This window comes from Salmo salar, chromosome ssa05 (genome assembly GCF_905237065.1).
Source record: "Salmo salar chromosome ssa05, Ssal_v3.1, whole genome shotgun sequence".
Lineage (NCBI taxonomy): Eukaryota > Metazoa > Chordata > Actinopteri > Salmoniformes > Salmonidae > Salmo > Salmo salar.
Genome location: NC_059446.1, coordinates 41,674,849 through 41,963,206, shown reverse-complemented (window position 1 = coordinate 41,963,206; position 288,358 = coordinate 41,674,849). Strand labels below are relative to the sequence as shown.

Below are 288,358 nucleotides of genomic sequence, written 5' to 3'. Positions count from 1 at the left end.
GATGGTGTGGGGATGAATTACAAAAAGCCCTGCCATGCCCTCCTCTAGTTACAAGCATGATTCAGGGATTTAGCTTATTAAAATGTACTTTTTATACACTACTTATATCCCTTTACTATAAAGAAAACTACCACACTTGTTTCTGTGTAGATTGAGTTTATAGTGTACAGAGAGATTGGCAGGCGTCCTGAGGGGAGTGTACTGCAAGAGGAGTTGTTTGGCTGGTAGGGCTAGTCAATGTGACCCCTACCCTGAATGGGAGTAGTAGTGAAGGGCAGTCAGGTAGACAAGGTGAAAAATGCCTCCATTGACCAATTACAGCCTTCCGGACTGCTGCTCAGTGACACTCAGAATCCTCCACTCCAGCCAGCCTAGGCCATGCCAGAAGTTTTAATTTACTGAGAACGTTTCAGTTTATATCAAAGATTTGGTGATACCAGTTCAAAAACAAAGCTTGATTTTTCATAAAATGTTTTTTTGTGTTTTCAGGGGTTTTGATGCCTTTAATGCTTTATTCTTTTTTATTTTCTATGTATGTTTTTACTGTTGTTTAGCCATAGAAATATATACAGTATTAATGGCTGCATTTGACTGAACTTGTAATCAGTGCTGGTAGAGTGTAACCTTTATTTTGTTGTAGTTGTAAAACAGTGTAGAATATAGAGACAATCAATGTTGAGATAATTATAAGGGAAACATCTATTACTAAAAATGTATATGTCCTCTTGTACTTTCAAGTGCCTCTGAGATTGTTATATCATGTTTTATGAAGTGCCTTGCTGACTGTCCCTGTATTTACTTACACCAGTCTTTTGCTCTTTGATTTTCCAGTAATCAAAATGAGTTGAAAAGACTTAAGTATTTTCCAGATGTTGAAGTTAGGTTCTGAATGAGGTGAAAAGACGTCTTTTCCGGACGTTGACTTATTATTCAACTTTCAGTCTGACCCGAAAATTAACCCGATGGACATTGGAAATGTGTTTTTTGGTCATTAAATGGTCATACATTTCAACCGCACATACATTCTCAATGAAGTTTGCATTATATCACGATAATAACTTTTAAATCCATGTAATATAGAAAAGAGGAGCCAACTGAAGATTGCAACAGAATATTTATTATTGCTCCCATCTGCCACATGCACCTGTTAGCTTTTTCAAAAGCTTTAAAGCCCCCCCATGTGGTCTTTTTTAATTACTTTTTTAAATCATCACTGTCTAATAAATCACTTTTATTTCATGAAATTAACTCCATGTATATTTTGTATCATTTATTTAGCTGAGCCTCCTTTTGCCATTGAAATGCTCAGTGATTGTGTGGGCGTGTTGTTACCAATTTAAATATACTGCTCAAAAAAATAAAGGGAACACTTAAACAACACAATGAAACTCCAAGTCACTCACACTTCTGTGAAATCTAACTGTCCACTTAGGAAGCAACACTGATTGACAATACATTTCACATGCTGTTGTGCAAATGGAATAGACAACAGGTGGAAATTATAGGCAATAAGCAAGACACCCCCAATAAAGGAGTGGTTCTGCAGGTGGAGACCACAGACCACTTCTCAGTTCCTATGCTTCCTGGCTGATGTTTTGGTCACTTTTGAATGCTGGCGGTGCTTTCACTCTAGTGGTAGCATGAGACGGAGTCTACAACCCACACAAGTGGCTCAGGTAGTGCAGCTCATCCAGGATGGCACATCAATGCGAGCTGTGGCAAGAATGTTTGCTGTGTCTGTCAGCGTAGTGTCCAGAGCATGGAGGCGCTACCAGGAGACAGGCCAGTACATCAGGAGACGCGGAGAGGCCGTAGGAGGGCAACAACCCAGCAGCAGGACCGCTACCTCCGCCTTTGTGCAAGGAGGAGCAGGAGGAGCACTGCCAGAGCCCTGCAAAATGACCTCCAGCAGGCCACAAATGTGCATGTGTCTGCTCAAACGGTCAGAAACAGACTCCATGAGGGTGGTATGAGGGCCCGACGTCCACAGGTGGGGGTTGTGCTTACAGCCCAACACCGTGCAGGACGTTTGGCATTTGCCAGAGAACACCAAGATTGGCAAATTCGCCACTGGCGCCCTGTGCTCTTCACAGATGAAAGCAGGTTCACACTGAGCACATGTGACAGACGTGACAGAGTCTGGAGACGCCGTGGAGAACGTTCTGCTGCCTGCAACATCCTCCAGCATGACCGGTTTGGCGGTGGGTCAGTCATGGTGTGGGGTGGCATTTCTTTGGGGGGCTGCACAGCCCTCCATGTGCTCGCCAGAGGTAGCCTGACTGCCATTAGGTACCGAGATGAGATCCTCAGACCCCTTGTGAGACCATATGCTGGTGCGGTTGGCCCTGGGTTCCTCCTAATGCAAGACAATGCTAGACCTCATGTGGCTGGAGTGTGTCAGCAGAGGAAGGCATTGATGCTATGGACTGGCCCGCCCGTTCCCCAGACCTGAATCCAATTGAGCACATCTGGGACATCATGTCTCGCTCCATCCACCAACGCTACGTTGCACCACAGATTGTCCAGGAGTTGGCGGATGCTTTAGTCCAGGTCTGGGAGGAGATCCCTCAGGAGACCATCCGCCACCTCATCAGGAGCATGCCCAGGCATTATAGGGAGGTCATACAGGCACGTGGAGGCCACACACACTACTGAGTCTGATTTTGACTTGTTTTAAGGACATTACATCAAAGTTGGATCAGCCTGTAGTGTGGTTTTCCACTTTAATTTTGAGTGTGACTCCAAATCCAGACCTCCATGGGTTGATAAATTGGATTTCCATTGATTATTTTTGCGTGGTTTTGTTGTCAGCACATTCAACTATGTAAAGAAAAAAGTATTTAATAAGATTATTTCATTCATTCAGATCTAGGATGTGTTATTTTAGTGTTCCCTTTATTTTTTTGAGCAGTGTATATTTACATACAAAGCCCACATTGGCAGATCGGATCGCCTAGACTCTAGAGCAGGGCTCTCCAACCCTATTTCTGGAGGGCTAACCTCCTGTAGGTTTTCACTCCAACCCCAGTTGTAACTCATTCAGTTTTTCAACCAGCTGATTATTAGAATCAGGTGTGCTAGATTAGTGTTGGAGTGAATCTACAGGAGGGTAGCTCTGCAGGAACAGTGTCAGAGATCCCTGCTCTAGAGCCTACCCCGCCTACCCCTTCAAAGTAGGAGGATACATATGCAAATAAAAGATGACTGGTCATTGGTAAGAATAGTCTGATTAAATTGCGATGTCATGCTGTGGGCTTAAACTCCATCCAGGCATGTTTTTTTCACTTAAAGGGCATTTTCATTTTCACAATTTGAGTGTTATTTTGACCTCGTAGTGTGGAAATATCATTAAAGGTAGCCTGGCGGGTAGGAGCGTTGGGCTAGTAACCGAATGGTTGCTGAATCGAATCCCCGAGCTGACCAGGTAAAAATCAGTCGTTCTGCCCCTGAGCAAAGCAGTTAACCCATTGTTCCCCAGGCGCCGATGACGTGGATGTCGATTTAAGATAGCCCCCCCGCACCTCTCTGATTCAGAGGGGTTGGGTTAAATGCGGAAGACACCTTTCAGTTGAATGCATTCAGTTGTACAACTATGTATCCCCCTTTCCCTTTTTTTTGGACTGCACTCCCCTTGTAAAATTGGCAGTGATGTTGTTCAAACCTTCTTCGGTATCATGGTGTTCCCACATTTTTGTGCATGCCGCCACCTACTGTGCAGGAGTGTTACATTTTGTGATACAAAAGAAAGGAAAACATTGCACCAACATCTAACCCTACACCTATATAACACTATTTCATAAAAAATAATAATCACCACCCCATTCCACTATTTGACCCAAACTGATTATTTTGATTATTTCGTTCAACACACCTTAACTCTTCTGCAGTAAAACCTCCTACACCCAAGCATCTATTCTGTGTGATTTACATTCCATTTCTGCGGGACAGTTGACATCTATGCGAATGAACGCTAAGAAGCCAACATTACTGAAGCACAAATTCGTATCACTCTGTATTGGCCTAGGCCTACTACTCAACCTTCACCCATCATGCTTTACTCTTTCAGCACACGACACTTGTTTTACACCACTGCTGCAACATGACCGTATGCCTGGCATCTAAAGCACCTTTGAGGGTTTGGCACAAAGCTCTCATGGGATAACTGACTTTGTCAGGTAAAGACTCAGCTTAAAAACTCAAAAGGACAGACATTGTCTTCTCAGTTTCACCCCATTCGCCAAACGACGGGAGTCACAGACACAGGGAAACATCAATTTCAGTTGCTCCACCTCAGCACTTAACGCCACCCGGGAAGAAACACAGAAAATAATCAGAAGTCCACTTCAAGTTAGCTTCACTAATTTAACAGTACTCAATTTATTTTCTACCCAGCCTGAGCCTACATATGGGTCAGCCAAAAGGCAGGGATCCACTTTCTCCAAAAATGTCACTTCCACTGGGCCAGAATCATCCTTTGCATTACCACCAGGCTGAGGTTCAGAGGACTTCACCACACCTGCAACAGCAGGTAATGTATCCTCACTCACATCTAGCAAAATGGCGCAGACATACATGCTGCTTCTAGCTACTAAGCAAGTTTGCAGCATTTTGGTTTTTTGTGTTTTATTTCTTACACTATTAGCCCAGAATGTTTTGTGTTATTACATACAGCTGGAAATAACTTTTGGATATCAGAGTGCGCTAACTCACCAGCACTACAAACAGGAATACGATTTTCCCAAATTGGATCCTTTGTTCGCACCCCCTCAGGGCAATTGAACTTATCCCAGAGGCTGCTCCAAGACGCTGCCGACGGAGAATAGGTATTCAGAGTGGACTTCTAGTCCGACTCTGGAGGTGGGCACACCATCCACCGCTTCCGAGTATATTACTCGCTAATGTTCAGTCTCTGGACAATGAAGTAGACGAGCTCAGGGTGAGGATCTCCTTCCAGAGAGACATCAGGGATTGTAATATTCTCTGTATCACGGAATCATGGCTCTCTCCAGATATACTGTCCCCGTCCATACAGCCGGCTGGGTTCTCCGTACATCGCGCAGACAGGAATAAAGACCTCTCCGGGAAGAAGAGTGGCGGTGGTGTATGCTTCATGATTAACCACTCATGGTGTGATTGCATTAATGTACAGAAACTCAAGTCCTTTTGTTCACCCGACTTAGAATACCTCATAAACAAATGCAGACAATTTCACCTCCCAAGAGAATTCTCTTTGGTTATCGTCCCAGCCGTGTATATTTCCCCCCAAGCCGATACCACGACGCCCCTCAAGGAACTACACTGAGCTTTATGCAAACTGGAAACCACATATCCTGAGGCCGCATTTATTGTAGCTGGGGATTTTAACATAGCAAATTTGAGGTAAACACTACCAAAGTTCTACTAACACATTGACTGTAGTACTCACACTGGGAAAACACTAGACCACTGCTATTCTCTCTTCTGCGATGCCTACAAGGCTCTCCCCCGCCCTCCCTTCGCCAAATCAGTTCATGACTCCATTTTGCTCCTCCCTTCCTATAGACAGAAACTCAAACAGGAAGTACCTCGGAATCCATGCTTCAAGATTGTTTTGATCATGTGGACTGGGATATGTTTCAGGTAGCCTCAGATAATAACATTGATGTATACACGGACACAGTGACTGAGTTCATCAGGAAGTGTATAGGGGATGTTGTTCCCACTGTGACTATTAAAACCTACCCAAACCAGAAACTGTGGATAGATGGCAGCATTTGCGCTAAACTGAAAGTGCGAACCACAGCATTTAACCATGAATTGAGACTCCACTTTGTCGCTGTTCTGACATTTTGCCTGTTTGATTGCCTTACGGAGGGAATAACTACACTGTTTGTATTCAACCATATTCCCAGTCACCTTGCCAACAGCTCAGACACGAGACGTAGGTGGCAAGGTCTACAGACAATCCCGGATTACAAAGGGAAAACCATCCACGTCGCAGACACCGACATCTTGCTCCAAGACAAGCTAAACACCTTCACCCGCTTTGAGGTTAACACAGTGCCATCGACGCGGCCCGCTCCCAAGGACTGTGGGCTCTCCTTCTCCGTGGCCGACGTAAGACATTTAAGCATGTTAACCCTCGTGAGGCTGCCGGCCCAGACGGCATCCCTAGCCGTGTCCTCAGAGCATGCGCAGACCAGCTCGCCGGAGTGTTTACGGACATATTCAATTTCTCCCTATCCCAGTCTGCTGTCCCCAGTTACTTGAAGATGTCCACCATTGTTCCTGTACCCAAGAAAGCAAAGATGACTGAACTAAATGACTATCGCCCCGTAGCACACTTCTGTAATCATGAAGTGCTTTGAGAGGCTAGTTATGGATCATATCACCTCTACCTTACCTGACACCCTAGACCCACTACAATTTTCTTACCACTCCAATAGATCCATAGACGATGCAATCGCCATTGCACTGCACACTACCCTATCCCACCTGGACAAGACAAATACCTATGTAAGGATACTGTTCATTGACTATAGCTCAGGCTTCAACACCATAGTACCCTCCAAGCTCATCATCAAGCTCGGGGCACTGGGTCTGGAGTCTGCCCTGTGCAACTGGGTCCTAGACTGCATGACGGGCCGCCCCCAGGTGGTGAAGGTAGGAAACAACACCTCCACTTCACTGATCCTCAACACAGGGATCCCACAAGGGTGCATACTCAGCCCTCTCCTGTACTCCCTGTACACCCATGACTGCGTGGCAACACATTCCTCCAACGCAATCAAGTTTGCAGAAGACACAACCATACTAGGCCTGATTAACAACGATGACGAGACAGCCTACAGGGAGGAGGTGAGGGCCCTGGCGGAGTGGTGCCAGGAAAATAACCTCTCCCTCAACGTCAACAAAATGAAGGAGCTGTTCGTGGACTTCAGGAAAAAGCAGAGGGTGCACACCCCTATCCACATTGACTGGACCACAGTTGAGAAAGTGGAAAGCTTGAAGTTCCTTGGCGTACACATCACTGATGATCTGATATGGTCCACCCACACAGACAGTGTGGTGAAGAACCTCAGGAGGCTGAAAAAATATGGCTTGGCACCCTAACACCCTCACAAACTTTTACAGATGCACAATTGAGAACATCCTGTGGGCTGTATCACCGCCTGGTACGGCAACTGCACCGCCCGCACCCGCAGGGATCTCCAGAGGGTGGTGCAGTCTGCCCAATGTATCACCGGGGGCACACTGCCTGCCCTCCAGGACACCTACAGCACCCGATGTCACAGGAAGGCCAAAAAGATCATCAAGGACATCAACCACCTGAGCCACGGCCTGTTCACCCCGCTATCATTCAGAAGGCGAGGTCAGTACAGGTGCATTAAAGCTGGGACCGAGATACTGAAAAACAGCTTCTATCTCAAGGCCATCAGACTGTTAAATTGCCATCACTAGCCAGCTACCACCCGGTTATTCAACCCTGCACCTTAGAGGCTGCTGCCCCATATTCAGTTTTTCACAATTCCTGACATTTAATCCTAGTAAAAATTCCCTGTCTTAGGTCAGTCAGGATCACCACTTTATTTTAAGAATGTGAAATGTCAGAATTATAGTAGAGAGAATGATTTCAGCTTTTATTTCTTTCATCACATTCCCAGTGGGTCAGAAGTTTACATTCACTCAATTAGTATTTGGTAGCATTGCCTTTAAATTGTTTAACTTGGGTCAAACATTTTGGGTAGCCTTCTACAAGCTTCCCACAATAAGTTGGGTGAATTTTGGCCCATTCCTCCTGACAGAGCTGGTGTAACTGAGTCAGGTTTGTAGGCTTCCTTGCTCGCACACACTTTTTCAGTTCTGCCCACAAATGTTTTATGGGATTGAGGTCAGGGCTTTGTGATAGCCACTCCAATACCTTGACTTTGTTGTCCTTAAGCCATTTTGCCACAACTTTGGAAGTATGCTTGGGGTCATTGTCCATTAGCAAGAACCATTTGCGACCAAGCTTTAACTTCCTGACTGATGTCTTGAGATGTTGCTTTAATATATCCACAATTTTCCTGCCTCATGATGCCATCTATTTTGTGAAGTGCACCAGTCCCTCCAGCAGTAAAGCACCCCCACATGATGCTGCCACCCCAGTGCTTCACGGTTGGGATGGTGTTCTCCCCCTTTTTCCACCAAACATAAAGATGGTCAGTTCTATTTTTGTTTCACCAGACCAGAGGACATTTCTCCAAAAAGTATGATATTGGTCCCCATGTGCAGTTGCAAACTGTAGTCTGGCTTTTTTATGGCGGTTTTGGAGCAGTGGTTTCTTGCGGCCTTTCATGTTATGTCGATGTAGGACTCGTTTTACTGTGGATATTGATACTTTTGTACCTGTTTCCTCCAGCATCTTCACAAGGTCCTTTGCTCTTGTTCTGGGATTGATTTGCACTTTTCACACCAAAGTACATTCATCTCTAGGAGACAGAACGCGTCTCCTTCCTGAGCGGTATGACGGCTGTGTGGTCCCATGGTGTCCACAGGTACACCTCCAATTGACTCAAATGATGTCAATTAGCCTATTAGAAGCTTCTAAAGCCATGACATCATTTTCTGGAATTTTTCAAGCTGTTTAAAGGCACAGTCAACTTAGTGTATGTAAACTTCTGACCCACTGGAATTGTGATACATTGAATTATAAGTGAAATAATCTGTCTGGTAACAATTGTTGGAAAAATTACTTGTGTCGTGCTGAAAGTAGATGTCCTAACGGACTTGCCAAAACTATAGTTTGTTAACAATGAATGTGTGGAGTGGTTGAAAAACGAGTTTTAATGACTCCAACCTAAGTGTGTGTAAACTACCGACTTCAACTGTACATAGACATGGAATAACTGGTCACTTTAATAATGTTTACATACTGCTTTACTCATTTCATATGTATATACTCTATTCTACTGTATTTTAGACAATACCACTCCGACATTGCTCATCCAAATATTTATATATTTCTTAATGCCATTATTTTACTTTTAGATTTGTGTGTATTGTTGTGATTTGTTAGATATTTATAACGACACAGGACGATACCCAAATGCAGACACAGGAGGCAGATGGTTCAAGTCTCTGATATTTATTAATGGAAGAGGCAGGTCGAGGACAGGGAGAAGTTTGTAAACCAGGTCATAGTCAGATGGGTACAGCAGGCAGGCGCAGGGTAGGCAGCAAAGGTCGGAACCGGGAGGACTAGAAAACAGGAGTATGGAATAACACGCTGGTAGGCTTGACAAAACAAGATGAACTGGCGAACTGGCAACAGACAGTGTTCTACCTGGGCGCATACCTGGTTTGCCACGGGTTGCCGGCGGTGAAAGTCAACGATGAGGGCTGGGTCCAGGACGTCCTTAGCGGGGACCCATCACCTCTTCTCTGGGCCATAACCCTCCCAGTCAACCAGGTACTGGAAATCCCTGCCCCAAGGTCGAACACTCAGGAGGCATCTCAACGTGTATGCCGGATGGCCATCGATGAGACTGGGAGGGGGGTGGGCCTGGAAACAGGAGACAAAGGGCTGTCAGACAAAGGTTTAATCTTAGACACATGAAACGTGGAATGTATAAGGATGGTGCGGGGCAACAGAAGATGAACAGCAGTGGGACTCAGGATTTTAGAGATGGGAAAGGGGCCGATAAAGCGGGGGGAAAGTTTATGGGATTCCACCATGAGAGCCTTACCCTCTGCCCGAGACGATAGCGGGGAGCCGGTTCCGGAGGTGGTCTTAAGAAGAGTGACAGCTTCCGGCTGGGAATGCTGTGACTTGCGGACCAGACAAGTGTAACAGCGAGACAGGAGGTAGGGAGGATGGTCTCTGGGTCTGATGGTGTAGCCGCAGAACTATACAGGCGAGAGAGAGCATCAGGCTTAACATTCTTGGACCCAGGGTGGTAGGTGATGGTAAAGTTAAACCGAGTGAATAACAGAGCCCAACGAGCCTGTCTAGAGTTGAGGCGTTTGGCAGTGCGGAGATATTACAGATTCTTATGGTCGGTCCAAAATAAGAATGGGTGTTCTGCTCCTTCAACCAGTGCCTCCACTCCTCCAGCGTCATCTTGACCACAATAATCTCCCGATTTCCAATGTCATAGTTCCTCTCAGCGGATTTCCGGCAATGAGAAAGGAAAGGGCAGGGGTACAACTTTTGGTCCTGGGCCGAATGTTGGGACAGAACTGCCCCCACTCCAACGTCTGAGGCGTCAACCTCCACCACAAGCTGATGGGACTGCTCCAGATGGATGGGGATGGGGCTGTGGTGAAACAATGCTTAAGATTCAAAAATGCCCTGTCGGCAGCTGGGGACCATATGAATGGCACCTTAGGAGAAGTGAGTGCAGAGTGAAGAGAAGCTAGGGTGCTGTAGCCCCAAATGAAACGGCAGTAGAAATGAGCAAATCCCAGAAAACGTTGCAGCTGCACTCTAGAGGTGGGTTGGGCCAATCCACCACCGCTCTCACCTTGTCAGGATCCATCTGAACGTTCACTTCAGCGATGACGTATCCCAGAAAAAAAGATAGTGGAGCGATGGAATTCACACTTCTCTGCTTTCATAAACAACTGTCTCTCCAAGAGGCGCTAGAGGACTTGTTGGACATGCTCTAGAGCAGAACAGGAGAAAACAAGTATGTCGTCCAGGTAGACAAACAAACTGATTCAGCATCTCACGGAGCACATTGTTGACCAGGGCCTGGAACACTGCGGGAGCATTGGTGAGTCCAAACGGCATGACCAGGTACTCTTAGTGTCCGTTAGCCGTGCTGAAGGCTGTCTTCCACTCGTCTCCTTCCTGTAGGCGTTACGAAGGTTCAGCAGATGGTTGCCCCTGGAGAGGTTCGAAAGCCGAGGAGAAGAGTGGTAGAGGGTAACGATTCTTTACAGTGATGTCATTGAAGCCACGGTAGTCGATACATGGATGCAGGGTCTTGTCCTTCTTTTCCACAAAGAAGAAACCTTGGCAGGTTCCAGAGAAGCCAGGGTAGGCTGGACAATATCACCACTGAGCATCCGGGTGGTCTCCATTGTGGCATGCTGCCTAATAGATAGTCTACGAAATTGCTCCAGTAATGATTTGAAGCCCTGGTCATGGTGTTCTGCCAAAGTATGGAGTCCTTCCATAAGGTTCTGGAGTAGCTTTTCATGTCTTCCAATGGTGACTCCATGCAGGGAGACAGTGTTGCGGAGCTGGTCCGAGTCTGCTGGGTCAGTCAGGGCCAGTTTGTACTATAACGACACAGGACGACACCCAAATGCAGACACAGGAGGCAGATGGTTTGAGTCTCTGATATTTATTAATAGACATGGGGCAGGCAAGAGGCAGGTTGAGGACAGGCAGAAGTTCATAAACCAGGTTAGAGTCAGTTGGGTACAGGACGGCAGACAGACTCGAGGTCAGGGCAGGCAGAATGGTATGGCAGGCGGGCTCAGGGTCAGGGCAGGCAGAAAAGGTCGGAACCGGGAGGACTAGAAGACAGAAGACAGGGACTAGAAAAACAGGAGTACGGAAGAAACACGCTGGTAGGCTTGATGAGACAAGACGAACTGGCAACAGACAAACAGAAACCACCGGTATAAATACACAGGGGATAATGGGAACAAATGGGAGACACCTGGTGGGGGGTGGAGAAATGCACAAGACAGGTGAAACAGATCATGGTGTGACAGACAGCACTGTTGGAGCTAGGAACACAAGCATTTTGCTACACCCGCAATAACATCTGCTAAATATGTGTGTGTGACCAATAAAATTTGATTTGATGTGATTTGACTTGTCCGGTTCAATTTCTGAGCCATCGGAGATAGCAGAGTACGGTTTGTAGTACTTGGTGCTAGTGCTGGGCGATATGATGATATATATCGTGTGACGATGAAAACGTCTATCGTTTCATATTATGCTCTATCGTTTATTTCGTTGTGTCGCAAAGCACACTCTTTACGGCAATATTTTTTTGTCAATTGGATGGCGCTTTCGACACGTGTGGAAGGAAATTTGCAACACAAACAAACATGGAGGAGAGTGAACGTGACACAGAGCACAGAGACACGGAGCTCGTACCTAAAAGACGGGCTACTTCGGTCGCATGGATGTGGTTTGGGTAAGAAAAGTCTGACACGGACCAGAAAACCATCCTATGCAAATTCTGAGTGAGATAACGAGTAAGTTGATCAGAGACGGCACGCTCAAGTGTCTTGGAAAGAAAAGAAAGAAGGGATACAGGTCTATAGTTTTTGACATCAGATGAGTCAAGTGTTGGTTTCTTGAGGAGGGGAGCAACTCGGGCCATTTTGAAGTCAGAGGGGACGCAGCCAGTGGTTAGGGATGAGTTGATGAGGGAAGTGAGGAATGGGAGGTCTCCAGAAATGGTCTGGAGGATGGGATGGGGTTGAGCGGGCAGGTTGTCGGGCGGCCAGACCTCACTAGTCACAGGATTTCATCTGGAGAGAGAGGGGAGAAAGAGGTCAAGGCGTAGATTACTTCTGTGTGAGTGAGACCAGTGGACTCAAGTGTTCTTTTCAAAGTGGTTGACAAAGTTGTCCGCAGAGAAGTAGGGGAGAGGGTGAAGGATTAAGGAGGGAGGAGATGGTGGAAAAGAGTTTCCTAGGGTTAGAGGCAGAAGCTTGGAATTTAGAGTGGTAGAAAGTGGCTTTAGCACCAGATACAGAGTGAGAGGGAGTGAAAAGATAATAGGTCTTCCTCTATTTTCGCTCAGAGATGCCCGCAGCCCTGTTCTGTAAGCTCACAATGAGTCACTCAACCACAGAGAAGGAGGGGAGAGCCGAGCCTGCCGGGAGGAAAGGGGACAGTGCGAGTCATTGGATGTGGAAAGGGAGGAGAGTAGGGTCGAAGAGGCAGAATCAGGAGACAAGAGGGAGAAGGATTTAGCAGAAGGGAGAGATGATAGGATAGAAGAGAAGAGAGTAGTGGGAGAGAGAGAGCGAAGATTGCGACGGCACATGACCATCTGGTAACCATGTGTATGTGACCATAAAATTTGATTTGATTTGATCTGGGTAGGGGGCTGAGTGGTTAGGGTTGGAGGAAAGAGAGACAGAAAAGGAAACGAAGTAATGATCAGAGACCTGGAGGGGGTGGTAGTGAGATTAGTAGGCGAGCAGCACCTAGTAACGATGAAGTCAAGTGTATTGCCGGACTTGTGAGTTGGAGCGGATTGGGAAAGGAGGAGGTCAAAAGAGGCAAGTAGGGGAAAGAGAGAGTTGGAAAGAAATTAGTCGAAGGCAGATGTTGGGAGGTTGAAGCCGCCAAGTACGAAGAGCGGTGAGCCATCGTCAGGAAATGATCTTATCAAGGTGTCAAGCTCAACTGTCCAAGGGCACCTGGTGGGTGATAGATGACAATAACGTTAAGCTTGAGTGAACAAGTGGCAGTGACAGCATGGAATTCAAATGAGGAGATGGACAGGTTTCTAAAAATGTCTGCTGTCAATTTCATTGTTGGGAATTGTATGTAGATTGACGAGGGAAAAAAACAAGTTAATCAATTTTAGAATAAGGCTGTAACGTAACAAAATGTGTAAAAATCAAGGGGTCTGAATACTTTCCGAATGCACTGTATAGCCCAACATTTCTATCACAACTAAAGTTGCATAAATAACTTTAAATTAAGCATATACTGTCGGAGGACCTGTTTCTTTGTTAACCACTCCATACAGAATAGCTGCATGTGCGCACTCCCTCAGAAATGGTGTGGAGAAAATATTAAATTTTACTTTTCATACTATAATATAATGTCACGGAATTCAAAGTAAATCTTGTCTGCAAAATTGAACTAGTGTAGCCCACAGCCATATGGCATAGCCAGATCAGGGCCTAACATATGCTATTATTTTTTTCTGAAATAGACTACATTTTATTCATGTCATGTTTCTTTAGACCTGTCTAAAATAATTAATGGATTTATTGTTATGGTGTAGGCTATATTAAATGGATTTATTAGACTTTTTAAAATATAGATATTCCAAAGATCTGCATCAGTGGCTTGTAGGCTATGCGTGGAAGGCAGGATATGCTAAAATGTTAATTAATGATCAATTACCATGAGACCGGCAGTTGTTTTTGCGTGACAATCACCGGCTGACAAAATTTCATGACCACCACTGCCCTGCTCAGGAGTCCTCTAGCTATAGAATGAAGCCAGTACAATAATAGTCTCAGTAACAGTTTATTTTTCTATTAACCTTTATTTTACTAAGCAAGTTAGTTAATAAGAACAAATTTAACTTATTTACAATAATGGCCTGCTGGGGAGCAGTGGGTTAACTGCCTTGTTCAGTGGCAGAAAAACTGATTTTTACTCGATCCAGCAACCTTTCAGTTACTGGCCCAACGTTCTAACTACTAGGCTACCTGCCACCCGCTGTTACATAAATATTATTTTCTTGCTATGGCTGTGATATGTTGTTGTTTATCTACCTTAGTTGAATGCACTGACTGTAAATCACTGTATAAATGTAAAAAAACAAACACTTGCAAAGCATGCTGGGCATTATTCTAATGAGCTCCACCTCCAAACCAGTACAAATTTGGTCGATCCGGACCAGACCAAATCCGAAGGAATCATAGACGACGTCTAGGCTATGTTTCACAAGTACAGCACAGTTCAGTAAGGTACAGGACAGTCCATTTTTATTTACTGGAGTAGAGTTCAGTAGAGTACAGTACGGTACAGTACAGTTTAGTTCATTAGAGTACATTAGAGCATAGTAGGGTATATTATACTGTACTATACTCTACTGTACTCTAGTGTACTGAACTAAACTTTACTTTTCTTACTGTACTGTTCTCTACTGTACTCTACTGTACTATATCTGACTTTTCTTTACTGTAATGTACTGTACTCTGCTGTACTCTACTGTACTGTGTTGTACTGGGATGTCCAAACTTGATTGGTTCAGATTTGGTCCAGACCAAAATATAGACGTTTATGTTTGGGCCAAATCAAGGCCGGACCGTACCAAATCTGAATCAATTATAGGCGTCTATGTTTGGGGCAAATCAAGGCCAGACCGGACCAAATCTGAACCAAAAATAGACATCTATGATTGGTTTAGATTTGGTCAGGTCCAAACCGGACCAAATATCAACGTCCGTGGACGTTGAAATCAAGGCCGGTCCAGACCACACCAAAATAGTTTATAAAAAAAAAGACGTCCAGACAGGACCAAAAACATACATTGCCGTCGCTCTGTGCCATAGTGGGACATTGCAGCTGGTTTGGTCTTTCCCTCTTCAACAGTTTGAGTCAAGTAATTTTTTGCATTACTATTCAAGAAACTACTCTGACTTAGGTTCGGTTCTTTTTCAGTGGACAATGAAGTGCAAATTTGGAACTTAAATGTTCCACATTCATCCACACTCAATGTAAATTATTGGAGATACGTAGAGATTCATTTTGGTTTCCACATAAGTCTGTAAGAGTTTCAAGGTGAGTGGAAATCCTTACATACACTCTCAGTAAATTGATGTAGTTGTGTCTAACACCCTATGTACCTCAACAAGATCATGACCAAGTGATTATGAGAAGACCTTGCCCCAGACTTCATCTTGCCTTATGCTCATTCTTGAATGCCACTCTCACTCCAGCCACTACAAACTAGCTCTGCCTTGCCTTATGTCATGGAATGGGTCTAGAATGCCAAACAGGTTCTTCACTACAAAGCCCAAGGCCCTGCAGAGACATGTAATTATATAGGACATTCTCGAGAGTCTTCTCATGCGTTATGCATGACACAGTGTGTTTTTGTACACTGATACATTGTTACTTGGTCATTGTGAACACATACAGTATCTTCACAGGTTCTCAGTTTTATTTGCAATCTGATGAGTTGCTGTCTCCTATTGTCCTTTCATAAAATTGAGTAGAGTTGTGGGGTTGGCCCAGCAGCAGTAGGAGGCCTGAAAGCATTGGAATTGAGGCTGCGGGACAGAGTTACCATTGGTTTATCTTACACAACAACAACAAAAAATCCTAAACTTGAAAAACATGAGGCTAAAGTTAAAAGAGGGCTGAACCGACTGATTTAGCCTCGGTTTCAATCCTCATTAGGAAATGTGACTGAGAATGAGATTTGGGTCTTGGAGGCATGATTTGATGTGCGTGTTTCTTGTATGTGTTTTCGTATGTGGGAAGCATTTGTAGATTGCCTGCCAAAACAGTACACATCTAAAGTCACTCACTCTTTTAGATAACTTGAAACAGTCTAACCAGGTCTTGTGTCTGGAAGTAACCTAGGATAGCTAGCAAGCTAGCCAACTTCTTTCGCCAATTAGATTCAGCCGGCCAGTGTGCGGCTGTGGAAAAATTGATTTGAATAGCTTACCTGTGGGGTAAGGACCGTCAATATATTACACAATGTAAATAGGATAATATTTTCATGTTGCACACCTTTTAGTTTTCTCATTAAATACTTTCAGTATTTGTATATGAATTTCTACAATTTCTACAATAGTTGGTTTGAGGATTTTAAGTCATTGAAATGTTGAGCTATTGAAATTTAAAAACGTTGTCCCAAATACATTGTGTAATTTACTGATGGTCCCTAATCATTAATGACGGTCCCTAACCAGCCCCAAAGGGATATCCAAAGTCAAACCAAATTTACCATGGCCTTATGATCGGGTTTTGTCAAAGATTATCTATGATATTGACAAGATGGTTGAGTGACCACTCTAACAATGGAAATACATGTCCTCAAAGATGGAAGGCTGAACAGATCAGGTGGGACCATTCTAGCAAATGAGAGGGCAGATACGCGTGTGAACAACAGGCACAACTCCGATATAAAGTCATTATACCAGTGCTTTCGTAACAACCTAACCATTACAAAACTTCTATTTGATCAAATAAGCCTCACATAGCAAATTAGCAATTACATTTTTTGACCGCCATACAAAAACTCAGAGTAAACCCTCTTGCTTTGCCCCTCCTCTCTGGTCACGTGCCGCTGCGCTCTGAATTGATGATTACTTGGGTGCTGCCAGCTGTGGGCATATTGGCAGTATTGAAATAAACCCAACCCAGGGAAAACTGTTACGTACCCTCATTCTGTGACATACCCTTTTTTCCCAATTATCTTGCAAATCTCAATTTTGGATGAGACTGACTTTGTCACCAAAATTATCCTATTTACACTTTGTAATCAATTTTGACATTACAATAACTTTTTGGGGCTCATATCGATGACACATAGGCTGTTTTCAACCAGATAAATATTTTTTTCTCGATTAGATTAAGTATTTCAACTTGGTTTTGGGCAACGGCCATTTGTCCCTAAAAAGTTACACGCTCCAAAATGTTTGATGCTACACCATAGAGATAAATAGAGGACTCTTGTGCCCAAAAGTCCTTTTTTAGCGTGGGCAGCGCCATTAACTCCCGCCTCACTGCTTATAACTATACTGCTCAAAAAAATAAAGGGAACACTAAAATAACACATCCTAGATCTGAATGAATGAAATAATCTTATTAAATACTTTTTTCTTTACATGGAAATCCAATTTATCACCCCATGGAGGTCTGGATTTGGAGTCACACTCAAAATTAAAGTGGAAAACCACACTACAGGCTGATCCAACTTTGATGTAATGTCCATAAAACAAGTCAAAATGAGGCTCAGTAGTGTGTGTGGCCTCCACGTGCCTGTATGACCTCCCTACAACGCCTGGGCATGCTCCTGATGAGGTGGCGGATGGTCTCCTGAGGGATCTCCTCCCAGACCTGGACTAAAGCATCCGCCAACTCCTGGACAGTCTGTGGTGCAACGTGACGTTGGTGGATGGAGCGAGACATGATGTCCCAGATGTGCTCAATTGGATTCAGGTCTGGGGAACGGGCGGGCCAGTCCATAGCATCAATGCCTTCCTCTTGCAGGAACTGCTGACACACTCCAGCCACATGAGGTCTAGCATTGTCTTGCATTAGGAGGAACCCAGGGCCAACCGCACCAGCATATGGTCTCACAAGGGGTCTGAGGATCTCATCTCGGTACCTAATGGCAGTCAGGCTACCTCTGGCGAGCACATGGAGGGCTGTGCGGCCCCTCAAAGAAATGCCACCCCACACCATGACTGACCCACCGCCAAACCGGTCACGCTGGAGGATGTTGCAAGCAGCAGAACGTTCTCCACGGCATCTCCAGACTCTGTCACGTCTGTCACGTGCTCAGTGTGAACCTGCTTTCATCTGTGAAGAGCACAGGGCACCAGTGGTGAATTTGCCAATCTTGGTGTTCTCTGGAAAATGCCAAACGTCCTGCACGGTGTTGGGCTGTAAGCACAACCCCCACCTGTGGACGTCGGGCCCTCATACCACCCTCATGGAGTCTGTTTCTGACCGTTTGAGCAGACACATGCACATTTGTGGCCTGCTGGAGGTCATTTTGCAGGGCTCTGGCAGTGCTTCTCCTTGCACAAAGGCGGAGGTAGCGGTCCTGCTGCTGGGTTGTTGCCCTCCTACGGCCTCCTCCACATCTCCTGATGTACTGGCCTGTCTCCTGATAGCGCCTCCATGCTCTGGACACTACGCTGACAGACACAGCAAACCTTCTTGCCACAGCTCGCATTGATGTGCCATCCTGGATGAGCTGCACTACCTGAGCCACTTGTGTGGGTTGTAGACTCCGTCTCACGCTACCACTAGAGTGAAAGCACCGCCAGCATTCAAAAGTGACCAAAACATCAGCCAGGAAGCATAGGAACTGAGAAGTGGTCTGTGGTACCCACCTGCAGAACCACTCCTTTATTTGGGGTGTCTTGCTAATTGCCTATAATTTCCACCTGTTGTCTATTCCATTTGCACAACAGCATGTGAAATGTATTGTCAATCAGTGTTGCTTCCTAAGTGGACAGTTTGATTTCACAGAAGTGTGATTGACTTGGAGTTACATTGTGTTGTTTAAGTGTTCCCTTTATTTTTTTGAGCAGTGTATAATTTAACTATAACTTTACTGAACAAAAATATAAATGTAACAATTTCAAAGATTTTATTGAGTTACAGTTCATATAAGGAAATCAGTCAATTGAAATAAATTCATTAGGCCCTAGTCTATGGATTTCACATGACTTGGAATAGACATATGCATCTGTTGGTAACAGATACCTTTAAAGAAAAGGTAGGGGCGTGGATCAGAAAACCAGTCAGTATCTGGTGTGAACACCATTTGCCTCATGCAGCACGCCATATCTCCTTCACATAGACTTGATCAGACTGTTGATTGTGACCTGTGGAATATTGTCCCACTCCTCTTCATTGGCTGTGCTAACTTGCTCAATATTGCCGGGAACTGGAACACGCTGTCGTAAACGTCGATTCAGAGCATCCCAAACAGGCTCAATGGGTGACATGTCTAGTGAGTATGCAGGCCATGGACAAACGGGGACATTTTCAGCTTCCAGGAATTGTGTACAGATCCTTGCGTCATGGGGCCAGTGTATTATCATGCTGAAACATGAAGTGATTGCACCGGATGAATGGCACGACAATTTGCCTCAGGATCTCATCACGGTATCTCTGTGCATTCAAACTGCCATCGATAAAATGCAATTGTGTTCATTGTCCGTAGCTTATGTCTGCCCATACCATAACCCCAAGCTGAAAATGTCCCCGTTTTTCCATCAGCAAACTGCTCGCCTAGACAACGCCATACACATGGTCTGCGGTTGTGAGGCTGGTTGGACGTACTACCAAATTCTCTGGCAGCAGCTCTGGTGGACATTCCTGCAGTTAGCATGCTAATTGCACACTCCCTCTGTGGCATTGTGTTGTGTGTCAAGACTGAACATTTTAGAGTGGCCTTTTATTGTCCCCAACACAAAGTTCACCAGTGTAATGATCTTGCTGTTTAATTGGCTTCTTGATATGCCACACTTGTCAGGTGGATGGATTATCATGGCAAAGGAGAAATGCTCAGTAACAGGGATCTAAACAAAAAATATTTTTGAGAAATAAGCTTTTTGTGAACAGGGATCTTCTATTTCAGGACTAACACTTTACATGTTGCGTTTATATTTTTTTTCAGTGTATAAGAAATCTAAGATGTGTATTATATCCAGCTCAGGGCTCTAGCTATGCATTTGGTTTGCTAACTTGCTGGCTAAGTGGCCAGATGTCAAGATCAAGTTTTTTGGTTACAGCAGAGAGATTCAGATCCCTGTTGCCCAAATAGTTTTGTGCATCAAAATAAAATATTTTTGGCAATAACGCCTTGGTGTGCACTTCCGGTAATACCGTATAACCTGGCTCAGAAACGATATGATGGTTTGAAAATCTGGATACCGCCCAATCCATTTTTTTGCCATCTCAGATATTGTAAAAAAAAAAATAGACTACTTCAAAATGGAGAAGGCCTCAATGGTGCTGCCTGATTTCTCACAGACTCCATAATGGGACAGATACAATCATGCGATGTCTATCTAAGTTTATGTGCTACACGCATCAGGGTTTCCCATGGTCTGCCATGAAGGACTCTACTCAAGCCTTTATGTAGCCATAGCTCCTCGTACGGAGACAAACCAAACATACTGTAGTTAATCCAATAAAACAACAAAAGACTAAACATTACATAAATAATATTCAAAATGTAATTTAAGGTACCATATATGAATCAAATTAAATAATTTCATTTAGTTCTGAACCCTGGGAACCCCTACTATTATCCTTGGAATCTCCCCAATCAGCTTTGCATTGCTATTGCCACTTCCTGTTTAGAGAGATGAAGACCAAATGGTGACAACAAACAATTCTGATTTCATTGATGAACAATTATGATCACATACTTTGCAAATATAAAAATGTGTCTGAGTATTTTCTCATAAATAGTTATGTAATAAAAAAATACTACAATAATATACAACATTTGAATTGCTGGTTACAATATCTTCAGGTGTGATAGATTGTAAAAAGTAGGAGTTGCTATTTATGTACAAACAATATTCATGGAATCATGTTCTCTAAATATTACTGTTCCAAGAAATGTGAGATGCTGGTTGTAGATGTGGCCATAAGCCAAAATATGCATTCATTTGTTGCTGGGATTTACCACACAGATTAATGTAAACTCCTTTCTGATTGACCAAATTCTGACATATAGCCACCCACAAGTACTTGTCCAGTGGTGTCTTTGCTAATGATCTCAGTGATCACTGTCCTATTGCAGATACCAAACAGAAAAACACTGATCCACATATAATTATGAAGACACTTTTTCTTATTCTAGCCAAAGGTTGCTTCATTATATGTATTATTCTGAGCTTTCTATTAGCAGCATGCCTGACCCTGAATTGGTTGGCTCTTGAATTTTTCTCATCTATTTGTATCTCTCTGGCAGACAAACACACCCGTGAGTTCTATCTCAGACTCTGCTGGTGATCCCTCTAAATGTTGGGAAACGGTTAATGCACTGAAGTGTGGAAATTCCTCTCCTTCCCTGCCTAAGCAAGTTGTGTCAGACTCTGGCATCATTACTGAGAAAAATGAGATAAGTCATGATTTTAATCAGCATTTTGTCTTGGCAGGGTCTTTATTTGAAATAAATGGTGGTTTATTAATTTACCCTGGTCAGTCAGTCGACTGCTCTTCCGTCTCCCAGGCTCTAGTTGGCTTGATGGAAGATCTGTCAACTTCTAGTGAATCTTTGTTTTCATTTCAACAGCTTTCTGCTTGTGATGTGCTAAATGCCTTGCATTAGATTTTTGTAAAAAAAATCCACTGGGCTGATCTACTTGATCCTTTTTTTTCGCTGCAGCTTTCTGCTCCCCTGATTGTGGAATGATTGACACATATTTTTAACCTGACAAAGATCTCGAGTGCTATACCCAGGGTTTGGAAGGCGGCCCATGTGCTCCCTCTTCACAAAGGTGGTGACCCCTCTGACCTAAATAATTATATCCCGATCTCTAAACTGTCTTGCCTTGCGGACATTTTTGAATCTTTGATCAACTCTCAGTCTGAGGTCCTGAGCGCTCTGGTGTAGGTTTTCATCAAGTATCTCTCTGTACTTTGCTCCGTTCATCTCTCTCTCTATCCGGACTAGTCTCCCAGTCCCTGCCACTGAAAAACATCCACACAGCATGATGCCGCCACCACCATGCTTCACTGTAGGGATGGGGCCATATTTCCTCCAGACGTGACACTTGGCATTCAGGCCAAAGAGTTCAGGTACCTTTTGGCAAATTCCAAGCGAGCTGTCATGTGCCTTTTACGGAAGAGTGGCTTCCATCTGGCCACTCTACCATAAAGGCCTGATTGGTGGAGTGCTGCAGAGATGGTTGTCCTTCTGGAAGGTTCTTCCATCTCCACAGAGGAACTCTGGAGCTACTGGCTATATGTCTAAAGTGACCATCACCTCCCTGACCAAGGCCCTTCTCCCACAATTGCTTAGTTTGGCCAGGCGGCCAGCTCTAGGAAGAGCCTTGATGGTTCCAAACTTCTTCCATTTAAGAATGATGGAGGCCACTGTGCTCTTGGGAACCTTCAATGCTGCAAAAATGTTTCCGTACCTTTCCCCAGATCTGTGCCTCGACACAATCCTGTCTCAGAGCTCTACCCACATGCACTTTCAAATGTGGGACCTTATATAGACAGGTTTGTGCCTTTCTAAATCATGTCCAATCAATTGAATTTACCACAGGTGGACTGAATGTCAAGGGTGTGTATGGAGGCGAAGTCAGGTGCAGGAGATCAGAATGTCGTAAATAGGCGCACTTTAATTCCGGTCAAAAAATGACAGCACATAACAACGTAAGCGTGCCAAAAAACACGGAACTTAACAAAAGTGTAGCGCCTGACAATACACACATAACAAGAAACAATTACACACAAAGACATGGAGGGGAACAAAGGACTAAATACATGCAGTGTGATTATGGAATGAAAACCAGGTGTGTATGGAAGTAGACAAAACAAATGGACATATGAGAAATGGAGCGGCAATGGAGCGGCAACGCTAAACGCCGCCCGAACAAGGAGAGTAGCCGACTTCAGTGGAAGTCGTGACACTGAAATCAAATTGTAGAAACATCTCAAGGATTATCAATGGAAACAGGAAGCACCTGAACTGAATTTCGAGTCTCATAGCAAAGGGTCTGAATACTTATGTAAATAAGGCATTTTTGTTTTTTATTTGTAATACATTTGCAAAACTGTCTAAAAAAATGTTTTTGCTTTGTCATTATGGTGTATTGTGTGTAGATTGATGAAGGGTGAAAAAAATATTTGATCCATTTCAGAGTAAGGCTGTAACATAACAAAATATGGAAAAAGTCAAGGGGTCTGAATACTTTCCGATTGCCCTGTATATCATAATTAATTCTCCAGACTATATTATATCTTCATCCCATATGTTGAAGGCAGTGCGATGTTACAGCTATCTTTAGACATATAGCCAGTAGGTCTACCAACCACTGAGGTAGCCTATACCATTAACCCAACCAAACTAGGCCTATCTGAAATATGAAAATTATCAACAAAATCACCAGGTAGCTTTTGTTCAGGCAAAGATGCGTCCATAGCATACTGCTAAACTGTATTTATATGGAAAAACATTGCCAGATGAAACCGTAGAAAATTAAACTTGTGCTTTCTGGTTACTAATCTGGATATATGCACCCGCCTTTGGTCATTGGTCAATAGAAAAAACATGCACGTTTTTGGTTCTGAAAAACAGATTAGATGTTTTTTTTTTATAATTTGGTGCAATGCCGTTGGTCTATGTTAGTGACCAGATCGATTAAGCAAATGTATAAATATAAAATACAAATGGTAGGGTATATGTAGCTTATTAAAATAAGCGTTACATTTTTTTCTTCCATTCAGTTTCACCTGGGGAAACCTTCTTGTGACCCCCATTTTGAGAACCACGGCGTTAGCTCACCCGACCAGCACAGATGAACATTTCTCTTCTGTTCTTAGTACGTTTAAAAAGTGTTTACCGGCCAGGAAATGTATGGCTTCGTACCCAGAACCATTGGGAAAACACAAACTTACGTTCCCACAACTTCCAAGGAAAATATGTTCTCGCTGGTTTTGGTCTCAGCATGACTTCCTATCAAAATAAAGGTAAAATAAAATAAAACCTTATAGGACGCCCTGGCACAATGAATGCATGGGAAGGCCTTTCCCAAACCCAAACAAATGTTACAACAGTGATAGATCGTTTATGTGAGCAGCGCCAACAATACACAGATAAATATTACAAACATGTTTTGCTGTTAAATGTTAATATGTGCTGGCATGATGTAACCGAGACAGGAATGAATGACTTGGCGTGTGGTTGTAGGTTCTTCCTACTCTTTACTCAAGGGCAAGGCACTACCTTGATACTTATTATGGTAACACCACTCTCGTGGTGAATGACCTACCAATTTTCACCATGAGAGGGCAGCATATCCATGAGGATCTTTAATAAATATCAGTGACCACCTTACCATGCGCACAGTACTCAGAATAGTGGCTCACTTATACTCACAGACGTTATTTTAACAGTTTTAGAAACTTCAGAGTGTTTTCTATCCAATGCTACCAAGTATATGCATATCCTAGCTTCTGGGCCTGAGTAACAGGCAGTTTACTTTGGGCACGTCAATCATCCGAAATTCCGAACAATAACCATTTTCCAAAACAGGTTACGGTCTTATTTGGGGATAAGCTGTTTACATGCACCTTTTGATATCCCAGTCATGAGTATCCCTGTATCCATGAATAAACTGAATATTCCTCATTTAAGTATGTGGGTTAAATGGAATAGTAACTGAAAAATGGATGCTGACCTCTCACATGTAGCTTAATATAATATTAACTCCTGCAGAATTATGCATTTGTTGCAGTGAAATTATACAACAAATGTTCACTTTGTTTAGGGAACAGGAAGTGGAGAAATATAATTTCCTTCTGTCAGCATCTCTTGAGAAAATGTGAATGAGCGTGTAATGTGTTATCTTTGACACCGTTATACAAGCAAACAGTATTTAAACCACATAAAATATGCAGCCAAGACGAACTGAAGTCTTATCATAAACGTGTTTCGTCGTTTTCTCAGGTTTTAATTTCCTTAAAACCGGTCAAACTGATGACATTTGGACATTTTGCACAGGACCAATCTTTCCACTGTTTTGAAGTTATTGCGTTTTCTCCCCATAACTAAACGAAACAGACAACTTTACCGGTGTTAACTCGATTACTAATCCATTAATTCTATCGATGTAAGACATTATTCTGGTGACCAGTTCTTTATTTAGTCTTCTGGGGCAAAATATTATGACAGAAGAGGGAGAAGCTGCACGTATCAAACTATAGTTAACAAACAAATGGCCTACCAAATGTCTGAAATTATAAGCGGAAACGTGTCTAAATTAGAGGCGCAAGTAGCCAGTAGTAAATGGTCAAAAAACATTATTATCGTGGATGGAACTGCGCAGGTAGCCTACTTTTTGAAGTGATTTGTTTGACAAGCAGATGAAAACATCCTCACACAACAACACTCATGGTATGCGAAACTGAACCTGTGCAGACCACAAGAAGAACAGCAAACGGGATAAGATGTTTATATGCCATTTTAGAACAGCACATCCCAGGCATCTTATTTACATTTGACATTTTAGTCATTTAGCAGACGCTCTTATCCAGAGCGACTTACAGTAGTGAATGCATACATTTCAATTCACTTCATACATTTTTTTTTCTTTCCGTAGTTATCAGGCGTTCTCCTAACCGGAGACAAGCTTTTTCGGGTTATTGTAAACTGGATATGATGTTTATATGCGTCAACTCAAAAAACAGAATACTCCCAAATAATAACTGGATATTGGTGTATATGTAAATGAGGTCAATAAGTACATTGAAATGTGGACTCCAATGTTAAAAAAAAGTTATGTGAAGATGGAAAGGGAGAGAGGCCCACAAGCACAGGGGAATACTTTTCTGAGTGCATTTGTTTACTTAATTTCACAGAATGTTTTTTTCTGCCAAACAACAATATTAAATGACATGCATAAAATCGGCCAAGTCCTGAAATGAACACTATTGGTATAGAACAATGTAGAATAGTTTATTGCATTCTGTTGAGAAATAAAGCTGAAACTTTATATGGGTATTCTTTTCCTAATGCATAAATAATACAGATAAAATGGTATTTAGGCTTTCATCACATTCTTATCACATACATTTATTTTCTTGTACTTCAAGCTGTCAGCCATTCTTCCACCAAATAGATGCGTTTCATCTGAAGAATGATGGTGGACCTGGGTTCATTGAGTGAAGACGGAATGACTGTCTCCACGTCGTTACAACACAGGTATGTCGTCCCGTTCTTTACTGCAGATGTTGGCATGGACACCCAGACAAAAATATTACACCATTGAACCCAGCAATTCTATAATTCACCGTCTTATGCTTGGTTTTCCATTGAGATAATTGATGGATGAAGCGAAGCAATATCTTCCAAAAGGGCGTTGGATTTTAAGGTCCTAAAACAGTGAAGGAACATTTCTATATTTCATCATGTCAGTTCAGATAGAGAAACCAGAACCGTACGTTTGCTGTCAAGGAGCATTGTATCCCCCTCTCATCTTTTGGCACTGCCAACCACTATTTATGTCTTCCAGGCATTTAACTTCTCAATGACATCAGCAGCAGCAGCAGCAGCAGCGAGTGCATGAAGGCATAACAGTGGACAGGCTAATGTCCCTCTCCCCCTCTCCTCTCCTCTCTGTGGTGGTGTCTGGAACATCATTCTCATCTGACTCCTGGCACACAACGACCCCCCCCTCCTCTCTTTGAGGAGGACGCAGAGGAAGGTTCTTTGTGCCGATTAGGGAGCCTGGACTAATGTGTCAGTGACAGCAGAGTGGCCAGGACTGAGGACTCAGCATTGATTTTTTTTCCCCTACAGGTGCTGTGGGACTGAGCCCAATAATGATGTGTAATTGTAATTGATTAGTGGTCATGAGCTGCTCTGTCCACAGAGCTCTGTTCTGGGTCGTATTATTTAGGCACCAAATAGAAGAAACGGACTGAAACGGGAAGGGATCACCTGAACTTGTCAAATAAGAAACGTTTCGCTACGGTGTGCTCTAATGAACATGACCGTGACCTGACCTTTCCTCTCCTGGGTCTGTCCGTGACTGTGTGAAAAGAAGCTGTGATGTCCATCCTTGAGGTGAGACTGAGGTGAAACTCAGTCTTTAGTCTGACAACACAATATCTGGTTCCTTTCCCCTTATTACTATGACAAAATTGATGGACAAGAGAAATCAGCAATTCTGTTTAACTGACCACCACTGTGTGATTGGACATGGCACAGATGACTGCAAAGTTCAAATCGAAGCACTGTTATTCACAACGACGGTCAAACCACCAATTTTGTAGTGAGTCTTGGTTCCAAGAAACTCAGGTCAGAAGATAAGGTAGGATTTTATTTTCGTTTTCTCCATGAAATGTTAATAGAATTTATGTTAAAATGCCTTGGCTTGGTCCTTATCGTAGCCATGGGCGACAATGTATATTCTCAGCATACTTAGATCATGCATCTCGATAAAGTATGCTGTAATGATACTATGTATGGTCCAAAAAATACGTTTCACCGGGCCCACCACTCAGCGGCAGCTCTACCGTGGTCTCAGTGATTTCTCTCACAGCAGGGGCAGCATTAACAGAGCAGCCATTTGCCTGTAATAGCTTACAGATGGATCTTATTTGACTTGTCTGCCGAGTCTACCGAGCCTAGATGTGCTGCTATTGACTACGGCACCAAATGAACCCTCCCTGTTGTCTCTGTAATAATCTCATCAAAGGAGAAAGTCTACTTGGCACTTTATTACCATTGCTTCTTTAGCCTTCATTGGCAGTACACACCCTCATTATCAACAGTTGCTATTACTAAACTCAACCCACCCCTGTCAACACTGAAGTAGAGCATGTGATTCCTGGAACCACCCATACGTAAACAACGTATGCATGCATGACTGTAAGTCACTTTGGATAAAAGTTTGCATGTACAGTATTATATTATTATGAATAAGCTGAAGTTGCTTACATCTTTCTGTGCTACATTATGTCTCCATCCTGTTAAGTCTTTGAGGGATATTCAGACCAGATGCCTTGGTTGGTATATCTGTGACTGATGCCGATGCTGTTGCTGTGGGTTGTTTATCCCTTCATTCTCAGTCAACAGATGAACCAGTGTTCATGTCCCAATGTGGGGTCACTGTGTGGCTGCCCTCTCCTGCTGTCCCCCGCTGTCTGCTGGGGAGAGGCAGTGTTCGCTCCCTGGTCCTCCAGACTCTTCTACAGGGCACATCTGAGGCACTCTTCAGCCCAAACCTCCCTCCAGCAACACTCCCCATAGCCCAGCCCTGCGCATCCTCCATCCAGCCCTGCCTCCAGAGGAGAAATATGGCCAATAGTAGACGGGCCAGGCGCTGCCTGCTCTCTGGGACCGGAGGGCTATCCAGCTGGCATGCTGTTGGCTAGGGTAGGAATGCAACAGCTGCAGAGGAGGGAAGAGACAGAAAGATGGAGGAGAGGGGAAGAGATGATGGCCTAGTAGTGGGTGATGGCTAGAAGGGATCCAGCTTTTGTCAAATTAAACACAAAAGTTAAATTTTTTAGCATTTTCCCTAACCTTAACTCTTTTCATAACCTTAACCTAATTCTCCTACCCTAGTGGTGGTGCTAAAAAGGACAGAAGCCCCTCCCTACCAGTACCTAGAAGTACCCAGTAGCTCCTCAGATCAGATATCCTAATTCAGTCATGTCCTCCTTTTCCATAAGATCAGCTCTTCTGCCTGGTCAGCTCCAGCAAGTTGAAAAAGCAGAGTGGCAGACATCCCGATCTCGAATCAGAATGAAAAATAGATTTTATGAGCACGGCCATGTTCCAACTTTCTAGTGCTCATCACATTTCTTCCCGGAAAAGTCATCGACATTCATCCAACACGGGCAAGTCTTCAGTGGGGTCTGGTCAGTGACTCAGGAGCTTTCAATGTTTTTTACCCATTATCAGCACTGTAACAAACGATGATTGACAGCTATGCTTTACAATGCATACTTGCCTAGTCGTCAACCATTTACTGGTACTCGTATATTATACCTATCCGGAAAGTACAAAAGACAACTGTTGAACATGAAGTGGCTGATACAAAGATTTCAATGTAAAAAAGGAACATCAAATCAAATCAAAGTTTATTTGTCACGCGCGCCAAATACAACAGGTGTAGACCTTACAGTGAAATGCTTACTTACAGGCTCTAACCAATAGTGCAAAAAAGGTATTAGGTGAACAATATGTAAGTAAAGAAATAAAACAACAGTAAAAAGACAGGCTATATACAGTAGCGAGGCTATAAAAGTAGTGAGGCTACATACAGACACCGGTTAGTCAGGCTGATTGAGGTAGTATGTACATGTAGATATGGTTAAAGTGACTATCCATATATGATGAACAGAGAGTAACAGTAGCGTAAAAGATGGGTCGGCGGGTGGTGGGTGGCGGGACACAATGCAGATAGCCCGGTTAGCTAATGTGCGGGAGCACTGGTTGGTCGGCCCAATTGAGGTTGTATGTACATGAATGTATAGTTAAAGTGACTATGCATATATGATAAACAGACAGTAGCAGCAGTGTAAAAGAGGGGTTGGGGGGGGGGTTACACAATGCAAATAGTCCGGGTAGCCATTTGATTACCTGTTCAGGAGTCTTATGGCTTGGGGGTAAAAACTGTTGAGAAGCCTTTTTGTCCTAGACTTGGCACTCCGGTACCACTTGCCCTGCGGTAGTAGAGAGAACAGTCTATGACTGGGGTGGCTGGGGTCTTTGACAATTTTAGGGCCTTCCTCTGACACCGCCTGGTGTAGAGGTCCTAGATGGCAGGCAGCTTAGCCCCAGTGATGTACTGGGCCGTACGCACTACCCTCTGTAGTGCCTTGCGGTCAGAGGCCGAGCAATTGCAGTACCAGGCAGTGATGCAACCAGTCAGGATGCTCTCGATGTTGCAGCTGTAGAACCTTTTGAGGATCTCAGGACCCATGCCAATCTCTTTTTAGTTTCCTGAGGGGGAATTGGCTTTGTCGTGCCCTCTTCATGACTGTCTTGGTGTGTTTGGACCTTCTAGTTTGTTGTTGATGTGGACACCAAGGAACTTGAAGCTCTCAACCTACTCCAATACAGCCCCGTCGATGAGAATGGGGGCGTGCTCTGTCCTCCTTTTCCTGTTGTCCACAATCATCTCCTTAGTCTTGGTTACGTTGAGGGATAGGTTGTTATTCTGGCACCACCCGGCCAGGTCTCTGACCTCCTCCCTATAGGCTGTCTCGTCATTGTCGGTGATCAGGCCTACCACTGTTGTCGTCTGCAAACTTAATGATGGTGTTGGAGTCGTGCCTGGCCATGCAGTCGTGGGTGAACAGGGAGTACAGTAGGGGACTGAGCACGCCCCCCTGAGGAGCTCCAGTGTTGAAGATCAGCATGGCAGATGTGTTGCTACCTACTCTCACCACCTGGGGGCAGTCTGTCAGGAAGTCCAGGATCCAGTTGCAGAGGGAGGTGTTTAGTCCCAGGATCCTTAGCTTAGTAACATACCCGTTTAAGTCTGTTTTACAAGGACATTCTGTTCAGGATTTATTTGTGCATTTGTTCAGATCAATCGTTATCAAACATTGTGAAGTGGGTATTTGTTCAATTCATTTTTAGTTTTTTATTGAACCTTTCTTTAACTACGCAAGACAGTTAAGAACAAATTCTTATTTACAATGACGGCCTACTCCGGCCAAATCCTTCCCTAACCGGGACGACGCTGGGCCAATTGTGCACCGCCCTATGGGACTTCCGATCACGGACGGTTGTAATACAGCCCGGGATCAAACCAGGGTCTGTAGTGATGCCTCTAACACTGCAATGCAGTGCCTTAGACCTCTGTGCCACTTGTCTATCAAACATTGTGAAGTAAGGTGCGGAAGGGGATGCACCGAGACCAGATGCTTCAAATTAACTACTGCCAAATGTAATCTGAGGTGAGCGCACTGTATGTAGATCCATCAGTCTGCAGGGGCCTTAATCTGTATACTAACATCCCTATTACTGGATCAATTAGAAGTCAAGAACCTTTGTACCCATGTGCTCCTATTAGAAAAACACAATAGTTAAATAACCCTCCAGCTAACTGTCTGTTGACTTGTCAAGACTATATTTGGTGTGGGGATCTATATGTGAGGTGCCCATATGCAAAGCTTTGGCTTTGACCCAAAAATAACCAAATGATACTGTATATTTTGTGAACTCGGTGAAGCAGAGATAATAGGATGACAACTCACATTCCAACCCCCAGTAATACATCTGTTTTGGATCCAGAGAAATCAGGCTTTCGCTGTCAAAACATTCACCAAACACTTTGAGAATTTAAAGACAAGGCTATTAAATACCACAAAACTACTGGTTTTAACGAGATCATTTGTCCTTATATGATGTTTTCACTGTAAGCCTGCTGTGTGACTCAGAATGGACCACCCACTCCAAGGTAAATTAGACCATTAATCGTTTCTAACACAGAGGATCCAAATCTTGTTTGCAAATAGTCTCTGTAAAAATGCTTAAAAGCTGTGGTGGTTAATTTCTTTACTATCAAATGAGGAGAGACAAACTTATCACAAGTCAGAGTTATACTTAAATGAAATCTTTATTAGTGAGAGCTTTGCAATAGCGATGGCTGGTCGATGAATCACCCTCAGATAATTAGCTGAGAGCCCCGACACAAAAGTACAAAGGTCTTTTATAGCTAAGATACACCCCTTTCAACCTACATGACAAACAACAGATACAGTATATAGAAAGGGTCACAAAGTTAAGATCTGTATGAAAGATACCTATAATTCATAGCAGACAGTATCTGCTATAAAAACACTCATCTTTGTGTACAGACCAGGGTCTGGCCCTGGGGTCATCTCACCCTGGTACCATATAGAACAGAAACATTAACTCATATAGAACAGAAACATTAACTCATGCTCTGGAATGCTCTGGAACGAGTCAAATATTTAATTCTGAACTCTGCAGGTATTGTTAATTCTGAGCTGCACTTACGTGAGAATAACTTTGATTACATGTTTCATGTCAATGTCATTTCACTTGTCAGCGTGGGTCTTGGGTAAACAGATCTGATTTCAGACAGGTAATTGCTGTGTGCTTTGCTATTGTTGTTTGATCACATCAGGAGGGTGGTGAGGTAGCGTACTGTTCCTTTTTTTCTCAACTGTCATGTCGCCTCCATCAATATCAGAGGTAGAGCGCCCTGCTAGTGTATTTAAATGCTTGGTAAGTATGTCCATTTGTGACACAATCAGTCCTATGTGACATTCAGAGTGACTTTAAGGAGTGACATGAAGGTTAATGTCCTCTGACTATCTTTCTGAAGGATATGACTCACAGTAGCAACATTATCAAGTGCAGGGACACCTGGCCCAAACCCTGTCTTAATTATCCTGTCCTCCACCCATGTCTATCTAGTGACAATGTGAAATTAGCAGTATCCCTCCTCAGCCACGTCTCTGACTAGTGAGTCATCTTTCTATCATTGAGAAAATGTGTTTTTTAGTTTAGATCAGTTAAATCAATTGTCTGTTTTTTGAAAAGTAAATTGGCTTCTGTTTTTCTGTTTCTCTCTCTTCCCTCCCATTCTGTAGAGACTCTGTAAACTCACTCCCCCCATATCTCCCTTCTCACATAGCATGGTCATCAGCACAACACAGCTAACTCCCTCACACTGGACCGGACAACAACCTCCTTTTTTGGTGAGGTTTGGACCTGTTGACCAATATTCGTCCAACGGTTTCCATTCCTCCCAACCCTAGACTGAGATAGAGATTATCCTCTGTCACGCCTCAGTGGAAGTTATTGGGCAAGAGCTAACGACTTGGCTATAATCAATGAATGTAGTAAACGTTATGCAACCTTTCATGCTTACAACCACGTCTGCCTTTGCAATTACAGTATCCGAGATGATCTCATGAGAGTGTTAAAACTTCTTAGGGCTAGGCCCCTTTTTTCTCAATTTACGCCTGAATGACGTGCCCAAAGTAAACTGCCTGTTGCTCAGGCCCTGAAGCTAGGATATGCATATAATTGGTACCTGTCACGTCCTGACCATAGTAAGTTGTTATTTTCTATGGTAGAGTAGGTCAGGACGTGACAGGGGTTGTTTGTTCTATGTTTTCTATTTCTATGTTGTAGTTCTAGTTTTTCTATTTCTATGTTGGGATTGTTTGGGTTGATCTCTAATTGGAGGCAGCTGATCCTCGTTGCCTCTGATTAGAGATCATATTTAAGTAGGGGTTTTTCGCTTCCTGTTTTGTGGGTGATTATCTTTTGAGTAGTGTGTTTTCCTCTCTGCGTCACGGTTTGTTGTTTTTGTATTTTCAAGTATTTGGTGTTTTGCAAACGTTTCACAATAAATAAAAGATGTGGAACTACGAACCCGCTGCATTTTGGTCCGATCCTTAAGACAGCCGTGACCGAATCACCCACCACCGAAGAACCAAGCAGTGTGGAAGGGAGCAGCAGGAAAAGTGGACTTGGGAAGAGATATTGGACGGCAAGGGATCCTGGACATGGGAGGAGATCCAGGCGGGATGGGATTGCCTTCCATTGGAACAGGTGGAGGCATTGAGAGCAGAGTGGAGACGAGAGGAGGCACGATACCAACGAAGAGGCAAGTGCGAGAGGCAGCCCCAATTTTTTGGGGGGGGGGCACACGGGGAGTTGGGTGGAGCCCTGAGCCAGCTTCCTGTGTTTACTGTGGGGAGCAGGCAACGGGGCAGGCACCGTGTTGTGCGGTGATGCGCACTGTGTCGTCAGGGCGCATTCACAGACCGTTGCGATCTGTGCCCGCACCCTGCAGTTGTCGAGCTGAGTTGAGTATCCAGCCAGGGCGGGTTGTGCCAGCCATACGCTCCAGACCTCTAGTGCGCATCCACAGCCCAGTACGTCCTGTTCCTGCTCCTCGCACTCTCCCTACAGTGCGCCTCCATAGCCCAGTACGTCCTGTGACTACACCTCGCACTTGCCCTGAGGTGCGTGTTACTAGTCTGGCGCCTCCTATGACAGCCCCACGCATCAGGCCTCCAGTGCGCCTGCCAGTCCGGGGTGTCTTGTTCCTGCTCCACGCACTCTCCCTCCAGTGCGCATCCAAACACTGAAGTTTGTATAGATGTTAAAATAATGTAGTACAATATATCAAAATAGATATGATAGGTGAAAAACCAACCTGATTCTTTTTTTTTGAGAGACCAACTTCTTAGAAAGGCAAGTAAAAGTTATATTGAAATTAGCTCCCTGGATGCAATTCCTATGGTTTCCACAGGGTGTCAGTAGTCTATGTTCAAGGTTTCAGGCTTGTAACTTCAAAAATGAATAAGAAATATCAGTTTTAGTACAGGGACACAGTTTTGGAAATTTGTGTTTGCGCGCGCCATGAAGACAGGACGCACCTGCTACAATCATTTATATGTACCTAAATGTTTAATATCCATAATTTATATGATTATTTGATTTGCACGCCCTCAAGTTTCACCGGAAGTTGTCCATTGACTTTTTAGACAAAATAACATGCCTTGACAGATACTTTGTTTTGAAAGAATGAGAATAATATTACCTCAAATAAATTATTTTTGGAGATGGATGATCCCACACACTGAAATCTACACCTTCTTCTTCCCACAGGATGAACGGAAAAGTGATATAACTTATTTCATGCTGGTGAGGCAAATCTGAGTCATCCGTCTTCGAACTCTCCAAGGTTGGTTTCATTCCTCACCTTTAGTACATCAGAGAAAAACACAATGGCCCGCTCCCCCTGAAAAAAAATTGAATGGGAATATGTTTTACCGTTTCAGCGGGAGGCCAAAGGAAACCAAGTTATATTATGAAAGTGCAGTTAGTGAGAAATGAATTGTGACCAACCCCTTCGCCTCATGGGCCTTTTAGTATATCAAATTTAAATAGCTAGCTAGAGTAGACATAAAAGCATCCTAAATCCAAACCAATAAGGGGCCTATGAATCACCTCTACGGTTGTCGTCAATGCAATTCTCCTGAACCAGGTTCCATGATTTGTTTATTTCTATTTTCTTTCTGATCTCCCATTGCCTTTATAGAAATATATGTTTATCGTCTCTACAAGAACCAGTTTTTCTAGCACAAGAACTCAGCGATAACCCTGAATTGGAGAAATTAGGGTTATCTCACATCATACTGTTTTCGCTGGTGACGGTTTGAGCTGTTGCCATGACTATGAGGGGGGGGGGGGTAGAACCTGCCCTTAAAGAAAAAGAAAAATTCTTCACAATGAAGGGCTGTGAACGATCTGGGGAAAGCAACAGGTCTATAAACGTCCACTTTTTGGAAATATGCCTCTCAATCAAGCACACCTAACACCCACTGCTCTGGTAATTATCTCGACATGAATAAGGCATGCATGGGCTTTGGCTGGGGAAATTAGCCTTGGCATTTGGCAAACCTCAGTCATTTGATTGTGATTTATTGCCTTGCCCAAGGAGCTGCTGATATCAGGGTTCTGCAGAAGCAGAAATCAAATCAAATTTGATTCATCACATGCTTCATAAACAACAGGTGTGGACTAACAGTGAAATGCTTACAACAATGCAGAGAGAAAGAAAATAGAAAAATAATAGATAGTGAAACACAATGAGTAACGACAACTTAGCTATATACAAGGGGTCCCAGTACCGAGTCGATGTGCAGGTGTAGGAGGTAATTGAGGTAGATATGTGCAAAGTGACAGATAATAAACAGTAGCAGCAGCATACGTGATGAGTCACAAAAGTTTGTGAAAAAAGGGTCATTGCAGATAGTTAAATACTTAACCAAATAGCTACACGGACTAACTGTTAATCAATCTTACGGCTTGGAGGTAATAGCTGTCCAGGGACCTGTTGGTTCCAGACTTGGTGCATCGGTACTGTCAGATGGACTTAGCTTCCGGACCACATTGCTATTTCCTACCCAGTTCAACTTTTTAAACCAAATCCCCCCTATCAGACTATTTAGGGGTGGAATTAATTGATCAGCCTAATTTATTTGTTATCAGCCAATTAAATGTACAATATGCAGGAAATCGCCACCATTTCCTGGTTGCTAAAATTGTAATAGTATCTTCATTAACCAAAAATATTGTATTTTCCGCTGTTTGAAGCATAGAAATAGCAAACACACAACAGATCTACGAATTCTTAGACTTGCTTTCAATGAGAATGACAGATTTATTACTTACATTTCTATGTGAATTTGGTCGGGTAGCCCAAAAAGTTACATATTGTTGCTTTTGATATAGATTTAACAATTTGGCTAACAAGCCAAGAAATGGAACACATTCACAAACTATTCTCCTATGTATTGAGATAATGAACAAGGCACATTATGCCAGTGAACAGTCTCACGTCCCTCTGAAAAAGACTGAGGGAGATGAATCATCTCTGGTCGGCTACCTGGTCTGCTCCAGCAGATGCAAATGAGTAGATTTCAGCTTTGTGACTCATGGTGATAGTGAGCATATGGGTGACGCACCTTCGGTTATTCCTGCATGCCACAACTCACACAGCAAGGGGTCCTCTGGGGCAAGAGGCAAAGTCCTTTACTTACACAGAACTGGCTGTTAGTTTGCCTGCTATGAGGGCCAGGAGATTGGCCTGGCTGTGTGTGTGCGTGCGTGTGTAGCTTCACAAACAGACTTCTAGGGAGAGACCCTATAGAAGGTTGACAAATGCATCCCAGGTGGTAAAACCAAGTTAATGTACATTTCCCTGGGGTTCACAGTAATTAACCTTATGGTACAGCATAATTAAGCAGTTGAGAAAGGTAGCAGAATATATAGTACATATAGAATAGCCAACTCATTGAATTCACTATGTAGTATTAGTGTGTCATATAAACATGTTGCATATTATTTGTTTTTTTAACGATACATGACTAGTGTGATTTATGTGATGGCGTATAGCAAGAATAGCCAGCAGGCTGTAAGAGAGCCCATTTTAAGTCAAGGCTCAGGCTGCGTTGTTAAAAGCCCCTGCCATAGAGTGTCAGCTCAATCATCTCAGTCCTTTGTGAGCCCCGAGGATGTATCCGGAGTGCCTTTATCAGCCCCTTCTGATTGTTCCCTACCACCCACTGGGCACAAACCGGTTGAATCAAGTTGTTACAATGTAATTTGTCAATGCATTGTGACATGGAATCTACGTGGAAAATATGTTGGATTTTAAAATAAAGTAATCAACGTGAACTGTTTTGAGGGTGAAATTTCAACTGCAGGATTATGTCACCATGGTAACCAATTTTCAACATAGACAAAGCTTGTATAAAATATGTTGAGTTTGTACCTTTGAAACAACATCAGATCTTCAATGTTACAGCTATGCTTTTGGTCTCCTATTCAGGGTTTTAACCAAGCCTGCTTAGCTTTGATATGTCACTGGCAACTACCAACGTACTATCGTGAGAATGATTATTGAGAGATCTCTTAGTAACTCAATAGATTCACTGTTGCTTGTAACGGTCGTCGTACGTCATGGACCAAGGCGCAGCGGGTTGAGGGCTCATCTTAACTTTATTAGAACACGTAACAAACAAAACAAGAAAACGATCGAACGAACAGTGTTGCATGCTAACACACAGCAGTACAACAACAACTTCCCACAAAGGGACAGGTGAAACAGGGCTACCTAAGTAAGACTCTCAATCAGCAACAACGATTTACAGCTGTTCCTGATTGAGAGCCATACCAGGCCAACACAAATAAATACACAACATAGAAAACCATCGAAATACAAAACAAGACAATTACCCCAAAACCCCGGAACACATACATCAAACACCCCTCTTACATAAATACGTATCCCATTAAACCCCAAACCACATAAAACAAACACCCCCTGCCACGTCCTGACCAAACTACAATAACCAATAACCCCTTATACTGGTCAGAATGTGACAGTTGCTATTGAAGCTTAGGTCAAACAAAGCAAATGAAATGTAACCATACTCTAAAGTCATATCAACAAATATACACTGCTCAAAAAATAAAGGGAACACTAAAATAACACATCCTAGATCTGAATGAATGAAATAATCTTATTAAATACTTTTTTCTTTACATAGTTGAATGTGCTGACAACAAAATCACACAAAAAGAATCAATGGAAATCCAATTTATCAACCCATGGATGTCTGGATTTGGAGTCACACTCAAAATGAAAGTGGAAAACCACACTACAGGCTGATCCAACTTTGATGTAATGTCCTTAAAACAAGTCAAAATGAGGCTCAGTAGTGTGTGTGGCCTCCACGTGCCTGTATGACCTCCCTACAACGCCTGGGCATGCTCCTGATGAGGTGGCGGATGGTCTCCTGAGGGATCTCCTCCCAGACCTGGACTAAAGCATCCGCCAACTCCTGGACAGTTTGTGGTGCAACGTGGCGTTGGTGGATGGAGCGAGACATGATGTCCCAGATGTGCTCAATTGGATTCAGGTCTGGGGAACGGGCGGGCCAGTCCATAGCATCAATGCCTTCCTCTTGCAGGAACTGCTGACACACTCCAGCCACATGAGGTCTAGCATTGTCTTGCATTAGGAGGAACCCAGGGCCAACCGCACCAGCATATGGTCTCACAAGGGGTCTGAGGATCTCATCTCGGTACCTAATGGCAGTCAGGCTACCTCTGGCGAGCACATGGAGGGCTGTGCTGCCCCCCAAAGAAATGCCACCCCACACCATGACTGACCCACCGCCAAACCGGTCATGCTGGAGGATGTTGCAGGCAGCAGAATGTTCTCCACGGCGTCTCCAGACTCTGTCACGTCTGTCACATGTGCTCAGTGTGAACCTGCTTTCATCTGTGAAGAGCACAGGGCGCCAGTGGCGAATTTTCCAATCTTGGTGTTCTCTGGCAAATGCCAAACGTCCTGCACGGTGTTGGGCTGTAAGCACAACCCCCACCCGTGGACGTCGGGCCCTCATACCACCCTCATGGAGTCTGTTTCTGACCATTTGAGCAGACACATGCACATTTGTGGCCTGTTGGAGGTCATTTTTCAGGGCTCTGGCTGTGCTCCTCCTGCTCCTCCTTGCACAAAGGCGGAGGTAGCGGTCCTGCTGCTGGGTTGTTGCCCTCCTACGGCCTCCTCCACGTCTCCTGATGTACTGGCCTGTCTCCTGGTAGCGCCTCCATGCTCTGGACACTACGCTGACAGACACAGTAAACCTTCTTGCCACAGCTCGCATTGATGTGCCATCCTGGATGAGCTGCACTACCTGAGCCCCTTGTGTGGGTTGTAGACTCCGTCTCATGCTACCACTAGAGTGAAAGCACTGCCAGCATTCAAAAGTGACCAAAACATCAGCCAGGAAGCATAGGAACTGAGAAATGGTCTGTGGTCACCACCTGCAGAACCACTCCTTTATTGGGGGTGTCTTGCTAATTGCCTATAATTTCCACCTGTTGTCTATTCCATTTGCACAACAGCATGTGAAATGTATTGTCAATCAGTGTTGCTTCCTAAGTGGACAGTTTGATTTCACAGAAGTGTGATTGACTTGGAGTTACATTGTGTTGTTTAAGTGTTCCCTTTATTTTTTTGAGCAGTGTACTTTAATGCCTATATAGCATTTGCAAAGTTTTAAATTCATCCCAGGGTTCAACTAAAAATAGACAATACATATAGGCCTAGGAGTTCAAGCTTTGATTGATTTCACATGCACTTTAAATGCACTTTAAATAAAGTTTAATTTGATTTAGTCCTATTCCTTAACTTCGATTTTTGGCTGAGACCTGAATCCAACATATCAGTTGTAATTGATAGTTAAACTGGAATTAAAGCCAGACTAAGTCAGTGGCACAAAAGATACATCTTCAAATGTTGATATGTGGTTGCTTTGACAACCAAACACAATTCAATTTCATTTTTGCAATACAGTAAATAGCCTTTTAACCTGTCGACAAGTTAAATGATATGTTGGATTCACATCTCCAACTAAACCAAAATGAACAGTTAAAGAATAGGATTAATCCAGTGGCTCAGATGGATCTAATGCTTGGATAGTTGTATCTCTTTTAAATGTTGATATTTGGTTGCATGGTCAACCAAACACAATTCAATATTACTTTTGTAATATTAAAGTTGAAGCTAGCTTACAAACTAATGTAACCCTATTTATTCAACCTTAAAATGAGTAAGACATTCATGGCCACATGTCGAGGTTACTGTAACTATAAATGTCTTCTTATGTAATCATAGAAAGTGTACATGTTCAACATAGCATGCAAAGGTCGCAGGTCTGTGGAAATCTTTAAAATGTCTATAATAATCTGTGCAGAATCTGATCACTTGCACTATGTATGGGAACTAGACTTCCCGAGGTGCCGACCTCATCGTGGGCGACCGCCCAGATCTGCCTCCCCCAGTGTCCTGTCCCAGGAGCACTACCTTTTTCCTGCTCCTGGGGTCCAGCTTGATCCGCCACTGGACTTGCTACCACTACCTGCACTGGACTTACTACCACTACCTCCTGATCTGTGCAAACCTCCGGTTCCTGTGCTGGGGGACCTGCCTGCCTCAGTTGGCGAGCCACGTTGGTGGATATGTGCATGGGATGCGTGACGACAAAGTAAGTTGTTGTGGTTGTTGTTTAGCTTGGCTTTGCATATCTCATAGCTATTGCTATGTTATACGCTGTTGACATTAGCATTGGCTATTATTACCACTAGTGTAATTTCTATGTGTAATACTTGCTATTTATGTTGCCCATTTGTATAGCCTCATTGTATGGTATTAGGTAGCTTGTTTTCACTTACTCTGCCGTTGTTGATATTGTTAGCAATCATGCTAGTCGTTATTCCTGTATTACTATGTAATACCTGGTTATTAGATACTGTTCTTCCTATTATGCTCTTGTAGTTCTATGCCATTACACAGTTATAGCTCATTCATATCCATTCATTACTTTGTGCTGTTCATTGTATCTTGTATGTGTATAGTGTATATTCATTGCTGCCATTGTAGGCCATCATTGTAAATAAGAATTTGTTCTTAACTGGCTTGCCTAGTGATAGAATCATTTGATATCTTGATGATAATAATCAATAATCAATTCGCCTTGACTAATGCCCAAGGTTTGTAAGACAATGGGTTAAATAATTAGGCAAGGACTCAGCTTTCTGCAAAAGGTTTCTGTAGCTTTATTCAGAGAACGTTCTGAGGTCAGGATAACAAAACAGTCATTTTATAGTTCTTGCTTAGTTACGCACATGCATTTACACACAAACTGTTGGTGACCTGCATCCCCCATTGACTTCCCACACTGTTTATCACTATCTAGCTCAGCCTGTTCCTTTCCCTCAAGGTTAGGAACCCCTTGAAGTTGTACTACCTTTACCATCTGTCCCCTACTCTCTACACTAATTACATACACACATTTCTTTCCCTCTCCAGTGGTTCCTGGACTTTCTGGGACTAATCAGACCAATCGATCACTACATTGATCATTACATTGATTATTCATTAACCATGCTGTATGACTAATAATTCATCATGGTTTATTGATTCATTTACCTTTATTAGATAATTCTCTTATCACCTAGTTAAATTAAGGTTGAATTTAAAAAAAAATGCAGTTTCATTCCCATGTTAACTCTTGGGCTGCTTTATTCCCCTCTAACCGGGGAGGTGTCAGTGGGTCACAAACCAGTCAAATACGTAGAGCCGGGTCGCTCTTTTTCTCATGGTATCCGTGAGGTCATGAGGTCTGGTACCAACAGGCTCAGAGAAAGTTTCTGTCTACAAGCCATCAGACTGCTGAACACTTTAACTGGACTGACCGCCTGCACTGACTCTCCGTACTTTAGCAAACGCACACACACACACACACATTCATGCTACACACACATCACAATTGCTGCTAACTGACTCTTATTTACTATTTCTAATACTGCACAATTTAAACACTTGCCCCTTTCCCTGATACACATGTAAATATTGTACAGTACTGTAAATTGTCACAGCTTGCTAAAATGTCTTCTATTCTACTGATCCATTTAATTTATATTATTATTATTATTATCTATTCTCATTTATGATTTCTTGTTGTTATTGCATTGTCGAGAGGGAACCTGCAAGTAAGCATTTCCTTGGACAGTATATACCATGTGGTTCCTCAACATACGACTGATACAATTTGAAACGTCCAGTCAGTGTACTGTACAGCACATGTGCCAGGGGACATAGCTGCATTACTGTATGTAGGTTCCTTTACACAATGTGACTGGGAAGCATGAGGATAATCAACGGTAATGTGTCAATGCAGACTGACGTCAGGTGTCCAATTGGTGTCATCGTGATGTATAGGACAGGTTTTGCAGACGTTTTACCAATGTCAAAAGTTAATAGCCTGGATGTGCCACAACCACAACTAATATTTTCTCACAATTTTCCATGAGAAATACATTTACACTTGAATAGCCACATTATTTGTATGACTGGCATTCACAACAGCTGCTTGAATGGCTCACACTAAAATCTCTTGGAGCTACCGTATGTGCTATCAAGCTGGGTTATTCAGCTTGCATTTCAATTGCAGAGTCAAATGCAATATATTTCCTCTCATACTGCATGCAGCCCAAGGATGGGGAATTCTTGGCAAACACAGTCAATCTTGAGTTATAACAATGGGGGAACCTTAAAGAACTGTCGATTAACAACAGGGCCAATGTGAAAGGCAAAGTTAACTTCTATACAGATATGTCTCTTTATTAGTTTTTTTCTTACTATTGTCGTGTTTTTGGGCACCATTAAACTGAAGACATGTTTATCAAATAACTCCCTGTAATTATTATTACGCGATTAAACTGATTAATCGTTTAACTGTAATTAACTAGGAGATCGGGGCACCAAGGAAAATGTTCAGATTACAAAGTTATAATTTTCCTAATATAACTTTCCTATATTATAACATATATTATATTATAGTATCTGACCGATTATCTTCGGGTTTAAATGGTGTATTCTTTACCTCGTCCAGTCTCATTCCAAACGTCGTAAATTGTTGTTATCTGCACGAACCCAGTCTTCACTAAGTCATCCATACATCAATTGTCTTAAAATCATTTATTTACTAAACTAAGTAATTCACAGAAAGCATACAAACAGTAGTTATCGTCACAAAGAAATGGTAGGGTAATGTGCCCTAGTGGTCTAAACCGGCATGGCGGCTTGTTAAACAAACAAGGGGTTGGGGGCAGCGGAGAAGGCACAACAGAGTTGATAAATATTAACAATTTATATGCTAATCCTTTGCGCATGAACGCTCACTCATTCGGGAACAATTGCAATCAATATATATTTACGCTCAGTGTGTCGTCGGGATCCTTGATGGAGAGTTTTTGTCAGGGTTCTCTCTCTCGGTTAGAATGGATCTTTCAAAGCGACATTCATTAATGTCATTATAGAATGGATGTTTTGTCGGTCTTCGCGTTCAATGATACTGAATTTCTAGCTGCAGACTATTAATTAATATCAAAGACTTGTTATTATTCTTTCGGTATCGATAGTCTAAAAGTTTAACCACGTGGTATGGTTAAACTTCAGTAGAGGAATGCATGGTCAAACCTTGGCTCTCTCTTCTGAGGTAAGCTGGTCTCAAGAAAGAAATTCTAGGTGGGGTTTTTATACTGAACATAGAACAGGCTGTCACATGACGCCTTGTCCTGTCTGTGTCCCTGGGGGCGTGCCGATGACTTAGTTAAGCTTTTGAACAGAAATACAATTCTCTCACATTAACATCAGTACATAGCATCTCAAAATATTCCAAATAGCTTTAATCTTATTAAATCATTTTATACAACCATTAGATGTAAGTCTCATCGCTGAGGCTAGTATATAAACCTTAGTATGGTAATATGGCCATATAGTCTCTAATGAGCCTCACAAAATTGTACCAAGCGGACCAGTTCGTAGCTGGATTCTTCACCGATCTTTTATACCTTCTCCAGAACATAAATGTCGTTTGGTTCTCCAATTCTGTGAGGTGGAAGAATCCTTTGTTCTCTCCATGAAAACACTCTGTCTCTTTACTGTGGCCTGTTAGGCAGGACATTCCCTTTGGAATTTACGACCGCCTTCACACAGCCTTGTGTCAGAAGTATAGAGGTCGGGGGATGGTGTATAGAAAACCCAGAGGGCAACGTCATGACATACCCCCCTGGTGGTTTGGATCTTGTTTATCCTGCAAGTTACAAATCAACATAAAATCATGACCACGTGATGTCCCATTGGTAGATCATCGTTGCAGTCCCCTCTGGTGGTTGAACTTGGTATGCTTTCTGAAAGCGGAGCAGTCCACCACAAGGATGGGCAGTGATGTCCGGTTGGTGGTCGCCGTTGCGGTCCCCTCTAGTGGTGTACCTTGGTAGGTTCCCTGGAAGCTGCAAAGTACCCCAGGAAGGGCCCGGGAATGTCCTGGTCGGTGATCGCCGTTGCGGTCCCCCCCTCTGGTGGTTTACCTTGGTAGGCTCTCTGACAGTCGGTATGCCGCCACAAGGATAGGCCGTGGGTGTCCGGATTTGGGGTCGCCGTTCCGGACCCGTCGTCCAGACTGGAAGATCTGGGCAGTAACTTAGGCAGATGTTAACAACGCACACACACTCATGAAATATATATAATTACATTCATTCCCCAATGAGCGGCGTTGTGGCACTAAGTGATGGTTGTATGGGGACTTTGTTTATGGCTCTATCACTTCCTAAGTGTCAAAGGAACTGAACAGAAAAGGAATGAAAGCATAAACAAAAGATATACAAAATATAGTTCTCACACAAAAATAATCTAATTGGACTGTATTCTATATACGTCCAATGTTCTGGCAAAATGATTATCATGGCATTGTCTCTAATGCCATATCTATGGTTTTCCTACTTGGTGTGTTGCTTAGGCACTATCCTAAGTTGATAACTATAGTTGATAACTACAGCTGTAATGCACTAGTTTTGGGCAGTCTACAGGGATGACCTATGGACTTCTGGGAAGAAAACTGGTGAGTGCTGTAGAGTCAAAGGCCTAGAAGTAAATGTTCAACTTTACTAAGGCTGGTATATTGCTTGGGCCCTTAAGTGGTCCTAGCATAAATCCTAATTGGATGTTCCGTTGTGTATGTGCGTTTATGCTTACACAATCGCACATGTCAAGGGAAGAAAACCAAGTATCCTGGCAGATTACAACTTGTTCAGAATGAGTTTGACGTAGTCAGGTAATTTTCAGGTCAACGCCTGGAGGTCAGTCAGAATTGGTGTCAAGGGAGTCTGTAGTAGTTTTTCTACAAGTCACTGTGTCTTCCACTATTGTAGTGGCGATAGGTATGAAGTCTATTTCATAGCTATGTTATCCACGGAGGAGCTAACCTCACGATGGAAGTATTCTTTAAGTATTGGACCAGTCGTACGTGGTGTGATCATGGTTCATGACTTCTAATAATTCTCCTCCTGAATGGAGGGTCCTATTTATTAGTGACGTGTGTTAACCATTGGAAGAGTGCACTGGAGATTCCCCTCCACGTGTTGCACTCTGAGTGACGCCTATGTCGCTGTTGTCAATGGTAATTTTATTGGTTAGGTCTCTAACCTTCTTACTGATTGTAGCTGGACTGACTGTTGCTGGTATTGGTACTGGTACTCAAGGGGACCAGTTATCCTACCGATTTATTCTGAAATATTTTCTACCGGAACACATGATTGAAGCATTTTACTAGTTGTATTGTAGTTGAACGTACACATGGCAAAGAATGATTATTGTTGCCATTTGTTTTGGAGGTGGACAAGTCCACTGGACTTTCTTTACGACCAGTGTGGTACACCTCAGTACTATCTTAGATGTCTTCTAAGATAATCCCCGTCTAGGGGCCTGTCTGCTCATCACTGTTCTCATAGGGGAGTTTACAACTAGATTTGATTTATGCTCTGGCGGCCTCGTTCGGTGTTGTCCGTAGTCTCGACCCCCCCACCGGCCTCGATGAGGCTCATCTTGGGTCTGGGCTACTATTCCCCCCCTTTGTGTCTCGGGACCCCCCCACCAGTGGGTGGTGTTGGTGTCCGATGCGCAAACGAAAAGATCGGACCCTATGTACGAGTTGTCAGCGGCCGCGTATTTATGAGAATGGATGTAACCTTTCAACCAAATCTCCTGGTGTTTGTGTTTCAAAACGCTCAGCGGCTTTCGAGGCATGTCAGTCACCACCGCGTCCGCGTGTGGCAACCTCTTCAGTACCTGCGAATTGATACGAGGATATCGGTCTGTGATATCGCAAAGTGTTTCACCAGAGGGAGTCATCGGGTCAGTTGCTGGACTGATGCCAATGGTGTCATTGTAAGGGGTGACAGTCCCCAACAAAGCGGAAGGTGTATCATCGGAAGCAGAGTATACTCTGCGCATCAATGTTTTTCTTGCTGAGACGGCCGCAGTGCTTGCGGAAGTGTCCGAAGGGCAAGAGAAGTTCATCTCAACTATCGTATTGCACGACTGCAAGGAGGAGGGAAGTTGCTTATTCACAGAGACAGCTGGCTCGAAATCATGAAAAGAATGGTCAATCAGGTTGGCTGATGGAATGTGTCGAGATATCGTAATATCTCCTTGGATCGGATTCTGCACCAAGATGTTTCTAAACGTCTTTTTCCCAAGGGGTGCTTTCGACAGATACCCCTCGTGAATGACTGCGTTGCAGCTAGCATTAGGGGAAGACAGTGTGGTCAGTGGAGAAGGCACTGTGGCCTGTGACCATACCTGGTTGGATTTCCAATCCATCAATGGGAGTAACCGATCCATCAAGTCTGCTCCAAGTAGCAGGGGTACAGTTTCGAGGCTGGTAACATACACAGGGTGAATGAGCGATACGTCCTGGAAGTGTAGTTTCAGCATGACTCTCAATGTGAGAGGTGAATCTTCTCAGGTGAATCTTCTCAGGTTTTGGCCTGCCAAATGAGTTCTGTTATACTCACAGACACCATTCAAACAGTTTTAGAAACTTTGGAGTGTTTTCTATCCAAAGCTAATAATTATATGCATATTCTAGTTTCTGGGCAGGAGTAATAATCAGATTAAATCGGGTACGTTTTTTAACCGGCCGTGAAAATACTGCCCCCTAGCCATAACAGGTTAAGCAGTCCTCCAGGACTGTTTCCAGGTATGGCCGTTTAGATTCGTGGTTAGTGGACATATTCCCCACAAAGTGGAGTGGTCGTTCGCAACGACGTGATGTACCATTTCTGTTCAAGGTGGAAGCAGATTGACTTTTCCGATTTTGAGTGGGCTTGGCTTTAATGAAGCGTTTGACCTTTTTCTTCGCAACCTTTGTATCAGAGTCTATAGACAAAGCCCGGGGGTTTGTTTTTTGATCAAGCGGGCCCTGGATAGGGTCGTGAATGAGAGCGGGAGAAATGTGAACTTTAACGTCCTTGCTATGGGTGTTAATTCCTGCGGACCTGGTGTCCGGTAATTCCCCGTCTAGTCCTTGTGACTTATCTTTTACCCTTTTCTCAAATTGTTCTCGCTTTAGTTCTTCCTGTAGTGGAACTTCTGGAGAACATCGGTCTACGTTTTGATCGTCCTTCAACCCTTTGTTACCCTTGTGCTCTGACACTTTTTGTGGGTTGGGTGCAGGAACGTAGCGAACAGGTCGATTGTAGCGGTAGTCATGTTGATGGCGACGTACTTTACAGTTATTTCGACTGTGGAGGTTATTGGAATCATGGTTTCGTGGTAGAAACTGTTGTTGTGCGTCATCTCTTGACTCTCCAATACCTGATAATGCACCCTCTAACTGGAGTGAGTGCTCCTGGTCAAACTTCAAAACCGAGTGGTCAGGGCTCTTAGCGTTGTGAACTTTTGATGCCTCAAAAGCTGTGCTTGCAAGCTCTCTGAGTTGTAAGATAGGCAAGCCAACGTGGGCGGCAGGGCCCAAGTAGGTAATGAAGGTGGGATACATGTTCGACAGAAACATTTGTTTGAATGGTAACAGCTCTTCCATTCCTGTTTCAGTGAGTAGGCCAAAGTAAGCTGAACGAAGCCTATGATAGTAAGCTTGTGGGTGTTCGTTCCGAGCTTGTTTGACGGTGTTAGCCAGTGAGCTATCGTGTTTGCGAGTCGCAGAACCACTGAATTCTAATTTCAAAGCTGTGGCAAGTTTAGCGTAGTCATTTAGCACGTGTTGCTGTTGTAGACGAATGAACCTCGTCACGTGTCTATTCGACGTTCGCTTCAACAGGTAAACCCTGTCAGAACCCGTAGCGTTCGGGTAGCCATCCAACGCGTCCTCTATGTCAGCTATGAACGTCTCAGTATCGTTTGGCTGACCTGGAACGGGGTCAAAGGTAGGGAAATTCTTGACGAGTTTGTCAAGGTATTCCGCGCCAAGCGGGCGGAGAGGGTTGGCTTCATCCTGTGGAGAGATTGGGGCCGAAAGGCCAAGAGAAGAAGCCAAGCCTTGTTGTTGTTGGCCAAGAGGCGCCATATTACTCAGTGCCGAAGGGCCAAGAGGAGAAGGCTGAGGGACACATGAGGGAGGCAAGGTCTAAAACCTATTGTCTTCACTCCTATGAGTACAGGGCTCCGGTTGCTTGGATGGGTAGTCGCGCTGTAGAGCGTGACCATTCTGGATTTCCTCCAGATGGTACCTAAGGGTGGTATTCTGCTGCATTGCAGAGTCCACTTGAGCACTTAGAGTACTGATTTTGGACACATGAGTGTCACACCTGCTCCTTTCGGTCTCAAGCGTATCTGTCATGGTTTGCAGATAGAGCTCTTGAGTACGGAGCGAGAGAATCAGATGAGATTTCCTCTGCTTGCTTAGAAATCAATATTTCCATCTTCATCACCTGAGTTCTCTCATCATTCATTTGGTCAGCGACTTCAATAAGTTCTGCTGATTTGTTATCCAACTTTGTCATTGTGTTCATTAACTGATCGTCTTTGGTCTGCAGCGCTTTGAGGAGAACCGTGTTATTTTGAGTAACATTCAACAAAACAGCATGCATGTTGTCAAGTTGAGCGCTCCTGTTTGTAGATAACTCTTCAGATTTATGTAGTTTGGTGTGGACATCATCGTATTTAGTTTTGGCTAAATCGAGTTGTTCCTGTAGCATATGATTTTGTTCCTGTAGAAAATGATTTTGTTGAAGAGCTTGTGCTTGTTCATCGTTATACGTTTTTGCAATTACGTTTAATTGTTCAGTTTTCAAACGCAGTTCCATAGCTAGCAGAATTTTTCCCTTTTCTGTGTTTGTGATTGGTTTCCCGGTTCTCTCCACCTGTCCCTTTATGTCTACCGTTACCTGCTCTTGCTTCAGCTGTGCACTGCGGTATTGGACAGATGCCAATCTCGGATGGCAAGACATCAAAGCTAGACTGGAGAGAACCTTTACGAGGCCTGCGCTCGATGGTTGATTTTGGAAAGCATTGTTGTCGGCTTTTCCACTAATGGCATAATTAGGGTTGTTATCGCTGCTGAGGTCAGAGAGCCCTCTGATAGCTTGCACATTATTAGAACATTTGAAAGGAAAAATGTTTTTCCTAATTTTCCAAAATTTGCTTTTGGAATGTTGGGAGCGGCAAAGACGATTTTAATCTATTTATAGACGTTAATGAACCATCAGTACTGTGGAAGTTGGACGTGAATGAATTTGCAAAAGCAAATTGAATTAATCAATGCCAATGATTAGTCCTACCTGGGTAGGCTATCTGGGTATTAAACTTGAATTACCTGAGAGGTTGCTTCATCCAGGTTAATATGCAAAGTTTAAGTTGTCTCATTTAATTGGAAGAACCTAGAAATGTATGTTCGACACTTTAAATAAATAAATTGAATGAGACAATGATACCCAGATCAATTGAGATTGCTGGGTTATCATAAAAGTAATGTAGTTTAAATGTTTAGGGTACATTCACCACTATACTTTCCCCTTAGGCCGAAGCCACATGGGATTCACTCCCGTCAGTAATGGGTTTTACTGAATGTGCTTTGCTAAAGCAGATTTCACTGATTAATCTATTTATGATAAATCAAACCTGTATATGCTATCTGGGAATTAACTTTCAATTAACCTGAGAGCTTTGCTTCATCTAAGTTAAGTTTGGAAAAAGTTAATCATGTCTCATTGTAGAAGCCCAATCAATTTGGATATTATTAAAAAGATCCACTTGAAAAGGTAAATCTGGCAATTTCCCTTGTTATTTCCCGATATTGCGATTGGCTGGATATCTTACCGTGATCCACGTTTGGATTTCCCCAAGAGATGTACTGGCAATTCTTCACCACCAGGGTGCAGAATGCTGAAATTAAACGTAAGTACAAAAGTCGGGACTTCCGTCGCGCTAGCGGAGGAATTTTAAACGTGGCACAGGGAGAGAAAAATGTTCCCTCTCTGTTAGCTTGCCCGTAATGCTAAGCTCTTCCTAACTTTGTTCAGGAGTATCACTTCCAAGCACCAAAATAGGGTCCTCTCACAATGGAAAGGTTGGGTTTTCTAGTCTCACATTAACCCCATTCGGCATACTTTGCTAGCGTTTATGCTGACTGGAGCGACACGGTACATAAATACAGATACTCATATGGTCTCGGTAGACGAATAATTCAAGTTTGGCTCAGTCACCGAACAGATATCTGATCATTTCTAACCTTACTCTAGAAGTTAGTCTTGACCGACAGAAATAGTACCGTTTGGCCTAACGGACTAAATCTGGAATTTATCCCTTACTGCTATCGACATACGACCGGAGCCACTCTAAATAGCTTCTCCCAGTGGAAATACACACACTCACTTTTTGTATAGATAGCCTGTTTGTAAAATTCTGTTTGCACAATTGACATATAGAATTACACAGCAAAGTCTAATTCTATCTTAGATTCCTCGCACGGGACTCCAAATATGTGTCTTTGGGGCACCATTAAACTGAAGACATGTTTATCAAATAACTCCCTGTAATTATTATTATGCGATTAAACTGATTAATCGTTTAACTGTAATTAACTAGGAGATCGGGGCACCGATGTGTAATCACACAAATCACAAAAAGTTGTTGACGCTTATTTAGTGATGCCTAAATGAGCATTATTATTAAGTGTTATCGTTTACATGAAGACATTTGCCTGTCACCTGTAGAGGCTTAAATTCTTTTTGGGGTTCGTGATGCTTTGGAGTAGATCTTTGTGCTGTGAGATAGGATCATCAAGGGACATAATCAGCAATCTGCTCTGAAGAAGCTGGGGAACTTAAATATTACACTGCCTTCATCTCTCATCATGCTTGGTCAGTTTATTATGCTGAAGGTCCTAAAAAAAGTGCAGTTTACCAACTGGGAGGAATTATGAGTTACATACATTTTCTGACCTTTTAGAACGTTTGTCAACCCATCACCTTAAAATAACCCAGTGTGACGTGTGTTTTTCTTCGAGTCAAATATCACACATGATTAGTTTAAAAGTGGGTCCGAAAAAATGTATTTAAAAAAAGTCAGATTTTTTTGGATGGATGTCAAATTTCACTTTTTCTCAAAACCAATTCTGTTTTCTGAGCATGGATAACGATAGAACATCGCAGCCAAAATAATGAATGTTACCCAATGGTAAAGAGAGACAAGATATTGCTCCTCACAGAGACCATTCCATTTTATATAATGGTGCTGGGAAACCTCGCCCCTGCCATAAAGCTGCCGAATAAGGATTATTAGAGAGATGAATACTCTGAATTTAATCCTGCATCCTCAGATGAATCTTTGTCAGGTTAAGCTTGTACTTGGAAATACTTAAAATCAAACAAGCCATTTGAACTGCTTACAAGGTAAGAGGATTCCTTTTCATACAAACAAAATATAATATCTTCCCCAAAAACTAAGAATGAATTTCTCAATTCAGTCTTTTCCTATAGCTCAGGAGCACAAACAGTTAAAACACAAGATTCACCCAACTGCACTCTCATTCTCATTATCCCTTAACCAGTGTCCTTTTCCATACCATGTGCTGTAGAGCCAAAGAGCATAAGGAATCTGAGTCAGATTGAGCGTGAAGTAGTTACCTTATGGATGGTCAAGTTATGGCTAAGCTCCTGCTGAAAAGCCTCAGTAGGGGTTCAGGGACCAGTTCTTGCAGTTCTGTTTAATTAGAACCAGTTTGTGTGTTTGCGCGTGCATGTGTGTGTGTGTGCATGGACCGCTCCATGCTCCATGCCTTGACGACACACCAAACAGCCACAAGCCAGAGACAGAGGGTGGCCACTGACCTTTCCCTGTCTCTGTGGAGGTTTAAAGCTGACCCTGGCCAGTCCCTGCTGTCAGCCTGCTCACAGAACAACATGTCTCTGGCCTCACAACAGCAGGAGAGGGTGGTTCTATCTTTTGCTAGCTCAATAGTTTTGCTTGCAAGCTTTTTATTTATAATCCTCTCTCTCTCTTGCTCTCTCTCTCTCGCCCTCTCCCCACCTCTCTTGCTGTCTCTCTCCCTATCTCTTTTGCTGTCTCTCTCTATATCTATTTTGCTGTCTCGTGCTCTCCATTTCTTTCTGTGTTTTATTTTTTTGCATTGAGTATAACTATCTACACTACATGACCAAAAGTATGTGGACACCTGCTCGTCAAACATCTCAATCCAAAATCATGGGCATTAATATGTAGTTGGTCCCCCCTTTTCTGCTATAACAGCCTTCACTCTTCTGGGAAGGCTTTCCATTACATGCTGGAACACTGCTGCAGGGATTTGCTTCTAATCAGCCTCAAGAGCATTAGTGAGGTCGGGCACTGATGTTGGGCGATTAGGCCTGGCTCTCAGTCGACGCTCCAATTCATCCCAAAGGTGTTCGATGGGGTTGAGGTCAGGGCTCTGTGCTGGCCAGTCAAGTTCTTCCACACCGATCACGTCAAACCATTTGTGTATGGACCTCGCTTTGTGCACGGAGCATTGTCATGCTGAAACAGGAAAGGGCCTTCCCCAAACTGTTGCCACAAAGTTGGAAGTACAGAATTGTCTAGAATGTCATTGCATGCTGTAGCATTAAGATTTCCCTTCACTGGAACTAAGGGCCCTAGCCCGAACCATGAAAAACAGCCACAGACTATTATTCCTCCTCCACCAAACTTTACAGTTGGCGCTATGCATTCGGGCAGATAGCGTTCTCCTGGCCAAATCCAGATTCGTTCGTCGGACTGCCAGATGGTGAAGCGTGATTCATCACTCCAGAGAATGCGTTTCCACTGCTCAAGAGTCCAATGGCGGCGAGCTTTACACCACTCAAGCCAACACTTGGCATGACGTATGGTGATCTTAGGCCTGTGTGCGTCTGCTCGGCCATGGAAACCCATTTCATGAAGCTCCCGACAAACAATTATTGTGCAGATGTTGCTTCCAGAGGCAGTTTGGAACTTGGTAGTGAGTGTTGCAACCGAGGACAGATGACTTTTACTCACAACTCACTTCAGCACTCGGCGGTCTCGTTCTGTGAGCTTATTTGGCCTACCATTTCGCAGCTGAGCCGTTGTTGCTCCTAGACGTTTCGACTTCACAGTAACAGCACTTACTTTTGACCGGGGCAGCTCTATCAGGGCAGAAATTTGACAAACTGGATTGTTAGAAAGGTGGCATCCTATGACAGTACCACGTTGAAAGTCACTGAGCTCTTCAGTAAGGCCATTGGAATGCCAATGTTTGTCTATTGCATAACTGCAACAGGTGTGGCCGAATCCACTAATTTGAAGGGGTGTTCACATACTTTTGTATATATAGTGTATAAATGTATTGAGAACCCCACAGTTTTCAGCTGCCACACTATGGAGACATAGCTACATATCTGAGAGGAGAGGTTTTGCAAGCATCAAACCACCCATTTATCAGCAGCGTGCACTCAAGTCTTATCTACCATAGTTAATAATCAGTCTGATTACTCATCTCACAGAAAAAAGCACTTCTGGCCATCAGTACAAAGAGATAAAGGCTTAGTGGATGGGTCCATTGTTTGCTCTCAAAATGGCCTATATACACTCATCTAAAATCTGCCACTTCAAGTAATGTGTCATTTTTAAACCGTTCTGTTTGGATGTGTGGGTGGGCATCAAATTCTACAACCATACACAGTTAATTTGATCTCATCTGCTGTCAGCTATACTGTGTCACATTCAGCACCCAAGGCTTAGATGAATGGCATCTGACAATGAATAGGCTTTTGAACACAATGCAAAGCTGACATGAATAAGAAGATGATTGAACGTTTTATGTCTGATAAAAAATGATACAGGCATATTCATGCATATTCTTTCCACTGCCCAACTGTTTGAAAAAATAAAAAAAATCCCGACCTATAGATGTGTGTGTAACATGGACCCTATGTAATTACCATACATCCTCTGTGGCACCTGGCTCGGCCTGTCAGTCTGCCGGTCTTTCTGCCTGCCTGTGTCTGTGCCTGTGTCTGTCAGTGAGATCATTGAAACTTTCCTACACAGCTGTTGTGGAACTTTCACTGCCAAAAAAGGCTTCCAGCCCTGGCATTATTAAATTCTCAGCGAAATATTTTTTTTCTCCTCTCTAAAATGTGGGACACAATGAATGACTAGAAGAGAACAGGACAGGGCAGTGTGGTCTATGAATTAACCAGCCTTCGAGTCCAATACCACCCCAGCCACAGCTCAGCCCCAGTCCCAGACCCAGCCTCTCCAATAAGTAAGGGGTCTGCTGTTTGACTGACCGTTCCATCCTCTGACCTCAGGGTGGATACCCCAGGCACTGAGGGTCATACAGTGGCCAGTCTCTACCCCGAGGGTAGGAGGAACGTACTGTTGATTTCTGCCTCCTATAGGGCCCAGGGTTGACCGATCTGCTGCGTCAGACAGACAGGAGATGAGCGCCCAAGGCTTCTCAGAGTGAAATGTGGATCTCTCTACGTCATCCTCGGACAGCCGTCAGTCTGCCATCAGTCCATGTTGGGGCAACTGAGAGGATGTGATGTGCTGATTGAAGTGGACGTGGTGAGACTGGACGTGGTGGGGTAGGTAAGGACAGCCGGACGTGGTGACCGTGCAGCAGCAGTCTACGCCGTGATGTTAACCAAGCCTGATGTAGCATTTTCATCGATAGTGCAAACTCAAGGTCTCATCCTCCTCTGACAATCAGGCGTTTCGCTCTGAAGCAGACAATGAACTGGATGCCATATAAGTCAAAGGGTCATTTTTGAAATATTAATATTTTTATGTTGATTAAATGAATGTGAAATAGTGTATTTCACAATCTATACATACTCCATATTTGAGAGAACACTATAAGGAGTATAATGACACTAAGATGTCTGTATCATGTACAGTTCATGGATCACAGGGTCAAACAGGAGGCATGTATAGGTCTAAAAAGGGCTTAAAATTGCCAATTTCATTATGATTTTCAGAAACATTGTTTGTGATAGAGATGTAAAAGTCATCTTAAACATCAATTCATTTCCTATGTGTGAATTGCCAGAACAATCTGGGATACCAAAAATATTTTCCGCTCCAGTATTTGAATGTGCAGGCCGAACTGACAGGTATTTTTGTCCAAGACAGTTTGCTCTCCTCCGTTGCCCTTTACTATGTTTGCTCCACACTAAGACCACTTTGTATACAGTAGGTGCACTCCTCCTGGGCTAAGAACAACAACTAAATATGAGAGCTTCTGCATGGTCCATGGTTCAGCAAGGAGCTGGGACAAACAAATACAAGGTGGTTCTCTGAAGGTTTACGTACAGTACATTTGGCTTTACTGGAATACAGTGACGTGATGCATGAACTTGTTTGCGTCCTGACTCCACCAGATTTGACTCATTAACTTCTAAACACGTAACGGGCCCTCCCAGGTCCCTGCAGGTCTTTCGTCTTGGTCTGTGACAGATCTTCACAAATAATGGCTTAAGGTGGATAACTTTATATTTCGGTAAAAAAACAACATTTTTGAGTAGTTCACAAGTTGCTGGGGATTTTGTTTTGTACCCCGGCTGATGCACCTTTTGTTCCGTCAATGCGTAATTAAAGTTTCTCCCCCTTTGGAAATGGCCACATTGCTGCATATCAGAGCTGCATGCCTCCAGTGCCAGACAAAATATTAATGTGGGCAGTTAATTGCTAACACCAAAGTGTGCAATGTTGCTAAATAAATATAGAATCCCCCACATTAAGAATTCATTTCAGGTTAAATTCCACCATACTCTGCCTGCTAGCAGGGGAGTGCGTTGTGACCACACAGACATACATACTTTGGTTGTCTTTAGAACACAGTAGAATGTGTACTGTACACCTTCTGGGTTATTGAAAATATAGCCTCTTTATCTAGTGGAGAAATGACCAAAGAGCAGTGGGGTCAAACATTGAAACACAGTAAAGGGAATTCAAGATATACATTGATAAAGTGTGAGAAAATCATATTCATGAATACATGTTGTTGAAGAGTACATTGGGATTCATTTAAACCAAGCTCAGAGGGGACAAGGAAGAGTGCAGCTAATGATTAGGAGGCTAAACAGCAATCAAAAGCCAGAGAAATGCTTTTTAGCCGCTGGCATATTAACCGTCGCTTTCATCCCATTAGCACTGTAGCTATTTCATTGAACGGCCCTGCCAAGTTCCCCCCAACCAACCGGCACTGTCATATTGTTCTCAGAGCAATCAAATCATGTTTTTCTTTCTACCACTCTGCATGATGCCATGTTCATTCATGAGAGTTCCTATTCAAAGTCACAGTGCATCACAGACAGTATTGTGTCTGTCCTTTTCTGTTCTAGGATAACAAAATATGTGTAATTTTAGACAGTGTGTGTGTGTGTGTTCATGCACACCCAATGCATGCAAGACTGAGACTCCCTTAATTTCAGCTTGTCTGAATTACAATCCTATCGGAAAGATTAAAAGTCCTCCATCTTGTCCAACAAGAATCAGTCCTAAGAACAGACAGTCAGGTGTCAGTCTAGAACAGGACTTTGACGTTAGACCTTTGGCATGTCTGCTGTCTCATCTCTCCAGAGACTCCCCTGCAATCTCCTCTGATGTGGTCCTCTGATGGAGAGTGTCCTGGGAATCTCTCTCTGGTGAATGTCACATCTAAGGACCAGGCTGCCTGACAGGGCTCATCTCGCCTGGAGGACGGAGGTGGATCCACACTCTCAAGCCGAAAGGCCGTGAAAGAATTGAGTCAGTGCTAGAGAGAGAGAGAGAGAGAGAGAGAATACTTTAACTTCCCCGGTTCTAAGATCTCTACTGTCGTGTCCCTGTCATGCTGAGTAACCCAGCAACCAATGGCTGTTCACAGTAGTATAAATCAAATTGAATGTGGTTGACATTGTGACATTGTTGTTGACATTGACATGGATTGGCATCATATCAGGCTCTCTGGGGAGAGAAAGCATTTGCACCCTGCTCTTTTCACATTGATTCATCTACAACATGCAGACATTTGCGGCTGACTGGCATGTACATATAGTAGCCCTGCGTCAGCGACCTTTGGCTGAATGAACTTGGAATAGAAATGCCTTGTCGGCCCATAATACATTAGGGTTTCCAATTGGGCCAGGTAGGTAGCGATGGAAGCTGTGGTTTAAGGGTTGTACTGGTGGGGATGTGGCCAGTGTTTGGGGGCTGTGCGCCTGAGCTGTAAACTCGACATATGTTGTTGTTTGACCTGGAGCAAGGTGCTGTGCCTATTATGCTTTAGTGAAACTGAAAATGCATTTGCAAGGGAGTTGGATATGGGAAAAGAGAAATAAACACAGGCAGAAGAAATTACTGTCAGTTTTCTCTATGGTCCCTCATGCTGGCAAGAAAACAGGTTATTTCCCATATATGTAGCGTTAATGTTCAATTGATAAATACATTTTACTTGTAACAAAGCGCCTAAATATTATGTTGCCAAGCTAAAATGGAAAGCGAGGGAGGAGAAACAAGGAGGGATTGATGTGGAAGCAGCACTATTCTGAGTCACCAATGTTCTCAATCATCTTTCTTAACATGGCAAAGTTATGAATGTCACGTTTCAAATGCAATCATTCAACCACCTACAATGCACAGATGGAGTTCACAAAGAATTCAAGAGTTAAAAATAAGTTATATTCTGGGGGGGGGGGATGAGAACTCCGGCAGTGCAGCAAGTGAAACCAGATTTGAGAGACTACTATAACAATACATTGAAGTGAACAGAGAACTCTTTTGCCAATAATCAATCAACTTGAAGGTGAATATATCGATGCATCTGAACATCTGGTCCTTGTCAAACTCCAATATTCTTCTCATGCAGTTCATATAGTTCAAAAATATTTGTATAACTGGAAAAACAAAAGAAAGTAAAAGTGAGGGGTGTAATGGTTGAAACCCTTTCCACTTGAAATGGTGGCAGGGAATGTGGTCGAAACGGCATGGAGTTGTTTAAAAAAGTCAAAGCGCTGTAAGAAAAGGAGCCTTTGTACAGTGAAGTTAATGGAAAGGTTTGTTGGCCATTTGGTGAGCAGCATCCATCCACATTCCATACAAGGTAAGGACTGATGGTTTCTTACATTATGGCACAGAGCATTAGGATAAGTGTAGGTGGAGAGAGTTGAGAGGTGGATTACTGAATGAATAACGGGGATAATACACTATTGGGTTAGATACATGACTCGCAGACATACTGTATCTGTTCTCTCTTCACGCCAAGGCACGGAGTGGAATCTATTATCAGAAGGAGACAAATTGGGTTGTTTTCAGACCCCATGATTCCCTATACCTGAGCTGAAATCAATCATCGGACACTGTTGACATAGCAGCCCGCAGTCCTTTAAAACCCTTCTCCCACCATCGTCGGCACTTTGTCAATACAAATAAATAGATACATTCCTGTAGGTTTTCAGTAACTATCAGTCCTTTCTCATTTTCCGCATGGTTGCGGTGGGTCAACAGGATCCTGGGCTTAGGCCTGGTGTCTGGGCAGCAGTTGCTTGGGCCCAGTGTCTGAGCTGCCCTCCCTCCCTCCTTCCCTCCCTTCCTGACGGGCTGCCTCTCCTCCCCCGCAGTTTGAGGTCGGTAGGGCCTGATCACTCCTGTCAGCCTGTTTACAATTAGCCTGCAGAACCCCGCTTTGCACTAGAGACTCCACACATTATTTACATTTTACATTTTACACATCTATTGATACTGGTACCCTACACACATGCATTACAATACATAGGGTAAGTACTCATTAAGAGGCTATGGCACAAAGGCCAATGCACATCATTGATTGAACAACTGTTCACATTTACCAATAGTTAATTTATTCATTTTGGACTTTAAATATAGTAACCTTTAATCACCCCCTAAAGCAACTTTGTAACCTCCTCTGACGTAATCGGTTTGGAGTTAATTATGCTATTAACCGTGTGGCAGTGAGCCGTAGTATAATTCAATATACAAACCGGGCATATGATGGTTGGAATACACAAGCAAATGACTACAGAGCCGGACATTGTTCATACAAGGGGAACAGGTTAAACAAGAGGCATAAATTCACTTTTACAGATAATCCTCCATTAAATAAAGGTTATATGTAAATCGGAACCTGTTTAGCTCCGGGAACAGGGGTGGTAGAAAGGTTACAAAGCGAAAACAACAATGGTGACATTATTCATTGTTCTAAGCAATCTCATAGATAATCCACTTTATTACATTACTGTATCCTCTCCGACAACAAAGGAAGCATCTTTTTATTTTTCACCATTATGAGTGAAACACGGCGTGTAAATAGACTATAGACCACAGCTGTCAAACTCATTCCACGGAGGGCCGACTGTCTGCGGGTTTTCACTTCTCCCTTATACTTGATTGATCAATTCAAGTTGATGATTAGTTAGGAACTCCCCTCACCTGGCTGTCTAGGTCTTAATTGGACACACATTTAAAGGTAAAAACAGAAACCAGCCTTCCGTGGAATGAGTTTGACACCTGCGGACTAGATGTTATGAGGGATGCACAGTGGCAAGAAAAAGTATGTGAACCCTTTGGAAATTGGTCATCAAATTTGATCTGATCATCATCTAAGTCACAACAATAGACAAACATAGTGTGCTTAAACTAATTACACACAAAGTATTGTATTTTTCTTGTCTATATTGAATGCATCATTTAAACATTCACAGTGTAGGTTGGGAAAAGTATGTGAACACCTAGGCTAATGACTTCTCCAAAAGCTAATTGGAGTCAGCTAACCTGGAGTCCAATCAATGAGACGAGATTGGAGATGTTGGTTAGAGCTGCCTTGCCCTATAAAAAACACTCACAAAATGTAAGTTTGTTATTCACAAGAAGCATTGCCTGATCTGAACCATGCCTCGAACAAAAGAGATCTCAGAAGACCTAAGATTAAGAATTGTTGACTTGCATAAAGCTGGAAAGGGTTACAAAAGTATCTCTAAAAGCCTTGATGTTCATAAGTCTACAGTAAGACAAATTGTCTATAAATGGAGAAAGTTCAGCACTGTTGCTACTCTCCCTAGGAGTGGCCGTCCTGCAAAGATGACTGCAAGAGCACAGCGCAGAATGCTCTGAGGACTTCTTCGGGATCAGTGTCCCTTCCACGGGACGGTTGAGCTAACGTAGGCTAATGAGATTAGCATGAGGTTGTAAGTAACAAGAACATTTCCCAGGACATAGACATATCTGATATTGGCAGAAAGCTTACATTCTTGTTAATCTAACTGCACTTTCCAATTTACAGTAGCTATTACAGTGACAGAATACCATGCTATTGTTTGAGGAGAGTGCACAATTTTGAACATGGGCCGTCTTGATACAACATTTTTAACAGAAATGCAATGGTTCAATGGATCAGTCTAAGACTTTGCACACACACACTGATGCCATCTAGTGGCCAAAATCTAAATTGCACCTGGGCTGGAATAATACATTATGGCCATTCTCTTCCAATTCAAAGATGATGGTACAAACAAATACAAAAGAACTGTTTTTTTTTTTCTTTGTACTATATTTACCAGATCTATTGTGTTCTAATACATTACTTTCACATTTCCATAAACTAGAAAGTGTTTCCTTTCAAATAGTACCAAGAATATGCATATCCTTGCTTCATGGCCTGAGCTACAGGCAGTTCGATTTGAGTATGTCATTTTAGGCGAAAATTGAAAAAAGGGGCTAATCCTTAAGATTAAGAAGAATCCTAGAGTGTCAGCTAAAGATTTACAGAAATCTCTGGAACATGCTAACATCTCTGTTGACGAGTCTACAATACGTAAAACCCTGAACAAGATGGTGTTCATGGGAGGACACCACGGAAGAAGCCACTGCTGTCCAAAAAAACTTTGCTGAACGTCTGAAGCAAAAGTGCACCTGGATGTTCCACAGCGCTACTGGCTAAATATTATGTGGACAGATGAAACTACAGTTGAGTTGTTAGGAAGGAACACACAACACTATGTGTGGAGAAAAAAGGCACAGCACACCAACATCAAAACCTCATCCCAACTTTAAAGTATGGTGGAGGGAGCATCATGGTTTGGGGCCGCTTTGCTGCCTCAGGGCCTGGACAGCTTGCTATCATCAACCGAAAAATGAATTCCCAAGTTAATCAAGACATTTTGCAGGAGAATATAGGCTATCTGTCCGCCAATTGAAGCTCAACAGAAGTTGTGTGATGCAACAGGACAATGACCCAAAACACAGAAGTAAATCAACAACAGAATGGCTTCAACAGAAGAAAATACGCCTTCTGGAGTGGCCCAGTCAGAGTCCTGACCTCAACCCAATTGAGATGCTGTGGCATGACCTCAAGACAGCAGTTCACACAAGACATCCCAAGGATATTGCTGAACTGAAACAGTTTTGTAAAGAGGAATGGTCCAAAATTCCTCCTGACCGTTGTGCAGGTCTGATCCGCAACTACAGAAAATGTTTGGTTGAGGTCATTGCTGCCAAAGGAGGGTCAACCAGTTATTAAATCCAAGGGTTCATATACTTTTTCCACCCTGCACTGTGAATATTTACACGGTGTGTTCAGGAACGACATGAACACGTATAATTGTTTGTGTGTTATTAGTTTATGCAGACTGTGTTTGTCCATTGTTGTGACCTAGATGAAGTTCAGATAATATTTTCTGACCAATTTATGCAGAAGTCCAGGTAATTCCAAGGGTTCACATACTTTTTCTTGCCATTGTATTAACTTCTTCAGCTGTGTTCTTGTATAGTGCGTTTCGGTTAAACAAACGGAGTAGAAAAAACTCCATCCTAATCTTGCTCCTTTTTTTCTCAAACAATATACGATCGCGACGTCTTAGCACATTGCCATTACCCAGAAGTCTCAATTCTCAAACATTAATTTCAGTATTTACCAAGGTCATTGATAAGTACTCCAACAAGCATTTGTGCTGCATAAATAGGTAGCCCCAATGGTGCATTTTGCTCATTGATGTGGAGACGAACATCCTTTAGAGACGCACATAGACACAGCCCATTGGCTAGCTGGTATTGTCCCTCATTCAGTCATCCATCAGGTTGTTTCAGGTGATGAATCAGTGTACTACAGTGATGTCACTCCACTAAATCAATGGTGTCTGTGACAAAGGAGCTGTGAGAGAGCATATTCCTCTGGCATCACTTCCTTGTTTGACTGGAGGTCTAACATGGTCCTATACAGTGTTCTCAAAAACCCTCCTGTAATCTTGATGTCTATTCACTACCTTGTATGTTTTCTCTGCGGCGACCATTTTTCTTAATCTAAAAGCACATGAAGTCCTCTTGTACTGTGGGTGTAGTAATGTATTGAAGTTGAGAGTGTGCCAGACCCGCAGTCAGGACCCAGTGCGTCACCTGCTTTTGTTGCGTCAGCATCGTTATTTATCACTACCCACGGCTGAGCAATGGTATTATGTTACTGTTAGCCCTCCTGCAAGGTTAGCCCTGCCATGGCGTTAGAATTTATTAATCTAGGTTAGGCTACAGGCTTCTTCTCTTATTAATCCCAAACTGAATAATGCAGTACACTCCGCTTGAATGCAGTTATAATAATTAACCACTCACAGGGAGCCAATTGCCCTGCACAGATGTGATCACTATAGGAAGACTGCTCGGTCGTACACGTAACTATACTCCTACAAGGTGATGCATAGATTTTAAAATGATTGTTCTGCATGACAATTAGCAGAACAGAACATTTGACAATATTTTGTGTCTGCGTGGTTGGGCAGTGTGTGTTTTTTTGTTTTTGCCATTCCAATTATGTTTTTCTGTTAATTTTAATGTGTGTGGGTTGACTTGGTGTACCAGTCTGTGGGGTGCAGCACCATGGCCATCATGCCAGACAGAGAGAGAATGCTGGTGGGCCTCAGAACAGAAGATCAATGCTAACTGGCTCGTCTTCGAGCACACACACAGACCGTCGCTATCCCTGTTATTACCATACCACCTCCACAGTATGTCTACTGCCTACAGTATGTCTGCTAGCCCTAGTTAGATAAGCCTAAACAGACAGCTATAATTATATTTATAGAAATGCTTTATGTGTCACTCAATCTTCAGAGAAGTATGGACGTCAGGTGCCTTTCTATTATTCAGAATTAGAAATTCCATATCTGTTTTTTTGTTGTTTTGTTTAACACCAGGCACCACACCCTAATAAGGATTTTTTAAAAAAAGTTATAATCATATCACAGTCAACTTGTAACAGTTGAATGTAGACAGAACTAGAATATAATTTTTTTTGTATATTTCTTGTTGTATAAAATATGCAAGTGATGTAATATATCATTACAGTTTTTTACAATTGCTAACAAGCGTTTACCTATACTTAAGATAATTTTTCTAAACGCTTAACACAGCAACACACCTACATCACACAATTAGCCAAATAGTACATTTTCTGCTCAAAACCATGTTTTGTTCATTAAATACCAACTCTACATTTCAAAATGCAAAAAAAAAACTTTCTCTACATTCACTAACTCTATCAAAACACGGCAAACCCAACTCAATATCTAATCATTCTGTCAAAACACATGTTTTCTATCTAGCACATGTTTTCTATCTAAGAGGAACACAGTCAATCATAGGACAGCCACTTTCAAAATACTAACAGTTGATGGTATTACAAAAACTGCATTACTTTCATGTTTCAGTTCTACATGCATACAATAGACAATATGAAATCCATTGTCTTTTACTTTAAACCACTCTACATTTTTTGGTTGAGTGTCGAATGTGTGCATTTTGGGTAACATACTTTCTTAAAGTAAATGAGTCATCTTTACTTTATAGAATGTACAGTAGAAAAAAATTGTAAGCAACAAAATTGCTGCAGTAAAAGCTTTATTAGCAACATGAAATTGCTGCCAGTGATCAACAAAAAATCTAACATACATGGCCTTTGGTTCCAAATGTGTAAAAATGAAACACAATTACAGTAAAAAAAAAGGCACAGAAGGGAAAATGCACAGTCCTGTTCTAATCTATACGATCTTCAGCATTTGGCCACATGTTCTCGTCCACATCACATCTTATGCCGTCTCTCGCTATGCACCTTGGATAGAAACGCTTGGCATGCCTGGCAGTCTTCAGCTGAGATGTCTCTGCAGCCGGCATCTATTGCATCCAGGAGGGACATTTGGTCATGTGGCTGATGTTCGTACACTTTCTACCTTCAGGTTGAGGAAAGGCGAGTAGAGGGGAGGAAAATGGAAACCATTTGTGGATGGGCTGCAAACCAGTTTGTGATTGCATGTGAATGGTGGAATGCTACATTGTCCCATGCAATCACAAATGTCCTAATGTTTCCTCCCACCTGTTCCCTTTCTGCTTCTGGCACCAGTTGTTGGTGGAGGTCATCTAAAAACAAAAGAAGGCGCTCAGTGTTGTAGGGACCAATCTGGCATCTCTGCAGGACCAAACCAGCACTCGAGGTTGCAGTACACATTGTGATATTTGCACCTTTCTAACTCTGCACATCAACGGTGGCCCTTTTCCTGATGACGTTTCTTCCCCGCTGACGTGTTTTTGCCAGGTTAAACCCTGCCTCGTCTACATGAATGATTTCATGTGTGGTCTGATAAGCCTCCAACTCCATGACTCTCTGAAATAAATCAAACACAGTATGTGTAAATGCTTTTCAGTATGTCCTAATGGATGTACTGTAACCCATGTTAACATGTAGAGTAGCATAGTGTCCTACTGTATGTACTGTAATCCATGTTAACATGTAGAGTAGCATAGTGTCCTACTGTATGTACTGTAACCCATGTTTACATGTAGAGTAGCATAGTGTCCTACTGTATGTACTGTAACCCATGTTTACATGTAGAGTAGCATAGTGTAAAACTCACTATAGAACAAGACATATTGGATAGACACCATACCTGGACGTATTGGTGCCGGAGTTCCTTGACCTGCTCACTGTTCCTTTCTGTGTTTGGTCAGAGTCCGCGTAATGGTAGTCAGGCTGATGCTTTCCATATTGTGAAATACAAGGTTGTCCTCTACAATTCTGGTCTGAATTTCTCTGTTTTATTGCATTGTCAGCAATGACCAATCCTACAATGGAATGCTCTTGGTCTTCACTGAGGAGCTTTCCTCTTCCCCCAGAGGGAGGAAGACGTTGCTTCCTTTAGAGGAACAAAAATACAACATATGTATTTGCATTGGGACTGGTGGCCTACAGTTACTGTGGGACATAGCAACAGTAATGATAGAAGCCCTTGTGAAATGCATTACTTACCTGTTGGTTTGTTGAAAATTCCGGATAATGGAAGCCACGGTTGACCGTCTGAGATTAGGCTGGACTCTTTAACCAGCCTCTCTCAGTGATAGACCATGGTCTTATTTCATCAGTGACAACAGCTCTTACTCTCCTTTGAACACCACCACACATTCTTACTCCTCTCCCCCTACCTCTCCTTCTCCCTTGTCCTGGTCCAACTACTCCTCTGCCTGGTCCAGCTACTCCTCTCCCTGGTCCAGCTACTCCTCTGCCTGGTCCAACTACTCCTCTGCCTGGTCCAACTACTCCTCTGCCTGGTCCAGCTAATCCTCTCCCTGGTCCAGCTACTCCTCTCCCTGGTCCAACTATTCCTCTCCCTGGTCCAACTACTCCTCTGCCTGGTCCAACTACTCCTCTGCCTGGTCCAACTACTCCTCTGCCTGGTCCAGCTACTCCTCTCCCTGGTCCAACTATTCCTCTCCCTTGTCCAGACATAATTTCTTTCTCTATTTGCTCCTCTGTGTTGTTCAGTATCCACATTGAACAAAATCAATCCAAAGAGTCCCCTGTGTATGTCCATGTAATTTAAAGAACTTCACCACCTGGCTATGTCTCTGATTGAGATTGGAATCAGCTGTGATTGGTCAATTTTACACAATTTACAGTAAATCAGCTATTTCTCAATGTTTCAATGTTCATAAAAAAATGCTTATTAGCTGTGTCAATATCGCTTTTGGGCTGCTGTTGTTGCAGAAGTAGAGGCTTTATACTATATTTAAGGTTTTGAACATTAGGTCTTCATTTCTGGCATGCTGTGCAAGCATTTGTAAATAAGACAAGAAAATCCATAATTTTGGTATTGGGTAAGCTTGTATGTAAAGAAAATGTAAGCATTTTAGAAACGTGTTAATTGACTGCATATTCTGTGAAAACAACATGAATTGTGTTCATGGTATGGTCCACAACAGACGGATGTTGTGCTAATTGTGTTTAGAGTTTTTAAAATGTGACTACAGATTGGACAAAAGGATGTTAGCGAATGTAAAAAAAAAAGGTAAATATGCACATATTTACATATATTGCAAATACATTTTTCTGGAAATTGGATGAAGTCAGCCTCAATATTTTGATTAAAATTTGTTAAGACACCGGACTTAATCACACCAGGTTATGGATAATTACTTTTTCATATTTCCATCTGTAAAATACTACATATGCACGTAAAATGTAAGAATATAAAAAGTTTACAGCATATGAACATTTCCCTCTGATTAAGTCTGGAGAATATATCTAAGGATGACCTCACAAACTTTGGTGAATGCTTCTGAAGCTGAGAATTTTTGGGGGGCATGTGGGAAGAGTCTGACTATCGGGAAATGGCAGTTAAAGACAAGTACAGTACACTGAATTTAGCCGACCAATCGTCGAACGTCTATTTTGACCAGGCCCTCAGTGTCCGGTCTGGAGCATGAAATTGTGAGCTAGGCTGGTCGGCTACTGTGTAGCAACCTAGTGGTGCCAAAAGCCTCGGTCTGCCCTAGAAAGCCTATGTAAATTACAATCGGCAGAATGGCCAAATAAATGTGTTTTTGACGGCCGTTTTGGTCTTTAAAATGTGTTTATCATGATCAAGTTTGAACACCACTGTGAATAATTAGAAAGTTTGCTACAAATAGAGATATATAATTAAGTTAAACAGTGCTTCAAATTCAAATACTTTATGCTCCATCTGCAGTTTTCCATAGGAATTACGTGGATGACGGCGGGTGCTATCACTATCTACTGGTTTTAATGTCTTTGATTTTGATCCATTCACCAAAGTAAGTTACTACATACACTGAGTTTACAAAACATTAAGAACACTTGCTCTTTCCATGACAGAGACTGACCAAGTGAATCCAGGTGAAAGCTATGATCCCTTATTGATGTCGCTTGTTAAAACCTGTTAGGGCTAGGGGGCAGTATTTGCACGGCCGGATAAAAAAAACGTACCCGATTTAATCTGGTTATTACTACTGCCCAGAAACTAGAATATGCATATAATTATTGACTTTGGATAGAAAACACCCTAAAGTTTCTAAAACTGTTTGAATGGTGTCTGTGAGTATAACAGAACTCATATGGCAGTCAAAACCCTGAGACAAATCCTGACAGGAAACTGAAATCTGATGTGTGGATATCACTTCAAACATTTGCCATTGAAACACACAGTGGCTTGCGATTCATTTAGCACTTCCTAAAGCTTCCACTAGATGTCCCCAGTCTTTACAAAGTGTTTTGAGCCTGCTACCATCAAAATTGACTGAAAGAGAGGATGTTTACCTTGGTCACAGGAAATGGTCCATTACCATTGTGACGTCGGCGCCCATGTGTACTCTCCCTTTTCAAAACGTTTTGAAAGACAATGAAACCATCCCAATGGAATATTATTGATGCCCTGGTTGAAAAAGCCCCTAAAGATTTATGTTATACAACGTTTGACATGTTTGAACGAACTTAAATATATATTTTTTTGCTCATTCCTGACGACAAGTCAGACGCACACGGTACATTTTCACTAGCCTTCGGAGCGCGCTAACGCTATTGGGACATAAATTATTAACTTTTTTGAACAAAACTACATTTGTTATGGACCTGGGATTCCTAGAAGTGCCTTCTGATAAAGATAATCAAAGGTAAGGGATTATTTACTATAGTATTTTTGATGGTTGATCGTTCCAAGATGGCTCAAAACATGTATAGCCTAGACTATTTTTCTGGGGATACCACGTCGTTTATTGCAAAGTGTGATTTCCCAGTAAAGTTATTTTTAAATCTGGCAAAGAGATGGCATTCAAGACATGTTAATCTATAAGTCTTTGACTGACAATATTACATTTTAACAATGTTTTCGAATAGTAATTTTGTAAATTGTAGCGCTAATAAACCGGAAGCATTTGAGGCAAAAGATTTTCTGAACGTCATGCGCCGATGTAAAATGCTGTTTTTATATATAAATATGAACTTTATCGAACAAAATGCATGTGTTGTGTAACATGATGTCCTAGGAGTGTCATCTGATGAAGGTTGTCAAAGGTTATTGCTGCATTTAGCTGTGTTTTGGGTATTTGTGATGCATGCTAGTTGCTTTGAAAATGGCTGTGTGATTATTTCTGGCTGGGTACTCTGCTGACATAATCTAATGTTTTGCTTTTGCTGTAAAGCCTTTTTGAAATCGGACAACGTGGTTCGATTCAGGAGAGGTGTATCTATAAAACGGTGTAAAATAGTCATATGTTTGAGAAATTGAAGTTATAGCATTTATGAGGTTTTGCATTTAACATGACGCGATTCTACTGGCTGTTGATTAGGGTGGGACGCAAGCGTCCCACTGGCCCAGAGAGGTTAAATCCAATTGAATCAGTGTAGATAAAGGGGAGGAGACAGGTCAAATAAGGATTTATAAGCCTTGAGACAACTGAGACATGTAGAGTCCATGCCCCAATGAATTGAGGCTGTTCTGAGGGTAAAAGGGTGGGGATGCAACTCCATATTAGGAGGGTGTTCCTAATGTTTGGTATACTCAGTGTACAGTCCACTTTGTACCATTCTCTATGAGATGGGCTTTACAATTACTGTATATGTGATTCCCTTTAGTGAGTTTTGAAATTACAGATGTATGTCCATTTAACATTTTTAAATTCATGAAATATTGATGTTGCCAGAGAGTAGCATGATAAAATGAAGAAAATATACATTTACGTTATGTTTTGACATTTTTATGTTTACTTCTAGAAAGTTCTCATATTAAAGGACCAAAATACCAACAAAAATATAAACACTATATGTAAAGTGTTAGTCCCATTTTCCATGAGCTGAAATAAAAGATCCCAGAAATGTTTCATACGCACAAAATATTATTTCTCCTAAATGTTGCAATAAACATTCTTGTTAATGAGCATTTTTCCTTTGCCAAGATCCACCTGACAGGTGTGGCATTTCAAAAAGCAGATTAAACAATATGATCATTACACAGGTGCACCTTGTGCTGGGGACAATAAAATGCCACTCTAAAATGTGCAGAATTTTGTCACACAACACAATGCCACAGATGTCTCAAGTATTAAGGGAGCTTGCAATTGGCATGCTGACTGCAGGAATGTCCAAGAGAGCTGTTGTCAGAGAATTTAATGTTCATTTCACGACCATAAGCTGCCTCCAACACCGTTTTAGATAATACGGCAGTACGTCCAACTGGCCTCACAACCGCAGATCACATGTAACCACGCCAGCCCAGGACCTCCATATCCGGCTTCTTCACCTGCGAGATCATCTGAGGGGGAAGGGGGGGGGGGTGCTGAGGAGTATTTCTGTCTGTAATAAAGCCCTTTTGTGGGGAAGAACTAATTCTGATTGGCTGGACCTGGCTCCCAAGTGGGTGGGCATATGCCCTTCCAGGCCAATCCATGGCTGCGCCTCTGCCCAATCATTTCAATTTACAGATTTTTTTTCTATGAACTGTAACTCAGTAAAATCTGCATGATGTATTTATATTTTTGTTTAGTATTAGATGGCATTTCAGCCTGTGGTGCCTGACATAAAGCTGCAGTATGCAACTTTTTAGGGCAACCTGACCAAATTCACATAGAAATGTGAGTAATAGATCTGTCATTCTCAATGAAAGCAAACACAATTGGCCCAGCATCTTCCGGGTTAGGAGAGGGTTTGGCTGGGGTAGGCCGTCATTGTAAATAAGAATTTGTTCTTAACTGACTTGCCTAGTTAAATAAAATAAAAATAAAAATAAAGTAGGTCTTTGCGCTATTTCTATGCTTCCCATTCTTAAGTTTAGTTTACTTTCAGTTTTGTACACAAGCTTCAAACAGGTCAAAATACAATATTTTTGGGTTATGTATAAAATATTTCACAGCGGTTTAGATGGTACAATGATTTTCTACACTATACTTTATTGTTTTGTCACATAAACAACAATTCGGAGAACTATTTGAAACCAGGAAATGGCACCACGATTTCTACATATTGCACCTTTAATTGTTGTTGAAATGTAGAATCAATGCAGTCAGTGCACATACTGTATATCTAAAAAGTGTTCAGCAATTTGGCAGAAGCAAAAGTGAGGCTTTCCATTTAGTATAGCTAAATGTTTGCTGCTCAGCTGCCAAAATGACATCTCTATGTAAATTAATTGTTGCATAATTCATGTGTTACATTTCATTTGGCAGTGATAGAATAGGACCTGTGTAGAATTACTGTACTCCTCCGAATGTGGTGATGCACATTTCAATCCTCCTCTGTTGTATTGTATTAAGTTACAAAGAGGAAGAAGGAAGTCTCCTCACAATTCTCCTCTCCTTAGGTTTGCATACAGTAGAATAGGCTGCTTCTTTGAACCATACCATTGAATCGTATGGGTTTATGAGTTATGATTATAAAATGCAAGATGATAACATTCTATATTGTACACTATTACCATTATTTATACGGACTTGAAAAATGCACAAAGATTCTATATCTACATTCACAAATGAATTGAAATAATTAGTATAATATTTATTACCAATTGTGGTACAATCTAATACATTTGATGCTTCCTTTCCTTTTCCTTTTCTAATGTATTTTATGTTAATTCCTATCATTTGCTCCATTAAGCGCATTCAGTAGGGCTAACAATCAATCAGAAGTCAGAAAAGTCCAAGTTGGTATATGTTACTAATGGTCCATTGTTTAACAACAGCACATTCATGTTGTGGCATGTTTCTGCTTGACTTTGTAGATAATATTTGTTACCTCCTTCGGTTAACTATTAATAGGGCTATAAATGTGAGTGGTAGCCTCTTGAACACAGCTCTGAGGAAGGCAGATACCAGTGTATACCGTTTCCATGATGTTTATTGGGCCCTTACTAAACCATTGTGCAACAACGCCGATAAAGCAAAACAAGCACAAAAAGTAAACTTAGCTCTGTTGGCAAAGTCATTACAGCCTACAATATATCATCAATATACTGCAGCTAGGCTATCCTTAGCTGAAACCTCTCACTGCAATAAACCCCTACGGTTCAGCAAGAATCACCTGGCACTCTCACTGCTGCCATTCTTGTATATTTCACATTGAGTGCAATTCTGCCAGGTGTGGATAATAAAGGGGCTCTCGCTCCACTCGATGGCCTGGAAAGAATGGAGGGAAGTGTGTGTTCCAGCCAGCCAGGTCTGGAGAAGTGGTTCCGAGTCTGACGGCCCAGCCGGACCAGGCTCTGTGCTGTCAGTCTGTTGGGGGATGTATGGAGGATATACAGTACAGTCTGGCCAGGCAGCCACGCGGGCTGAAACAGATGGATGTATTACTACTGTACATGAAATCCACTCGAAATGAGGGTCAAGTGGAAACCACATATTCAGACCAAATCTATTAGATATTAATGCCATTTTATTTTATTTATTCAATAAGCCAGGACAGTCGACTAAGTAACAATTGCCATTGCTTTCCAGAGATTTACTTTCTTTACATACAACACAAGTTGCAAAGACGAGAGTTCATAGAGCATTCCAAACAGTGGTTATGTGCTTGTGCTGTCCTGATGTGACAATTTATATTGTGCATCTTCCTTGTTTTATTCAGCTAACACATTTCGCAAAACACAGGGGAACTCAATCGTGGTGATAGAAATGGAATAAGAACCGTTGAAGCATTTAGATTGAACCTGTCATAGCCCAACACTAAAGGTAAAGTACGGACTGGTAATCTAAGAATCCTGAGGGGGATCATTCTCTCTTGACTGTCACCATCGCTGCTGGAGTGAGAATGAGAATGCACAGGGACAGAAGATTGTCTGACTGACTGTGAGCAACTCTCTGCATACTCTCGAGGTAGAAAACCAGACAAATAACTTCTCGCTGACGTTGTGTAAATGAGCAAGTGTTCCCCTGTGTGAGGACGGAGAGGAGATGAGAAAGGGGACAGAGAGAAAAAGAGGAACGAGCGAAAGAGAGCTATTTGGAGTAGTAGGAAAGGTGTGAGAGCGAGACATAACAGTCATGCCACCAAATCATGAGAACCATCTCACTGGACCACCAAGACCCAGGAAAACGAACAATACGGCGACTTGAAGAAAAAGTTCAGACTGTTCTAATCTTCCTGTTTGGTTTATTTAAGAAGCCCCTTCAAATTTGGCTGGAGATGGTGGTGGGATGCTGGATGCCTTGCCACGAACTGTGCTGGAACCTGAACAGTGACAGACTTCTCAGACTGATTGGCAATTATGAGACAAACCTCTCTGAGACTGCTATTGAGTTCACCTCCATGTCAATGCATTCTTAGTGGAGAGGGAGGACAAATTGAGGGCATCGTGCAAGATGATTAGACGGGGAATGAGAAACACTATATTGCTGCTTGATGGCCTCCACAGAAAACTATTTTCTGTCTGCATCCCAAAAGACAGTGGTACCCAACCTTTTTCGGTAGCAGTACCTCCAACTGAATTTTGCTTTGCCCGGAGTACTCCTGAAGTACCCCCTCATGTGCATTCTACCAGTAGGCCTATAGTCTCATGAGTCTTCTCAAACACCCCCTGTGGATCGGCAAAGTACCCCTGGTTGGCCGCCTTAGTAGGCCCTAGTTAAAAGAAGTGAACAATAAAGGGAATCCGGGGCCATTTAATTGGGATGCAACCTGTGTTTGTCATCCTGAAACAGATGCAGGGATAACTTCCTGTGATCGGATTTCTCCTTAATGGCCACGTGAGGAGGGACCTCTTCATTTAACAAACTTTACATAATTCTAAATATTTACACTAATTGTGGAATCAGGAACTGTATCTGTATTAAAATTGCCCGTAAGAGCCATATAGAGTTATGCTTTCAACACTTCAAGATGTGTGCATGATTTCATAATGACTAAAGTAGTAATTAGGCTATTGTACCAAGATGTGTAGGATTTCAATAAGGATGCACGCCACCATGTACAAACTATCTTTCTTTGTGTGCAATCAGTGAAAGCATGAACATGTTTATCTCTCAACGCCACAAGGATGACGCAAGTGAAGTTTAGTCTAGTGCTTTAGGTTGGTAGCATGGCCGACTTTGAATGCAGCAACTAAGCATTCTTCTTATAAGCGAATTAATTGAGTCTTTACCAAATATGCAGTAAATCTGATTTATGGTTCATGAGAAGAAGCATTGTTGCTAATGTGCATCTATAGGTACAGTGAAGCCATATTTGATTTAAACAAAAAAAAGTCTCAAAACCAAGACTGATGAGTAAAAACTAAATCTGGATTGAATCTGATATGTGGTTCATAAGGAGCAGATGATTACAGATGATTTTGAGCATTAGCGTTACATATGCAAATAATGAGCTGTTAATAGTTTCCTTGTTTTTTTTATACTAAAAACAAATTCAGTGTGGGTCATCTTAGGGATGGCAAGTTTCAAGTTTATAGGCCACTGTGGAGTAGATTTACAGTGGTTCAGATTGACATTTAAAATCGGGATTTTTTATTTGTCAGTAACTCAGCCATCTTTTGACCAATCTTTTGACCAAGCTTTTCTCAAACTATGTTAAGACATGTACCCTGGGCCATTTGGTGACATGTGCCATATACCAAGTAGTCATTTGGTCCTATGGTTCATGAGAAGAAGAGTTTTGAAGAATTTTTAGCTTATGCATCTACTGGTATAGTGTGGCCATTATTAAATGCATTAACGTTATATTCTCAAACTCTTTAGGGACTATTTTGATGAGCCTAGACACCTAATTTGGAGTAAATCTGACTTTTATTCCATGAGAAGAATATATTTTATGATTATTCTAAGCATTAGCATTACATACAGTTGAAGTCGGAAGTTTATGTAAACCTTAGCCAAATACATTTAAACTCAGTTTTTCACAATTCCTGACATTTAATCCTGGTAAAGATTACCTTACTTAGGTTAGTTAGGATCACCACTTTATTTTAAGAATGTGAAATGTCAGAATAATAGTATAGAGAATGATTTATTTCAGCTTTTATTTCTTTCATCACATTCCCAGTGGGTCAGAAGTTTACATACACTCAATTAGTATTTGGAAGCATTGCCTTTAAATTCTTTAACTAGGGTCAAACATTTCAGGTAGCCTTCCACAAGCATCCCACAATAAGTTGGGTGAATTCTGGCCCATTCCTCCTGATAGAGCTGGTGTAACTGAGTCAGGTTTGTAGGTCTCCTTGCTCACACACACTTTTTCAGTTCTGCCCACAAATTTTTTATAGGATTGAGGTCAGGGCTTTGTGATAGCCACTCCAATACCTTGACTTTGTTGTCCTTAAGCCATTTTGCCACAACTTTGGAAGTATGCTTGGGGTCATTGTCCATTTGGAAGACCCATTTGTGACCAAGCTTTAACTTCCTGACTGTCTTGAGATGTTGCTTCAATATATCCACATAATTTTCCTTCCTTACGATGCCATCTATTTTGTGAGGTGCACCAGTCCCTCCTGCATCAAAGCACCCTCACAACATGATGCTGCCACCCCCGTGCTTCCCGGTTGGGATGGTGTTCTTTGGCTTGCAAGCCTCCCCCTTTTCCCTCCAAACATAACGATGGTCATTATGGCCAAACAGTTCTATTTTTGCTTCATCAGACCAGAGGATATTTCTCCAAAAAGTACAATCTTTGTCCCCATGTGCAGTGGCAAACCGTATTCTGGCTTTTTCATGGCAGTTTTGGAACAGTGGCTTCTTCCTTGCTGAGCAGCCTTTCAGGTTATGTTGATATAGGACTTGTTTACTGTGGATATAGATACTTTTTACCTGTTTCCTCCAGCATCTTCACAAGGTCCTTTACTGTTGTTCTGGGATTGATTTGCACATTTCGCACCAAAGTACATTCATATCTAGGAGACAGAACGCATCTCCTTTCTGAGCAGTATTGTCACGTCCTGACCATAGTAAGATGTTATTTTACATTTACATTTTAGTCATTTAGTAGACGCTCTTATCCAGAGCGACTTACAGTAGTGAGTGCACACATTTCATACATACATTTTTTTAAATTATTATTATTATTATTTATTTTTTTCCGTACTGGTCCCCCGTGGGAATTGAACCCACAACCCTGGCGTTACAAACACCATGCTCTACCAACTGAGCCACACGGGACATTTTCTATGGTAGAGTAGGTCAGGGCGTGACAGGAGGTGTTTTGTGTTTTTCTATGTTTTGTATATCTATGTTTAGGTTCTAGTTTTTCTATTTCTATGTTGGTTTCTTTTGGGATGATCTCCAATTAGAGGCAGCTGGTCCTCGTTGTCTCTAATTGGAGATCATACTTAAGTAGGTTTTTTTTCCACCTGTGTTTGTGGGTAGTTGTCTTCTGTTTAGTTTATGTACCTGACAGAACTGTGCGCTTTTGTTTTTCTCTTTGTTATTTTTCCTTTAGTGTTTTGAGTTATAATAAATATTCATCATGAGTAATCAACACGCTGCGCTTTGGTCCCCTCTCTACGACAGCCGTTACAGAACTACCCACCACGACTGGATCAAGCAGCGTGCCCGGGAGGAGATGGATTCCTGGTCTCTGGAGGATTGGCGAGAGAGGATAGACTGGACTTGGGGTCAAGTATTGGACAGATACAGAAGGCTGCTGGGGAAGCACGAGAGGCTACAGAAACCCCAATATAAAAAAATTGGGGGGGGGGGCACATGGAGCTGTCGGTGGAGCCGAGGAGTAAACCAGAGCCAATCCGGGAGAAGAGGGAAAATTTGGAGAAGAGAGAAATGGGAGAGTTGTTGAGTTGGTGGAGGACACACAAGTTTTTCCCAAAGGAACGAGTCATCAGTTTGGTGCCACCTGAGTCAGCTCCCCGTACTCGTCCTGAGAAGTGTGTGGAAGTTCCGGAACAAGTGATACCGGCTATACACACCAGGTCTCCAGTACGTCTCAACAGCCCGGTACGTCCTGTGCCTGCTCCTCGCATTCGCCCTGAAATGCGTGTCACCAGTCTGTTGCCACCTGTCCCGGCTCCACGCACTAGGCCTCCAGCGACGCTCCCCAGTCCGGAGCCTCCAGCGATGCTCCCCAGTCCGGGAACCTCCAACGATGGCCTGCAGCCCGGAACCTCCAGCGATGATCTACAGTCCGGTTCCTTCGACAAATCCACGGTCCGGTGGTACTAAAGCAGAGGGATCAGCGGGTGGAGCGGGGGTTACGCCTCGAACCGGAGCCGCCTCCTCTGCTGGAGGATCCGCTGGAGGATAAGGTTATGTGGACTGCACTAGAGCCGCCATAGACAGGAGTTACCCACCCTACCCTCCCTTTTTTTTTTTTTTTTTGTGGCATTCGGAGTCTGCACCTTTGGGGGGGGTACTGTCACGTCCTGACCATAGTAAGATGTTATTTTCTATGGTAGAGTAGGTCAGGGCATGACAGGGAGTGTTTTGTGTTTTTCTATGTTTTGTATATCTGTTTAGATTCTACTTTTTCTATTTCTATGTTGTTGTTTTTTGGGATGATCTCCAATTAGAGGCAGCTGGTCCTCGTTGTCTCTAATTGGAGATCATACTTAAGTAGGGTTTTTTTTCCACCTGTGTTTGTGGGTAGTTGTCTTCTGTTTAGTTTATGTACCTGACAGAACTGTGCGCTTTCGTTTTTCTCTTTGTTATTTTTCCTTTAGTGTTTTGAGTTATAATAAATATTCATCATGAGCAGTCAACACGCTACGCTTTGGTCCCCTCTCTACGACAGCCATTACAGGTATGATGGCTGCGTGGTCCCATGTTGTTTATACTTGCGTACTATTGTTTGTACAGATGAACGTGGTACCTTCAGGCATTTGGAAATTGCTCACAAGAATGAACCAGACTTGTGGAGTTCTACAATTATTTTTCGGAGGTCTTGACTGACTTCTTTTGATTTTCCCATGATGTCAAGCAAAGAGGCACTGAGTTTGAAGATAGGCCTTGAAATACATCCACAGGTACACCTCCAATTGACTCAAATGATGTCAATTAGCCTATCAGAAGCTTCTAAAGCCATGACATAATTTTCCAAGCTGTTTAAAGGCACAGTTAACTTAGTGTATGTAAACTTCTGACACACTGCAATTGTGATACAGTGAATTATAAGAGAAATAATCTGTCTGTAAACAATTGTTGGAAAAATTACTTGCATCAAGCACAAAGTAGATGTCCTAACCGACTTGCCAAAACTATAGTTTTTTAACAAGAAATTTGTGGAGTGGTTGAAAAACGAGTTGTAATGACTCCAACCTAAGTGTATGTAAACTTCCGATTTCAACTGTAGTCAAAAAAGTGAATTGTTAATAATTTCCTTATTTTGTTAAAGATATCATTGCCAAACGTAACATGGTTCATCATGGTAATGTCTTTGATGATTCTGAAGTTGAAAGTTAATAAGCCATTGTTTAGTGGATTTAAAAAATGGACACAAAATCTGATTTCCTGATTTATCAATAACTCAGCCATCTCTTAACCAATCTATTTGTTTGTGTTATTTGTACTTATGGTTAATTTTTCAAAGGTTTACCAACATTTCCAAGATTGAGGAAATTCTATCCTCCTCCTATAAATTGCGTAGTGCAGTCCTTGAGCTGTTCTTGTCTTTTGAAGTTCTGTATTATGTAATGTTTTGTGTTTTGTGTGGACCCCAGGAAGAGTAGCTGCTGCTTCAGAAACAGCTAATGGGAATCCTAATAAAGTACTAAATACTATCCTGACAGACCTTATGGGTCCTTAAAATAATTTTGTTCAGCATGAGGAAAGGCACCTACACACTCTAGGTCAAACGGGGTGGCAGATATGAGGGTTTAAGTGAGACTGCTTATAACAGCGCTACCTATAGGCCAATCTCTGCCATTCTTTTTCACCAATTTACTCATGGCCTCTAGTTTCTTTGTGCCAAAGTAGAAAAACAGTGATCAATCTAAGCTGGAGTTATTTGACCATAATAATATAAGAATAACAACAGGTTTCACAGCTTGGCTGCAAACCCCTAATAATATTTTGCCCAGAGCTCTTCTATTTTGCGAATACATCTTGTCAAATTTTACATAAGGGTTTCTTTGCCAACAGTCCATACCACAGTGATTTGTAGTAGACTATATGGTAAGATATTTTAACAGAAAAAATACTAGATTACGAATTATCAGAAAAAAATGGCATAACAGAGCAATTTATACTCGTGGAATCTGTCTTGCAAGTCCACATGTTCAAGCAATTCAATTCACAATGAATTTCACTTACCACCAAGCCTACATGTATCAAAAATTTTGAAGCGACAATGAAAGAGGATAATTGCAACCGATTTTAAACGGAGCTTATTTTACCACGTAAAAGACACCAAGCGAAAGAGGAGGGACTTGAAGGTACAATTTGCTGGGAATACCGAGGGTGTGCTTTCCAAGCACTTCAATCACAGAACAGCGCGCGGTGGTGATCCACGCGTATGATTCTGTCCAGCCTTTTACATTTGCGCTCATACTTCCGACTGCGCTCAGCATACATGGAAAACGATTTCGCTTTGTGAATGTCCGCCGGGAACAGCTCATAAATTGCACTCACAAAAAAAAAACAGTTCACTTCTTAATTAACTGTGTTTTGATACAAATCGAAAATGTGATTTTTCTCAAGGGGGATATAGAGTCGTAAAATGGTTTTGAGACCCGGCGTCTCCACAAGGAAATGGTAAGTGTGCTGAATTATTATTGTACATCGTAATTGAGCCCTTATGTGGAATTAGTCATATTTTATTGTATAAAGTGTTTATAATTGACACTTATATATATATTATTATGGAAGTTAATCGTAGGAGGGAGGACAGGACACTGACAGCCACAATATGTGCTGTTGTCCCTAACTTTTACACTAATGATGAAAAGTAGTTGTAAGTCCACTTTGTTTGGGAATCATGCTGTGCTGTTGCCCCAGTTTTTCATACACATGTTGTGCCAACTACTGTATATTGGAGATGGCCTCCAGCACTGACATAATGTGTTAGTGCATACCAAGAAAATATCAATGGATTATGGATAGTTGTTTACATTAGATCATCACTTGTATCATAGTTATTACAACCCCAGACCAAATGTATACCAGGAATATTGGAAACTATCTACATTAAAAAACACTACAACAGCACTGCGAGCCCATAGCTAGCCTACTTAAAATCAATAATTAGAATAGTCACATTTCACATTGTTTCAAAGTATGAAAGTTAATATCAAAATAACTGCACACATTTGTCCACATTTTGCCTACAGTACTATGTAATGACCAATTGGTATGAGCGTGGTTGTCTATTTATGCATATGAACACGGCATTGAAGTTACATCTGACATTTACACTGACAAGTGTACACTGCACATTATGTAAGCTAGTCGTACAGGCTATTTGATGGAGCAATCAAGGTTAACCAATGCATCTTGAACAAAGGTACTCCAGCCGTGCCTTACCTCACCTGTCTCTAATAAAATCCTGATTACAATATAATTAAACCTTCTTTTAATATACAAATCAATTCCAAAAGCTTTAACAAGAGCAATGTGTTTTGTTTCATTTGAAAACAGCAAAACATTTTATAGACTCAAAAAATTAAATGCAGCAAAAGATGGTGTTACAGTTTTTTTCAATCACATGTATGTGGTAGATTTTCACAACTCTAAGCACAGAAATCTAAACAGGTCATGAAAATTACTCATGTTTTCAAAATTCTAACAATTGACTGAGTACAACAAACACATTCACAAAGTCACTTGTTCACACCACAAGGTCACATTATCTATTTGGATGCATATTTAATCTAAGTCTACACACCCCTTTCACAGTTTTCACATTTTAGCGGCCTTAAAATGAAATCTAAATAAGGATTACGTTAAAAAAAAAAATTTACCTACCGATCTACCCAACCTACTCCATATTTTCAAAGTGAAAGACAAAGTATTCAACATTTAAAGGTGCACTATGCAGAAATCACTCTGCCATTTCCTGGTTGCTAAAATTCTAGTTTATGTGAGAAAACAATCAATTATAGAGTAAAGAATCATTCTACCATCTAAACCGCTGTGAATGCATTTATTGTATTTATTGCATATATCGTATTTTCAGCTGTTTGAAGCTGGTGTACAAAACCAAAAGTAAAAGCCGCAAAAATGGAACTTAAGAACGAGAAGCATAGAAATAGTGCACATAGAACAGATCTACCGCTTCTTAAACTTGCTTTCAATGAGAATGACAGATTTCTAACTTACATTTCTATGTGAATTTGGTTGGGTCACGCAAAAATAATACTTGGATGAAGCACCTTTGGTATCCATTACAGCTGTGAATCATTTTGAATAAGATTCTACTAACTTCGCACAACTTTTAGGGCAACAATTTTTGGTAAAAATTGCTCAAGCTCAGTCAGTTTGGTTCGGAACCATTGATGGACAACAAGTCAAACCTTGTCATTGATTTTTAAGTAGATTTAAGTCCAGACTGAGACAAAACCATTCACAAAACCATCCAACACTCAACACCTCTTGGATAGCCATTTTGGTTTGTCTATGGCATAACAACATTTGTAATTGTCTCGCTGAAGACTACAACTCTATCCCAGGGTTAGGTTTGCAGAAGACTATGGCAGGTTTTCCTTGAACCTTTTACCTGGGTTTTGCTATTTTCATATTTCTTTTGATCTTTTGAATCTTTTGATCCTTTTCTTTTGATCCTACCGGTGACAAGCATACCCATAACATGATGCTGCCACCACAATACTTGAAAATACAGAAGATCAACAATATCACATTCATTACACATTACTGGCCTGTATAACAAAGTTAAATGAAGTATGCCTGTGTTAAATACACTCTGAATCATACATTCTGTTTGCAACAAGGACGTTAAGTAACACTGGGCGAAAATTGTCAATATCAGGGGATATGTTATTTATTTATTTCCAGATATCTGACATTTTATTTAATATAAGGAGTATACATGCTCCAGATACGAATGTCCTTAGTTTCTACATGCATCCAATCCGGACCTCTGAAGTCTCTCAGCTGTCGTATGAGTCCAGGTAAATATCTTGAGATACGTTTAAAACATGCACCTGATGCATGTGCACTCGCTTACATACTTGTAGAATATTCTAACTCCGGAAATGGTAAGACTTTATACTCATTCATATTTTCAGAAATGTATCATATCTGTAGTCATTACCTGATCATTTATGTATCCGTATTTCTCAAAAAATGCATAATTTCAATAGATATTCTTACATGATATGTGAATCATAGACATTTGAATGTTTCATCCTCCTCTGATCGAAAATGGGCTAAATCCGACTCATGAAATGTCCAGCACCCAAATAATTGTATCTGTTCAGGTGCTGAAAATCATTGCGCTTCTTCGCAACATACCATATTCAGTAGTAGGCTATACAAGGCACGGAAAGGCAAACATCGTCATATTTAATCCAAGTTGATATTTCCAAAGCAGATCTCTGTTATTTCTGTTTTAAAATATGCAGCATAGCAAATCCAGAGCTCCAATCACAACACATGTTTTCTGGAAAGATGCAAACATAGTCCAATCTTTGCGGAAAAATATTGTACTTATTTAACAGAAAATTAATACCCCTGCCTGCCCTGTTTGTTATCATTGCCGATGCGATGGGTGCTGATTGGGTCATCAGTGGCGGTCCCTCACAGTCCAAACCAAACGTGGTGGTAGAGTGTTGGTCTGTGATCCACTCCAAACTGTCAATGCATAAATCATGAATCAAAATTGTATCGATATTGCAAGAAAATATTGTCATTACTCATAACCATAACACAAGGTAGCTACTCTACCTGCTTCATTCATGATGAGAACTTACTGGCTGGAACTAGCTATAGTTAGCCAATGCACTTTGGTACATTGCGCTATAACCTATAATTTACCTTATTTTAGTACCCAAAAAACATAATACTTCCAGGTCAACTGTAATATGAATACTATTGTAAAGCACAATTTCTCCCCTTTCCAGCAAAATCAATGATGACCTTCATGCTGCCCGTCTCTGCATGATTGAAGAAGGCGATGCCCTCTGTCAGGTCTTTTTAAAAATGACGGGTGGGGAAGCGTGATAGGGAAAAGGGGAGATAAGCTTTGTGGGGAAATTGTTTTTTTTTCACCCGATTTGTCCAATTTATCACCTCTAAAATGTAAATAGAACACTATAAAGAGTTTATATAATGTGTCATTACATAACTATTTGAAGGTTTGTGTCGAATTTGAATCCGTTTTTTAGGGCGGCGCTAAAATTATCTTCAGAAGTAAACAGCAGCTGTCGCGGCTTTTGAGAGTCATGTTGGCTTGTAGTGATGACGCAAAAAATGCATACATTCAATTGTGTAATTGACTAGGTATCCCCCACTTACCCTGTCCCTTTCTTGTTTTTAATCTGCGAGAGAAGCACTACACCTGGTCGTGAGAGGCTGTACGACACAGAATGAGTTGCATTGTGTGTGCTGTACGTTACGTCATGACACGTCACAATTTAACGTACAGCGTCAGAGTGGTCAGTTTTTTTTTCAACTTTTCTCCAATACTATCGGGCCATTACCATGTCAATCAACGCTTGAATAGAAACGAAGTTCACACCCCAGATTTTGATGCCAACACAGTCACTACAGTCCCATTAGTTTTCATTGCAGCCTCGTTTGAATGTCGCGGTTGCACAAATTTGTACGGAATGGGGTTAGTCAACAGTAGCTAGCCAAGTTGCTAGGTAGCTAGTTAGCTTATTATTTACCAGTAATACAAAATACACCTAAACATTTTAAAATGTTAGCGGTCACCTTGAGGCTTGATGGGGATAAAAATGTTTTTTTTCCTGAAGGGAAGGCAATTTTCGTTATTTGTAACCTAGGCTAACATTACAAGTTAGCTTTTACCCCCCCCCCCCCCATCAAGCCTTGATACATAATCCTACTGGCTACCGGCCAAGTTAGCCAGCTAACAGTTGTCACGGTTGTTGTCGGTGAATGAGGACCAATACGCAGCAGGTACGTGAATGCTCATCTTGATTTTTAATTATTTTCAAAACGAACATACAAAACACAAAAAAACGAACACTCGACAAATAAACAGTCTGGTAAGGCACAAGGCTATACACAGAATAATCACCCACAAATCACACATACAAACACACCCTAATATATGGAACTCTCAATCAAAGGCAGATAGACAACACCTGCCTTCAACTGAGAGTCCCAACCCCAATCAACCAAACATAGAAACACACAACCTAGACTAACCATAGAATTAACTAAACATAAACCAAAACCCGGAATTACTAAATCAAACACCCTTTACACAAACACACCACCCCGAACCACATAAAACAAATACCCCCTGCCACGCCCTGACCAAACTACAAAACAATTAACCTTATATACTGGCCAGGACGTGACAGTACCCCCCCCTAAAGGTGCTACCCCAGAAGCACCTTAACAAAAAAATAACCCCAAGCAACACCAACAAAAAGTCCCCTTTTCTAAAGGGAGGGAAGGGAGGGTGGCTGCCGTCAACGACGGCACTGTGCTACACCCCCCCTCCCCAACCCACCTATTTCTGGAGGTGGCTCTGGCTCCGGCCGTTCCAGGCTGTCGGGCCACTCTGGCATCGCCGGGGGGCAGTCGGACCAGTCTGGCATCGCCGGGGGGGCAGTCGGACCAGTCTGGCAATTCGGGAGAGTCTGGGCAGTCTGGCAATTCGGGACAGTCTGGGCAGTCTGGCAATTCGGGACAGTCTGGGCAGTCTGGCAATTCGGGACAGTCTGGGCAGTCTGGCAATTCGGGACAGTCTGGCAATTCGGGACAGTCTGGCAATTCGGGACAGTCTGGCAATTCGGGACAGTCTGGCAATTCGGGACAGTCTGGCAATTCGGGACAGTCTGGCAATTCGGGACAGTCTGGCAATTCGGGACAGTCTGGCAATTCGGGACAGTCTGGCAATTCGGGACAGTCTGGCAATTCGGGGCAGTCTGGCAATTCGGGGCAGTCTGGCAATTCGGGACAGTCTGGGCAGTCTGGCAATTCGGGACAGTTCAGGGCAGTCTGGCAATTCGGGACAGTTCAGGGCAGTCTGGCAATTCGGGACAGTTCAGGGCAGTCTGGCAATTCGGGACAGTTCAGGGCAGTCTGGCAATTCGGGACAGTTCAGGGCAGTCTGGCAATTCGGGACAGTTCAGGGCAGTCTGGCAATTCGGGACAGTTCAGGGCAGTCTGGCCACTCCGGCAGTTCAGGGCAGTCTGGCCACTCCGGCAGTTCAGGGCAGTCTGGCCACTCCGGCAGTTCAGGGCAGTCTGGCCACTCCGGCAGTTCAGGGCAGTCTGGCCACTCCGGCAGTTCAGGGCAGTCTGGCCACTCCGGCAGTTCAGGGCAGTCTGGCCACTCCGGCAGTTCAGGGCAGTCTGGCCACTCCGGCAGTTCAGGGCAGTCTGGCCACTCCGGCAGTTCAGGGCAGTCTGGCCACTCCGGCAGTTCAGGGCAGTCTGGCCACTCCGGCAGTTCAGGGCAGTCTGGCCACTCCGGCAGTTCAGGGCAGTCTGGCCACTCCGGCAGTTCAGGGCAGTCTGGCCACTCCGGCAGTTCAGGGCAGTCTGGCCACTCCGGCAGTTCAGGGCAGTCTGGCCACTCCGGCAGTTCAGGGCAGTCTGGCCACTCCGGCAGTTCAGGGCAGTCTGGCCACTCCGGCAGTTCAGGGCAGTCTGGCCACTCCGGCAGTTCAGGGCAGTCTGGCCACTCCGGCAGTTCAGGGCAGTCTGGCCACTCCGGCAGTTCAGGGCAGTCTGGCCACTCCGGCAGTTCAGGGCAGTCTGGCCACTCCGGCAGTTCAGGGCAGTCTGGCCACTCCGGCAGTTCAGGGCAGTCTGGCCACTCCGGCAGTTCAGGGCAGTCTGGCCACTCCGGCAGTTCAGGGCAGTCTGGCCACTCCGGCAGTTCAGGGCAGTCTGGCCACTCCGGCAGTTCAGCGCAGTCTGGCCACTCCGGCAGTTCAGCGCAGTCTGGCCACTCCGGCAGTTCAGCGCAGTCTGGCCACTCCGGCAGTTCAGCGCAGTCTGGCCACTCCGGCAGTTCAGCGCAGTCTGGCCACTCCGGCAGTTCAGCGCAGTCTGGCCACTCCGGCAGTTCAGCGCAGTCTGGCCACTCCGGCAGTTCAGCGCAGTCTGGCCACTCCGGCAGTTCAGCGCAGTCTGGCCACTCCGGCAGTTCAGCGCAGTCTGGCCACTCCGGCAGTTCAGCGCAGTCTGGCCACTCCGGCAGTTCAGCGCAGTCTGGCCACTCCGGCAGTTCAGCGCAGTCTGACCTCTCTGACGACTGTTGACTGGCGGGCAGCTCTGACGACTGTTGACTGGCGGGCAGCTCTGACGACTGTTGACTGGCGGGCAGCTCTGACGACTGTTGACTGGCGGGCAGCTCTGACGACTGTTGACTGGCGGGCAGCTCTGACGATGACTGTTGACTGGCGGGCAGCTCTGACGATGACTGTTGACTGGCGGGCAGCTCTGACGATGACTGTTGACTGGCGGGCAGCTCTGACGATGACTGTTGACTGGCGGGCAGCTCTGACGATGACTGTTGACTGGCGGGCAGCTCTGACGATGACTGTTGACTGGCGGGCAGCTCTGACGATGACTGTTGACTGGCGGGCAGCTCTGACGATGACTGTTGACTGGCGGGCAGCTCTGACGATGACTGTTGACTGGCGGGCAGCTCTGACGATGACTGTTGACTGGCGGGCAGCTCTGACGATGACTGTTGACTGGCGGGCAGCTCTGACGATGACTGTTGACTGGCGGGCAGCTCTGACGATGACTGTTGACTGGCGGGCAGCTCTGACGATGACTGTTGACTGGCGGGCAGCTCTGACGATGACTGTTGACTGGCGGGCAGCTCTGATGATGACTGTTGACTGGCGGGCAGCTCTGATGATGACTGTTGACTGGCGGGCAGCTCTGATGAAGACTGTTGACTGGCGAGGCTGGGTTGACGCACTTGTAGCCTGGTGCGTGGTGCTGGTACTGGGATTACCAGATTATGTACACGCACCTCCAGGCTAGTGCGGGGAGCGGGAACAGGACGAGTCGGACTGGGTTGACGCACTTCCGGGTCCGCACGAGAGACAGGAGCTGGAAACCCAGGGCTATGGAGGCGCACAGCCGGTCTAGATCTTACCTCCTGCACAACCCGCCTTGGCTGGATGGAACTAGTAGCCCTGTACGAGCGGGGTGCTCGTACAGGGCAGACTGGGCTGTGCAGGGGCCTGATGGTAGCCGTGCGTAGAGCGGGAGTTGGGTAGCCTGGTCCTCGGAGGCGTACCGGCGACCAGATGCGCTGCGCAGGCATCCTCCTACCAGGCTGGATGCCCGCTCTAGCACGGCACCTGCGAGGGGCTGGAATAACGCGCACCGGACTGTGCGTGCGTATGGGTGAGATAGTGCGCTCCTCAGCGAAACATAGCGCTCTCCACCCCATACGCTCCTCCATATAACCACGAGTAGCTGGCTTCCGGCTCTTCTTACGCCTAGCCAAACTACCCGTGTGCCCCCCCCAAAAATGTTCTTGGGGGTGCCTCTCGTGCTTCTCCTTCAGCGCGTACTTGGCCTCGTACCACCGCCTCTCTGCCTTGGCTGCCTCAATTTCCCCCTGCGGGCGTCGATAATCCCCAGCCTGATGCCAGGGTCCGGCCCCGTCCAGAACTTCCTCCCAAGTCCACTTCTCCCGCCAGTCCAACTCGAACTCCGTCTGCTCCTTCCTCTGCTGCTTGGTCCTTTGGTGGTGGGTGATTCTGTCACGGTTGTTGTCGGTGAATGAGGACCAATACGCAGCAGGTACGTGAATGCTCATCTTGATTTTTAATTATTTTCAAAACGAACATACAAAACACAAAAAACGAACACTCGACAAATAAACAGTCTGGTAAGGCACAAGGCTATACACAGAATAATCACCCACAAATCACACATACAAACACACCCTAATATATGGAACTCTCAATCAAAGGCAGATAGACAACACCTGCCTTCAACTGAGAGTCCCAACCCCAATCAACCAAACATAGAAACACACAACCTAGACTAACCATAGAATTAACTAAACATAAACCAAAACCCGGAATTACTAAATCAAACACCCTTTACACAAACACACCACCCCGAACCACATAAAACAAATACCCCCTGCCACGCCCTGACCAAACTACAAAACAATGAACCTTATATACTGGCCAGGACGTGACAACAGTCTTGATTCAAGTTACTAAGGTAAGTAAAACATATGTCAAATTAGCTGCTCACTTTAGCGTTAACTTCTTTGAGGTATTTTCTGAACAGCTTCTCATTTCTTTGTTTCTCCAGTTGTCAGTTTGAATGATATGGATTTAATATTTGTCAAATTATTGAGCATGTCCTCAAAACTCAAATATGCATCAGCAATTGTCCTTATTTAGCATATCAAAATGCATATCACGATCCGGCTATGGACCTCAGCCAAGAGTATACGCTGAGAAAATATACTATGAAGGCCTACTGTGAGTATATCTGGCCATCGGAAATGTCCATGTGTGATATTCGGAGTAATCCCAATATCATATATGTCTAAAAGACACATCTGGATTCCAAATTTGTCAGGATATGGTGCCTATCCACAACTTCAAATATACATTGGAAATGGTCTGTATTCTCTAGAATATCAAAATCGTGTCATGTAAAGGTACCCTGACAATGATCATTTTTGCCCAGCGTAAAACTGCAAGACAACATGGCAAATAATTGTACTTTTTGGTGTGAGTTAAAAACTACAGATTTGGGTCAAATCCAATACATACCCTCTGTATTGTCAAGTATTGTGGTGGCAGCATCATGTTATGGGTACGATTGTCACTGGCAGAGACTGGGGAGTTTATCAGGATCAAAATAAATATGAAAAGAGCAAAGCCCAGGTAAAAACTTTGAGGAAAACCCACCTCAGATTTCAGTTTTATTTTTCATCGGGACAATTACACACATTTTAATGCCAAAGACACACATGCATGGCTTTCCAAGAGGCGTTGAGTGTTCCTGAGTGGTCCAGTCTCAGTCCTGACTTAAATTTGCTTGAAAATCATATACAAGGTTGAATATCTACTGAGCTTGAGCTATTTTTACAAAAACAATGGATGTAATGTATGTTGCCCTAAGAGTTGTGCAAAGTTGATAGAATCTTATAAAAAAATATTCACAGCTGTAATGGCTGCCAAAGGTGCTTCCACCAAGTATTTACTCAGGGGTATGAAGACATAGGAAATCAACACTTATTATTATTATTATTATTATTATTATTATTATTATTATTATAAATATATATATTTGGAAAATAGTCTGTAAGGAAAAAAATCCAGTTGAATCAAATCAAACTTTATTTGTCACATGCGCCGAATACAACAAGTGTAGACCTTACCGTGAAATGCTTACTTACATGCCCTTAACCAACAGTGCAGTTCAAGAAGAGTTAAATGACTATTGTAGCTGGAAACAGCAGATTTTTAATGGAATATCTACATAGGCGTACAGAAGCCAATTATCAGCAACCATCACTCCTGTGTGCCAATGGCCTGCCACTCCTCTTTCTATTCTGGTTACAGCCAGTTTGTGCTGTTCTGTGAAGGGAGTAGTACACAGCGTTGCACGAGATCTTCAGTTTCTTGGCAATTTCTCGCATGGAATAGCCTTCATTTCCCAGAACAAGTATAGACTGATGAGTTTCAGTAGAAAGTTATTTGTTTCTGGCCATTTTGAGCATGTAATGAAACCCACAAATCCTGATGCTCCAGATACTCAACTAGTCTAAAGAAGGGCAGTTTTACTGCGTCTTCAGGATTGGTGGGTCCCCTGCGGGACGGTTGAGCTAACATAGGCTAATGCAATTAGCATGAGGTTGTAAGTAACAAGCACATTTCCCAGGACATAGACATTAGAGGTCGACCGATTATGCTTTTTCAACGCCGATACCGATTATTGGAGGGCCAAAAAATGCAGATACCGCGTAATTGGCCGATATATATATATATATATATATATATATATATATATATATATATATATTAAATAAATCGTTTAATTACGCGGAATCGGCATTTTTGGCCCTCCAATAATCGGTATCGGTATCGGCGTTGAAATATATATATATATATATGTATATATATATATATATGTAATAATGACAATTACAACAATATTGAATGAACACTTTTATTTTAACAATATAATACATAAATAAAATCAATTTAGTCTCAAATAAATAATGAAACATGTTCAATTTGGTTTAAATAATGCAAAAACACAGTGTTGGAGAAGAAAGTAAAAGTGCAATATGTGCCATGTAAAAAAGCTAACATTTAAGTTCCTTGCTCAGAACATGAGAACATATGAAAGCTGGTGGTTCCTTTTAACATGAGTCTTCAATATTCCCAGTTAAGAAGTGTTAGGTTTTAGTTATTATAGGAATTATAGGACTATTTCTCTCTATACCATTTGTATTTCATATACCTTTGACTATTGGATGTTCTTATAGGCACTATAGTATTGCCAGCCTAATCTCGGGATTTGATAGGCTTGAAGTCATAAAGAGCGCTGTGCTTCAAGCATTGCGAGGAGCTGCTGGCAAACGCAGGAAATTGCTGTTTGAATGAATGCTTACGAGTCTGCTGCTGCTTACCACCGCTCAGTCAGACTGCTCTATAAAATATCAAATCATTGAATTAATTATAATATAATAAACACAGAGAAATACGAGCCATAGGTCATTAAGATGGTCAAATCTGTAAACTATCATTTCGAAAACAAAACGTTTATTCTTTCAGTGAAATACGGAACCATTCAGGTGGCATCCCTAAGTCTAAATATTGCTGTTACATTGCACAAGCTTCAATGTTATGTCATAATTATGTAAAATTCTGGCAAATTAATTATGGTCTTTGTTAGGAAGAAATGGTCTTCACACAGTTCGCAACAAGCCAGGCGGCCCAAAATGCTGTATGCTATACCCTGACTCTGCTTGCACAGAACGCAAGAGAAGTGACACAATTTCCAGAGTTAATATTGCCTGCTAACATTAATTTATTTTAACTAAATATGCAGGTTTAGAAAAATAAATACTTCTGTATTGATTTTAAGAAATGCATTGATGTTTATGGTTGGGTACATTGGTGCAACGACAGTGCTATTTTCGCGAATGCGCTTGTTAAATCAGTACCCATTTGGCGAAGTAGGCTGTGATTCAATGATAAATTAACAGGCACCGCATTGATTATATGCAACGCAGGACAAGCCAGTTAAACTAGTAATATCATCAACCATGTGTAGTTAACTTATGATTATGTTAATATAGATTGTTTTTTATAAGATAAGTTTAATGCTAGCTAGCAACTTACCTTGGCTCCTTGCTGTGCTCGCATAACAGGTGGTCAGCCTCCCACTCAGTCTCCTCATCAAGTGCAATGTAATCGGCCATAACCAGCGTCCAAAAATACCGATTACAATTGTTATGAAAACTTGAAATCGGCCCTAATTAATCAGCCATGCTGGTTAATCGGTCGACCACTAATAGACATACAGTTGAAATTGGAAATTTACATACACTTAGGTTGGAGTCATTAAACTCGTTTTTGAACCACTCCACAAATTTCTTGTTAACAAACTATAGTTTTGGAAAGTCGGTTAGGACGTCTACGTTGTGCATGACACAAGTCATTTTTCCAACAATTGTTTTTCAGACAGATTATTTCACTTATACTTAATTGTATCTCAATTCCAGTGGGTCAGAAGTTTACATACACTGAGTTAACTGTGCCTTTAAATTGCTTGGAAAATTCCAGAAAATTATGTCATGGCTTTAGAAGCTTCTGATAGGTTAATTGACATCATTTGAGTCAATTGGAGGTGTACCTGTGGATGTATTTCAAGGCCTATCTTCAAACTCAGTGCCTCTTTGCTTGACATCATGGGAAAATCAAAAGAAGTCAGTCAAGACCTCCGAAAAATAATTGTAGACCTCCACAAGTCGGGTTCATCCTTGTGAGCAATTTTCAAACGCCTGAAGGTACCACGTTCATCTGTACAAACAATAGTACGCAAGTATGAACACCATGGGACCACGCAGGCATCATACCGCTCAGGAAGGAGACGCGTTCTGTCTCCTAGAGATGAACGTACTTTGTTGCAAAAGGTGCAAAATCAATCCCAGAACAACAGTAAAGGACCTTGTGAAGATGATGGAGGAAACAGGTACAAAAGTATCTATATCCACAGTAAAACGAGTCCTACATCGACATAACCTGAAAGGTCGGTCAGGAAGGAAGAAGCCACTGCTCCAAAATCGTCATACAAAAGCCAGACTATGGTTTGCAACTGCACATGGGGACAAATATCGTACTTTTTGGAGAAATGTCCTCTGGTCTGATGAAACAAAAATAGAACTGTTTGGCCATAATGACCATTATTATGTTTGGAAGAAAAAGGGGGATGCTTGCAAGCCGAAGAACACCATCCCAACCGTGAAGCACGGGGTGGCAGCATCATGTTGTGGGGGTGCTTTGCTGCAGGAGGGACTGGTGCACCTCACAAAATAGATGGCATCGTGAGGAAGGAAAATTATGTGGATATATTGAAGCAACATCTCAAGATGTCAGTCAGGAAGTTAAAGCTTGGTCGCAAATGGGTCTTCCAAATGGACAATGACCCCAAGCATACTTCCAAAGTTGTGGCAAAATGGCTTAAGGACAACAAAGTCAAGGTATTGTAAATGTAAATGTAAATGTATTGGAGTGGCCATCACAAAGCCCTGACATCAATCCTATAGAAAATTTGTGGGCAGAACTGAAAAAGCTTGTGCGAGCAAGGAGGCCTACAAACCTGACTCAGTTACACCAGCTCTGTCAGGAGGAATGGGCCAAAATTCACCCAACTTATTGTGAGATGCTTGTGGAAGGCTACCCGAAACGTTAGACCCAAGTTAAACAATTTAAAGGCAATGCTACCAAGTACTAATTGAGTGTATGTAAACTTCTGACCCACTGGAAATGTGATGAAAGAAATAAAAGCTTAAATAAATAATTCTCTCTACTATTATTCTGACATTTCACATTCCTAAAATAACGTGATGATCCTAACTGACCTAAAACAGGAAATGTTTACTAGGATTAAATGTCACGAATTGTGAAAAACTGAGTTTAAATGTATTTGGCTAAGGTGTATGTAAACTTCTGACTTCAACTGTATTTGATATTGGCAGAAAGCTTAAATTCTTGTTAATCTAACTGCACAATTTACAGTAGCTATTACAGTGAAAGAATGCCATGCTGTTTGAGGAGAGTGCATAGTTTTGAACATGAAAAGTTATTAATAAACAAATTATGCACATTTGGGCAGTCAACATTTTTTACAGAAATGCAATGGTTCATTGGTTCAGTCTGAAACTTTGCACATACACTGCGGCCATCTAGTGGCCAAAATCTAAATTGCACCTGGCCTGGAATAATACATTATGGCCTTTCTCTTGCATTTTAAAGATGATACAAAAGAAAAAACGTTGTTTTTTTTCTTGTATTATCTTTCAAAGGTTCCGAACTTACATCTGAAATTTGACAAATTGATTGAAAAAAGTCAGGTTTCCTTGATATTACTAAAGGTCTCCCACAATTGTCAATTTTGTCTGTTTTCTGTTACTTTATTTTGTCATCTGTTTTGATTATAACCTCTTAATGATCGGACCCTTTTTAAAACATTTTTTTTTCCTAAAATCTAACTGCCTGTAGCTCAGGACCTGAAGCAAGGATATGCATATAATTGATACCATTTTAAAGGAAACACTTTGTGGAAGTGAAATTTGTGGAAATTTGAAATTAGTGTAGGAGAATATAACACATTAGATCTGGTAAAAGATAATACAAACAAGTAAACATTCTTTTTTTCCCCCATCATCTTTGAAATGCAAGAGAAAGACCATACAGTAATATTGCAGTTTAGGTGCAATTTAGATTTTGGCCACTAGCATTGTGTGTGCAAAGTTTCAGATTGTTCCAGTGAAGCATTGCAATACTGAACAATATTTTGTATCAAGTCTGCCCAAATGTGCCGAATTAGTCATTTGATACATTTTCAAGTACTTAACTAAAGAGAACATACAAAATGTAAGTTTACACACTCCCAGGAATGTCATGCATGATGGATCATTAGCGTATACACTAACTTTCACATATCTAGATGGTAGGGCGCGGTGGGCGCGGTGGGTGTGGAGCCAGACACAGCATGTGTTCAAATTGTAGAACCCAGTTCCTACATTTGAATATAAAAATGGATTTTGTAAAACAAAACTATGCTACATTTTATCTCTGGGACCCTCAAGATGACAAATCAGAGCAAGATTGCTGTAAGTACATTGTTTACCTTCAGAGGTGAATGTATCAAACCAGTTGCCGTGACAAAAGTGTTTTTGTTGTTGTGCACGCTCCTCAAACAATAGCATGTTATTTTTTCACTGTTATAGCCACTGTAAATTCAACAGTTCAGTTAAATTCTTGTTAATCTAAGCTTTCTGCCCATATAAGACATGTCTATGTCCTGGGAAATGTTCTTGTTACTTACGTCATGCTAATCACATTAGCGCACGTTAGCTCAACCACGTTAGCTCAACCAGGGACACCGTAGATGATAACATTCTTTTACATTCTGGGAATTTTTGTTCAGTCCCACAAAAATCGCAACAAAGCGCTTATTCAAAGCCCTCCCTCTGTCACTCCGAATCTTCCAGTGTCTGCCTGCAAGCTGGAAATCTTTGCCAGTATGTGTGCGTGTGTAGGCTTTCTGCCCCTCCCCCTCCGAAGCATAGGTTACTGTAGCCAGTGGTGTAAAAAGTACTCAATTGTCATACTTGAGTAAAAGTAAAGATAACTTAATAGAAAATGACTCAAGTAAAAGTGAAAGTCACCCAGTAAAACACTACTTGAGTAAAAGTCTAAAAGCATTTGGTTTTAAATGTACTTAAGTATCAAAAGTAAACAGAAAAGTATCAACCATTTAACATTCCTTATATTAAGCATACCAGACAGCATCATCAACACTCAGACATAATTTAAAAATGAAGCATTTGTGTTTAGTTAGTCCGCTAGATCAGAGGCAGTAGGGATGACCAGGGATGTTCTCTTGATAAGTGTGTGAATTGGACCATTTGTGTCAAAATGTAATGAGTACTTTTGGGTGTCAGGGAAAATGTGTGATGTTAAAAGTACATTTTTTTTCAGGAATGTAGTGAAGTAAAAGTTGGCAAAAATATAAATAGTAAAGTACAGATACCCTAAAAAAATGGCTTAAGTTTTACTTAAGTACTTTACACCACTAACTGTAGCCTACTGACAACATTAAAAGCATGATTCAGAAATTAGAGAGAGATTTTTTATTAGAGAAGAATGGATGAACTTGTTCAGTGCTAGCTAAGGATAGTATAGCTATCCCATTTCACATTTATTAACTACAAAAAGCTAAGATGTGTTTTTAATTCTAGTGCTGTTCTGCACACACAAGCTAGTTAACAATAGCTCTGGTCCAACATTAAGCCAACTCTCGGACGTTAAAAAGACATTCAAGTTCCTCCATAGAAGCCACTCCTCTGTAGGTAAAATTCTGTGGGCCTAACTCAGATAATGCATTTCATAACAAGATGCCCAGCACTTCATTCCAAGCCTCCTCCTCCACCCTTTCTCGCACTCTCCCAACCCGCATCTCGTGCTTTAAACGTGTCTGTCCATAGGTACTGGCAGCACAGTGCACAGTGTGTGTGTTTGTCTTTCAAAAGTTTATTATGAAAAATGAAAAACATTATGGTTCTGAACAAATTATTTTGGTTCCAATCCTTGGTCTCTGATGAAGCTGGTGTTATAAATTACATGTGGTGATTTCCCGTTCGCTGATTCTCCCAGCAAGACAGAGATAAGAGGTTTAAACAGCTGAGAGCCAGGAGTAAAGGAAAGGCAAAGCAAGTGTGTTCTGATGATTAGCTGTGACGACTAGAAGTGTGTTCATCTCTGTTCCAATGGGAGCTGCCTGCCTGCCTGGCTGGTCAAAGTGAGCTTACGCAACAACTCAGCAGCCAGTCAATAAGGCAGTGGCGGTGCCAGGTTTGGTGTGTGGTAGATACTAGATAGAGGATGTGTTCTGATGAATGGCATGGCATGGAGAGGGCCTTGTTGGAGGATCAATAGACTCCACTTTCACATCGCATTAGAACTCTGTGGAGCTGAGCAAACCCAAGAGCTAAAGGTTAGATGTGAAAACAAACTCTCTGACAGCTTCCATTCCTATGTACACTTTACGCCCTTCCCTGAGAAGTTCTATATACTCTGAAGCCCTCGGTCTGTCTCATGGCCCAGCACGGCACAGACTCACACCGTCCCATCAGTTAAACAGAGGGGAATACCTCTCTGTTCAATTACAGGTCTCAGTGGAAACATACAGTATCAAACTTTATCAAATTTATTTTTGATAGGTAGAGGACTTACTACTCCACATGTAGTAATTTCTACAAAGTGGACAATGGATGTAATGAAAAAGTACAGTATGTGATTGCTGTCCTCATACACAGTTTGTCATAAGAATGCATTGTCATGACTTTCTGAATGGCCATTCTTTCCACAATGTATCTAGAACCTAAATAATGGTATTGGTGAAAAGAGTGGAACGTGAACGCTGCATATAAAACTTTTTTTCATCCCAGTTGGTAATTATAGACAGTGTGAGCTGAACCCAGAAATGAACGGCAAGCGAAAAATGAACAGCAAGAGAACAATGAGAGATTTCCATGTCTCTGCAGTTTATCACCATTTCTCCTATTGATCGAACCTCAGTAGAGAGCTAGTGCTTTGCGTGGTCAAGGTGCTGCTGTGAAGTGTTTACTTTATGTTCCTAATATTGCTTATAATTACTGAATTGAGCCTGCACTGACTGTGTTTATTTATTTTTTGTAAACCTTATTTATCTAGGCAAGTCAGTTAAGAAAAAAATTCTTATTTACAATGGCTTCCTACCCCGGCCAAACCCTCCCCTAACCCAGACGACGCTGGGCCAATTGTGCGCCGCCCTATGGGACTCCCGATCACGGCTGGTTGTCATACAGCCCGGGATTGGACCAGTGTCTGTAGTGACGCCTCTAGCACTGAGATGCAGTGCCTTAGACCGCTGCCCACTCGCCACTCTGGAGCCACTCGCCACTGTGTCACTGGAACATTGATCATAAGAGAACTGAAAAACAAAATGAAACGTTTTTATAAATATTTTATACAGTCTATAAAGCTTGTGAAAACAGCTTTCAAATTATGAGTTATGGCTCATTTATTAGAGAAGAGAACGTCAGAAAGAGAAAGACCCAATTAAAGCTTTTAGGAAAGTCGTTATTCACTGACACTTTGTAACGGTCCATTTTGTTGTTTTTAGGAATTGATTAAGTTATATCATGTCCATCCCTGTAGAGTAACCGTTTTTGTCAGCCACTGAGAAATAAATAGACAATCATTTTTTAATTACATTATATCAGTGTTGTGTTAGTCCTGAGTGCTTTTCTGTTTGGAGAGAAAAATGTTTTCGGTTTCTGTGTTTTTTGGCAAGGATTTCTTTTAAACTCAGACAAGCAAGCATTGTCATTCACCTCAGGTACTGTCCATATTACGAATATCACATTTTAAAAGATCCCAGCTAGCACAGTGGATCTGGGATGATTCCAGCTGAGAGTTGGGGCACTCGGCTGAGAGTCAGACTCGGCCGACGTTATGTGAAGTCTGGGCTGCCTTAGGCTGTATTACTTATGGCTAGGATGCGGGGATTGAGCTCGGGCTGATTCCGGTGAGAATTATCTGTCCCAAAGTATTAACTTGAGGCTAAGGACGATTCCGGTGTGAGTTATCTGGCCCAAATGTATTACTTGGGTCTCGGGCCGATTGGGCTACTCTCTGGCAGATGATTACACAGGCTGGTTTACATAATGAACATTTCATTATTTATTTATTTTTCCATATTTTCTCATTGTTTCTGTGATCAAAAAATGCAATTAACATTTAAATAAAACATTTTAAGAGTCCTGTTTAAGTAGTATTTTAGTATTTTGATACTTTGTGCAAGGCAATTGATAAGCGTTAAAAACTTTGTGGATGGAGCCTCCTGAGTGGTGCAGCGGTCTAAGACACTGCGTCGCAGTGCGAACTGCGTTGCTACAGATGCTTGGGTTGATACCCGTGCCGTCCGCGACCGGGAGACCCATGAGGCGACGCACAATTGGCCCAGCATCCTCCGAGTTAGACGAGGGTTTGGCCGGCCGGGATGTCCTTGTCCCATTGAGCTGTAACGACTCCTGTGCAGGGCCAGGTGCATGCACACCGACACGGTCACCTGGTGTACGGTGTTTCCTCCGACATAATTTGAATGCATAAAATGTATAATAGTAATATTTAAAATTACTAAATCGGGCCGCTTCTGGGGGGGGTTCTGGTAAGATGCCTGCAAAGTCGGCTGAATTCCGGTAGAAAGAAACGGCCTGATGTACTTGGGCCGATTCTGGGCAGTCATTCATTTTGATTCCAGGCCGAGTCCGACACTCGATTTCGGGCCGATTCAATCAGTTCCAGCCCCGCTTCTGGGCCGGTTCCTGATTGCTAGCTGGGATGTTTGCACAAACAAACACACACACACTGAATCTGTCACGCCCTGACCTTAGAGAGCCTTTTTTATTCTCTATTTTGTTAGGTCAAGGTGTGACTTGGGTGGGCATAGCTATGTTTCTATTTCTTTGTTGGCCAACTATGGTTCCCAATCAGAGGCAGCTGTTTTTTGTTGTCTCTGATTGGGGATCCTACGTAGGCAGCCCTTTTCCCACCTGTGATTGTGGGATCTTGTTTTTATGTAATACCTGTGAGCACACCATTACTTTACGTTTCGTTTGCTTCTGTACTTGTTTTGGTGAGTTTCATTTATTAAATCATGTGGAACTCTACGCACGCTGCGCATTGGTCCATTTCTAACGACGAGCGTAACAGAATCAACATAATATACTGCTCAAAAAAATAAAGGGAACACTTAAACAACACATCCTAGATCTGAATGAATGAAATCATCTTATTAACTACTTTTTTCTTTACATAGTTGAATGTGCTGGCAACAAAATCACACATAAATAATCAATGGAAATCCAATTTATCAACCCATGGAGGTCTGGATTTGGAGTCACACTCAAAATTAAAGTGGAAAACCACACTACAGGCTGATCCAACTTTGATGTAATGTCCTTAAAACAAGTCAAAATGAGGCTCAGTAGTGTGTGTGGCCTCCACATGCCTGTATGACCTCCCTACAACGCCTGGGCATGCTCCTGATGAGGTGGCGGATGGTCTCCTGAGGGATGCATAAAGCATCCGCCAACTCCTGGACAGTCTGTGGTGCAACGTGGTGTTGGTGGATGGAGCGAGACATGATGTCCCAGATGTGCTCAATTGGATTCAGGTCTGGGGAACGGGCGGGCCAGTCCATAGCATCAATGCCTTCCTCTTGCAGGAACTGCTGACACACTCCAGCCACATGAGGTCTAGCATTGTCTTGCATTAGGAGGAAACCAGGGCCAACCGCACCAGCATATGGTCTCACAAGGGGTCTGAGGATCTCATCTCGGTATCTAATGGCTGTCAGGCTACCTCTAGCGAGCACATGGAGGGCTGTGCGGCCCCCCAAAGAAATGCCACCCCACACCATGACTGACCCACCGCCAAACCGGTCATGCTGGAGGATGTTGCAGGCAGCAGAACGTTCTCCACGGCGTCTCCAGACTCTGTCACGTCTGTCACGTGCTCAGTGTGAACCTGCTTTCGTCTGTGAAGAGCACAGGGCTCCAGTGTCGAATTTGCCAATGTTGGTGTTCTCTGGCAAATGCCAAACGTCCTGCACGGTGTTGGGCTGTAAGCACAACCCCCACCTGTGGATGTCGGGCCCTCATACCACCCTCATGGAGTCTGTTTCTGACCGTTTGAGCAGACACATGCACATTTGTGGCCTGCTGGAGGTCATTTTGCAGGTAGCGCCTCCATGCTCTGGACACTACGCTGACAGACACAGCAAACCTTCTTGCCACAGCTCGCATTGATGTGCCATCCTGGATGAGCTGCACTACCTGAGCCACTTGTGTGGGTTGTAGACTCCGTCTCATGCTACCACTAGAGTGAAAGCACCGCCAGCATTCAAAAGTGACCAAAACATCAGCCAGGAAGCATAGGAACTGAGAAGTGGTCTGTGGTCCCCACCTGCAGAACCACTCCTTTATTGGGGGTGTTTTGCTAATTGCCTATAATTTCCACCTGTTTCCTATTCCATTTGCACAACAGCATGTGAAATGTATTGTCAATCAGTGTTGCTTCCTAAGTGGACAGTTTTATTTCACAGAAGTGTGATTGACTTGGAGTTACATTGTGTTGTTTAAGTGTTCCCTTTATTTTTTTGAGCAGTGTATTTACATTTACATAAAGAAATAATATGATATGGTATGCTAGAAAGTTGAGTTCTACTGTAAATGTTGGAAATAATTTTCCTGAAATAAAATTATGAATTCGGGCCCTTGTCAACATACAATATCCTGTCCTGTATGACACCTCTAAGTAACGCTTGTCACACATGAATATCATTGTGTCAATTACAGTTTTTTTCTATCACTTTGGCAAATTTTTCAGATGTATATTTTCAAAACTCTAAACTGATAACACTTTTAATGCCCCTTATCTTATTATCACATTTTAGGGAAGACCAAGATGCAGACAGTGTCGAAGTAACAAAAGTTTATTACTAGAACAGGGGGCAGGCAAAACGACAGGTCAAGGACGAAAGGTCAAGGTCAAGGTCAGTAATCCAGATCAGAGTCCAAAAGGTACAGAATGGTAGGCAGTCTCAGGGTCAGGGCAGGCAGAGGTCAATAATCCAGTGTTGTGTGACAAGGTACGGAACGGCAGGCAGGCTCAGGGCCAGGGAAGAATGGTCAAAACTAGAAAACAGAAAGGAGCAAGGGGAAAACCGCTGGTAGGCTTGACAAACAAAATGAACTTGCAACCGACAAACAGAGAACACAGGTATAAATACACTGGGGATAATGGGGAAGATGGGCGACACCTGGAGGGGGATGGAGACAAGCACAAAGACATGTGAAACAGATCAGGGTGTGACACTTATGTTCAGAAACTTTGATTGTGCATTCATTGGGGGTTCACACACCCTTCACCCCTGAGTCATTCATGCTAAATAATATTTATTTTTTAAATACTGTACCATGAGCACATTTTGTTTAGGCCCCAATATATCAGATAATGATAGGCTCGGCATTTAGACATTTTAACTACCTTTTAATTTAATAGCAAACAGTAAAAGATACACATTTAAAAACGTTTATTTTTTAAGTGCTGAATATAAAGAATAATAGATGCTAAATATGATTTTCTATACAGTTTTTGACTATGCACAATTGTTTTATAATTTGTATCCAAGGGCAGGTTGTGAGCAGTGATGGAAAAAGTATCCAATTGTCATACTTGAGTAAAAGTAAAGATCCCTTAATAGAAAATGACTCAAGTAAGAGTAAAAGTCACCCAGTAAAATTCTTCTTGAGTAAAAGACTAAAAGTATTTTGCTTAAAATATACTTAAGTATCAAAAGTAAATGTAATTACTAAAATCTACTTAAGTATCAAAAGTAAAAGTGTAAATCATTTCAAATTCTTTATATTAAGCAAACCAGACGGCAACATTTTCTTATTTTATTAATTTACAGATCGCCAGAGGCACACTCCAACATTTAGACATAATTTACAAACGAATCATGTGTGTTTAGTGAGTCCACCAGATCAGAGGCAATAGGGATGACCAGGGATGTTCTGTTGATAGGTGCGTGAATTGGACCATGTTCCTGTCCTGTTAAGCATTTAAAAGGTAACGAGTACCTTTGGATGTCAAAGAAAACGTATGGAGAAAAAAGTACAAGGCAGCCAAAAGCTGAATTGCAGCATACTGCACATACAAGTAATTTGAACAAAAACTATTTAAAATGAAATCAGCAAGTCAGTTAGGATGGGGGCTGAAGAATATATGAGAGTTGAAACAGATCAAATGGTATTGAGAGCGGAGCGTTGATGATCTTGGAGGGAGCTGGTCAGTCAGTCGGAGAGACAGTCAGGTCCGCAGCCTCGGAATCTCATCTTGCTGTCCTCTCACATCCTCCTTTCTCTGGCTTTGTTGATGGTTAGCTGGCTAGCCACTCCTCTCAACAAACACCGTGTAGCACCAGGGCCGTATCTAGGGTTTGAATTTTAGTGAGGTCCGGAAGAGTTATTTGCTATTTGGTGATCAGCAAAAACAAGCAAAAATAACCCTAGCCATTATCACCTTGGCTGCTGTAGGTTCATTCACCTCAGTCGATCTACAAAAAATACATAGCCTATTATCTATACAATTGCTATGTTATACCTCTGAAAAGGAGGAAATATGAGAAAATATTCACACTGACATGTAGCAACAGCAATAATAAAAAACAGATGACATTTTTAGAACTGTATTGTTTGCATTTTGATTGGATTTTTAATGTAGACCTATAAGGAAGATAGGCCATGTGGTATGTTCATATTTCATTTTTTTTTCAGTTCCTGACTTGTTTGATGGGATTAGTACAGATTTTCTCAGGGGATCACAAATTGGGCCTGTGACCCCAAGTTTGGGAACCACTGTACTAACCTCTCTCTCCGCTTGCTTCCGCACTCTCTGACACGGATCCCTCTGGAACTTTCATCACGCACACCTGTCCCCTATTCCCACTGATTAGTGTTTGTATATACAGTATGTGCCCTTTGGTTTCCACTGGGTGTCGGATATTGTTACAATGTCCGTTTGTGCGTGTGAGTACCTGTGCTGTGTGTTTTGGGCTTTCGTGCCCTTTCGTGCCCTTGCGTAGATAATTACGGGTCTCGTCCCGTGGGTTAATCATTGTGCGCGTGTGTTATATATTTGAGGTACACCTCACTCTTTTTTGGGGGGGTTTCAACCCTGTGCGTTTTGTTTAGTGTTTGTTTGGTCTTCGTCCCCGTGCCTTTCCACGGCACGCCGTAATTTGGGTACAATAAAAAACTCTATTACGCATTCCTGCATTCCCCCCGAATCATTCATACCGATGCGACACTCTCTCTCTGTCTCTTCTGCTTCCTCCTGCATGCATTGCAGCCTGTCTCAGCCTCCCCACTGAGTGCTACATCACTGTATGTCTCAGTAGCCTACTCTCTGTAAAGCAACGTTATTATGAGATTTTAGTAGCGTAATTTCTGCTCCTGCTGAGGTAGGCTCCGTTTAACTTTAGCTTCTTACTTCATCCTTCTAGCTGGCTAAGTCATACTAGCCAGAGCCCTTCAATGTTACAGCAATTTAAGTCTCTGCCGGCAGATAGTCACCTGACTGACATATCTATAAGTGACTATTTACCAGTTGTGCACTCATTCTCCGAGAGTCAGATTTTGTTTGTTTGGGGGGGGATGTCTGTAGACAAGGCAGGAGTTGCGGGACGGTTTTAAAATTGCCTTTTGTACGGCATCTCACAAACACACTGTGAGCAGCAGCATCTCTAGACTAGTTGCCTATTGAGCTGACTGCGAGCTGGGGTAGTTCATTTCACGTCGCCCTCTGCTTGTGCCGCGAGAATTAGTTGTTTGACAGAGTGCTGAATGTGCTGCTAAAATGGGAAGTATGGGAGGCAAATCTGTGGAATGCAGGCGAACATAACACAACAAACCACTGTAAAGTATTCCACTCGTTCGCAAAGAGGCTGGCGCAAATAGAATTCAGTCAGATCAAAAATATAAGTATTCTGAGCTTTGATCAATGCTGGGAGCAATATTTAGATGTTGACCCGCAATTGATTTTCTTTGCTGTGTACAATATACAAATTAGAAAAAGGTCCGGTCCTCGTTGTCCTGATATGTAGTTATGGCCATGTGTAGCACCCACATGGGTGATGCTACTTGTGCCACCACAAAGGTGCTGGAAGCTCATTACACAATGTCTATGGTCAGAGTAGCATATCTTCACTAAAACATCTCCACTTGCAATCCTCTCGCTTGTATTTCTGTTTCACCGGTGTTCTGGCATCATTTAAATCCCAATCCCAACAGTCCCCAACAGATGGGATTCTTCAAAGTAGCCACCCTTTGTCTTGATGACAGCGTTGCATACTTTTGGCATTCTCTCAACCAGCTTCATGAGGTAGTCACCTGGAATGCATTTCAATTAACAGCTGTGCCTTGTTAAAAGTTCATTTGTGGATTTGTTTTCCTTTTTAATGCATTTCAGCCAATCCGTTGTGTTGTGACAAAGTAGGGTTGGTATACAGAAGATAGCCCTATTTGAGGCTCTCATGAGGACCACCACAGGAAATATTGAATAAGTATCGAAATTGAAAGAGTGATTTGGTACAGTTAACAAGTGACTTTGTGAATTGTTCGTTGTACTCAGTCAATGAAAAATCTGCTTAGAGTTTTGAAACATGAGCCATTTTGAGGATCTGTTTAGACATTTGTGTTGAGAGTTGTGAAAATGTACCACATACTTGTGAAAATTGCGCCAAAGTGATTGTAAAAAACTAACAATCATAGAAACCTGAGTGAGCAGGTGTCAGTTGGCATTTGAATTACAGTAGCCACAGAATAGAGTGTGATGAGGAAAATACTGCTTTGTTTTCTTGGTACTTTGTTTTCTAAGAACTTGCTCCGCACTTTTTCTGATCTCCGGAAAATAATGTTTTGTTTTTTTTACATTTGGGATTGGAATGCTGGACATATTTGGTAGCGGCTAGACTGTTTATCTATCCCCTAGAGTTTAGTCCAAGAGAAACGGGAGTGTTTATTTTGCAACGTGTGACTAATAGAAATCAATGACAACAAACATGTAAAAAACTGATTATGATATTCATTTCTCTATGGAGGGGTAAGTGCTCTTGGGGTGGATTTCAATACGTCAGTGTAATGAACTCCGGAATTTAGTCAGTGAAACAAGAATCCCTGTTAAAAATCCACTAGGGATTGTTTATACCACAGAAACATTTGGGAACCTAAACTTTTAGTCTCCTGGCCCAATAACTTCCAGAAGTGAGAGAGGAAAAGACCAGAGCAGAGCAGCAGCAGTGGTAATCAGTTCCTTTGGACTGACTGGCAGAGAAGAAAAGAACAGGGCAAATACGCAGAAAGTCGTGCTGCGGTCTGCCTCAGACAACCAGTAGATAGAAAACAAACTCAAGAACCAAGTACTCATGCTTCCGCATGTATTCCCCAGAGCCTGGCCCTGCATAAGCTTGGGTGACTCTCTCTCCCCTCTTGAGAGGGATTGTTCTTTGTCTGAGCTAGACTTGACTGAACAAATCTCCAGTTTATAGGTTCATCTGGAATGTTAAAGCGTTCCGTATGTTATACGGCAGATCAATTTGTCCGCCGTCCGAAATGAAAATGTAAATTTGGTGAAATTCTTAAAAGAGAGACACGTGCCAATGAGAGCACTAAAGCTAGTTGTAAATACTTTGCCACAGGGATAGGAACATTTTAAGGAGAGCCTTGTTTGATTTTTGTTATACACATCATTGCCTTTATTAATCGGCTCTGTTGCTACAGCACTTGCTCTTATATTGGATGGATGACGTCAAGTATGGGGCGCCAGGTAGCCTAGTGGTTAGAGCGTTGGACTAGTAACCGTAAAGGTTGCAAGATCAAATCCCCGAGCTGACAAGGTAAAAAATCCATCGTCCTGCCCCTGAACAAGGCAGTTAACCCACTGTTCCTAGGCCGTCATTGAAAATAAGAACTTGTTCTTAACTGACTTGCCTAGGTAAATAAAGGTTAAAATAAAGGAATGGCAACTTAAAACTTAGCTTCAGTGATGTATTCTCCCAAACCAATGGCTCTTATTGAGTTGCAGATCTTTTCCTCCTATCTTGAATATAATTCAAAAAACATTTTTGTTAATGTTCCCCAGGCACAGATTATTTGAGTTGAAAAAAGTTGCTCTACAATAAACAATTATTTATTCACTGTCGAACATCAGCTATTTAATAGTATTGTCAATCCTTTAAAGAAAAGTTGTATCTGAGTATGACTACAGTATTATATCGTTATACAACAGACAGTTGTTAATAGGAATGCAGTCATTTTAATAGAAACTTTGAAACATGTACAATGCATTCGCCCAGTAGTCAAGAATATAGATGAAGGGTTAGGCTCGTGTGACCACTTTGAAATAATTCTTAATCACCAAAGTTTTATTTAAAGATCAAGTTTGGCAACAGCAAAACAGTGAGTGGGTTATTTTATCCAGCTCGTGTTATAATTTTGGATGTGCGTAAAAATCCCTCCTCGTAGGCCATATGCCCGTCATGAAATGAGACATGAGTTAATCTGGTGACACTATTTAGAAACATTGAAGTTATTTTCCCCTTAACAATAGCTTGTTTTCCATTTAATTTGATAGAAAAACAAGTCGTTAGTAGGCTAACCTTACCCTACTGTGACGAAAGCTGGTTCAACAGCAATGCGTCCGGTGTCTTTCTTATCCTGGCCAAAAGGTTTCTAAATGGTCTACTTGTGTCTTTTGCCGACATGCTTTTGCGTTATTCCCAATTCACATATGACTACCTGCAGTGCATACTCCATTTGGCTTGTAGCCATCTACATTTCCAAAGAGTGCCTCTTGTCTGGTTACAAAAGGCGCGTTTCTCCAAACATAGGCTAATTATTTTTTTCAGTCCTATAACGCCATATCAACGGGAGTCCTATGCTATATCTTGCTTATTGAGAACCTGCCTCTCACATACAAGAAACTTTACGGGAGCCTATTTTTTTTTTTTAGAAGTGCGACGCATAAAAGGCCTACACTCGTTAAAGGCAGTTAAATCAAATCAAGTGAAATGTTATTCGTCACATGCACTGAATACAACAGGTGTGTCATTTACCGTGAAATGCTTACTTACGATGGATGACGTTGTAGTTTATACTGGCAGTGGTAGAGAAGCACTTTATTACCCCAGGATGAGGAGCCTGCCACTTGTCCTCAACGCCATGACCTCTGAAAATACACATAGCTGTGTCCTCCCTGGACTGTTCAACTCAATTTTATTCTCCAGTGTGTTGCATTGAGTAATATCACAAATATGCACTGTAGCCTACTTTACAAAGGTTATGGGACTTTATTTTGAGAGAAAATTCAATCTAGTCTTATTCAGGATGACACATGACCAATGTCAACTCCCATAAAGTATTTCATGGGGGTGAGTTATTTGCAGTTATTTATTTAACTATCGTAAAATGTAATCTTCAGATATGATGTTGATAGCTGTGTCTGGTGAAAAGCTATTGTTTAGTGTGCAGAGTTAAAATAAAGTAGTAATGAGCTTTATTTTTGGTGAGTTCCTTCGGAAATACCTCTAATGTTAGTGTTTCTTGGGGGAAAAAATTCAGAAAAGAAACATTATTAACTCAGCTGGATACTGCGTGACATAAAAGTATGTGAATGTATAGAGCTCACCAGCTTGTAGTCATAAAACCAGGAAGTGAGTTACCTGTGGTTCGTTCAGCCATCCCTATAGGGAAGGTAATGGGGATGGAATGGGGTTTATGAGACAAATGCTGAAAATAACGTCCGAGGTTAACACAGGCTTAGGAGATCTTATACATTTTGCCTACACAAAGACGCCATTACTATTTCTCTCTATTACTATTATGTTTTAACCCATTCATGTCCATAACAGAAATTTATAATTTATTTTGGTACACTTGTTCTCTGAGCTTGCCGATGGACACATCTGAAGAAGGTTTTACAATCGGCCAAAGCGTTTTTCTATAATGTGAGTTTTTGTTAAACAAATCAAAATCTATTTCATAGCTTTGCACACTCTTGGCCTTCTCACAACCAGCTTCATGAGGTAGTCACCTGGAATGCATTTCAATTAACAGGTGTGCAAGAGTGTGCAAAGCTGTCATCAAGGAAAAGGGCGGCTACTTTGACAAATCTACAATTTAAAAGATATTTTGATTAGTTTAACACTTTTTTGGTTACTACATGATTCCATATGTGTTATTCCATAGTTATGATATCTTCACTGTTATTCTACAATGTAGAAAATAGTACAAATAAAGAAAAACTATTGAATGAGTAGGTGTGTCCAAACTTTTGACTGGTACTGTGTATATATATATCAAGGCGGTGACCCGATCCTGTAGGTTCATGCTCTACAACATTCGCAGAGTACGACCCTTCCTCACACAGGAAGCGGCGCAGGTCCTAATCCAGGCACTTGTCATCTCCCGTCTGGATTACTGCAACTCGCTGTTGGCTGGGCTCCCTGCCTGTGCCATTAAACCCCTACAACTCATCCAGAACGCCGCAGCCCGTCTGGTGTTCAACCTTCCCAAGTTCTCTCACGTCACCCCGCTCCTCCGCTCTCTCCACTGGCTTCCAGTTGAAGCTCGCATCCGCTACAAGACCATGGTGATTGCCTACGGAGCTGTGAAGGGAACGGCACCTCCATACCTTCAGGCTCTGATCAGGCCCTACACCCAAACAAGGGCACTGCGTTCATCCACCTCTGGCCTGCTGGCCCCCCTACCTCTGAGGAAGCACAATCAAAACTGTTCGCTGCTCTGGCACCCCAATGGTGGAACAAGCTCCCTCACGACGCCAGGACAGCGGAGTCAATCACCACCTTCCGGAGACACCTGAAACCCCACCTCTTTAAGGAATACCTAGGATAGGATAAAGTAATCCTTCTAACCCCCCCCCTTAAAAGATTTAGATGCACTATTGTAAAGTGGTTGTTCCACTGGATATCATAAGGCGAATGCACCCATTTGTAAGTCGCTCTGGATAAGAGCGTCTGCTAAATGACTTAAATGTAAATGTAATTGTAATATACAGTATATATACTGAGTGTACAAAACATTAAGAAAACCTGCTCTTTCCATGACAGACTGACCCGGTGAAAGCTATGATCCCTTATCGATGTCACTTGTTAAACCCACTTCAATCAGTGTAGATGAAGGGGAGGAAACAGGTTAAAGAAGGATTTTTAAGCCTTGAGACAATGGAGACATGGATTGTGTATGTGTGAGGGTGAATGGGCAAGACAATATATGTAAGTGCGTTTGAACGGGATATGGTAGTAGGCGTCAGGTGCACCGGTTTGTGTGTCAAGAACTGCAACACTGCTGGGTTTTTCACACTCAACAGTTTCCTGTGTGTATCAAGAATGGTCCACCACCTAAAGGACATCCAGCCAACTTGACACAAATGTGGGAAGCGTTGGAGTCAACATGGGCCAGCATCCCTTTAGAATGCTTTCAACACCTTGTAGAGTTCAAGACCAACAAGTTGAGGCTGTTCTGAGGGCAAAAGGGGGTGCAACTTAATATTAAGAAGGTGTTCCTAATGTTTTGTGCAGTGAGTGTATGAACAATATCTAAAGAAATACACATACTCTCTCTCTCACACACACACTCATAGAGTATATTATATAGCATAAGCAAATCCAATACAAGTCAATGGAGAGTGAGGCATGATACAGCATTCTCCCTCTTTCTCTCCCTCTCTCACAAGCACACATGTTTACACACATACCACAGACATACACACACACTCTCACACCCATGCACGCACGCACACTCACACACACACACCGATGCACACACACAAACACACAAGCAACACCTGGTGGGAAAGTACAACCGTTCTGAATTTATTTACAAATACATGTCTTTGAAGCTAATCTTGTTTAGTCTGATGTCCTAACTCGTTTCTCTGATTGAATGTTAAGTTTGTAGGAACTGTAGAATTGTTATTTGTTTACCTTTTGCTGTGGTATGTGTGATTAAAGTGTGGGAAGTTCATATAATGAATTGAATCCCTTTTTTGAATGCATCAATTGTGACATGAACAAAACCTTTCTTATGCTGTATAATATACTCTAGGAGTGTGTGTGGGTGTGTGTGGATTTCTTTAGATATTGTGTGTATATATATATATATTGGTCGAGACAATTATTAAAAGATGTGAACATGTTTAATATCTGAGAAAGAGAGAAAACACTGTAAAATGACTCCGTTTCCAGTCTCTTATATTGAAAAAGAGCGACCCGGCTCTATGTATTCTACTGGTTTGTGACCCACTGACACCGCCCCGGTTAGAGGGGAATAAAGCAGCCCAAGAGTTAACACACACAGGAATTTGTAATCACACATCCCATGCACGTATGTCCACCCACGCTCTGACACTGGGAAAAATACAGTTCTGGCCCGGCTAATACGTATACGCTTGAGAGAGTAAGCAACGGCTCCCACTGGCCAGTGCTGGGCTAGCTAGGAGCATCTAACCAATAACATTATGCATGATCAGTGCATGGGCAATGTGGGGTGCATGGGGACAGTCTGATTGGCTGAAACCACGAGCTGGAGGTGATCAATATCTCACATGATGGGAATGGGGAGAGCTATACAATGCAACACATATACTCTAGTGGTGTGTGTGTGTGTGTGTGTGTGTGTGTGTGTGTGTGTGTGTGAAAGTGAGTTTGTGTGGATTTCTTTACATATTGTTTTTATATACAGTATATATTGTTCCGGACAATCTATATACCACAAATGATTAACATCTGATCATTTGAACATGTATTCACATGACTTGATTCATGAAATGTGTAAAAAAACATTAACCCTGTATGTCCAAATACGATCTATAGTATGATAAAGAAACGGCAGTAGATCACAAACATGTTGAATCATGTATTTGGCATATCTTGGCTTACAACAGGTCTAACAATACTTCGAAACAATTTAATTCTGAATTGTATTTACATTTACATTTACATTTAAGTCATTTAGCAGACGCTCTTATCCAGAGCGACTTACAAAATGGTGCATTCACCTTATGATATCCAGTGGAACAACCACTTTACAATAGTGCATCTAAATCTTTTAAGGGGGGGGTTAGAAGGATTACTTTATCCTATCCTAGGTATTCCTTAAAGAGGTGGGGTTTCAGGTGTCTCCGGAAGGTGGTGATTGACTCCGCTGTCCTGGCGTCGTGAGGGAGCTTGTTCCACCATTGGGGTGCCAGAGAAGCGAACAGTTTTGACTGGGCTGAGCGGGAACTGTGCTTCCTCAGAGGTAGGGGGGCCAGCAGGCCAGTGGTGGATGAACGCAGTGCCCTTGTTTGGGTGTAGGGCCTGATCAGAGCCTGAAGGTATGGAGGTGCCGTTCCCTTCACAGCTCCGTAGGCAATCACCATGGTCTTGTAGCGGATGCGAGCTTCAACTGGAAGCCAGTGGAGAGAGCGGAGGAGCGGGGTGACGTGAGAGAACTTGGGAAGGTTGAACACCAGACGGGCTGCGGCGTTCTGGATGAGTTGTAGGGGTTTAATGGCACAGGCAGGGAGCCCAGCCAACAGCGAGTTGCAGTAATCCAGACGGGAGATGACAAGTGCCTGGATTAGGACCTGCGCCGCTTCCTGTGTGAGGCAGGGTCGTACTCTGCGAATGTTGTAGAGCATGAACCTACAGGATCGGGTCACCGCCTTGATGTAAGTGGAGAACGACAGGGTGTTGTCCAGGATCACGCCAAGGTTCTTAGCACTCTGGGAGGAGGACACAAGGGAGTTGTCAACCGTGATGGCGAGATCATGGAACGGGCAGTCCTTCCCCGGGAGGAAGAGCAGCTCCGTCTTGCCGAGGTTCAGCTTGAGCTGGTGATCCGTCATCCACACTGATATGTCTGACAGACATGCAGAGATGCGATTCGCCGCCTGGTTATCAGAAGGGGGAAAGGAGAAGATTAATTGTGTGTCGTCTGCATAGCAATGATAGGAGAGACCATGTGAGGATATGACAGAGCCAAGTGACTTGGTGTATAGCGAGAATAGGAGAGGGCCTAGAACAGAGCCCTGGGGGACACCAGTGGTGAGAGCGCATGGTGCGGAGACAGATTCTCGCCACGCCACCTGGTAGGAGCGACCTGTCAGGTAGGACGCAATCCAAGCGTGGGCCGCGCCGGAGATGCCCAACTCGGAGAGGAGGATCTGATGGTTCACAGTATCAAAGGCAGCAGATAGGTCTAGAAGGATGAGAGCAGAGGAGAGAGAGTTAGCTTTAGCAGTGCGGAGAGCCTCCGTGACACAGAGAAGAGCAGTCTCAGTTGAATGCCCAGTCTTGAAACCTGACTGATTAGGATCAAGAAGGTCATTCTAAGAGAGATAGCAGGAGAGCTGGCCAAGGACGGCACGTTCAAGAGTTTTGGAGAGAAAAGAAAGAAGGGATACTGGTCTGTAATTGTTGACATCGGAGGGATCGAGTGTAGGTTTTTTCAGAAGGGGTGCAACTCTCGCTCTCTTGAAGACGGAAGGGACGTAGCCAGCGGTCAAGGATGAGTTGATGAGCGAGGTGAGGAAGGGGAGAAGGTCTCCGGAAATGGTCTGGAGAAGAGAGGAGGGGATAGGGTCAAGTGGGCAGGTTGTTGGGCGGCCGGCCGTCACAAGACGCGAGATTTCATCTGGAGAGAGAGGGGAGAAAGAGGTCAAAGCACAGGGTAGGGCAGTGTGAGCAGGACCAGCGGTGTCGTTTGACTTAGCAAACGAGGATCGGATATCGTCAACCTTCTTATCAAAATGGTTGACGAAGTCATCCGCAGAGAGGGAGAAGGGGGGGGAGGGGGAGGAGGATTCAGGAGGGAGGAGAAGGTAGCAAAGAGCTTCCTAGGGTTAGAGGCAGATGCTTGGAATTTAGAGTGGTAGAAAGTGGCTTTAGCAGCAGAGACAGAAGAGGAGAATGTAGAGAGGAGTGAGTGAAAGGATGTTTCACGATATTTCAAAATACGCTTGCTGAAGTCTTTTAAATGTTTTTTTTTTTCACATTTTCTCAAAATCCCATCATTGATTGACACTGGAAGTATGATAGACACTATTACCATTTCAATATGGCTTGTCTAGACACTTGTACTAACTATATTGAAACAAAAGGTCATGCATTTATGCCAAACAGAATTTGTTCTGTGGCGCATTTTGATATTGTACTAAATATAGTACAAGGATGTAAATGGGTTAATATTGTGAAGAGTATTTTCAAAGTGATCAGTGCAACACCAATACAGAGCTGTCACACCAGCTCCTGACCAATGTTCCCTTAAACATTTTTTGGCGCTGACCAAATTCAATTCAAATCAAATCAAATGTTATTGGTCACATACACATGGTTAGCAGATGTTATTGCGACTGTAGCGAAATGCTTGTGTTTCTAGTTCCGACAGTGCAGCAATATCTAACAAGTAATCGAACAATTCCACAAAAACTACCTAATACACACAAATATAAGTAAAGGAATGGAATAAGAATATATACATAGAAATATAAGGATGAGCAATGACCGAGCGGCATAGGCAAGATGCAATAGATGGTATAAAATACAGTATATGTATATATATGAGATGAGTAATGCAAGATATGTAAACATTATTAAAGTGGCTTTATTAAAGTGACTAGTGATCCATTTATTAAAGTGGCAAATGATTTCAAGTGAGGGTTTCAGGTGACAAGCTCAATTTCTTCAGCCTCCTGAGGTTGAATAGGCGCTGTTACGCCTTCCTCACCACACTGTGTGGGTGGACAATTTCAGTTTGTCCATGATGTGTTTGTCGAGGAACTTAAAACTTTCCACCTTCTCCACTGCTGTCCCGTCAATGTGGATAGGGGGGTGCTCCATCTGCTGCTTCCTGAAGTCCACGTTCATCTCCTTTGTTTTGTTGACATTGAGTGAGAGTTTGTTTCCCCTGACACCACATTCCGAGTGCCCTCACCACCTCCCTATAGGCTGTCTCATCGTTGTTGGTAATCAAGCCTACTATGGTTGTGTCGTCTGCAAACTTGATGATTGAGTTGGAGGCGTGCATGGCCACGCAGTCATGTGTGAACAGGGAGTGCAGGAGGGGACTGAGCACACATCCTTGTGGGGCCACAGTGTTGAGGATCAGCGAAGTGGAGATGTTGTTTTCTACCTTCACCACCTGGTGGCGGCCCGTCAGGAAGTCCAGAACCCAATTGCACAGGGCGGCAACGAAACCCAGGGCCTCAAGCTTAATGATGAGCTTGGAGGGTACTATGGTGTTGAGCGGTCTTCCGGCGCACATTAACAGCCCACTGGGCACACACTGTTTGAATCAACGTTGTTTCCACGTAATTTCAATTAAATTATATTGAACCAATGTGGAATAGACGTTAAACGTCTGTGCCCAGTGGGTGTGAACACTTAGGCTGTATCCGCTTTAAGTTAAAGTTTCAGACAGTGGCCAATAGGCTATCGTGGCTATTTGAACATAATGTAGGCCTATCAGAGTGGCCTACCAACAATAACAATGGAGCAAATGCCATAACATTTCCATAAGGCTGTGGGTCTTGTGTGGCTCATTTGGTAGAGCATGGCATTTGCAATGCCAGGTTTGTGGGTTCGATTGCCATGGGGGACCAGTACAAACAAGTATGAAAATTGATATGAGTCACTCTGGATAAGAGTGTCTGCTAAATTAAATGTAAATGGATATAGCTGTTGACTGCGATGATATTGCCTACTATAGCCAATATATGTGCTCTATGATCTCACATGTGCTTAGGTTACAGGTAGGTCAAGGCAGGCAAAGAGTCTAAATCAAATCAGAGTCACGCAGGTACAGAACAGCGGTCAGGACGGTCAGGATGGTCAGAACTGGGAAGACTAGGAAAAGCAAAAACTAGAGCACAGGGAACACGCTGGTAGGACTTGACGGGACAAGACGAACTGGCAACAGACAAACAGAAAACGCAGGTATAAGTACACATGAGGTAATGGGAGACACCTGGTGGGGGTTGGAGACAATCACAAAACAGGTGAAACAGACCAGGGTGTTTTACAACCCTTCCCTATTTTTTGGACCAGCCCCCCCTCCCTACCCCAGTAAATTTCGAACTGTCCTCAATCAATGAAAAATGTTGTCTGTACAGGTTTACATTCAACAACAGTAGAAACAGATTATTTTTTTGGTAATTATTTTCATAAGCTATTATTGTTCCAGTTCCTGCTATTCCATGTTAAACCAGCTGGCACAGACCAACGGGCTGGAGCGTTTTTCACTTTTCATTGGTTCATTGTTCCAAGTTTCCAACTCTTACCAAAGGAATTAGATCTAATCTTGGGATTTTAGGTAGTGAATTTATAACTGCACACTACATGGCATTTGGACAGACAGCCACATGAATCTCCCATTTTAGTCAGTTGTCTTTAATCAGGTCTGTAAGCCAGTCACATAGTCATGCCACTCTTGTATTGCTGGCATAAGGGTACCAGGATTATGGCACCAATAAACTGACTCATTCATCTTCGCACCCTATTGCTTTATTATATTCCTTTGTGTTGTAGATAGTTAGGTTTCATTTTCGAGAGTTTTACTCATTTGATTGTTAGTGTAGGCTACATTACTGTATGTGTCACAGGATCAAGGAATTTCCCAAAACCTGACAACATAACTTAAGGACTAGTAAGGCCTGATCCTGAATATCAAATACGAATTCTATGAAGTTGTTGTTACCCTTTTCACTTTTATTTGTAATCCTTTAAATAAAGGACCATGTAATTGTTAAGTGTCTTAATGGACCCTAAAAGTCATATTTGTTACTTTTTCACAGTCGCTAATCAGCGCAATTGTTGGTATTATACTTGTGAATATGGCCCAGTAATATCATATCAGGCAGTGTAGGGGCACCTCTATGTCTGCCACTTTCAAATGGCTATACTGATGTAATGGGCCGTAAAGTATAATGGGATAAATAAAGTATGCCAGGTTGGGGTTTTAGGACTCCAACTCACTCAATAAAGTATTTTTATACCTTTAATGTGCAGGCTCTTAAGATGCTCTGACAGCATACATCATTTATTACAGCTGCTTAACCCTTCTGGGATGTTTATTGTTTTTGTTGTTGACTGTGCCTCAGATTGCTGCATTCAGAACTCAGTGCCGTCAGGGAGCACAATAGTGATTGGCATGCTTTGAAAGAATTGGAGCATGGCCACTATATAGCCTATACAACAGTCATACCGAATAGGAAATGCTAGAAATTCTGGGAGACCTTGGACTTTGCGCAGAGGTCTTGAATACAGACCAGAGAACCCAGACTGTTAAAGAATCGTAAAATTGTAGCAGGTGTTAAGTTGTAAAACTATGGCATCCGTTCTAATCAGTGTGAGACAGGAGGTTGTATTGTGCTGAGGTGAAGGAGTCAGATTGTGTTTTAGTGGAAGTTCCTTTACAAGGCATTCTACCTCCGCTTTATCTAAAGCAAGTCTGTGATGTCGCTACTGTGCTCTTGTTAACGTGTTACTGTAAGACCACCTCGATCAGCAGCACATTATAGTGATATCGTATGCCATATTAGTAAGATTTCTGGGATTTACACCCTTTTATGGTTTTAGTGAGCGTGCAAGTCAACACCACTCAAACGGTTATAGGAATACCATCTACCCTGAACATGACTGAGCTTATTACTATTTATGTCTGAAGAGGTATTCAAATGTAGACATAAGGAGGACCTATAGTATAGGGATTTTATAATTACGCATAATGATACTGCATTCCAGATGGGAGGCCTCAACGCACACCTAATTATACACTGGTGTGCAAAATTACTGACACCCTTGATCAAGATGAGCAAAAATGACTATCAAATAAATAATTCAAATACTGAGCTATATTCTATGGGGAAATTATCTTATTTTATACTTATATAATAGATGTTGTTTAACAACTAATACTTGTTTTCTCTCAAAAACATAGGGGTCAAATTATTGACACCCTTGTTTTCAATATCTTTCAATACCTCACCTTTCAAGAAAAAAAAAATATGAGATTGGAGAACGCATTCCTCCATACAGAATCTTTCCATATCCTTGATATCTTTCGTCTGGGCTTATGGACAGCCCTCTTTAATTCAAACCACAGGTTTTCAATTGGATTCAAGTCCAGAAACTGATTTTGTAGTCAATTAATCTTTCTTTGTGGATTTAAAAAAAATGTGTGCTTGGGGTTATTGTCTTGCTGGAAGATCTAGTTGCGACCAAGTTTCAGCCTCCTGACAGCAGGTTTTTGGCTAAAATGTCCAACCAGGTTTTGAGCTAAAGTTAATGATGTTGTTGACCTTAAAAAGGGCCCAGGACCAGTGTAAGGAAAACAGCCCATAACCTAAAATATCTAACACCATATTTTACAGTAGGTATGGGGTTCTTATCTGCTTATGCATTCTCATTCCCAATTTTTTAACATACAATATAGCTCACTATTTTAATTCTTTACTTTTATACAGTATTTTTTGCTTATCTTTATCAAGGGTGTCAATCATTTCGGACCCCACTGTAAATCACTTTAGCAGTCCCTCACTGTTTTAATCAGATGGGTAGATGTTGCATCACATTTACGTCATTTTAGCAGACGCTCTTATCCAGAGCGACTTACAAATTGGTGCATTCACCTTATGATATCCAGTGGAACAACCACTTTACAATAGTACATCTATATCTTTTTTTTGGGGGGGGGGGTTAGAAGGATTACTTTATCCTATCCTAGGTATTCCTTAAAGAGGTGGGGTTTCAGGTGTCTCCGGAAGGTGGTGATTGACTCCACTGTCCTGGCGTCGTGAGGGAGCTTGTTCCACCATTGGGGTGCCAGAGCAGCGAACAGTTTTGACTGGGCTGAGCGGGAACTGTGCTTCCGCAGAGGTAGGGAGGCGAGCAGGCCAGAGGTGGATGAACGCAGTGCCCTTCTTTGGGTGTAGGGACTGATCAGAGCCTGAAGGTACGGAGGTGCCGTTCCCCTCACAGCTCCGTAGGCAAGCACCATGGTCTTGTAGCAGATGCAACCTGCTTTAATGTTACTTTTCTTTTGATTTCTTCCATTTTGACATGCAAACAGTCAATGGGATATACAGTATACTATAAAACTCAACTCTGGACCTAGAAACCAGTTCTACTGCTCCCCTCTAATCAGGGACTGATTTAGACCTGGGACACCAGGTGTGTGCAATTAATTATCAGGTAGAACAGAAAACCAGCAGGCTCTGGACCTCGTAGGGTAAGAGTTGAATAACCCTGCTATAGTCTGTATTACTATAGTGATGAGGGAGTTTCACTTTAGAGTGTGTATGAATACTTTATAATTCTACTTCTGTCTTGAATGTGTGGCTTTTCAGTCAAGGTAATGAGCATACCTTAGGCTGTAAGCATAACTTATTTTGGAACATGATGGTACCACAGTCTCAATGGGTAAATACTAAGTTCTTACATCACCACAATCACTCCAACATTTGGGAAAGGGGATACCTAGTCAGTTGCATAACTGAATAGATTCAACCAAAATGTGTCTTCCATATTTCACCCAACCCCTTTGAATCAGAGAGGTGCGGGGGGCTGCCTTAATCAACATCCATGTCAGAACGGCAGAACAGCAGATTTTTCTTCCTTGTCGGCTCGGGGATTCGATCCAGCGACCTTTTGGGTCATCTTAATCGATCCTTTCTTTTGATACCAGGGGTGCAGTTTGACTTTTTATATATTTGGCCATGTAATTTAAAAGGCTCTGAGTCAGAATAGTGAGCCCTACAATGAGTTTATTCCTCTCATGGCACTTCTCGAAAGTCCGGTGTTTTTATTGGTCCTACTCCTGCAGATGTTTTTTTTATTAACAGATGAGCTCTCAAATAATAGCAGCTCTAGGCAATACTGATGAAACACACTACTTCAGTTTATTGCTATTTTGAACATTTTGGTGATCAGTTCAAATCTGAGTCTTTGCTTTATTGAATAGTTTGACATCCATCACAGTAGAGGTTGTACTTAGTATCTACTCAGGCATATTTAGAGTGCCACTAAGTTTATTTTATTTCTGCTTCATAAAATCCCCTGCAGTCAATTCGATGTCCTGAACCGTTTTTCTTATTCACATTTGGGGTGCAAGTATCTATAAAATATAATATAATGTCTTGTATTATCGTGAAACAATATCATGCCAATAAACAACCTGAGAGGATTTTTAGGTATAGTCACAGCAGAAATGTCTCTCTGTAATCTCTCCCAGATTACATGACTGGATTGTTGGTTAGCCTACTGACTCCATAATCAATAATTACACTCTTCTAATGAAATGTAATTAGTTGTTCTATATTTTGAGAAAAATGTGATTAAGATATTTACTCTGTTGAGAACTCTGTTTTGGCAGATAAAGACACATTCTGGATGCATGGGTGCACACTGTATCCACATGATGTGCATTATTAATGGTTTGGCAAATTGCTCTTAATACTTGGCTGCATCCACATGCCCAGAGCAGAGCTGAGGGCGTTGACGACAGGCAGGGGAACTCAGTAAATATGAGACAGGAGGAGCACAAGTTAGAGCATGAGAAGCCCCAAGACTATCATTAAATCCAAATCCATCGAGGAGTGGGAAAGTGTGTGTAGTTTTCTGTATAATGAGGAAGCTCCCTTGAAATTATGCTGCTTTTTTGGTATGCGGCATCGCCCAATAAACAGCAACAGGCTGGCTTATACCTGACACACATGGGTCCCTCTGTGCCTGGCAAGGCAGCTGTAGTGCACAGAATTAGATAAGGGAAAAGTTGGAAGCAAAGTATCTTCATGTTGTTGAGGATGAATATATAAAATATCATTATACCATGGTAAGCTATTTTTTTAATGAATATCTGAAAATTGTTAATAGTGATTAAATGAATATAGAATGTGAGTAAAGGGGACACTTGAAATCAGAGATCAGCTAGAGGTCCTAGGATAATCTGTCTGGGCCAACGCTAAGTTCAGGAACAAGAAGCAGCCAAATGATGTGGAAATATGTGTCAAGTGTGAGGCGGGTGAAAGGTCAGAGGTCAGGTTAGCTGGCACTAGAAGGTCCTGATTAGGATGGGGGGATTAAAGCGTTGAACCACAGGGCCACAGCTAGGGGAAACCTGAGCCAGATGGCGAGGTGGCTGGAGCTCCATCTCGATTCCAGCATCAGCTAACAGAGGTCGGAGTTTAACTCAGTTTATCTCAGAAGAGACAAAGGATGAGATATTGCTTAGTTTGAAATGTGTCATTATGAATGGGAATGGGGGATTTAGATGAAAGGGTGCCATTATTTCATTGGTTTTCATCTTAAAATGAAAGGCATTTCTCTCTGTTTCTCACAAGGTTTTTGATATCTGGTTACGGGCATATTATAAGATGCGTAATTAAGCAGGTTGACACCCCTGACCTTACCTCTCAGAAGTTCCAATTCTATTGTACCGATCACATATGAAACGGCTACACATTGTCAGTTCTTGAAAGATAAAGCAATAAAATGTAGCTGGGGCACACAGTGTAAGATAACACATTTGGCAGTTATCCAGACAGATGGGTAATGAAGTCAAAGAACGCTCCATGCTAACGCCGTCCAATTTGTCCCCAATGTGTTTGTTATAGTGACGAAAATGGAAGAAAGAAATTCTCCAAACACATTATAACATCACTGGATCTCAAAGCAAGTAAAATAAATTAGGCTCATACAGATTTGTTTTACTTATCAAAATTAAAAAAAGAGATTTCAGAAATGCTCTTGAAAGTAATAAAATGTAACAGAGTTGCAATGTGTCTTAAAGTATTTATGGTTGTGAAAGTAGTTATAGTAGTAATAGTGACTGCAGTAGTAATGGTAGTGACTGATTATAGTTGAAACGGTAGGTAGATGGAAATATTGATTGATTGATTGATTGATTGATTGATTGATAGGATAGCCTGAACATGTGAAAGTTAGTTTGGCGTCTCTAGCTTGAAATGTTCAAGACTTACTATTATTGTTGATGGGTTAATATATGCAAATGTTTGCACATTTTAATTGGTATAGTTTCTAACATTTTGAAAATGTGACAGTTGCTTTAATGTTTGTAGCTGAAATGGTTAAAGAGTAGTAGCATTTGACATTTCCACCGCTGTGTTCTTCTGGTTGGCATTGAATACATTATGCTAATTTATGCAAATTGAATTTGTTTATAGTTTCTAACGTTTTTAGAGAATTTGTAGTTAGGAGAGCCTGAACGTTTCAAAGTTGGTCTTGTAAAATGAATTAGCCAAGGAGCAGGACCCTTTTGAATTGCTACTGTACCACTATATTCCTATGGTTTTCATTCAAACCTGTTAATTTATGCAAATTGAAAATGTTTATAGTTCAAAAAGTATAAATATGATAAAAAATCTGTATACGATTCATATAAGTTGGGTCAGTCTGCACATTTCAATTTGGTTTGGTGTTGATTGCTTAAACGGTTCAAGAGGAGTAGCATTTCAAAGTTTTTACCATTCAAGTCTATGGCACCTTTATTGCCATTGAAATGCGTTGGGAGCTCATATAAATATGAAATAAGTATAAATAGTATCAAAAAGATTTTCTCAAGCAATCTAAGTTGGGCCAGTCTAAACAATGTTTATTGTTGATAGCTTAAGCAGTTGAAGTGCTAAAGCAGTTTAAGTGCTTAAGCAGCGGAATAAATATAAAAATAATACGACTATGTAAGAGTGCTAGAATGGTCTTGCTTTCAGCAAGCACACTAATGAAAACAAGGGCAGACTGGTATGTGACGCAACTCTAGACAAACCCTGTCTGGTCTACCTTTTCTTTTCCAAATTGATACAGTCCAGACTCCATGCAGACAGTCAGGCAAACTAGCAGCAGTGTTGGTATATCTTTGATGATTTAACAGTGCTGCAGTGCTGACACAATTTCAGCATGCTGACTGGTGGGCATCTAACATATTGCGCTGGTTCTGTGACGACCATCCTTGTGAATGGAATACCTGTGCCGTTGTATGTGTGTGTGTGTGTGTACGTGCGCAACGTGTGCGCGCAGCATGTATCTGTGTGTACAGTTTATGTGTGTAGCGTGTCTGTCTGGGTCCTCCGTGTGCCTGGAGAGAGACCACCTGTGAGAGTAACACCCCGTCTGGAGGGCATGAATTCAAGGACCTCCGCTGGACAGTTACGACTGGAATACTCTCTCCACCTAGAGCAGTGAATGACACAATATCTTCCACAGGAGGCTGCTCAGCGGAGGACCGCTCATCATAATGGCTGGAATGGAGTAAATGGAATGGTATCAAACATATGGAAACCATGTGTTTGATGTGTTCGATACCATTCCATTGATTCCGTTCCAGCTATTACTAAGAGCCTCTCCTCCCCAATACTGTCCCATACCGTCCTGAGAAATCCATTAGCATCAATGTTCCCTTGTAAATATTGCTTCCGTGCTCAATCTCTTTCCCAGGTGTAAGCACATCAGAGATTTCCATTTTCATGCTGAAAGGCAAAAGCCCAGTAATGCGTTTGGGTGTGGAGCCAGACGTTTCTTGATGACTGCCACAAATCATTTAATTCTAAACCAAATAACACATACAGTAACAGAGTTGCAAATATACCAGCATGGTCAGTTTCGAATGCGTTGCATCCAGGACAGCCCTTCTTCAAGACCTGCCCGCTGCTTCGGGGCTCAAAGGAGAATGAATCAGATAAGCTCTCAAGGTGTAAATATGTCATCCGTTGTCAGTTCTAATTAGACTTTACATCAGTGCTTCATACATAAACGACAGTAAAAATAGTTTCCATATTAATGAGAAGAATTCTTAATATTACAGGGTGAGTGCTTTTGTCAACAATATTACAAGGTTATTCATTTGAATTATTCAACTAACACAGCATACAGTGGCTTAGTTATAGCAATGCAACACCAATGGCAGAATGAAAAAGAATGATACTTCATTTTCTCTCCTAAATCTACCTCTTGTAGGTGGGGAAGGGGATACCTAGTCAGTTGCACAACTGAATGCATTCAACCAAAATGTGTCTTCAGCATTTAACCTATCCCCTCTGAATCTGAGAGGTGCGGGGGGCTATCTTAATCAACTTCCACGTCATTGGCACCCGGGGAGCAGTTGTTGTTGTGGGTTAACTGCCTTCCTCAAGTGAAGAACGGCAGATTTGTCGACCTTGCCGGCTCGGCAATTCAAACCAGTGACCGTTTGGTTACTGGCCCAACGCTCTAACCGCTAGGCTACCAGCCGGCCCATGGTAATTACAATGAATTGCACATACCATAGCAGGATTTCTATCCCTCGGATTCACTGAGTCCAATGTCCAGTTGGTAGTGGTGCATCATCATTTTGCTCACAACCGTTTCATACATTTGTGATGATAATCTGAGCACTACCAAAGTTTATGAAAAGTTTAAAATAGTTTACTATAGGAATTGCAATAGCACCAAACAGACAGAATGTAAACTATAGCATAATTAGTCTCTGTACATACTTTTGCATAATGTTTTCAGAAATCAAACTGCTATTATTACATGAACTTGAGATAAATTACACATACACACAGTACAGTACCTTACTGCTCTGGAGATAATACTTCTAAGAACATATTATGTACAGCGCCTTCAGAAAGTATTCACACCACTTGATTTATTTCACATTTTGTTGTGTTACAGCCTGAATTCAAAATGGAGTGCATTTTTATTTGTACAAATGTATTCAAAATGAAATACAGAAATATCAAATTAAAATAAGTATTCACACCCCTGAGTCAATACTTTGTAGAAGCACCTTTGGCAGCGATTACAGCTGTGTCTTTCTAGCTAAGTCTCTAAGAGCTTTCCACACCTGCATAGTACAATATTTGCACATGATTCTTTTTAAATTCTTCAAGCTCTGTCAAATTGGTTGTTGATCATTGCTAGACAGACATTTTCATGTCTTGCAATAGATTTTCCAGACGATTTAAGTCAAAACTGTAATTAGGCCAGTCAGGAACATTCAATGTCGTCTTGGTAAGCAACTCCATGGAATATTTGGCCTTGTGTTTTAGGTTAATGTCATGCTGAAAGGTGAATTAGTTTCCCAGTGTATGTTGGAGAGCAGACTGAACCAGGTTATCCAGGTTATTCCGTTTCCTTTTATCAACAACAAAAAACTCCGTAGTCCTTGCCGATGACAAGCATAACCGTAACATGATACAACCACTACCAAACTTGAAAATATGAAAAGTGGTATTCGGTGATGTGTTGTATTGGATTTGCCCCAAACATAACGCTTTGTAGTCAGGACATGAAATTAATTTATTTGCCACATTTTTTGCAGTTTTAGTGCCTTAATACAAATAGGATATATGTTTTGGGATATTTTAATCATGTACAGGCTTTCTTCTTTTCACTCAGCCATTTAGGTTAGTATTGTGGAGTAACTACAATGTTGTTGATCCATCCTCAGTTTTCTCCTACCACAGCCATTAAACTACATAACTGTTTTAACGTCACTATTGGTCTCATGCTGAAATCCCTGAGCAGTTTCCTTCCTCTCCCACAACTGTGTTAGGAAGGACGCCTGTATCTTTGTAGTGACTGGGTGTATTGCGGTACAGAGATGAGGTAGTCATTGAAAAATCATGTTTAACACTATTATTGCACACAGTATTAGTCCATTCAACTTATTATGTGACTTGTTAAGCACATGTTTACTCCTGAACTTATTTTGGCTTGCCATAACAAAGGGGTTAAATACTTATTGACTCAATACATTTCAGCTTTTAATTTTTTATTAATTTGTAAACATTTCTAAAATACTGTATAATTCCACTTTGACATTATGGGGTATTGTGCATAGGCCAGTGACACAAAATCTCAATTTAATATTTTTTAAATTCAGGCTGTAACACAACATGTGGAAAAAGTCAAGGAGTATGAATAATTTCTTAAGGCACTCTAAATACCTTGTATTATGAAGATGTTCATATTATAAAAATACATTCAAAGTCCATAGAGATTGATACAATATTGCTCACTGTACAGGACAAGGCGCAATTGGCCAGATGCAGTCACGGTCAATGCAAATGTGGACAATGTGACAAGTCATGTGTAGATTTTCCTTGTTCATTTCCCAAAAGGCAATTTCTGAAATTGGAATACATGGGAAACACATCAAGTGATGGTACAGATACATGTACACATTAAGCTGTTCACCTCACTAAAGGCGAAACACGACACTTTTCATTCACATATTCTGAGCAGTCAGAACCCCAATGTCATCTCTGCAGTTTTAACCATTACCTCCTGCCTGGGAGTGTTTCAGGTCTGCTGCATAGATCATGTGGCAGCCTTTTGTATTAACGTATCCCAAAAGGAGATGTGAACGCAATGAATTTCTTGAACAAAATGGGATTATGTGACCCAACAAGAAATGCAACCAATAGCCTATATGACTATGGCAAGTTAAAGCATTATAAGTATCAGTTACACTATTCTTGCATGCGCTTCATTTTAATTACAGTCATTATATCCAATGCTATATTCTTTGTGTAATGTTGTTGTTGCATGTAATGATTTAATTCCCAACCTCTTAGTGCATATGTTATTGGTATGTAGAGTAATTTCAGGCATATTTTCTGTTATGCTCAACAATGAAATAATACTATTTTATTTGTCTCATTAATCCTCTCAATCACAGGTTAAATATGTGCTTTGCTTTTGAAATCTTTTCCCCCCAAATATGTGCAGTTGTTCAACAATACACTTCTGTTGACAGCCTTACAAAATTAGGGCTAGTGAGTAACTTCCAGGGCATATCTGTAAGGTCACCATAAATCCTAACTGCCCTATCTGAGTAACCTCTATTTCTCCTTGTTTCGTAGGGAGTTTCTGCATTTATGGGTACATGAATCTAAGTTCCGGGGGCCCGATGCCTGTGATGGAGGAAGTAGATATCAGCGGCAGTGAGAGGTAAGGACAGTACACTGCATCAATGACCGCATGTGCTCTTGAAAAAATATATGGTAGTCAATGGAATGGAGTTATCAATGGAATACCTGTCTGAGCCAAGTTGATAGACATACTGATAAAGCCCTTCATAGCATCATAATGAAAAGGATACACATACAGTATACAATGTGAAATGTGCACATTGGATATTATTCACGATTTTTTCATTAATTGAAGTGTTGGCACGTAGTAGCGGCTAGGTGTCATACAATATAACACGTAAGGTAGAGTGAGGGATGGTGGTGGTATTGGAAGGCTTATGTCCCTGAGTCCATGGGGAAGGATGCCTGTGGTCAGCTTTGCAGAAACCAGAGGCTTCCTCCCCTGGCTGGCATCATCTTTCCCTGCTCCCTGCTTACCTTCTCAACGTACCCTCATTTGATATCCTGTGACAGGCTTCCTATCAGGAGGATAGGTTTCTATAGGAATATCCTTGAAATGGCATCATACAGAACATTAGCTTTTATGACACGAGCACTCCTTACATATAGACCCACTACCCCCAAGCCATAAGACTCCTGAACATCTAATCAAATTGCTACCCAGACTATTTGCAATGCCCCCCCCCCTCCCCCCTCTTTTACACCGCTGCTACTCTGTTGTTATCATCTATGCATAGTCACTTTAATTACTCGACCTACATGTACATATTACCTCAACTAACCGGTACCCCCGCACATTGACTCTGTACCGGTACCCCCTGTATATAGTCTCGCTATTGTTATTTTACTGCTGCTCTTTAATTACTTGTTACTTTTATTTCTTATTCTCATCCATATTTTTTTTAACTGCATTGTTGGTTAGGGGCTCGAAAGTAAGCATTTCACTGTAAGGTCTACACCTGTTGTATTCGGCGCATGTGACTAATACAATTTGATATGATTTGATTACCCTCATGGCCTGGTCATAATTTTGACTACATGACATATAAATAATAGGTTTATAGCTGGTATCAGACGTATGCGTTAATAACGTGTTTCCAGTGTAGCCTACATGTGATTGTTGGTTTTTGGAGGAAAGCTTTAGAGACTGCTTTCATAGACAATGAGTGTATTAATTCAGCTCATGTGAATGTGGTCCTGATAAGCTGACTTGAAACCTATTGCAGAATGAAAAACTATGAAACATCCACTCATGTGTCCAGCCTGTGGTGCTGAATCGCTATAGTAATGCGCCTAACGAAGCTGTCAAAATCTCCATTGATAAAAACCCCCGGGATGGACTAGCAAATAATTATCAGCTCAAGCCGCAGAGAAAAGGCAGAGGCAGAGAAAGGCTGAGTTTTCCATTAGACATTGTTTGGACATATGTTTTATTAATGCCTTCTAGCGTGATGTATCACATCTGTCAGTGATATCAGAGCGCCTCACATATAACTTCACTCCCTTTCTACTAAAATGTTTCTTTACAGAGAGTGACTTACTTTTCCGGTGACGGGTTATAAATGAAAAATTGCAATCACATAAGACATTTGGCTGTACAAGAAGCCAGTGCTATGAAAAAATGTGAACTCTGACTGATGACTTTGCTGAAATTCATCATCTTTCCTGCCACAATTAACCCTTTACACTCGTGGGAATGTCCTATATGGGCTAAATTCAAATGTTTCTTACAGAAGGAATATGAAAAGCATATGCATAACCATGGTAACAATTGAAAGGGAACAGTTTGGAGATTATGGAGATTATGGGAATAGTATTATACCAAAGGTTGAGGATACGAATCAAATGTTATTTGTCACATGTGCTGAATACAACACACCTTACAGTGAAATGCTTACTTACAAGCCCTTAACCAACAATGCAGTTTTAAGAAAAATAGGTGTTGAGTAAAAAAGAAATAAGTAAAAAATCTAAAATCGAAGAAACAAATAATTAAGAGCAGCAGTAAAATAACAGTAGCATGGCTATATACAGGGGGTACTGTTACAGAGTCAATGTACGGGGGCACCGGTTAGTCGAGGTAATTGAGGTAATATGTACATGTAGGTAGAGTTAAAGTGACTATGCATAAATAATAAACAGAGAGTAGCAGCAGTGTATAAGGGGGGGCGATGCAAATAGTCTGGGTAGCCATTTGATTAGCTGTTCAGGAGTCTTTTGGCTTGAAGCTGTTAAGAATCCTTTTGGACCCAGACTTGGCGCTCCAGTACCGCTTGCCATGCGGTAGCAGAGAGAACAGTCTATGACTAGGGTGGCTGGAGTCTTTGACAATTTTTAGGGCCTCCTCTGACACCGCCTGGTATAGAGGTCCTGGGTGGCAGGAAGCTTGGCCCCAGTGATGTACTGGGCTGTACGCACTACCCTCTGCAACCAATCAGGATGCTCTCGATGGGGCAGCTGTATAACGTTTTGAGGATCTGAGGACCCATGCCAAAACTTTTCAGTCTCCTGAGGGGGAATAGGCTTTGTCGTGCCCTCTTCACGACTGTCTTGGTGTGTTTGGACCATGATAGTTTGTTGGTGATGTGGACACCAAGGAACTTGAAGCTCTCAACCTGCTCCACTATAGCCCCGTCAATGAGATGGGGGCGTGCTCGGTCCTCCTTTTAGCATTCTCACATAGGTGTTCCTTTTGTCCAGGTGGGAAAGGGCAGTGTGGAGTGCAATAGAGATTTCATCATCTGTGGATCTGTTGGGACGGTATGCAAATTGAGTGGGTCTAGGTTTTCTGGGATAATGGTGTTGATGTGAGCCATGACCAGCCTTTCAAAGCACTTCATGGCTACAGACGTGAGTGCTACGGGTCAGAAGTCATTTAGGCAGGTTACCTTAGCGTTCTTGGGCACAGGGACTATGGTGGTCTGTTTGAAACATGTTGGTATTACAGGCTCAGTCAGTGACAGGTTGAAAATGTCAGTGAAGACACTTGCCAGTTGGTCAGTGCATGCTCCGTGTACACGTCCTGGTAATCCGTCTGGCCCTGCGGCCTTGTGAATGTTGACCTGTTTAAAGGTCTTACTCACATCGGCTACGGAGAGCGTGACCACACAGTTGTCCAGAACAGCTCTCATGCATGTTTCAGTGTTGCTTGCCACAAAGCGAGCATAAAAGTAATTTTGCTCGTCTGGTAGGCTCGTGTCACTGGGCAGCTCGTGGCTGTGCTTCCCTTTTGAAGTCTGTAATAGTTTGCAAGCCCTGCTACATCCGACGAGCGTTGGAGCCAGTGTAGTACGATTCAATCTAAGTCCTGCATTGACGCTTTGCCTGTTTGATGGTTCTACGGAGGGCTAAGCGGGATTTCTTATAAGCTTCTTCCCGCTTCTTGAAAGCGGCAGCTCTACCCTTTAGCTCAGTGCAGATGTTGCCTGTAATCCATGGCTTCTGGTTGGGGTATATGTACATACAGTCACTGTGGGGACGACATCATCGATGCACTTATTGATGAAGCCAGTGACTGATGTGGTGTACTCATCAATAACAGAACATTTTCCAGTCTGTGCTAGCAAAACAGTCCTGTAGCTTAGCATCTGCTTCATCTGACCACATTTTATTGACCGAGTCACTGGTGCTTCCTGCTTTAGTTTTTGCTTGTAAGCAGGAATCAGGAGGATAGAATTATGGTCAGATTTGCCAAATGGAGGGCGAGGGAGAGCTTTGTATGCGTCTCTGTGTTTGGAGTTAAGTTGGTCTCGAGTTTTTTTTCCCCTTGGGTTGCACATTTAACATGCTGGTAGAAATGAGGTAAAACCAATTTAAGTTTGCCTGCATTAAAGTCCCCGGCCACTTGGAGCGCCACCTCTGGATCAATGTTTTCCTGTTTGCTTATGGCCGTATACAGCTCATTGAGTGCGGTCTTAGTGTCAGTATCAGTTTGTGGTGGTAAATAGACGACTATGAAGAATATAGATAAAAACTCTCTTGGTAAATAGTGTGGTCTATAGCTTATCATGAGATACTCTGCATTAGGCGAGCAAAACCTCAAGACTTCATTAGATTTCATGCACCAGCTGTTGTTTACAAATATACATAGACCCACACCCCCTGTCTTACCAGAGGCGGCTGTCCTATCCTGCCGATACAGCTTTAAACCCACCAGCTGTATGTTATTCATGTCGTCAATCAGCCACGGCTCGGTGAAACATAAGATATTACAGTTTTTAATGTCCCGTTTGTAGAATATACGTGATAGTTCATCTATTTTATTATCCAATGATTGTACGTTGGCTAATAAGACCAATGGTAAAGGCAGATTACCTACTTGCCGTCAGATCCTTACAAGGCACCCCGACCTACGTCCCCAATATCTCTGTCTCTTTCTCCTGTGAATTATGGGGATGAGGGCCTTGTCGGGTGTCTGAAGTAAATCCTTTGCGTCCGACTCATTAAAGAAAAAATCTTCCTCCAGTACAAGGTGAGTAATGTCCTCATATCTAGAAGCTCTTTTCAGTCATAAGAGACGGTGGCAGAAACATTATGTACAACGGAAGTAGCAAATAATGCAACAAAAACACACACAATAGCACAATTGGTTAGGGGACCATAAAACGGCAGCCATCTTCTCTATATGTACAACAGTTCACCTGAAACAAGACTGAATTCAAACATTACACTGTTGTGTGCATTTTACATTCACTGAACTTTTCGCCGCATTTGTTGATAACGAAATCTGAAAATACTCTGGAAACATTCAATAACATGATAAGAAAATGCCTGAAAAATGTGGGGTAGGTGCACATAAAACAAAAAAAGGTTTGAGTGAGAGAACTAACTGCTATCTCCAAGTGGCCACACACCTCTCCAAAGTGTGCACAGTTCCTAAGTAATTTCAGCGCACTTTTATCACTCAAAGAAGTCTTCAACTATAATATACTTTTTGATCTCTCCTACTTAAGCTGTGCCATTGAGGAACTTGAGCAAGCACACTTGTAGTTGTTTTGTTTGCAACACTGCCCTGCATCAAACAATTACTGTTGTTGTTTACACGATCTAAAAACACTCCATTAGAAATCGCAATATGGGTCAGGTGGACATCATTTGAAAGCTTATTCTATTGCCGACACGACTAGTTAAGTTAGAAAATACGATATTACAGTGTTTGGCCTTCACAATGCAATTCAGGGAAACATATCGTAATTTTGGTGCACATAGAATGGAGTCATGAGTGCGTACCGTTTACAGCATTTCGCTCCCTCAGTCCACAATTTGTTTTGCAAAAGTTGCCCAATTAGCAGGAGGGGGCAACTTCCTGTCCTGTGCTCAAGTTCAGAAAGGCTGTCACTCAAAACCCATACAGGGCTATGAAGCACAGCCAGAGCTCTCACGTCATGTATAGCATGTTAATGTACAGTCACTACGTTCCAATTTAGGCATTTATCGGTGCCAAAAATCTGCCATTTTCAACCTAGGTACAAGTGTAAAGGGCTACCTAAAATTAAGCCATGGTCTGCTGCATGTTTTAATGTAGGGATTTCATTCCAGAGTACTTTGATACAGCCTCACCGGACTGCAGCTGTGCGATAAAGTCTTACTGTATTTCTCAGTGAACTTGAATGATATTGTGGATAGAGCCACACACTAGTGCCAGACTTACCACCACTGTGACTTCCCTGTGTGTAGATGATTGAGATTTAACAGGTTGGGTTGCCGCACCTGGAGGGGGGATTATTTGTAAGGTAATAAATGTGAAAGATTAGGGGTGGATAATTGCTTGCTCATGATCTCCTGGCAGTATGTGCTGCTAATGCTGTACTAACTGTCTTGATTATTTCTGGAGGACACAATGTTTTCTTTGTCAGCTTTTTCATTATTTCCACTGACATTACGTGTACCGCGGAAATAATTATAATTCATTTACTTCATTGTCTTTGTTGAAGTTAGGACACACATTAGGACAACATATTGCTGAATTGTTCAAATACAGATGTCGGATCTTAACGTAACTTAATAATCACTCTTTTGTTGTAGAGAATTTTCCAGATGCATCAGGAAATTCAAATGAGCCTCATCACTGGCTGAAAATGAGCAGTTCTCTTTCTCTCCATGCGTGGGCATTGGGATCATGGCTTTCTATCAAAATTATGTTCTCTCGCGTTCACTCAAATGCAAGGCCTAGGTCCTATTACTGCAACATTCAAATGTACAAAAATGTATCTGAAAACCATCGTTTTATATAGCTTAATAAAACAAGATAGATATTGATCTCCACTAGGCTACGCCACAGAAGTGTCTAGTATATCCTTAGGTTACTAATTAACTAAAAATGCTGTTAAATTGTGGCGTGGGGTGGTATAGTGGGTAGGGCTGCTACAATCAACACGCACATATAGGCCAACCGTCTGGATTCGATTCTGGCCCATGCACTTCTAGCACAAATAACTCAGTCCCCCAATTGACTTCAAGTAGTTACACGTTTCATATGTACAGTCCACGGTTATTTTACACCCGGTCCTGATAGGAAATGACCATACCAGACACTTTTGGATAACATAAATAGGAAACAAATAAAATAATAACAGTCAGTAGGCTACACAAACATTAGTTTCCATTCATACAAAGTGTCGGGTAAATTGCCACAGTAGATTTGGCGTGGTAAACGAGGAAATAGTTGATTTCTTTTGTACGGAATGCTTGTCAAATAGATAAATCACCCTTAGTCTGTTCAAAAAGGACTAAGTTGTTGCGATGACAACACCAACCAGAGGGCGAACATAGCATCTTTCAGGGAGCTGTAATGAGGTGACCAATAATGGTTGCAATTAAGATCAGCTGTGCAGGTGAATTTAGCACGTATCGGTGGTTTAACAAGACCAGCTGGCAATAAGAAGGTTGCTACCTGTTGAGGCAGAATTTCCAGGCAGGACCCAATCCCATGTATCCATCGCCGGGAGGCTATCCCTTAACACCTTGCGGCGTAGCAAAAAAATGATTGACGGCGGACAGAAGACCACACTTGGGAGAACATTTTCCAGAAATCCACAAAATGTAAGTATAACATTTATTCGCCAAATGATGACATTTTCAAGAAATTACTTTCATATCAATTGTGAATTAAAATGTTAAGTAACTGGTGATTATCATCCCATTGCCAAGCTAGCTAATACATTGGACACGATAGCTAGCCAGAAGGCGATCTCATCCTGCTAATCGGCTGTTTTAGAGATGAACTAAATTAGCTAATCGTATATTCAGCAATGTGTCAATTGTGAAGACCCAGAGTTTTTAAATAGTTTCTTCCCATTTGTTTCCAGAGACTAAAGTGGCACCTGATCACGTTTCACTCCATTGTATTGGCTTGACAGGAGAAAAACAGTTCTGCACGACTCGTTTGGAAGTAAGACAGTTCAACAACTTCTGATGAAAAACGTAGGACATTCAGCCAGCTGTGTTCTGTTCATTCTAGGCTTGTTAGCCAGCCAAGTTATTATGCATTCTGTTGAGTCTGTTTTGCTATTATGCAGTGTCTGTTTACCTAGCTAACATGATCTTGCTACTTTCCCTTCCCCTATTGTGTTGCACCATTGGGGTTGGTGTTACTGGTTAAAATTAGAGGCTGTTATTCTACTCTTACTGTAAACAACTTAATCAAGCCTAAAAATATGCAAAACTGTTAACAAAACGATTGCACATTAAAGGCAGTTGTGGCTTCAGCAACAATTTGAGCAGTGAGGTTAATGTCTCACCCTTTGTTTTTACTTACTCCAGGTTGAATGATATTCCACCCTGCAGATGTAAGGAACTTGTTATGAACCTCCCAGCCACCAGGATAATCACCATATCCCAGGATATTATTTAGGAGTGGTCCAACCTCACAATGTTAGAAATAGATTCACCCATGATATTATTTATCATGCAGATTTGTCAGGACATTGTAATTTATAAAGTTAATTCTGAAATATGATATCTGCCCCAGGGGATTCAGTTTAGGCCCCAATTAGGTGTTAGTGAAGGGCTGAAAAAACAACAACTGTAAACTCCTGTCTCAAATAAGACCTGAAGTCAATCAGGAAAATCATGGAGTGAGTAGGTGTGTCCATCATTTTGACATATGTGTGTGTGTATATATATATATATATATATATATATATATATATATATATATATATATATATATATTGGACATGTTATCCTTCATCACATGCAACTATTTATTTTGTATCCATTGCATTTAGCTTACATTAGGAAGTAGCCTAGGCAGTCTAATCTAGTTACAGTAGATTGCATCGTATCACCTTTCAATATTATTAACGAATATGAAACCATGTTAACTAGAACATATAACTTAATAATATTCATGGGTGTCATATTTGTATGACTATCACAATGCAAGCCTACTCATTAGAAAAATACAGCAGCTCTAATGCAATATTAGCTTCACAATGAAACACCACTATTCTTAAACAGTCAGTGAAATAGCTTATTTAACCTGTAAATGAAAATCGTAGCCTGTATGATATCATGCATACAAACTTGTCATGTCCACAACAATGGAGCAGCAAACCAAGCAACATACGAGAGGAGGACCCCGTACCGTAGGATAATAATTCTGGTCGGTGTCAACTTCATTCATAATTCAGGTACTGAGGAGCTCGATTCAGTTACTTGTTAATCTGTTATTCGTGTCAGATGTTTCCATTTTGGGATATCCTTGCTGCACAATTTTCCTACTGCAATGAAATGGGTAATATTAAGATCCGACATCTGTACATAGTAGTACTCTAACTGTTTTCTAGTAATTCTATAGGCAGACTCTTTAAAAAAAAAAAAAGGTGCTACCTAGTACCTAAAAGGGTTATTCAACTGTTCCCATAGGATAACCTTTTGAAAAAGCCTTTTTGACTCCAGATAGAACCCTTTTGCGTTTCATGTAGAACAGTTCACACAGAGTGTTCTACGTTGAACCTAAAATAATTCTGCTATGGGGACAGCCGAAGAACACTTTTTGAACCCTGTATTTCTTGTGCAATTCTTGAGTAAGCTGCACAGGGTCATAACAGTTTATGGTAGTTTATTTGTCTTGTGGTTTCCGGGTAGGAGAATCCACACTGTACGTACAGTATATGAGACAATGATTGTGAAAGATACAAACACAGGACATCAGTAAAGGAAACCCAGTCTTTCATTTCCTCAACAGTGACGACGAGAAATAACCTCTCACTCAACGTCAACAAAAAGGAGATGATCGTGGACTTCAGGAAACAGCAGAGGCAGCATCCCCCCCATCCACATCGACAGGACAGTAGTGGAGAAGGTGGAAAGTTTTAAGTTCCTCAGCGTACACATCACGGACAAACTGAAAAGGTCCACCCACACAGTGTGGTGAAGAAGGCGCAACAGCGTAGCCTAAAAACACCTCTTCAACCTCAGGCGGCTGAAGAAATTTGGCTTGTCACCTAAAACACTCAAACTTTTTCAGATGCACAATCGAGAGCATCCTGTCGGGCTGTATCACAGCCTGGTACGGCAACTGCTCCGCCAACTACTGCAAGGCTCTCCAGAGGGTAGTGCTGTCTGCACAACGCATCACCGGGGGCAAACTACCTGCCCTCCAGGACACCTACAGCACCCGATGTCACAGGAAGGCCACAAAGATCATCAAGGACATCAACCACCCAAGCCACTGCCTGTCAGTACAGGTCAGTACAGGTGCATCAAAGCTGGGACCGAGAGACTGAAAGACAGCTTCTATCTCAAGGCCTTCAGACTGTTAAACAACCATCACTAACATAGTGGATGCTGCTAACATAGACTCAAATCTCTTGCCACTTTAATACCTTTATTAAATCCATTTACTAAATGTATCACTAGTCACTTTAAATAACTCCACTTTAATGTCTACATATCCTACATTACTCACTTCATATGTATATACAGTATTCGATACCATCTACTGCTTCTTGCCTATGCCACACGGCCATCACTCATCCATATATTTATATGTACATATTCTTATTCATTCCTTTACATTTGTGTGTATTAGATAGTCGTTGTGAATTTGTTAGATTACTTGTTAGATATTACTGCACTGTCGGAACTAGAAGCACAAACATTTCCCTACACTCACATTAACATCTGCTAACCATGTGTATGTGACCAATACAATTTGATTTGAACTAAGAACTGTATGCTTATGTAGTCTCATCCTGTCATATCATATTTTATTACTAAGATCCAGCCAATGAATTTAATGAGCTGTTGAATGCGGTGAGCTTGCTCTGTCGCCTACCTCTATTGACATTAGAGTGGGAGTTCATGTGTGGGTCATCTGAATGACGATGTGTAGAGGTCAAAAGCAGCTCTTTGTAAAGAAAGGTCCGGTTCGGAGTCAATAACTCCTGCAATGTGACAGTTTTTCATGTGCTGGATTGATAGGAAAAAAGAAGAGTATCACCAAAGGCATTATATTGGACTGCTGCCAAATAATAGTATGCCGTCTAGGTTTATTACTTATATAAATCATGCAACGCCATTCTAATTTTATGTGTAGTTTATGACTGCTCAAACTTTTGCGCTTGATGGGCCAAAATATAATCTGAGTGGTGGGATGCGGGCCGAACAAATAATACTGTACATTATCTATTTAGAAATATAAAAGGTAAATAGCTTTTTAGGGTCTTTTAAACACTGGCCTTTTAGTAATTAATCATAAAACCACACTTCAAACATGAATCAAGTTGTAATCATATAACTGACATCTAACAACACATTCTGATGACCAGTATTAAAAATGTCACCATGTTGGCACAGAAACTGCAACCAAGTTGCTATGGGTAGGCAACAACACGTCTGCCACGCTGATCCTCAACACTGGGGCCCCACAGGGGTTCTTGCTTAGTTCCCTCCTGTACTCACTATTCACCCACGACTGCGTGGCCAAACACGACTTCCAACACCATTAAGTTTGCTGATGACACAACAGTGGTAGGTCTGATCACCGACAATGATGAGACAGCCTATATGGAGGAGGTCAGAGACCTGGCAGTGTGGTGCCAGGACAACAACTTATCCCTCAATGTGAGCAAGACAAAGGAGCTCATCGTGGACTACAGGAAAAGGTGGGCGGAACAGGCCCCCATTAACATCGACTTGGCTGTAGTGGAGCGGGTTGAGAATTTCAAGTTCCTTGGTGTCCACATCACCAATGAACTATCATGGTCCAAACACAAGACAGTCCAAACACAACAGCACCTTTTCCCCATCAGGAGACTGAAAAGATTTGGCATGGGTCCCCAGATCCTCAAAAAGTTCTACAGCTGCACCATCGAGAGCATCCTGACCGGTTGCAACACTGCCTGGTGTGGCCACTGCTCGTCATCTGACCGTAACGAGGTACAGAGGGTAGTGCATACTGCCCAGTACATCACCGTGGCCAAACTTTCTGCCATCCAGGACCTATATACTAGGCGGTGTCAGAGGAAAGCCCAAAAATTGTCAAAGACTCCAGTCACCCAAGTCATAGACTGTTCTTTCTGCTCCCGCACAGCACGTGGTACCGGAGTGCCAAGTCTAGGACCAGAAGGCTCCATAACAGCTTCTACCAACAAGCAATAAGAATGCTGAACAATTAATCAAATGGCCACCTGGACTATTTATATTGACTATTTGTTTTTTACACTGCTGCTACTCGCTGTTTATCTATGCATCGTCACTTCACCCATACCTACATGTACAAATTGCCTTGAATAACCTGTACCCCCGCACATTGACTCCCCATGTATATAACCTCGTTATTGTTATTTTATTGTCTTACTTTTTTATAATGTTTTACTTTAGTTTATTTGGTAAATATTTTCTTAACTCTTTCTTGAACTGCACTGTTGGTTAAGGGCTTGTAAGTAAGCATTTCACGATAAGGTCTACACCTGTTGTATTCGGCGCATGTCCACTTTTTTGTTGTTCACATGGAACAGATTCCCCCCCCGTCCCCCCCCCCGTCCCTTCAAAACATCCCCTGCGTTGTAAAGTAAAATAATAGCTGAAAGCTCCAACTGTTCAAAAGCTAGAGCCAAATTTGTAGGAAGAAAACAGAAACCACTCTGCTTGTTCCAACCGCTATCGGAGGTTACTCATGTAACCGCGGTTCTGTGAACTTGGCATGGACATTCACTCGACTACAATTTTTTGGGGTGTGTTTTCTTTGGGCAGGCCAAACCAAACATCGTCCCCAGTTGGGTCAGCCCTTTTATAGATTATGCAAAGGCATGTTTGTTTGATAATTATTCATGTTTTTTCCCCGATAATTTCTATTTAGTAATTTATGACATGATTATCCCTCCAGAGTTATATCTTGCAGCCACATACATATGGCGGCCGTCATACATGCATTTTCAATGTGGTCGCTCTGGTTACACTCAGATAAGTGAAGGATAACCAACGAGGGGCTATGGGTTCTGTGGAAAATAATGCACAACGTGGAAGGTGTGTGCCATGACAAACAGAGGATAAATTATTTGCAGGTAGAAATGTGATCAACATCCACTGAAGTTGCTAGCAAATGTACTAGATAGGTACAGTTGTTCCCTTCAGTACAGTAGTTGGGTCATTCCACTTAGGTGCCTTTTTGAGTAGTGTAACTTGGTGAAAAAAAAACGTTTTTCACTTAATTTTAACATTATGTCATAAAGAGCATATGTTCAACTTAATAAAATAACATATCCCATCTCAAGAGATTAAATAAATTGTCCATAGTAAGTGCCAAATAAAGAAACAGGGTTGACAACTTCTTCTTAAATCATCCATAAATCCCCTTGTGACAGGAGAAATTGAAGCTTGTGTGTGCAACAGGTAGGGGAAATTGAATGAAAGTTTCACTAAGAAATTGAAATTGTTAAATCATTTCTAGCCTGTCAATCTACGGGTAAGAGTGTTGAAGTGTTATGCTTGACCAGCTCAGTTTTCCACCATAAAACTAAAGGAAATGCCCCAAATGAGTATAACCAGCTCACCTGCTTTTACGCGGATGTAACTATTAGATGTTAAACATTTCAAAAGGAATAGTTTCACCATATTAAAATGAGAGTTCAGTTCACATAACAGGGTTGGCCATAAAATGAGGGACAGGTTTTTTTTCCACTTAAAATAAATCAATAATCACATGAAATAAATAATAATCAACAAAATAACTAGGGATTTACAATGATAGTGAACTTGAGTAAATGTTGAGATTAAGTGGGTTAAAATGCAGAATTTTGGCACTTTAGCAATCTTTATTCACATAAAATATCTGATTTATTTAATTGACCATGTGGTCTACATTAAAGTGCACTTCATTTAATATAACAGGCTTTTAAAATGCACAATTTCTACTTAAAATAGCAAAGGGACACAAAGAATAAAACGACCCAGTTAACAGAGCTATGGATGCAAGGACTGACCCTTCATGATGTAAAAATTATAGTTTTAACCATGTTTTGAGGCCGATACATTAGTGTTTGTTTACATTTACTTTGTTTGCAAACATTAGAGTAAAGCAAGCTTACATTTTGGGTTCTGACGGGGTAGGACAGTTGAACTAAGCTCAAGTTATATTCTTCAAGAATCAATGTGTAAATATCATAAATTTACAAGTCCAAAAATGCATGTAGCAACTGCAGATTGCTTCTTTAATTCTTTTTTTTTCAAATGTGACCCACCACCTGGATTCGGTCCTATGTAGCAACATTTGAAATAATGTTTTTTTTTACACTGGAAAAAAACTAGACTCAGAGCTAGACAATTGTATATCATACACTGCAGTTGAGGAACAATAGGAAAGTTGATAAACTTGTAACCCCTCTATTGAGAAAATTGCCTATGATTGATTTGGTACACCTACTGGAGATCTCCTCTTTGTCTACACCCTTTCAGCATTGTTCACACCCTCTTAAGCCTTAGTCACACCCATCTCTTTAAGGATTCACATGTGAGGCCATGTGCTAAACGGAGTGAATACAGTAGTGTAGTAAACAGCCAAAGTTTTCAAGACTAAAAGTGGTGAAAGTAGAAGCAAAAAGTAGTATGAAAAATACACTTTAACTAGTCCTTCGTTTATATCCTAATCTGACTTTGGTGCAGGTCATGTTGTTCTTCACATTACCGTCTATGGTAAATACACACTATGTCAAATAAAAGCTATGTTTATTTGTCACATGCACAGGATGCAGAAGGTGTAAATGGCACAGTGAACTGGTTACTTGCATAGTGGAGTCTTTTGTTTAGTGACAAAGCTAGATAGCTATCTGCCTAACCAATCAACCATAACCCCAACTCATACTAATATGCACCATGCATGAATCTGCAGGTAGCTAAAGCTAACCAACTAGGTTCAATGTTAGCTAGCTAGTTAGCATTAGTCTATAACTAGCAATGCAAATGGTTTCTGAGATCCAAATAATATTACTACACAGATCATACACACAACTTTAGCTTGCGAGCCAGCCAGCTAACGTTAGCTAGATAGACTAGCTAACAGCATGCTTTCACTTGCAATGAAAATGACTTTCTGACAAAATTAGAAACGTATAATATCTGAAAATGTAGTTAGACTCTTACCCATATACATGGATGAACACTTCTCCCTCTGTCATGGATGCCATGGTTGCCCTTAGTTTGAAGATGTAATCCGGAGACAGGTGTTTTATACAACAGCCTCCTGTGTTCTCTTTTCGACTTTCTCTGCATTTGGCAATCATCTCTCTGCTTCCACTGGGCATTCCACTGATTTCAAAACTCGGTCAACTTCTTCCGTGAGAACAACACTGTTGATTGCCATTTCTTCACCCATCACGGTCTTCAGAAGTCTCTACAATCTCAGGTTCAATGAAAATGTTTTTACCTAAATTAGGTATTTTGTTATCGTCTGATTCATTTTCAGAGCCAGAGAAAGTCAGCACGGAATGATTGTCCTCCAGAAAGTAGTCCATCACAACTTTTCCCCACTGATCTGTGTCGATAGCGCTATTAACTTCAGGGCAGCAATGCAACACCTTTTTAGTTCTTCATGATATCTTTAAAAAAAAGCAGCGGTAAAAAGGATTATCCACACATACTGAGCAGCTCATGTTATAGACAGAAGCTTGCTACATGGCAGACCAATCTGAACTCATCTCTCGGGCATGTCCAGCACATCCATTATCTCAGCCAATCATGGCTAGTGGGAAAGTTCATGTATTTTTCCGTGGCTAAACCACTTAGGCTCGTACAATTGTATTTATATTTACAGATGGCATACACCTTTGTTATTAAAGCACATGAAAGTTCACATGTTCTAGAAGGAATTTTGGGCCAAAAAAACACATTTTGATATAAAAAAACAACGTTCAAATGCCTCTCCTGTGAAGTAGTGACATGCCTAGCTTCTTGAAACAGGTCACAAATGAAACATAAGAAATTCAATTAATTGTTGGAATGGCTGTTGCTAATTAAATGTAATCGAATCAGTTCTATAGTATAATTTGTGTTGTGCATTACTGAACAAAGCTTTTCATATATGTAATTACACTGCTCAAAAAAATAAAGGGAAAACTTAAACACAATGTAACTCCAAGTCAATCACACTTCTGTGAAATCGAACTGTCCACTTAGGAAGCAACACTGATTGACAATAAATGTCACATGCTGTTGTGCAAATGGAATAGACACAGGTGGAAATTATAGGCAATTAGCAAGACACCCCCAATAAAGGAGTGGTTCTGCAGGTGGTGACCACAGACCACTTCTCACTTCCTATGCTTCCTGGCTGATGTTTTGGTCACTTTTGAATGCTGGCAGTGCTTTCACTCTAGTGGTAGCATGAGACGGCGTCTACAACCCACACTAGTGGCTCAGGTAGTGCAGCTCATCCAGGATGGCACATCAATGCGAGCTGTGGCAAGAAGGTTTGCTGTGTCTGTCAGCGTAGTGTCCAGAGCATGGAGGCGCTACCAGGAGACAGGCCAGTACATCAGGAGACGTGGAGGAGGCCATAGGAGGGCAACAACCCAGCAGCAGGACCGCTACCTCCGCCTTTGTGCAAGGAGGAGCAGGAGGAGCACTGCCAGAGCCCTGCAAAATGACCTCCAGCAGGTCACAAATGTGCATGTGTCTGCTCAAACGGTCAGAAACAGACTCCATGAGGGTGGTATGAGGGCCCGACGTCCACAGGTGGGGGTTGTGCTTACAGCCCAACACCATGCAGGACGTTTGGCATTTGCCAGAGAACACCAAGATTGGCAAATTCGCCACTGGCGCCCTGTGCTCTTCACAGATGAAAGCAGGTTCACACTGAGCACATGTGACAGACGTGACAGGGTCTGGAGACGCCGTGGAGAACGTTCTGCTGCCTGCAACATCCTCCAGTATGACCGGTTTGGCGGTGGGTCAGTCATGGTGTGGGGTGGCATTTCTTTGGGGGGCCGCACAGCCCTCCATGTGCTCGCCAGAGTTAGCCTGACTGCCATTAGGTACCGAGATGAGATCCTCAGACCCCTTGTGAGACCATATGCTGGTGCGATTGGCCCTGGGTTCCTCCTAATGCAAGACAATGCTAGACCTCATGTGGCTGGAGTGTGTCAGCAGTTCCTGCAAGAGGAAGGCATTGATGCTATGGACTGGCCCGCCCGTTCCCCAGACCTGAATCCAATTGAGCACATCTGGGACATCATGTCTCGCTCCATCCACCAATGCCACGTTGCACCACAGACTGTCCAGGAGTTGGCGGATGCTTTAGTCCAGGTCTGGGAGGAGATCCCTCAGGAGACCATCCGCCACCTCATCAGGAGCATGCCCAGGCGTTGTAGGGAGGTCATACAGGCACGTGGAGGCCACACACACTACTGAGCCTCATTTTGACTTGTTTTAAGGACATTACATCAAAGTTGGATCAGCCTGTAGTGTGGTTTTCCACTTTAATTTTGAGTGTGACTCCAAATCCAGACCTCCCGGGGTTGATAAATTGGATTTCCATTGATTATTTGTGTAATTTTGTTGTCAGCACATTCAACTATGTAAAGAAAAAAGTATTTAATAAGATTATTTCATTCATTCAGATCTAGGATGTGTTATTTTAGTGTTCCCTTTATTTTTTTTAGCAGTGTATATACAGTACCAGTCAAAAGTTTGGACACACCTACTCATTCAAGAGTTTTTCTTTATTTTTACTATTTTTGTAGAATAATAGTGAAAAACAGAAAGGAAAACGTTGCACAATGCTGCTCATGCTCCCAGGTGTTATTTATGTACAACAATGTTCCGACCCTTAGATCTTCATCAGGCATCCATATCCCAGGTGGGGGTGGAAGGTCCTATATATAGGGGCAGTACTCAGTGACATCACTTCCTGAAACAGGAGGTAAAACATGTACAACATAGGTTCACAATATGAATATTCAATGTATCAAAATATATGATCATACACAAGGAATGTGATTCAAATGTACAGTAATATACATACACATACAATATTCAATTGGGATAAAAAAAAAACACAATTTGTACATATTGAAACTATAAAAACTGTTTCAAGTCAAACTCCTCATTAAGGCCAAGAGTTGACAGTGTGTAGAGCCTGTGGATCCAGAAAGATTCCCTTTGAAGAAGTTTCCTCTCAATGTTCCCTCCCCTGCGTGACATCTTGACCATTTTTATTCCAATGTATCTCAGAGAACTAATAGGATGTCCAGCTTGTACAAAATGAAAAGCAACCGGTGGGTAATCAGATTTAACCACAACGTCTCTCACATTTGGGGTCTTTCAAAAACCATACGTGGGGGATATTTAAAAATGGGTTTCAATGGTGGGTCAGTATCAGTGGAGGCTGGAGACTTGAAAAATGTAGGAAGGTGGGAGACCTATGGTATAGGCGCTAAACACATGGAGATGTCAAAGTGTGTTTCAAAAATCGTCAGAAGAGTAATTATTTTAACCTAAAGCATTTAATAAAGACATTTGTAGTACAATATTATGAGGAATGGGAATGAGAGGGCTACTTACAGTGTTTGGAAGGGATCACAGCAGTGATTGAATGAGGATATGAGGCATAAGTTCCGATGTTCAGAGCCTTGACTTCAGTGCAGGACAGGATTTGTCTGGGAAGACAAAAAACAATAACATAACACACTACACAGTTAGACCAAAGAGCTAAGAATGAGTTAGTCCAAGCAAGGAATAAAATCACTGATGTCTAATAATGTGTTTGTGTATGTGATTGACTCTACATAGAGTAATGAGAGAAAATTGATAGGGGTACTCACAGTGCTTGGAGAGGAAACATTCAGTGTGCCAGTGGATGAGCGGGCACATGAGACATGGCTTCAGTTCATGTCAGGACAGAGTTGACAATGGTAGTAGAGTGGATTGGTCATCACCTCTTAATCAGGGAACAGGAGGGGACTTACAGTGAGGGAAAAAAGTATTTGATCCCTTGCTGATTTTGTACGTTTGCCCACTGACAAAGAAATTATCAGTCTTTAATTTTAATGGTAGGTTTATTTGAACAGTGAGAGACAGAATAACAACAAAAAAATCCAGAAAAACGCATGTAAAAAATGTTCTAAAATGATTTGCATTTTAATGAGGGAATTAAGTATTTGACCCTTTTGCAAAACATGACTTAGTACTTGGTGGCAAAACCCTTGTTGGCAATCACAGACGTCAGACGTTTCTTGTAGTTGGCCACCAGGTTTGCACACATCTCAGGAGGGATTTTGTCCCACTCCTCTTTGCAGATCTTCTCCAAGTCATTATGGTTTCGAGGCTGACGTTTGGCAACTCGAACCTTCAGCTCCCTCCACAGATTTTCTATGGGATTAAGGTCTGGACACTGGCTAGGCCACTCCAGGACCTTAATGTGCTTCTTTTCGAGCCACTCCTTTGTTGCCTTGGCTGTGTGTTTTGGGTCATTGTCATGCTGGAATACCCATCCACGACCCATTTTCAATGCCCTGGCTGAGGGAAGGAGGTTCTCACCCAAGATTTGATGGTACATGGCCCCATCCATCGTCCATTTGATGCGGTGAAGTTGTCCTGTCCCCTTAGCAGAAAAACACCCCCAAAGCATAATGTTTCCACCTCCATGTTTGACAGTGGGGATGGTGTTCTTGGGGTCATAGGCAGCCTTCCTCCTCCTCCAAACACGGCGAGTTGAGTTGATGCCAAAGAGCTCCATTTTGGTTTCATCTGACCACAACACTTTCACTCAGTTGTCCTCTGAATCATTCAGATGTTCATTGGCAAACTTCAGACGGGCATGTACATGTGCTTTCTTGAGCAGGGGGACCTTGCGGGCGCTGCAGGATTTCAGTCCTTCACGGCGTAATGTGTTACCAATTGTTTTCTTGGTGACTATGGTCCCAGCTGCATTGAGATCATTGACAAGATCCTCCCGTGTAGTTCTGGGTTGATTCCTCACCGTTCTCATGATCATTGCAACTCCAAGAGGTGAGATCTTGCATGGAGCCCCAGGCCGAGGGAGATTGACAGTTCTTTTGGGTTTCTTCCATTTGCGAATAATCAGACCAACTGTTGTCACCTTCTCACCAAGCTGCTTGGCGATGGTCTTGTAGCCCATTCCAGCCTTGTGCAGGTCTACAATCTTGTCCCTGACGTCATTGGAGAGCTCTTTGGTCTTGGCCATGGTGGAGAGTTTGGAATCTGATTGATTGATTGCTTTTGTGGACAGGTGTCTTTTATACAGGTAACAAACTGAGATTAGGAGCACTCCCTTTAAGTTAAGAGTGTGCTCCTAATCTCAGCTCGTTACCTGTATAAAAGACACCTGGAAGCCAGAAATCTTTCTGATTGAGAGGGGATCAAATACTTATTTCCCTCATTAAAATGCAAATCTATTTATAACATTTTTGACATGCGTATTTCTGGATTTTTTTGTTGTTATTCTGTCTCTCACTGTTCAAATAAACCTACCATTAAAATTATAGACTGATAATTTCTTTGTCAGCAGGCAAACATACAAAATCAGCAGGGGATCAAATACTTTTTTTCCCTCACTGTAGCTGGAAATACAAAGAGCAGATACGTTCCATTACTGCTGCGCCATCTTATGGTTTGAAAAAGTTTATCCGTGAAGTTAAACACAGAGTTCACATCTCGCCCACTTGACACATCAAAGTAGCCCAAGAAACATTCCTGAATAACGCCTTGATCATCCACATACCTGACTATAACTGACAACTGCAAGCAGACTGGTGGCACCATAGGTCCCAGAGCGGGGGGTGGGGGAGGGGGGATTTTTACCAACTGGGGCCCAGAGTATTTCCTTAGCCGTTTACCTAACCAGGAAAACTCTGGGCCCTATAAGGTATGACAGTGATAAGTCAGTTGTAAAAATATTTTATAAGGGCTATGATGGGACCAGTTTTTCCAAATCAGGTCACATGGTTTTAAAAAACAGAAAAAAAACTCTTGGCCCTGGGGGGATGAAAACCTTGTCAAACTGCAGAAATCTTATACTTGTTCATATTAATTATATTTAGACTAGATTAGGAAGGGGATTTCCTCTACTGATAGACAATAGAACTCACAGGGCTGAACTTGCTTTATGAATGTTTGCATCATGCAGTTCTATGTAACTGTAGGCCCTATAAAAAATGTACTCACTTCTGTCATCACTATGTTGATTGATTAATTCCAGTTAATACTTTTGAATATAAACCAAATTTGATCACATTCACATTTTCTCCTGACACACAAATGGACTAGAAATACATAATGTTACCAATTAGTTTACCCTGACCAAATGGACAGCGCACATTGGATGTATGCAGCTGCTCTTATTAGTAGCAAACATTTGATCAGACTGAAAAATTGTCTCGTTTTCATCCCATACAGAATGTCAGATCTCAAATGTTTAGGTGTAGCCTAGCCGCAACATTTATATCATCAGTTTTTGCATGTGTCTGTCCAGAGTGATGATGTGTTATCTTTGCTAAATAAATACTGGAGGAAAGTGGAAAGCCTACTTGAGTGCACTCAAAACAATGTGCTGCGTCAACCTCTCTTTTTAATCTTTTAATGGATGATGAAAGGGGTTCGAACACATAAAACCCCCATAATGCTCTGTGGCACAATCCCAATACAACTCACTAGGTTCATTCTCTGATCCTAATTCTATGATTGCATGGACAACATGTCAGTTCATACTACAAAAGTTTTGATTGGTTGGAGGATGTCCTCTGGAAGTGGTCATAATTACCATGTATGTCTATGGAAGGAGTGAGGCCTACGAGCCTCCTAGGTTTTGTATGGAAGTCAATGTAGCCAGAGGAGGACGGAAGCTAGCTGTCTTTCCGGCTATACCATGGTGCTACCCCAGACAGTGCTTTTGAAGTTACTGTAGACCTTCATTGCAAAACAATGTATTTTAACAATTATTTGGTGATGTGTAACCAAATAAATATACCTTCTACTCCTTGTAGTCTGCAGTATCACACACAAACTTTTTTCCGCTTGTTTGTCTTTGTCTCCTCCGCAAGATTGTCAAAAATGTTTTCAACATTGGTCAGAATGTTCTCTCTTTTGTCCTTATCGGTGATCTTGCTTTCTTGATCAACATTTAACTGTGTCACTTGCTCTCTAGTCGTGCTCAATTGTTCTGTCACTTCTTGTATGGTGAGCGCCATTGAATCAAACAAAGCATTTATTAAGAATCTCGCACCATCTGCCACAAAAAGAGGGATTGTTCGAACCAAGAGCAGGTGCTTTCTGTATCCATAATCCTCGTGGAATTATTTTATTCCTTAGATAATCACGTAAGGTGACTGCATGATAATATTGTTTTGTCTCACGGATTCGTCGATTCTTGAGAGATGTGATGAGTTTGCCTACAACTCCAGCACCTGCGGAAAGTTCCTGGATGTGCGTATGTTCTTCAGCTTTTGTAGTATAAAGTGACGACATCAAAACTATGAAATAATGGGATCATGTAGTAATCAAAAAAGTGTTAAACAAATCACACTCTTCGCATTAGTTTAATCTGGAATGCTATTCCAACAGTCTTGAAGGAGTTCCCACACATGCTGAGCACTTGTTGCCTGCTTTTCCTTCATGATGTGGTTCAACTCATCCTAGACCATCTAAATTGGGTTGAGGTCAGGTGATTGTGGAGGCCAGGCCATCTGATGCCCCACTCCATTACCTTCCTTCTTTGTCAAATAGCCCTTACACAGCCTGGAGGTGTGTTGGGTCATTTTCCTGTTGAAAAACAAATGATAGTCCCACTAAGCACAAACCAGATGAGATGTCGTATCGCTGCAGAATACTGTGGTAACCATTCTGGTTAAGTGTGCCTTGAATTCTAAATAAATCACTGACAGTGTCACCAGCAAAGCACACCATCACACCTCCTCCTCCATGCTTCACGGTAGGAACCACACATGCGGAGATCATCCGTTCACCTACTCTGCATCTCACAAAGACACGGCGGTTGGAACCAAAAATATCAAATTTGGACTTATCAGACCAAAGGACATTTTTACATTTTTTTATTTTTTTTGTACATTTTAGTCATTTAGCAGACGCTCTTATCCAGAGCGACTTACAAATTGGTGCATTCACCTATAATATCCAGTGGAACAACCACTTTACAATAGTGCATCTAAATCTTTTAAGGGGGGGGGGTTAGAAGGATTACTTTATCCTATCCCAGGTATTCCTTGAAGAGGTGGGGTTTCAGGTGTCTCCGGAAGGTGGTGATTGACTCCGCTGTCCTGGCGTCGTGAGGGAGCTTGTTCCACCATTGGGGTGCCAGAGCAGCGAACAGTTTTGACTGGGCTGAGCGGGAACTGTGCTTCCTCAGAGGTAGGGAGGCGAGCAGGCCAGAGGTGGATGAACGGAGTGCCCTTGTTTGGGTGTAGGGCCTGATCAGAGCCTGAAGGTACGGAGGTGCCGTTCCCCTCACAGCTCCGTAGGCAAGCACCATGGTCTTGTAGCGGATGCGAGCTTCGACTGGAAGCCAGTGGAGAGAGCGGAGGAGCGGGGTGACGTGAGAGAACTTGGGAAGGTTGAACACCAGACGGGCTGCGGCGTTCTGGATGAGTTGTAGGGGTTTAATGGCACAGGCAGGGAGCCCAGCCAACAGCGAGTTGCAATAATCCAGACGGGAGATGACAAGTGCCTGGATTAGGACCTGCGCCGCGTCCTGTGTGAGGCAGGGTCGTACTCTGCGAATGTTGTAGAGCATGAACCTACAGGATCGGGTCACCGCCTTGATGTTGGTGGAGAACGACAGGGTGTTGTCCAGGGTCACGCCAAGGCTCTTAGCACTCTGGGAGGAGGACACAAGGGAGTTGTCAACCGTGATGGCGAGATCATGGAACGGGCAGTCCTTCCCCGGGAGGAAGAGCAGCTCCGTCTTGCCGAGGTTCAGCTTGAGGTGGTGATCCGTCATCCACACTGATATGTCTGCCAGACATGCAGAGATGCGATTCGCCACCTGGTTGTCAGAAGGGGGAAAGGAGAAGATTAATTGTGTGTCATCTGCATAGCAATGATATGAGAGACCATGTGAGGATATGACAGAGCCAAGTGACTTGGTGTATAGCGAGAATAGGAGTGGGCCAAGAACAGAGCCCTGGGGGACACCAGTGGTGAGAGCACGTGGTGCGGAGACAGATTCTCGCCACGCCACCTGGTAGGAGCGACCTGTCAGGTAGGACGCAATCCAAGCGTGCGCGGTGCCGGAGATGCCCAGCTCGGAGAGGGTGGAGAGGAGGATCTGATGGTTCACGGTATCAAAGGCAGCAGATAGGTCTAGAAGGATGAGAGCAGAGGAGAGAGAGTTAGCTTTAGCAGTGCGGAGAGCCTCCGTGACACAGAGAAGAGCAGTCTCAGTTGAATGCCCAGTCTTGAAACCTGACTGATTAGGATCAAGAAGGTCATTCTGAGAGAGATAGCAAGAGAGCTGGCCAAGGACGGCGCGTTCAAGAGTTTTGGAGAGAAAGGAAAGAAGGGATACTGGTCTGTAGTTGTTGACATCGGAGGGATCGAGTGTAGGTTTTTTTCAGAAGGGGGTGCAACTCTCGCTCTCTTGAAGACGGAAGGGACGTAGCCAGCGGTCAAGGATGCGTTGATGAGCGAGGTGAGGTAGGGGAGAAGGTCTCCGGAAATGGTCTGGAGAAGAGAGGAGGGGATAGGGTCAAGTGGGCAGGTTGTTGGGCGGCCGGCCGTCACAAGACGCGAGATTTCATCTGGAGAGAGAGGGGAGAAAGAGGTCAAAGCACAGGGTAGGGCAGTGTGAGCAGGACCAGCAGTGTCGTTTGACTTAGCAAACGAGGATCGGATGTCGTCAACCTTCTTTTCAAAATGGTTGACGAAGTCATCCGCAGAGAGGGAGGAGGGGGGGAGGGGGAGGAGGATTCAGGAGGGAGGAGAAGGTAGCAAAGAGCTTCCTAGGGTTAGAGGCAGATGCTTGGAGTTTAGAGTGGTAGAAAGTGGCTTTAGCAGCAGAGACAGAAGAGGAAAATGTAGAGAGGAGGGAGTGAAAGGATGCCAGGTCCGCAGGGGAGGCGAGTTTTCCTCCATTTCCGCTCGGCTGCCCGGAGCCCTGTTCTGTGAGCTCGCAGTGAGTCTTCGAGCCACGGAGCAGGAGGGGAGGACCGAGCCGGCCTGGAGGATAGGGGACAGAGGAAATCAAAGGATGCAGAGAGGGAGGAGAGGAGGGTTGAGGAGGCAGAATCAGGAGATAGGTTGGAGAAGGTTTGAGCAGAGGGAAGAGATGATAGGATGGAAGAGGAGAGAGTAGCGGGAGAGAGAGAGCGAAGGTTGGGACGGCGCAATACCATCCGAGTAGGGGGAGAGTGAGAAGTGTTGGATGAGAGCGAGAGGGAAAAGGATACAAGGTAGTGGTCGGAGACTTGGAGGGGAGTTGCAATGAGATTAGTGGAAGAACAGCATCTAGTAAAGATGAGGTCAAGCGTATTGCCTGCCTTGTGAGTAGGGGGGGAAGGTGAGAGGGTGAGGTCGAAAGAGGAGAGGAGTGGAAAGAAGGAGGCAGAGAGGAATGAGTCGAAGGTAGACGTGGGGAGGTTAAAGTCACCCAGAACTGTGAGAGGTGAGCCATCCTCAGGAAAGGAACTTATCAAGGCGTCAAGCTCATTGATGAACTCTCCAAGGGAACCTGGAGGGCGATAAATGATAAGGATGTTAAGCTTGAAAGGGCTGGTAACTGTGACAGCATGGAATTCAAATGAGGAGATAGACAGATGGGTCAGGGGAGAAAGAGAGAATGTCCACTTGGGAGAGATGAGGATTCCAGTGCCACCACCCCGCTGGCTCGATGCTCTAGGGGTATGCGAGAACATGTAGTCAGACGAGGAGAGAGCAGTAGGAGTAGCAGTGTTATCTGTGGTGATCCATGTTTCCGTCAGCGCCAGGAAGTCTAGGGACTGGAGGGTAGCATAGGCTGAGATGAACTCAGCCTTGTTGGCCGCAGACCGGCAGTTCCAGAGGCTGCCGGAGACCTGGAACTCCACGTGGGTCGTGCGCGCTGGGACCAGCAGGTTAGAGTGGCAGCGGCCACGCGGTGTGGAGCGTTTGTATGGCCTGTGCAGAGGAGAGAGAACAGGGATAGGCAGACACATAGTAGACAAGCTACAGAAGAGGCTACGCTATTGCAAATGAGATTGGAGTGACAAGTGGACTACACGTCTCGAATGTTCAGGAAGTTAAGCTTACGTTGCAAAAATGTTATTGACTAAAATGATACAGTACTGCTGGCTGGTGGAGTAGGCTAGCTAGCAGTGGCTGCGTTGTTGACTTTGAACGTGTAGCTGGCTAGGTAACCTCGGTAGTTTCAGTACTACACCTTGTCATGATACAAAGCAACTTTGTAGCTAGCTAGCTAACATAACACTAATCAAGACGTTCCTTGTAGTGTATTTAGTTTCAACAATGCTGCTCGTCGGTAATAGTTGGCTAGTTGGCTAGGTTAGGAAAAATGGCGTCGCGGGGGACGGAAATAGCTGGCTAGCTAACCTCGATGGCTGGCTAGCTAACAATTATCAATTAACAATTATCAAGCTATGACAAAGACAACTAGGTAGCTAGCTAGGTAACACTGCACTAGTCAAATCGTTCCGTTGTAAAGTATTAGTAACTACAGCGCTGCTAGTCGGTAACGGTTGGCTAGCTGGCAGTGGGTTAATGATGACTAGGTGTGTTGAGTAAGTCTGGCGCCGCGTCGCGGCTGGCTAGCACACCTCGATAATACTCAAACTCAAACTACACAATTATCTTAGATACAGAGACAGCAAAGACAACTATGTAGCTGGCTAACTAACACTAACGCCACACTAATCAAGTCGTTGCGTTGTAATGTAATAGTTTCTGCGGTGCTGCTAGTCGGTAGAAGTTGGCTAGCTAACAGTGATGACTAGCTAGCTAGCAGCTAGCAGTGTTGACTACGTTAGGAGGACGAAGATAGCTAGCCTCGATAATTACTCAGTTACTCTAAACTACACAATTATCTTTGATACAAAGACGGCTATGTAGCTAGCTAAGAAGAATTGCTCAGATCAAACAAATCAAGCCGTTGTAATGTAGCAAAGTGTAATATTACCTGTGGAGCGAAGCGTGGTGCGACTGCTCGCTCCAAACCGGAAGTCAGACAGATTTCCACCGGTCTAATGTCCATTGCTCATGTTTCTTGGCCCAAGCAAGTCACTTCTTCTTATTGGTGTTGAGATGTATCTGTTACTTGAACTCTGTGGATCATTTATTTAGGCTGCAATTTCTGAGGGTGGTAACTCTAATGAACGTATCCTCTGCAGCAGAGGTAACTCTGGGTTTTCCTTTCCCTTGGCGGTCCTCTCTTTGCTTATTTGAGCTGTTCTTGCCATAACATGGGCTTGGTCTTTTATCAAATAGGGCTATCTTCTGTATGCCATCCCTACCTTGTCACAACACAACTGATTTGGCTCAAACTAATTAAGAAGGAAAGAAATTTCACAAATGAACTTTTAACAAGGCACACCTGTTAATTGAAATGCATTTCAGGTGACTACCTCATGAAGCTGGTTGAGAGAATGCCAAGAGAGTGCAAAGCTGCCATCAAGGCAAAGGGTGGCTACTTTGTAGAATCTCAAATATAAAATACATATTTTTTTGTTTAACACTTTTGTGGTTACTACATGATTCCATATGCATTATTTCATATTTTTGATGTCTTCACTAGTATTCTGCAATGTAGAAAATAGTAAAAATAAAGAAAAACCCTGGAATGAGTAGGTGTGTCCAAACTTTTAACTGGTACTGTATGTCCTGTATACGTTAAATGGAATTGGTTGTATGAGTGTGATTATTCACGGAAATGGCTCATTTGAAAGTCCATTAGCAGGATTGTGAAAAGAGAAAGTGTTTATTTTAGCCAGATAACATCTCTGAGTCTTTTAATGTAATATGGACTGTCATTAGAGGCCAGGTACATGTAGAGTCAGTCAGGAGTCTGAGTTCCACAGTGTAGGACAGGTCAGTGGGGACAACACACCCAGTTCAGGTTCCATTTCATTATATACTTGAACTTTTTGATCGAGGCAACCACAAAGCACATTATCCCATTTTAAAAGGACAAATGGAAGATGCTATTTTTCCTCTGTCTGCCCTTTGCCAAGGTGAAGACGTATCCAAACAACAGAAAGGTATCCCTTGTCTTAGACATGGCATATCTGGCCCATCTCTAGGAGAAAATGACTCACTAGCTCTAAATCAAATCAAACGTTATTTATCACATGCGTCATAAACAATAGGTGTAGACTAACAGTGAAATGCTTACTTACAGGCTCCAACAACGCAGAGAGAAAAATAGAGCAATTATAGAAAGAATTATAACTCAAAGAATAAATACACAATGAGTAACGATAAGTTGGCTATATACACATGGTACCAGTACTGAGTCAATGTGCAGAGGTGCGAGCTAACTGAGGTAGATAAATACAGTATAGGTAGGGATAAAATAAATAGGCAACAGAATAGATAATAAACAGCAGCAGCAGTGTAGGTGGGTCAATGTTTTAGGGCCTTCCTCTGACATCGCCTGGTATAGAGGTCCTGGATGGCAGGGAGCTCAGCCCCAGTGATGTACTGGGCTGAACGCACTACCCTCTAGCACATCTGGATGCCTAGCAATTGCCAAACCAAGTGGTGATGCAGCCAGTCAAGATGCTCTCGATGGTGCAGCTGTAGAACCTTTTGAGGATCTGATGGCCCATGCCAAATCTTTTAAGCCTTGTGAGGGGAAAGAGGCATTGTTGTGACTTCTTCACGACTGTGTTGGTGTGTGTGGACCATGTTAATTCCTTAGTGATGTGGACACCGAGGATCTTGATGCTCTCGACCCGCTCCACTAGATGTGGATGGGGGGCGTACATGGCCCTCCGTTTCCTGTAGTACACGATCAGCTCCTTTGTCTTGCTGATGTTGAGGGAGACGTTGTTGTCCTGGCACCACACTGCCAGGTCGTGACCTTTTCCCTATAGGCTTTCTTACATGTGAACCTGCACATTTTATTTTCGCATGTGATTGATTTTCACATGTGAACTTGCAATTCCACATGTGAAAATGAGATTTTCATATGTGATTTTTTTTTAACATGTGGAACCGCAATTTACGTGAGGTGAAAATATGTTATTCCCCTCACATGTGAAAATGTGTCGCGATTTGACATGTGAAAGTGCAAATTTGTCATGTTTTTTTTGTAAATGTACTGCATTCATTTTTACTAAACAGTACGTTCTAAATAGTATGTAGTACGATTATTACACAGTATTTAGTGTTAGAAACTAGTAGGCAAGACAGATTTCTGACCCGGCCAATGTATGTCTGGTTCATGATGTTGAGCTGCAGACTGGGTGCCAAATATAGAGGTAGAATGTATGTGGATAGTACCTGTAAAAAGACAGGTGCAGGTGCAGCATTGGATTGGGGAGGTCTTTCTTGCATCGTTCGATTAGTAAAGTAAACTCTTAGAAAAGAAGGTGCCACCTTTTTGAACCATAAAGGGTTCTTCAATTGTCCACATAGGAGAACCCTCTGAAAATAACTGGAACCCTTTCAGTAATATGAGTTTCTACCTGGAACCCTTTCACCACGAAAAGGTTCTTAGTGTAACCTTTTTTTCACCACAAAAGGGTTCTACCTTGAACCAAAAAGGGTTCTCCCATAGGAAAAAATTAAGAAGCTTTTTTCCCCCTAAGAGTGTAGCTAAAGTCTTGTGATTCACAATGTCAAACATGCAATGTTGAAAGGCAATTCATACGGGTCTTTGACGGTGGTTATCATAGATGTGATTTCACAAGAATGTCAAGCGTAGACGGGATATAAGAATGTATCACTGACACAGTCTACACACTGCCATATTACTGCCATATTACTTCTGTCAATTATGCCATCATAAAGCCCTGCTCTATTGCATGCTGCTGCTTTCACTGCTGCTACTTATGAAACTGGATGATATCGCTGAGGAATGGTCATCAACATCATTGTCAATCATCATCATCATCATCACCATCATTATCATTTATATTGGTTACAGTAGAGGTGATGTGTATTTTGACACAGTGCCGATATGTTTGGCAAAACATCAGCAATGTGAAGTATGCATGTATCTAATGTGAACAAATTGACCGTGTGCAGTGAGTATACGGTTGGTGTGGAATGGAATAGCGTGGCATAGACTGAATTCACTTGGTAATTCTTTCTGAAAAAAGAAGAAAACAATACAAGGCAGAAAATGGAAGCGTGTCAATCATCTTTTCAGCTTCAGTGCTAATTCAGTTTCACCCTAAAGGACCTCTTTATCCACTGGGACTGAAGGAAGTCACATTCAAAGACAGTTTAAATGAGGAGCAATCAAATCCCACCCCAGGTGCAAGCCATTTACAGATTTCCTTTCTATTACAAGCTATGCCACAAACAGGATAAGGCAAATAAATGATTGATTATTGCAAGGAAATAAATGTATTACGTTGTATATGATTGGTGATGGTCATTTCAATTGACCTAGCCTATTTAGTTTCACTGAATGATGGAATGCTCAGTGTTTATGTGTAAACTGTCAGAATTATGCTTTACTCTAGGATGTGTCATAATGAGAGTATTTTCTTACATATGATGTTCCTCTAATTATTATGGTCCTTGAATTATGCTCATCAACATTTACATCTTTCAAAAGCATGAGCATTTTTTTGTCATTTGTATTATACAAATGCAGATTACTGATATACAGTACAGATATATATATTACAGTATACAGATTTTTCTCTCTAGACACAATTGCCAAAGTGCTCTTGTCACAACAAATATCTAATTGCGTAGTCAGTCATATTCTTCTCATAGAAAGTAGGGATCAGATCTAGTTTGACAGACTCTGTCCATGCTTATCTACCAGTCTGTCTGTGAGACAGCTACAGATGTAGGATCTTAATTTGATCACTCTTTTATTGCTCAGAATTTTCCTGCACAGCAGGAAATGCAAACTGGTAGTGTATTCAAGGTTTAAAAAGGCTTCTAAAGTTTGTAATTTCCTTGATTGCCCTAACAAAAAATCTATCAATCCCTACAAAAAAAATGTCCATGAATTATAATCCACAGAATAATTCACATTTCCTGTTGCTGCAGGATTATTTTCCTGCTGTAGCAAAGTGTCTCAAATTAAAATCCTACATCTGTAGCTAGTTTTAGTGTCTGGCATGACGAAGTACAAGAGGTTGATTATCTCAGTCACAGTTCATTAGTTTTAACCACCATGCCTGCCACACTTTGCAGATAGGAAAACAGCCCTGTCACATCGCCTCTGCTATGCCATTTCATGTGGCCGTATGGGGGGCCAGAAGCTCTGTGACCTGAATAGGCTCTTTTGTCAACTGTCTTTAGAGAAAAGAGGACTAGAACAAGTTAACAGAGTGGAAAATTATTTATAATTGTATGCCTATGGTCTTGTCCTGTGTCCTGCCCTTTTGTTGTATCTGTATGAAGAAATATGAATCAAATTTGCATGCATCCCAAATGGTCAAAAGTATTGCACTATGTAGGGAATATTTGGGATGTAGACTAAAGTCCTGTCCAGAACATTTAAACATCCATAATAACAGAGACTGACATGCATCTCATTTGGATCACTTCTAGTAATTGATGTAAAATCTAACTTTTAACTTTGAGGGCTAATTTCAAGTATCTCAAGTCATATATTATGCTGTATTTCTGAAGATACCCCTTTGGCTGTCAGGGCTTGAAAGCTGAACAAGCAGTGATGTTATGGGACTGTTTCATCGGTTCCTAGACCTAGATAGAACTCTCTCTTTCATCTGTATGAAGTGATGATATAAGGCAATAAAATGTATCTTGCTAACTTGACATTTGCAATCATGACACTAAGCAAATAAACATCACATTTTAATAAACTCTTATTAAAAGCTTTCTGCCAACCTATAGTAACCTCTGTCTATAAGCTTTTTTTCTATCAAATGTTTTGACTGAATCTCTCATTTAAGTTCTTAACCTTGTTTTTTTTTCATGAGCCAGAGGTTTAATATTTTTATCTAGAAAACTGCATAGCAATCAATATACCTCTCAAGTCCGAACCATGCATTTTGATACATTTACTCTGGAGTGCTTGATACTTTTCAACCAGATTGTACTTCATGCATTCATTGTTTTCTACCCTCCTAAACTATTTCTGGCTGAAAAATCAGTTTCACAAGAGGTAAAGATAACAATAAGAATAACACTTGTCTGAAGCATTCTCCATCACTTCAATGCGTGAACATAAATATGCCACAAGAGGCAAGTATAAGCAGCAGTGGTCTCATAGAAAGGCCCATCTTTGAAAATAAAATAATCATTGGGACTAAAATAACATAGGCTGCCTGGGGCCACTTAAATTCAAATCTCAGCCAAGGTGCACTTACAACTTTCAACTGATTTTTTTAACAACAAATTCTGTGTTACAATAAATATAGGGTTGAGTCAAACTATTATTGACTAAAGCTTTAAATACATAACTCTATTGTAAATGCAAGATTAACATTTTTTGTGTTTTTGTTTGTCAATGTCTGTGACCACCCAGATTGATGTTATTGAGTTGCATATATTGACTTGTACAGATAACAAAACTCCTGAAAATGAACAAAAAAATGTTTTAGAGGAATATAGCTTGGTTTATAGCTAGCGTTGACATTATTCCTGACATGTTGAGAAATCTCTCGGTATGACTAAACAGGGTAGTGATACCTTCTGATAGTTTGTCTAGCAGTCTTTCTGCTTGGTTCATGTTGAAATAAGCACTTACCCTAATGCTTTGAGTCATTCACTTCAGTTATATTTCAGTTATTATGCACCACTATCCGCTGAAATGCACTTTACTTTACAGCCTTTAAGCCTAATTGAGGAGAACATACTGCACTCAATTTTCTCCACATCACTCTGCATAGTCTGTTTTTGTGGCTCTGATAACATTTTGACACTGTACTTTTGTAGAGATGAGTGAGTGAATATTTGGAGCAGACAGACAGACACTTTGCCCTGGAGTACATAATAGGTTGTTAGGACACTCCTACTGAGAGGAACCACTAATTACATTTTCATGTCCAGATAGCTATTGTTTATAATAACAATTTGCATGGAGGACACCAGCACGGCCAAGGGGCTTGATTGTGATTTGATAGGCCTGTGAAAGGGACAGCATTCCCCAATATAAACTGAATTATGGTGAGATGAATATTAGTAATGCCTCTGGCTTAGGTGTGATTATAATAAATAAATGCGCAAAGTACCATATTGCGGTTGATTGTGACGGGTTATGCAATTGTAGTCATGTAGCAGATTAAACTACTGGGCTGGTGTGTTCACTGAGCCTTAGGTCATCTGTCTTGGGGTTGGAGTGTTGATTGAGCTGTTGCTCACTGATTGTCTGTTAGGTAGAGCTCAATTGTACGGCTAAGGGTCAAATGTTTCAGATGTCATCACACACATGTAGATGCATCACTGAAAATCTGTTGGAGTTTGAGTTGGACTTCTTTACAATGAGTTGCAGTTAGAATATCTGAACTACATTTAAACTTGATATCAAAGCCTTACTAAACAGTACTTACAGTGCTGTGAATTTTTTTTTGCCCCCTTCCTGATTCCTTATTTTTTTGCACATTTGTCACACTTAAATGTTTCAGATCATCAAACACATTTTAATATTACTCAAAGATAACCCAAGTAAACACAAAATGCAGTTTTTAAGTGATCATTTTATTTATTAAGGGAAAAAAGCTATCCGAACCTTCATGGCCCTATATTAAAAAGTAATTGCCCCCTAAACCTAATAACTGGTTGTGCCACCCTCAGCAGCAACAACTGCAATCAAGCGTTTGCGATAACTGGCAATGAGTCTTTCACATCGCTGTGGAGGAATTTTGGCCCACTCATGCAGAATTGTTTTAATTCAGCCACATTGGAGGGTTTTCGAGCGTGAATTAAGGTCACGCCACAGCATCTCAATCGGATTCAAGTCCGGACTTTGACTAGGCCACTCCAAAACCTTCATTTAGTTTTTTTTAAGCCATTCAGAGGTGGACTTGCTGGTGTGTTTTGGATCATTGTCCTGCTGCAGAACCCAAGTGCGCTTCAGCTTGAGGTCACGAACTGATAGCCGGACATTCTCCTTCAGGATTGTTTGGTAGAGAGCAGAATTCGTGGTTCCATCAATTACAGCAAGTCATCCAGGTCCTGAAGCAGCAAAGAAGCCCCAGACCATCACACTACCACCACCATATTTGACTGTTGGTATGATGTTCTTTGTCTGAAATGCTGTGTTACTTTTATGCCAGATGTAATGGGACACACACCTTCCCAAAAAGTTCAACTTTTGTCTCGTCAGTCCACAGAATATTTTCCCAAAAGTCTTGGGGATCATCAAGATGTTTTTTGCCAAAAGTGAGACGAGCCTTTATGTTCTTTTTGGTCAGCAGTGGTTTTTGCCTTGGAACTCTGCCATGGATGCCATTTTTGCCCAGTCTTTTACTTATGGTTGAGTCGTGAACACTGACCTTAACAAATTTGTCACATAGGGCCATGAAGGTTCGGATAGCATTTTTCCCTTAATAAATAAAATTATCACTTAAAAACTGCATTTTGGGTTATCTTTGTGTAATATAAAAATGTGTTTGATGATCTGAAACATTTAAGTGTGACAAATGTGCAAAAAAATAAGAAATCAGGAAGGGGCAAATACTTTTTCACAGCACTGTATGTAGTTAGAAGACTATAATGACAAAGCCATCACAAGAAAGGCAGTATTATTTGTCTGCCATCAATGTCAACTAGATGTAATAAAAACAATTGAAATGACTACAGTACATGAATGTGAATTGTCATCAGGGAGAGGTCAAATTTTTACAACAAATCCTACATGTTGAGTTGGCATCTTTCTCCACCTCTAGGTGTAGTGTATGTTGTTTAATTGCTAGAGGAGGTGGATGCTGAGTAACTGTCAGAACTCTGTGTTTCTGATTAGAACATACCTGTAGGAGCTGACATCAAATTAATGCTTCATCTTCGAGAAATGAAATGTCCTTTTAAACTTGCTGTGATGCTGTGGGAAGTTTTGGGAAGTAGCTACATTAAGAATTTGGTGATAGTTCAGTTCTTAAAGGCCCAGTGCAAGCAAAAACTAGATTTTAAATATATATATATATATATATATATTTCCTTTCCACACTCAGATTGGAATAATACTGTGAAAATCATGATAATGCCCATTCAGTGTAAGAGCTGTTTGAAACGACTGCCTGGAATTTCCGCCTGTTTTGGTGAGATGGAGTTTTGGCCTGCCTAGTGACTTCACCAGGTGGTAAATGAGTTAATAGACCAATAAGAAAGAGAGTTCCAAACCTCTCTGCTTGTTTTCAGTTTTCCCATCCCCACTCAGACCACTCCCAAAAAGCCCTAGAAACTGTCTTGCTTGAGCAATTGCTCTTTGCTAAGAAGGTATCTTTGTTTTCAATTAAAATTGTCAAAAATAAACAATCACAGTAAGGTACTTTATCGTTACCCAGAAATGATTAAATATTGAGATAAAAATGGCTGCATTGGACCTTTAAGTGAGGTAGCTCTAGATTTTAGACTTGAGGTAACTTTAGGTCAAATAAATTAACATAATGAAGGCAGCAAATAAGACTGATCTGAGACAAAAAATGAAAATAGAAAGATTATAGTATAGCTGGGTTGATAAATGTATTCTACTATTCACTGTATAAACTCCCAGGGGCAACAAATGTAGTAGTGAGGTAGTGTGGATACTTAGACTGACTGTAAAACCTGGAGTGTGAAAACTACAAACATCAGGAGATTAAATATATCAAACATTCACAACTATGCAAATCATTTTAAGGACTTTAAATCATTGTCGTGACAGATAATTACCTTTAATTATCACAAACATGACACATTAGCCGGGATTTTGGCAGTGTTGTCTGGACATTGCCTGCCTACAAATTCATGTTACCAAGGTGACAGAACCAGTTTTAGTTTCTCCAGTCATCATGTAACATTTAGTTGGATCATTAACAGTCGACTGCAAATCTGAAGAAATATGTTCCTTTAACTCATTGTATAAATGTAAGTGTCAAAACAAACTTTTTCTTGTAACAGGTGACTATATTGTCAGTGATGTTTTACTAATTCGGGAATGTGTTCTTTCACAAGACTCAATTGTCCAGTTGAAATGTAGGTATACTTGGACCGGGAAGGTTATTACATGGAAATAACTTACCAATCAGTTATTACTTCATGGTTGGTTATTGATATATTCACTGAGTGGTTGTCCTCTCTCCTGTCGTAACCACAGCAACAGCATGCCGAAGAGGATTGCTCTCATCTGCTTCCTTTCCCTGGTGATGCTCATGAGTGTCCTGGGGAACCTCCTGGTCATGACAGCTGTCTGCAAGGACCGCCAGCTCAGGTTAGTCTCTCCCTACTGTCTGTCTGTCTGTCTGTCTGTCTGTCTGTCTGTCTGTCTGTCTGTCTGTCTGTCTGTCTGTCTGTCTGTCTGTCTGTCTGTCTGTCTGTCTGTCTGTCTGTCTGTCTGTCTGTCTGTCTGTCTGTCTGTCTGTCTGTGTGTCTGTGTCTCGCTCGCTCATCCTGCTCTGGCCGAAGCAAATGCACTCTTTCTTCTGTTTTAGCATCTTATCACCTTGTTGCACCACACACAGCCTGAATCAGTCCAGATTTGAATGATCCTGCGCTGACAGTATTATGCAGTAATTGTTTTCTCATTAAAAGAGCACCTCCTACTGAGTGGTCTATTGTGATCCCAGTCCCTTGCAGGTTGAGTTACTAGCTTGGCGTGCAGTGACTCTAGCATGCCAACAGTCAGATGCCGGAAGGGAAAGGCTGTCTGATAACCTGGGGATAGTATCATCTTTCAGCACCCCTGATGGAAGAGACAATAGTACTTTTCACTGTTTACACAGCATGTACGCACGCACACACACTCAGGAAATGACAGCACCAGGAGGGATTCTTGGTAGTGTTAACTTCAAATCCCTAGTCATCCAAATGTTCAGCCCCAAAAACGATCCCGGGCTGTGTTGCAGCCGGCCACGACCGGGAGACCCATGAGGTGGCGCACAATTGACCCAGCATCGTCCGGGTTAGGGGAGGGTTTGGCCGACTGGGATGTCCTTGTCCCATCGCGCTCTAGCGACTCCTTGTGGCAGCTGGGCGCATGCACGCTGACTTCGGTTGCCAGCTGTACGGTGTTTCCTCTGACACATTGGTGCGGCTGGCTTCCGGGTTAAGCAGGCATAGTTTCAAGAAGCAGTGCGGCTTTGCAGGGTTGTGTTTCAGAGGACGCATGGCTCTTGAACTTCGCCTCTCCTGAGTCCGTATGGGAGTCGCAGCGATGGGACAAAACTATACTACCAATTGGGGAGAAAAAGTGTAAACAAAATATTGTAATCAGATTACAGATACTTTGAAAAACTAGAGGATTATTTTTAAATTCAGAAAGGATGTTTGTGAAACCCACTATGCCAATTACCCTGCTCCTTTCCTCCCACCATGACTTCCCTGCAGCTCAGATTAATAGTGACGTGAAGCAGTACTTCTACCAGAGCCCATTCCCCGCACTCTGGAGAATTCATCCACAATCACCAATTTACCCTGTAATAGCACACCTGTTCCAGCCATCCATAAAATGAGAGCTGTCGTAAGACGGCTTAGCCTTAATGGGAGACATTGTGCAGCTGGAGGCAGAGCCACAGAGCCAGCCTCAACTTCTGCAAGTTGATTACCAAAATGGAAAACTGGATATGGCTTTACTGTCATTGACACATTGCACTAATTCAAATCATCATCATTCCACTCTCTCTTGCTCTCTTGCTCTCTCTCTCTCTCGCTCTCTCTCTCTTGCTCTCTGTTTTTACTGGGGTCTTTTTATGTCCCCTGCCCCAATTGTGACAGCAATGCTGATTTGCATATTTTAGGCCTTTTAATTAGGCTTCAGTTCAGTGGCGAACCCAGTGGCGACGAGATGATTTAGCTTTTTATGTTAAAAAAATCCAGTATTTTATTTATTCAATTCATTTGCATCACTGCAAATATGATCTTATATTCTTTAGATACTGCATTCAGTTTTGAATCTGTTGTTAACAGATAGCTGGTAAAAAGCATTTATGGCATGTTCTGGTTAAATGACAACGGGATTTGACAGCCGTTAGCCGTTCTCAGGCAGCTATTTTTAGCCGAGCGGGCTCTGAGCGGTTGCCTCACCGAGAATTTTATTTGTCATTAATGGAGTGCCCAGGGCTCTGGTCTTTCTCAAACAGACTGAAAGGAGGGACGCCGCCACACCAGTGGCTCTACATCACTGATTCTCTCTCTCTCTCTCTCCCCTTCCTCTCTGTCTCACACAAGCTATCGCTCTCTTTTTCTCCTCTAATGTAATCTCTTTCAATCTCTCCCTGTCTCTCTCACCATATGTTTCCTTAACATAAACATACATGACAAATTAGCATTTTCACATGTGAAACAGCTGTTTTTATATGTTGAGCTTAAATTTCACACGTGAAACCATATTTTCACATGTATTACAATTAGAGTTGAAAACAAAATGTTCAGGTTCACATTGAAGAGAACTCCATGTGATAATCCCACTTTCAGAAGTGGAAATGTATTTTCATGTGAAAAACATTCATATGTAAAAATCACATTTGCAGTTTCATAAGTGAAAAACTTCCATGTGATTGTTTTTCACATTTTAACTTGAAATTCCACAAGTGTAGTGAGATTTTCACATGTGAAAGTTATTCACATACGAACTGCAAATTAGATTTTTATATGTGACTGTTTTTCACATGTGAACTTACAATTCCACATATGAAAATCTAATTTGCAGTTTCACATGTAAGAAAACATTCATGTGAAAATCACATTTGTCACAGGTAAGAAAACTCCAACTGTGAAAATCTCACTTTCACAAGTTATTTTTTTCCTGTTTTTTTTTGTAAGGGGTTCTCTCTCTCTCTCTCTCTCTCTCTCTCTCTCTCTCTCTCTCTCAATTTAATTTAGTTATTACCAATATTTACTGCAAGGTGGAGATTTACAAGATGTATAGTGAAAGCATATTTAAATGGTAAATCTGTTGTCATGTGTAACAGACAATTCAAACAATTAAATAGTTTAGTGCATACCTCTGTACATACATACTCTCACATGACAAAAATCTATAATATTGTATGTTTATATGCATTTACCTCTAGTAGACAGTCCTTCTGTTCTTTTCAGTGTGTTCTGGATTATTTATTATTTTTCCACAACATTCCTATATCATACATACTACCATATGATACACCTATGCTGTTTCAAGTTAACAATGGAAATCATCTTTAAACATATAGCCAATAAGATACCTCTCACTCAATTCTCTCCCAGGAAAATCAAGACCAACTACTTCATAGTATCGCTGGCCTTTGCAGACCTGATGGTGTCGGTGCTGGTGATGCCGTTTGGTGCCATAGAACTGATTCACCAGAACTGGATTTATGGAGAAACCTTCTGCCTGGTCCGGACATCTCTAGATGTACTGTTGACAACAGCCTCCATATTACACCTATGTTGCATAGCTTTGGACAGGTAAGCACCACTGCTCAACAACTGGCTTGGAACGATGCCAACATGAAGTCAGTAGATATAGTATTTAGTATCGTACTAACAGTATCAAACCATCAACACATTTTGCAACACATCCTATTTTATTAACTGACTTACAGTAGGATGGCACTTCCTGTTATTGACTTTATCAAGATGCAGCAGGTAGCCTAGTGGTTAGAGCATTGGGCCAGTAACCAAAATGTTGCTAGATTTAATCCCCAAACTGACAAGGTAAAAATCTGTTGTTCTGCCCCATGAACAAGGCAGTTAACCCACTGTTCCTAGGCTGTCATTGTAAATAAGAATTTGTTCTTAACTGACCTTCCTAGTTAAATAAAGGTTAAATATAAAAACAAAACGATTCTGAGGACTACTGTATGAGACATTGAAATAGTTGTGTGATATGCTGGGCTTACATACACTATATGACCAAAAATATGTGGACACCTGCTCACTGAAAATCTCAATCCAAAATCATGGGCATGAATATGGAGTTGGTCCCCCCTTTGCTGCTTTAATAGCCTCAACTCTTCTGGGAATACTTTCCACTAGATATTGCTGCAGGGACTTGCTTCCATTCAGCCACAAGAGCATTATTGAGGTCGGGCACTGATGTTGGGCGATTAGGCATGGCTCGCAGTCAGTATTCCAATTCATCCCAAAAAGGTTGAGGTCAGGGCTCTGTGCAGGCCAGTTCTTCCACACCGTCTCAACAAACCATTTCTGAATGGCCCTTGCTTTGTGCACGGTGGCATTGTCATGCTGAAACAGGAAAGAGCCTTTCCCAAACTGTTCCCACAAAGTTGGAAGCATAGAATTGTCTAGACTGTCATTGTATGCTGTAGTGTGAAGATTTCCCTTCACTGGAACTAAGGGGCCTAACCCGAACCATGAAAAACAGCCCCAGACCATTATTCCTCCTCCACCAAACTTTACAGTTGGCACTCTGCATTTGGGCAGGTAGCGTTCTCCTGGTATCCGCCAAACCCAGATTAATGGCACTCTGCATTCGGGCAGGTAGCGTTCTCCTGGTATCCGCCAAACCCAAATGGTGAAGCATTTCCACTGTTCCGGAGCCCAATGGCGGCGAGTTTTACACCACTCCAGTCGATGCTTGGCATTGTGCATGGTGATCTTAGGCTTGTGTGCGGCTGCTCAGCCATGGAAACCCATTTCATGAAGTTCCCGATGAACAGTTCGTGTGCTGATGTTGCTTCCAGAGGCAGTTTAGAACTCAGTAATGAGTGTTGCAACCGAGGACAGATGATTTGCGCTACATGCTTTAGCACTCAAATGTCCCGTTCTGTGAGCTTGTGTGGCCTACCACTTTGCGGCTGAGCCGTTGTTGCTCCTAGACGTTTCCACTTCACAATAACAGCACTTACAGTTGACCCGGGGCAGCTCTAGCAGGGCTGAAATTTGACAAACTGACTTGTTGGAAAGGGGGCATCCTATGACGGTACCACTTTGAAAGTCACTGAGCTTTTCAGTAATGCCATTTTACTGTCAATTTTTGTCTATGGAGATTGCATGGCTGTGTGGTCAATTTTATACATCTGTCAGCAACTGGTGTGGCTGAAATTGCCTGATCCACTAATTTGAAGGGGTGTCCACATACTTTTGTATATATAGTGTATGTACACCCCCCTATATGCTCCAGTTTCCCTATGCTTCAGCTCTCCAACCATACAAGTGTGTTCTTGACCTCGTCTCACTGCAGAGGAGGAAATTGTTGTTTCATTCAATTATATGGATAGAGAGCAAAGCTTGTGCAGAGTGTGTAAACAGCACTATTAGCCATTCATAGTAACTGGCTGGCTTGCGGTGTTGAGAGACACAATGTGCCGGCCATAAATTATTTAGATTTAATTTCCTCTAAAGATACGACCCATTTTATTTATCATCCTAATTTACCACATTAAAACGATTCACGAGTCTGATGATGAAAGCAAATGGGAAATGAAGGGAACATGCTTTTAAAGAATTACAGGAAAAATATGCATTAATATATGAATGCATTAATATGAGTTGTAAAAAGCTGCTGGGGAAATCAAGGGTTTACATTATATGGTGGATAAAATGTCAGTGTGGTTGCTGGATGGGCTCTTGCATTAAGTGACAAGGAAAGACATATAGACACAGCTACTCAGAAGACTAACCATACACAACAATAGGATCTGCATTTCTACAGTATTGCATAGTAGCTTGTTAATTCAAAATGCTTTCTATGTTCGAGCCCAGCATAAGCGTATTAATTAATTTAGGACAGCTGAGCTCTGGGTGCAGAGATAGGCTTGCGTCACTCCATCCCCTGCAGCTATTATTTTGGAAGCAACGTTACAATAATAATCCCAGGAAACAAACATTGGTTCTATGAAAGTTCCCAGAACATTCAGCAAATGTTCTGATAACACAAAAACTGTCCAGTTGTGTAGATGATTATACAATGTTTGTATAAAACATTCACCTGACGTTACAAGAACGTTCCCACATTTTGTCTGTTCTTTAAAGGTTCCCAGAATGTTTCATTAGGTTGTGGAAACAGTCTGGTGGGAACATTGCGGGTAGGGTGACCACATTTAAAATACCCAAATGCGGGAAAACAGGATGATTTTGCGGGACATTCACGGGGCCGTGTAGCCTACAGAGTATCCCCCATACATTATTTAATGACGTCCTATTTTCTTAACGTTTTGTTGTGACTTTACTTTCATTCATCTGATGACTGTTATTTATTTAATCAACTAACTTTGTTTAATTGTTATCCGATTAAATTAATCATGTAACAATTAACTCATTAGGATTTGGGGCACCATGGAAGAGGTTGTTTAAAGAATTACCATCTCCCGAATTAAACTCTATAAGATATATATCAATTTAATCGATAAACGGTCATCTTATTAATAATTACCTCTTATCATATCATCATTCTGAACAGTCGTAAACTCATGCATCTGCAAAACCCCCAGTCTTGCTCATGATTCAGCACTACACCAATTGGTTTAATTATTTATTTACTAGCTAACTAAAATGAGAAAACCGGATAAAATACACACTTAATACATGAGAAGAAAGTCCCTAGCAGACTGACAATATGACGGCTTAATACACAGCGATGAAGAGTGGAAAAAGAGAGAGACGGAGAAAAGGGACATTAAACGGGGTACATTCTACAACTATTCTCCCATTAATCATATGCTTTGCACATGAACCGCAACCCGTTTAGGAAGGAGGTGGTTTGGCCTTTCAGCGGCACACTTGTAAGGTTCTGGACCCGTCTCTTCTACTGTTGTTCGCTCTGGAAGACAGCCGTGTCGACGATTCCCATTGGTGATGATTGTCGGAGAACTGGGTGATTTGAGACTCGTAGTAGGATGGGATGGTTTGATGCGTAGTAGGATGGTCCCTCTTAGATTTGCTTGCCTCGATATCTGACTTAGGACAGCTAATCATCCGTACCAGTGATTGTCTGGGAAGTGAGCTTCTAGCCTACACATTATGCAGGGTTCAGGATTCAGACCACTATGGACATGAGCTGCAGCTCACCATCTCTCTGGTCTAAAAGAAGGTGAGTTTATTTCTTCACCTCGTGTTATTAAGGTTCAAAGTTCCAACCATTTCAAACATGTAGCTAACACCTTATGTTTCCTGGTCGGATGGTAACTTCGTTGGCAATGCTTTTTATGGACTCTTGTCAAAAGGGGATTGTTACGTCAGTCTGACACCCTCTCTGACCACATTCGGGGCGTGGCTACTTACTATGAACAGTTTATAGGAGACAGATTATTTCATCCCTCCTAAAGTCACATTCATATCTTAACAAAACTACTTTCATAATTTATCGTATTGGATGGAAACTTGACAGATAAAGGGGATATACTTTCAAAGTTACAGTATTTCGTCCATGCAATTTTAATAACATCACAAAATGAAAACCCATATGACATTCATTTTTTTCTATAGTTCCTCACTGACCATTCCCCACATTGTTATGTTAGAAATATTGTTCCAGTATCCACTTTTAACCGTGTCAGAGTTTCAAATGGAAACTATCTGTGAAACAAAGGCATTCCTTTGTTGATACTAAAGGGTGAGAAAGAGCCCACCCTTCGCCTGTAGTTTACAACACGGTGTGAACTGTCAAACCGGCCAAGTCCCCTCCTCCCCCTTTCTGTGGGTGAGAGAAGGTCTGGTTATTGTCAATCATTGCCAAGCTGATCTGACCCATTGTGATCCTCACAGGACAGTCATGACAGTTTGTATCGACAGATGTAGCCTATTAAATATCATTATAGAATATCCTTAAAATGCATCCTCCAATTGCAACGTCTGCCTATGACTATACATATGTGACCTGTTTCAGGAAACTAGGCGTATGTGGCTGGTCACTACTTCACAGGAGAGCCGTTTTAACTTTTTATTTTCATCAAAATGCGTTTTCTTGGCAGAAATGCCTTCTTGAACATGTGAAAGTTAATGTGCCTGAATAACAAACGTGTATGCCATCTGTAAATACAAATAAAATGGCTAAATTACGAGCCTAGTTGGTTTAGCCACAGAAAAAAACAGCAACCTTCCCGCTAGCCATGATTGGCTGAGGTAATGAGTAAGCTGGACTTGCTGAGAGATGAGTTTGGATTGGTCTGCCAAATAGCACGCTTCTGTTTAGTCGAGCTGGTCAGTAAGTGTTGGTAATCCTGTCTAACGCAGCTTTTTAAAAATCAAATCAAACTTTATTTGTCACATGCGGCGAATACAACAGGTCGGGATGCTCTCGATGGTGCAGCTGTAGAACTTTTGGAGGATCTGGGGACCCATGCCAAATCTTTTCAGTCTCCTGAGGGGGAAAAGGTGTTGTCGTGCCCTGTTCACGACTGCATTGGTGTGTTTGGACCATGATAGTTCGTTGGTGATGTGGACACCAAGGAACTTGAAACTCTCAACCTGCTCCACTACAGCCGTGTCGATGTTAATGGGGGCCTGTTCGGCCCGCCTTTTCCTGTAGGCCACAATCAGCTCCTTTGTCTTGCTCACATTGAGGGAGAGGTTGTTGTCCTGGCACCACACTGCCAGGTCTCTGACCTCCTCCCTATAGGCTGTCTCATCGTTGTCGGTAATCAGGCCTACCACTGTCGTTTCTTGTTTGTTGTTATTGGTGTTAGCAGTACTATCTCCATCAACATTAGCTAAATATTCCAGGAATGTTTTTTTTAGAACAACTTCTATTGCTCCAACATTTTATTGCTGAAGTATGTTTAGGGAACGTTATTGGAACCATCATGTCATTGTAGGAATATTTCCTGCTTGTTGTTATGGGTGCTTTGAATAACATATCCATCAACATTAGCAGAACGTTCATGTAATATTTCCTCAGAACCACTTCTATTGCTCCCTAATTCTGTTGCGGCAATATGTTCTAAGAACATTACTGGTATATTGTGTTATTACATTATCTGGAAACCTAATGAGGACAAAGTTTTGAAAATGTTCTGTGGTGGTTATTACAGATGTTGTGCACAACATTTTGGTGAACATTAGGAGAATATTCCAAGGATATTTAATAAATACAAAAAATAAAATAAAAGTGTTTTGTTATCAAAAACATTTGTTTTTGGGTTTGTTAATCCTAATGTTATATAAAACCTAACTAACTTAATGGAGATCTTAGGTAATGTTCTGGTAATGTTCCCGGTTTCTGGAATGGTTCTTGCTGGGGTCAAAGAGTCAGACAGTAGGACAGAGAGAGAGAGAGAGAGAGAGAGAGAGAGAGTATTTTGCATGAAAAGGGCCTTTTCTTCTGAATGTGTCGTTCTCTCTCTCTCTCTCTCTCCCTCTCTTTCTCTTTCTCTCTCTCTTGCGCTCCACTTCTCCCCAGAGAAGAGATGGCTTTTAAGTTTAACCCACTGATAGCTCTTCAATTAATGTTAATGGCAGATGGAATTTTGCTGGCCATATAAATGTTTTATTGAGAGTACACACCATTCCATAGAGACAAGAGTGTATACGAAAAGGAAATGTGTTTAACCTCTAGCGTCCCACCTACGTAACAGCCACTGCCAGCCTGTGGCGCGATTTTCAAAACCTTAAAAATCCTATTACTTCAATTTCTCAAACATATGACTATTTTACAGCCATTTAAAGACACGACTCTCGTTAATCTAACCACACTGTCCGATTTCAAAAAGGCTTTACAACGAAAGCAAAACATTAGATTATGTCAGCAGAGTACCAAGCCAGAAATAATCAGACACCCATTTTTCAAGCCAGCATATAATGTCACCAAAACCCAGAAGACAGCTAAATGCAGCACTCACCTTTGATGATCTTCATCAGATGACAACCCTAGGACATTATGTTATACAATACATGCATGTTTTGTTCAATCAAGTTCATATTTATATCAAAAACCAGCTTTTTACATTAGCATGTGACGTTCAGAACTAGCATACCCCCCGCAAACTTCCGGGGAATTCGCTAACATTTTACTAAATTACTCACGATAAACGTTCACAAAAAGCATAACAATTATTTTAAGAATTATAGATACAGACCTCCTCTATGCACTCGATATGTCCGATTTTAAAATAGCTTTTTGGTGAAAACACATTTTGCAATATTCTAAGTACATAGCCCAGGCATCACGGGCTCGCTATTTAGTAAAGAAGTGTCGCGCGCATGGCGCAATTCGTGACAATAAAATTCTAAATATTCCATTACCGTACTTCGAAGCATGTCAACCGCTGTTTAAAATCAATTTTTACGACATTTTTCTCGTAGAAAAGCGATAATATTCCGACAGGGAATCTCCTTTTCGGCAAACAGAGGAAAAAATCCCAAAGGCGGGGGCGGTCGGGGTCACGAGCATAAGCCCAGTGTCCCTTGATCGGCCACTTGAGAAAGGCGATAATGTGTTTCAGCCTGGGGCTGGAATGACGACATTCTGTTTTTTCCCGGGCTCTGAGCGCCTATGGACGACGTGGGAAGTGTCACGTTAGAGCAGAGATCCTTAGTAAATGATAGAGATGGAAAAGAAGTTCAAGAAATGGTCAGACAGGCCACTTCCTGTAAAGGAATCTCAGGTTTTGACCTGCCATTTGAGTTCTGTTATACTCACAGACACCATTCAAACAGTTTTAGAAAATTTAGGGTGTTTTCTATCCATATGTAATAAGTATATGCATATTCTAGTTACTGGGTAGGAGTGGTAACCAGATTAAATCGGGTATGTTTTTTATCCAGCCGTGTCAATACTGCCCCCTAGCTGAATGGTGGATTTCATTATTTGAGAATGAATGATGTGACGTGTGACGGTTCCGTTTATTCATCATTTCATCCTTCAGTGAAGTTGAAGTAAGCTCTCCTGTATATTGCACAACTCTAGTGTGTGGATTATTACTTGCGTGCGTCAAGCTGCAAGCACCAGGGGAAGTTCCAGTAAGCCAGGACTGCAACCAGCCAGTTTAGACAATCATGAATCTTGCCAGAAAAGAGAAACAGACTCATTTTGGCCATTTCACAAATATTTATGAGTAAGAAAAATGCTACAGAAATGGCAGCTCTTTGGGCATCACTTAGTTATCGCATAAAACAATATTAGCTATGTCCTTTCCTTTAAAAAAGTTTAAAACATGGACTCACTTGAGTCTAAACGTCTCTCTCTCCTCTCATATTTCCAATCTGCCCCTCAAGCCTTAAATGTTCAAATTCTATTCTTCAATTAAACTGATTTAGAAACCGTAGTGTGTTTACATGCGCTGTAGCCGAGAGTAATTTTGTTTTTGATCCTAACTGACCTAAGACGGGGAATTTTTACTAGGATTAAATGTCAGGAATTGTGAAAAACGGAGTTTAAATGTGTTTGGCTAATGTGTATGTAAACTTGCGACTTCAACTGTATATATCAGATCAGCACAATAGAAAGGCTACATGAGCAATTATGTTTTACTAAGAGTGGTACGTTTAAAAAGGGCAAGAGAGCGCAGTGACCCTGAATGGACAATCTGTTTCTCGTTCATAGAAGAGAGTTTAAATAAAATGTTCATAGCTAGCGCTTTGGTCTCTACTCGTACAGCACAGATGTCTGCTTTTCATTTGCCTTCAGGTTAATTTCTCCACAACATTTACTAAACATAAATATAAACGCAACATGTAAAGTGTTGGTCCCATGTTTCATGAGCTGAAATAAAAGATCCCAGAAATGTTCCATACGTTTACACCTCTGTTAGTGAGCATTTATCCTTTGCCGAGATAATCTATCCACCTGACAGGTGTGACATATCAAGAAGCTGATTAAACAACATCATTACACATGTGCACCTTGTGCTGGGAACAATAAAAGGCCACTCTAAATGTGCAGTTATGTCACACAACACAATGCCACAGATGTCTCAAGTTTTGAGGGAGCGTGATATTGGCATGCTGACTGCAGGAATGTCCACCAGAGCTGTTGACAGAGAATTTAATGTTGATTTCTCTACCATAAGCCGCCTCCAATGTCATTTTAGAAAATTTGGCAGTACGTCCAACCGGCCTCACAACCGCAGACCATGTGTATGGTTTCATGTGGTTTGCTGATGTCAACGTTGTGAACAAGGTGGCGGTGGGGTTATGGTATGACCAGGCATAAGCTACGGACAACGAACACAATTGAATTTTATTGATGGCAATTTGAATGTACAAAAACATAGTGACGAGATCCTGAGGCCCATTGTGAGCCCCATTTTTTTTTAAGGTGTCTGTGACCAACAGATGCATATCTGTATTCCCAGTCATGTGAAATCCATAGATAAGAGCCTAATGAATTTATTTAAATTGACAGATTTCCTCGTATAAACTGTAACTCAGTAAACTCTTTGAAATGTTGTGTTTATATTTTTGTTCAGTATACATTTGTGTGGTGCCAGCAGAGCTTGGAATTTAGTTTTACACATCTTCCTATAATGCCTTTTTCCATCCAAGCTTAAGACATGAAGGAACATTTTAAATGAATGATGGATTGTTCAAACATTGACAACAGGCATTTAGGATGAAGGGGAGAAGTGAAGCATGTTTTGCTCCCTAATTTCACATGCAGATTTGTCACGCTTTTCATTTCTCCGTCATTAAACGCAGCCATCCGAAGAGTGAGGATTTTTTTATTTCATTTTTTACTGTTCATTCCTGTCTCTTAAATTAAACTTCAACCTTGACTACTTACTGCAGCAAACTTGATCACATGGATCACATGTAATTCAAGTTTAAGTGCCTGGTTTGTTGGTCCCATCTGTTTTCCATTGAGGCTCTGTTATATGTCCTAATAACTAGCTATTGGTTGCCAAAGTGAGCTCAATAAGCCAGGTGAACAGATGTAGAAGGCTGGCCTGCTGTCAACTATCCACACTGCTTCTGTGCCTCTGGCCCTCTGACACACAGGCCGGGTTTTGGCTAGGTGAGACAAAAAGCAGCACAGTGCACACATACAGCCAAGCTCCATCTAACCTAGACTCACAAACATTTTATTAATACAGTCATGCTGTTTCAGAGCCATATTGTACTCATTACTCAAGAGACACAGGCAGGCACATAAAAAGCATCCTAGTACAAAACTGAGGTAAGATGCTGCTTGGAACTCTGGGTAAACATTCTTTCAGATGTATCAGATTTGTGCATCGGATCGACCAATCAGGTGGGTCTGCTCATTTATTTATGTTGTGAAGAGTTGGTGGCTCCAGTTCAGTTCACCTGCAATGAAATATGAAATGACCTCACTGACACCCCTCTGAGTCATGAAAACAACCTCAGGGTGACAGAGTCAAATCAACAATGAGAGTGAGAGTAAATATAGTAGTGCCTTGAAGATTTGGCGGGCTGCAATGGGCTGCAGCGGGCAATGCTGTGGCACAGTGAGACAGAGAGACCTGTGTATTGTGATCCCTTACAGTAGGCCCCAGTTTTGCCAGGACAAAATCAGGGTGTGATGAACACATGCCAGGAATGTCAAACCAAGCCGAGGGGTGAGCGACTACAGCAATGGTGTTTGGCCAGAGCAGGATGAGAGAGAGAGACTGAATACTGCCCAGGGATGGAAGAACTGATTGACTGTGGGGAGCTCAGAAGACAGGGGACAGTAGTACAGACTGGTATCACTTATTTATTTTCTTTCCAAAACACTTGAGTGTGCTGTCTCTGACCAACTCTCTCGCTATCTCTCTCAGAATGATCTTCTTGACCCTAACCATTCAGGTTTCAAGACGGGTCACTCAACCGAGACTGCTCTTCTCTGTATCACAGATGCTCTCCGCACTGCCAAATCTATATCTCTATCCTCTGTTCTCATCCTCCCTAGATCTATCCGGGCTCCCGAGTGGCACAGCGGTCTAAGGCATTGCATCTCAGTGCTGTATCACAACCCGGCCGTGATCGGGAGTCCCATAGGGCGGCGCACAATTGGCCGAGCGTCGTCCGGGTTAGGGCAGGGTTTGGCTGGGGTAGGCCGTCATTTTAAAATAATAATTTGTTCTTAACTGACTTGTCTAGTTAAATAAAGGTTAAACAAAAATAAAAATCTGCTGCCTTCGACACTGTGAACCATCAGATCCTCCTCTCCACCCTCTCAGGGCTGGGTGTCTCAGACTCTGCACACTCTCGGATTGCATCCTACCTGGCAGGCCGTTCCTACCAGAAGAGGTAGGAGCGGCCTGCCATTCAAACTTTCCCACCAATTCGTTGTGAATGCTGTATCCTATTTTATATCCAGCACACAAAAGCAAGGTGCTTATTTCCTCATATATATATATATATACATACATACATACATACATACATACATACATACATACATACATACATACATACAGTGCCTTCGGAAAGTATTCAGACCCCTTGACTTTTGTTAGGTTACAGCCTTATTCTAAAATTGATTAAATACTTGTTTTCCCTCATCAGTCTACACACAATATCCCATAAAGACAAAGCAAAAACAGATTTTTATAATTTTTTTATAATTTATTTAAAAATAAAACTGAAATCTGACATTTACATAAGTATTCAGACCCTTTACTCAGTACTTTGTTGAAGAAAATTTGGTAGCGATTACAGCCTTGAATCTTCTTGGGTATGACGCTACAAGCTTGGCACACCTGTATTTTGTGGGAGTTTATCCCATTCTTCTCTGCAGTACCTCTCAAGCTCTGTCAGATTGGATGGAGAGCGTTGCTTCACAGCCATTTTCAGGTCTCTTCAGAGATGTTCGATCGAGTTCAAGTCCGGGCTCTGGCTGGGCCACCCAAGGACATTCAGAGACTTGTCCTGAAGCCACTCCTGCGTTGTCTTGGCTGTGTGCTTAGGGTCGTTGTCCTGTTGGAAGGTGAACCTTCGCCCAGTCTGAGGTCCTGAGTGCTCTAGAGCAGGTTTTCATCAATGATCTCTGTACTTTTCTCCTTCATCTTTGCCTCGATCCTGACTAGTCTCCCTGTCCCTGCAGCTGAAAAAAATGTATTAAATAAAACAATTTCCTCTGAAACACAATACCACATAATGACAATGCGAAAAGTTTTTTTATTTTTTATTATTTTGCTAAATTATTATATAAAAAAAGAAATACCTTATTTTCATAAATATTCAGACCTTTTGTTACGAGACTTGAAATTGAGCTCAGATGTATCCTGTTTCCATTGATCATCCTTGTAGTCCACCTGTGGTAAATTCAATTGATTGGACATGATTTGGAAAGGCACACACCTGTCTAGATAAGGTCCCACAGTTGACAGTGCATGTCAGATTAAAAACCAAGCTTTGATGTTGAAGGAATTGTCCGTAGAGCTCCGAGACAAGATTGCAGTGGTCTAAGGCACTGCATATCAGTGCTAGAGGCGTCACTGCAGACCATGGTTTGATTTCAGGCTGTATCACAACCGGCCGTGATTGGGAGCCCCATAAGGCGGCGCACAATTGGCCCAGCGTCATCCGGGTTAGGGTTTGCCCGGGGTTGGCCATCATTGAAAATAAGAATTTGTTCTTAAAACCTGTTAGGGCTAGGGGGCAGTATTGACACGGCTGGATAAAAAAACATACCCGATTTAATCTGGTTACCACTCCTACCCAGTAACTAGAATATGCATATGCTTATTACATATGGATAGAAAACACCCTACATTTTCTAAAACTGTTTGAATGGTGTCTGTGAGTATAACAGAACTCATTTGGCAGGCAAAACCCTGAGACATTTTCTGACAGGAAGTGGATACCTGATGTGTTGTATTACCTTTAAACCTATCCCATTGAAAAACACAGGGGCTGAGGAATATTTTGGCACTTCCTATTGCTTCCACTAGATGTCACCAGCCTTTACAAAGTGTTTTGAGTCTTCTGGAGGGAGATCTGACCGAACAAGAGCCATGGAACGATGATGGCCCATTAGACACCTGGCGCGCGAGTTCATGTTGGGTACCCTCGTTCTAATACGTTATAAAAGAGTATGCATTCGTCCACCTTGAATATTATTCATGTTCTGGTTAAAAAGGCCCTAATGATTTATGCTATACAACGTTTGACATGTTTGAACGAACGTAAATATATTTTTTCCCCTCGTTCATGACGAGAAGTCCGGCTGGCTTAGATCATGTGCTAACAAGACGGAGATTTTTGGACATAAATGATGAGCTTTTTTGAACAAAACTAGATTCGTTATGGACCTGTGATACCTGGAAGTAACATCTGATGAAGAGAATCAAAGGTAATGGATTATTTACATAGTATTTTCGATTTTAGATCTCCCCAACATGACGTCTAGTCTGTATCGCAACGCGTATTTTTCTGGGCGCAGTGCTCAGATTATTGCAAAGTGTGATTTCCCAGTAAGGTTATTTTTAAATCTGGCAAGTTGATTGCGTTCAAGAGATGTAAATCTATAATTCTTTAAATGACAATATAATATTTTACCAATGTTTTCTAATTTTAATTATTTAATTTGTGACGCTGACTTGACTGCCGGTTATTGGAGGGAAACGATTTCCTCAACATCAATGCCATAGTAAAACGCTGTTTTTGGATATAAATATGAACTTGATAGAACTAAAAATGCATGCATTGTCTAACATAATGTCCTAGGAGTGTCATCTGATGGAGATTGTAAAAGGTTAGTGCATCATTTTAGCTGGTTTTATGGTTTTGGTGACCCTGTCTTTGAATTGACAAAACATTACACACAACTCTTGTAAATGTACTGTCCTAACATACTCTAAATTTATGCTTTCGCCGTAAAACCTTTTTGAAATCGTAAAACGTGGTTAGATTAAGGAGATGTTTATCTTTCAAAGGGTGTAAAATAGTTGTATGTTTGAAAAATTTGAATTTTGACATTTATTTGGATTCAAATTTGCCGCTCTTGAAATGCACCTGCTGTTGATGGAGTGCACCACGGGTGGGACGCTAGCGTCCCACCTAGCCCATAGAGGTTGTTCTTAACTGACTTAAATAAAGGTTCAATAAAATAAAGATTGATGGGTCCTTTTAGGGGTGTGTGTGAGTTCTCTATTTCTCTCTAAAGTAGCCTGTCTGGAGTCTATTTAATAAGAGAGGAGGGACAAATAATATAACTGAAATGAGCATAACAGAATTATAAAAAGTCCTGTTGATCAGCATAAATTATGTGCGAATGACGACAGGTGCAAGTTTTGCATTTATTTCCTTATTAATGGGACACAACTGAAGCAAACGTAGCTCGATTGATTCTTGTAGTCTAATATTTTCCATATCATTATGGAGTCCTCTCTAGCCACGTTGAACAACATGATCTTGCATTGACACTGCCTTCTCTCAAGCGAATGACCGCAGCAGGTCGTAACGGTATTGTTTGTTGTCATTCTTAAAATTCTAATCTTGTGTGCTGCCTATGTTCCATTACGTTGTCATGTTCCCAACTACCAATCAGCAACTATGCCGTAAATCCGTCTCTTTGGCAAATGACATGAGTGGCAAGGAGTGGAAAGTTAGCTAAAGAGACTGGTACCCAGACCAGCTAGTCAGAGAGGGAGAGGTTTACCACTCTAGAGCCTACATCAAAGTCTACGTGACAAGCTGCTCATCCATAGGCCTACCGACTGGGCGCCCACCCCCGTGACCCGGTTGGGGATTCATGTGATGATTGAGCTAATCCCCATCCAGTGGGGAAAATATTACACAGTGAAACATATGCAAGGAATGATCAATCTCTGTGTTTTTTATTTAGTGAAATAGGAATTCATTAAACTGTCTAAATGTCAACGATCAGTTAAAAATCAATCATAAAGCAATCACATCTGAGAGCTTTGACATGTGGTCATGTTGTAACCTGAAGTCCATTAAAGAGCAAAAGGAAGTCCAAATGTGAGGTCTCTGGGACATCAGGTAGGGTTAACCTCTCAATCTCTACAGACAGAGGGTTCAGCAAGGCCAAGTAGCAATTTGTGGCTGAAGACATTTCAGGGATTTTAGAAACCAAGTTCTTGTTGCAAATAATTGAATGATCATAGCACTTTCCCAGCAGAGAGGTAGAGAGCTTTGATGTCTAAAATGTCAGAGATAAAGCAAAACTCTCAGGTACAGTATGCTATTAACATGATAAAAATACTTTAGATAGCATCATCAAACCTTTAGGGATCACAAATATACCTTTTATCTGTCTTTATCACAAGGATAATGTATTTTTCCACAAAGTGTCATTTCACATGAAAGATACACTTGTTGAACAGCATTTTGTCTAATGAAAGAAAAGCTTGAGCTGAATGTAATCATACAGTATATACAGTGCGTTCGGAAAGTATTCAGACCCCATCCCTTTTCCAACAGCATCCTTGAGATGTTTCTACAACTTGATTGGAGTCCACCTGTGGTAAATGCAATTGATTGGACATGATTTGGAAAGGCACACACCTGTCTTTATAAGGTCCCACAGTTGACAGTGTATGTCAGAGCAAAAACCAAACCACAAGGTCGAAGGAATTGTCCGTAGAACTCCAAGACAGGATTGTGTCGAGGCACAGATCTGGGGAAGGGTACTAAAACATTTCTGTAGCATTGAAGGTCCCGAAGAACACAGTGGCCTCCATCATTCTTAAATGGAAGAAGTTTGGAACCACCATGACTCTTCCTAGAGCTGGCATCCCGGCCAAACTGAGCAATCGGAGGAGAATGGCCTTGGTCACGGAGGTGATCAAGAACCCGATGGTCACTCTGACAGAGCTCAAGAGTTTCTCTGTGAAGATGGGAGAACCTACCAGAAGGACAACCATCTCTGCAGCACTCCACCAATCAGGCCTTAATGGTAGAGTGGCCAGACAGAAGCCACTACTCCGTAAAAGGCACAACAGGCCGCTTTCAGTTTGCCAAAAGGCACGTAAAGACTCTCAGACCATGAGAAACAAGATTCTCTGGTCTGATGGAACCAAGATTGAACTCTTTGGCCTGAATGCCAAGCGTCACGTCTGGAGGAAACCTGGCACTATACCTACGTTTAAATGTGGTGGTGGCAGCATCATGCTGTGGGGATGTTTTTCAGTGGCAAGGACTAGGAGACTAGTCAGGATCGAGGGAAAGATGAACAGTATTAAAATACAGAGACATCCTTGATGAAAACCTGCTCCAGAGCGCTCAGGACCTCAGACTGGGGCGAAGGTTCACCTTCCAACAGGACAACGACCCGAAGCACACAGCCAAGACAACGCAGGAGTGGCTTCCGGACAATTTTCTGATTGTCCTTGATTGGCCCAGCCAGAACCCGGACCCAATCGAACATCTCTGGAGAGACCTGAAAATACAGGGTCTGAATACTTATGTAAATGTGATATTTCAGTTTTTTTTTATACATTTGCTAAAATTGTTTTGTCATTATGGGGTATTTTGTGTAGATTGATGAGAAAAAACAACAATTTAATCAATTTTAGAAAAAGTCAAGGGGTCTGAATACTTTCTAAATGCACTGTACCCCATTTCTTATAATAGTGTTTCCTCTCATTCTCCAGGTACTATGCCATCTGCTGCCAGCCACTGGTCTACAGGAATAAGATGACACCACTGAGAGTGGCTCTTATGTTAGGAGGATGCTGGGTAATCCCCACCTTTATATCCTTCCTACCCATAATGCTAGGATGGAACAGTATCGGAATAGACCATTTGGTGAGTAATAACTAATTTGTCTGTGTCAATGTGCATATACACTGCAGATATTTGATAAGTGGAACAGGATCAAATTGAACTTTATATGAAACCACATTAAGTGTTTTTTTTTTTTATGTGCTACCTACATGTATATCCTAACTAATTCCATAGGATGTCAATGAGACAAAGAAACACCTCCACACAACCAAAAGGGTTCTAGTGTATATCTGGTCAACGTGCTGTAGGATATGTGTAAGCTGTTTCAGGCTATCACCTTTTCAGACTTGGTTAGTCTGTGTCTAGGATAGGATACTGAGTACGTAATAAGCATGTCGTCCAATCTGAACGCATATGTCGTCCAATCTCCCACTACTGCTCATAATAAAACAATGGTTGTAAGTGAAAGCTCAATGAAAGGCATTGGCTGAATGATACTGTGTGGTAGTAATGCTAAAATGAAACAGCAGGGAGTCTGGATTGAAATGTCAGACCCAGTTCTACTATATACCAACCCAAAACAAATGGACCGGGGGAAAGACCGATGTAATGAAAAGCATGGGTAGAGAGTCGTTAACTTATTCTAGTAACGAATAGTCATGAGCTTATGTTTCTTTAGATTTGTTTAAACGGAGGACATGTACAGTGGCAAGAAAAAGTATGTGAGCCCTTTGGCATTACCTGGATTTCTGCATAAATTGGTCATCAAATTTGATCTGATCTTGTTCTAAGTCACAACAATAGATGAACATAGTGCGCTTAAAATAATGACACACAAAGTATTGTATTTTTCTTGTCTATATTGAATACATCATTTAAACATTCACAGTGTAGGTTGGGAAAAGTATGTGAACCACTAGGCTAATGACTTCTCCAAAAGCTAATTGGAGTCAGGAGTCAGCTAACCTGGAGACCAATCAATGAGACGAGATTTGAGATGTTGGTTAGAGCTGCCTTGCCCTATGAAAAACACTCACAAAATTTGAGTTTGCTATTCACAAGAAGCATTGCCTGATGTGAACCATGTCCCGAACAAAAGAGATCTCAGAAGACCTAAGATTAAGAATTGTTGACTTGCATAAAGCTGGAAAGGGTTACAAAACTCTCTCTAAATGCCTTGATGTTCATTAGTCCACAGTAAGACAAATTGTGTATAAATGGAGAAACTTCAGCACTGTTGCTACTCTCCCTAGGAGTGGCCGTCCTGCAAAGATGACTGCAAGAGCAAAGCGCAGAATGCTCAATGAGATTAATAAGAATCCTAAAGTGTCAGCTAAAGACTTACAGAAATCTCTGGAACATGCTAACATCTCTGTTGACGAGTCTACGATGCGTAAAACACTAAACAAGAATGGTGTTCATGGGAGGACACCACGGAAAAAGCCACTGCTGTCCCAAAGAAGTTTGCAAAAGTGCACCTGGATGTTCCACGCGCTACTGGCAAAATGTTCTGTGGACAGATGAAACTACAGTTGAGTTGTTTGGAAGGAACACACAACACTATGTGTGGAGAAAAAAAGACACAGCACATCAACATAAAAACCTCATCCCAACTGTAAAGTATGGTGGAGGGAGCATCATGGTTTGGGGCTGCTTTGCTGCCTCAGAACCTGGACAGCTTGCTATCATCGACGGAAAAATGAACTCCCAAGTTTATCAAACATTTTGCAGGAGAATATAGGCTATCTGTCCCCCAATTGAAGCTCAACAGAAGTTAGGTGATGCAGCAGGACAATGACCCAAAACACAGAAGTAAATCAACAACAGAATGGCTTCAAAAGAAGAAAATACGCCTTCTGGAGTGGCCCAGACAGAGTCCTGACCTCAACCCGATTGAGATGCTGTGGCATGACCTCAAGAGAGCAGTTCACACCAGACATCCCAAGAATATTGCTGAACTGAAACTGTTTGATAAAGAGGAATGGTCCAAAATTCCTCCTGACCATGATGCAGGTCTGATCCGCAACTACAGAAAATGTTTGGTTGAGGTTATTGCTGCCAAAGGAGGGTCAACCAATTATTAAATCCAAGGGTTCACATACTTTTTCCACCCTGCACTGTGAATATTTACACGGTGTGTTCAATAAAGACATGAAAACGTATAATTGTTTGTGTGTTATTAGTTTAAGCAAACTGTGTTTGTCTATTGTTGTGACCTAGATGAAGATCAGATTAAATTTATGACGAAATTATGCAGAAATCCAGGTATTTCCAAAGGGTTCACATACTATTTCTTGCCACTGTATCTCTCATTCTAATAATACTTTTCAGGCATGAACTCTGATTTAAGACCAGGCACCACAGGCTAATAGGGATTTTTTTTCTTTCTTTACTCTCATCAGACTGAAACTTTACCAGTTGAAAGTATACATACATACAATATATTATTGTATTACAAGTTTTATTTATTTTAAAATATAAAAATGCAAATGAGTCAAGCCAACCTTAAATATGCGCTAATTTGCATATTATGAGAATCTGTTTTTCAACACATTGCTTCAAGGCAAACTGTTTTTTGTTTTATTGTGATAAGACACTCAATGGTCAGACTTTTATAGATCAGTTTATCAAAATATTGTAATTTCATGGAATTATTTAAAAAACACTTCACATGTATGATGGATGCATATTTTGCATATATTTACACATAAAATGACACTTAAAATCAAAACGTGACAAGATATATAAAAAATACTCTGTAAAAGTCTGCCTATAAGGCCTAAGAACCTGTGTGTGGAATAATGGGAATGTACGTCCTTTGAAGACAGACAAAAATGAATTGGCGCCCCGGGAACATGTCATTTTGAGCAAATCAAAGTTTATTTGTCACGTGCGCTGAGTACAACAGGTGTAGACCTTACAGTGAAATGCTTACTTACAGGCTCTAACCAACAGTGCAAAAAAGGTATTAGGTGAACAATAGGTAAGTAAAGAAAAAAAAAAACAACAGTAAAAAGACAGTGAAAAATAACAGTAGCAAGGCTATATACAGTAGCGAGGCTATAACAGTAGCGAGGCTATAACAGTAGCGAGGCTATATACAGGCACCGGTTAGTCAGGCTGATTGAGGTAGTATATAAAGGTAGATATGGTTAAAGTGACTATGCATATATGGTGGTGGGTGGCGGGACACAATGCAGATAGCCCGGTTAGCCAATGTGCGGAGGCACTGGTTGGTCAGGCCAATTGAGGTAGTATGTACATGAATGTATAGTCAAAGTGACTATGCATATATGATAAACAGAGAGTAGCAGCAGTGTAAAAGAGGGGTTGGGGGGGGGGCACACAATGCAAATAGTTCGGGTAGCCATTTGATTACCTGTTCAGGAGTCTTATGGCTTGGGGGTAAAAACTGTTGAGAAGCCTTTTTGTCCTAGACTTGGCACTCCGGTACCGCTTGCCATGCGGTAGTAGAGAGAACAGTCTATGACTGGGGTGGCTGGGGTCTTTGACAATTTGTAGGGCCTTCCTCTGACACCGCCTGGTATTGAGGTCCTGGATGGCAGGCAGCTTAGCCCCAGTGATGTAGTGGGCCGTACGCACTACCCTCTGTAGTGCCTTGCGGTCGGAGGCCGAGCAGTTGCTGTACCAGGCAGTGATGCAACCAGTCAGGATGCTCTCGTTGTCGCAGCTATAGAACCTTTTGAGGATCTGAGGACCCATGCCAAATCTTTTTAGTTTCCTGGGGGGGAATAGACTTTGTCGTGCCCTCTTCATGACCGATTGCCTATAAAGATAGGTTAATGCAATTAAAATGTACTTTCCATAAACATGACCATTTACGTCACATTAATTAAACTCTTATTCATATATCACTTCTAAACTGACAAATAAACATCAAACATACCTTTTACATTAGCATGTTTAATACATTTGTTTCAAGCAATAAAGAATATGCTTTGAATACTGGCCTGTTGAGCAAATATGCATTTTTGGGCAAATTCTCATATCACTTTGCTCAATTTGTCACATACAATGATTTTGTATGGCTGTTGAAATGTGCAGAACATTAATCAGCTATGCCTGCCCCATATGTAAGGCCCTCTTTGAGTTATTGCTGTTGACGCTTTACTTTCTTGACTATGTCATGTGACCTGCGCCTACGCTTGGCACGCGCCATTGAAGCAGCATCAGCTCTCACAACTCCTCTCTGATTGCTCCAGTTTCACCAAAGTGCTGACAAGCCACAATTTCTTCATCACATTTGGTATAGCAGTGACTCCCTCATTGAACGTGGCTACTGCAATACTGGCTGCTCCGTCAATGCGGCTTTTGCCCAACACAGTTTTGGGGCATCGCGACCATATTACAGAGTTCAGCCATTCATTTGCATTCTGGGTTCCTCCGTGCTACATTCTTTTGAGGACGTTATCATTTGACATCCTGTGATACACAGGTACCATTTTCTGTGCAACCTCTCTATTAAAAAATGTATGGCCTCCAAGGTTTTTGTGACAGGGTGGAGCTTCACCATTTTCTATGGCTCGCTGGTACCAACACCAATGCACACACCTATCCCGTAGTTGGAAGTGAATCCTCTCCTGTGCCATCCTCCTTCAGCAATTCTGCTCTGTCTGGGTCTATATCTGTGTATATTGCTCTTCTAATAATATTTGCAGCACTCTCTATTGACTGTAGCCCCTCTCTGAATCTCTGCAACTAAAATGGGGGGGGGGCACTTATTATGTCTGTCGACATTACAGACATAACTGCAGGGCTAAATATCAGCATGTTGCCCTATGTAAATATTAGCATATCAGCATATATTTCCTTTATGTAAAGGCTACAGCCCTATGACACTGTAGGCCTATGTGACAGTCTCATTGTATGGTTGTTCTCATATCACTCTGTTTTGTTAAAACCTGTTAGGGACAGACGTTCCGCTAGCGGAACGCCTCACCAATATCCAATGGTATAGAGTGGCGCGAATTACAAATACCTAAAAAATGCAAAACCTTCAATTTTTCAAACATATGACTATTTTACACCATTTTAAAGACAAGACTCTCCTTTATCTAACCACACTGTCCGATTTCAAAATGGCTTTACAACGAAAGCAAAACATTAGATTATGTCAGGAGAGTACCCAGCCAGAAATAATCACACACCCATTTTTCAAGCTAGCATATATGTCACAAAAACCAAAACCACAGCTAAATGCAGCACTAACCTTTGATGATCTTCATCAGATGACACTCCTAGGACATTATGTTATACAATACATGCATGTTTTGTTCAATCAAGTTCATATTTATATCAAAAACCAGCTTTTTAAATTAGCATGTTTTGTTCAGAACTAGCATACCCAACGAAAACTTCTGGTGAATTTACTAAATTACTCACGATAAACGTTGACAAAAAACATAACAATTATTTTAAGAATTATAGATACAGAACTCCTTTATGCAATCGCGGTGTCCGATTTTAAAATAGCTTTACGGGGAAAGCACATTTTGCAATATTCTGAGTAGATAGCCCGGCCATCATGGCTAGCTATTTTGACACCCACCAAGTTTGGCACTCACCAAACTCAGATTTACTATAAGAAAAATTGGATTACCTTTGCTGTTCTTCATCAGAATGCACTCCCAGGACTTCTACTTCAACAACCAATGTTGTTTTGGTTCCAAATAATCCATAGTTATATCCAAATAGCTCCGTTTTGTTCGTGCGTTCAAGTCACTATCCGAAGGATGACACGCCGGCGCGTTTCGTGACAAAAACTACCATTACCGTACTTCGAAGCATGTCAAACGCTGTTTAAAATCAATTTTTATGCGATAATATTCCAACCGGGATACATTGTATCCGTTCAAACACTGAAAGTAAAACATGGAGTCGTCACATGCACGCGCGCACCAGTGCCATTGTTCTCAGAAGTACCACTCTCCAAAACCCCTGCTGTTTTTCGCCCAGAGACTGCAGAGATCTCATTCAACGTTCTGGCGCCTTCTGAGAGCCAATGAAAGCCTTAGAAATTGTCACGTTACAGCAGAGATCCTGTATTTTCGATAAAGAGGCTATAGAAGGACAAGAAATGGTCAGACAGGGCACTTCCCATATAGAATCTTCTCAGGTTTTGGCCTGCCATATGAGTTCTGTTATATTCACAGACACCATTCAAACAGTTTTAGAAACTTTAGGGTGTTTTCTATCCAAATCTACTAATTATATGCATATTCTAGTTTCTGGGCAGGAGTAATAACCAGATTAAATTGGGTACGTTTTTTATCTGGCCGTGAAAATACTGCCCCCTATCCCTAACAGGTTAACTTTGAATACATTTGCTGGAGCAAGGAAATAAATATTATTTATACACAGCAAGTCACTGACAATAATGGGCTACTCTCCCTTTTTATTTACCTGTCATTCTCCTGTCATGTCTCTGATATGAGCTGAGAAGAAAGGAAGGAATCACTAGGACTTTGCTTATTTTCTTTAGAGCTGCATAACCAAGTCCAAGTTCATAGGCTAGAGAAGAACCATCCTCACATTCATATCAAATGCCACCTTCCCCTTGGAGCACTCCTGCAGCCTGGAGGAAGTGTAAACACTCCTAAATGCATCACGATCACCTTCAGTCTGCGCATTCTATCATGACATAATTACAGAATCACTAGTCTATGGTGATTGTCAGTCCAGTGTTTAGACACTTAGGGCAAATCAAATCATGTACAAGTTGGTTTATTTGAGACGTATAAAAGCCACTGTTGGCTGGCTGCTGTCTGGTTGATCGCTGCTAGTTGTCATCTTCATCACAACTAATTTGCGTCTCAACGCGCTGCTGCGGGCTACCTCCTTTTCCTCCACTACCTGTACTGCCACTGCCTCGATCGGCGGATCAGGCAAATGATTTCTTTCATTCAATGCTTTTCTCGCATTGACTAACTGAGATCATCTATTTTTATTCACATACTGTATGTATATTCTTCGAGATAATTTTGTCTCTCTTTACGTTGATACTTCGCGGGAGATATTTTCAAACAAGGAAATGCTGCGCGGCACATGAGGCATTTTAACCAATCAGGTTGCCGGAAAGGGCCTGTAAATGCCAGTAACAAATCGGATGTCAGGAAATTACTAATCTTTCAGCCCAACATCTACAAAGAATATAAACGTGTATGGAGTATATGCTCTGGAAAACAAGCTTTTGAATGATATATGATTCAACATGGAGTTGTAAAAATAGCAGTTGAAGTTATACATGAAACATGCTATCAAGAACGACATTTATGGTAGGTGTAGTTGACGGAGTTGGGATAAAATGATACAAATAAAATATTTATATACATTATTGCCGATTTATTTGTACATTTTATGAAAGTATGGAAGTTATAGTTGCAAAATATCACAAAATCTGAAAATTGACAGATGGAAGCAACGTCACAATTTTTGCCTGTGGTGCCTGGCTTTAAGATTATCTCAACATTGTGTTTACTAATCATTTTATTTGGTCCATTGTTGAGTATGTGTACAGTACCAGTCAAAAGTTTGGACACACCTACTCATTGATGTTGGGCGATTTAGGCCTGGCTCGCAGTCGGTGTTCCAATTCATCCCAAAGGCGTTCGATGAGGTTGAGTTTAGGGCTCTGTGCAGACCACTCAAGTTATTCTACACCGATCTCGACAAACCATTTCTGAGTGGACCTTGTTTTGTGCACGGAGAATTGTCATGCTGAAACAGGAAAGGGCCTTCCCCAAGCTGGTGCCACAAAGTTGGAAGCACAGCATTGTTTAGAATGTCATTGTATGCTGTAGCGTTAAGATTTCCCTTCACTGGAACTAAGGGGACGAGCCCAAACCAAAAACTGCCCCAGACCATTATTCCTCCTCCAACAAACTTTACAGTTGGCACTGTTCATTGAGGCAGGTAGCATTCTCCTGGCATCCGCCAAACCCAGATTTGTCCGTCGGACTGCCAGATGGTGAAGCGTGATTCATCACTGCAGAGAATGTGTTTCCACTGCTCCAGAGTCCAATGGCGGCGAGCCTTACACCTCTCCAGCCGACACTTTGCATTGCGCATGGTGATCTTAGGCTTGTTTGTGGCTACTCGGCCATGGACACCCATTTCATGAAGCTCCCGATGAACAGTTCTTGTGCAGATGTTGCTTCTAGGCAGTTTGTAACTCAGTAGTGAATGTTGCAACTGAGGGCTGACGATTTTTACACGGTATGCGGTTCAGCACTCAGTGGTCCATTCTGTGAGCTTCTGTGGCCTACCACTTCATGACTGTGCTGTTGTTGCTCCTAGACGTTTCCACTTCACAATAACAGCACTTACAATTGTCCATGGTAGCTCTAGCAGGACAGAAATTTGACGAACTGACAGAAATTTGACATCCTATGATGGTGTCACGTTGAAAGTCCTTGAGCTCTTCAGTACTGGCCATTCTACTGCCAATGTTTGTCTATGGAGATTGCATTGCTGTGTGCTGGATGTATACACCTGTCAGCAACGGGTGGAGCTGAAATAGCCAAATCCACAAATTTAAAGTGGTGTCCACATACTTTTGGCCATATAGACCACCTGGAACAGCACCATTCTCTACCTCATGGGTGTATTCAATCCAGTTAGCTCATGGGCGTAGAAATCAGAATGAATAGAACAGGCTTACAAACCTCTAACCCTGGCATTTTGACTGGTCAACTCATGGGTAGATTTTATTTTATTTATCACATGTTTCGTTAACAACAGGTGGAGACTAACAGTGAAATTCTTACTTAAGGGCCCTTCCCAACAATTCAGAGAGAGAGAAAATAGAGGATAGATAACATAGAAGTAATAGATATTATAAAAGTAACACAATAATACAATTAATAATAAATACACAATGAATAATGATAACTTGCCTATATAGATATGTACATATAGGTAGATATGTATGTATAACTAGGAATAATGTGTAATAAACAGTAACAGCAGCGTATTTGATGAGTGAAAAAGTTGGTGCAAAAATGGTTAATGCAGATAGTCTGTGTAGTTATTTTGTTTACTATATAGCATTCTTATGGCTTGGGGGTAGAAGCTGTTCAGGGTCCTGTGGGTTCCAGACATGGCACATCTGTACCGCTTGCCGTGCATGATGCAATCATTTCCATGGTAATCTAGAATGTTCATTCAGATGTTGCTAACTGATGTGGCTCATGCAATGGAATGTCTTTTTTGTAATGTCAGTTGAGTTGATTCACCAAATCACAGCACAGATTGATGGGTACACTTCCTGCTTTTACTTTATGCTTTTACTTACTGTTTTGCGCCTATGGGTACACTCGCAATGGCCAGTAGTCCACCCATTATGCCATCATTGTCTTGAATGGCAACCACCGCTCTATTCAATGAGGGGATTTGGTTAATCTGGCCCGGGCGCCTGGGTAGGTCACGCCTCCCAGGCGTGAGCCAGCACATGGAGTAACGAGTAGGATTCTGTGGGAAGATCTTCTCACATCCTCTCCTCGTCTCTTTTTCTAAACACATTGGATGAGAAAGCCAAAGGTCTGGCTTTCTCATCCAGTGTGTTTTGAGAAGGCGAGAGGACGCAAAGAGTATGCAATTGGGATCTTCCCTGTGTTTTACATAAACCCACACTCCTCAACTTCCTGGGATCCAATGTAGCTGCTGTTGGGGTAAGAGTAGTTAGATGTAACTGTTGCCACCACAATGGCTGGGAGTACCCGTCGTTGACCTCAACCTAGATGTTCTCCCCTCAGCATCCACTCCAGGGTGATCCGATAAGACAGCAGTCTGTATTGAAAATGAAAATAAATACATACAAATGTTATATACAACATTCAGGAAAATAAATAGGCCGAGGCCTATGAAACATAAATGTAACAGGCTCAGGGATCATTAAGCATATTCCAGAGTGACTAACAGTAGCAGTTAGGATTAAGTGCCTTGATCCTGGGCGCATATACCGATTTTTCACCTTGTCGGCTCGGGGATTCGAATCATCAACGTTTTGGTTACTGGCCCAAAACTTTAACCGAAAGGGCTACCTTCCGCAATACTATTGACTCGATGGCTCTCTTGGTCTTGTATACTTGAAGACTGCATAGCCAACTCATTGTTCAAACGGTGTTAGTGGTCAGGTGAGGCTGTTTTTCTTCCTCTTGTGTGTGGGTTTCCAGGCTAATTAGGATATTATTGGTATGAAATATAGACTGGCAGCTGCAAGCAACATGTTCTTCTCTACTACCACTATTGACTTTATACTTCTTACAGCGTTTGGTAATATAAATGATCGTTTATGTAGACCCAGATTGGGAAGTGCGCGTCCCATACATTCTATTTCTATAGCGCACATCCACTCGTTCTAGACACTGTTTACCTAGCCAGCGTGTCATCAATGTCAGACAAACTTGAAGGGGACTACAGTAGCCAGTTACATTATGGGGTGTAGGCAGGATACATGAAAATACAGTTGGAAAGGTGTCATTCGGTAGGCTATTTATTTTCATCTTAGAGAGTAATATAAATATCCTGTAAGTAATATTAGCCAAAACATTTACTCTTCAGAGAGCTTCCCATTTGGACCGTCAGGTGTGGCACGTTGTTTCCTGTTGATCCTGGGCATTCTGAAGAAATTCTTCAACACACTATTGATGACAGACAAGAAATCGGAGTGTTTAGTTACGTATGCGCCATCTTCTGCTGCATCGTCAGTCTGATGTTCTACCTCCTCCGTTCTCGGAATAAGATGGTCCCATTCTGGACTGCCGAGACATTCACTGTCTGTTGGTAAAGGTACAGTAGGTATCTCCCTCAACTGCCACATCAGTCACCATGCATTCTGGGAAGAGCCTGTGTTTCCTGAACATTTGTTCGCTCCTGTCCCTCTCTAGCTCTTTTCTCTTGGTCAGCCCGCAAATGGAACAACTCAGCCTCCGTATACTCTGGCTCAAACCAAAAAAATTGTGCCAAGAAAGTCATTACAAGGACTATTGCGGTCAAGGGAGGCCAGAGCAGTGCGTTTGGGAGGTATTTATGATGGACTTTGACGTTGTATGGGGTTTCTATCGGTAAGGCGTGAGAAGAATCAGCTTATTACCTACATCTAAATAATCAAACAATGGACCTAAAAACTGTCTGTGGTACTGACAAATGACTAGGCAAGTGTTATAAAGGGCCCACAAGTATTTTTAGGTGAACTTGCCTTTTAAGTGACTTTGAACTGCGTGTGGTAGTAGGTGCCAGGAGCACTGGTTTGAGTGTGTCAAGAACTGCAATGGTGCATTTTTTTTTTTTACGCTCAACAGTTTTCTGTGTGTCTCAAGAATGGTCCACCACCCAAAGGACATCCAAACAACTTGACAAAACTGTGGGAAGCATTAGCGTCAAGATGGGCCAGCATCCCTGTGAAAACGCTTTCGACACCTTGTAGAGTCCACGCCCCGATGAATTGAGGCTTTTCTGAGGGCAAAAGGGGATGCAACACAATATTAGGAAGGTGTTCTTAATGTTTTCTACACTGAGTGTATATAGGTCTACACATTGCAAGTGACCACAACTATATACCTAGAAATGAGACTCAGCAAATCAGTAGGTCAAGCAGAAACACATCTCCAGGCTCAGTCGTTAGGATCTCCGCCAAAGCTTCATCCAACAAGAGGGCCCAGTTGATATACTAATGCATGTATAAACAAATAAACAACAAGCTGTGAAAGAAGTTGAGGACATGAGGCAAATGGCCAGATCTTCTTAGAAGTCCCCTCAGAGAAGCTAATTCGTGGTTTGATATCAAATGTATATATATTTCTTGCTTTTATATATTCAGGGGAGCCTTATTCACAATGGTGCCCTGAGTACCAACATTTAGGGAGAGGCGAGATCTATTTCTAAAAAAGGAAGCCCACTTTAAATCTTCTCTTTTTAACTAGCTCATATGTATGTTTTTTTAAACATGAAATCTTTGTCAATCCAAATGCCCAGGAACCCGATTTGATGGGAGAACCACCCGATGAATAAATATGTAGTCCATTTGAAACATTTTTGCAAGAATTAGAGAACAACATGTATTTAGTCTTGCCCACATTAAGTACAAGTTTTAAACCAACCAGGGCTTTCTGTAAGGCAACAAGTTCAGATTGCAGGTCTAACATAGCCTGGTCAACAGTCGGGGCTATGGCATACATAACAGTGGCGTCTGCATACAGATGAATATTACAAGTTTGAACAGATAGACCAATATTATTTATTCAATATTGGCTCCTGAGCCAGGACTAGCTAATACGTTACCTATTGGGCACAGACGTCAATTCAACATCTATTCCACGTTGGTTCAGTGTAATGTCATTGAAATGATGCGGTAACAACGTTGATACAACAAGCGTGTGCCCAGTGGGTAGGACGCTAGCCCAGTCAAAGCTGCCTCCCCCAATGCAGGTGTAGTTCCTGTTGATTATGAATATGCGTTGCGTATATCTATCCATCATAGTGTCATTTGTTTTCTCCTGACAGAGCTCAAAACGCTTTGGATTCGTAGGCAGTAGGCACAGATGTGATGTGAAAGTGGCCTGGAGTTTCTGACAGGGTGCCGATAGAAAGACGGTGACGAATGATCAGTTCAGAGAACCTCTTCTTTCCCAGTCTGGACCTAGTCAGCCTGCTCAGGAAATAGCATTGATTGGAGACTGGTTTGTGCACTGTTGATCATTGCACTCCTACTTAAGTTTCATTGTTTAGAAAATCCACTTAATCATCAGTAGCCTTCAGGACTCCACTGTAAATGGTGGACTACCCTGACAAGCTCATCCTCTCACCATGGAAATAATTAATTGCCGCAATTTGTCATTGAACGGTATTGTCCTCATCCATATCAACTTGTCATATCATAGACCTGTTCTCAGAATTATTACTGTACTGTGTTTGTGAAACTAAAGTTCCATGAACTGACACATTAACTATGTATGTATGTATGTGTTTTTCTTCTGTGTGTGTGTGTGTGTGTGTTGTTACCACATCCCAACCCCTTGGTAGATAGAGGAACGGAAGTTCAGCGGTGATGCAGCCAACTCGACGGCGTGTGTCTTCATGGTCAACAAGCCCTACGCGCTGACGTGTTCCGTGGTGGCCTTCTACATCCCTCTGGTTCTGATGGTACTGGCCTACCAGCGTATCTATGTGACTGCACGGGCGCACGCGCGACAAATCGGCGTGCTGCAGCGGGCGGGGGGCGCTGCCGCCTCGGCAGACAGCGCCGACCACCAGCGCAACCACCGGATGCGTACGGAGACCAAGGCGGCCAAGACTCTGTGCATCATCATGGGCTGTTTCTGCCTGTGCTGGGCCCCCTTCTTCATCACAAACGTGGTGGACCCCTTCATAAGCTATACAGTGCCCGACCAGCTGTGGGCGGCGTTCCTGTGGCTGGGTTACATTAACTCCATGCTCAATCCCATTCTCTATGCCTTCTTGAACAAGTCCTTCCGCCGTGCCTTCCTCATCATCCTCTGCTGTGGGAGAAAGCGTTACAGCGTCAGGCGGCCATCCATACTAGGGCCAGGGCCCCCCTGCTCGGCCACACAGATCAACGGCTCCACACATGTGCTCAAGTAAGTGCCCTCCTTACCTACGTACCTGAGAGCCACTCTCTCTAACGCTCTACAGCACACAGATACTCTTCAGATGATGTTTGCCTCAGCTTGAGATTTTGTTGTTAATATATTGTTTCCAATGGAAAGGAATGGGGTCTTAGGCAAGTGGATGAACTGTAGCTTACGTGACCATCATGCACCTGCCATAACATTCCCACCATGTTCCAGGACCTGAGTGGCATATGACTTTATTATTTTACACAGATTACCATCTACTGTACAATAGACTGTTTGCTTTCCCGTTAGATTTGGTGAGTTAGAGACTCACGCTCAGTCTCTGTCATGTTGCTTTAGTAGCACATTAAGCTCCTGTGTTATTACATTTCAGTCAATCAAATCAAATCAAATCAAATGTATTTATATAGCCCTTCGTACATCAGCTGATATCTCAAAGTGCTGTACAGAAACCCAGCCTGAAACCCCAAACAGCAAGCAATGCATGTGAAAGAAGCACGGTGGCTAGGAAAAACTCCCTAGGAAAAACTCCCTAGAAAGGCCAAAAACCTAGGAAGAAACCTAGAGAGGAACCAGGCTATGAGGGGTGGCCAGTCCTCTTCTGGCTGTGCAGGGTGGATATTATAACTGAACATGGTCAAGATGTCAATCATCCACCCAACTGTCTAATTTTAGAATTCTCAGACAATAATGGGAAACAACTATAGCTCCGTCCAAACTAAGCATCATTTATTTATCCCCTTTGCTTCATCTAGAGATTTGGCCTGATGTATGTTACAATACATGGCAATAATGCAGAGGGTCACTACTAAACCATTGCAGGACAGGATGTTCTCTCTTTTATTACTTCATTTACCCTATGACCAGCAGTCCCTGCTAAGTCCCAGCTTGCCCATATCTCAGACAAGCAGCTAGTCCTTATGAAGATACAGTCAAGTTGGCTACATTCCACCTCTCAATTGAAGCGCTCTCTCTTAAGGGAATCTCTATCTACTTGTGATGCTGGAGAAGAATGATTGGGAGAGTGTCAAGGAAATAAGGCATCATGATTAATGTGTATGATATTACTACCAATGAATCACTGATGCCCAGCTCTCCTCTCCTAGATCACTACTCTGGGTCATTAGACAGGTAAATGATGGCCATAAACATAGCCATTGTTGGTTAAGGGCTTGTAAGTAACCATTTCAGGGTAAGGTCTACACCTGTTGTACTCTGCGCATGTGACAAATAAAATTTGGTTTGATCATTTAGTCCTTAACTGCTTTTCCCAGACAGAAATCTTACAAAACAAGAGACTCTAATTGCACGATGTACTAATGCAGACGTTATTGCAGGAAAACTAATGTTCCCTACTTTTCACACTTGATGTGTTTATTTTGTTGCTACAGTTAAATGAATGTTATTACTATAGCTGAGAGCTTGTATTAAATCAACAGGAAAAAGACAGAGTAGATATGTTAACTGGCATAATGAAGAAAAACTGCTTCCTTAATATTTCTACAAACTCATAAAGCAAAGCAAATAAGGAACAACAATTATGTTTAATAGATGGGGGGATTCATTGTTTGAATTATTCATAGTGGCAACTAGTTAGCATGGCATGGTTTGTATGAACTCTGTGCTTTATTCATGGTTTGTATGAACTCTGTGCTTTATGCATGGTTTGTTAGTGACATTTAGATGTGTTTCCCTTCGGAGAATGGAGGGTACAGGAGATACAGTTGCAGAGTTTAAATACACATACGTCTGTGTCATCATCGTGCAGCTACTTCCATCTCTCAGGCGAATGGACCTCTGATGTGGTCGGTTAAGAATTCAATCGTTTTTCTTTTGTGCTGTTGTAACATCCAGTTTACACTGGAGTCTAGCCTAAACACAAATACCAAGTCATTTTTCTACAGGAAGGTTGCGGCGTTCAAGGTTGCATGTTCGAAAAACATTCACTCCTGGCAACCCTTTTGTTGCCATAGCAATACCACTGGAATAGAGTTAAGAAACCAAGCATAGTACTGGGCCCTGTGACACCAACTACTTGAACTGGCAAAAGGGCCGAACATTAACAGATAAAAAAAACATAAATCTGTGACATGTATTAACCCCTTACACTCGTGGGAATTGACTTATATGATAGGGCTAAATTGAAATGTTTCTTACAGAAGAAATTTGAAATACATATGCATAAACATTGTAGTAATTGAAAGGAAACAGTTTGGAGATGATGGGAAAATTATTAGACCAAAGATGAGGACAACAGTTCAACTGACACAAGACTGAATCCAAATATGACACTGTTGATTTTATGTGCATTTTACATTTACTGTACTTTTCAGGGCCGCTGGAAAACGTGTGGTGAGGCGGCATTTGCCACAGCACTTTTCAATCAGGTGTGGCAGCGCCAAACCACTTTTGATTTAGTTTAGGGATGGATCAAAATGTACAGAATGGTTACCTGGAGGAAAATGGGGGAGGGTCATGCTTTTTCAATTTCAGTCAAAGGGAGGGTTTAGTATTTTTTAAATCTAGTCCAGGGGAGGGTCATGTAATTTGTAATTGATGAAATGTTAATATGTCTCAACGAGGGCTTTGTGTTGGAGCCTATTTCTTCCTATTTAATAATTAAGAGGTTTAGGCCTACCTGTTTGAGAGACAAAATTAGGCTATAGGCTGCTATATCCATAGATTTGTCGGTTAATTCCTCTACCCACCATGCATTCTGTGAAGGGCTCTGTGGTAGCCTACCTCTGTGAAGGGGCTGTTAAGTTAAAACCAAGACTCACCTTTTTATTAAAGCCAATTGCAAAAACCACAGGTCTCGTTAGCTTAAGATTTTGACGAAAGTAAAATGTGTCCGATTATATCAAGTGATCTATAACAGTGCTTTGGTCCGTGATGCTTTGCTAGAAACAAGCTGTAAAATCCCCTGGAAAGACATGACTCAGATGCAGATGGGAATATCATTTGTTTCGTTTCTTTGACATTCTACAGCCTAGCAGACAAAAAAAATGAAGTAATCTAATTCTATCACTATCAATTGCTTAAGCTATTCACTTTCTGTACAATAAAATATGTTTAAACCCAGACGGGGTTTAAGCTAAGGTAACATATGGAATTGGTCAGACTAAGGATCATTTGATTTGGAATTTTAGGACCCCTTTAGCTATAAAAAATATATATATATATTTACAAATTATTTGATCTAATATTGAATTTGTCCTTTACTGCTATAGCCCATAGAAACACATTTTAAAAAACACATTTATAAATGGAAAAAAAGACAGTCCAAAAATGTATGATAAGGAATAAGGTTTTGAAGTGTCTGTCCTATATCTAGGAGATATAAGAAAGCTCATAAAATATTTTAGATTTTTTGAAGTATTTAACCCCGTATTTTTGTAGGCACAAAACTACTGTACCTTTATACTTCCATTCATGTGTATGGGTTACCTTCAGACGAGTCCCGTGACACTTGTGGGAGTCGTAGAGCAAATCGCCATTGTGTTCGTGAGAGTCTCCCCTTTCCACAGTGGGGTCATAATAGTTTGTTGCACAAACGGTTTGGACGCTACAGACAGACGTTGGCACGTCAACGTTACCAGGGGCGAAAATCTGACATCAACTTTGGAGGGGACAATTACATTAAATTTTCTCAAGAGCAATTCTTGAGGGGGACACCAAAAGTAGTGCTGTAACACATAGCCTACGTTGTAATATGTTAAATGTATATTGAGGAACCATACTTACTACTACTGGATAATTGATAGGTACAGTAGTTAACAGAAGGGTTGTCCCAACTTGTTCAAATGTTTAAATCATCATAATACTACTACTAATAATAGTTATAGCAGTGTTCCTTATCAGTCCAGTATGTCTGCAGGTATTTGTATTTACAACCAGCAATACCAAGAAAAGCCAGTAGGTGGCAATGGTACTGTACACTGTATGGGTGCAGTTTTCGTAAATACAATGAACATGGTGTGATCTCGTCTAAAATAATCTCCATTGAGTAACATCACAAAGTTGTTCTCCGTATTGAATTGACCTTTTAATTTTACTTTTCTGATACATTTATAAAGTCATTAAATATGTGCCACTGGCCTGAGTCTACTACAATAGCTTTACAAGAACAAAAAGCTAAAAATAAGTACAGTTCTAAAAGCAAAATAACTACTTCAATGAATAACCCAAATAAATCAACCAAAATATCCTTCAGTCTGTGTCTCAACTCTTCAAACAGCAGCTATGGACAAGTATGTCACACAAAGTATGACATTTTAAATAAAATAACATGAAATAAATAATTAGTAAGTGTACTGTCATGTATTAAAGCCTCCTGAGGACCTCTGCTGCCTCTCCACTGCTGCTACAGGGGTATTTGTTGTGAAAGAGAGGGATCTGCACTGAAAGAGAATCTATGTTTAGCTCTGGGTACTGATCTAGAGACTCATCCAACTCCCCCGTGAGAAGCGCTCTTTCCAACTTTTGCAGGACCTTTAGACTGTCCTGGTCAGAACGGTCGCCAAACTGAACCTCCACACCATCCAACACAAAAAAATTCTGCCCTATAGTGATCCACTGCTTTGCCAGCAAATCGTCTTGAGTGTGTCTCAATGGATTCAATAGAGTCAATCAATGTTGTTGCTTTCTCATACAGTGCAAGGTAGCTTTCGTCATTTCTCTTGCCCCTAAGAGATAACCGCACACACTCGACTGCAGCCTGCATACCAGAGACAGTCTGAGTTTTCTTCTGCAGTGAAATGTTTAGACATTCAAGCTCTCCAAGAACAGCAGAGGCAAGTGTGAGGGCCAACACAGTCTTGCCTTTGCTGAAGTGCTCGAATAAGCCACTGGCGGTTGAAGCTGTCTTGGATGCAGTTGTTGCCATCTCCTCTAGGCTGCTTAGTACCCGCTCATACTGCCCTAGCACAGCTCTAATAGCAGTATTCCGCACAGTCCACCTCGTTGGACATAGGGGTTTCAGGGTGGTCAGATTTGTATCTTTGGACGTGGCAATTGATTCAAACATGCTCTTAAACTTTCCTGACTGGCCATAGAGGACACCTAACTGATGGACCCAAGAAAGGGAATCCCGGATCAGTGGGGAGGCTGTGCAGCCAGCCTGTGTAATCAGATTACACAGTGTGCTCCACAATGCACATAGAGGGCTAATGGCTGCTGCCTCCTCACAATTGCCTGTGCACCTGTGTATTTTCCTGCCATGTTTAGAGTCACCATCGTAGCTCTGCCCACGTAAGCCAGACATGGGCAAATTGAGCCTCAACAACACATCAGTTGCCACTTTCGCAATGCCCTCGCCTGTTGTCTCCGACACCCTGTATAGCCCAATAAACTCCTTGTGAGGGACAAGGTCATGGTCAACATAACGCAGGCAGACACTCTCCTGTTCAGCACCAGAGACATCTTGAGTACCATCAACAATTACTGAAAATTGTACAATCGGAAGAGACCTAATCTCAGCTGCAATGCCTTGAATGACTGTATTGGCCATGATGTTCAGAATTTCATTCTGTACTCCTAACTACCGGTACCCAAAACTACACAATTAATCAAAACAGCAATACCATTGCCTTAAACAAATCTTAGTTCAGTCACCAGTTTAAGTTGAGAGTGGGGGTATCTATGGCATTTTCCAATTATGTCCCTATTTTACAAGATAACAAAAAAATTAGAACCTTTCATAATGTTGCCAAACAAAGACTCAACAAACTTACCTGAGACTCCCTGTCTCTGCCAGTCTGTCCCTGCATATCTGTCCCCAACTCTGCTGTCTGTGTGCCATCTGTTGCCTGCTCTGCCTAATGACATCAATGTGAAACATTTCTATTAGCATTTCACTTCTTTCTTATGAACATTTTATCAACTAGTCTTTGAGATATTAGGCTACTAGGGTTCTTACTTTGCGTTTTGGTGTACTGAAAAATACTCTGATGTCCGTCTTTTTTCTTTTTTCTGCCATTTTTCTACCTGGCTGGCTACACACACACACAGTGTGTAGGTTATTTACAGTAGGAGATGGGCTTCTATCATCTTATCTTCTATCATTCTATATGGACTTCGATCTAAAAGGTAGCTAGCAAATGTGAAACGGATTAAAATGACAAGAGTTGACAGCTGTATGAGTTCACCATTTACACAACATATGCTGCAACCTTTTGTAATTTTAATAGTTTGTTTCATATTGGCTGGCTTCCAACAATAGCTGAATTTGCAAAGCTAGTGAGCGCCAATTCCGTTTCAGTGGTGTTTGCTATAATCTTTGTTACCCGAGTTAAATAAAGTTGAAAATAAAATAAATAAAAGTTCCCTTGCGACAATTTAGCTTTTGCAACGAGACCATTAAATATATTTAAGACCATTGTCTTAAAATTAGAACCTGTTCAGTTTGGATTTCAGTTTATCGCTAACCTTATCACAGGGACTTTGAAGCACTAACTTACATCATCTGCATGCTGATTTCGGAATAAATTGACGATAGCAAAGATTCCATCTTTGACGAGGCCACATAAATGGAATAGGTACTAGCTAGCTTAATAGTTAATATTTGCGCGCTACCTCTGCATATTCAGCTAGTGTGTGTGCGCGATTGACTGGCTAACCTCACGTCAGTTACGTTCATTGAGTGCCTTTCAGACAGTAGATACGACCTCTCTGTTACGGAGCAAGCTAAGGAACTGGCAGTGGATCAAACCATTGTGAGGCAAAGGGTGGGGGTGTCGCAATCTTTTGAAACTTAAAAACGCGCTATTAAGTGTCTATAATCAGCACAATTGCTTTCATTGCGTATTATTAATATTATTTAAATTACATAGTTATGTTTCAGTGATATATTGGGGGGGGACAAATCATATTTTTCCCAGGATGGGGGGGTCGTGTCCCCCCCGTCCCCCCCGGGATTTCCGCCCCTGAACGTTACCGATTTCAGACGAGTCCTGTGACACTTGCGGGGGTCCTAGAGCAAAACGGACAACACCATCGGGTTTTTGAGAGTCTCCCATTTCCATAGTGGTTATATTAGTTTCAGACGCTACAGATGTTTTCGTGAGAAGACCAATTTTTGCGATGTCTCACTGTCTGACAAACACTTTTGTAGCTAGGCCACCTTCCACCTCAGATGCAGAAGGCCAGAAAGTATTCATACCCCATGACTTATTACATATTTTGTGGTTACTTATATTTTTTTCTAACCCATCTACACATAATAGCCCAAAATGTCAAAGTGAAAACATGTTTTTAGACATTTTTGCAAATAATAAATAAATAATATAAAAAATATGAATTTACATAAGTATTCACTCCCCTGAGTCAATACATGTTAGAATAACCTTTTGCTGTAATCAAAGCTGTGTGTCTTTCCAAACCTGGATTATACAATATTTGCACAATTTATTATTTTTAGAATTCTTCATTGCTAGATAACCATTTTCAAGTCTATTTAATATATTTTAATATTTTTTCCCCCATATATTTTCAAGCAGATTTAAGTCAAAACTGTAACTCAGACACTCAGGAACATTCTCTGTCTTCGTGGTAAGCAACTCCAGTGTAGATTTGGCCTTGTATTTTAAGTTATTGTCCTGCTGAAAGTTGCATTCATCATGCATTCATGGAAAGCAGACTGAACCAGGTTTTCCTATAGGATTTTGATTTTGACTGTGCTTAGCTCCATTCCGTTTCTTTTTTATCCTGAAATACTCCCCAGTTCTTAACAATTACAGGCATACCCAAAACAAGATCCAGCCACCGCTATGCTTGAAAATATGGAGAGTGGTACTCAGTAATGTGTTGTATTGGATTTGCCCCAAACATAACACTTTGTATTCAGGACAAACTTTCGTGCCATGTTGGAAACAGGATTTATGTTTTGGATTATATTTATTCTCTACAGGCTTCCTTCTTTTTACTCTTAGGTTAGTATTGTGGAGTAACTACAATGTTGTTAATCCATCCTCAGTTTTCTCCTATCACAGCCATTAAACTCTATAACTATTTTAAAGTCAACATTGACCTCATGGTGAAATCCCTGAGCGCTTTCCCTACTCTCCGGCAACTGAGTTAAAGGACGCCTGTATCTTTGATGTAACTGGGTGTATTGATACACCATCCAAGTGTAATTAATAACTTCAACATGCTCAAAGGGATTTTCAATATCTGCTTTTTAAATGCCCTTCTTTGCGAGGCGTTGGAAAATCTACCTGGTCTTTGTGGTTGAATCTGTGTTTGAAATTCACTGCTTGACTGAGGGACCTTACAGATAATTGTATGAGTGTGGTACAGAGATGAGGTAGTCATAAAAAAAATGTGTTAAACTACTATTGCACACAGAGTTAGTCCATGCAACTAATTATGTGACTTGTTAGGCACAGTTTTTACTCCTGAACTTATTTAGGCTTGCCATAACACAGCGGTTGGATACTTATTGACTCAAGACATTTCAGCTTTTCATTTTTAATTAATTTGTAAAAAATTCTAAAAACATAATTCCACTTTGACATTATTGGGTATTGTGTATAACACACAATTTCAATTTAATCAATTTTCAATTCAGGCTGTAACATAACCAAATGTTGAAAAAGGCAAGGGGTGTGAATACTTTCTGAAGGTACTGTAGGCGGATGCGGTGGATTGGTTTTATCTCTAGCTTAAACTGACAGATTTTGATGTGGATTTTTGTATTATGTTAATAGACTCTTAAATTAAAGCATACATTTTTCTGTGTCGGTAGACCTTCTCTGTCTGGGGTGGAAAGGTAGGCCTAACTTTTGAATGTACCATGCTCAGATTCCTAATGACGTTTCAGATATAATTATTTGCAAACAGGGACAGTTTCGTTGCAAACAAGATAGGTATTGGAGAAATATGATAAGATGAACATATAGTCCTATCTCTCTGTCCATTTTTAGGCTGTAATATCTGTAATTTGTGTGGTAATTTGTGTGTAAAATCAAACTTGGGCTAATTAGGCTACCTAGACTTTTATATCTCAAATTATTAACTGGAGTTAACCAATACACACAATAGCTGACATAGACTGTGAGTTAGTTTATTATTAGGCCTATAGTTGCACAAGATGCAAACCTGCATAGAGCAAGCTCAGCCCTGTGAGTTTTATTGTCCAATCATGTTGCTTTCTCTGTGTCTGTGTGTCTGTGTGTCTGTGTATATGAAACCGATCGACCATGTGACCTGATTGGGAACACTCTGGTCCCATCATAGCCCATATTAAACCTTTTTACAACAGAATCAGATTAATGACGTCATACCGTATAAGGTCCGGAGTTTTACCTGGTTACGTTACCAGATCAGGAAAAACTACGGGCCCAGATCATTTTTGGGGGCCACTCCACTCTGGGACTTGTGGTTCCACTTTTGTACCTTTCACTGCATTTTTGATAACAAAATCTGAAAATACTCCGGATAAATTCAGCAACGTGATAACAATATTCCTGGAAAATGTGGGGTAGGTGTAACATAAGACAAAACATTTAAAAGGGTTTGAGTGAGAGGACTAACTGGTGTTTTCAAGTGGCCACACACCTCTCCAAAGTGTGCACAGTTCCTAAGTCATTTCAATGCACTTTTATGACTCAAAGAAGTGTCTTTAACTATAAGGTGTTTTTTTTTTTTTGCTCTCCTATCTGTGCCGTTGAGAAACTAGAGCAAGCACACTTGTAGTTGTTTTGTTTGGAACACAACCCTGCCACAATTACTGTTTACACAATCCGAAAACGGTCCTTTCTAAATTGCAATCTGGGTCAGGTGGGCATCATTTGAAAGCGTGTTCTATTGCCGACATGGCTAGCTAAGCTATAAAATATGACATTGGTGTTAGGCTTTCACAATGCAATTCAGGGAAACGGATAGTAATTTTGGTGCGCATAGAAAGGAGTCATGAGCGCGTTCAGGTACGTGTGCCACAGCGAATTGTCTTCACATTAGACAAACAGGCTCATTCTGTTCAGAACAACCCAGGGTTTGACACCATGTCACCTCGTAACTGTACATCAAACATAGTGATCATAAACGTTGACGCTGTATATGACATGAGTTTGATGATATGGGTATGTGAAGTGCACGTTTGGAAGCACGGGTGTTTGGCTTGCTTGAATGACTTCAAAGTGGTATTTATTATAATCCTCAACATCTCACCTTTCAAAATAGAAAGAGTCTTCTTAATTTACAGTATTTCCTTCACTCAGACAACAAAAATGTTCTAAAGTTGCCCAATTAGAGAGAGGGATGGGGGGGAAACTTCTTGTCGCGTGAGGTGCTCAAGTTCATTACGGCAGTAAGTCTAAACCCATACAGTGTTGTGAAGTGCAGAGCAAGAGGTCTGACTTCATTTATAGCAAGTTACTGTACAGCCACTGCGTTCCAATTTAGCCGATTTTTCTGTACCCAAATCTGCCATTTTCAACCTTTATACGTGTACGAGTGTAAAGGGCTACCTCAAGTGTGTAAGATTGTGTGTTTTTGTATGAAGTTATTTCAGAAAACTTGGTTATGGGTACATGTATGTTAATGTACCATTCAAGTAGATATTGAATTTCTAAGTTAAGTGTTTAATGTTTTATAATGCAAAGATATATTTTACCAACTTGGGGGCCTCAGTAAAGAGTGCTATTGTTGAAGGTGATGACAGCCTGTCCGTACTAACAGACCTTAATTGAAAGCATATACATTTTTAGTTTAACAACATTCTCCTTCGCCACCGGAGTCTGTTCTGTAAACAGAACATGTTGAAAGTATCTCCAGATTGAAAAATATAAATGACCATGAAATAATCTACACAATGCCCTCGCAAAAAAATCTTTGTCTTCTGCTTGGAAACTCTGGGTGAACATACATTCTGGAACTGATTTCAAATGGTGGATAATTAGTGTAATAGCACTAATTACCACTCCTAATGGGAAGAAAGGTCATATTGTTGGTCAAGTTTGGTATTTTGTTCTAGATGATTACCTCTGGTACTGTATGCAGTAAAATGGAATAGAACAGCATGAGTGAGCACAGCACAGTCTGCAATTATATGTACTCAACTGAAGGTCAGCGGTAGAAAAATAAACCTATCAAAAAAGATTACATGACTAAGTGATGAATTCCAAATGGGAACAAACTAATGAAATGAAAAATTAACACATTAACTCATAATTACCTTCTGTCTTTTGCAGGTAATCGGGTCGTTCCACCAATTCGATGCCTTTTGAGAAGTGTAACTTGGAAGTACGTAACTTTTGATTTCACCTAATTTTTACATTGTCATAAAGAGCACATGTTTTACTTCATAAAAAAAATGAATTTTGCCATCTTAAGAGGTTAAATAAAAAATGGTACTATAGTAAATGCCTATTAAGTGCCAAATAAAGTAACATGCTTTACCGTAACATGGTTGACCGAAATAGGGTTGACGATTCCATCTTAAATCAACCATAAATCCCCTCGTGACAGGGGGAATGGAAGCTTGTTGTGTGCAATAGGGACTGGCAATTGAATGCAACTTCACAAAAAAATATGAAATTTATAAAACATTTCTAGCCTGTCAATCTATGGGTAACAGGGTTGACCTGTTATGCTCAACCCACAAAGTTTTCCACCACAAAACACCAGGCCAAAAATGGCCAAAAAGACTAGAACCAGCTCACACAATTTTACACTATGATTAGACTATCATATGTTTTTTTTTTTTTTTTTTTTTTTAAGGAATAGTTTCACCATTTTAAAATGAGAGTTCAGTTGACGTATAGTAACAGAGTTCAGCTTAAAATTAGGGACAGACATAATTGAACACTAATCAAATGAAATAAATAATCTTCAGAAATTAATTTGGTCAAGCACCAAAATAACTAGGGCTTTACAATAATGTTGAATCTTTGAAATGTTTTTGATTAAGTGGGTTGAAATCTCCCTAGAAGTAGGGTTGCAAAATTCCAGAAACTCTGATTCCGGGGACCCTCCAACTGGGATTTTGGGCAAAACCAGGGAATTTATTGAAAGCCTTATTTATCATTATTGCATGGAAACTATTCTTAAATACTACTTAATTTAGAATATTTGTACACATAGAAAAAGTGTGATTTATCAAACAATCCTACGAGCGTCATACGCACACCGGTAGGAGATAACCATTGATAAAAATATTAATTGTTTTCAGCCGTAGTGCTCATGCGCTACCTTGGCTACTAGCAGTGGTTGAAAAAGTACCCAATTTTCATACTTGAGTAAAAGTAAAGATACCCTAATAGAAAATTCACACAGTAAAATACTACTTCAGTAAAAGTAAAAAAGTATTTGGTTTTAAATATACTTAAGTATCAAAAGTAAATGTAATTGCTCAAATATACTTAAGTATCAAAAGTAAAAGTATAAATCACATCAAATTCCTTATATTAAGCAAACCAGATGGTACGATTTACTTGTTTTTTTAATTTACGGATTGCTAGCAGCACACTCCAACACTCAGACATAATTTACAAACTAAGCAATTGTGTTTATTAAGTCTGCCAGATCAGAGACATTAGGGATGACCAGGGATGTTCTCTTGATAAGTGCATGAATTGGACCATTTTCTTGCCCTGCTAAGCATTCAAAATGTAATGAGTACTTCTGTGTGTCAGGGAAAATGTATAGGGTAAAAAGTACATGATTTTCTTTAAGAATGTAGTGGAGTAAAGTTGTCAAATATAATTAGGCAAGTAAAGAACAGATACCCCAAAAGGCTACTTAAGTAGTACTTTCAAGTATTTCTACTTAATCTTAAGGATCTCTACAGATCGGTGTCCCACCCATGGAACGGTTGAGCAAACGTAGGCTAATGCGATTAGCATGAGCTTGTAAGTAACAAGAACATTTCCCAGGACATAGACATATCTGATATTGGCAGAAAGCTTAAATTCTTGTTAATCTAACTGCACTGTCCAATTTACAGTAGCTATTACAGTGAAATAATACCATACTATTGTTTGAGGAGAGTGCACAGTTTTGAACTTGAAACCAATTAGGCACATTTGGGCAGTCTTGACACAACATTTTGAACAGAAATGCAATGGTTCATTGGATCATTCTAAAACTTTGCACATACTCTGCTGCCATCTAGTGGCCAATAATAGGCTGGAATAATACATTATGGCCTTTTTCTTGCATTACAAAGATGATGGTACAAAAAAAAATTGTTGTTTTTATCTTTGTATTATCTTTTACCAGATCTAATGTGTTATATTCTCCTACATTCCTTTCTCATTTCCACAAACGTCAAAGTGTTTCCTTTCAAATGGTATCAAGAATATGCATATCCTTGCTTCAGGGCCTGAGCTAGAGGCAGTTAGATTTGGGGATGTCATTTTTTTTTTTAAAGGGGTAGATTCTTAATTAAGTACTTTACACCACTGGCTACTAGCATTTCGAAGCGCCCCTATTTAACCATATATGCTCAAAATCATATCTTTAAAGCCTGTGGGGAATATACAATTCCATACCATGAAATTCTACATAAAATGTTTACGGGACTGAAATAGAGAAACTAGTGTCAGAAATTGAGTACAACCAAAAGGTTTTATTTGGCTCAGTCAATTGTGGTTTGACCAGTAAAAATAAAAAACATAGCTACTGTCGTGACGTTGTATTAGTTAATGTGACGACTGTTGCTCATCGAATGATTAAAGGTTTCTAATTGCGTGATTAAATGAATCAAGCGATTATTAACTCATTAACCTGGGGCACCATGGGAAAATTTGTTTTATTGAGTTTCTATTTCCCAAATGAACTCAAAGAACATCAGAATATCGATTTTACAACAGACGCTAATTAATCCATTTCCTCTACAATCTCATTCTGAACGTCGCATAATCCGGGAATCTGCACGGACCCGGGTCCCACCAATGAGTTCGTACCACACCAATCTTAGTTGATTATTTATTTACTAGAAAGCTAAAATGATGATAAAAGATACACATACACAAAACACAGTCTAGGCTATTGATTAGAACTTAGTATAACGGGCCAACACACTATGGCGCGTGTTACCCAAAATGGGGATTTAAAAGAGAGAGAAAAAGAGAAAGTATACGAGAGAAATATACATTTGGGTGCATTTGTCAGCTATGCTTATTTTAACCCTAGCCTTGCTCCGAACTGCCGCTCTTATGGGTCAGAATATAATGATGTAATTACGTGTTGGAGATCTCCGATGGGAAGCGCCGCGTGGGTCGTTTAGGCTTCTCAATGACACACTTCTCCGGCGCAACTCTCTGGTTGTCCTCACGATGTCAGTGTCCTTTTTGGCTTAGTGGTCTGTTTCCTCGCCCTTGCTCTGGAAGGGGTCTTCTGAGGACAGACAGCTCTGTAGCTCAGAGCTCACAGCGTAGGAATGAAACAGTGTAGATACCACGATTCGATGGAGACTAGGTGGTTCGGCTTGAATTCACCCGCTTAGACACAGCTACTCATCCGTAGCTTGGGTAGAAAAAATATTTAATTGTCTTCAACCTCGTTTTGGGTTCGTTGACTTTTTAGACCTCGGCTGCAGCTTTGGGTCACTTAGTCTGATATGTTACTTCTTAACTCACATGTCTTATACCCTCGGGTCAGAAGTGGGCACAACCGCCTTTAGGGCAATTCTCTGGGCGTACCAAGTTAAGAGGCAAGGTCTAGATTTTACTCAAATCCAAATTTAGGCAACTAACTTCACATTTCATCTTTACCAAAAAATTCTCTTTGATTTGGACATTTTCCACACAACGTACAATGTATAAACATCAGGCATATACTAGGAAAACTCTTAAAGTTACAATGTTTTCGTAATAACGTCATCTATTAACCTTTAATAACAAAACAAAAATGACATACATTTTCATATTCCATCTATCGTCATGACCACCATTGTGGCTGACGGAAACCATTGTTCCAAAGTCGCTTTATTGCATGTTTAATGTTCTGAGGCTGGTTCTCCATAGTGAGAGGACAAAGGAATTTTGTCTGTGGCCCAAGATTTACCATGGGCGTAAGGGGTCATAAAACCCCCACATCTTCATACCCCTAGATCTCTCCTCCTCTGTTGGGGGTGAGAGATAATCTGTAGGGTTGTGGTCTCCTGTAACCTGACCTGATCAGGACAGTAATGACACTCCAAAGACAGGACCATTAGGACATTTGAAGTTGTTTTAGCAATGGCAAATATCCTTCAAATGAGTAGGCAACACGCACCAATATGCCATCCATCCTCAACAGGTCCATCATATAGGCGTACAGGCCAACATTGCTGTTCTGCAAAATGAACGAGTCGCGCGTTCCACCTGGCCACCACATTCAGCAGTGTTTTTTGCACATCACATAACCTATCACCTGCACAATAAGAGTTTTCTCTTTACATAGTTGAACTCGTTTTGGGATGGTGCTTTTATGGCGATGTGGGTGCTGTCTGTTGCTCTGTTCGTATTTGGGAACCCATTGACGACAAATAATTCCTTCTTGACTTCAACCTGTTGTGTGATGGTGTATGGAAATTGTATGTCACAGTTCGTTTTGCTGATGATTGCATCCAAAACATTGGCCCATCGAGGGATGTGAGATACTGATCGGCAAGCTCCCACTGAAAAGTGCCCAAAGCCCCAAGGGTGGATAGCACTTTGATGTGTATCGGAATGGTATGTGTTTACCTTTCTAAAGTAGGTCTTAAATTCTCATAAAGATCCTATAAGATTGGTTTGCAAAAAAAGTCCCACCTGTGTCTAAAATGTGCTCTCTGCGAAATGCAGCTTGTGCCAAATCTTCCAACAGAGCAAGATAAGCCATCTCTCATTCGATTTCCCATTATCTCAGTCTTTTATAGTATTTCTAAAATGGTTTTCCTTTCACACGTGCCTCTAATTTCACAGATTACTGTACTTTATATGGATTATTATCATAACAAATGCATTGATGTGGTCAAATTATATGTAGCCTATCATGATATGCAAGAATTCACAATGGAAATACAATTAAATCAAAAAATTATTTAATTATGACTCACAATTTCATACATTTTCAACATATATTTTCCCGATTCTAAGCTTGACAAGCAGTTCCCATATTCTACCACTCGGCACTGTGCGTACAATTGTGTGGTTAGATTTACGCACACTCTCAAGCAAATGTTCATATTGATAAATCTCACACTTTGCGTGGAAAGGATCCCACACATGGTTTACATACAGATTTGTGCCTACGCATGATTGATAAATGAGGCCCCTGGAATTTTGCAACTGTACCTAGAAGTGGACACAGGGTTGGGGACATGTCAAAATGCAGAATTTTGGCTCTTTATTTAGCAAGCCCTTTATTCATATAAAAAAAATCTGTTTCATTGAATTCTACAGTACATTTGTCTATATTAAAGGTCACTTCATTTAATATATCAGGCTTTTAAAATTCAATATTGGTGCACAATTTCTACTTAAAATATCAAAGGGATGCAACACACTCTTTTTACAGAATGACCCAATTATGCAGAGTAAATTGGAGTAGTTATGAGTAAATGAGAGAAAAAGTTAAGTATCTGACAGCAATAAATGCCAATGGTCTAATTTTTCATGACCTGTTCAAGAGTCATCAGTTTCTCTCTTCTGGGATGCATGGGGTTAAACACTGGTTGGTGTGATCCTCACAGGAGCTGACATGTACCCAGATGCAGGGGTCAGATTCTTATCTACCACAGAATGAACGGGGCACATCTCTCCTCCTAGTCGTCCTTCTCTCTCAGCATGCTCCAACCTCACCTGACTCCTAACCACAAGATCACACAGCTTCCTTTAGTTCTGGAAGTGCATCAGCAGTCACGCCTGATGCACTTCCAGTCAATTGTATGTAAACAAATCGGGAAATGCAGGGATGTGAAGCCTTGACCCTCAGAGTGGTGGAGACAGGCGTACGCCTTTTTGACTCCTGAGTAAAAGCAGATGAAATCGCACCCGCCCACACGGTTATTCAGCTGACCCATTGTGTTAACCCCAATCCAAAATCTACAGGAACATTACAAGCATATTACATTTCTGACAATAAAATCATACATCATACATGTTACAAAATGCGTTGTATTGTAAGAAATCAATTGTTCAGTATAAAATGCTGATATCTGCAATCTGATAATGTGCAATGTGCATCATAGGCTGTTATGGTTTAAATGGGAAAATACAGAACCCTAAAGCCATTGATAGTATCAGACTGTTTTATGTGATATATTGTTATTTTATTACTGCCCAAGCACAACTAATAACATTCATAATATTTTCTTCAGAGTCTACTGAGCCTTTAACTTACCACGTCCTCACCTCGTAGGCCTAGTAGTCGTGTTATTCTCCGAGGAGCCATATTTCTAAGTTATGTCAAGTGAGTGTGGAGACAGAGGCCAGGCCAGACAGTCATCCTGTCTGAGGCGCTAGCAGCCACTGTTTGTGTTGGTTCACGCTCCCTGGCTCCCCTCAGTGTGCCATAAATGACATCTATTATGATTTACATTTTAAGTTAAGCTTTGACTTAATAAGGAAACTCAATCATTTTATGACGTTTTGCTACTTACAATTTCCACCATTACAATATTACAAAATCCACTTCAAAAGGGAGCTGTCGGAGGGATTTTGTGATTGTGTAAACTCATTAGACATTCATCACAGGGACAGCTCTTGAGAGATGAAAATGTTACTTTTTTCACACATTAAAAGACTGTTTCAAAGATGTACTCAGTTGCCCTTGCCTCTCAGTATTGACCCCTATGCATACTTCAACGCTCTAAGGATGTAGGTACATCATTTTTGTTAAAAAAATATATCCAATCTGCCCACGTTTAGGCTATTATAAATATATAAAACCGAAAGGGTTGCTGTTTTTCAGACCTGGAGCAAAGGTTTTGTTGCATTATTCAGTCTACACTCCCACAAGGTGTCTTACCTCGAACAAGGCCTCGTCTTTGACCTGCTCCTTTATTTATATGTGTGAGGTAGAAGAGCGGTTTTTGCGTGATTGTGGTAGAAACTAATCCTTGGCCAAAGTGAGAGTAGGTAGCACATGTGAAGAGGAGGTAAACCACACCGCACCATGGTGCCACATCTTGAACCAACAGCAGTTTTTTGCATCAGCTCCAGGGCTAATAGGGAAGATGTATGGGGCAATTGAGAGAGCAGAGCCAGCAAAGCCCAGTCTGGGCCTACATCTAGCTTCCCTACAATCTACACTGCTACAGCAATGAAAGCTCACCCCTGAGCTTAGCGTTACTCTGGCAGGGGGAGTGTGTAGTGATGCTAAGAAAACATGTACAGTCTCACAGACGCGGGCGCTGCTAGTGAGCACCGGGTGGCATTGCAGATCAGTTTCACTGTGGTGGGGTTTTAAACCCACTCTGTTTAGAATGATCAAATGCCCTTGCGCTCCTCTCATATTGAATACCAAGCAGTCTATCAAATAACATAGACATATTTTCAACAGATATTTGATCTACTGTTTTCCCCAATGTACTGTAAGCTATGGTATATTGGATATAATATATCTCTGGGTTAGAAGTCCCTACCAGATGCAGTGTAAACCCCCCCCCCCCCCGCCCCCCCACCAGCCTCAATTTCACAGATTGCTTAACAGCTCAATCAGGTAGCACATACGACACTTAGCAGCATATTGTATGCAATTTGTAATACACTTCCTATACTTACTCAGTCTGCATCTGGATGATTGGTTCTGGTGGAATGGCTTTGAAACAATGCCACATATATGTGTGTATGTGTCAGGTCTGGACCAGACAGTGTCTGGACAGCGTGGAGAGTCTGTCTGTTTTGTTTTGTTTTGTCTGCAGAAAATAAACAGCGGTAAATACCTTGACAGGATTATGACATTGTCAACTAGCACCAGAATCGCATAGAAAGACATTACATTATGATCACAAACTACACTACATGTTTTCTGATTTAGTAAAGGTATTTATGGGCTAAAGGTAATGTTTAAAGCAACTGGATTTCTGAGTGCGATTTCTGCATCAAGAGTTATAATTAACCTAATTTCTCCTTACCATAACATCAATCAATACTGAACGTTTGTAAGTTTATCCAAGGACCTTCGTCAATTACCATATCATGATTGAGGAACATCAACCAATGTATGTAAGGTTATGAGGACTCAGCCATGTTCCTGACTGGGAAAGGCTCATATCGAAAGAGGTCATGCTCGTAATATTCTTTAGACCGTAGGCTCTATTCTAACAAACCTAACTCAATTGTAAATCTAAGGGCTGGTGGTAGCGCTATAGGTCCGGGGGTGTGTCAAAAATATGATTGCTATTTAAACAGATGGAATTAAGAGCACAATAGCTGGCGGTGGCAGGAAAGGGCTGGATTTTGATTAATAAACAAGTTGTAGGTGTGACAAGGTCTTGACCACTCACTGGCTAATCAAGGCCTTCCATGGCTTAATACTGCATGTGTTCGTCTCAAGTTCTGTAGGTTAATAACGGTCTTTGCATTGTCATCAACTCCAATTTGGCTGGGACCATGGAATATTCTCATCCTAGTCCATTGTAGATTCTCATCCTAGTCCATTATTAAATAGCATAGGCTACAGTGACGTGTGATAGCAAGAGTAAAAATAAACATCCAGTTTGGCTGGGACCAGTAGTAGTAGTAGTCAACATTCTTGTAATTGGTTTTAACGAGTAGCAGGTTAGCGTTTTTCATCATGAATCTTGTTCTGGAGGCAGCTCTACAGAGTGATCATTAATTGGTGCACAGCCATAAAGTCATTAAATCTGATTTTAAACCTAACCCTAACCGTAACCCTAAACTTTACCACACAGCTAACCCTAGTGCCTAACCTTAAATTAAGACCAAAAATCAAATATTTGTTTTCATGAATTTTTACAATATAGCCAATTTTGACTCTACTGCTGGCCTATCCAAGAGAAAATCGCTCAGTTATTCCTCCAGGACAAGACTCATGACAATAAACATCAACATGCCAACAAGTATAGACCTTTACGCATTGCACTTATCCTCAAATAAAAAATACTAGGCTCCCGTAAATTGTATTATTATGTTTGAGGCACGTTCTCAATAAGCAAGACTTAGCCGAGGCATACCGTTGATATTGCGTTATAGAACTATATATTTTTTATATGTTTAGATGAGCTCGTCTTTGGTAACCGGCCAAGAGGCAGTCTTTGAAAATGGGGATGGATACAAGCCGAATGCAATATGCACTGCAGGACCTATGTGAACTGTGAATAATGCAAAAGCATGAAGGCAAAAGCCTCACAAGTAGAGCATTTAGAAACCTTTCATGGATAGGCTACTTGGCTAATGGATGGTCAGGATAAGAAAGACACCAGATGCATTGCTGTTGAACCAGCTTTTGGTAGAGTATGGTAAGGGTAGCCTACTAAGGACTTGATTTTTTTTATCAAATGAAACAATGCTGCTACATACAAGGTTTACAGGCACAAAAAACCCATCTCTTGTTCCATGTGCATATGGGCACTGCATTGCACGTCAAGACTGGTTAGGCTGCGCTTCCATTGTCAAAATCCACGCCATAACCAACCGCGACACTGCTAAATGCCCGCACAGACTGTACGATTGTAGCCGTCTTATGCCACGATTTTGTCGTCCCAGACAAAATGTCCAGGTCGTAAAACGATTGTCGGACATCTTCACTCGTTCAGTGTGACAGGGTCTCGGTCTGACTATTTAAATACCACTATGTGCGGTCGTAGGCTCTGACAAACTTCTGTCAGTTTCCGAAATGTTGAGCCTTTATCGTGTAGTGTGGCTGGTGTTAGTTTCAAGTTTTAATGTCACATGCACAAGTACGGTGAAATGTCTTTCTTGCAAAATCAAAACCCAACAATCCAATAATCAATAACAATGTATTACTAGCAAAAACACACGAGAAATAAGAATAGGAAATATGAAATACACTGAGTAAGTAAGCATACTATATACAGGAAATATTAAGAATATTAAGAAACTCAGTTCCAATACCATATTTACATGTAAGTATAAGATAGACAGAGTAGCAGCAGCTTGCATGTTAGTGGGTGCAGTGGTGGAAAAAGTACCCAATTGTCATACTCGAGTAAAAGTAAAGATACCTTCATAGAAAATTACTGTGAAAGTTATCCAGTAAAATACTACTTGAGTAGAAGTATCAAAAGTAAATGTAATTGCTAAAATATTCTTAAGTATCAAAAGTACAAGTATAAAACATTTCAAATTCCTTATATTAAGCAAAGCAGACGGCCACGTTTTGTAGTTTTTTTATTTATTTACAGATAGCCAGGGCCACACTCCAACACTCAGACATAATTTACAAACGAAGCATGTATTTATTGAGTCCACCAGATCAGAGGCAGTAGGGATGACCAGGGATGTTCTCTTGATAAGTGTGTGAATTAGACCAGTAACAAGTAGGTGTGGGTGTCAGGGAAAATGTATGGAGTAAAAAGTACATCATTTTCTTTAGGAATGTAGTAAAGTAAAAGTTGTCAAAAATATAAATAGTAAACTACAGATACCCCAAAAAACGACTTTCTAGTACTTTAAAGTATTTTTACTTAAGTACGTCCATCCTGATTCTACCCGTCCCTTTGTGGTAGAGGAGCAGGGGTGGTCCTTTCACAGCGGAACGAAGGGGACAAGAAACTGCACCCATGTGCCTTTCTTTCCAAGCGGTTCTCACCAGTGGAACGTAACTACGATGTAGGCAACTGGGAGCTCTTGGCAGTTAAGTGGGCCCTTGATGGGTGGAGACACTGGTTGGAGAGGGCACCTTGTCCATTGCTGATCTGGACGGACCATAAGAACTTGGTCTCCATTTAAGAAGCCAAGAGGTTGTACGCTCGCCACGATCGGTGGGCTCTGTTGTTTAACATGTTCAACTTCACAGTAGCCTATTGTTCGGAATCCAAGAATCAGAAAGCAGACACCCAATCCCGCCAACACAATGTCTCTAACAAGGAGAGGGACTCCGAGCCCATCATCCCCAGCTCCCGCATTGTGGCCCCTGTGTTATGGAGTTTTGAGTCCACCGTCCGACAAGCCCAAACTCGAGAACCTGACCCCAGCGTGTCCCACTAACATGTTTATGTTCCGCGATCAGCCTGTTCCTGAGTACTATAATGGGGACACTCCTCTAAATTAACTGGCATCCAGGGGTTAATCAGATTCTGGAGTGCCTGAGACAGAAATTCTTGTGGCCCAACATGATTGAGGATGTGAGATCCTTCTTTACGGTTTGCTCCACTTGTGCCCAAAGATAGTCCTCACGACAGCGACCAGCTGGGTTGCTCCAACCTCTGCCCATCCCCAGCCGGCCCTGGTCCCACCTGTCCATAGACTTTATTACAGGGTTACCCCCATCCCAAGGGTTTATCACTATCCTAGGTGGTTGTCGATCGGTTTTCCAAGGCAGCCCATTTCATCGCCAAGATGCCCTCAGCGAAGTAGACCGCTGATCTCATGATTACACGTCTTTCGACTACACAGACTTCCCCAGGACATTGTCTCGGATCGTGGGCCCCAGTTCGTCGCACAGTATTGGAAAGCCTTCTACTCCCTGTTGGGGGTGTCGGGGAATCTCTCCTCGGGGTTCCACCCACAGTCGAATGGGCAAACGGAGAGGGCCAACCAGGAGCTCGAGAAGTTCCTCCGCTGTTTCGTCTCCACCCAGGCCAGTAACTGGAGCAAGCTCCTCGTCTGGGCAGAGGATGCTCACAACACACTGCCGAACTCGTCCACTGGACTGCCGCCATTCGAGTGTCAGTTTGAGTGCTGTCTTTTCCTGTGGACCTCACAACAGTGTTGTTATAGAGCACATAGGGAAACAGTCCATTGTTGGATTCTTTGTACTGTAGATTCAGTATCCTATCCACTCCTGCCTTTACCCAGCAGTGAGAGTTGAGTTGTTGTTGTGGTTTGCTGAAGAAGAATGGCACCAAACAAGTAGCCGAGCCCATAGTTAGCACCTGATAACCTTATTGATTAAGGCTATGTGTATACTGTGTACATTCACGTATTTGCTTTTACATGCCGAGCCCATAATGTACATCATTTGTGGTTTCTGTATGTGCTGCTAACCACACATATGACTTCTAGGTCAGAAATAAAGACAGAGCAGGTCTGACTCACCTGGTTTAAGGGTCTTTCGTTATCTGTCTTATTACTTCCGAGAGAGCCTTTTGCCATCTCAAACCTTCCTCTATATTGTTAGACACTGTAGATACTTTTTTATAGACTTACTTTTTCAACTACTTCTTTAATTTACTTTAATGTTGGTGTGCTGCATTTTCTCAATTTGTCCTTAATCCTTACGTCTATTGACGCAGCGTGAAGAAACATTATAACAAAAAAGTCAGAATCCGTCAGTTTAAGCTAGAGATATAATTTGTTTTGCATGGGCTAGGTTTCAATCCACCGCATCCACTCGACAGCCTTCTGCATCTGCAGTGGAAAGTGGCAGAGCTACAGCGTCGTTTGTCAGACCAGGAGGCATCCCAAAAACCAGTCTTCTTACGAAAATGTCTGTAGCGTCCGAACAGGTTGGCCTACTAACTAAAGATGAGACTCTCACTCTCACGATGGTGTTCTCCATTTGCTCTACGACCCCCACAAGCCCCACGGGACTCGTCTGATGTCGGTACTGCCGATGTGCCAACTTCTGTCTGTAGTGTCCAAACGGTTTGGGCTACAAAAAACTATGACTCCACTATGGAAAGGGGAGATTCTCACAAATGTTTTTCTCAGTTTTGCTCTACGACCCCCACAAGTGTCACAGGATTCATCTGAAGGTAATCTGGTACCGGTTGCTATTTATTTATTTTTTTATTAATTGTGTTTCTATGGGCAATAGTAGTAAAAGCCAAGTTCAATATTTTATCAAATAATTTATTTATCACATTTATTTTAGAAAACTGTGGATACCTACAGGGGTCTTAAAATTCAAAATTGAATAGCTAAATGATCCATGGTATGACCATCTTAAAACAATTCCATATGTTAGCTTAGTGACCTGCGTGCGGAGCTGTCTCCTAAAGTATCTGGCTGTATGTACACTAGCTGTGTGTTAGTAACTGCTGAATGAGTCACTTGGGTGTGGATTAACCAGATTTTTCCCCACTCTTTCTTTCTTTCTTTCTTTCTTTCTTTCTTTCTTTCTTTCTTTCTTTCTTTCTTTCTTTCTTTCTTTCTTTCTTTCTTTCTTTCTTTCTTTCTTTCTTTCTTTCTTTCTTTCTTTCTTTCTTTCTCTCTCTCTCTCTCTCACTCCCTCCCTCCCTTCCTCCCTCCGCTTTCTCTTCTTCTCGCCTCTCTCCCTCTGTCTGGACTTCTTCTGCCCCCTGCTCTTGCTACCATGTGCCTCCTCCTCCTCCTCCAGTGGCTGCTCCTCTGCCTCCAAACTCCTGCTCTGGTTCTGCAACACTAGGCCTGTTCCTGTCTAGTGCTGCTTGATAACCTCTCAAGTGAGTCTATTTCACACACCCATACTCCCTCAACCTTTTCGGTGTTCTCTGTCAATCTCTCTGACATGCTAGTTCAGGTTACATGCATGATGTGAAGAGTGTGTGATGATGTGGATCTATTTAATTTTCAATTGCATTGTTTTATGTTCAATTGTACAAAAATAAGAAATTATCGTTTTCTGTATTCTGTATTTTCTCTGTGTGTGCATGCATGTGCTCCTCTCCATGTCTTGAGAGAACTTGAAAGATCTCCCATTACCGGCCAGTCAGACAGATTGTCTGTTGAGCCTGTTGAGTAGCTGAATAGGCCTGACTGACCACTTGTTGCTAATCTCTTTTTGCTTGTTAATCTAATTCTGGCCTCTGATATAATCCAGTGGGCGCTATTTGCTTGATTAGATTGTAATATAAACTCTACAAGCAGTGTTGGGATTAGTTAATTAATATATTACTTATTACGTTCAACAAAAGTAACATATTACATTATGTTATATTACTTTTCGTTACTTTCATGAAAAAACCTCACATTTTTGGCTGTCGGAGGGAGGTAGCGAGGTGAGCCGCATACGCTGTACCATATATAGGCTACTTACTAACTCAGGTTTTGTCCTTTCATGTGGCGCTGCTTTCCTGTGCTAGTCTACAAGCGCTGCGGTATCATATGTGCTGTTTAATTAATTATTATTATATATTCTGTACAATCGAAAATCAAAATCTTTCTCTCATGCCACCAGTTCTGGTTAGACCGCACATACATGGACCAATGAAGATGTATAGAGCCCACAATTGCCAATAGACGATGAAGCCCTCTATGCGGGCTTTGCTATCACAGAAGTGATCAATGGCAAAGATAGAGGTGCGCCCTCTATCAATGATTATTATTTTATTTATTTATGTACAGATTAAAAAAATTAAAAAATAAACTTTTTAAAAATTTTTTCTCCCCAATTTCGTTATATCCAATTGGTAGTTACAGTCTTGTCTCATCGCTGCCACTCCCGTACGGACTTGGGAGAGGCAAAGGTCGAGAGCCATGCGTCCTCCGAAACACGACCACGCCAAGCCACACTGCTTCTTGACACACAACTCACTTATCCTGGAAGCCAGCTGCAACAATGTGTCGGAGGAAACACCGCACAGCTGGCGACCGAAGTCAGTATGCATACGCCCAGCCTGCCACAAGGAGGCTTCTTCGGGAGGCTTCCCTCTATGCACTCTTATGGACAGCAGCTGTTATGACATTTCCCCAAACACCTTTTCTCCATTCTCTCGAGAACTAAATGAGGAAACAAGTCGAGATCTGATCACGGAAACGCGCTCGGTAGAGATATGGGCTCACCTTGCAATCTGTACAGGTATTGTTGTTGGAAGAACAGAGCCCTGATGTACTGTCTTGTCGAAACTTACAATTATTTCTGCTTCTGGAATAAAATATTGTAGACAATCTGAAACAATGGTATAAATAGCCAAGACAAGAGTTATTGCACTGGCTCATTAAATGGCAGTCTTTACAGTCTCAGAATAAGAGATGATTGATGATGAAAGCCTATGCACAATACTGTTTTCTCATTATCAGTCAAGAAGCAGATCCCCAGAAAGACAGAACACCAGCCTTGAATAGCACACTAGAAAATAGATGTACATTAACATATAGTGCATATATAGTTATTCCATTTTTATTCCATTATACTGTATTGACAAGTGTTCTTGCATTGAATCCCTATAGATAACAAGCTGTGGGAGATGGAATACTAACACATTCTAAACCACCCGCTAGGAGCATTAAATACTGCAGAGCCCCTCAAATTCAAATCTGGTCCTCGAAGCCAATGCTTTTTTCATTGTTCCCCTCTAAGAAGAATGAATTAGACCTAATTATCAGTTAGAACAGAAAACCAGCAGGGTGATTATCATGAAACCGGGTTTAACCATGTCTGTAGATAATACAGTTACAAAACCATGATGCATCTTCAAAAATCTACTATCATTCTGAAGCGTAAGATCCATAGTTAATTGCACTGTGTATTATTGTAAATACGTTTAGCATTTTCTTTTGAAGTTTGGACATTTTCACCCTTAATTCTCATTACCGAAATTTGTCCGGGTTCAATTTTATTTTACTTTACAAAAACCTAATTTATTTCAATAAAACACAAAGAATGTTGCTGTATTATGTCCAACATTAATAACAATGTTACACTAGTTGAAATTTACATTAAACATTAAATTACGGAAAATCATGTCTGTGGACATGTTTCTCATTACGTAGCACTTTTTCAAGTTCCTGTAAGAACTCCGATCAGTATTTAAATAGTTGTATTCACCCATGCATGATGCATAATCTAGAGGAGTAGCCCTTAGATGAGCACAAGTTAATTTATTTGCTTATATGCCATCAGAATGAGGTTCTTATTCTCAAACACCCCCTTTACCTTCTCATTACCGAAATGCCTAAAAAGCTGAAATTGGAAAATGTCGGAGAAACATTACATTAAAAACATGGAGGCATGAATGGGATTTAGTGATGTGGTCAATTGTTCAAATCAAATTTTATTGGTCAAATACACATATTTAGCAGATTTTATTGCGGGTGTAGCGAAATGCTTGTGTTCCTAGCTCCAACAGTGCAGTAGTATCTAACAATTCACAACAATACACACCAATCTAAAAGTAAAAGAATGGAATTAAGAAGTATATAAATATTAGGACGAGCAATGTCGGAGTGGCATTGACTAAAATACAGTAGAATACGGAATATACATATGAAATGTGTAAAGCAGTATGTAAACATTATTAAAGTAACTAGTGTTCCATTATTAAAGTGACCAGTGATTCCATGTCTATGTACATAGGGCAGCATAGGTACTGTTTGCTGACTCATAATGTCTGTCTCCTATTATTTGCTGATTGAGCTAAACACAAATGTATCATTACCACTTCATTTGCTGTTTTTTGGGGGGGTAATGAGAACCTTAATTTCGGTAATGATAATAAACTAATTGTAATGTATAGTCAATGGGTGTGCTGTGCTGGTGACTTTAATTTATTACTAGGACCACTCCTTACACCTATTGTATATATTTTTGGAAAACATCAGTTATTTGACTAGTAGGGTTTGTTAAGAAATATTTTGTGCATAAACCCCATTTAATTTAGTTAAAGCCACAATCTGTAGTTTGTGTTTCAGCAAGGAGCATCCCCGCCATTTAAATGAGTCAATCCTATGACGGCTCAGGCTCAGACCCAGATGCAGACACAGGAGGCGGATAGTACGAGTCTCAGAGTTTATTACGGTACAAGGGGCATACAATCGGTAGGTCAAGGCAGGCAAAGAGTCGTAATCCAAATCAAAGTCAGGCAGGAACAGAACGGCAGGCAGGATCAGGATCAAGCCAGGCAGAAAGGTCAGAACTGGGAAGACTAGGAAAAACAAAAACTAGAGCGCAGGAAACACGGGAACACGCTGGTAGGACTTGACGGGACAAGACGAACTGGCAACAGACAAACAGAAAACGCAGGTATAAATACATGAGGTAATGGGAGACACCTGGTGGGGGTTGGAGACCATCACAAGACAGGTGAAACAGATCAGGGTGTGACATATCCCTGATTTTCTGTTGTTTGATATCCCAAGACAGTTTTTGGTCCATATCTCACACATTTAGATACTTTATAGGCATATCATGTCATGCTTATCATGCCATTTTCCCATAGATGCCATTCAATCCAGAAATACATCTAAAATACCTTACATCCACACATTTCCACGTCCTAATACACTAATATTACCATGGATATTATAATTTTTTAAGTCAATTTGTTACACTCAAATTCACTTTTGACTTTTGAAAATTCATGCATGTAATTACAGGATATAACTACTCACCACCTTCCGTAGACACCTGAAACCCCACCTCTTTAAGGAATACCTGGGATAGGATAAAGTAATCCTTCTAACCCCCCCCCAAAAAAAAAGATAGATGTACTATTGTAAAATGGTTGTTCCACTGGATATCATAAGGTGAATGCACCAATTTGTAAGTCGCTCTGGATAAGAGCGTCTGCTAAATGACGTAAATGTAATACTGAAATAAGCAGATTTTTTTTGTCAAGTGCATTAACATCAGTAATTATGCAAGTAATTTGGGATTAACAAATGACAGTTTGACGATGTGCTGGGTTACTGAATCTCTGATAGATCTCAGTACAGTTTTATAATGGAAAGTATGCAACACTCATTACCGAAATTGTCACACACTGATCAGGGGCGAAAATCTGATATCAACTTTGGAGGGGACAAATACATTAAATTTTCTCAAGAGCAATTCCTGAGGGGGACACCAAAAGTAGTGATGTAACACATAGCCTGCATTGTAATATGGTAAATGTATATTGAGGAACCAAAGAAATAAGGTGTTTGCCGTACTCCTAACTACCGGTACCCAAAACTACACAACTACTCACAACAGCAATACCATTGCCTTTAACAAATCTTAGGTCAGTCACCAGTTTAAGTTGAGAGTGGGGGTATCCATGGCATTTTCCAATTATGTTCCTATTTTACAAGTCCAAAAAATTGAGAACCTTTCATAATGTTGCCAAACAAAGACTCAACAAACTTACCTGAAACTCTGTCTCTGCCAGTCTGTCCCTGCATATCTGTCCCCAACTCAGCTGTCTGTGTGCCATCTGTTGCCTGCTCTGCCTAATGACATCATTGTGAAACATTTCCATTAGAATTTCATTTCTTTCTTATGAACATTTTATCAACTAGTCTTTGAGATATTAGGCTACTAGGGTTCTTACTTTGCGTTTTGGTGTACTGAAAAATACTCTGATGTCAGTCTTTTATTTTTCTGCCATTTTTCTACCTGGCTGGCTGGCTACACACACAGTGTGTGTAGGTTATTTACAGTAGGAGATGGGCTTCTATCATCTTATCTTTTATCATTCTATTTGGGCTTCGATCTAAAAGGTAGCTAGCAAATGTGAAACGGATTAAAATGACAAGAGTTGACAGCTGTATGAGTTCACCATTTACACAACATATGCTGCAACCTTTTGTAATTTTAATAGTTTGTTTCATATTGGCTGGCTTCCAACAATAGCTGAATTTGCAAAGCAAGCGAGCACCAATTCCGTTTCAGTGGTGTTTGCTATAATCTTTGCTACCCGGGTTAAATAAAATAAATAAATAAATAAAAGTTCCCTTGCGACAATTTAGCTTTTGCAACGAGACCATTAAATATATTTAAGACAATGGTAGAAGAGAGTGTAGTTCTGTTCAGTTTGGACTTCAGTTTATCGCTAACCTTATCACAGGGACTTTGAAGCACTAACTTACATCATCTGCATGCTGATCTTGGAATAAATTGACGATAGCAAAGATTCCATCTTTGACGAGGCCACATAAATGGAATAGGTACTAGCTAGCTTAATAGTTAATATTTGCGCGCTAGCTCTGCATATTCAGCTAGTGTGTGTGCGCGATTGACTGGATTAACCTCACGTCAGTTACGTTCATTGAGTGCCTTTCAGACAGGTGACACGACCCCTCTGTTACCTTGCCAGTGGATCAAACCATTGTGAGGCAAAGGGTGGGGGGGGGTCGCAATCTTTTGAAACTTAAAAACGCGCTATTAAGTGTCTATAATCAGCACAATTGCTTTCATTGCGTATTATTAATATTATTTAAATTACATAGTTATGTTTCAGTGATATATTGGGGGGGACAAATCATATTTTTCCCAGGATGGGGGGGTTGTGTCCCCCCCGGGATTTCCGCACCTGACGCTGATCTGTTTCACCTGTCTTGTGCTTGTCTCCACCCCGCTGCAGGTGTCGCCCATTTTCCCCATTAGCCCCTGTGCATTTATACCTGTGTTTTCTAATTGTCTGTTGCCGGTTAGTCGTGTCTTGTCAAGCCACCAGTGTATTTTACCGTACTCCTGTTCGCTTTAGTCCCTGGTTTCTTGTTCTTCCGGTTTTGACCATTCTGCCTGCCCTGACCTTGAGCCTGCCTGCCTGCTGTTCTGTACCTTACGGACTCTGACCTGGATTACCGACCTCTGCCTGTCCTTGATCTGTCATTTGCCTGCCCCGAGTTTTGTAAATAAACTTCTGTGATACGAACTGTCTGCATCTGGGTCTTACCCTGAGTTCTGATAGTACGAACTGGCCATGACTGACCCAGCAGATTCAGACCAGCTCCTCAACGCCGTCTCCTCCCAAGGAGCCACCATTGGGACATACGAGGAGTTACTTTGAGGTCTTATGGAAGGATTACAGACATTGGCGGAACGCCATGACCGTGCCTTGAATACGTTGCTGGAGCAATTCCGTGGATTGTAACCTCCCAGCCTCCCAGTAACCCTGCTGTCAGCAGTGTGTCTCAACAGGCCACCCTGGCTTCCCGAGATCCCCGCTTACCACCTCCGGAACGCTTCACTGGAGAGGCAGGACCCTGTCGGGCGTTTCTCTCCCAGTGTTCCCTCATCGTCAAGCTTCCTGCCCTCGTCCTTTCCCTCGGACAGATCGAAGATAGCATACCTCATAACGCTGATGTCCGGGAGGGCCCTCACCTGGGCTACGGCGGTGTGGGAACAATAGTCTGCTGGGTGCTTCAGTCTGGAGGAGTTCGTGGCTGAGGTGAAAAAGGTTTTCCATTGTCCAGAAGAGAGGCTGCCCGGAAGTTACTCCAGCTTCATCAAGACTCCCGCAGTGTGGCAAACTATGCTGTTGATTTCAACACGTTGGCTGCCGAAAGTGCCTGGAACCCGGATTCCCTGTTCGATAAGTTCCTCTGCGGATTATCGGAGGTGGTTAAAGCCGAGCTTGCAGCCCGGGAGCTGCCTACAGATCTCGACTTGTTCATCGCCTTGACCATCTGGATCGATGGGTGGCTACGTGAACGTAGGAGGGAGAGGAGGTCTGATTCAGGTCCCACTCGCTCGCCCAAGGATCCCACCTCGCCTCAGAGGAATCCCGGAAGTTCCCGCGTCTATGTTTCTGAGAGAATCCGAGGTCACCCGAGTTCCCCTGAGAGTCTCAGAGGTCTGCCAACTCGCCTCTTCCAGAGCCGATGCAGAGCTAGGTTGTCTCCAGCCGAACGTTTACGCAGACTTAACACCAAGAGTTCTCTGTATAGCTGGACTACCGGTCATTACGTGTCTACCTGTCCATTAAAAGACCAGGCTCATCACTAGGTACGAGTACTCTCATGGGTCTTACAGAGAATTTTCCTTCTCCCCTTACTCGTACCCCTCTCCATGCCATCCTGCGGTAGGGTGACCAGTCACTCTCCTGGTACTCATTGACTCGGGCCGATGAGAGTTTCATGAACACTACCTGATGTCAGAGCTGGGCATCCCCACTCAGCTCTTCTCCATTCCCATGGACGTTAGAGCGCTGAATGGGTGCTCTATAGGCAGAGTCACCCACAATACCACTCCTATCAACCTGCGAGTGTCAGGGAACCACAGTGTTCATGCCCATCAAGTCTCCTCAGGTACCTGTGGTTTTGGGGTTTTCATGGCTCCAGCATCACAATCCCTTCATCGACTGGACTGCTGGTGCTATCATGGACTGGAGCTATCATGGACTATGCTCATTGCCTTGAAGTTGTCTCAGCCTGCCCCGGGACGTCTTCCTGTGGGCTTCCTGTGACCTGTCCCAGCAATCTGCCCTGGACCTTAAGCTGCATCCCTGCGGCTTCTTCTCCCATCTTCTTAACGCCACAGAGGGGAAATCAAGAACTACTCACAGTGAAGATGGCATTGGAGGAGTGGAGGCACTGGTTAGAGGGGGCGGAACATCCATTCATTGTGTGGACGGCTCACAAGAACCTGGAATATCTTCGCAACGCCAAGCGTCTCAACTCCAGGCAAGCTCAATGGGCCCTGCTTTTCACTCGGTTCAACTTTACCATCTCCTACCACCCGGGGTCCAAGAATGTTAAGCCTGACGCGCTTTCACACCGCTATTGCCCCGCTGCTACACCCTCGGACCCCGAAACCATCCTTCCTACCTCGTGTCTGGCAGCTGCACTCATCTGGGGAAGAGAGAACCAGGTCTGTGAGGACCCCGGGGGTGGGGGGCCCGGCTTACCGGATGTTTTCCCAGACGCTGCCCGCGCCCCGGTCCTGGAATGAGCTCATTCCTCCAGGCTTGCCTGTCAAACTGGCTTCCGTCAGACCCTGGCCTTTGTTCGACAATGCTTTTGGTGGCCCACCATGGTCCCTGACGCACCCCGTGTTCGTCGTCGCCTGCATTGTCTGTGCTCGGAATAAGACTCAGCAAGCTCCGGCTTGCCTCCTTCAACCACGTCCTGTCCCTCACCATCCCTGGTCACATATATCTCTGGACTTCTGGTCTCCCTCCGTCTGATGGCAACACCACTATCCTTACGGTGGTGGACAGGTTTTCCAAAGCTGCCCATTTCATTCCCTTCCCCAAGCTACACTCAGCCAAGGAGACAGCCCAGGTCATGGTGCAGCATGTCGTCCCGGATCCATGGACTTCCGGTGGACATGGTCACCGACCTCTGCTTGTCCCCGACCTGTCGTTTTCCTGCCCCCTGTTTTGTAAATAAACTTCTGTGCTTCGAACTGTCTGCATCTGGGTCTTATCCTGAGTTCTGATATTAACATGCAATTGCATCTTCGAAACCTGCTCATCTTTAGGAAATATATATTTTTCAAATACTTTAGACATTTTGGCTTAATTTGATAACGTGACATTTGTTCTTTATCCAAATATGTGTACATAAAAATAGGTTATGACAAAAGAAATATTCGGAAGATGACAGAAAACAAGATTCATTACGGTAATGAGATAAATTATTAAATACATTTGAAATATATTCATTTTCAGTTTAACTTGGGCCTTTCCATTGGGTGAGCAATGTACAAAAATATTAGACTTCGATTTCTTTATTACTTTTTGGACTTAAAACTGTTTCAGTAGTTAGTAGTTGTTTTCCCCAAAGGCGGTGGGGCCACGACGTTCTATCTAATACCGCCTGGGACTATAACTCTCCAACAACACAAATGAGCTTCACAGTAGAAAATTGGTTAAATGACTTCCACAACTTTCTTAACAATTCAGCCAAGAGTCATCACACCAAAAGGTGAAAGTCAATACAAAATATTTCATTCAATGATTTTGCTCAAGTGGGGACAATTTACTCTGATGACACAGGGGTTTATCTGCATACTGGTTTATTTGCATATTTCTGCATACTGACCGCAGCAATGTGATACTTGAATGATCATGATAATGTGATTGCTTAACCTTTTTTTTGCGTTGTTTGACTGATTTTTGCCTGCCAAAAGACACCAAGACTGCATGGTGCAGATTGCAGCGCCATTTACAGAGCTATAAGCATGATGGTTGTCATAGCTCTTTGAATGGTACTGCCATATGCACTGAAATACCAGCTCCATGATCCACTCACGCAGGCAGGCAAGCAGACGTCTGCACTTTGTCCTTTGGTATGTTTTTCAGGTCGTTGTGAATAGGGTAAGTGGTTAAATATGAATAGCCTGTGCCCTTTTTAAGACAAAGTGATAAATGAATGCCTTTCACATGAGAAATAGCTTAAAAGCTCTGGTTGGTTCACATGTTACAGGTAGTCTGACATTTTAAAGTCTCATAGATACAAGGTTACTAACTGTAATTCTCTGTACTGCATGTTTAAAAGATAGTTTACACGAGGTTGGTAATGTTAAAATCTGATATACAAAAAAAAAAACACTAATTTACGAGTGGATTTATTGAGACGTGCATGTCTAATTCTTTTATTTTTATCAGGTTTTAAAGTATGGAAAGCCAAATCCATATCTATTATTAGCTGTATTAGGGTTATGTAAGAGGACTATAGTACTAAGAGCTGCTGGTTTTGAGCATTTCACCAAGTAGCTTTAGCATTCTTTTTTCTCTGTCTGCCATTATATGGGTTCTGAAAGCATGCGCCCGTCTTTGTGCTGGAATCTAAGTAGCACTTCTCAACGGTTATTTTATCGTTGAATGAAATGACTGTATTTACTTTCACCTTTTCACTGCGCGATGACACTTAGAGTAAGCACTTTAACCTACTTGTCATATTTGCTAGACTACATTTCCACGTACACACTTTTATATTCTGAATTATGACAAAAAATGTATTTGACAGAATGTGGAAAATATCACCCATCCTCCCACCTGTGGCAACCCACACAAACTATAAGAAAGACCAGATAGGCATCTATAGTGCATTCGGAAAGTATTCAGACCCCTTTATCCACATTTTGTTACGTTATAGCCTATTCTAAAATTGATTAAATAGTTCTACACATAATACCCCATAATGACAAAGCAACAACAGGTTTTTTGAAATATTTTCAAATGTATTCAAAATAAACTGAAATATCACATTTACATAAGTATTCAGACCCTTTACTCAGTACTTTGTTGAAGCACCTTTGGCAGCAATTACAGCCTCGAGTCTTCTATTATTCTGACATTTCACATTCTTAAAATAAAGTGGTGATTCTAACGGACCTAAGACAGATAATTTTTATTCAGATTAAATGTCAGGAATTGTGAAAACTGAGTTTAAATGTATTTGGCTAAGGTGTATGCAAACTTCCGACTTCAACTGTATATAAATAAGGTATTTCTGTTTCTTTCGTTTTTAATACATTTAAAAAACTGTTTTCCCTTTGTCGTTGTAGAGTATTGTGTGTAGATTGATGAGGAAAAAAATACATGTAACCAATTTTAGAATAAGGCTGTAACGTAACAAAATGTGGAAAAAGGCTAGGGGACTGAATACTTTCCAAATGCACTGTATAGGCAACATGAATGCACCTGTGACATTTCATTTAAAAGTTGTCACATGAATTTAAAGAACACAAGTGCAAGGTTGACATTCAACGCATGCTCCCCTAGTTACAGAAAAGAGCATCATCCAATCAGTGAATAGCCTATCTGATGGTCACATTGTAGAGCTGTTGAGGAAAATCTACCACGGAAGTCAGAAGAAAGGGTCTCTCTCTCTCAAGGGGCTTTATTGGCATGGGAAACATATGTTTATATTGCCAAATAAAGTGAAATAGATAATAAACCAAAGTGAAATGAACAAAATGAACAGTAAACATTACACTCACAAATGTTCCAAAAGAATAAAGACATGTCAAATGTAATATTATGTCTGTATACAGTGTTGTAGTGATGTGCAAGTAGTTAAAAGTACAAAAGGGAAAATAAATAAACATAAATATAGGTTGTATTTACAATGGTGTTTGTTCTTTACTGGTTTCCCTTTTCTTGTCGCAACAGGTCACAAATCTTGCTGCTGTGATTTCACACTGTGGTATTTCACCCAGTAGATATGGGAGTTTCTCAAAATTGTATTTGTTTTCGAATTCTTTGTGGGTCTGTGTAATCTGAGGGAAATATGTGTCTCTAATGCGGTCATACATTTGGCAGGAGGTTAGGAAGTGCGGCTCAGTTTCCACCTCATTTTGTGGGCAGTGTGCACATAGCCTGTCTTCTCGAGAGCCAGGTCTGCCTTCAGCGGCTTTTCTCAATAGCAAGGCCATGCTCACTGAGTCTGTACATAGTCAAATATGTCCTTAATTTCCGGTCAGTCACAGTGGTCTGCCACTGTGTACTCTCTGTTTAGGGCCAAATAGTATTCTAGTTTGCTCAGTTTTTTTATAAATTATTTTCAATGTGTCAAGTAATTATCTTTTTGTTTTCACATCATTTGGTTGGGTCTAATTGTGTTGCTGTCCTGGGGCTCTGTGGGGTCTGTTTGTGAACAGAGCCCCAGGACCAGCTTGTTTAGAGGGCTCTTGTCCAGGTTCATTTCTCTGTAGGTGATGGTTTTGTTATGGAAGGTTTGGGAATCGCTTTCTTTTAGATGGTTGTAGAATTGAACGGCTCTTTTTTGGATTTTGATAATTAGCGTGTATCGGCCTAATTCTACTCTGCATGCATTATTTGATGTTTTACATTGTACACAGAGGATATTTTTGCAGAATTCTGCATGCGGAGTCTCAATTTGGTGTTTGCCCCATTTTGTGAATTCTTGGTTGGTGAGCGGACCCCAGACCTCACAACCTTAAAGGGCAATGGGTTCTATAAATTATTCAAGTCTTTTTTGCCAGATCCTAATTGGTATGTTGAATTTTATGTTCCTTTTGATGGCATAGAAGGCCCTTCTTGCCTTGTCTCTCAGATCGTTCACAGCTTTGTGGAAGTTACCTGTGGCGTTGATGTTTAGGCTGAGGCATGTATAGTTTTGTGTGTGCTCTAGGGCAACGGTGTCTAGATGGAATTTGTATTCCTGGTCCTGGCAACTAGACCTTTTTTGGAACACCATTATTTTTGTCTTACTGAGATTTATTGTTAGGGCCCAGGTCTGACAGAGTCTCTCTCTCTCTACCAAATCTCTCTCTCCCCGTCAGTGTTTCCACCTTAAACATGAGTTGAATTTTTTGGGATTAACTCTGAACATATGATATAAAGCTGTTTGTTTTACACTGTCAGGGCATCACCTAAATATGAGGGTTTTCCTCTTCAAATGGACTGTAGGAAATTCAGCACTCTGGGCTATGTTGGACACAGTCCAGCGGCAGGTTTCTTGGAGAGTCCGTTCATTTTAGAGTTACTCCTTCCATTTGTGTGGCGTCTGCTCTTTGTCATAGTGTATAATGTATAAATTATCATAAAAGCAACCATTGTGTCTTCAATATGAAATGTGAAGAGTTTTAAAAGTAACTTTTGTATGAATTAGTCAATGAAACACCATACCTCTAACCCTCACGTGTGTGGTGCAGCACTGTCCTGAAACATAAACGCTTATGCTCTCCTGTTGGCGATGAGCAGGTAAACACTAGCTGATATTTTTTTTATGTTGTGTTTCCTAAGTTTTACACCCATTGAAACATGTAATGTCATCTTGGGATGTTGTCTGCCAGCAGCTAGCTACAATTATTCATGAACAGCAGTCTGGTCTCACCTGAGTCAACACTCTTCACCCTACTGTATTCCCCTGGCTGCTCTGGTTATTCATGAACAGCAGTCTGGTCTCACCTGAGTCAACACTCTTCACCCTACTGTATTCCCCTGGCTGCTCTGGTTATTCATGAACAGCAGTCTGGTCTCACCTGAGTCAACGCTCTTCACCCTACTGTATTCCCCTGGCTGTGAGGCTCACATACTGTGATTCTTTTCAATTTAAATGTAACCTTTTATTTAAGAACAAATTCTTATTTACAATGACGGCCTACCACGGCCAAACCCGGACGACACTGTGCGCTGCCTTATGGGACTCCCAATCATTGCCAGATGTGATACAGGCTGGATTTGAACCAGGGACTGTAGTGACACCTCTTGCACTAAGATGCAGTGCCTTAGACCGCTGCGCCACTCGGGAGTTTAAATGATGGGAATGTTCTCAAAGAAAATGCAATATTATTTTTCTCCCATCGGAAAGCGGGGATAGGACCCCCTTTAGTGCGATCCTCACCTAAACCTTGGCCGTAGAACTTCAGGTGTTGGGGCCGGCCTCTGAAAATGTATTGCGAGATTTTTTTTCTGGTTTATGTGAAGACAAAAAGGCATCAGACTTGTACATTTACAGCACACTCCTCTCCACAACACACTTTTAAAAACATGTTCACACACAAAGGTTTACTCTGTCTTATTCTTATTACTCAACACTCGCTCTCTCTCTGTCAAACACCCACAGACACACACACCTCGCACACAAACAAACAGGCCATCTGAATTGTAAGGTTAACAGACTTCTCCTCTCCCAGGGGACTCGTAGGTACTTTTCTTATTTTTGCTCTGTCCATATTGGCTCCTCTTTCCAGTCAAAGAAACAATCAGGTCAGGAATGCTCTACCACTGCAACAGCAACCGTCACTCAACTCGAAGTAATCAAACTATCTTTGTTCCATTTAGAGTTTCAGCATGTTGATGTTATTATCTTGAAACAGACACAACGTTCCTCCAACTGCCACAGCTGGCTCCCCTGTGTGTTAGCTAGCCTGGACACCCACAGCTGCCTGTCTGACCCCTGCCCTGATTGTAGGTGTGTGTGTGTGTGTGTGTGTGTGTGTGTGTGTGTGTGTGTGTGTGTGTGTGTGTGTGTGTGTGTGTGTGTTTCTAACCAGCCAGGGAACTGTCCGTATTCTGGACCCCTCACTGAAAGATCAATCACACTGCTTGACTTCTCTCTGTGGTCCTGCCAGTCTTGCACTGGGCCTTGTTCGGAGTTCCATGTCTATATCCAGATTAGCATATGGGCATTCTGTTTGATGGAGCTCCATGTCTATATCCAGATTAGCATATGGGCATTCTGTATGATGGAGCTCCATGTCTATATCCAGATTAGCATGTGGGCATTCTGTATGATGGAGCTCCATGTCTATATCCAGACTAGCATATGGGCATTCTGTATGATGGAGCTCCATGTCTATATCCAGACTAGCATATGGGCATTCTGTATGACGGAGCTCCATGTCTATATCCAGGTTAGCATATGGGCATTCTCTATGGTGCCATGTCTCATTTAAGGCTCCCTTCAAAAATACATTTCTATATTAATGAAATTCTTATGTAAATGAGGTTCCTATGTTAATGTGACTTTGCATAAATAAATACTGGAAACAACAGTGGGTAGTGGATGTGGAGCTGTACCCTTCATTCAGCCTACATCCTCAGAGAGACAATAGCTTGCTTAATCAGGCTGGCATCGTTCAATAAAGACTTCAAGTGAAATCTGGGGCGCCCCCCTGCTGCCGTGCCTGTCCCTCTTCTGGAGAAATACAGGTGGAACGTGAGCCCCAGTGTAATGAAGGGAGGCCCCCCCTGTTGTGTCCTGATGCCCTCCCGGTGCCCTGTGTCATGTACAAATCTTCCCAGCATGAAATAGTTCCCAATCGTTCTGATTGTGACGTCATGTTGTAAAGATTTCTACCAGCGTGAAAATGTTCCCAGTCAATAATTTGCACGTGCGTCTGTGTGGATGGCTGAGCTTGTGCAGATGTTTCTCTCACACCCCCTCGCCCTTGATTTGGCTAGCTAACTAGCATAATTAGCTATAAACTGGTAAAGATGGCATCTTCTCAGAGGTGTGCAGTTTTAACATGTTTGTATAGCTAACTAACTAACTAACTCACAAACATATATGCACTGGCAATCAAAAACGCAGCACCCAAGTCTTTGCAATTGCAAAAAAATCTCTCCTCACATCAACCCTCAGCACTTTCACACGCGAGTCCGGGAATTTATATGCTGACCTCATGCCTCAACAAGCTTCTGATTGGTCAGAGTCAATACTCCTGGCCACCATTGATTTGCAGATGTGTGAAGCAAATGCTCATGCAGACAGAACAGTTTTTGGAGGTTGAGGGAGGGTGAGAGAGAGAATCATCCGCATGAGCTCAGACATCCACAAAAAAAGATGCAATTATTGAACTGGGAACATTTACATGTGGGATACATTTTAGAACACATTCAGAACGATTAGGAACTATTTCATGCTGGGAAGTTTTTTACGTGACACCCTGATGTGAACTAGAACATGTTGGAAAAGATTAGTTTGTAATAGATTCCCTCTCCTCCTCCAAAAGAAGGTTGGAATTGCAGAGTTGCCTATTACCAAGAGGAGCAAGTTATCTGGGTTTTGCTTCCTTATTTAATTCCAAACAGCTCAGTAAGGAAGCTTTGACCCCTGCTCCTCTGCCATAGATTGTGCTCCTTAGCAGGCTGAAATGGCAAAACATTTAGTCTTCGCTCTGACGTCGCCCAGATAACCAGATAAACAAACTGGAAAACATATTTTATCTAATTAGTTAGATTCTCAGCCCCGCTCTCTGATTCATTTAATTTCACTATTTATATTTTCAAACTGATGCCCAACTGTTTAGTCATTCTCCTAACAAAGTTGTTCAGACAAAATTTGTTAGAATGAGCACATGTATTTATTCTCCTAGACCAAAGTTTAAAAGTTTAAGCCCTCTCACAATAAATGATGGTGTTCACTTTGAATTACCATCCTCTACCAGAGTAGCTGCAAATGTATACAGTAATTCTTGTTGTAGTTACATTATGGAGTTTGTTGAACTCTCAGAGGCAGCACTGTGTCTAACCCACAGTGAAGCATATGGCACAGATCAAACACTTGACTGCTGTGGCCACAGCTGAGTGGCTGTTATGTTGTGGTCAGTGGTAATGAACCATTAATACCAATGAGATGAGACCTGGGCTCATATCCACAAAGCGTCTCAGAGTAGGAGTGCTGATCTAGGATCAGTTTTGCCTTTTAGATACTAATGAATAAGATTATATTGACAGATCCTAGATCAGCACTCCTACTCTGAGATGCTTTGTGGATACGGGCCTGAGTTGGATGTCTCTCGAACACTTCCTTGATCATCCACCACCAGTTTACTGGATATACAGGGCAGGTGACAAAAGCCAGGTATTTGTTCCTATTTCTAAGCTTGCCCAAGTAACAGTTTTGGATTCAGGAAGCCTACATTGTTTGACATTTACTTCTTAAGGGTCTAAGCCGTTGGGGGTTCAGGAAATATACACTCAGGAAATATACACTACCGGTCAAAAGTTTTAGAACACCTACTAATTCAAGGGTTTTTCTTTATTTTTACTATTTTCTACATTGTAGAATAATAGTGATGAAATTAAAACTATGAAATAACACATATGGAATCATGTAATAACCCAAAAAAGTGTTAAACAAATCAGTTGTATTTTATATTTGAGATTCTTCAAATAGGTGTTAATTGAAATGGGGGGGGGGTTAAAAGACGAAGTCCATATTATGTTAAGAACAGCTCAAATAAGCAAAGAGAACTTTACTTTAAGACATGGTCAGTCAATACGGAAACTGGCTCTCATGAGGACCGCCACTGGAATGGAAGACCCAGAGTTACCTCTGCTGCAGAAGATAAGTTCATTAGAGTTACCAGCCTCACAAATTGGAGACCAAATAAATGCTTCCTAGTGTTCAAGTAACAGACACATCTCAACATCAACTGTTCAGAGGAGACTGTGAATCAGGCCTTCATAGTCGATTTTCTGCAAAGAAACCACTACTAAAGGACGCCAATAAGAAAAAGAGACTTGCTTGGGACAAGAAACACAAGCAATGGACATTAGACCGGTGGACATTTGTCTTTTGGTCTGGAGTCCAAATTGGAGATTTTTGGTTCCAACCGCTTTGTCTTTGTGAGATACGTGTGGGTGAACAGATCATCTCCGCATGTGTATTTCCCACCGTAAAGCATGGAGGAGGAGGTGTTATGGTGTGGGGGTGCTTTGCTCGTGACACTGTCTGTGATTTATTTAGAATTCAAGGCACACTTAACCAGCATGGCTACCACAGCATTCTGCACTGATACGCCATCCCATCTGGTTTGGGCTTAGTGGGACTATCATTTGTTTTTCAACAGGACAATGACCCAACACACCTCCAGGCTATTTAACCAAGAAGGAGAGTGATGGAGTGCTGCATCAGATGACCTGGCCTCCACAATCACCCGACCTCAACCAAATTGAGATGGTTTGGGATGAGTCGGACCGCAGAGTGAAGGAAAAGCAGCCAACAAGTGCTCAGCATATGTGGGAAGTCCTTCAAGACTGTTGGAGAAGCATTCCTGGTGAAGCTGGTTGAGAGAATGACAAGAGTGTGCAAAGCTGTCATCAAGGCAAAGGGTGGCTATTTGAAGGATCTCAAATATAATATATATTTTGATTTGTTAACACTTTTTTGGTTACAACATGATTCAATATGTGTTATTTCGTAGTTTTGATATCTTCCCTATTATTTTACAAAGTAGAACATAATAAAAATAAAGAAAAACCCTTGAATGAGTAGGTGTTCTAAAACTTTTGACCAGTAGTGTAAATATATATATTTTTACACATATTTAACCCATTTTTTGTGGTAGGCACAAAACTACCTTCATTCTTCCATATATTTTTTTTAACTAGTACTGGTTACCTTCAGACGAGTCCCGTGGCACTTGTGGGGGCGGTAGAGCAAAATGGAGAACACCATCGTGTTTGTGAGAATCGTCCCTTTTCACATTAGTTTGTAGCCTAAACGGTTTGGATGCTACATCAACGGTACCAACTTCAGATGAGTCCCGTGGGGGTTGTAGAGAAAATCAGAGAACACCCTCGTGCTCCTGAGAGTCTCATCTTTCCACAGAGTGGTCATATTAGTTTTTTTAGGCCAAACCTTTCGAACTGAATGGTTTGGCCTACCATTCAGATGCTACAGAGTTTTTCGTGAGAAGACCGATTTTTCGGGATGTCTCATGTTCTGACAAACCACGCTGTAGTTCGGCCACCTTCAACCGCAGATGCAGAAGGCTGCCATAGGCGGATGCGGTGGATTGAGACGCAGCCCATGCAACAAAAAAAATGATATCTCTTGCTTAACCTTTCTCCTACAATTTCCATCAAAATCCGTCTGTTTAAGCTGTAGCTTTTTGTATTTTTTTTGCATGGGGTGTGTCTCAATCCACTGCATCCCCCGATGGCAGAGCTAAAGCGGTGTTTGTCAGACCAGGAGACATCCTGAAAATCGGTCTTCTCACTAAAACATCGAAAGCGTCCAAGCGGTTTGGCCTACAAACCCCTCTGTGGAAAGATGAGACTCTCATGAACACGATGGGGTTCTCCGTTTTTGCTCTACCACCCGACAAGCGTCATGGGACTAATATGACCACTCTGTGGAAAGGTGAATTTGTTGTGAACAGTACAGTACATGTCGGTTGTTTTGCTCTAACAAGACTCGTCACAAGGTCATAGGTACCAGTAAAAACAATGTATGGAAGAAAAAATTGTTTCCTGATCTTTCTTATATCTCTCAGATATAGAACAGACATTTCAGAACAAACTTTCTTTAGATTTTTTGGGCGGACAATCTGTTGTTCCATTTAGTGAATCTGTTATTCAGTGAGTTATATGGGCTAATAGCAGTAATGCCAAATTCAATGTTTCATCAAATATTTTTTTATACCTTTAAGGGGTCTTAAAATGTTTAATAAAATAGTTAAATTATCCTTGGTGTGACCATCTTAAATCAATTCCATATGTTAGCTTAGTAGAACCCCTACCCTGGCTTTGACAGGGCTTAGACTCTAGAGGGTTTTAAACTGACAGATTCTGATGGGATTTTTTTTTTATTAGGTTATTTAGATTAACACACCGTCACTAGACTCTAGGGGGTTTAAAGCCCAGCGACTCGCAAAACTGTTTATATGAAACGTAAGACAAGCTCTCTAAAAGGTTTGGATGGATTACATTAAAATGTCAGCGGTTAAGCGTTAATAAAGTCAAGATGAGAATCAGAGAGAGGGCAGCAGAGATTGTGTGGTGGACATGCCAGTCAAGAGGGTGCTCTGGCCTACTGTATGTGTTGCTGCTATCCCTTATTACAGAGCTCAGGAGCTGATATAGGGATACAGAGAAAAAGAGGAGATGAACTCATCTGCCCCTCGATCACTGCAATTACTGCATCATAATCTAAGTCATGTGTTTCCAGAGCATTTTATCCATTAGGAGCAGTGTCACCATCTTCCTTTCAGTCTGTGGTCCTCTCTGTGGGTAATTGGTACCACTATATCAGTTGTACCACCACAAGCAGGACATTTTGGGTTAAACACTGCAATGTGGTAGCAATTTTGGGTTCTGCTCCATTGGAAAGCTCTAGCACATTTCCTTAAATCCCGGAACATTAGACAGTTTTGAGGGGTTTTTTTAAAGTAAATTTCACAGCCAATTTCTAAGCAGGAATTGCCTTTGGTTTGGTTGTTTATGAAAACAGATCCTAATGGTTTTAGGATGGCTTCCACCTCTCAAACAGAGACAATGAGTCAATATGACAGGGAATTGTTTGATTCACTTCAATATAAGCGATTTACTCCAGAGAAATCACTCATTATATGGTTTCCAAATGGTGTTTCTTTCTCACCTGTTTGACGATTTGCTTTCTTGCACGTGGGAAATGTAATTTAGTTAGCATGATTATTTTATGCAATGATTTTTGCCATATTCCTATGTCTCAATTTCCCTTGAAAGTCTGTTTTATATTTGGAGTGAATTAATGATCACGTTACAGTCAACGTGACCGTTTTGTACTTTATAGGGAGCTCATTCCAACTTCTGATTGTATGTCCTTTGTGGGGAGATCAGTGCAAAGCGTCACAGAATTTGAAGAAATATGAAACTGTTGATCATATCGCTTACTCATCTGAGAGTTAGCGAAGTAATGTTTTACTGTGTAAGGAAAAATAAGTATTACGAAAACATCTGTGGCCCTAAACTTGTCAAAGTTAAAATCATGACTTGCGTCTAAAATGTGCAGCTGGATGGTTTTCACTCACCATTCTGTATCATCAACATGACATGATTTCAGCCATCCATTAAAGGAAAAATGTCTGCCTTTTTTGGTGTATCTTCAAGTTCTTATGATGCCAGATGGTGAAAGGGATAGTTATCTCAAGTAGGAGTCTTGTAGACTTGGCACTGGCTTGACTCAGCCTCCTATCCCACTTTTCTATGTTGGATTGTATGATTTGTGGGGTATATTTGTATAGTGGATCTGAATATTGTCATTTAAAGCATGCCGACAACATCATAGGTTTATCACTAATCCTGATTTATCATGACCCTTAGAGTGAACCAGTTAAGGTTCCACTCCTGTATTGCAGCCAACAAGAACCCCAGAAAAGAGAAAGTCAGGCTCACCTCCGCAGAGCCGAACCCAATTTACTGTAATCCCAGAGCTTCACATTAACCAGACTGCTTGAATCAGGCAGGAGTGCTGCTCGCTTCATGTGGTTTTAAGTTACTTAACAATACCTCTCTCATTTTAAGGGTATGCTACAAGTTCAACAAAACAGTGAGTCCTGTGTAAAATCTATTGTTCTGTATTCTGTGAAATGTTTGTTTTAGGAGTTACTCATCAAAGAGTATTGATGCATCTCGGATATTGAAGTTAATTGAATGACTACCCAATGTCAGTTTGAAATGAAATCTCTGTTTGTATAATTTCAGGTATGCTGCCCTGCACAATGGAAACCATATTGAAAAGGAAAAGCCACAGAGTCGCCGGAGTCCTGCTTCTGACAACCACAGACAGTCAGACAGACACTACCCTGTGCAACCTGAGACAGGGACTGGGTCAGAACCAGAACCAGCCCTAGAGGGAGTCATTCTAAGGCGGCCTCTCCCACTGAGAGACAGCCAAACCAACAACACGTTTGGACTGAATTCTTAGTAGCGGGATCGATTATGGACTGTGGAATACTTTAAGGTGAATAATGTTGCCAAAGCTATTTGATATTAACTTTGTTTTAAGATATGTCGTTTCATATTTCCGTTGCTTAGAAAAGGAAGAAAAACACTCAATCTTTCTGATCCACTTTAGCTAGCTCTGTTAGTGTTCCAGTAATGCTTAGTGTTATCTGTCACCAATATAAACATTTCAATAAGCTTTATTGATCTAAGGAGGTGCAATTTCACACAGGCACAGAGGGCTCATAACCCCTTCATTTAGAATTAAGTATTAACTTGAAAATATTCTAATTTTATTCAACTTCAGGTCTCTTATCTCTCCCTGTCATTGGTGCCCTATACTCAATCACTATCAGCCTAGATCCCATAACTTTCCTTTGATACTCTGCATAATTTTCAAAAGCCGAAAGTGATAAAGTATTTTAACACACCCACGGTATTGTATGGTATGTGATTAAATAATTCAGCCCCTGAAGTGCATTATTAGCTACTACACTTTATAAATGATCCCTTATCTCTCATGACTCCTCTCTCAGATGTCGACAAAGATGGACCATGCAATAAGATTGGACATGTTTTTAAAGATTATGGTTGCTGAAGCAATTTAATCTTGGTCACAGTATTTTGCCTCCTACTGATGTGTGTTGTCTACTACAGTACGTACATACTACGTACAGTATGTGGGTGCATGCTTGAGATCTTGTCCTATACTTCATGAAGTGCCCCTCTCAACACCACGTGTTTAGTCTAGTCCACAGCAACATCGAATTTCTTATGCATTACTAACAGCAGTCCGAAAACATTTGCTGGAGTGTACTACAATTTTCTGGCATTTTGTATTCATGAACAATCCAAGTTATCCCTTGAAATGTATATTTACCTGCACTTGAAATGTAAACATTGACTTTCTTTTCCTGTGCAATTCCAAAGCAAACCATTCCACTTGCTGAATCCTTCAGTAGGCTACCAATGATGACTAGCTCGTTTAAAAGGCAATCGCCACCAAAGCCAGCGTTTCATTTTCTGTGAGTCACCAAATAGAGGCTCAGTAGTTCAGTTAATAACATTCTGTCCAAAGCACTGGGAATATTTCCTTTCAGAAAACAATGCAAAGAGATCATACATAGTCATATACAGCAGGATGTAAAGAATACCAACTGCATTTTCCCCATACATTCATCCGTTAAACAGCAACTTAAACAAAATTACCCTGTTGGTTGAACTTCCTGATGAAATGTCCAATCTTAAAGGGCAGTGCAGTCAAAAACACCATTTACCATTTTTTTGTATGATATTTCCAGACTATCAGGTTGAGAAAAAAATTGAAATTGTGAAAATTATGAAAATGCCCTTTTAGTGTAAGCTTTTTGAAGAAAAAAAATGCCTGGAATTTCAGCTTGTTCAGGTGGAATGGAGTTTTTGGCCCAAAGCATGATATCACAATCTGATCTGATTATTCTGACCAATAGCTGGGTGAGTATCTACGAGTGTTCGCTCCTCCCTTGTACCTGGTTGATGAATTAAGGTCGCTAAGGAACTCCCCTCCCCTGGTTGTTTATGTCTTATTTGAAAGGAAAACCCCAAAACCAGCAGACACTATGCCCTCCATGGAATGAGTTTGACACCCCTGCCCTTGAGTCTAGACCAGGGTTTCCCAATCCTCTCCTCAGATGTTTCACATTTGAGTTTTAACCCTAAAGTGCCACATCTGATTCAATTAGGCAAAGGCGTGAAGATTAGTTGACTAATTGAATCAGGTGTGCCAGTTTAGAGTTCAAACAAAAATGTGAGAGGGTTGGAAAACCCTGGTCTAGATGATCCAATCAGATGTATCAGTACATCCACACGATCAGTCTGAGCATTTCAATGGCAAAAGAAGGCTCAGGGAAATAAATGATAGACAAATATATTTAGATTTATTATCATGAAACAAACACTCATAGTGATTTATTAGACACTGAGTGATGATTTAAAAAAAGAAAATGAAAAAGACTGCATGAGGCTTTAATAGATAGCTCAGCAGATGATCCTTATGAGCAGATTGTCTCTGAGTGGGGTGTTTGGGGCAAGGTTGAGTGTGTTACACAGAGTCCAGTAGCATTAAGCCATAAGTCATTACATCCATCCTGTCTTCCTCCTTACAAAACCAAAATGTCTGTCACTCCCTCCTTCCCTCTTGTCCTTGGACTCAATCTTTCCCCTGAACATTCATGGGAAGTAATAATAACTTCAAGTTTTATTTGACGAAACTTTCAGAATATATCTTGATAGACTTTACAGGGCATGATTTTCAGTGGCAATGACAGCTCTTCTATTCAGAGGGTTTTGGTCAATAGAAATGTTCTTGTTTTTTCCTGCAACAACTGACAGCTAAATGTATTTAGAATATATACACTATGTTTACAAAACGTTAAGGACACCCCCCACTTTTGCCCTCAGAACAGCCTCAATTCGTCAGGGCATGGACTCTACAAGGTGTCAAAAGCATTCAACAGTTATGGTCCATGTTCACTCCAATGCTTCCCACAGTTGGATGTCCTTAGGGTGGTGGACCATTCTTGATACACACAGGAAACTGTTGAGTGAAAAACCCAGCAGCATTGCAGTTCTTGACACAAATCGGTGCGCCTAGCACCTACTACTATACCACATTCAAATGCACTTAAAACTTTTGTCTTGAATGGCAAACATACACAATCCATGTCTCAATTGTTTCAAGGCTTAAAAATCCTTCTTTAACCTGTCACCTCCCTTTCATCTACATGGATTGAAGTGGATTTAACAAGTGACATCAATAAGGGATCATAGCTTTCACCTTGATTCACCTGGTCAGTATGTCATGGAAAGAGCAGGTGTCAATAATGTTTTGTACACCCAGTGTAGGCAGAGCCTTTACAGTGCTATACCCTTCTGGAACAGATTTCAAACCAATGTTATTTTTTTTGTTCTTGTTTTTTTCATGCTCCTTAAAAAAAAGAAGCTATTTATCTCAGACTGTGACCTCTTCATAATTGAAGCACTGGCACTTTAGTAATATATAGATGATAATGATGTAAAAAGATTGTTCCAGTCTTCTCATCAGTTGATTGTCCAAGACCAACTTTATAAACAAAGGTATTTTGATCACTTAAATGATTTACTTTCCTTTTCATTCATCCTGAAGATTTTGTTTTGTTTTGTATTTTTGATGATACATTCAGAAAAGTCTGTAGTGCATTATTTTGGATACAAAGGTAAATGCCACGTGTACATTCCATGAAGACCCATTCTAATTATATAATAATCAAAATAGTCTCAAATCATTCCCTTTGTGAGTGGGACTTTACTTGCTTACAGTGCAAACAATGCAACATAATATTTGTCCATGAACAATTTTAAAATTGAATTTGTATATTTTTCTTTGTGTTTCCTTTTTCAGGAATTAATTCAGCCAATTAAGAAGATGATATATGCATTGTACTTCCAGCATAATTAAGGCTTATATTTCTGGGATTTTAAAGTGTACATAGATGAATATTTTTCAGCAAAAAGTGGGATATGAGTCTGTCTCTTCAGTGGACTTGAACACAGCAATTATAATGGCTTAATATTCTTCATTCCAGTAGCTCTGCTGGCCTATCCTTCCAGCACAGTATAATGATAAAGCCTGAACATGTATGCCACCATATACTACAGTACACATATGTGTATGCATAGTCACATACAGCTGTTTTTTATGTTCAAGATGTTCATAAACCTTGTACATCACAACATTTTATTGCCAGTTTTCAATTGACGTGGCCAGCATAAGAATTCCACCCAGACTAAAAAGGAGGGGGTTTCCCTTCATGTTTTGTTTGTGATAATAGATGTGCTGCGTACATACTCCTCTGGGCCCGGCAGTTTCCATGACACCTGGAATATAAATCTCTGTGATCAACATGTATGGTACATTATGTGTTGGTGGTTGAAAGTCCAGAATTAGAACACAACCTGTGGAGATTTACTTTAGTTACACCCCTGAGGTAGATTTGAAAGGAGAACCATCAACTACCTAATTGTATACTGTATATTCAGATACCAGTTACACAATATAGAGTCTAATTATTTATCAGACGTTTTGAAAACAGACGTGATACTGGGAACGGCACAGTAATACATTGGTAATACATTGTACTTTCCCTGTGAATAGTCCTGTAGGACTTCCTTTAATCCTTGTTGAGTTACATACACATAGAGTTGGGACAATAAACCAAAAATGATTGACACCGACCAAATTGGTCACTTATCGCAGGCATTTCGTTCATTAGGATAAGTAGCCTATACTAGAGAAATGTGAAGTTTGAAATGAGTTTGCTAATATGGGTGATTGTTAATGGAACATTTGATGGCTACAATAGTTTAAAGCAGGTATCTCCAACCTTTTGTAGCATGAAAGCTACTTTAAAAAAAAGTATTATGTCACCAGTTGCACAATAAATCTTTGGTTTCAAACAGACACATTATCATTTTCTCCTCTCACCTGCAGCTCTTCCTTGGGTCTTAGTGTACAAGAGAAAGTAGTTCCCTATGTTTTTTGTCAATATACCTGGTAAAATAATGGTTAATAAACTACTCTAAGCCGGGCCCTTTAAAATCTGATTTTTTTCCCCAAAAAATTCTGTTTTATATTTTCCTAAATTACGTTCTGTTTTATTTTTCACTTTTAAAATTCCTATTGTTCATAGAGAAACAACAACATTGGATGTTCTGAGTCCATGTCAATGCTTATGTCAATGGAAGAAATGTAGATTTTTAATTGTAATTCCTCTTTAATTGCACATCTGGCGACTGAGGAATGTGCCGGTCTAATGTGCTGGTCTAACAATGGTTCTGTACTGCTGCTTCTCAATTCATGACAAAGTATATCATACAAATGATATACTTGTGCCAGGTAAGCCAGCTTTGCGGTTAACATTTAATTGAGAAGGTTTTGGGGGAAGTTGTATATAGCATACCTCAGAATTGTTTGTTGAGCTACTCGTAGGTGGGCTGCTCGTGATCGACCTGTTGGAGACCCCTGGTTTAAAGGATCATTAAAAAAAAGCTGTGGTAAAGTTTAAGGTAATGTCATAAATGTATCATTCTATTTATCATTATCGCATAAATTCTGGCAATTTATCATGACATGGATTTTTTTTCCCATATCGCCCAGCTCTACATGCATGTACGTAAAGGTTAAGGCGATGATTAATTAAATGCTTCACCTGTTCATTAGTGATCAGAACCACAGGCATCATCTGTCCCCGTGGTGTATTCCCCAGCCTCTGCATGTTGAGAACATCTGAGAGAGGCTGAACTATGAGGTGGGCCGTATCCACAAAGAGTCTCAGAGAAGGAGTGCTGAGCTAGGATCTGTCTATACAATCTTATTTGTTATGAACTAAAATGCTAAAATGATCTTAGATCAGCACTCCTACCCTGAGATGGATACGGACGCAGTTGTCTAGAGGCAGAGGCAAGGGACGGCATCTCGCGTACAGCCACAATGTAATATACAGATCAAGTCAATTGTAACTTACATAACTCATCTGGGGAGATATTGGACAATGAGGAAGAATAAAATGAAATATGCAGTTTCAACAAACCATTTAAGTTGCAGCAAATGTCATACCTCCAAACATACACAAATGTTGCTACTTTTACAACTCAACACAGTATTACGTTTTTAAAAGTTTGTTCAGATATAACCAATGTCTGAGAAAGAGTTGTATCTCAAAGCCATACATTCCCTTTAGGTTTGGAAGCTTTGGTGCAATCATTTTTCAGTTTCAGTTAGTCCCCAACATGTTGTCACCATGCCTTCACCCTAGGAACCTCCTCCAACCTTCCGCTCTCACTCTTTGGGTGCCACTTCTGAAGGCTGCCCTGAAGGCAGTGGAAGCTCACAGCATGAATGTGTTGTACAGTAAATCTCCCAACAGTGTTGTTGAAGAATAAACTTTTGTAATAAAACTCCTCAGTATTTATTTTGATGGAACACAGATGGGTCACTATTTTCATGAACTTCTTCTCTGTCAGGGCGCCAGAACATGTATGACTTTTTCTGTTGGTCGGTGAGAGCTCTAATAAATAAATGATGATTTAAGACGGAGAGATGTTATTAATCCCTGGCGTCAAGTTTCTTTTAGGCATCACCTGGTTTCAATAGGGAGCATGCTAGTAATTTAGATTACAGATAACAGTATCATTCAAACACTTCATAGAGAATTACAGTTGTTTATTCCAAATGTAAAGCATTCTCAGTCTTTTTCTCTTCAAACAGAATGAGTGAGGGAGTGGAGTGTTCATTGGCTGCCTAGCTTCTTATATAATCGTGAATAAAGAGGGTCACTCCGGTAGAGAAGCTTTACCCTTTTACCATAGGCAATGGCCTTCTGTTCCAGTCCCGCAGCACAGTTAGAATACAGCCTATTGATTCAGACAGCAGGAGATCATTTCTCCTTTAGCCAATACAAGGACAGCTGTGTGCGTCACTCCCAACCTCTCCTCTGGTTTATTTACAGTGCACAGGGACTGCATCAGACTGAGAGAGTCTTTAGAATAAACATACTACATGTACCAGGTAAAAACAGACTTATCTGTGTGTAAATCTTATCATGTTTTTTAATGGAGTCCCATGGGTTCATAATTATGCTAACCATGTTAGCATAATGTCACAATGTCTCCTAAGGTTTACAGTAAGGCTAACGTTGAACATATCACGGAGGTCCACAAACATGCTGAGTTGCTGCTGTGTCATTTTGGCCCCAAAACAGTGGACCATATGGCTCAGCTTGGTCACTGACAGACTTTTGACAGACAAATACCACACATCCTGGTTCCCAGACAGACCTAAGTATGACAGACAGACGTGAGCCTCATTACACAATGGCGTGTTTCAATCGGATGGAAACCCCTTACAGAATCACAATATCCTGCAGCTGTCAAAGCAAGTTTTCCATAACTGGCTTAACAGATGGACTTGCCACATTGGGGTTTTATCTAGCCTACCGTAATCCTAAAGGGATATGTGCCTGACACACAAAGTAGTCTCCTTCTTTCGTCCTCTGCTTCTTGACTTTAAAATACATTTACTGTGTATCCTCACACTCAATGTGCACACGCATGCACGCATACCTGCACACACACACACACGCACACACACACTGTGCCATGACAAGTTGGACTATTGCACAATCATCTATTTTCTTGTTTACTTTCAGAATCAATAGGTTGGCACTAAGTGTAGATATAATTGGTTTCAGGATTTACAAACCTCAATTGTCAATCATATTTGCCAAATTATTTCAGAAGCTGATTGGCCATAGTATGAAGGGGCACACAAACATTCCTTATTTCCTGCTTATTTACTTCCTCTTTATTTCTCATACCTGACCTTCAGTTATGTATTTCTTAGTCTGTTAAGTGTGAATATAATTTTGGAAGACTTTTGGTCACTCCTCAAAGACTATTGTTTTGAAATAAACTTTAGTTTAAATGGAAATAGTTTCCTATTGTTTTCCATGACCATGTTGAATTCACAGTTTGGCCTGATTACAAAAAGGATGTATTGGTCCCTAACAGTTATCAAGCACCATGGTGAAGCTAACCTTATAATTATTGGGTGGAAACTGAACAATGTCTTTCCCTGATTGTCACGTGGAGGAGTAAACTGCTAAGTTGCAGATCCCATTAATTTCCTGTGGCTCTGATAACCGTCTCAACTTGACCTTTATAAATATAGTCTAGATTTGAATGGCTTTATAAGCTTTCTAATAATGCATCTAACATTTAGAAGTTCAGGGGAGGAGAATCTCAATCTCTCAGCTCAACTTGAATGGAGTTTAGCCCCTATACTATAGGGCTCTACACTGTAATCCAGAGATGAGAGCACTGTGTGAACTTCCGCCACTCATGCTATCAAACGCCCTTATTGCCTTAATTCCTTCATAAAGTGTGTATTTTTGCTTCTCAATTTTGTCTGCCTTGCTTAGTTCGCCAAATCTCCTCCTGATATGTTTCTAAAGTACCAGTCAAAAGTTTACACACTGTCACGATCGTCGCTGGAAGCATACTCAGACCTAATCACAGCGTGATCTGGGTTCCACATGTTTATTAAATGAGACTCCCAAAAAAAACTATAAATGAACACGTGAAGCTATGGAGTGCTCACATGCACTAACTCAAAACAAGATCCCACAAAACACAGTGGGGAAATGGCTGCCTAAATATGATCCCCAATCAGAGACAATGCTAAACAGCTGCCACTGATTGGGAACCATATCAGGCCAATAAAGAAATACGCACACTAGATTACCCACAATAGTCACACCCTGACCTAACCAAAATAGAGAATAAAAAGGCTCTCTATGGTCTGGGTGTGACACACACCTACTCATTCAAGGGTTTTTCTTTATTTTACTATTTTCTACATTGTAGAATAATAGTGAAGACATCAAAACTATGAAATAACACATATGGAATCATGTGGTAATCAAAGAATACCTAAGAATTCTTCGAAGTAGCCACCATTTGCCTTGATGACAGCCTTGCACACTCTTGGCATTCTCTCAACCAGCTTCATGAGGAATGCTTTTCCAACAGACTTGAAGGAGTTCCCACATATGCTGAGCACTTGTTGGCTGCTTTTCCTTCACTCTGTGGTCCAACTCATCCCAAACCAAGTCTCTTCTTTTTCTTGGTGTCCTTTAGTAGTGGTTTCTTTGCAGAAATTTGACCATGAAGGCCTGATTCACGTATTCTCCTCTGAACAGTTGATGTTGAGATGTGTCTGTTACTTGAACTCTGTGAAGAATTTATTTGGGCTGCAATTTCTGAGGCTGGTAACTCTAATGAACTTATCCTCTGCAGCACAGGTAACTCTGGGTCTTCCTTTCCTGTAGCGGTCCTCATGAGAGCCAGTTTCATCACTGCGCTTGATGGTGTTTGCGACTGCACTTGAAGAAACTTTCAAAGTTCTTGAAATGTTCCGTATTGACTGACCTTCATGTCTTAAAGTAATGATGGACTGTCATTTCTCTTTGCTTATTTGAGCTGTTCTTAACATAATATGAACTTGGTCTTTTACCAAATAGGGCTATCATCTGTATACCACCCCTCCCTTGTCACAACACAGCTGATTGGCTCAAACATATTAAGATGGAAAGAAATTCTACGCATTTTTAAGAAGGCACACCTGTTAGTTGAAATGCATTCCAGGTGACTACCTCATGAGGCTGGTTGAGAGAATGCCAAGAGTGTGCAAAGCTGTCATCAAGGCAAAGGGTGGCTACTTTGAAGAATCTCAAATATAAAATATATTTTGATTTGTTACTACATGATTCCATATGTGTTATTTCATAGTTTTGATGTCGTCGCTATTATTCTACAATGTAGAACATTTTCAAAATAAAGAAAAACCCTGGAATGAGTAGTGTCCAAACGTTTGACTGGTACTATATATATTTTAAAAGGCCAGCCTGTCAAAGTAAGGTAATTATTCAGCATATCCTTTACAGTTTAAGATGTTTTGTTTAGGATACCTGTTGTCATTTTACTAAAATAAACGAGTGATGGCATCAGTGATGTTTTCCAACTATCTGTATATTATTTCCTCCAAACATTCCATAGATATTTAGAGCACTGTCTCTTTGCTGGGAAATGGGTTTACTAGTAGTGTCCTAAAGTGTCTACTGCCAATTTCTCTTTCTGGAGGGTTTTATGACCAACACTCCCTCCTTTCCCAGCAGCTCCCTCCTTTTCTCTTTTAAGCTGTGAGCCACAGGTTAGCATTTTTTTATCATCAGTCTTGTTCTGGATGCAGCTCTGCAGAGTGGTCACTTGCTGGGACAGCCACAAAGTCATAAAATCGGGTTTTTAACCTAACCTTAACTCTAACCTTAATCCCATTGTTAACCCTAATCTTAAATGGAGACCAAAAAGCACATTTTTGTTTTCATGTATTTTTACAAAATTGTCACTTTGCACCTGGCCAATCTAGCAGAAGTTGCTCAGTTCTGCCTCAAAGACAATATTCATACCAACACATTTAAGTCAATTAGAATAGACACTCTTATCCAGAGCAACTAAGGTAAAGTGCCTTGATCAAGGGCACGTCAACAGAATTTTCACCTAGTCAGCTCAGGGATACAAACCAGTGAACTTTCAGTTACTGGCCCAACACTCTTAACTGCTAGAGCTGGGGGAGAGGTGGAGAGAGAGAGAGAGAGAGAGAGAGAGATACCAGAGTTCCACTGGGCTGATGCTGATGGTGACTCCTCCAGGCATGGGCCTGTACAAAGAGTCTCGGACAGAGTATGACTGCTGATATAGGATCAGTTTTGCCTTTTAGATCATGATGAATAGCATTAAACAGACAGGGACGGACCTAGATTTTGGAGTCTGAGACGCTTTTTGAGCCATGGAGGGAGATGGAGTTCACTGTACTGAGCCATGGCTAGAAATACAGGCATGTTTGATCTCCTACCATGCTGATGTGGCTCCTCTGGTCCCTCTGAAACATCACAGAACAGAACTCCCTATCCTGACTGACCATTGAGGCACAACTTGGTTGTTAAACCTGTTTGTCCATTACTGCAACTCTAGTGATGGACAGATTATCAATGGTCCAGTGGTGTGTTACATACTGTAGAATCACAGTCTCTGATGAGGTCCTAGTGGATCAATGTGAGATCGATCCAGATCCATCATAACTTCAAACTTATAGCAAATTATATATTTTCATAACCTTCAGTCATTTAGCTTCTATTCTTTCAGATACTAATTCATGATTATGCTTCGTAATTCCTCCAGTCTAGACATAAGTGAGTTGATTTCTTTTGAATGTGTATTTGTTCAGTTTGGGACCACACTGTGCAAAAAGTGAGCGAAGGACTAGTCTGACTGCGAGGGATATTGAAAACATCTTTCACTCACCACACAGTCTTATTTTTCATGTCAAACACCCCACAATGAAACCACTGCCAAGCACAAATCATAAATCACAAAGCCATATTGTGTGTGGCTCAGTCGGTAGAGCATGGCACTTCCAATGCCAGAGTTGTGGGTTTGATTCCCATGGGGGACCAGTATGAAAATGTATGCAGTTGCTGTGGATAAGAGTGTCTGCTAAATATAAAAATGAAATGAAAATTATATTTGACAGGAGAAATGCATAACTTGTAAAATACTGTCATGATCTAAGGCCAGGTGTTTCCCCTGGAATAAAGCCCTGTTCTATACCTCTGTCATGGTTTATAGAAAGTTATATCATTGGATACTCTGTGGTGCTTTTATCTCAACACAATCAATCTGAGCTATGTCTGTTTTTCGATGTATTCTACTAAATTGTTTTAGCAGGAGTAGAAGACACTGATCGATAGAGGACTGTGGTTCTAATAGTTTCTATTTACTGGACTCAGTGCAGTTTGTCAATAGCCAGGAGGTCCCACTGTTGCTGTGGCAATTGTCATTGTGTTTTCCCTTCCTTCCCACCTTGCAAAAACACTTATGGTTAAATTGGATCACAAATCAAGCTAGCTCCAACAATGAAAAATTAAAAAATGTGCCTGCTTTCCACATAATCTGACATAGTCAAATACTAATTACCAGTAGGATAAAACATTGTGTTGGCTGGATATACTTCTGAGTGGAACATCAAGTGGCTAGTGTTGAGCACTTGATGGTAATGGCTTTGTCTGATTTGACAATGGGATTTACAGCCATAAAACCTAACAGAGCATGAGTAAAAAGACGCCTGAGTGGAGTTCCCACTTCCATTTATCAGGGGAAACAGAATTTAAGTTGAAAAAAACTGTATCCCTGAAACCCGGAAACATCCGCTTTTGTGTATTGATATTCTAGTTTTGTCCCTTTAGGGCACCTGTAACCCCCCTTGCTTACCTACGTTGAAATGCTTGGAATGTTCTTCCTGTGAAACGCATTAAAACCTCTTACGACACCAATCCTGTTAGCGGGATCAACAGCCAGTGAAAAATCAGAGCGCCATATTCAAAACCAAATCTAATAATTTATATTTCTCAAACATAGGACTATTTTACACCATTTTATAGATACACTTCTCCTGAATCGAACCACGTTGTCCAATTTCAAAAAGGCTTTACAGCGAAAGCAAAACATTAGATTATGTTAGGAGAGTACATCGACACAAATAACCACACAGCCATTTTCCAAGCAACTAGCATGCATCACAAATACCCAAAATACAGCTAAATGCAGCACTAACCTTTGACGATCTTCATCAGATGACACTCCTAGGACATCATGTTACACAATACATGCATTTTTTGTTCGATAAAGTTCATATTTATATATAAAAACAGTATTTTACATCGGCGCGTGACGTTCAGAAGATATTTTCCCTCAAATACTGCCGGTGAATCAGCGCCACAATTTACAAAAATACTTGTCATAAACGTTGATAAAAAATTTAACTGTCGTTCAAAGAATTATAGATGAACATCTCCTTTATGGAAACGCTATGAAAGATTTCAAAAAAGCTTCACGAGGAAAGTACTCTTTGCAATAATCTGAGTACTGAGCTCAGAAAAATACACTAGGCTATACAGATAGCCGCCATCTTGGAGTCATCTAAAATCATAAATTGCATTAGAAATATTCCCTTACCTTTGAAGATCTTCATCAGAAGGCACTTCCAGGAATCCCAGGTCCACAACAAATGTTGTTTTGTTCGATAAAGTCCATAATTTATGTCTGTAACGATCGTCGTCGGGTGATGAGGAAGCGGACCAAAGCGCAGCTGGGAGCGAACACATGTTTATTCTTCACACTGAAATAAACACGTACACAAAACCAAGAAAATGCCGATACGTTAACTGCTCAAAACACAAAGAGGCAACACCCCACAAACAGCATGGGGGAAAAAGGAACTTAAATGTGATCCCAATCAGAGACAACTAGCGACAGCTGTCTCTGATTGGGAATCGACAGAACCCAACATAGAAATAAACCACATAGAGCTAACACAAGGCTATAACACAAACATAGAAAACAAACCAAGGAAAAATACCCAACATGACACACCCTGACCAAAATACCCGAGTTCACCTGGTCAGGGCGTGACAATGTCCAAATAACTCCTTGTTGTTCGCGCGTTCAGTAAGCTACTCCAAATGTAGGAAGCGCGCGGACAATGTCACGACAAAAAGTAAAACAAAGTTGTATTTATGTTCGTTCAAACATGTCAAACTTTGTAAAACGTCAATCTTTAGGGCCTTTAGAACGTGAAGATTCAGTAATATTTCAACCGGACGGTTCCTGTGTCTTGAAAAACGTTTTGGAACAGAGGATCCACCCTCGTGAATGCAGGCCAATGAAGTGATGTCATTCCCTGCCTCACCAACTTCCCCACCTTCTCATTCAGTCTCTGTTCATCGTAGATGACTCAAACAACTTTGTAAAGACTGTTGACATCTAGTGGAAGCCTTAGGAAGTGCACAATTATTACTACGTCACTGTGTATTCAATAGGAATCGACTTGAAGAGAGCCCATGCATCCAGATTTCCACTTCCTGGTAGGATTTCTCTCAAGTTTTTGCTTGCCATATGAGTTCTGTTATACTCACAGACACCATTCAAACGGTTTTAGAAACTTCAGAGTGTTTTCTATTGAAATCTACTATAGTAGCATTGGTTGGAAATATAGGAACGTTTGATGAATCTGTGGAACAATGGAGTTCTTACACAGAACGTTTTGAGTACTTTGTGTTGGCAAATGCAATTAAAGCAGAAGTTGTTGTGCCAACCTTTTTGACTGTTATGGGGGGGAAAACATTTAATCTACTGCGCAGCCTAGATATGGCTGCTCCAGTGTCCACTTGCATCTGTACTGCGTTTCCATCCAGTAGCGATGTCACCCAGTATCCGTGTCCGTTTTCTGAAATGGACAAAACATGCAAAGATTCTTCCCCTTCAGACAGGGTATCACAGTAACGCCTGAAAAACCTGGTGATAAATCATATGATGAAATTGTGGCTACCTTAAAAGGACATTATTCTCCCAAACCACTGATAATCTCAGAGAGATTCAGGTTTCATAAGAGAAATCAAGAGGAGGGGGGATCAATCTCACAGTTTGTGGCTGTATTGAAACAGTTATCTGAACACTGTGAATTTGGGAGATCAATGAGTGACACTATACGTGATAGGTTAGTGTGTGGCATGCGCAGCGAGGCAATTCAGAAGTGCCTTTTTACTGAGAGTAACTTAACATTGCAGAGAGCAATAGAAGTGAGTACGTCAATGAAAATGGCAAATAAAGACGCACAACAGCTAAGTGTATCGACCCAAGTGCATAAGGTGTCTACAGAGTTAAAAAACAAGGCAGGAGGTGGCAAGCCATGCTATCGCTGTGGGAAACCAGGTCACCAAGCAGAGGAGTGTTGGTGCTGCAAGACTGCAAAAGTTGTGGAAAAAAGGGTCACATCGAACGTGCATGTAAAAACAAAAAGAGACAATAAAACAAAAGTACTGAATAAAGAAAAAGCGACTTCAGGGAGTACAAAAAGGAAGTGCATAAAATGGAGCACACAGAGGATGAACAAAGTGATACCCTGTCTGAAGGGGAAGAATCTTTGCATGTTTTGTCCATTTCAGACAACGGACACGGATACTGGGTGACACCACTACTGGATGGAAACGCAGTACAGATGCAAGTGGATACTGGAGCAGCCATATCTTTGCTGTCTGAGGCTGTATACCAGAAGAAACTACATCACCTTACACTACAGCCCACAAAGATGACGCTGAAAACATACACTGGTGAGATTGTTCCAGTGAGAGGAAGCGTGATTGTTACAGTGGAGCTCAACAAACAGAAGGTAAAAATACCACTATACATTGTGAAAGGCAACCATCCAGCATTGCTAGGATGCAAATAGCTGTCTCTACTTTTGTCCAACGTAAAAAACACAATTTCAAATGTTGTTACATAAGACCGAATCGAGCCGGTCGGTCACAAATGGCTAACTGAGGAACTGTCAGTCACTGACCTAACAAGAGAAAAATAGCTGATGCACAACAACATTTAGAACTTGCACCTTGTGTATTCTACTATTCTAACCCTCAACAGTAAGTTGGGACCCTGACTTAGCTCCTAAAAAAGGAGGGTTTGGGGCCCCCTAGAGGCCTGGGGCCCTTGTGTCGCTTATGCCTGGAGCAGGCCCTGTGACTCACCACCTACCTACTCATCCATCAGAGTACAGTGCATTCAGAAAGTATTCAGACCCCTTCCCTTTTTCCACATTTGTGATTTTTTTTTAAAATTTAACAAATTGTGTTTTTTTACATTGGATAAAAGTAGAAAATGACACCGACCATATTCAACAGTACGGGGAGAAAAAAAATGTATGAAATGTATGCACTCACTACTGTAAGTCGCTCAGGATGAGAGCGTCTGCTAAATGACTAAAATGTAAATGTAAACAGGTGTTGAGTGCTCATAAATTCGTGAGTTATTCTGTGCTCTGGCACACTCAGACGAGAGCGCTCTGAAATCGGAGTAGATAGCTAGTGCAAATTTACCAGCTACGTCTATCGACATTTGTCGCAGTGACATCATAAACATTCTATTGAAATAGTTACTTGCATAGTGGAGTCTTTTGTTTAGACATGTACAGTGAGGGAAAAAAGTATTTGATCCCCTGCTGATTTTGTACGTTTGCCCACTGACAAAGAAATTATCAGTCTATAATTTTAATGGTAGGTTTATTTGAACAGTGAGAGACAGAATAACAACAAAAAAATCCAGAAAAATGCATGTCAAAAATGTTATAAAATGATTTGCATTTTAATGAGGGAAATACGTATTTGACCCCTCTGCAGAAAATGACTTAGTACTTGGTGGCAAAACCCTTGTTGGCAATCACAGAGGTCAGACGTTTCTTGTAGTTGGCCACCATTTTTGCACACATCTCAGGAGGGATTTTGTCCCACTCCTCTTGCAGATCTTCTCCAAGTCATTAAGGTTTCGAGGCTGACGTTTGGCAACTCGAACCTCCAGCTCCCTCCACAGATATGCTATGGGATTAAGGTCTGGAGACTGGCTAGGCCACTCCAGGACCTTAATGTGCTTCTTCTTGAGCCACTCCTTTGTTGCCTTGGCTGTGTGTTTTGGGTCATTGTCATGCTGGAATACCCATCCACGACCCATTTTCAATGCCCTGGCTGAGGGAAGGAGGTTCTCACCCAAGATTTGACGGTACATGGCCCCGTCCATCGTCCCTTTGATGCGGTGAAGTTGTCCTGTCCCCTTAGCAGAAAAACACCCCCAAAGCATAATGTTTTCACCTCCATGTTTGACGGTGGGGATGGTGTTCTTGGGGTCATAGGCAGCATTCCTCCTCCTCCAAACACGGTGAGTTGAGTTAATGCCAAAGAGCTCCATTTTGGTCTCATCTGACCACAACACTTTCACCCAGTTGTCCTCTGAATCATTGAGATGTTCATTGGGAAACTTCAGACAGGCATGTATATGTGCTTTCTTGAGCAGGGGGACCTTGCGGGCGCTGCAGGATTACAGTCCTTCACGGCGTAGTGTGTTACCAATTGTTTTCTTGGTGACTATGGTCCCAGCTTCCTTGAGATCATTGACAAGATCCTCCCGTGTAGTTCTGGGTTGATTCCTCACCGTTCTCATGATCATTGCAACTCCACGAGGTGAGATCTTGCATGGAGCCCCAGGCAGAGGGAGATTGACAGTTCTTTTGTGTTTCTTCCATTTGCGAATAATCGCACCAACTGTTGTCACCTTCTCACCAAGCTGCTTGGCGATGGTCTTGTAGCCCATTCCAGCCTTGTATAGGTCTACAATCTTGTCCCTGACATCCTTGGAGAGTCTTTGGTCTTGGCCATGGTGGAGAGTTTGGAATCTGATTGATTGATTGCTTCTGTGGACAGGTGTCTTTTATACAGGTAACAAGCTGAGATTAGGAGCACTCCCTTTAACCTCACTAGGGTATGTGGGACGCTAGCAAGTGAAATAGCAGGGCGCCAAATTCAAAACAAATTTCTCAAACATACAACTATTATACACCATTTTAAAGATAAACTTCTCATTAATCTAACCACAGTGTCCGATTTCAAAACGGCTTTACGGCAAAAGCATAGCATTAGATTATGTTCGGACAGCGCCTAAACAAGAAAAGCCACACAGCCGTTTTCCAAGCAATGAGAGGTGTCACAAAAACCAGAAATACAGCTAAAATGAAGCACTAACCTTTGATGATCTTCATCAGATGGCACTCATAGGACTTCATGTTACACAATACATGTATGTTTTGCTCGATAAAGTTCATATTTATATCCAAAAACCCCATTTTACATTGGCGTGTAATGTTCAGAAATGTTTTGCCTCCAAAAACTTCCGGTGAATGAGCACATCACTTTACAGTAATACTCATTATAAATGTTGATAAAATATAAAAACTGTTATTCAAAGAATTATAGATAAACTTCTCCTTAATGCAACCGCTGCGTCAGATTTCAAAAACGTTTTACGGCGAAAGCACACTTTGCAATAATCTGAGTACAGAGCTCAGCCATCAAAGCAAGCTATACAGTTACCCGCCAAGTTCTGGAGTCAACACAACTCAGAAATAGTATTATAAATCTTCACTTACCTTTGCTGATCTTCGTCGGAATGCACTCCCAGGACTCCTACTTCCACAAGAAATGTTCATTTTGTTCGATAAACTCCATATTTATGTCCAAATACCTCCGTTTTGTTCGCGCGTTCAGATCACTATTCCAAAGGCATAATGCGCGAGTGCAAAACCCTAGACAAAAAGTCAGAAAGTTCCATTACTGTTCGTAGAAACATGTCAAACGATGTTTAAAATAAATCCTTAGGGTCTTTTTGTCATAAATCTTCGATAATATTCCAACCGGCCAATAGCGTATTCATTACAGAGGAAAAAGAAGGAACGGCGCGTCTGCGTGACGCACAGTAAACAACTCATTGGCCTCAGGCAGTCCACTTGTTGAGTCAGCTCTTATTCTCTCCCCATTCACAGAAGAAGCATTAAACAACGTTCTAAAGACTGTTGACATCTAGTGGAAGCCTTAGGAAGTGCAAAATGATCCCTAAGTCACTGTATACTGTATAGGCAATCACTTGAAAAACTACAAACCTCAGATTTCCACACTTCCTGATTAGATTCGTCTCAGGTTTTTGCCTGCCATATGAGTTCTGTTATACTCACAGACATCATTCAAACAGTTTTAGAAACTTCAGAGTGTTTTCTATCCAAATCTACTAATAATATGCATATCCTACCTTCTGGGCCCGAGTAGCAGGCAGTTTAATTTGGGCACGCTTTTCATCCAAAATTCTGAATGCTGCCCCCTACCCTATTAAGAGTGTGCTTCTAATCGCAGCTCATTACCTGTATAAAAGACACCTGGGAGCCAGAAATCTTTCTGATTGAGAGGGGGTCAAATACTTATTTCCCTCATTAAAATGCTTATCATTTTATAACATTTCTGACATGGATTTTTCTGGATTTTTTTGTTGTTATTCTGTCTCTCACTGTTCAAATAAACCAACCAGATTCAATGTTAGCTAGCTAACATTAGGCTATAACTAGCAATGCAAATGGCTCTGAGAGACAAATAATATTACAACAAGATCATACACGTAACACTAGCAAGCAGGTACACTAGCAAGCAGGTACCGGAGCGCCAAGTCTAGGTCCGAAAGGCTCCTTAACAACTTCTACCCCCAAGCCATAAGACCGCTGAACAATTAATAAAATGGCCACCCAGACTATTTACATTGACCCCCCCCCCCCCCCCTCCCCATCGGTACCCCCTGTATATAGCCTCTGTATTGTTCTTTTATTGTTACTTTTAATTGTATTTTTTTACTTCAGTTTATTTAGTAAATATTTTATTAACTCTATTTATTGAGCTGTATTGTTGGTTAAGGGCTTGTAAGTAAGAATTTCATGTTAAGGTCTAAACCTGTTCTATTCAGCACATGTGACAAATAACATTTTATTTTATTTTATTTGAACCCGATCTAACATCTCTGGAGAGACCTGAAAATAGCTGTGCAGCGACGCTCTCCATCCAACCTGACAGAGCTTGAGAGGATCTGCAGAGGAGAATGGGAGAAACTTCCCAAATACAGGTGCCAAGTTTGTAGCCTCATACCCAAGAAGACTCATGACTGTAATCTCTGCCAAAGGTGCTTCAACAAAGTACTGATTAAAGGGTCTGAATACTTATGTAAATGTAATATGTCAGTTGTTTCTTTTTCATAAATATGCAAAAATTGTAAAAACAATTGAATCCATTTTAGAATAAGGCTGTAACGTAAAACTAAATGTGACTTTTTCCACATTTAAATGTGGAAAAAGTCACGGGGTCTGAATTCTTTCTCGAATGCGCTGTATGCACTGTATGCACGAGACTACATGAGATGTGACAGTTAGGGTCGTCACATTTATAACCCTTTCATGGTGCTCCTTGGAAGTAGCCGTTTTTCAAATGATTTTGATCATAGAGCTATGTATATATACACGTAGGCTTACAGTTGAAGTCGGAAGTTTACATACACTTAGGTTGGAGTCAATAAAACTCGTTTTTCAACCACTCCACACATTTCTTGTTAACAAACTATAGTTTTGGCAAGTCGGTTAGGACATCTACTTTGTACATGACACAAGTCATTTTTCCAACAATTGTTTACAGACAGATTATTTCACTTAAAATTCACTGTATCACAATTCCAGTGGGTCAGAAGTTTACATACACTAAGTTGACTGTGTCTTTAAACAGCTTGGAAAATTCCAGAAAATTATGTCATGGCTTTAGAAGCTTCTGATAGGCTAATTGACATAATTTGAGTCAATTGGAGGTGTACCTGTGGGTGTATTTCAAGGCCAACCTCCAAGCTCTGCCTCTTTGCTTGACATCATGGGAAAATCAAAAGAAATCAGAAAAATAATTGTAGACCTCCACAAGTCTGGTTCATCCTTGGGAGCAATTTCCAAATGCCTGAAGGTACCACGTTCATCTGCACAAACAATAGTACGCAAGTATAAACACCATGGGACCACGCAGCCGTCATACCGCTCAGGAAGAAGACGCGTTCTGTCTCGTATAGATGAACGTACTTTGGTGCGAAAAGTGCAAATCAATCCCAGAAAAACAGCAAAGGACCTTGTGAAGATGCTGGAGGAAACAGGTACAAAAGTATCTATATCCACAGTAAAACGAGTCCTATATCGACATAACCTGAAAGGCCGCTCAGCAAGGAAGAAGCCACTGGTAGTAAAGTTTTGAAAAACGTACTGTATTTGTTATTCAAATTAAAAGGCTAATGAATACTCGCCTTTGTGTAATGATTTAACTCCCACCACTTGTGGGGCATTTATTTTGAAGGCCCGTATAAATAACAACTGCACGAGGATAGACAGTGACTGACAGGCTGACACTCACGTCACAGTTATATATAGTAGCTTGCTAGAAATTGCACAAAAAAATTAGACAATGAATGTAGGGTGTTCCAGCAAGAGTGGACATCAAAATATTTCTTTATTGAGGTATCAGGGAAAGCTGTATGCTTTGTCTGCAAAGAGAGCATCGCTGTCTTGAAAGACTTCAACTTGTTCCGACACATTGCAGATGAAGCATGCAGAGAAATAGAGAAATATGTCTTCTGAGCAGAGGGCAGGTGCATCGAAGGACTTGCTTTCTCAGTTGCAAAAGCAGCAAGGACTTTTCACAAAACTGCATTCAGCAAACGACGGAATTGCGCAAGCCATTTGCTGAGGGCGAATTCATTAAATAATGTTTAATTGACTCTGCAGCAATACTTTGCCCTGACAAGAAAGAGCTGTTTGAACATGTTTCCCTTTCAAGACGAACAGTGACACGGCGTGTTGAGGACATCGCAAAGAACGTGGAACAACAGTTGAAAGACAAGGTAAAGGATTTCACATATTTCTCATTGATCCTGGATGAGAGCAGTGATGAACGTGACATGGCGCAGTTGTTGATAATCTCTACAAGGCATAAACCCAGACTTTGAAATTACAGAGGAGCTTGCTTCAGTGCAGTCAATGAAGAGCACAACTACAGGGAAAGATTTATCGGAGGAGGTTAAGAAGTGTGTGGCAATGCTGGGACTGAGTTTTAAAAAGTTATCCAATGTGACTACTGATGGGTGCCAAAACTTGACAGGAAAAACATTGGCCTTTTGAAAAGGATACAAGATCAAGTAGCTGAGCTGAACCCAGATCAGAAAATAATTTTCCTCCATTGCATTATTCATCAGGAGGTGCTCTGTAAGCGTGATCTGAAAATGAGCCATGTTGTGGATGCAGTCACTTAAGTGGTAAACTTCATAAGAGCAAAATCTTTAAACTACAGGCAGTTTGTCTCACTGTTGGAAGAGAGAGAGTCGGGTTATGCAGATCTCCCCTACCGCACAAATGTGACATGGGTGAGTTTGGGGAAGGTGCTTAGAAGGGTGTGGGATCTGAAGTCAGAGATTGCTGCATTTTTGCAAATGAAAGGAAAATATGTGGATTTCCCTCAACTGCAAGATAAAGAATGGTTGGCTGATTTTTCCTTCATCGTGGACATCATGGACCTCATGAATGAACTGAATTAAAAACGACAAGGAAAGGGCCTTTTTGCACATCAGATGTACAGCCTTGTCAAAGCCTTCAAGGGAAGATTACTCCTCCTGACCCGCCAAGTAGAAGCCAACAATCTCACCCACCTTCCGACACAACTAGTCTGTTCCCTATCAGATGACCAGCGGGAGAAGTTTACATTGCTGCTGCGTGCTTTCGAACGGCAAGTTTTCTCGTCGTTCTGAGGATTTCAAAGTGTTGGAAAATGACATGCTGTTGGTTTCCTCAGCTTTCACCTTCAATGTGGATAACGCTCCCACTGACCTGCAACTTGAGCATATCGATTTTCAGTCTGATGCAGTGATTGGAGAACTATTCAAAACAATGTCACTGACGAGGTTCTATGCATCTCTCGATGAACAAAACTTTCCAAAGATTAGGAGACATGCTCAGAAGATGTTTGTACTGTTTGGATCAACCTACGTATGTGAACAGACATTTTGAGTGAGGAATTAACAAGTCAAGGCATAGATCATCTCTCAGCAATCCTGCGCATAGCGACGTCAGAAACTATACCTGACTTTGTTGCTCTAGTCAATGCCCATCAGAGACTTCACTCCTCACACTGATTGAGTAGTTGAAATGTAATGTTGAGCTCTCACTCTCTTTCTTGTGTTTTTGTGCATACCCGTTAGCAAGAGTTCTGTCCGTGGTGCTGAATGCACGGTGTACTTTTCCCTCCGTGTAGTTCATTGCATGTTTAATAATGAAAATACCTACCAGAAGGAGACCATGGTTCATTTCTGTGCATGTTAAAAAAGTAAAATAAGTAGCATATCTGGATGGGATTTACAGGAGACATATTGGTCAACACAGTAATGTAATTTGATCCTGACCCGCGATGGCAAAAATATATTCTGTGGCCTTCCATGGAAAATAATTGCCCAGCCCTGGTGTAGAGGATAAATGATTATTTATTTCATTTTGTAAAGGATCTCAGTTGTTTCAGTAGTAGAGAAACAGTGGCCAAATATCTCCCCCTAGTGGTTGTAAGGAGACATTACCGACCTGTCTCTTGCCAGAGGTTCTTGTACAATCCCAAATCAAATCAAATTGTATTTGTCACATGCGCCAAATACAACAGGTGTAGATCTTACCATAAAATGCTTACTTACAAGCCCTTAACCTACAATGCTGTAGCGCCTTCTTCACCACACGGTCCACCCGCACAGACAGTGTGGTGAAGAAGGCGCAACAGTGCCTCTTCAACCTCAGGAGGCTGGAGAAATGTGGCTTGTCACCCAAAACCCTGACAAACTTTTACAGATGCACAATCGAGTGCATCCTGTCGGGCTGTATCACCGCCTGGTACGGCAACTGCACCGCCCTCAACCGCAAGGCTCTCCAGAGGGTGGTGTGGTTTGCACAACGCATCACCGGGGGAAAACTACCTGCCCTCCACAACACCTACAGCACCCGATGTCACAGGATGGCCAAAAAGATAATCAAGGACAACAACCACCCAAGCCACTGCCTGTTCACCCCGCTACCATCCAGATGGCGAGGTCAGTATAGGTGCATCAAAGCTGTGACTGAGACTGAAAAACAGCTTATATTTTAAGGCCATCAGACTGCTAAAAAGCAATCACTAACTCAGAGAGGCTGCTGCCTACATTGAGACCCTATCACTGGCCACTTTAATAAATGGATCATTAGTCACTTTAAACAATGCCACTTTAAATAAGGGCACTTTAATAATGTTTACATATCTTACGTTACTCATATCATATGTGAATACTGTATTTTATACCATCAATTGCACCTTGCCTATGCCACTGGCCATCGTTCATCCATGTATTTATATGTACATATTCTCATTCACCACTTTAGATTTGTGTGTATTAGGTAGTTGTTGGGGAAGTGTTAGATTACTTGTTAGATATTACTGCACTGTCAGAACTAGAAGCACAAGCATTTCGCTACACTCGCATTAACATCTGCTAACCATGTGTATGTGACCAATAAAATTTGATTTGATGTTGATTTGAAATAGAGTGAAGAAAATATTTACTAATAAAGTAAAGTAAAAAAATATATATAACACAATAAGATTACATAACAATAACGAGGCCATATACATGGGGTACTGGTACCCAGTCAGTGTGCGGGGTTACAGGTTAATTGAGGTAGTTTGTACATGTACAGTGGCCTGCGAAAGTATTCAGCCCCATTGGTATTATTTCTATTTTGTTGCCTACATCCTGGAATTAAAATAGATTGTTTGGGGGTTTGTATCATTTGATTTACACATGCCTACCGCTTTGAAGATGCAAGATATATTTGTTGTGAAACAAACAAGAAATGAGACCAAAAAACAGAAAACTTAATCATGCATAACTATTCACCCCCCAAGCCAATACTTTGTAGAGCCACCTTTGGCAGCAATTACATCTGCAAGTCTCTTGGGGTATGTCTCTATAAGCTTGGAACATCTAGCCACTGGGATTTGCTCCAGCTCCTTCAAATTGGATGGGTTCCGCTGGTGTACAGCAATCTTTATGTCATACCACAGATTCTCAATTGGATTGAGGTCTGGGCTTTTACTAGGCCATTCCAAGACATTCAAATGTTTGCCCTTAAACCACTCGAGTGTTGCTTTAGCAGTATGCTTAGGGTCATTGTCCTACTGGAAGGTGAACCTCCGTTCCAGTCTCAAATCTCTGGAAGACTGAAACAGGTTTCCCTCAAGATTTTCCCTGTATTTAGCGCCATCCATTATTCCTTCAATTCTGACCAGTTTCCCAGTCCCTGCCGATGAAAAACATTCCCACAGCATGACGCTGCCACCACCATGCTTCACTATGGGGATGGTGTTCTCGGGATGATGAGAGGTGTTGGGCTTGCGCCAGACATAGCGTTTTCCTTGATGGCAAAAAAGCTACATTTTAGTCTCATCTGACCAGAGCACCTTCTTCCATATGTTGGGGGAGTCTCCCACATGCCTTTTGTCAAACACCAAATGTGTTTGCTTATTTTTGTCTTTAAGCAATGGCTTTTTTCTGGCCATTCTTCCTTAAAGCCCAGCTCTGTGGAGTGTGCAGCTTAAAGTGGTCCTATGGACAGATACTCCAATCTCCACTGGAGCTTTGCAGCTCCTTCAGCGTTATCTTTGGTCTCTTTGTTGCTTCTCTGATCAATGCCCTCCTTGCCTGGTCCGTGAGTTTTGGTGGGCAGCCCTCTCTTGACAGGTTTGTTGTGGTGCCATATTCTTTCAATTCTTTTTTTGATGATGGATTTAATGGTGCTCCGTGGGATGTTCAAAGTGGCTGATATTTTTTTATAACCCAACCCTGATCTGTACTTCTCCACAACTTTGTCCCTGACCTGTTTGGAGAGCTCATTGGTCTTCATGGTTCTGCTTGCTTGGTGGTGCCCGTTGCTTAGTGGTGTTGCAGACTCTGGGGCCTTTCAGAACAGGTGTATATATATGGAGATCATGTGACAGATCATGTGACACTTAGATTGCACACAGGTGGATGTGTGCAATCTTTATTTAACTAATAATGTGACTTCTGAAGGTAATTGGTTGCACCAGATCTTATTTAGGGGCTTCATAGGAAATGGGGGGAATACCCACACCACTTTTCAGGTTTTTATTTTCATTTCACTTCTCCAATTTGACTATTTTGTGTATGTCCATGACATGAAATCCAAATAAAATCCATTTAAATTACAGGTTGTAATGCAACAAAATAGGAAAAACGCCAAGGGGGATGAATACTTTTGCAAGGCACTGTATGGTGCTATGCACATGTCCTTAATCTGGTTTTGTCTGACACAACTGAAATTGTCTTAGCAAGTGGGTCGCTGTTTGCTCTCCTTAACGACATTGCTGTGTTACTCCGTGAATCCTACCAAAGGATGAATGTGTGGGAGAAGAAGAGCCAGGACACGCAACACAGACGCCTGTCTCCAATCGGAGAAACACGCTGGTGGGCTAATGATAGTGCTTTGAAGAAGGTATTTGGATCCTTTGGAAAACCAGAGCAGGGTCTCTATGTTGAAGTACTCCTCACACTATCAGCCATACAAGGACAGGTCAACATGAAGACAACTCTTCGGGTGAAGGAAAGAGGATTTACTGAGGCTCTTCTCTGGTATAAGACGATACTGACAGCTCAAATATTTCTCTGGATATTTGAGAACACGTCACCACTGTCCAAATACCTGCAGACAAGTGGTATGGACATCCTGTCTGCTCATCAAATGGTTGTGGCTACACAGGAAACCCTGAAAGGCATGTCAAGAGACTTTGACACCATTAAGGCAACTACAGACACATTTGTTCAGTTTGCAAATAAGAAGATCAAAGAACAGGATGAGGACACAGAGCTGGAGGAGGTGGAAGTCACTCTGCCACAGAAAAGGGCAAGAAAGAAGAAAATCATGTCTGGAGAGATGGCTCAAGACGAAGCTTTGACAGAGGCAGAGAGTGCCTATAAAGTTCAAGTCCACAATCAAATTATGGATACAGTCACAGATAGTATCCACAGGCGAATTCTGTCTCATGGCATTTTATATGCTGACCTAGCCCTTCTGGACCCTAGAAACTTCTCCCAAATAACATCCAATGGTCTTCCAGAGACATTGCTTCAGCAAATGTTTGCTTCGATTTGATAGCCAAGCAACTTTTGACAATTTGCCGTATGTGCTGAGAAGCCTCACTGTACAGTGGAAAAGACTGAACATTTCAGGATTGGAGGAATACATGACCAGGACAGTGGAGGATGGCCCTAATGGAAATGAAGATGAGGTGGAAATGAAGAATAAATGCTGCTCATCCTGCAAAGATTGTCCACTGTGTTGTTACCAGATGCTGAGACGGTACAACCTGCTGACTGATGCATACCATATCCTTGGCCTTGGATACAAGTTCCTACTCACCCTCTCAGTTACCCAAGTAGATTGTGAGCAAAGTTTTTCTACCTTAAATTATATCAAGAGCAGACTCAGGAGCACTCTCTCACAAGAACACCTAGAGGCCTTCATGCTGATGGCCACCGAGAAGGACATCCTAATGGCCCTGGATACTTTAGTTTAGTTTATTAATTCGACCATTTTAAAAAACAAGCACACATAAAACATTGAAAAAGCCATACATGCACATGAATAAAATCATCGAGGATAACACATTAAAGTCTGGGACTTATTTCCATTGTGGTCCTCTTGAGACAAGATGGCTAGACAAGATCGAACACAGTATGGCAGTGAAATAATAAAACAAAAACAGAGAAGAAGAACCTCTATCTCATCATTGCAGTTACATCATAGGGGTTATCCATATGGGCACAGAAGACATCAAACATATTTTGGCTTTCTTTTTAAAGCTGCCCAGAGAGGATGTTTTTTTTTTTTGACATGGTGATCGATAGAGTTGACCATTATTGACCATGACCATTATTTTACTCCTACATTTCCGTCTCTTTTTCCTATCTGTAATATTGCTGTCCAGTACTTTGACAGAGTGAAGCCAGCCAGCTGACCCTGAGCAGCAGTTAGACAGTTCTATGCTTCAGTGAGTATTGTGGATATTATAGCATCTCTTTTTTACTCTAGGCTTCAGGTGATGTAGATGAATCATGACTCATGATGGCTTGTGCTGCTCTCTTACAGGCAACATTATATGTTTGGAGAGGTGTTCAACCATTGTTTTTTAGAAGGTGTACTCCCATGACACTAAGCCAGCCAACTGACCCTGAGCAGCAGTTAGACAGTTCTATGTCTCAATGAGTATTGTGGATATTTTTGAATCTCATTTTCACTCTGGGCTTCATGTGATGTGAGGTGTGTGTTCTGTAGAAGTTTTATAACAATGTGCAGTGTTTGTGTGTGTGTTCTGCTGCCTTTTTAAAGTAGTACTGCAATAGTGATCAATGGTTGTGATGCAGCTAGGTGGCTGTATTAAGGGCTGGTCGTGTGTGTACGTGCGTGCATTAGCAGGGCGGCCGTGGTGGAGTATTCGGGGGCCGGTTCTGGTGGGTCGATCTGGATCAAAGTCCAGGGCCGTTTTTTACTCCCAGTCCGTCCCTGGATGGGAGAAGTTTAACCACTCTCAAATTCATAGACAGAGACATGGATGCAAGGACTAACCATCCATGATATTGAAATTATAGTTTTAACCATGTTTTGAGGCTATATATGGTTTACAAATGTTGGAGTAAAACAAGCTTATATTTTGCGGTCTGATAGGGTAGAACAGTTGATCTATGCTCTTGAGGCCTTCATAAGGTATATACACTACCGGTCTGAAGTTTTAGAACACCTACTCATTCAAGGGTTTTTCTTTATTTTTACTATTTTCTACATTGTCGAATAATAGTGAAGACATCAAAACAATTAAATAACACATATGGAATCATATAGTAACCAAAAAAGTGTTAAACAAATCAAAATATATTTTATGTTTGAGATTCTTCAAATAGCCACACTTTGCCTTGATGACAGCTTTGCACACTCTTGGCATTCCCTTAACCAACTTCACCTGGAATGCATTTCAATTAACAGGTGTTCCTTCTTAAAAGTTCATTTGTGGAAATAATGTACAGTCGAATTTGTGGAATTTTAATGCGTTTGAGCCAATAATATGTGTTGTGAAAGGTATGGGTGGTATACAGAAGATAGCCCTATTTGGTAAAAGACCAAGTCAATATTATGGCAAGAACAGCTCAAATAAGCAAAGAGAAACGACAGTCCTTCATTACTTTAAGACATTGAGGTCAGTCAATACGGAACATTTCAAGAACTGGCTGAACTGATGAAACTGGCTCTCATGAGGACCACCACAGGAAAGGAACACCCAGAGTTACCTCTGCTGCAGAGGATAAGTTCATTAGTGTTACCAACCTCAGAAATTGCAGCCCAAATAAATGCTTCAAAGAGTCCAAGTAACAGACCCATCTCAACATCAACTGTTCGGAGGAGACTGTGTTAATCAGGCCTTCAAGGTTGATTTCCTGCCAAGAAACCACTACTAAAGGACACCAATAAGAAGAAGAGACTTGCTTGGGCCAAGAAACTTGAGCAATGGACTTTAGACCGGTGGAAATTTGTCCTTTGGTCTGGAGTCCAAATGTGAGATTTTTGGTTCCAACCGCTGTGTCTTTGTTAAACGTGGTGTGGGTGAACGGATGATCTCTGCATGTGTATTTTCCACCGTAAAGCATTGAGGAGGAGGTGTTATGGTGTGGGGGTACTTGCTGGTGACACTGTCTGTAATGTATTTAGAATTCAAGGCACACTTAACCATCATCGCGACCACAGCATTCTGCAGAAATACACCATCCCATCTGGTTTGGGCTTAGCGGGACTTTCATTTGTTTTTCAACAGGACAATGACCCAACACACCTCCAGGCTGTGTAAGGGCTATTTTACCAAGAAGGAGAGTGATGGAGTGCTGCATCAGATGACCTGGACTCCACAATCCCCCGACCTCAACCAAATTGAGATGGTTTGGGATGAGTCAGACCGCAGAATGAAGGAAAAGCAGCCAACAAGTGCTCATCATATGTGGGAACTCCTTCGACTGTTGGAAAAGCATTCCAGGTGAAGCTGGTTGAGAAAATGCCAAGAGTGTGCAAAGCTGTCATCAAGGGAAAGGGTGGCTATTTGAAGAATCTCAAATGTAAAATATATTTTGCTTTATTTAACACTTTTTTGATTACTACATATGTGTTATTTCGTGGTGTTGTCTTCACTATTATTCTACAATGTAGAAAATAGTAAAAATAAAGAAAAACCCTTGAATGAGAAGGTGTTATAAAACTTCTGACCGGTAGTGTATAATGGATTTATAAGTCCAAAAATGTATGTAGCAGCTAAGGATTCTAGCTTTAACCATTACGCCAAAAGATCCAAATCTTTTGAAGGGGTCTCTAGATGTTGAGTTAAGGTCGTTACATTACCCCCTTCATTAGAGGGAGTGTGTCCCGCAATACCAAGTTCCTGGTCTGTACATGCCTCTCAGATGGGCTTACGGGCACCATCCCACTTCTGACACCAATGTAGCAAACAGCGGGGAAGGGAAGCGAACCCTGGTCACTGGCGTGAAAGGCAAACACCTACTTGGTGGGAATAGAAACATCACTCATATAGCCAGGATCGCAAAAATACTATAAAACTGTATATTATCGCATACCCAAAAAGCCTACTATTTAGAATGGAATATGGGTATTCGGACACAGCTTCACTATATATATGTATCTCTCTTTCATTTAATCTCTTACTATCTTAGTCATTCTCCTCTTTCTTTCTCTCTATCTCGGTCACTTGCTCTTACCATGATAAGCTTCTCCCCGCTGATCTCAGCAGTAAAACGGTACTGGGGGAACGGAATAGCAATCTTGCCACCTTCCATGGTGAAGGTGGTCTAAGAAGGACAAAAAAAGTTCAGATCTTTGAATGACAACTTCTAGAATACTTTAGCTGATATTCAATGATTTTAATAAGCATATTCAATCATTCACTCGTTCATAAATTCCCTCACTGTGAATTTGGAGTGTCTCATAGTCTCTAACTCACACTACTTTTCGATGGTGAATTTGTTAGTCCAGGTCCAGTTTGGGATCACCTGAGACCAGGTGAAATCATCCCCCTCCTGAAGCACCTCTGTTATCACCTTGATGTCTGTCTTGGCATTGGCAAAACCTATGGGAAGAGTACATAATGGTAGGGTTATAATTGATCAATAATATCTATCTATCTACTGTATCTATCTGTCTGTCTCTGTCTGTCTATCTGCCTGCCTATCTAGGGTTAGGTTGAGCTAAGGTAGGGTAGGGTTATGTTTAGGGGTAGGGTTAGTTGGGAAGTATTGATGAGATTTTGAGGTTAACAACAATGTTCTGTGCAATACCCTAATTCAAAATATTGTTGAGTGTTTTGACTTACCAATTGCCTCTAGAAACTCATCATAGTTTTCCTGACTTTCGAGCTCGTACTTCCCAGAGAATGCCATGGTGGTGAAGCAATGTAGAACAGTGAAGACAAGAGCCAGGTGCCAGACAAGAGCCAGGTGAGACCTGACAGGAACTCTAGAAAGGTGTGGATTTCTGCTTCTTTTGAAAGAACAAAATGTTTCTCATCCAACGTTCAGTGGCTCACTGCCAAAAGAGCCTCATTCTCTTCCTCCACACATAGGCCAACCTGACTGCAGCACAGAAAGGCCCAAAGAGGATGTATGTAGACTACACGCCAGTCATGCCAACTTGTCATTATATTGCCAATGCAATGACGGAATGTTGTTGTATGCAGAAACAGTCAGGCACTCAAGTGTTGTGCTCAGAAATGTCACCTATCCTATTCAGTATTGGGTTGCTGTTGCTTTAAGAAATGAGTGAGCTTGAGGTGTTGATGTGGTATGGGATGTGATTGAGTCATACAGAACAGAGCAAGTATTTGCGCATGTTTGTGCAGTATGAGAGACAGAGGTTCCTAATAAGATGCACTGCACATTGTAATAGTATTGCTTATACTACCCCTACGGCGGTCTCTCCCAGAGCCATATATTTAATATAGGGATCTGGTCCATCTTATTCAGTGATAAGGTCCCAAGTCAGTATTGATGAAAAAGATAACCTTGGTTTAGAAACCGATACAGAAACGTAGTTGAGATAATAACAACTGAAGTTCAAGGCTTGATGACACTGGCTGTACTGATGACTAGTTCTGAGTCGTGCTTTTCAGTGAATGTCCACCTGGTGGCGAACGTCACCACTGGTCATCCTCAGCATACAGAACAGGCAGCAGCAGGCTCTGCAACTACAGATCCCCCCAACAACAGGCTAGCGTGGGCGAATTCAAACTGAATTTGTAAACTAGAGTGCTCTAGGGAGCTGTAGTTGCAAATATAGTAGGGTGAGCTGTAGTTCTAAATATGACCAGTGGTAGAAAAAGTACTCAATTCTCATACTTCAGTAAAAGTAAATATACCTTAATAGAAAATGACTCAAGTAAAAGTGAAAGTCACCCGGTAAAATACTACTTGAGTAAAAGTCTAAAAGTATTCGGTTTTAAATGTACTTCAGTATCAAAGTAAATGTATGTCACGCCTGCTCCCGCTCCTCCTCGGGCGCCAGGCTACCTGTCATCATAAGTTCCTGTTACCATCATTAAGCTCAGCTGTGCTCATTGGACTCACCTGGACTCCTTCACTTTGTTGATTTCCCCTGCATATATGTCTGCTCCTCTGTGTTGTTCCCTGTAGTAGCATTGTTTGTCGTGTCGTGTTTATGTTCAGACTCTGTTCTTGTTCCGTTGCATGTCCGTCTATATTAAATGGTTCACTCCCTGTACCTGCTTCTCATCTCCTGCGTTGGGCATTACAATGTAGTTGCTAAAATATACTTAAGTATCAAAAGTAAAAGTATGACTAATTTAAAATTCCACATATTAAAGCAAACCAGACGGCACAATTTTCTTGTATTTTTCATTTACGGATAGCCAGGGTCACACTCCAACACTTAGACATCATTTATTAAAAACAACGCAAGTGAGTCTGCCAGTAGGGAGGGATGACTAGGGATGTTCTCTTGATAAGTGTGCGAATTGGACCATTTTTTTGTCCTGCTAAGCATTCAAAAAGTAACGAGTACTTTTGGGTGTCAGGGAAAATGTATGGAGTAAAAAGTACATACTTTTCTTTAGGAATGTAGTGAAGTAAAAGTTGTCAAAAATATAAATAGTAAAGTACAGATACCCCAAAGTATTTTTACTTAATTACTTTACGCCACTGGATATGACCACCAAAATACACAACATGAAACACGCATGATAATTGTTACAATGTCAGTCATTGTGATGTGACAACCGCTATGCTAGTGTAAGGGGCTTAATACAGTTGTATTCCAGCCACTAGGGGGTACTCTTGTGAAGCCCATGGGAAATAAAGAAATATACTTTAAGTGAATTGGAAAGAGTAAATGTAAAACTAAAGAAAGACTGTAAACCGCTGTTACCTGTGCTGACATGATTACAAGTGAAGTAAACAGTACTTTTCGCGTTGTAGTTTATATGATAAGCTCATTGGAAGGGTAACAAATTTGGAGGCACCACTGAGATTTATTTTCATGTAAGCACCGGCCCATATTCCTGGAACGGACAACGAGTGAGAGACATTGGGAGAGTAGCTAGCTAGCTAACGTTAGCAGGCTAACCACCTAACGGAGTGTAGCTATCTTGCCATTGCCTGCATTGTCGTTGTTGCCACTCAATATGAGTCGAGAGAGGGAAACGTTGTTGGATGAAATCAAACAGAGTTTATGGACTTTAACCTGTTGGGGCTAGGGGGCAGTATTTGCACGGCCGGATAAAAAACGTACCCGATTTAATCTGGTTACTACTCCTGCCCAGAAACTAGAATATTCATATAATTTTGGATAGAAAACACTCTAAAGTTTCTAAAACTGTTTGAATGGTGTCTGTGAGTATAACAGAACTCATATGGCAGGCCAAAACCTGAGAAGATTCCATGCAGGAAGTGCCCTGTCTGACAATTTGTTGTCCTTCTAGGTTATCTCTATCAAAAATACAGCATCTCTGCTGTAACGTGACATTTTCTAAGGCTTCCATTGGCTCTCAGAAGGCACCAGAAAGTGGAATGAGAGCTCTGCAGTCTCTGGGCTAAGTACAGCAGCTCTGTTTCTTACTGGCCTGCCTGGGGACAGTGACACTGGAGATGCACGTTCATGTGAATTCTCCATTTTGTTCTTTCAGTCTTTGAACAAATACAACGTCGCCCGGTTGGAATATTATCGCTATTTTACGAAAAAATCGCATAGAAATTGATTTTAAACAGCGTTTGACATGCTTCGAAGTACGGTAATGGAATATTTTGAAATGTTTTGTCACGAAATGCGCCCGCGCGTCACCCTTCGGAAAGTTACCTGAACGCATGAACAAAACGGAGCTATTTCAATATAACTATGGATTATTTCGAATCAAAACAACATTTGTTGTTGAAGTAGAAGTCCTGGGAGTGCATTCTGACGAAGAACAGCAAAGGTAATCCAATTTTTCTTATAGTAAATCTGAGTTTGGTGAGGGCCAAACTTGGTGGGTGTCAAATTAGCTAGCCGTGATGGCTGGGCTATCTACTCAGAATATTGCAAAATGTGCTTTCGCCGAAAAGCTATTTTAAAATCGGACACCGCGATTGCATAAAGGAGTTCTGTATCTATAATTCTTAAAATAATTGTTATGTATTTTGTAAACGTTTATCGTGAGTAATTTAGTAAATTCACCGGAGGTTTGCGGTGGGTATGCTAGTTCTGAACATCACATGCTAATGTAAAAAGCTGGTTTTTGATATAAATATGAACTTGATTGAACAAAACATGCATGTATTGTATAACATAATGTCCTAGGAGTGTCATCTGATGAAGATCATCAAAGGTTAGTGCTGCATTTAGATGTGGTTTTGGTTTTTGTGACATATATGCATGCTTTGAAAATGGCTGTGTGATTATTTTTGGTAGGGTACTCTCCTGACATAATCTAATGTTTTGCTTTCGCTGTAAAGCCTTTTTCGTGACAAAAAAATTCTAAATATTCCATTACCGTACTTCGAAGCATGTCAACCGCTGTTTAAAATCAATTTTTATGCCATTTTTCTCGTAAAAAAGCGATAATATTCCGACCGGGAATCTGTGTTTTAGTACAAAGAGAGAGAAAATAAAAACATGGGGTCGCCTCGTGCACGCGCCTCAGTCTCGATGTCCTCTGATAGACCACTTACCAAAGGCGCTGATGTTTTTCAGCCAGGGGCTGCCTCGACATCATTCAGCTTTTTCCCGGGTTCTGAGAGTCTATGGGAGCCGTAGGAAGTGTCACGTTACAGCAAAGATCCTAAGTTTTCAATAAAAAGAGTCAAGAAGCCCAAGGAATGGTCAGAGAGGGCACTTCCTGTACAGAATCTTCTCAGGTTTTTGCCTGCCATATGAGTTCTGTTATACTCACAGACACCATTCAAACAGTTTTAGAAACTTTAGGGTGTTTTCTATCCAAAGCCAATAATTATATGCATATTCTAGTTTCTAGGCAGTAGTAATAACCAGATTAAATCGGGTACGTTTTTTATCCGGCCGTGTAAATACTGACCCCTAGCCCTAACAGGTTAACGAGAGTCTTGTCTTTTAAAATGGTGTAAAATAGTCATATGTTTGAGAAATTGAAGTTATAGCATTTATGAGGTATTTGTATTTCGCGCCACACGATTCCACTGGCTGTTGACTAGGTGGGACGCAAGCATCCCGCCTTGCCCAGGGAGGTTAACTGAGGACAATTTACGGCACTTGTGTGTACGTTGTGGAATAGGAGGTGTAGATGACTCTGAAGTAAAAGGAAAGAGCCATCGCGCTTTGCGACGCAAATTGATGGAAGATTACTGTGAGAATGAGGATTTAATGGAATCAGAGGATGAGGGAATGTCTTGGCTGCTTCAACTGAAAGACGAAATCAAAGGAATATCGGCCTCTGAGGATACTGTGAAAAGTCTGCCTACAAGTCCCAGCAAGTCGGCGCCAACGAGGCAAGTGGACTGCGAACCCAGCGGAGAGACGGGAGCTGTGGCAGAACGAAAAGAAGAGGGAGGGGCTCCTCAGCCCAGCAGAGAAGTGGACTCAGCTCCAGAAAGGCACCTGCCACAGAGAGAGAATGGAGTGAGTATGTCCAGTTATAAAGACTTTAAAATTCATGGACAGATCGGAGATCAGAATCAAAAAGATAAGCTCAGCTTCAGCAGCCTAGAACATCAGATTGAAAATGGACAGAGAAAAGGGTACCATGAATTAGAAATCATAGAAGCAGTAATCAGAGCTGTGAGCCCAGGGCTTAAGATGAGGAGTTATCTGGAGGGAAAAACAGACATGACACTACACACTAAGGCAAATCTTGAGGACATGTTATGCAGAGAAGGATGCTACTGAACTGTATCACAAGTTGACTAAAGCAACACAAGAGCCGGGAGAGTCTGCCTTGGACTTCCTAGTCCGAGTCTTTGACCTGAGACTGAAAGTGTTATCAGCCTCAGCTCGTGCCCAATCAGGACTGAAATATGGCACAGAGTTAGTCAAGAGCCAATGCCTGTAGGCCATTGTTACAGGATTAACAAATGATAATGTCAAGGCAAAGATGAGAGTGCATCTCCAGAATATTAACAACAGTGATGAACTGTTGCTTGAGAAAATGCAAATTGCCCAGGGCAATGAAAGCGAACGCATGCAAAAGGCCAGGATTTCCCGTAAATTCACACCCACATGAGTGAATGCAGTACAGAGTGAGGATAACGGGGATAGCGGAGAGGAATGTGCACAGGCAGAGCCCTCACAGACCACACTCCGAAAACAAAATAAATATAATCCTCTCCTGAGTAAAATTGATGCGAGCAATGAAGCAATCAAAGAACTGACCTGTCAGGTTGCCTCATTAGTACAGTCAGTGCAGGGCCAGGGTGACAGTTCAGTTAGGAATCGCTCCAACAGAAAACCAAGTCCAACCAACAGGTAGAAAAGAAAATTCAAAAGTTGTTATGAGACTGGTCAACAGACTTGTCATCATTGCTACAAATGTGGCAGTGATAGCCATTGGGCAGTAGGATGTAGGATCAGGGGCAACGCACATCCATCGGGAAAAGCCTGGGGGGAATCTCAGGGGGAATCTCAGAGTTGAAGTTGTGTTCATTGTGTCATAAATCTGCCTATTGTTCCAAAGTGTGACAACAGGATAATTGGAAAAAGCATCAACCTACATGTAAGACTGCCCGCAAGACTGACCACAACTCCCCTTGTCCCATGACACAGAAAGAGTGGGGGCCAACTACCCCAGCTACCACAGGACATTGTAATATAGCACAGCTCATTGGTAAAAAATGTCAAGTGTGGTGTTATATGGAGGGTGTAAAGACTCTAGCACTATGGGACACTGGCTCAGGTATCCATCATAAGTAAGGATTGGAGAAAACTTAATTTGCCACGCACACAAATTGGCAGAAATCATGGGCAATACAGAGAAACAGGATCTGAGGGCAGACAATGGCACTGAAATTCCCTTTCTGGGTTGGATGGACATTTGCTTTGGTTTGCTTGATTCCAAAGCTGAGGTCATTGCAGGAAAACAGTTGAGGGTTCCGATATTAGTCACAAATGAAAGACTGGATAAACCAATCATTGGGTTTAATGTAATTGAAGAAATAGTTAAATCAAAAAGTAACAAGGAGCCCTCAGAGCTGATGTATACAGTAAAGATGCTTAGAAGTGCACTTAAGCTAGGACAGGGAAAGGCAAAGACTCTACTCGATCTGCTTCAGCACTCAGAGTACACGGAGGAATGCTTGCTTACAGCAGGCAGACGTGATGTTGTCATTCCAGGTGGACAAACAAAAAGGATTCATCCTGTATCCCAAGACGGGCTCACTTCAATGATGAAATTGTGTTATTTGAACCGGACGTGAGAGTGATCTGGGGCTTGGACCTACAAAGTCAGGTCGTGAAACCATTAAAACGGCCATCTCGAAAAGTTGACATTGCAGTAGTGAATACTTCCAAGCATGACATTACCTTACCAAGACAAACAGTGATAGGGACATTATAGAGAGTAGTAGCATGTCACCCGGTTCCTGTGCCCAGTGGAGAAAAGGTAACTGTAGCACAGATTCAGGACAGATCCCCACCGGAGCCTGGCCCTGACAACGGTCAAATAGAGTGGTGGGACCTACCTGTAGAGGTTCAGCACTTGAGCCAAGAGATACAAGAATTAGTCAAACGGATGCTCAGAGAGGAATCAGCTGTTTTCACCAAAGATGACATGGACATAGTGTGTATTGAAAATCTCAGAATGGAGATAACATTGACTGATAACATACCAGTGGCAAAGAGATACAACGGTGTGCCACGCCCCTTGTATGCTGAGGTGAAAAGCCACCTTCAGGGGCTCCTGAACAAATACTTTATCAGGAATTCAACTTCGTCTTACGCATCACCTTTGTTCTGCATACGGAAAAAGGATGGGAGTTTAAGACTTTGTGTTGATTACAGGGGATTGAACAAGAAGACTGTTCTGGACAGGCATCCCATACCCCGTATACAGGAAATACTTGATGGTTTGGGAGGAAACTCATGGTTTACAGTTTTAGATCAAGGAAAGGCATACCACCAAGGCTTTGTGGGAGAGAAGTCCAGAAAATACACTGCCTTCAGCACCCCTTGGGCCTTATATGAATGGAATAGAATTCCCTTTGACTTATCAAACAGTCCCTCTGCCTTCCAACGAAGCATGGAGGAAAGTTTAGAGGGGATAAGAGATAGAATCTGTATACCATATTTGGATGACATTTTTATTTTTAGTCAGTCATTTGAACAACATGTGGAAGATGTCCGTCAGGTACTCAGGCAGCAAAATAAATGGGGTGTTAAACTCAGGGCTGATAAGTGTGACCTATTCAAGAATGAGGTCCGTTATTTAGGAAAGATTATTTCTGCTGAGGGTTACAGAATGGATGTTAAAGAAATTGTAGCAGTGTAAGAACTGGTAAACAGGCCACCAACAAACGTGAGAGAGCTGAGGAAACTACTGGGGTTTCTAGGGTACTATAGGGGTTATGTACAGAACTTTTCACAACATGCGAAATGTCTCTATGACTTACTAGCAGTGAAGTTGGAGACCCCAGCATACGGGAAGCGAAGGGCCAAGGTAGCTATGCAGTCTGGACAGGCTCTGCCCCACCAGAAAGTAATATGGGAGGATGCTCACCAGAGAGCATTAGAACACTTGGTGAGTGTGTTGACTAATCCACCTGTGCTTGCTTGCCCAGATTTTAAGGACCCTTTTATCCTGCATGTCGATGCCTCTGAAGAGGGATTGGGAGGGGTGTTATACCAATGAGAAAGTGGCAAACTGAGAGTCATTGGATATGGCTCCCGCACCCTGACTCAAGCAGAGAGAAACTATCACCTTCACTCAGGGAAACTGGAATTCTTGGCCCTCAAATGGGCAGTGACTGAGCGGTTCCGAGATGGCCTATTTTATGCACCCTCTGTGACAGTGTACAGTGATAATAACCCCTTGACATATGTACTAACTACAGCAAGACTGAATGCCACCGGTCATCGCTGGGTGGCAGAGTTGTCTGACTTTAATCTCACACTGAAGGATCGTCCTGGAAAGGTAAACACTGACGCAGACTTTCTGTCACGCTCTCCTTTGCATGCTGAACATTACATGGAAGAATGCACAGAGAAACACTCATTTCAAATGGTTAAAGCAACACTCAATAATGTTCAGACACAACAGAATGACTGTGTAACGTGGATATCCACGGTCACACTAAGGCCATCAGTGCAAGATGAGCTGTCATGGTGGGGGGGAACAGTTACAGACTGACTGTCTCCACACGATATCATGCAGGCTCAGTTAAAGGATGCGGCTGTATCGAGAATCCTTGAACTGAAAAGTCAAAGGACTAAGCCTAAACCAACAGAATGTCAACAAGAGTCATACAAAGTCAAACAGTTACTGCAAGAGTGGAACAGGCTCCATGTCTCACCAGATGGATTATTACAAAGGAAAACAGCAAAAAGGACACAAGTTGTAGTACCAAGTCAGTGTAGAGCACTGATTTACAAGTACTTACACACTGAAATGGCCCATCTAGGAACAGAAAGAGTGTTGAACTTAGCACGAGAACGCTTTTATTGGCCGCGCATGCAACATGACATTGAACACTTTATCACCAAAGTGTGTAAGTGTATCAAACAAAAGAAACCCAGTGTAATAACTAGGGCCCCAATGCAACATGTACGAGCTACAGCTCCTTTCGAGATGATTTCAATTGAGTATGTGCATTTGGAGAAAAGCAGAGGGGGCTACGAGTACATTTTAGTTATTTTAGATAACTTTGCACAAGCCTACCCCACCAGAAATAAGTCAGGGAAATCTGCAGCAAAAAAACTTTTCGATTATTATTTCACAAAGTTTGGCTTTGTGTCAAAAATCCATCATGATCAGGGAAGAGAGTTTGAAAATCAGTTATTCAGAGCTTTGCAGAACTGTACGGGAATAGCCAATACCAGAACCTCTCCATATCACCCACAGGGGAATCCGGTGGAGAGATTTAACTGTACACTGTTGTCAATGTTGCGCACACTAGATGAAGAGAAAAAGGCCAACTGGGGTGATTATCTGAACAAGGTCATTCATGCATATAGTTGTACCACCAGTGGTTTCTCACCGTATTTCCTGCTATTTGGAAGGGCTCCACTGCTACCTGTTGACCTTGTCTTTGGGAAACAGATAAAGGAACAGGAGAAATCATAGCAGGATTATGCTAAGAAGTGGCAGCAACAGATGGCTGAAGCCTATGACATTGCCAGTAGAAACATTGAGAAATCAACAGCAAAGGGAAACGCCTACTACGATTGGAAGAAAATGAGTTTGGTTTTGGTCTCAGGGGATCGTGTACTGGTGAGGAACATGTCAGAACGTGGGGGGCCTGGAAAGCTAAGATCACACTGGGAGGACCAAATACATGTGGTGGTAACCAGGAAAGGTGATGATAGCCCTGTCTATGAGGTCAAACCCGAGAGGGGTAAAGGCAGGGCCCGGGTTCTGCATCGCAATATGCTCATGTCATGTAATTTCCTACCATTTGAGGAACCTGTTGAAACACCCAGTAGAGGTCTGTGGAGAAGGGAACCACCCCAGCAAAAGCATCAAAATGGGGAGAGCGCTGAGTCTGAGAGCTCAGATGAGGATTCTTATCCAGTATTCATCAATAGGTCATGTAGGGATGAAGAGAGCAGACAGAGTAGCACACAACTAGTATCAGATAATAGTGAGGAACGGGGTCAGACTGATAGAAACTTCACTGTGAAGGAGTGCCAGCCAGTCCTCAGAGAGAGCCCAGAGAGGACAGGGGTAAATATGGAAACAGTAGAGGGCTCAGAGACTCAATCATGTCATGAATGGACATATAGTGCCTTTGGAAAGTATTCAGACCCCTTGACTTTTTCCACATTTTGTTTAGTTACAGCTTTATTCTAAAATTGATTAATTAAAACAATTTCCTAAGCAATCTACACACAATACCCCATAATGACAAAGCAAAAACAGTTTTTTAGAAATGTTTGCAAATTTATACAAAATAAAAAACAGAAATACCTTATTTACATAAGTAATCAGACCCCTTGATATAAGACTCGAAATTGAGCTCAGGTGCATCCTGTTTACATTGATCATCCTTGAGATGTTTCTACAACTTGATGTGGTAAATTCAATTGATTAGACATGATTTGGCACACACCTGTCTATATAAAGTCCCACAGTTGACAGTGCATGTCAGAGCAAAAACCAAGCCATGAGGTTGAAGGAATTGTCCGTAGAGCTCCGAGACAGAACTGTGTTGAGGCAGAGATCTGGGAAAGGGTATCAAAACATTTCTGTAGCATTGAAGGTCCCCAAGAACACAGTGGCCTCCATCATTCTTACATAAAAAAGGTTGGAACCACCACTCTTCACCGACCAAACTGAGCAATCAGGGGAGAAGGGCCTTGGTCAGGGAGGAGACCAAGAACCCGATGGTCACTCTGACAGAGCTCTAGAGTTCCTCTGTGAAGATGGTAGAACCTTCCAGAAGAACATTCCAGAAGAACAACCATTTCTGCAGCACTCTACCAATTAGGCCTTTATGGTAGAGTGGCCAGACGGAAGCCACTACTCAGTAAAAAGGCACATGACAGCCCACTTGGAGAAAACCTGTTTTTCAGCAGCAGGGAGACTAGTGGGCAAAGGTGAACGGAGCAAAGTACAGAGAGATCCTTGAGGAAAACCTGCAGCAGAGCTCAGACTGGGGTGAGTGTTCACATTCCAACAGGAGAATGACCCTAAGCACACAGCCAAGACAACGCAGGGGTGGCTTTGGGACAAGTCTTTCAATGTCCTTGAGTGGCCCAGCCAGAGCCCGGACATGAACCCGATCGAACATCTCTGGAGAGACCTGAAAATACACTACCGGTCAAAAGTTTTACAACACCTACTCATTCAATGATTTTTCTTAATTTTTACTATTTTCTACATTCTAGAATAACATTGAAACTATGAAATAACACATATGGAACCATCTCAGTTTGGTTGAGGTCGGGGGATTGTGGACGCCAGGTCATCTGATGCAGCACTCCATCACTCTCCTAGATTGATGAGGGCAAGAAAACACAATTCAATACATTTTTAGAATAAGGCTGTAACCTTACAAAATGTTGGAAAAGTCAAGGGGTCTGAGTACTTTCCGAAGGCACTGTAGCTGCTGTCTTTGTTACTGTAGCCTTACACATTTTCCTTTTTTTCACAGCTATCTCCAATCCTGTTGTTCCCCTGCAATGTTGATTTTGTTGTGAAATTATATTTGCTTCTATTTCGTTTCAACATGTTTTTGTCTTCTTGACAAGTTGTTGGTATTATAATGTGTCCTTTTTTTCTCTTCCATACGCACAAAAAGCTTATTTCTTTCAAATTGTGTGCACAAATTTGCTTACATCCCTATTAGTGAACATTTCGACTTTGACAATATAATCCATCCACCTGACAGGTGTGGCATATGAAAAAGCTGATTAAACAGCATGATCATTAAACAGGTGCACCTTGTGCTGGGGACAATAAAAGGCCACTTTATAATGTGCAGTTTTGTCACACATTACAATGCCACAGATGTCTCAAGTTTTGATGGAGCTTGCAATTGGCATGCTGACTGCAGGAATGTCCACCAGAGCTGTTGCCAGAGAATTGAATGTTCATTTCTCTACAACAGTATAAACTGCCTCCAACATTGTTTTAGAGAATTTGGCAGTACGTCCAACCGGCCTCACAACTGCAGACCATGTGTAACCACGCCAGCCCAAGTCCTCCACATCCGGCTACTTCACCTGCGGTATCGTCTGAGGGAGGTGGGGTTCTGAGGATTATTTCTGTCTCCAATAAAGGCCATTTGTGAGTCGCATCACTCATTCTGATTGGCTGGATGTGGCTCAACACTGGCGCTCCGCAGGGGTGCGTGCTCAGTCCCCTCCTGTACTCCCTGTTCACTCATGACTGCACGGCCAGGCACGACTCCAACACCATCATTAAGTTTGACGATGACACAACAGCGCACTTGTGAAAGCTGTTCAGGAGGCTGAATCTTGTCCTGATCCACCTGAGGCTGCAGCTGGGGCAGGCAAGAGGAGGAGATGCCAATTATGCCCCCAAAGAAGGACTGTAAAACAAATACTATGTGCTGCACATGTGAGAAATACATCTGCAAAGTCCATGGACACACACTTGCATACTGTCCTACATGTGCTAATTAGAGTTGATTTGATTTATGTTCTTCACGTTTTTGTTTTGATACTATTATCTTATTTTATTCTTATTTATTGTTGTTTATACACATTGTGGGTGGGGGAAATGGTTAAAAAAATGGGAGAAGACTAAGAATATATCACTATGTTGCCAAAAAAGTTTGACTGTTATTATTTCCCTTCAATAAAATGCATTCAAAACTACTTTCTGCACATTTCTGCTACTTTCTTAGCACTTGTATAGCATATCTCTTGCTAAAAAATATATGTTTACACCTATACAGTACCTTTAGCAATAATAATAATAATACCTCCACTTTAGTAAAGAAAACAATTATGACAGATGTGTTGTAATAAAAACGAGTGGTGTCCACTGATTAAATGCAGTCTTTCTGCATTGTGAAGAGGGAAAACCAAGATATTCACAACGTTTGTGATGAATGACAGGTTGTTTCTTCATGCAAAATAGATTTGGGGTTTAAAATTCAATTAAGATGCTTTATTTTAAGGGTTTAGTGAAGGCGGGTCATTTTTGACCCTTAGGACAAAGGGAGTATACAGAATGTTAAGACTACACAAGGGTTAACAGGTTCAACTTCACACTAGCCTATCGCCCGGGATCCAAGAATCAGGAAGCAGATACCCTGTCCCGCCAACATGATGTCTCTAACAATTAAAGGGACTCCGAGCCCATCATCTCCAGATCCCGCATTATGGCCCCCATGATATGGAGTATTGAGACCACGGTTCGACAAACCCAGACCCAAGAACCTGACCCTGGTGTGGGCCCTACTAACAGACTTGATGTTCCACGATCAGCCCGAACTACAATGTGGACACTCCACTAAATTAACTGCGCATCCAGGGGTTAATCGGACACTGGAGTTCCTGAGGCGGAGATTCTGGTGGTCCAACATGATTGAGGATGTGAGATCCTTCATTACGGCCTGCTCCACCTGTGCCCAAGGCAAGTCCTCACGACAGCGACCAGCTGGGTTGCTCCAACCTCTGCCCAACCCCAGCCGGCCTTTGTCCCACCTGTCCATAGACTTTATCACAGGGTTACCCCCATCCCAAGGGCTTACCACTATCCTGGTGGTCGTCGATCGGTTCTCCAAGGCAGCCCATTTCATTGCCTTACCCAAGTTGCCCTCTGTGAAGGAGACCGCTGATCTCATGATTACCCATGTCTTTCGAACGACACGGACTTCCCCAGGACATTGTCTCGGATCGTGGGCCCCAGTTCCTCGCGCGGTATTGGAAAGCCTTCTGCTCCTTGTTGGGGGCCTTGGTGAGTCTCTCCTTGGGCTTCCACCCACAGTCTGATGGGCAGACTGAGCAGGTCAATCAGGAGCTGGAGATGTTCCTCCACTGTTTTGTCGCCACTCAGGCCATCAACTGGAGCAAGTTCCTCATCTGGGCCGGAATATGCTCATAACACACTGCTGAACTCGTCCACTGGACTGTCGCCGTTTGAGTGTCAGTTCGGGTTCACCCCTGCATGTTTCCTGAACAAGAGGCCTAAGCGGGGGTGCCATCAGCCGAGGCGTTCATTCGACTATGTTGCCGCACCTGGATCAGAACGCGATCCTCCTTGCTCTTCTCCTTTGCCAGACACCAACACCAGACAAGCCACCGGCACCAAAGGGCTCTTCAGTGCCTCCGACCGGGTCAACGGGTGTGACTGTCCACCTGTGGTTTTCCCTTAAATGTGGACTCGCGGAAGCTCTCTCCGTGCTACATTGGACTATTCAAGATCCTGAGTCGCATCAACCTAGTCACCTATCTAGCTTCCCAGGTGTATGAGGGTCTGTCCATCCTTCCATGTCTCCCTTCTCAAGCTGGTAAGGACCAGTCCCTTCTCTCCCCCCACACCTGCCCCTCCGACCCCTCGACGTGTTGAAGGCCGCCTGGCCTACAGTGTCCGGCGTCTGTTGGAGGCTCGTTGGGTCCGAAGCACTCTGTAGTACCTGGTGGACTAGGAGGAATACGGCACAGAGGAGCGGGCGTTTGTGCCTGCCCAGGACATCCTGGATCCGTGATCTGTTCGAGACTTCAACCAAATACATGGTGGTCGCCCTGGCTCCACGGCTGGAGACGCAGTTAGAATGGAAGGGTACTGTCATGGTTCCAAATGTCACCAGAGGGTGGCAGAGAGTGACCTAGAGAAAGTAATGATCAATAATCACCAATTATGATTTCACTTTAAGAGAGGTGTGTTTTCTTTCCCTTTGCAGTAGCTTGATTCGTTCACTCACTGTGCGTTTGTCTCCTGAGTGAGTTCCTAGCCGTAGTGTTTGTTGTTTTCCCAGTGTTACTGTGATCCTTCTGTTACCGTTCTCAGTAAGGTACTTTCATTCATCCTTAACCACTGATTCCTCGTCTGGTCTCTTCTCCGCCCCTGGGTCCAACCTCATATCGTCACATGGAACTCTTCTAAGTCAAGGTAAGCTTTTGTTATTACTAATCAAATCAAAGTTTATTTGTCACGTGCGCCGAATACAAAAGGTGTAGACCTTACAGTGAAATGCTTACTTACAGGTAACCATTTGATTACCTGTTCAGGAGTCTCATGGCTTGGGGGTAAAAACTGTTGAGAAGCCTTTTTGTCCTAGACTTGGCACTCCGGTACCGCTTGCCATGCGGTAGTAGAGAGAACAGTCTATGACTGGGGTGGCTGGGGTCTTTGACAATTTTTAGGGCCTTCCTCTGACACCGTCTGGTGTAGAGGTCCTGGATGGCAGGCAGCTTTGCCCCAGTGATGTACTGGGCCGTACGCACTACCCTCTGAAGTGCCTTGCGATCGGAGGCCGAGCAATTGCCGTACCAGGTAGTGATGCAACCGGTCAGGATGCTCTCGATGTTGCAGCTGTAGAACCTTTTGAGGATCTCAGGACCCATGACAAATCTTTTTAGATTCCTGTGGGGGAAAACGTCTGTTTTGGTGTGTTTGGACCATTCTAGTTTGTTGTTGACGTGGACACCAAGGAACTTGAAGCTCTCAACCTGCTCCGCTAAAACAGCCCAGTCGATGAGAATGGGGGCATGCTCGGTGCTCCTTTTCCTGTAGTCCACAATCATCTCCTTTGTCTTGGTTACGTTGAGGGATAGGTTGCTATTCTGGCACCACCCGGCCAGGTCTCTGACCTCCTCCCTATAGGCTGTCTTGTCGTTGTCGGTGATCAGGCCTACCACTGTTGTGTCGTCTGCAAACTTAATGATGGTGTTGGAGTCATGACTGGCCATGCATTCGTGGGTGAACAGGGAGTACAGGATTGGACTGAGCACGCTCCCCTGGGGAGCTCCAGTGTTGAGGATCAGCGTGGCAGATGTGTTGCTACCTACCCCCACCACCTGGGGGTGGCCCGTCAGGAAGTCCAGGATCCAGTTGCAAAGGGAGGTGTTTAGTCCAAGGTTCCTTAGCTTAGTGATGAGCTTTGAGGGTACTATGGTGTTGAACGCCGAGTGTAGTCAATGAATAGCCTTCTCACATAAGTGTTCCTTTTGTCCAGGTGGGAAAGGGCAGTGTGGAGTGCAATAGAGATTGCATCATCTGTGGATCTGTTTGGGCGGTTTGCAAATTGGAGTGGGTCTAGGGTTTCTGGGATAATGGTGTTGATGTGAGCCATTACCAGCCTTTCAAAGCACTTCATGGCTACGGGCGTGAGTGCTACGGACCATTTAGGCAGGTTGCCTTTGTGTTCTTGGGCACAGGGACTAAGGTGGTCTGCTTGAAACATGTTGGTATTACAGACTCAATCAGGGACATGTTGAAAATGTCAGTGAAGACACCTGCCAGTTGATCAGCACATGCCCGGAGCACACATCCTGGTAATCCATCTGGCCCCGCAGCCTTGTGTATGTTGACCTGTTTTTACTAAATAATTGCTACCGGTGCCCGCCGGTGTAACTGCTTACTCACTGTACACTAACATTACGGCATGATTGTAGTGGATTTACTAACGCATTAGTTCTGTTTGCTATGATGATTATGACGTTACTTTAGCTAATATGGTGACAATGATGTAGTAGTTTGGCTTGGAAAGGATTTGTCCAATAAAAACTCTCGTTTACAACTGTTGGACAAGTGATTACACCCTATATCAGCTAGATTTACATTTTACATTACATTTAAGTCATTTAGCAGACGCTCTTATCCAGAGCGACTTACAAAATGGTGCATTCACCTTATGATATCCAGTGGAACAACCACTTTACAATAGTGCATCTAAATATTTTAAGGGGGGGGGGGGGTTAGAAGGATTACTTTATCCTATCCTAGGTATTCCTTAAAGAGGTGGGGTTTCAGGTGTCTCCGGAAGGTGGTGATTGACTCCGCTGTCCTGGCGTCGTGAGGGAGCTTGTTCCACCATTGGGGTGCCAGAGCAGCGAACAGTTTTGACTGGGCTGAGCGGGAACTGTGCTTCCTCAGAGGTAGGGGGGCCAGCAGGCCAGTGGTGGATGAACGCAGTGCCCTTGTTTGGGTGTAGGGCCTGATCAGAGCCTGAAGGTATGGAGGTGCCGTTCCCTTCACAGCTCCGTAGGCAATCACCATGGTCTTGTAGCGGATGCGAGCTTCAACTGGAAGCCAGTGGAGAGAGCGGAGGAGCGGGGTGACGTGAGAGAACTTGGGAAGGTTGAACACCAGACGGGCTGCGGCGTTCTGGATGAGTTGTAGGGGTTTAATGGCACAGGCAGGGAGCCCAGCCAACAGCGAGTTGCAGTAATCCAGACGGGAGATGACAAGTGCCTGGATTAGGACCTGCGCCGCTTCCTGTGTGAGGCAGGGTCGTACTCTGCGAATGTTGTAGAGCATGAACCTACAGGATCGGGTCACCGCCTTGATGTTAGTGGAGAACGACAGGGTGTTGTCCAGGATCACGCCAAGGTTCTTAGCACTCTGGGAGGAGGACACAAGGGAGTTGTCAACCGTGATGGCGAGATCATGGAACGGGCAGTCCTTCCCCGGGAGGAAGAGCAGCTCCGTCTTGCCGAGCTAGATGCAGGCAAGTGTGTAAGTCGGCATTGAATGTCACTCTCTGTCACCTCAAATTTGTCTCTCCACCTGTGTACACCTACGTTGTAAACTTTCATTCAT

The 288,358-nt window shown here is 41.8% G+C and overlaps 1 protein-coding gene, 1 non-coding gene and 1 pseudogene across 2 annotated transcripts; 1 reads left to right on the top strand and 2 right to left on the bottom strand.

Moving 5' to 3' along the window:
• Positions 1–75,842: 75,842 nt before the first annotated feature.
• trnat-ugu (transfer RNA threonine (anticodon UGU)) lies at positions 75,843–75,916 on the bottom strand. The gene has a single exon. It is a non-coding gene; the product is annotated as a tRNA-Thr (tRNA).
• A 3,270-nt stretch (positions 75,917–79,186) lies between these two features.
• Positions 79,187–245,341, top strand: LOC106604930 (5-hydroxytryptamine receptor 4). Its single transcript, XM_014200070.2, has 8 exons — positions 79,187–79,458; positions 125,628–125,715; positions 161,488–161,601; positions 164,574–164,774; positions 180,770–180,923; positions 193,884–194,458; positions 205,645–205,696; positions 240,021–245,341. The coding sequence occupies exons 2-7, from the start codon at positions 125,651–125,653 to the stop codon at positions 205,646–205,648; spliced, it is 1,113 nt and encodes a 370-aa protein (XP_014055545.1). The 5' UTR covers positions 79,187–79,458; positions 125,628–125,650; the 3' UTR covers positions 205,649–205,696; positions 240,021–245,341.
• Positions 245,342–267,843: 22,502 nt separating this feature from the next.
• On the bottom strand, positions 267,844–270,896 carry LOC106604906 (gastrotropin-like; annotated as a pseudogene).
• Positions 270,897–288,358: the final 17,462 nt, after the last annotated feature.

Excerpts from the sequence above, each read along its gene's own strand:
- LOC106604930 (XM_014200070.2), top strand. The coding sequence starts at position 125,651 with ATGAATCTAAGTTCCGGGGGCCCGATGCCTGTGATGGAGGAAGTAGAT. Across the intron at positions 161,602-164,573 it reads TGCAAGGACCGCCAGCTCAG|GAAAATCAAGACCAACTACT; the intron begins GTTAGTCTCTCC and ends ATTCTCTCCCAG. Across the intron at positions 180,924-193,883 it reads GTATCGGAATAGACCATTTG|ATAGAGGAACGGAAGTTCAG; the intron begins GTGAGTAATAAC and ends ACCCCTTGGTAG.